The 227560-nt window shown below is 46.9% G+C and overlaps 1 protein-coding gene across 5 annotated transcripts; it reads left to right on the top strand.

The window, feature by feature from the left end:
* The first annotated feature begins 30316 nt into the window (after nt 1–30316).
* On the top strand, nt 30317–185562 carry TOX2 (TOX high mobility group box family member 2). Of its 5 annotated transcripts, none has more exons than XM_054467708.2 (9): nt 30317–30495; nt 89043–89108; nt 123102–123347; nt 167443–167682; nt 170258–170485; nt 180703–180783; nt 181638–182033; nt 182656–182783; nt 183601–184337. In XM_054467708.2, the coding sequence occupies exons 1-9, from the start codon at nt 30397–30399 to the stop codon at nt 183905–183907; spliced, it is 1791 nt and encodes a 596-aa protein (XP_054323683.1). In that variant the 5' UTR covers nt 30317–30396; the 3' UTR covers nt 183908–184337. The 5 variants fall into 5 exon arrangements, with proteins under 5 accessions (XP_054323683.1, XP_054323686.1, XP_054323684.1 ...); XM_054467711.2 differs by lacking the exon at nt 183601–184337 and adding an exon at nt 184599–185562 and having other exon boundaries at nt 30328–30495; XM_054467709.2 differs by lacking the exon at nt 30317–30495 and adding an exon at nt 31524–31713.
* The last annotated feature ends 41998 nt before the right edge of the window (nt 185563–227560 follow it).

A 227560-nucleotide genomic window follows, 5' to 3' on the forward strand; every position in this document is an offset into this window, starting at 1 on the left:
TTTTTTTTCTATCGTATTTTTAACTTTATGAGCACTTTTTTGGTTTCAGAATGTCGCTTTTCTTAAAATAGAATCCTGTTCCTATTTCATGTTTGCAATACTTCATCCCTTTGAGGGAACTAATACTTTTTTAAAAAGAGATTTTCTTCTTTCTGGATAATTTCTGTTTCTCTAAATACCCCTGTACTGGTTTTTGTTGCTGCTGTAAAAAAATTAAAACAATGTAAGTGTATTGTCTTATAGTTCTGTAGGTTAGATGTTCAATATGGGTTTCACTGAACTGATACCACAGTGTTGGAAGGATCATGTTTCTTTCTGGAGGTTCTAGGGCTAATATGTTTCCTTGCCTTTTTCAGCTTTTAGAGACCAGTCACAGGTCTTAACTCATAGCCCGTTTTCTCACATCTCTCTGTCTCTTTTCTAGTTGCCACATCTCCCTCTGACCATGGCAAAGAAAAGTTCTTGGCTTTTAAGGACACATGTGATTTGACTGGGCTCACTAGGATAATCCAGGATAATCTCCTCATCTCAAAATCAGATCATTAACAACTTTAATTCCATTTGCAACCTTAAATCTGCAAAAGTGCCATGTAACATAATACATTCCCTGGTTCTGGGGATTCGAACATGCACATTTTGGGAGGGCATTATTCTACCTACCATACCCCATCCCCATAACCTCTCTCTTTTTTTGTTTAGTTTTGTTCTCTGATTTTCACTTTGGAGGTTTTCCTCACATGTCTGGTAATCTCTAGCTATCTGCACATACTTAGGCATGAGAGATTAAAAAGTTTATTGGAAGCTCTAAAACGTGAGTGGAGCTAATTGGCTATATAACTGTGGATTATTTGACAGACTATTTCCCTGGGCAACCCCCATGTCAGTATCTCAGGGTCTTTCTTGTTGGGCTGGTCAGTTCCCCAGAGAAGACTTGTACAGTCTCCTCCCTAGAGGCAGAAGGCCTGGCCACTTGAGTCACACTATCTGAGCAGGGGAAGAGGCTTAAGAATTTCAAGATCTGGGATGCGTGTATTTAGAGTTAATAATTCTCTTGTGTCTGCCGATTATACCTGTCATCCCTTTTGCAAAAACTAGACATTCAGTCATCTGCCTGAGTGTAAAGATTCAGGGGGAAAATGGGACAGGGGAGTCCAAATGTCTCTTAAACAGACCTTCAACAACTCTTGAATTTTTAGTCAAATCATCACCTTTACTTCGAGAGATCCTGGATAGCAATTGCTGAGTGACTGGGAGGTTCCTTAGTATAAACTGGGTTGGTTCTTGGATTTACCCTCCGTGGACTTATAACTCAAATTTCTCAGTCCTCAGCTTGTCTATCTACTTTCCAGTTTCCAAAATTTTGATGTTGCTTTTTCCCCTGTTGGTCCTTGCCTTACTGTTTTTTTGTTAAAACCCTTTATTATTGCTATAATGGCATTTCCAAAGAAAGCAGAGCTCAAAGCTTGGGTTCAACTCACTATTTTTTTAACTGGAAGTTGGTACATTGTTCCATATTTGTTGAACCCACTGTGCAACATGAGCCATGGAAGTGCCCTGTCCCACTTTGGATGCCTCTTCTGACTGACATATTTCTCCTTTTTGGGGGCGGACCAACCATATCAAAGAGACGTCAAACTAAAAGAAAAGCTCATAACCATAGGCTTTCTGTGTTGAAGGTTGCTACGACTTTTAATGGTAAAACCCACAATTATGTTTGCACCAACTTAATAATATTCCCAACCCAACAGGTATTTGTTGAAGATATTGGTCTATCGCTCTGAAAATATTTCCCAAATGATATTTTCCAGCCTCCCTGATTCTGCCTTTGCCTTCCTGACATCCGTGTGTGCCCACTTGTGCGTGCTTGCACACAGACATACACACACACATTTTCTTCCTTTTTTGGAGTGTTCCCTTATCAGTATTAAGAATCTGGCTCAGAACGATGGGGAGGGCTTTAGTCTTCTTGTTCAGCTATTACCGTGGCTCACAATGCTGTCTATGTCAGGAGATGAGTCCCTGATTTTTTTCATGACCTGTCCATGTCTTTCCCTCATGCCACCAAATTGAAGATAATGCTATAACCTTGCATTTAGTTTTATAGCCATAGGAATATCCAGCACCATATATGTTTAAATACAGGATAACCCAGAACATAAAACACCTCCATTCCTTTTCCAGTTGAGAATATTCTCCAGAATTTTGGCCAATTTAAGTATAAATAACCTTTAGAACCTTATTGAAGTTGATATTTACTTATAAATTTTATTGGAGTAGTTTCATTATATCTACAATTTAAAATTATATATTATAAAGGTAATTTAATTTACTGCTTTTTTCCTGCTCATATAATAATAAAGTTGTAAGGAACAATTTTATTGAAACTCCTCACTGGCGTCTTGGACATTAGTGTCTTTGTCGTCAGTAGATCCATTTTTTTTAAGTCGTCCAACACAGTTTTCCACAGTACATTGTCTTCATTTCCATTTGCGGCATTGTGACACATTTATATTTGTATCTATATGTTTGCTCCCACGGAAACTTTTATCCCAAGCCACAATAGCCCATTACGTGCGGACAGATTTTTGGTTGTTTAATTTGTCCTGATGGTATATGTGCATGATTTCCACAGACAACCATTTTCTGTATTGATTTTCAAGTGAGCTTTAGAAGGATTGTTTACAAAGACATTTGACACTTGCAATTGTGAGGTGATACCTTTAGCAATAATTACTAAATCTGTGTCAAATTTCTTTGCCTTCCTTATTTACTGATTCTGTCAGGTGACATCTCTAATCATTGCAAACCAGTATTGATTGAGGTCATTTCAGGCTGATGTTTCTTTGCCAAACAAGATTTTTGTTCAAAATAAAGAATTTGAGGCTGGGCACAGTGGCTCATGTCTGTAATCCCAGCACTTTGGGAGGCCGAGGTGGGTGGATCACCTGAGGCCAGGAGTTAGGAGTTAGAGACCAGCCTGGCCCACATAGTGAAACCCCATCGCTACTAAAAAATACAAACATTAGCTGGACGTGGTGGTGGGCACCTGTAATCCCAGCTACTCGAGAGGCTGAGGCATGAGAATCGCTTGAACCTGGGAGGCAGAGTTTGCAGCGAGCCGAGATTGTGCCACTGCACTCCAGCCCGGGCAACAGAGCAAGACTCCATCTCAAAAAATAAAAATTTTTTTGAAGGTGCATTTCCATAATAGTGCCTTTCCAAGTTGGTCTTCTTGTTCAGCCTTATTACCATGGATCAGAATGCTGTCTATGTAGGGAGATGAGTCCTTGATTTTTTTCCTGGCCTGTCCGTGTCTTTTCCCTCATGCCTCTTCTTATAGATTACCCAATCTCAGGTATTCTGTTATAGCAACACTAAATGGACTAAGACACTTTCTCTTCAGACATCCACAGGACTCTCTCCATAATATGAGAGATTTTTTTAAGGATGCAAATTTAGAGTAATTCTTTTCTGAGCGTTAATTTTTAGAAATTATTGTATTTGGAGTAGATTCACACTCGGTTGGTTTTATTGCTTATTGTTGGTCCCCTTTTATCATGATCTTCTCATTTCTGGGTCCAACACTTTGTTCTAATAGCCAGTGGGATTTAAGTGCCATGATTTTAAACATCATTTATGCACTGATGATTCTCACTGTTGTACCTCCAGTCTTGACATTTTCCTTGATCTTCAGTTTATATATTCATCTGTCAACACCTCCTAAGCCTAAACCTAAATTGATGTTTAGTAGGCATCTCAAACTTGAAATGTCCAATACAGAATTAGTTCTCCAAGAGTTGGATTTTATAAAGCCAGGATGCCCCTTGGGTTTAGTCTCTTTGCATGTATCCACTGCCTATTTGACATTCTCTACCATGTTATGCTGCAGACCAGTAGCCCTCACCATAAGCCTGGGCCATACCCTTGAACTTCCCAGCTTGCAGAACTGTGAGCTAAATAAACCTCTCTTCTTTATAAATTACCCAGTCTCAGGTATTCTGTTACAGCAACAACACTAAATAAACGAAGACATTCTCCCTTCAGATATCCACAGGACTATCTCCATCATTTAATTCACGTCTCTGTTAAGATGTTATCTTCTCAACTGCAATGCCACTCCACTGACATGCACTAGTCACTCTGTAACCCTTCATTCTGTGTTTTCTTTATAAAACTTACCATTCCATGCTAGTGCATTTACTATAATTTAAATATTTATTATTTACATTATACTTATTTATTTTCTGTTTTTCCACCAGAATGTGGGCTTCATTAAGGCTAAAACTTTGTTTTGTTCATGATTTATTCTCAGTTCCTAGCACCAAGTCTGTGTTCAATAAATATTTGTTAAATGAATTAATGAATGAACAAACCAGTTTTCCATATGATGGATCACATATTTAGTTCTCCTTTCATCCTTTTTCTTTTACCCACTGCATTCCTGCTTTCTCTTTTATAATTTTCACCCTTATTCTTTTATCACTGCATTCCTGACATCTTATCAACATCGATGACTTGATATGCTTTTGTTTTGCTGCAGTACTTTATTACTGTAGGCACAGTCTAAAATTCTACCATAGCATTGTTTAATTCTTATATTATTAGTTTCTCACAGTAAAAACAATCTCAACCAGGCTTCTGTTCATCCCATTCTTCTGCATTATTATTTCTTCTCTCATCTTACATTTTATAGGCTCTACATTTTCTTGAATTTTATTGGGAACTTAAACTTTTCTCTTAGCAAGTGATTTTCTTCAGAAGACCTTTTCTTTTGCTTCCTTGCAGAGTGTTTAGCAGTGTCTCAACATCCACACAGAACCCCAAAGTGAAGAATGGGAGATGTGGTGGTCTGAGGCATTTAAGGAAATCTCTCTTTAATCATTAGTGGCTGAGCTAACCAAGCAGAGATTTCAGTGGCAACACGTGACAAAGAATATAGACTTTACCGAATAATTCCAAAGGACCCTAAAAAAAATAGCAGCAGCAACAACAAATAATAATAACAAATTCTGGAGAGGGGGAGAATCTGATTTCCAGAGTTGCCATATTATATTATTTTAAAGGTCAACTTTTTCAACAAAAAATACAAGTTATGCAAAGAAATCAGAAAGGATGGCCCATAAACAGGAAAAAGGGGCAAAAACAAGAGAAACTACACTAAGGAACCCCAGATGTTGGATTTATTAGACAAAGGCTTTAAATTAGCTATTTAAAATATGCTTAAAGCATGAAGGAAATTATGTCTAAGGAACTAAAGAAAAGTTTAAAAATGTTGTCTCATGAAATATAGAATATCAATAAAGAGATAGAAATTATTAAAACAAAAATTCTGGAGTTGAAAGTACAGTAACTGAAATGAAACATTCACTTAGAGGAGCTCAACAGAACATTTTAACAGGCAGAAGAAAAAGAAGTCAGCAAACCTGATGATAGGTCACATGATATTATCTGTCTGAGGAAGAGAAAGATAAAAAGAATGAAGAAAAATGAAGAGTCTCAAAGACCTATCAAGCATACTGAGATATATCAATAATACAAAAATATGCATAATGGGATTTCTAGAAGAGAAGATACAGTGGCAGAAAGAATATTTGAGAAAAAAAAGGATGGCTAGGGTGGGTGTGGTGGCTCACGCCTGTAATCCCAGCACTTTGGGAGGCCGAGGTGGGTGGATCATGAGTTCAGGAGATTGAGACCATCCTGGCTGACATGGTCAAATCCCGTCTCTACTAAAAATACAAAAAAAACAAAACAAAACAATTAGCCAGGCATGGTGGCGGGCACCTGTAGTTCCAGCTACTCGGGAGGCTGAGGCAGGAGAATGGTGTGAACCCAGGAGGCGGAGCTTGCAGTGAGCCTAGATCGCACCACTGCACTCCAGCCTGCCTGGGCGACAGAGTGAGACTCTATCTCAAAATAAAAAAAAAAAAGCGATGGCTAAAACTTCCCAAATTTGATGAGAAACATTAATCTACACATTCGAGAATCTCAACAAACTCCAACTAGGACAATCTAAGAAAGATCCTTACGTAGACACATCATAATTTAACTGTTAAGAGGCAAAGACAAAGAGAATATCTTCAGAGTATCAAGAGAGAAGTGACTCACCATGTATAAGAGAGCCTTAATAAGATTGTCAGCTCACTTTTAATCAGAAACCATAGATGTCAGAAGACAGTGGGTTGTATAGTCAGAGCCCTGAAAGACAAAAAAACTGTCAACCAAGAATTCTATATCCAAAGAAAACTATCTTTTAAAAATGAAGGAGACATTAAGACATTCCCAGAAAGACAAAAAAGGAGGCAGTCTGTCAGGTATTTCAGCCTGAAGCTTTTCTACAAGTAATACTAACGAATGTTCAGTCCTTCAGGCTGAAACGATAGGACTATAGGAAGTAACTCAAATCGACATAAAGAAATAAAGGTAACTACATAGGTAAATACAAAGGCCAAAATAAATACAAAAGGAAAAATAAATTTATTTTTTTCTTTGTAACTCTTTTTTTCCTCTTATTTGTTTTAAAGGACAGCGATATGAAGCAAAATTATGAATCTATGTTGATGGTCATACAATGTGTAAAGATGTAATCTGTATGACAAAAATAGTACAAAAGTTGGGGAAGGAATGAAGTTATACTGGAGAACTGTTTATGTATACAATTGAAATGAAGGTAATAACTAGGTTGTTATAAATTAAGATGCTAATTATAATCTCCAGGGCAACCACTAAGAAAATAACTAAAATATATATAGTGAAAGAAATGACAAAGGAATACTAGAAAATATCTAGTACAAAAGAAGGTAATAATGGAGGACTAGAAGAAACACAAAAAAGAAACATATAGAAACAAACATCAGAATGGCAGACATAAAGCCTACCTTATCAGCAATTATATGAAATTACTCTACATAATCAAAATATAAAACTTTTATGTTTTGTTGGACACCACTGAGAAAGTGCAAGACAACTCAGAATGAGAGAAAAGTTCAAATTATATATCTGATAAGGGACTTATATGTAGAATATATGAAGAACTCCTACAGTTCAACAATAACTAAACAAATAACCCAATTTAAACATTGTGCAAAGGATCTGAATATACATATCTCCAAAGAAGATGTACAAAGACAATAAGCACATAAAAAGATGCCAAACATCATTAGCCAGCAGGGAGAGAAATGCAAATTAAACCAACAATGGGCCGGGTGAGGTGGCTCATGCCTGTAATCCCAGCACTTTGGGAGGCTGAGGTTGGCGGATTACGAGGTCCGAAGATCAAGACCACCCTGGCTAACACGGTGAAACCCTGTCTGTACTAAAAATACAAAAAATTAGCTGGGCATGGTGGCGGGTGCCTGTAGTCCCAGCTACTTGGGAGGCTGAGGCAGGAGAGTGATGTGAACCCGGGAGGCGGAGCTTGCAGTGAGCCAAGATCGCACTACTGCACTCCAGCCTGGGCGACAGAGCGAGACTCTATCTCAAAAAAAAAAAAGCCAACAATGAATACATTTTTTGTTTGTGTTCTTTTTAAGAGATGTGGTCTCACTATGGTGCCCAGACTGGAGTGCAGTAGCTACTCACAGGCACATTCATGGCATACTGTAGCCTCAAACTCCTGGGCTCAAGTGATGCTCCCACCTCATCCTCTCAAGTATCTGGGACTACAAACATGCACCCAGCTTAAAACAATGAGATAGTACTTCAGACCCACTAGAATGGCTATGATAAAAATGATGGACAATAATAAAGGTTGGCGAGGATGTAGAGAAATTGGGACATGCCTGCACTGATGGTGGGAATGTAAAATGGTGCAGCTGCTTTGAAAAATTCTGGCAATTCCTCATGAAGTCAGACATACAGTTACCACATGAACCAGCAATTCCATTCATAGGTATATGACCCCCAGAATTGAAAATCTATGTTCATACAAAAACTTGCACAGAAATGTTCATAGCAGCTTTATTCATAATAGCCAAAAAGTAGAAAGAACCCAAATGTCCATTAACTGATGAATGGATAAACAAAACATGGTATATCCATACAATGAAATATTAGTCAGCCTTAAAAAGGGATGAACTATTGATGCATACAAAACATGGATGAACCTTGAAAACATTTTGTTAAATGAAAGAAGCCAGACACAAAGAGTCACATATTGTATGATTCCATTTATGTGAAATGTCTGGAAAAGGCATATCCATAGAGACAGAAAGAAGATTAGTGGTTGCCAGGGGCTTGGAGAAGGGGGTAGTGCAGAGTGGTTGCTAATGGTTACAGAGTTTCTTTTTAGAGTGATGAAAATGTTCTGGAATTTGGTAGTGGTGACTATTGAACTACTCTGTGGATATATGAAAAACCACTGAATTGCAGTTTAAGGGGTAAATATTATAGTGTGTGAATTATATCTCAGTTTTAAAAATGGGATGGAGTCGTGCCTAGACCTTTAATGTGCAAGGGACTTCCTCCTATGTCCTACCTCTATCACCTGGACATGTCTAAGTGGCCCTCCTGCCATCACCTTGACCCCTCTTGGTCCCTGTATTAGTCAGGGTTCTTCAGAGAAACAGGACCAATAGGATATCAATATCAATATTGGCATTGACACCAGTATCTATATTGACAAAAATATTGATATATAGAGAGATATAGACACATAGAAAGACCAGCTGTTCACCCAACAAGCTCCTTCCTGTCCCCTTTGGGAGCTCTATTCTTTACATTCCCAGTAACTAGCTAAGATTCCATGACTAGAATCATCACTCCTATTTCCTTCTTGTTGTGAGGTTAATGAGGGGATACATATTGAGCCCGGAACCTGACCAGTCCAGGGACTGTGGATGTCCTGGTGAGGGTGACTGGCTGACAGCTCCTGAGATGGAGAAGATGAGAATCTATGGTTCTTTGAACAGTGTGTGGCTCCTGAGACCCTAACCTCTATGCATTGACTAGAATATGCTCAGTTTTCTGAGAGACTGGAATTAAAAATCTAATAATATTACAATTCTGCTCAAAACCTTCATCGACTCCCCATTGCATTCTAAATAAGAGCCTAAGTTTAGTCTAACATTCCCTTTTCTAGAATATTATCCCAGTCCACCTCTCTAGTCTCCTGTGCAATATTCCCTCAGTAGCTGTCATTCTTCTGCAGAACGCTTGACCAAACATTCCAGAAAATCTGGCGTCTCCCTCATGCACTGAACATGCCATTCGGCACAATGCCATTGAGAAACTGGACTTGGGACACAGGGAGACCTGGTCAGGAAGTCCAGCTCTGCCAAAGACTAGCTGGGTAACCTTGGGAAAGTCACTCTACCTTCTGTTTAGTTTCCTCATTTGTCAAATGAGGAATGAGTCTACCTGTCTCAGTCGGTGGTCACAAGGTTTAAGCGACATAGAGCATGTGAAGGGCCTTAGAGAACTAATTTGGCCTAGTCTAGCATCCCCTTCCTACGGGAAGAGGCCCCCTCTCCTACTCCCTCCCTTCGGTTCTGTGGATGGCCAGTCACTGCCACTTTTACTTCTCTGGACACACAGGTGAGGAAGAGGATCTCTTTGGGAACTTTCAAGTTGGAGTTAAAGAAGGATTGCCTCTTTAGGATGGAAGAGGCTGGAAGATGTGAAGTAGGGAGGCAGTGGTGCCCATGTGGCCCAGAAAGCCAGTGTGTAAGCATGGAGAGAGTCCAGGCAGCATTTAATTTTGGGTTCTGGTTATTTCTGCAGCCAGCTGCAGCCCTTTCCATGTTAAGCAAACTCACCCATCAATTACCCTTTTACCCAAGCTGGATTAAGATAGGCTTCTGATCCTTGCATGACTGATGAACTCAGGAGTCAGGGATTGGGGGACCCTTCCCAGACTCCTTGTTGCTCTAGGTTTGTGTTCTTATTCTCTACTCTTACCTTTCTCATGAGATCTGAGGCTCTGTCTAGGCAGGGAATTAGTCATTTGACTTGCTCCTCCCTTTGAGTCAGCTAGGGGTTCAATCAGTGTTTGGGCTTAACTCGAGGCTCAGGCAACATCAGCAGGGCAGTGAGAGCCTTTGCTCAGGGAGTGGAGGTACTTAGAAAACTTTGAGATGGGTGCCAGGACTTCTGCCAGCTTCCAAGGGAGAACTAAGTTTGGACTTCTGTGAATCTCAATGGCTAAACCACCTTCATTTCCACTCAGATGCACTAAATCCAAGTTTCTGGAATCGAGGCCTGAGAATCTGCATGTTTTTCAAGCATCCGGGTGATTCTCATGTGACCTAAACTTGACAATCTCTGGGCTGAGTCTTTTATGAAGCCCCGAGTTCATCGTTTTACTTCTTCAGATTCCTGAGTACAGCGGTTTGGGGAAAGTTATAACCAAAACAAGCCAGCGAGCTAGTTTCTTATGCTAATGGTCACACAGATCTCATAATTACATGGAGGACACAAGTGTCTCATAATTAGCGTCTGCTGTTCTGTTCCTGGGGGGCAATTGTTCTGCAACAATGGCCAGGCTCAGTGCTGGACCACCAGCGTCCCTCAGCTCACTCCCCTCCACCACATTCCAATCTCATGAGAGAAGAGCCCCTAGTTCTCAGGACTTTAACCCTCTTCCTGCCAGCACCCCCAGGCCAGTACTGAGTTGGGGGAGGTTCGTGATCTGATGCCGGGCATCCAGAGGGAAGTGGGAGAAAGAAATGTGGAATGACTGAGTACTGGGGGCAGCTAGCACTTTGCATTTAAGGCTGTGTTTCTCACTCAGACCTAACGAAGCATAACTTACGGGGTTGAGGCGCAGGAACCCCCCTTGGTAATTCTGATTTTACTAGGATTTGAGGCTCACTGACCAAATCTTTACCTCTTTCAGGCTGACAAGTTGGCTAAAAGGGCAGGAAGACTTACTCCTGACATGCATCTGCCACTCAAAGCATCACAATAGCCTTCCGCCTTCTCAGTGGGATTATGAGTGACCCTGCAGCAGAAGGCAGCAGGAGGTGGTGACAAGAACACACATCTGGCCCTAAAACTTGGGTCAGTCACAACCTGGCTGCCATTCACCAGCTATATGATTTTAGGAAAGTGGATTCACCACTGAGCTGCAGATTCCTCATCTATAAAATGAGGACAAGAACACCCACCCTTAGTATTTGGGTATTTAGATTGTTTCCATATTTTTTTTATTTCTTTTACCATATTCTTGGCATTACGAGTTTAGCATTAAGGTTCTGACCTATGAATGATCCCAGGGGTGTTCATGAAAATCCCCGGGGAAAGCTTTTACAAAATAAAGAACGGAGTCTATTGAGCTGGAATTTGTAAGGGCATGACTCAGGAATGGAGTATTTGGAGAAAGTTCTTCAGGTCTTCCTAATGCACACTTTTATCTTTTATTTTTAAATTTTTTTATTATTTATTATTATTTTTTTAGAGACAAGGCCTCACTCTATTGCCCAGGCTAGAGTGCAATGGTGCAATCGCAGCTCACTGCAGCCTTGACCTCCAGGGCTCAAGTGATCCTCCTGTATCAGCCTCCCAAGTAGCTAGGTCTACAGGCATGTGCCACCGTGCCAAACTAATTTTTTAAACATTTTTTTGTAGAGAATGGGTGATATGGTTTGGCCGTGTCCCCGCCCAAATCTCAACTTGAATTGTATCTCCCAGAATTCGTATGTGTTGTGGGAGGGACCCAGGAGGAGGTAATTGAAGCATGGGGGCTGGTCTTTCCCCTGCTATTCTTGTGATAGTGAATAAGTCTCATGAGATCTGATGGGTTTATCAGGGGTTTCCACTTTTGCTTCTTCCTCAACTCTCTCTTGCTGCCACTACGTAAGAAGTGCCTTTAGTCTCCCTCCATGATTCTGAGGTCTCCCCAGCCACGCGGAACTGTAAGTCCAATTAAACCTCTTTTTCTTCCCAGTTTCGGGTATGTCTTCATTAGCAGTGTGAAAACAAACTAATACAGTGGGTTTTGCTATGTTGCCCAGGCTGGCCTCAAACTGTCCTCAACTCATCCTCCTGCCTCGGCCTCCCAAACTGCTGGGATTACAGATGTGAGCCACCATGCCTGGCCTCCTAATGCATACTTTTATTCAAACTCATCTGTGAGAGGCCTGGAAGGACTTTGACATGGTAAAAAAAAAAAAAAAAAAAAAAAAAAAAAAAAGTGTTATTTTGCAGAGGCATTGATTTAAATTGTGTACACTGATAATGTTAGAGCAAGTTTGTTAGCAGGGAGTGAGCCTAGACAAGTACCCAGCATAGACCTGTCTGTCTCCTTTCTAAGAGTTCCAAAGGGCTAAACAAGCTTTACTTATTATCTTATTTAATCCTAAATTTATATTGCTGCTCTGGGCTACTCCCCAGGCCCCTAGACCCATATATCCGGCTACCTGCCTGATCTCTCCACTTGGATGGGAATGAACATCTCCAGTGTTGCTGGTCTCAACTGAACTGATTCCTCCCAAACCTGCTCCAGTCTCAACCTCAATGGCAATTTATTTAATGACAATTAAATTCTTATGATTTATCGGCCATTTTGAATATATCCTTAAATGTTCCCTTTCTCTCACACCCTACATCCTATTCTTAAGCAAATTCCACTGACTCTACCCTTGCAAAACATCTGGAATCCAAACAGTTCTCATCATACTCATGGCAACCTTTCTATCCTAAGGCACTTTCACCTCTCTCCTGAATAATTGCCATCATATTAAGGCAATGTCTCTGATGCTTTTTTTTTCTTTTTAGAGATGGAGTCTTGCTCTGTCCCCAGGCTGGAGTACAGTGGCGTGATCTCGGCTCACTGCAACCTCTGCCTCCCAGGTTCAAGTGATTCTCCTGCCTCAGCCTCTCGACTAGCTGGGACTACAGGCATGCGCCATCATGCCCAGCTAATTTTTGTATTTTTAGTAGAGACGGGGTTTCACCATGTTGAACAGGATGGTCTCAATCTCTTGACCTCGTGATCCACCTGCCTCAGCCTCCTAAAGTGCTGGGATTACAGGCATGAGCCACCGCGTCCGGCCTTTTAATTTTATTTTAATTTATTTTTTGAGACAGTGTCTTACTTACTCTGTCACCCAGCCTGGAGTGCAGTGGTGCAATCTCAGCTCACTGCAACCTCCACCTCCTGGGTTCAAGCAATTCTTCCACCTCAGCCTCCAGAGTAGCTGGGATACAGGTGTGTGCCACCATGCCTGGCTAATTTTTGTATTTTTAGTAGAGATGGGGTTTCACCATGTTGGCCAGACTGGTCTTGAACTCCTGACTTTAAGTGATCTGCTCACGTTGGCCTCCCAAAGTGCTGGGATTACAGGCTTGAACCACCATACCCGGCCTAGACAAGAGGCTTTTTTATCCCAGTCTTCCAAATCTCTCTGAGCTATGCCATGCCAACTCTGCAGGAATCCAGGCAACTCTAGTCAGTGTGGACCTGAAAAGGAACTGAATTCTCTGTGGCTTTTTTGCTCATTGTTTCCACTTGTGAGGAATCCTAAGAAGAAAAATGGAAGAATCGTTTGCACAAAGATATTTATCTCTGGGATGGGTGCGGTGGCTCACGCTTGTAATTGGAGCACTTTGGGAGATCAGGGTGGGCAGATCACAAGGTCAGGAGATCGAGACCATCCTGGCCAACATGGTGAAACCCCGTCTCTACTAAAAATACAAAAATTAGCTGGGCGTGATGGGGCATGCCTGAAATCCCAGCTACTCAGGAGGCTGAGGCAGGAGAATTGCTTGAACCAGGAAATTGGAGGTTGCAGTGAGCCAAGATCACACCACCGCACTCCAGCTGACAACAGAGTGAGACTCCATCTCAAAAAAAAAAAAAAAAAAAAAAAAAAAAAAGATATTTATCTCTGAATTGCTGGTTTATTCAGTAGAATCTTTGAGAATTACAAGTCTGAGCTCCGGAGCCCAATGTTAAGAGGTCTGGGAGAAGAGGCCGGGTGCTGTGGCTCACACCTGTAATCCCAACACTTTGGGAGGCAGAGGTGGGTGGATCACCTGAAGTCAGGAGTTCGAGACCAGCCTGGCCAACATGAGGAAACCCCTGTCTCTACTAAGAATACAACATAAATTAGCCGGGCATGGTGGCGCATGCCTGTAATCCCAGGCTGAGGCAGGAGAATCACTTGAACCTGGGGGTTGTGGGGGCGGAGGTTGCAGTGAGCCAAGATTGCACCACTGCATTCTAGCCTGGATGACAGAGTGAGACTCCATCTCAAAACCACCAAACAAAACAAGAGATCTGAGAGAAGAGAAAGAACCAGTAAAAGACACCAAAAAGAAGTGACCTGGGAGGTAGGAGGAAACCAGGAACATGTGGTATCCTGGAAGGCAAATAAAAACGTGCCTGGAGGAAGATTCCTAGAAATAAGATCAGGAATGGGTCTACTAGCAGAAAAAAAACAATGAATCTCCACTGAAGGATATGAAATAGGACTCCAATAAATGAAGACACATCTTTGATAGGAAGTTTTAGTATAGTAAGGATGTCTGTTCTTCTTAGATGAGTGTTTGTTTAACTCAATGTAATTCCAGTAAAAAACACCCTACTCAAACTGATAGGAACTTAACGAAGTTATTATAAATCTGGGACAACTGGCATAAAAGAATAGAATTGAATTTCCTGAAAAGTAAACATAAGAAGTGGAACTTGCCCTACTTGTTTACCAAAACATATTGTAAAGGTAAATTAATGGAAACCAAACCACAGGCACATGGCGTGATGAATAAGGGGGTCGCCGAGTGCAGACTCGGGCTCCAGCATCATGGCTGTTCAGCGGATAATGAAATTGACACTTCACATTTGGGGAGGAAATAATGAATTACTTATTAAATTTTATTTAAATTAGCTAGTCATTTAGATTAAAAAAAAAAAAAGCTACAAACTGTCCCTGAGTCTTATTCCAAAAGAGACTTCAGAAAAGTGGAAGATAAAAAGAAAAAAAAAATCCATACAGTATAAAAGAGAACACAACAGAATAGTTTAGTAATCTTTAGAAAAATAAAGAAAAGATTGACCAATTTAATTGCACAAAATAAAAAACTTCTATAGAGCAAAATAAGTCATAAAACTAAAAGATAAACACTACTGTGAAATAAAAAAACTTTTAAACATATGAGAGAAATGGTTAATATCATTAATGTTAACTCTGGGGTAGGAGTAAAGTTGGGAGCTAAATAAATACTTTGGTGAGGAGAGGAAGAACCTTAAACTCTGTCCATCAACTCCTTCCTGCAGATAGCAGCTCCCTGCACCCACACCAGGTCAGGCTACTTCCAGGTGGGCAGGCTGGGCCAGGTTCCTAAGTACCTAGAGCTGAAAGCCCCACGTACACCACTCCTCCATCCCGGTGGCCCACCTGGACCCTCCTGCCCCTCTTCTGCACCAGGTGTGATGATAGGGGACAGGAAGAGTCACGGGACACCTCTTCTCTCAGAAAGCAAGACCAGGCTGGCATCCAAGCTAAAGGCAGGGGCTAGGACTGCTGGGTGGAGGGATGGAGTGGGTTCTGGGTCAGAGGATAGGTGGGAGGAGATGGAAGGCTGTGCGCAGCAGCAGGGAGGGGAGGTGAGGAGGGGGAAAAGCGGAGATGGGAGCCTAGGCAGCTAGAATGGGGGCGGCAGTCAGCGGCAGCAGAGGTGGGACAGCTCAGGTTGCGGGGGGTGTCCCTCCAGGCCCCAGAGCTGCCACTTTGCCTCTCCCAGTCATCCAATTTGCAATAAGTTCCCTTTAGTACATGGGAAGTATCCTCCTGAACTTGTTTGTAGGAAACAACGCAATGCATGAATGCCCACTTTGAGATGTTAATTACTTATTTGGTTCATTTATTCAAAAATATTTTTTTGTTTACTCTGAGTCACACTGTGCTAGGCACTGGGAACACTTGGAATACTCACCACACCCATGCATTTATAAATTTTAAGACAATGTGAGAATGCTTAGATTTAAAATGGAAAACCATAAATGACAAGGTTTCTCTGCCAAGTCTACTCAACTGCCTTTCACCACGGTCAGAGAACTCCAGGGTGTGGGTTTCCTCCTAAATTTACTGAGGCTGCCATGGGCCAGGCAGCACGCTGGCCTCTGGGGTTAGAGTACTGACTATGCTTATGCATTTATTAATTTAAAATGAGGCCCAAACACACGGTCACACAGTGTCCAAAATGAAATAACCTTTGGACCAACACAGCTTGTTTCAAAACAGCTGAGATCCGTTGCCTTTTTGGCATTTGATTTTTGGTGCTGGGCCAAAAAAAAAAAACAACAACAAAAAAAAACGAGGAGGTGTATCTGGGAGGGGATCATAAATGCAGCTATTTAATCCGCTGTCACTTTGTAAGAGCCCGATTGAATTTTTGAAGGGAAAAATGTTTTTGCCCGGGTTGAGCTTCAGGACAAAAAAGAAATGCAAGGAACAGAGAGCAGAATTGATAGTGTGTAAAAATATGTTAAAAGATCTTATACTTTGTAACAAAGTCGGTAAGCTACAATGGAAGAATTCCTGACACAGCAGAGGCCTGGCCAAGCCCCTGCCCTGGGGGCCCCGGGAATAAAAGCTTCCTCCTCCAAGCTGTCAGTTGAAAGAAATCGTCCTGCCGGATGGCCATGTGCCACTCTCTGGATGCTGGGGAACAAAATTGTGATGTCGCAGACTATACATTGTTTTTCCAGAATAACACAGAAATGTGTTCTGGAGAATCAGTTTAGACTTAGGGTATCTGGTGAGCCAGTACAGGACTGGGAAACAGATGCCCTGGGTTCTAGTCCCGGCTTCACGGGAGTAACCCTGCCCAAGGCTCGCTCACTCTCTCTCAACCTGTTTGCTCCTCTGTAAAAGAGGGATAATGAGCTAAAGGAGTTCCATCTCCCAAGACTAAGTGAGGATCAAATATAGCAATCAGTGGGAGAGAGAGCCACTCATGCTTTTCTCCTTCCTCCCTACATACACATCATCTCCATGTTCCAGTTAGAATCTCAGGCAAGGCCAAAAACTGAATTCAGGGTGGCTGCTCATGTCCTTGGCCACTGGCACAAATTTGTGCCTCGAGGCCCCACTTTCCTCTTGTTTCTGTCACTTCCTATGTCAGTGCACCCAAAATCTCTGCTGGCCTTTCCATGGTGTAAAATTGTTTTGAGGAGGCGTCTTTCCAGTCTAGCACTACATTTCCTAGTCTGCCTTGCATCTGGGGTTAGCTATATGAGAAGTTCTCATCAAGGGAAGGTGAGCAGAAGTGATATGTCTCCTCTGGGCTGGGGTTTATGTGAAGCAGGGGGATGGTGGAGCCAGTGATAGAGGAAGCCTGGATCCCTGAATCACCACATGGAGGAAAGCTGTCAGCAAACAAGGAACTGGACTTTTCAGTGAACTGGAGTCATCAGTGAGCAGGAAACAGGCTTCTGAGATTAAGCTACTGAAATGTGGGGCTTTTTTGTTGCAGTAGCTAATGTTACCCAGAAGATACACACTATCTACACACTCACCTCCCCTGGCACAAGCTGCCCTTTCAAACCTCTCAGACATTCACAGATCACATTCACACAGATCCAGGGGAACTGGATCACTGATGTTATCAACTTAGTCATTGATTGAACAAATATTTATAACTCATCTGCAATGTGCAAGGAGCAAGGCTAAGCATCCCCGACATAATGCAGAACAGACCCCTAACCCTTCCTGGAGGAAGTCATGTCTAGGCCTCCTCCCAAGTCTAGCTGCTGGCCTGAGGCCTGAGGCCCTCATTCTCCTACCTGGGGATCCAGCCCACCCTTAGACCCCTGATCCTGGACTTTCCCTTCTTCAAAAGCCAGCCCCTACTCACTGTGGACAATACACCCTAGAGCAGTGGTTTCCAACCCCTAGGCCCATGGACCTCCACTGGTCTGTACCCTGTTAGGAACTGGGCCGCACAGCAGGAGGTGAGCAGCAGGCAAGTGAGCATTACCGCCCAAGCTCCACCTCCTCTCAGATCAGCAGCAGTATCAGATTCTCATAGGAGCACGAACCCTATTGTGAACTGCTCATGTGAGGGATCTGGGTTGCACTCTCCTTATAAGAATCTAATGCCTGATGATCAGAGGTGGAATAGTTCCATTCCTAAACCATCCTTCCCCCATACCACCAGGCCGTGGAAAAATTGTCTTCCACAAAACCAGTCCCTGGTGCCTAAAAGGTTGGGGACCACTGCCCTAGAGACTGTCTTCCCCTTAGGACTGCCACTCCCCTTCATTAATGTAAAAATCCAACTGGAAGTCCTCACCATTCCACCCTCAGCCCTCTCACCTTTCCTCCAACTGCATCCCATGGAGACCTCCAAAACCAGAACCCCCTCCTTTTATCATTATCTGTGCCCCTCCTGCCTTCCCTTCACTCTTAATCTAGGATCGACCTGAGAGCTGAGCATTTTCACTGTGTCTTCACCCCCTGTACAGACGGCAGGGTGCATGTCCAGTCATCCCTGGCAGTCCCAGGAGCTACTATTAGTTCTTCAGGGCCTTCTCATTTGTCCTGCTTCTTTTGCATGGCTTCCCTTCAGATGTAGTGCCTCCTTCCCCTATACCACACACACATTGCTTGGAGCTGAGGACACCACTGTCCACCCCTGGAAATGGAAACATAAGCTACTGACACCTTTGCAAGCTGACCTTGCTGCCTCTTTAAGTGCAGGGTTTAACTGTGTCCACAGGGCTTGGCCAGCAGACCACAGGCTGGATTTCAACTTCATTCACTTGCTTTACACAGTACACAACCTATACAACTGTACATGGTCGACTTGGCTTTGAGCTCCTAAGTCTGGCTCATGGGGGTCCTCCCTCTGGCTTGTCCCTCCAGCTGTATCCAGGCCCTTTCTGCCATGCCCTGGATTCTCCACCAATAGACAGCTTTATGGGGAGCCCTGTGTATAGTGGGCTACTTCAAACCACCCTGTCTTTGCTCTTACTGTGTCTTCTGACTAAAGAATTCTGCTTTGCTCAGCCGGTTCCTGGTCATCTCCGAGACCTCGTTTGGGAGTGTCCCCATTCTGGAAGTCTTTCTGCATCCCTTCTTGCCTCCTGCAGCCTCCACTCCCAGCCCCTGTGGCCCCTGGGTAACCCCCGTTGGCACTCCTTGCCCTCCACTGCCATTTCTGTCCACACATCTGTCTGAACACAGGCTCTCTCTAGCAGGGATCACATCTGTAACCTCGGTAGCCTGCTCCAGTTCTGGACCTGGCAGCAGAGGACAGCAGGGAATGGAATTAAATGAGGAAAATGGTTTTAATCTAAAAGAGTGCTTGATAGGATGAAATGAATCCATTCTGATAGAGTCACTCATTCATGATCCACTGGGTCAACAAATACTTTTTGAGCGCATGCTGTGTGCCAGGCGCTGTGTTGGCCCTAGGGCACCGTGAACAACCATTTCTGGCTATGTGGGAGCTCCCAGCTTCAGCTCTCACATACATCATCGTACCAGAAAGAGAAGTGTAAATAATGATTCTGGTTGGGGCAATGTGAGAGGAAAGGAAAAACTGGGCCTAATCTGGCAGGAGCTGTGGGTGGAAGCCCATGACTCTGGGAGCGGAAGGAGGGCCACAGGCTGCAGCCAAGGCCTGGGGGCTGTTCCCCATCCACCTGTGACCTTCAAGATCCTAGGCCTGGAAGTTAAGATCCTGGACTCCCAGGCGCCTCTCTCATGTGAGCGGCTCAGAGAGCTTGAGCAAGGAAGGCACTGCCCTGCTTTACGTTGCAACTTTGAGGGAGAAGAATCCATGACTGAATGAAGCTTGAGCCCCCAGGTCTGATGTCAGTCCATGGGGGGCCTGCCCTTGGCATAAGCCCCTTTGCTCTTGGGTACGGAGGCCACCACAGAGCCAGAGACAGCCAGGACCACTTTCTGGGCCAGGCCCAGGTGCTTGCTAAAATTTGAAGAACCCATCTGCTTACCCAGTGCTGCTAGAGTTGCCATTTTAATAACCAAGTTTAGGAGATTCAATTAAGATTGGGAGCCTCATCCCTCTCCTAGGGAGGCCTCACAATTGGTGTTTTTCTTTGCAAAAGCATGAGTGGGGCCCTTTGCAGGGGTTTTTGTACAGCAAGCAGCACAGAGAGAAAAAGAAATAAAACCAACAACTTTAGCTCAAAGATGCCAATAATAGGGGGTTTCTTTTCCACTCTCCCCATGGAAGGTTGTCGATGGTACAGGCACAATCAGGCCCAGCGGCTGGCCTGCTCGGAGAGGGGGACGTGTGCTCCTTTGTTAGGATGGGCTGAATAGGATGTCCCTGCACCCAGACCTGGTCTCCTGGCTAACAAAGGGCCCCTTTATCACCCCGGGCAAAGAGTGCTGCTGAGGTTGCCACAGCAACTCAGGGACACAGACTTAACGTGCAAGTGACATTTCAGATGGTAACCGGGCATGCAAAAATTCAAATTTCTTTTTGTAGAGTGGTTTCCTTCTCTGGATATTTTAAAGGAACCATATCGCAAACAAAAGAAAAAATAAATAAGCCAACAATACACACGCAGTCAAGCAGCAAACAGAACATTGCAATTCAGCATGCTGGCTCCTCCCCTCCTGATGAAAAAGTTGGGTGAAAAGCCTTGCTGAGGGCATCGTGGGAGGCCCTGGGTGAGCTGAGGGTTTTTCTTATCTCAAAGGCAATCGGACATCATTAAAGAAAGTTTGGGGAAAAAAATCACCTGGAATTCCAGCCACTGGACACAGGACACTTTTCCTTGTCTCTGTCTCTGTGTTTACCAAATACTACTGGATGATTCGCTGCATGCCAGGCTGAGAGCTGGGCTGGGGCATGCAAACAGACGTCAGGTTCCTGCTGTCCAAGGTGGACGGTAGGGTGCGGTCCCGTGTAAACATGATCTCCGTCCAACGCTACATTGCCTTCAGTTGAGGTCAAGGGAGTTGCCCCACAGAGGAAGGAATCGATGTGGCATGAGCAGAGGTGAGCAGGGAATAGTGGAACTTGGATTTGCTGCCAACTGAGTGTTGACCCTGTGTTGCTATTCGCTCGATGGAATGAGGGAGACCCTGAGGGAAGGAAGGAAGACAAGGAGGAAGGGCTACCTCTACATTCTTCTATAGTGGAAAGCATGGTAAATAGCATGATGCAGGCACAAATGTTTCCCCAACTGCCACCATAACACACAAGGTATTTTCCCTCCACGTTTTATGATGACAGAGTAATAAACAATGTGGAAAGACTATGACAGCAAACACCTGTATATCCACCACCTGGATTCCACCATTACTTTCCTCTCCTGCTTTTATCACATACTTACTATCCATCTATCTGTTTCTCTATCCATTCATCAAGCTGCCTTCTTTTGGGAGTGCATTTCCAGTTGCAGACATCCTTCCTCTTCCCCTAAACTATATCAGCATGTGTACCATCAATTAGAGTCTAATGTTTGTTTACAATTTTTCAAATGTGAAATTTACATACAATGCAATGTGCAAACCTTAAATGTACATTTTCTGAGTTTTGAGGAATGTGACTGCCTGTGTAACCTAAGCGTTCATCGAGATATAGGATATTAGGGTTACTTCAGAAAGTTTCCTCATGTTCCTGCCTAGTCAATTCCTTCACTTACCAACCATTGAGCAAAAATAATGTTCTCATGTTGCTTTCTAGTCTTCATGGCAGTTCATTCTTCTGTTCACTTAATCAATTCATTCTTTAGTTACCCAGGGCCTTCACTGTCTCAGGCACTGGGCACATGTCCCCATAGGAGATGGTGTATAAATGTAAATGCTCTGGGTTTGAATCTCAGGCCTAGTGTTTTGTAGGGCAAGCCATCTAACCTCTTTGAGCTCCACTTTCCTGACCTGTAAACCGGGGATGGTAACATTAGCAACAACCTCACAGTGGGTAGATTGTGTGAGATGATACATACCAACCACTTAGTGCATAGTAAGTGCTCAGTAAACATATTGTCTTGAGGGAGGCTACAGCTGAATGGTTGTTGTCAGCACTCCAGGACTTTAAAAGCCTTTATTTTTCTCATGGCCATTAACTCGACTACTGTCTCTGTCTAATTTTGGCTGTTAAAAGCCCTGCTTCTCTGAACATTTTTGGGCAAGGATATTTAGGCTTCTACAGAACGATTGTCCAAGGCCCAGTAGAGACTTGGCAGGGAGTGACCAGAGAGTAGTACATCTTTTATTTTTATGTTCTTGTCTTCATGCTCCCCTTAAAGTGGGCTTGCTTACAAAGCCACCAGCGGTTGGGGAATGGTCGTTACCATAAGGGGCTTTGCCAAAGGTCTTCTTCAAGATGAGAAGTAACAGCTGACTCTTTATTCTCCTTTGTCCACCCCTGTGCTATAGCAGATGATAGAAAATACGGCACCAGAGGGGCATGTAGGACCAAAGTGGAGTATTATCATCCTTAGAAGGGGGAAACATTAGTAGACATTCTCTTGTGAAAATGAAGGAGCCAGGGTCCGGGCAGCTCACCCTTGCTCAGCGCTGAGCCACTTGAAGATGAGTCCAAAAGCAAGGATAAGAAACAGCCATCTCTTTCACTTGCCTAACTCTTACCCATCCTACAGTGCCCAGCTCAGCATCACCTCCCTCAGGAAGTACTCCTTTGTGTTCCCAATCCACTTTGTACTTAACTCTATTATGTTTATCATACTATACTTCATTGACCACTTACCTGTCTGTCTCCCCAATTCAGCTATGAGCACAAATCATGTCGCAATCATAGTTTGAATCTCTAGTCCCTGGCATGTGCTAAAAAATATTTTTCTTATGTTAATTTAACCAATATTGCCAGATGTTTTCTAAGTACTAGGCGCTTTACGTGTATTATCTTTGTTTGCAAAAATGTTAATTTTTCTTCCCAGTTACTACAAAAAAAACTTGGAGAATATAGAAAATAGAAATATAGAATAAAAATGTAGTTTAATGACAGACAAACTCTAAGTATGATTGATTAAGAAAATAAGAGAAAGAGCATATGTAACAGATACAAGAGCATTTCAAAAATCATAAGATAATACTAAAGACATGTTTAACCCAATACATTTGAAAAGCTAAGTGAAATGAACAATGTTCTAGAAAAGCATACCAACATTTACTAAGAAAAAATGATATGATCATCCAATTGTAATTTAAGAAGTTGAATCGGTTATTAAAATTCTTCTTTCCCATTCATTAGGCAAAACCAGTATAACCTTGACACATAAAGCTTGGTAACAATAGCACAGAATTTTAGACCAATTTTGGTTATTAACATAGATGCAAAAAAAAAAAACCCTAAGTGAAATAACTTCAAATGGAGTTGAGCAGTGTATTAGAAAATAAAATACGGCTGGAGGTAGTGGCTCATGGCTGTAATCCCAGTCACATGGGAGGCTGAGGCAGAAGGATCACTTGAGCCCAGGAGTTCGAGGCTGCAGTGAGCTATGTTCACACCACTGGACTCCAGCCTGGGTGACAGAGTGAGACCCTGTTTCTAATAATAATAATAAAATTAGAAGCAAATAGAAGTCCCAACAATTACCCAAGGTATTCAAGGATGGTTCAATATGAATAATATCTATATATATAATACATATCATTAATTGGTTAGATGATAAAACCAGATGGCTATTTCAATAGATGCCAAAAAAAAAACCACATTGTAAACTACAATTAATTCATGCCAGAAAAAAATATCTTAGCAGACTAGGAATAAAAAGAAACTTTATTAATTGGTAAAATGTATTACCAAAAGCTACAGTAAGTATCTTACTTAATGGCTTAATGGTGAAATATAAGAAGTAGGTTAACTGAAGTAAGGAACATGACAAGAATGCCTGATATCACCACTTCTATTTAACATTGATTCTAGAGGTGCTGGACAATGCAATAAGAAAAGACAAAGAAAGAAGTGGTAAGAAGATTGAAAAGGAAGAACAGAATCAATCCCCTCTTCCAGATAACATGACCATCTACACAGAAAGTCAAAGGGAATCTATAGAAAAACAGAGCAAATAAGAGAGTTTAAAAATTTTTCTTGAATACAATATCAACTTCGAAAACTTTAATAGTATTCCTATCTATCTGAATTAAAACAACTTTTAATAAAAAATTTAATTCTCCCCAAGTTAATTGAACAATTAAATGTAATTTCAAGTCAAATACTAATAGGGTTTTCTTTTTACCTTAACCTGAAATTTGTATGACAGATCAGAAAGATGCAGTGAGGTGTAGTAGTTATGAGTGTGAATTTGGGGGCCAAACTGGCTAGTTGCACACCCTGGCTACAACTTGTTCTAATGGTAGGTAAGTTACTTGGCCTCTCTGTGCCTCAGTTTCCTCATGTATAAGATAGGGACTACCTACCTCATGGGATTGTTGGCTAAGGGAGTTGAGCAGAGTACAGGACTTGCATTCAGAGTCTTTGACATCTCATCTGGTATTCTTATATGCAAGGGCCAGAGTAAGTCACTTTGTGCCAAAGTCTGTCACACACATGTTGGTCCATTAGATCTTTTGTCCAGCAGACACTTTGAGTGCAAATTGTGGGCTTCTTTGGCTCATTGTCAGAAATAATGGACAGGTTGGCATGCTGTTGGCCAGAGGGCACCATGACCAGGGCTCTAGGAATGCCAACTGCTGCCTCAGACAACAGCTACCCACCAACCAAGTTCCTGGAGGAGATGTGTATAGCTTGTACCTGCCTCTCTTTGCTTAAGGTCTTTCTCTGGTTGCCACAGCCCTGTTGTGCCTCTCAGGCTGAACTGCCAGGAATGAATGCCCCAGACAGTAGGCTTTAACCAAGAGTGTTAAGAGAGTGGGTGGGTAAAGACCCCAATTCCTTGTTCTTTAAGGAGATAACTCCAAGTATGTGCTCTACGCTGTTTCCAGAATTCCCCAGTGGAGTTAGGCTCCAATTGCCCACAGTAGTAATTTGTTGGATAATATGCCCTTTCTTGACTGTCTTCCTTTCTTGTCTCACTTTCCCACACCACTACCTGTGTGTCCTGGAACTGCACTCCCGTAAACTACTTGCACCAGAATCTGTGTCTCAGGATCTGCTTTTGACCTCAACTAAGATAAGTTGAGCTTTTGAAGTGAGGTTTTCCCTGTGGACTTCCATTTTCTGCACCTCAATCCAGCTTAACATATCCCACCACATGCATGCTGGCAACTGGGAAGGAGGGGACAGAGATAGATGTAGACAGGGCCTCACCGGAGGGCTGAATTGTGACTTCCCTCACTGGCAAACATGGCCCATCTGTAAGCTGGAATCTGAACAATTAAATTCTTCCGCGCGCGCGCGTGTGTGTGTGTGTGTGTGTGTGTAGGAAGGTGTGTGTGTGTGTGTGTGTGTATGTAGGAAGGTCTTCTCCCCAGAGGTGGGCAGGAAGCATCCAGGCTTTGTTAGCCACTGTGCTAGTCACTGGTGGCACTGAGATGAGCGAGCTATTGTCCTCGCCTTGGAGAAACTCATTGGGCAAATGTGATGTTGCAGTTCTTTGAGATTCACACTAGTAGTCCTGTGTGCAGATGGTTATTGGAGCAGCAAATTGGAGCACTAAGTTGGAGTCTTGGAGAAGTCTTAACCAAATAAATGTTACTTGAATTAGGTCTTAAAAAATGAGTTGACATTTGTTAGGATTTTTATGGCTCAGAGAATAGGATTAAATATGCTCAGGCCCTTAAAGCTTCCACCTGGAAGTGACACACACCACTTCTCTTCATGTTCCATTAGCTAAAGTGTCACATGGTCACACCTAAATTCAAGTGGGTGGGGGAGTACAAGTCTACCACGTGCCTATAAGGAGAAAGAGGAAGAAGATTCATTACTAGATCTAAGTGCTCCCACAGTTGGGTATTTAGTTCCTCTGCCATAGTTGTTTTTTAGGGATTAGTCCTTTTGATTTAAAGCCAAGACATTTCCTAGGTAAAGGAGCGATAGATGGAGTAGGACTCATTTCCCTCTTGGATGCCACGGGTAAGTGGACACATCTTGTATTAACCATGTCTTATTTTCTATATTCTGATACTTTGACATCTGGGGTCTTGCAGACCCTGGAGGGACTGCCCCTGCTAGGGTTAGCCAATACCTAGAAATAGTAAACAACTCACCTGTGAGCCTGTTAGCATAATTTTCTAATGCAAACCAATACAGAGCCTACACCTCCAACCACCTGTATTATTGGGCTCTCACACTCCAACTCACTATCTACCTGCCCTAATTACTCCAGAGCCAGTACCAGACAACTAGGGACAGCCCCTATGCCCCAGAGCTGCTGAAATTATTCAAACAAGCCAATCCTAAACCTGCTGACCCTGCCTTGTCTGCTCCTTCCTGCGGAAACCACAGTAAAGGCTCTTACCCACAGTTCTCCCCTCTCCCTCTGCCTCCTGACTGACCTGGTGCTTCCCCAGTGGCCCCCAATGGCACGGTATGTCCCCTCCTCCTGACACCTGGGAGTACCAAACTGTCTTTTCCATGGCAATCATCTCCTGATGTATTGTCCTTACCATACCTCAAGGTTAATAAAGCATATTAAAACCCATCTATATTCTGATATATCAGCTATTTATGATATCAGAAACTGACAGCTGGAAGATGAACAAACAGATACTCTGGGTCTCCAGACTGGACCAACTGGGCTACTGGCTGAGATCTGAGCTTCCTCTCTCCCAGATTTTTCCTTGCAATCAAAGGGAAGAGAGGAGAACTGAAGCCCCACTCCCATCTTCAAGACAACAGATGAGGCTGTGGTGTTTCTTTGGGGGAACTGAGTCATCAGCTTCCTGTCTGATCAACTGCCAACATGAAGTGGCAAGATCAAGCTTTGGGGCCTTGTTGGACTTTGCTGCTGGACTTCTCAGATACCTCCTTGGTGCTGGCTCCCTCCTCAGGGAAGAAAGTGGATATAGGTGACTGGCAGGGTTGATTGTTGCTGCTGCTGGCAGGCTCCAGAGAAGTCAAATAGCTGCCTGTAGCTGACCCATTGCACATGCATCTTGAAACTCTGGTGGTCATTGTTCTACACCTCTGGCCAGAGTTAGTGGGACCAACACTGTGGAAATATGGGCAGAAGGAAGTGCTCCAGGTGGAATTTCCAGACTTAGGTGTAGTCCTGGCTCTACTATTAACTGTCAGGATGTGCATTCCTCACTGGGTCTCACTCTTCTCATCTGTAAAATGGCCACAGCAGTCTTATTTCCTGACCCAGAGTATTTCTGTGAAGACTGATTTCTCCAACCTGCAACAGAGGTATCTGCAAAAAAAAAAACTGGATCACAAGGTCAGGAGATCAAGACCATCCTGGCCAACATGGTAAAACCCTGTCTCTACTAAAAATACAAAAATTAGCTGGGCATGGTGGCACACACCCGTAATCCCAGCTACTCGGGAGGCTGAGGCAGGAGAATCGCTTGGACCAGGGAGTCGGAGTTTGCAGTGAGCCAAGATCACACCACTGCACTCCAGCCTGGTGACAGAGTGAGACTCTGTCTCAAAAAACGAACAAACAAACAAAAACACCAAAGCAAAATGAAACAAAAATAAAACTGCAGCAAGCATTATAACTAATGGTGAAATATTGATATCTTTCCTTCTGAGATCAGGAAATCAGGAATGGGACAAGAGTGTCTGCTACTATTACTTCTTTCCAAAATTATACTGGTGATATTAGCCAGTGCAACAAGGCAAGAAAAAGAAACAAAACTTATAAGAACTGAAAAGAAAAAACGAAAACTCTCATTTTTACAGATGAGATAAAAATTTTTTTTTAAAGCCAAAGAATCTACAGATGAATTACTAGAATTAATAAATGAGTTTGGCAATGTTGCTGGATACAAGGGCATTATTTAAAAATCTATTTATACTATGTTTCAGACCTATATTGCTAAGTAACAAATCACTCCAAAACTTTGTGGCTTAAAATAACAGTAATCATTTATTATCTCTTATGGTTTCTGTGCATTTTGGATTCAAGAAGGGCTCATCTGCACAGTTCAGCCTTTTTCATGTGGGTGCAGTCAGATAGCAGATGGAACAGGAACAGCAGGAGCTGGCACAGCTGGGGACTGGCTAGGAATCCCTCTTTACTTAGTATCAGGGTCTCTGCATACGATTTTTCTGTGTGGGTTAGTTTGGGCTTCTTCAATGCCTGGCAGCCTAAGAGAGAGTTCTTATGTGATGGCTTAGTGTTCCAAAGACAAAAGTCCTGAGAGAGGGAGCCAGGTAGAAGCCCTATTAACTTTTATGATCTAGCTAGTCTCAGAAGTCACATAGATTCACTTCTGTCACATTCTTTTTGTTAAAACCCATTCACTAAGACTAATCCCTTCCCAAGGGGAAGAGTGTTAGACTCTACTTCTTGGGAAGGGTGTCAAAGAATTTGCGGACGTGTTGTAAAACAACAACCCTGTACTGACAACAAACAGAAAATAAAGAAGCCATTCATAATAGCAACAAAAAATACCTAGGGCTAAATCTAATAAAAGATGTGCAAGGTCTCCACATAGAAAACTACAAAACATTGCTGAGATAACTTTTTTAAAAACCCAAAATAAATGAAGGGACATACCATGTTCATGGATAAGAAGTTTTACTATTGAAAATGTTAATTTTATTCCAATTGATCTAAAGGTTCAAAGTGATACCAATGGAAATCCCAGCAAGATTGTGTTAGTGTGTTTGTGTGTATGTATATAAATAGGTATGCTGATTCCAAAATTTCTGTGAAAGTGTAAACATCAAGAATAGCCAATGCAGTCTTAAAGAACAAAATGGGTAGACTTATTTCATGGGACATTTAGACTTATAAGGCCACACTAATCCAGACATTGTGATAATGGCACAGGGAGAGAAAAATAGGCTAACAGAACAGAATAGAGAATTCAGGAACAGTCTTATGCACATGTAGACTACTTGATTTACGACAATGTTAGCATTGCAGAAGAGTATGTGTGTGTTTGTAGGGGGGTGGTGGTGGTGGTGATCTTTTCAGTAAAGAGTGCTGGTCAGTTGGATATCCAGATGAAAAAAATGGACACAGGACAATGGAAAATTTTTTCTGATGAGGTGTGGCATTGTATTTCTAGAAACAATGACTGCCGAAATTTATTTGGAAGTTCTTTCCTTTCTGAGCTATAATTTCCCTCTGTTGTTCCCAAGCCTTCAGTGAATGCCTGTTTCCCACACCTATCTTTTGTTAATGCATCTTTCTTATGGTCCTAGTTCTAGGCCAGGACCAGCAAAGCCCAAGCAGCAGTTGAGAACTAAGTTCTAAGCTAGCTCCTGAGTGGGCAGGAAGCTCAAGTCCTTTTCTCCCAATGGCATCCTATATCCTGGTGCCACACAAGAATGACATTCTGGCTGACTTCTGCCTCCTGGCCTCTCCCAGTCAGACATACCTGGAGCAGTCAGTGAGCAGTGAGATTGCTAGTGGAGATTGCTAGTGTAGACAATTCTTGCATGAAAAGGGGAGTGGGGGTGCAACAGTCTAGCAACCAGCAAGTGATATCAAGAACTAGAGGGTTTTGTTTTTTTTTTTTTGGTTGGGGAGGAACCCCATTTCACAGTCACCTTTCTGACCCACCATCAGAGCCATCCCATTCCAATCTCATTTTCTTCCTTTCCTCACTCCAAGAGACAGTGACTGTGGGCAGATCCTGGACCCCTCTTCAGAGCTTCGGGCTCTAAGCATTCCTACGGCCCTCCCCTCCCCATCATTAAAAGGGGTGGGGTCCTGCTGCCTTCTCCAAGTGGTTTCAGCTCTGGATCCTTTGGGGGCAATGGAGCCCACCTGCCTGGAGCTCCATTACTGATGCTGCAAGTCTTTGACTCTGTTTCCCCATATGTGAGTGAGAGTTTAAGCGCGGCAATCTCCGGGGGGGGCTCTCAAGTTGACTCAGATCAGTGAGACGAGGAGGGGGCGGGCATGCTAAGAGCATCCTCCGGCGCTGGCCTGCGTTCCCCCAGGTAAGGCAGCACCCATCTCCAAAGTGGTCCTGTCACCACCTTCCTCTTCTCCCCCCGCACCCACGCCGCGGGGCGGGGGCTAGCGCCGCCTCAACTATTTAGGGCAAGGGAGTGTCCCACTTTTGGGGAGGGGTGCCGTTCGGGCTTCTCTCCTCACCGTGGGTGGCGAAAGGCGGGACGGAAAAGCGCCGTCTGGACAGGCGCGCCCCGCTCAGGGATGCAGGGCCGGGCGGGGGACCCGGCGGCGGCCCAGCCCGGAGGAAGGACCTCCCCGCCCCGGCCCGGGCCCCCGGGCCCCCGGCCCTCGGCAGCGCCCGAGGCCGGAACAATAGCGCGCGCGGGCGGGGCGGGGGCGGGGGCGGGGCGCTCCTCTGGGCGCCGCCCCCGGCCCGCCCCCCGCGCTGGCAGTCCCGCTCGCACACTGGCTCCCACCCGCCGCCCGCCCAGGCACTGCCCGCGGGAGCCGCCGCCGCCGCCGCGCCCGCCATGGACGTCCGCCTGTACCCCTCGGCGCCCGCGGTGGGCGCGCGGCCCGGGGCCGAGCCGGCCGGCCTGGCGCACCTGGACTATTACCACGGCGGCAAGGTAGGCGGGGGCGGGCGGGGGTCCCCGGCGGGCGGGGCCGGAGTCACCTGGCAGCTCGGGACTCAGGCGCTCCCGGGGTCACACGGGGCCGCGCATATCAGCCCCGCCGACGGGCACGGGCGGCTCACATCGATCCCCTCGCGGCCACGCTCACGCCCTGAGTTGTTGGGATCGCGGGCAGAAGTCATCCCGACAGCCACCCGTGCGACGACACAGTGGCCCCTCACTCGCGTCCCCCTGACAGCCTCGCAGTCATTCACAAGCCGTCACAGTGACCCACGGCCACACGCAGGCGGCCAGGCATTGCTTACACGGTCCCGCCGTCCCACGCAAGTCACCCTGACAATCACTTATACACAACGACACGCAACCACTCACCCGCGAACAGTCTCACCGCCACAGACGAGTCACCCACAGACGCTCCGATGCCCCACACACCGTGACATTCCCCCACCCGCTGTCACACCCAGGCACAACGGGGGACAGTCACACAAAGAAGTCGCCCGACAGTCACACGCTCGCAGCCACAACGCCTCACCCAGGCTCACGCTGTCACACACAGCCACCCCCCTGGACGGTGAGCCTTAGACACAGATCGTCCTGACGGCCACACAGTCACACGCGGTCACCCCCAGGGACGGCCACACCTCGGTCATCCACACTCGCGCGTCGAGGTTTAACTTCTCAGCGCCGCAGCACACTAATTGGGCAGTTTACTAATTGGCCGTCACTGCCCGGCGGGGCCTCGGATTCCGAGTAGGCTGCGGCCAATCGAGGCCTGTCCCCTCCCGGGAGCGCTGAGCCGGCGTCCCTCCAGGCTGGGGCTGTAGTGCGGGACACCCTCCCTCCTCCATGTTTCCAGGATCTACCCCCCAACCCCAGCCAGGTTCCCGCTGCGCTGCGCCGGGCGCATTCCCAGTGATGGAGGCTTGCGTGCCTGGAACCCCGAACCCGAGGCGTCAGGTCCCACTGCCCCGTCTGGCCCAGCCCGGATGGGTTGGGTGCCTCTGTGCAGTCCGCGTTCCCTTCGGTCGCCGGGGAGGGAACTTTCAAACTTAGTTAGGAAGCCAGACTGTCCGCGCGTCCGCCGGTCGGTGCGTCGGTCCCGGGCCGGCTGGAGCCAAGCGCGGCTTTTCGTCACTCGGAGCCCGGATTGAACAGCGCGCGTGGGTTTCCCGCGGCCCTGGCGCAGACGCGCGGGCTCCGTGGCGATGCGGGGTGAGTGCGCGTCCAGTGGCTGGATCGGCGCCCCCCAGGGTCTCTCCCCAACCTCGCAGGCTTTTCGTCAGGCCCCTGGTAGTGGGGATGAGGCAGGAGAGGGGCGTCCCGGCGCGGATCCCGGGGCCTCCGGGGCTGGGCCTCCCTGAGTGCGCCCTCAGGCCCCAGGGGAGCGGCTTCTGGCAAAGCCTCCCTGCAATTCGCCAGGGGCGGCAAGCATCCAGGCCACTAGGGCCTGCGCAATGTGGGGCGGTGGTGGGCGACAAGTGAGGTCTTGCGAAGAGTGGCGGTGGTTCTCTTTTGTCCAGTGACCAGCAAAGTTATAAGCCGATGAGGGGGGATGGTAGCCTCAGGAGAAGGCCGGGAGCTGCCTCCAGTCTGATGGAGTAAAATAGATTAAAAGTAGCAAGTGGAGTTTTCAGGGAGGAGAAGGTTGGGTGTGGGGGCAGCTGGTCTGTCTTCTGCCCTTGGCTTTGTTATTTTTCAAAATGTGAAGTTGGCGAGGTAGGTACCAGCCTCTGGTTTGCCGGTGTGGGTGGGCTGGGCATTTGTGCCTCAAAGTCTGAGTGGGTGGGGGCTTAGCCTGGAGCGCTCCGTTTGAGGGTGGTGTTTCTATAAATCTCGCCAGGGTGGGGCTGTCCCAAATAGGGGCCTTTGGAGGTAGGACTCAGCCGAGGCCCCTGCTTTATTCTGATGCTCTGTAAACCTCTGACTCAGCACCAGAACCTGTGCGAATCTCGCCGGGAAGGGCCCGTCAGGGAGGGAATGAGAAGCCGGTTTCTCATTCTGGTTTCTTTCTGTGTGGGTTGTAGGACCCCGGCCCATAGCTGAGGATGTGTCCAGAGTGGGGCGGGGCAGGGATGGGGGTGGGGATGCAGCTGAGCCACTGGATAGGTGAAAGGAAGGTCTGACTTTGCACTTGGATGTGAAACCTGCTACTCAGTGCTTCAGGCTAGAGCAGGGTGAGGCAGGAGGGGAGAGGTCACTGTACTCAGTTAGGGGCTAGAGGTCTTTTGGTAAGGGATTCCCAAGTGGGCATGGCCTTAGTGGTGGTGGTTGGGGGGTAGGGCTGTGATCAGGAACTCCCCTTTTCTGGCTCAAGAAGTGGATGGGGAGGGGTTGGGGAGGGAAATGCCCAAGCTCCACCTTTACACTAGTCACTATCAAAGCTGGAGGGGAAACAGGCTCAGGGTGCAGTAGTGACCACACTTGGGGCCTGTAGGCCTGGCTGAATCCACACATTGTAGGGTGGACACACCCACACATGGGGGGGCTCTGTCCCCAGACAAGAGGCTCGTTGCACAGGGAGCCAGGCTTTGTATACATAAGGGCAAGCATTTACCCAAGTGGTGCCCGACAACTATGGGGCAGTTGACCTGGAAGGGCTCTTGGCGACCGTCCCCTTGGCGACCATCCCCTTGGCGACTGTCCCCTTAGCGATCCTCTGCACAGAGATTCCCAGCCTCTTTAAACCAAAGTCATGAACATTGGTTGTTCTTTTGGTATCTTTTGTTGGAGAAAATACACACTAATGAAAAGCTGTTATGGTTTTATTTTTGCTTTAAAATAGATGTGTATTTTATTAATCACAATATTAGCATGCATTAGAAAAATAGCTTAACAGGTATGAAGAAGACTCATTACTATTTAATGTAATAAAGGTGCTTTTTGAGCATAGGGATTTGTGGCCCCATGGCTCCCAGGATCTGTGGCTCCATGCTGGGAACCATTGGTCTCCTCCTTCTTTGCATTACAGAAGGGGAAACTGAGTCACAGAGGAGTGTAACTCACAGATTACACAGCAAGTAAGAAGCAAAGATGAGGCCTGAGCCCAGGTTTGACTCCCAGCAGGACACTTGTTTGGCTTTTTTTGCAAGTCTCTGTCACGGTTTAGGGGTTTAGAGCCTGTAACATCTTTCTTGGGGTAACCATGAACACCTGGTTCAGATTTTGGCAAGGCATCTTACCAGGCTGGGGGACAGCTGGGGGATCCCTGCTCAACTATGGCAGACTAGTGTAAACTGATCGTCAGAACTGGGCAAGCCTGGGTTCAAATGTCCATTTGTTGCTTAGTGACCTAGGGCAAATGATTTTTAGCTCATTTTTTACTGAGATATGATTTACATACAATAACATGAAGATTTTAAGTGTACAGTTCCATGAGTTTTGATAAAGATTAACACTCATGTAACCAACATCCCAGTCCAGATAGAGAACATTTCCATCATCCCAGAAAGTTCCCTCACATTCCTTTATAGTCAGCACGTCTTATCCCCACCTCTAGAGGCAACTACTTACCTGATTTCTGTTACCAATGCTTTCTTTAAGTTCAATTTAGGTATATTAACCATGTTTAAGTTCTAGAACTTGATATGCAGCATAAACATTTGTGTGTCTGTCTTCTTTTTGCTCAATGTAATGTCTTCAACATTCATCCACGATGTTGTATATATCCATAGTTTGTTCCATTTAATTGCTGAGTAATATTATATTGTATAAATATAATGCAATTGGTTTATCCATTCACCTGCAGGTGGACATTTGGGTTTGTTTCCAAGTTGGAGCTATTATAAGTAAAGCTGCTGTGAACGTTCTTATGCAAGTCTTTTTGTGGGCGGGGAAAATCATTTAATATCTCTGAGTCTTGGTGTTCTCTCAAAGACAACATTGCCTACCTCTGAGTTTCAGGAAGGTTAAGTGAGGTGATACGGGTTAGGACAGTTAATGGCACATACCAGCTACTAATTAGATAACCACAATATCAACCATCCAGGGCCCATTCTAGGAAGGGGCTTAGCATCTCCATTCCAGCATCCTTCATCCCTGGACTGAAGGGATGAAGGCCTTCATCAAGGCCAACCTGGGTACCACCTTCCCCGTGTGGTGCTTCACAGCCAGCAAACTTCTCTTTCTTTCCAGGCTTCCCCAAGAACGGGTACTGCATAGGATGTGGCATGTTCTGCCACCCATCATTCTACCAACAATATTTATTGAGCACTTTTTGGTGCTAGGCACTGTGCAAGGAAACTGATGCTGCAGCAGTGAACAAAAGGCACTCAAATCACTGCCCTCTGGAGCTTATTTATCAGTGTGGGAAGTCATAAATATATGGGTGAAATATATGGTATCATGATTGATGGGAATATGACTTTTGGAGAAAAATTGAACAGGAAAGAGAGTTGGGAGTCCCAAGGCCTGGGGCTGGTTTGTGATTTTTAAATAGGGAAGTTGAGGAAGGACTTGTGATCTGGAATAGCATTTCTTAAATCTATGTACACATGAAGAATCAGCTGGCAAGATTTTTTTTTAATTTAATTTAATTTTATTTTAAGTTCCAGGATACATGTGCAGGTTGTGTATATTTGTTACACAGGTAAACATGTGTCATGGTGGTTTGCTACACCTATCAACCCATCACCTAGGTGTTAAGCCCCGCAAGCATTAGCTGTTTATCCTGATGCTCTCCCTCCCTCCCTCCTGCTGGCACTTGACAGGCCCCGGTGTGTGTTGTTCCCCTCCCTGTGTCCATGTGTTCTCATTGTTCAGCTCCCACTTATAAGTGAGAACATGCGGTGTTTGATTTTCTGTTCCTATGTTAATTTGCTGAGGATAATGGCTTCCAGCTCCATCCATGCCCCTGCAAAGGACATGATCTTGTTCCTTTTTATGGCTGCATAGTGTTCCATGGTGTATATGTACCACATTCTCTTTATCCAGGTTAATACTGATGGGCATTTGGGTTGATTCCGTGTCTTTTGTCTGGCGAGATTTTAAAAACAGATTCTTAGGCTCCACCCCCAGAGATTTGATTCAGTTGGTCTGGCATGGGACCCTGGGAATTTGCATGTCTAATGAGCTACCCAGGTGATGTTACTGCTGATCCAAGGACCACACTTTTTATGTAGCAGTTGTTTGGTTGTTTGTGTACAGGGTTTTGTGGGCTCCTGGCAGGCAGGAATTCTGCCCAGCACCTGGCATGGTGCCTGACTCATAGTTGCTCAGTAAATATGTGCTGGTGGGTGAAGGATTCAACTTCCCACCCACACAGCTCTGGGCACAGCATCTTGTAAGGAAGAGATCTGGACAAGCTTGGTTAATGAATGATTGAAGACTCTTTTTGACAAAAATTCATGAAGTGGGGTTAAACTATGGACTTGATCTGGACTTGACCTATGTGAGGCCTGCCTGGCATCCTTGGTGGGTGAGATTCCCACAGCTCCTTTCTTCAGGGGCACAGGTGGCTGCTAGTGGGTCCCATGGAAGGTACCCTGGGATGGGTGGGCTTAGAGCTGAGATGGCTGGTCCCAGGGAACGCTAGATGGATGTCTGCATCTCTGCTAGGAGGCTCTCATTTACTTTCCATCTAAACATGTTCCCTATAACTCCTCCCCCAACCTGTGCTGGAGGCTCCTCCAGGAAGGACCCCAGGACGTTTGCATGGCAGGACCAGCAGCCCAAGCCTGGCACTGCTGCCCCCGATCTGCTGGGTGACCTTGAGCCTGTCAGCACTCTTCTTTGGGGCTCTGTTTCCCTGTGTGCAAAGGGAAGGCAAACCGGTGACCATCAGCCTAGAGGGATGGTGTGGGGGTGGAAATATAATGAAATAAAGGCTGGGAATGTCCTTTCTAACTGTGGAGGTTGCACTGGGAGGGAATGCCGGTGGGAATGATGCTTTTTGAGGAGATGGGCCTGCTATCCTTCAGAGGACAGGAACCACTGTGTCTGCCTTTACTTTTGTATTCCCAGCGCTAGCCTGACACATAGATGCTCGGCAAATATTTGCTGAATGAATGAATGAATCTAGGGCTTGACAGTTGTAACCTGTGGCTTGAGGAACTTAGCATCTGTTTGGCTGTTGTCATCTGAAGACTTTGTGGGGCACAAGGAGCCAGGGCAGGACCCCACAGAGGCGCAGAGTCTTTGGGGGACCTTCCATTCCTAGAGGAGCTTCCCCAAGTGGGCTCGGAGGACAGAGCCTGGCACACAGAGCAGCCTGTAGGCGGGAAGAGGAGCTGAGCCTGCATGAAGGACAAGGTCCTGTGCCTCCGCCTTGGTCCAGCAATCCCCCTGCTGTGTGGCTCCTTGCCCCATGTAATTCTGTAGGGCAATCTATTTTGCTTCTCTGATTTCCTAGAGTTGGTCTCAGGATATGAAGGCAGCATGGATTCTGGAACCCGGCAGACTTGGGTTTGAACACTGCCTTCACCACCATCAGGGCAGGCAAGTTATTTAACCTCCCTGGACTCAGTCTCCTCATCTGTAAAATGGGGACATTGACACCTCCCCTTTGGAGCTTGAGGGTTGGAGATCATGTATGTGTAGCACTTGGCCCCAGCAGGAAATGCTTTCATTTTCATCCACAAAGAGCAGCCCAACTGAAAGTTAAAATGCAAGAGGAACTTGCTTTTCTGCACCAGCTGCTGGAGGACGCTCCACAGCTGCCCCGCCATGTTCTTCTTCTTCTTCTTTTTTTTTTCTAGAGACACAGTCTTGCTCTCTTGCCCAGTCTGGAGCGCAGTGGTACAATCATAGCTCAGTGTAGCCTCAAACTCCTGTGCTCAAATGATCCTTCTGCTTTGGCCTCCCGAAGTGCTGGGACTGCAGGCATGAGCCACCACTTCTGGCCCTGGGCTGCTGGCAGTCTCAATGCTGGATGCTTCCATGTCTTGGTCCCTAGACCTGATTTTCCTGAGCCTCTGGATTGGAGGAGCCTCTTATTGGAGTGTCCAGGATTATGAATTGGGAGAGAGTTGCTCATTTCCTCCACCTTCTGTTACCTTCTTGAATCTGTGTAGCAGAGAAAGTGGGTTTTGGAGGCAGAGAAATTGGTTCAAATCACAGCTGCACCATCCACTGGCTTGGGCAGGTGACCTTATGCACATCACTTAGATGTTCAGGTCTCAGTTTTCTTATCTGTACAAGGGGATAGAAACGCCTGCCTTCTATTGTTGCTGCAAAGATCAGATTAAAGTAATAGGTATGGAAATTCTGTCTAATCTATCTAGAATGCTGTTTCCCAGCCTCGGCACTATTGACATTTTGGACCTAATAACTTTGTTGTGGGAGTTGTTGCATGCATTGTAGAATGTTTAGTCATACCCCTGGCCCCTACCTAGTAGATGCCAAGAGCATTGCCCTGCCCCCAGTCGTGACAACAAAAATGTCTCCAGACTTTGCCCCTGCTTGAGAACCAGTGATGTGGGAAGGAAGTTTAGCGCAGGTAAACTAGAAGATGGTGGCGAAAGGAATTGCAGCACCACAGCAGGGTCCGTGCTTTCTGGCCAGGACTTCAGTCCACTGTCTCCCTTCAGTAATCCTGTATCCACAGGGTTGACAGTCATCTTATTTACATGGATTCAAACCTACAGGGTGATTTTTCAGCATGGTTTGGGAGCAACAGTAAAAACATATGGTAAGTGATTATTAACCTAATGAGTTGTGGTAAATTGTAATTTTATATCTTAATGAAACAATGTTGTATGACACAGGATAATAAATTTTGATCAATTTCCCTGATATTTAAAACTTGCTGCCATACAGTTCCTAATTCTGGTGCCTGCTAGGATGAGCAAACTGATTGTGGTTTTTCAATATTTAATGGCCTGTTTACTGCTGGGTTTCTCAGATGTTCAACAGGTTTTTATTGAGTGCCTACTGGGTGCTGGGGATTCAGCCCTGTCCTGGAGGCTCGGTGACTCCATAGAAAAGTTTTATTTACTGGGTGAATGGCTATGTGGATTTGTAATCAATTGGCTCAAAATGCAGAGTAATAATTAAATATAAAATTGGCTGAGCAGTGCCAATGCCGGGAGTGTGGGAAGGTTTCACAATGGCAGAGTCTTACAGGAATGCCAGGTGGGCTACCTGGGGGCATGTAGAGTGGTGGGGGGTGTTCCAGGCAGAGGGAGCAGCCAGTACAGGGGTGCTTTCGGGATACTGTCAGCTTAAGGAGGGGAAACCTGCCTGCGTGGGAGTTGGGACACCAGCAGAGATGGTTATGAAGAGCCTTGCACCCCAGCCCATGGGGCTGTAAGTAGAGGACTGTGCCTGGAACCAGGGGTGCGGTGCCCAAGTATGGAATGCATCACGTTGCTGGATTCTGACTGTCCTCAACGACTGTCTCTTGGTCTTCCGCTGATGGGAAAGTCTAATGACTTGCATTTGATTTCCCCCAGTAGGCCGCGATAGATACTCTGCTTCTGAAACTTTAGCCCACCAGAATCACCTGGAGTGTAGTTAAAACAGACTGCTGTGTTCCACTCCCAGAAGTTCTGACTCAGCAGGCCTGGGGAGGCGCTGAAAGTTAGCACTACTAGCAAGTCGATGGTGCTGATGGTGCCGGTCTGGGATCCACACTTAGAGAACCTCTGGTCTAGACTAGAACGTGGCAGGATTGTCCTGCCTTAACTGAGAACAGTAGAGATGTATTGATGGCCTGGGGCATGGAGCCCTGGTGTGGACATGGTTAGGTGTCCTTCTCAAGCCCCTTGGTGGGTTGTGGGGAGAGTCTTCTTCACCATGGGGAAAGTCTCACATTGGGTTGCCTGGAAATGGACCCTGAGATGGAGACTTGCTCGTGGAAGGTTTATGTGGGGAAGTTCTCTGCGGTGAGGTGGGCGGAAGGGGTGCACCTGCAGGGGACACAGGAGGAAACATGCTTGGGCCGGGGAGAAGCTGGTCTGTCCTGTCCTGTGGTTCTGATGAACGCCATCCCACAGGGAGCTGTGGCGCTAAGGAGGCTTTTTGGTGTTGCCCCAGACGGAGGTAAGGGGACTGCCCAAGCCTTTGATTTCTGCATCATCTGGTCATTTCAGCATAAGTGAGAGGCCTAAAAGTGAAGAGCAGGCAGTTCCCTTGGGCGAAGGAGTTCACTGCAGTAGAAGGCAGTCCCATTGAAGGGCAAGCTGCAAGCCCAGCCGCTGATATTCCTGGGGTTGGGGGATGAGCATATGGAAGAGGTCCGGGGAGTACCACTGTGACCATCTCAGGGAGATGCATCATGTGGAGAAAATGCACCTTCCTTTTGGTTCCCAGGAAATCAAGGGCAAGCATGTGGATGACTTTTAGTGATGGTCACTCACTTGCTCAAAGTTCTTCTTTGTCTCATGAAGTGAGAGAAATGTGTCATCTGCTCTGCATAGGAAAGGCAGGATAGTTACTTTTTGGGTCCAAGGGAAGACAAATGGTAATTAATGGAGTTTTTAGGGGCTCAAAGATGCTCTTAGATGCTCCAGGGTGGGATTCCAGAGTCCTTGCACTGAGCTGTCACATATCTTCCTGTGTGTTAGGGAGAACTCCAGATGGGTCTCCAAGGAGCTTCTGGGCCATGCTTAAGGAGGTCACCTCTGGGCAAGAGCTAGGGCTTTCTCTTTGGGCTAGAGTCCTGTCTAGTTCAACAAGAGGCCGTCTGCCCTGCCCAGCCTCAATGCAGGTCAGTGTCTCTGGCTTTGCCTTTCACCTTCACTGAGCTCCCAGGAAGCTCAGAGGCAAAGGAGGGGTCACCTGTAGCCATAACATAGGCTACTGTGGTGTGGCTACTGTTCATTAACTCACTCCCAACTGCACCTCACTTTTCTACCATTTTCCTCTTTATCTTGAGTCCTGCCACTCTTTTATTTTTAAAAAATTGATTTTGCTCTTTGTAAGACACACAGAAGTATTTTAGAAGAGCAAAGACACAAGTGAAGTCCCTCTCACTGTCTGTCCCTCTCCCTTCTCCACACACAGCCCTGTGTCCCGGGGTGTCCACTGAAAAGGGTGTGGAGGGTGTACTTCCCATCAAACCCTTTCTTCAGTTCCTTACTTTTAATACATTCATTGTTTTTATTTCTGGAATCATTTTTTTATTTTCCCACAGTTCTGAGTTTCTTGACTGATCTCATATCATCGTGGTCTATTCTTCTTTTATGGATATGTGACTATCTTGAATCTCTTTGAAGATGGTAATTCGATTTTTAAAAAAGTGGTCTTTTGTTTCCTGCATTTAACTCTGTTTTATTGGTGGTTCTTTTGTTCACTTTTAGGCCTCTCTTTTATGCTGGTATTTTCTACAAATGCCTGGTGATTCTTGGTTGACATTTAAATTTGTAAATGGGAGGGGGGTGGGTCTAGAGCTGTTCTGTGGTTGTGAGTTTCCTCAACATGGGTGGAAGCCGTGCCTGCGTGGGTGGGCAGTGTGGATGTTGAGTAGAAACGCCCTGTGTGTGGTGTGTGAGTGCAGACGCTATTGCAGTGTGGGATGAGCCTACGACGTCCTTGGGGGCCTCTTTGTCCCTCAGGTAGGCCAGCAATTACCCCCAGGGCACTGGTGCACTTTTTCCAGCCTTGTGCTCACCCGTGGGAGGGAGTCTCCCAGGCAGATTTCTCATTTCAGTTAGAGAATTCTTCTCCTTGGCATTAGCCTGGGGGCAAAACCAACAAACAGCTTTCTCCCAGGGCTTTGGACGGACACAGGGGTCCCAGCGCAGGCTTCCTCTCTCTGGGAACGTTCTGGGGTTCAGTTAGGTGTTGCGTGCCGGTTCCTTAGTGCTCACAGGCTTCGCTGTCAGTCTGTTTCTTTGACTTCTTAGTTTCTAGCAATCTCATAACGTTTCTGATCCCAGCCTTTTCTTATTTTCTTATGTGCCTTAAGTTTTCCTAAGAATTATGCTGGGCACATTTGTCCCCATTTTTTAGGTGAGAAGACTGAGGTCCAGATGAATCAAGTAACAGAAGGGTGGCAGAGGGAGTTGTTAGGCAGAGCTGGAATTTGGCCCGAGCTTGCTCTGCAGCTGTCAGGGTGCCAGGGGGAGCTCACTTCCTCCTGCTGCAGGGGTGGAAGAGTGTATCACTGGCTCCTTGTCTTAGAGCGCCTTTACATTACAGCTAATTAAAATGTGCTTATCTCGAAGCTGGGCCTGATTTGCAGGAATGATTTAGAAACTTGTTGGAAATGAATTGACTCAGTAGTAGTATAACCCAGGGTCAATGCCATGCATACATTTTATTGTTTCATCGTGCTGTGTTTTGGCTTGAACTGAACTTTATGATGTGGAAGATGGACCCTGGGCCCTTTATGTCTCATTTATTCTGCAAATATTTCCTGTTTACATTATTTAGGAAGGTCTCCCACCCCGACTCCCATGCTTTCTCTGTTCTCTATGTCCACCTGAGATGGAAGTTCATTTTTATGCAAACCCAGATGTTGGATCCAAATGTGACTTTGAGTTTGATGGAAGTGCCTGGGTTCATATCCTGACACTTATAAGCTGTATGACTTTGGAGCTGTCACTTAGCCTCTCTGAGTCGTGCTTTCCTCACATAATCACAATTGCATCTCAGGTTGGTGGTTAGGTCTGTGGGAGGGCAAGTAAGTCTTCCCCTCCCTCATTTCTTTCTCTAGGCACTGTTTAGGTGAACTGGGCCCTCTGTAGAACAGCAAGTATAGACCCTATACTAGGTTTTAGTGCCTTTAGTGTACATTGTACAGTCTAAGGAGCTTTTCAGTTCAGGATCGGTGTAGCGCTTGTTCCCCTTGGGACTGTCCCTTTTCTCTCCTGTATCAGTTCCCTTCTTTCTCATTGCAATTCCCACAGGGAGTTTTTAAGGACCAATGAAACATTCAGACTCACAAGATGAACACAGGGGACACTTGGCACCAGTCTCCTCGAAAGATTTGGGACACAGCCTGACACAGCCTGCCAGCAAGGCACGTGAGCTGTTCTCTTCTGCACAAGTAATTCTTGCAACAGTCTCCGCAGTGGTCCACGAAGGTGGCCAGGAGCTATTCTCTTTGCTGCCCCCTCCCTCCCAGGATCTAGTTTAAGTGCAAAGGAATGAGATACACAATGGGTGGCTGTGGAAGCCACCCTGGCTTAGAAGCCTTATCCTCTCAGCAGCCATATCCATTGTAACAATTCCGTAGGCTTAGCTTCAAGGACCCAGGGACGTGTCAGGTACAAATGTCACTGCATCTAGGAAAACCCAAAGTATGGCTTCTTTTTCAGATATTTATAACTTATTTATAGTTCCTCCCAGTTCAAATGCAACTTACCAATCAGGGGTCATTTTTACCATAAGGAGAGTTGCCTGGTAACATAGTTAACGTCCCACTTTCCTCAGGTTTCCAGGGGAGTTATGCTCCGCAATTAACAAAGGTGAAATTCTCCTGCAACAAGGAAAAGGGTTTGGTTAACCCTTTCCCCCGTATTCATCATCCTACTTTTTTCCCCTGTGGGCTGGTATTTTTGGCATCTCTTTTGGAAGGACGAATGGAGTCCTCAGTAATATATTCCACACTGTGTACATTTTCTGATGATCTATGTAACACACACACACACACACACACACACACACACACACACACACGTCATGAGATATGCTTTGGAGTCATACTGGCCTGGGATCAAATCTTGGCTTTGCCACCTATGAAGAGTTAATTTCCTTCCTTCCTTCCTTTCCTTCCTTCCTTCCTTCCTTCCTTCCTTCCTTCCTTCTTTCCTTCTTTCCTTCCTTCCTTCCCTCCCTCCCTCCCTCTATCCTTCCTTCATACAGCCATCCAAGGAGCATGCACTGCCTGCTATATGCAAGGCTTTGTGGTAGGTGCCAGGCAGGAACAGGTGATTAAGACATGGTCCTTTTCCTTGAGAAGCATGATCTTATTAGAGAGACAGAAATAAACAATTTCAAATGTGTGTGGTAAGCATTATGTTGAAGTAGCACAGGGGAGTGTGGGACCACCAGGCTAGGCTGGGGACAGTCAGGAAAGGCTTCTCAGAGGAAGGGACACTTGCCTGTGCTTGAAGATGAGTAGAACTTGGCCAAGTGAAGAAGGTAGGGAAAAACATTCCAGGTAGAAGGAACAACATATGCAAAGGCATAGAAGGGGCTGAGAGTGTCAAGATGTGAGGCTGAAGAAGGGAGCCAGGGGCATTTGGAAAGCTATTTATTATCTCTGACTTCAGTTTTCTCATATACAAAATGTGATGAGCAATGCTTACTTGTTTATGAAATTAAATGAGGTAATGATGTATGTTTAAGCACCTGGTGTAGTTAGCTTCAATTCCCTTTCCGAATCTGTCTACAGATGCCTAAGAGTCAGGCTTTGATTTTAAATGAGAGAAGGAATAAAAATCACTGAAGGGCCTGGCCGCCCACTTGCACAGTGCAGGTTTCCTGCAGCTGCTCTTGTGTTGGTCGCTTTATTGCTCCTTTGGATGGAGCACTAAATGTCTGCATGCCGACCTGGATTACGTCCTTCAGGATCAGCGAAGCACATCATTGTGTTTTCTTAATGGCTTGATGCTAACAGCAAGTCACGGCCTGTTGAGGTGTCCTGTGGGACAATTTTTCATCTGCCTATGGCCATGCTTCTGTCTGACGCTCTGTCAACACGCCCTGTCATTCGCTTCTTTGTCTTGCTTTGCCGAAAGGTGGCCACCTCCCACATGCCAGCCGGGGAAACTTCGCTTTCCATGGAGTTTGGAGACATTTACTATCCAGTGACCAAAGGTCAGGGTGAGCTGAGGAGCCATGGTGGCCACCATCGATGTCTTTATGATGCATAAATTGGATCCTGTCTCTTCTCCATACAAAGCTACTCAATGGGGCCGGGCATGGTGGCTCACGCCTGTAATCCCAGCACTTTGGGAGGCAGAGGCGGGTGGATCATTCGAGGTCAGGAGTTCAAGACCAGCCTGGCCAACATGGTGAAACCCCGTCTCTACTAAAAATATGAAAAAAAAAAAAAAAACAAAAACAAACAAAAAAAACCACCAAAACCCCCCAAAAAATAGGCATGGTGTCTCGTGCCTGTAATCTCAACTACTTGGGAGGCTGAGGCAGGAGAATCACTTGAACCCTGGAGGCGGAGGTTGCAGTGAGCTGAGATCATTCCACTGCACTCCAATCTGGGCGACAGAGTGAGACCCTGTCTCAAAAACAAACAAACAAACAAACAAAAAAAACCAGGGAAAAAAAACCCCACAAAGCTGCTCAATGGCTTTCTGTTGTAGCTTGATGAACTCTTACAAACCTAAATCACATCTTCTTAGGTTTCTGCTTAAAGCCTTCCAGTGCCTTGCCCTGGTGAGTAGATAACATCTAACTTCTTCTTTGGCCCATAAGTCCTCACGTGAGCTCACCTCTGCCTGCATTTCCAGCCTCTGTTCCAGGAACCAGGCTTCATGCTGGGGACATGGTGATGAGCAAAGTCAGAGTCAGTCCCCCTCAGTGACTCCATTCCAGTCACCTGGACTTCTTGCTATTTCTCAGACCCCCCCCCCCCAACCCTGTTCTTTTGCACTTGAGGGGCTTTGCACATGCTGTTCCCTTTTGCCTGGAATGTTCTTGCCCTCATTCTTTACATGGCTGGCTCCTGCCCAGCCTCTGACCTCAGCTTCATCCTCATCTTCCCAGAGTCTGATCTGCTCATCTGTGCAGTTGTCTTTCTTTTTGTCTACCATAGCCTCTGAGTATTTTAATTTTTTAATTTTTTATTTGTTTCTTTATTTTTTTGAGATGGAGTCTCGCTCTGTTGCCCAGGTTGGAGGGCAGTGGTGCAATCTCAGCTCACTGCAAACTTCACCTCCCAGGTTCAAGTGATTCTCCTACCTCAGCCTCCCGAGTAGCTGGGATTACAGGCACACACCACCATGCCCGGCTACTTTTTGTATTTTTAGTAGAGACGGGGTTTCACCATGTTGGCCAGGATGGTGTCAATCTCCTGACCTCATGATCCACCCGCCTCGGCCTCCCAAAGTGCTGGGATTACAGACGTGAGCCAACGCGCCCAGCTGCTTCTGAGTATTTTTCTTCCTGGTATCATATATCTGTGAAATTACTTGGTTGCTTCCCCTTCAGGATAATAAACTTTAAGAAGCAATAGGCTCATGCTTATTTTGTTTACCATTGCGTCCCCATGGTGTCTGATCTATAGTAGGTGCTCAGTAAAAAGCTGTTGAAAGATTGAACGAATGAATGAGGCAGCTTATATTTTTCAGAGATGACCATTGTAACATAGCCCAGGCTGTGTTTCTAAGAATAATCCACTCACCCTCTCTGGGCCTCACTTACCCTGTTTATATGTTGTTGCCAGGAGGATTAAACACATATATGTGAGGGACACAGTGTTTGGGGCCTGCAAGTGTTAATCCATGTGAATTCTATAATTCTCCTTGTAGAAACATGCCAGGCCCATCTCTAGCTGAGCCCAAGGAGGAAAGTTGAGATATGACTCAAGAGAGATGATGTTTGAAATCCTTGTCCTCATGGCTTTTAATCAATGCTTGACCTTTTGGGGCAAGGCTGGCAGATGCAGCCCCTGTTTTGCCCCCTTCCCATCTCCCTGGGAATGATGACCTTGCCTTTGTCAGGAGGGAGGCGTCACTCCCAGTTGCTTGGGCTGGGGTATCTGGGGCACAGTTGGCCTGGCCTTCAGAGATAATAAAATCTCTCTTCAGCTCATGGGAATGTTTCTGTTGAGCAAGCAGGACTTTTTGGTTGCTTCTCTCCTAAAGTTATCACTCTTCTTTTTTAAAAAAATTAAACTGTAAATTATGAACACTATGTTACCTGCCAAAAAGTTTAGGAAATGAGGGAAATCACCTGCTATGATCCCACAGTGCAGATTCAAGGGCAGTGTTTGACACTTTGCCTTCTTAATACTTAAGGCTTGCAAACTGCACTGCCCTACCATGGTTCACTGGAAGCCCCTTACCCATTCCTTTCTACCTATTCCTGATGTTTATTGTTTATGTCCTTCTCTCCTCCCTCCTCTATCCCCTTCACTAGAATATTGGCTTTGGAAGTGTGGGGAATCTCTGTCGTTTGCTCATGGGTGGAGGCTTCAGAGCAACTCTGACTGCCAGGCCTCTGGTTTTAGTGTTTCCCATCCACCAGGCAAACTCCTACACATACATCTTTTTTTTTTTTCTTTAAAAGACAGAGGCTTGCTCTATTGCCCGGGCTGGAGTGCAGTGGTACAAACATGGCTCACTGCAGCCTCGACCTACTGGGCTCAAGCGATCCTCCTGCCTCAGCCTCCTGAGTAGCTGGGACTTCAGGCACATGCCACCACACCTGATAATTTTTAAATTTTTTGACAAGGGGTCTCACCATGTTGCCCAGGCTGGTCTCCAACTCCTGGGCTCAAGTGATCCTCCCACCTCGGCCTCCCAAGTAGCTGGGACTACAGGCATGTGCCACCACGCCTCGCTAAACATACACGTCTGTTAAATTTCTGCTCAAGCGCCACCCCCTCCTGGAGGCCTTCACTGCTATCCTCCCCTGTGCTACTGCCCTTCCCATCCAGCATCTCTGACACTGTGGGCTCCCTGGGGCTGGGCCGCCCAGTGTCCACCGGAGACATGGGCTTCAGAGGCTGTGTCTAGGTGCTTGGACATTGACTTAAGAGCAGTGGGAGTCGTGGAGGTGTGCTGCGTTTTAGAAGAATCTTTGCAGTTGTTCTGTGGGGGAAAATATTGGACGGGGCAAGAGTGGAGGCAGGAGAATAGTTGGGAGGTGGTGCCTGTGGCTCAGGGGAGAACTGATGATGGCTTGTGGCCATGCTATATCCAATAAGGTAGCCAGTAGCCACGTGTGGCTCTTTTCATTTAAAATATAGGAAAATAAAAGAAAATTTAGTTCATTCACACTAGCCATATTTCTTGTACTCGCTAGCCACAGATGGGTATTTTAGCCCCTATTGGGCAGCGCAGATACAGACATTTCCATCCCTGCAGAAAGTTCTGTTGGTCCACTCTGGCTTGGACTGTGGTGGTGGAGTGGAAATGAAGAGAAGTAAGGGTGTGGGAGGTAACAGGAGGGAAGATGTATGCAGTTTGGGGATGAGTTGGATCTGGGGTATGGTGGAGAGTGGGGTATCAAAGAAGACTCAGGAAGTAAAATTTCTGGGTCAAAAAAGAGTGAGCATTTTTATGCCTCCTGATTCCTGCTGACCTGTCATTTTCCAAAAGGGTCATCCCCACTCACCAGAAGCATGAGAAAGTGCCCATTTTATCCTGCCCTCCTGGCACAGCTTATTACCTTCTGAACACTCTTCCATTGTGTATATACCTCTTGCCAAATCTGCCTTCATTTAGGGTCTAGCATGTGGACCCTGAGGTCTTTGTGATCGGGGACTTATATGTATATTAATGCAGATTTCAATAAAGAGAGTTATGTTTGCCATTGTGGTATGGTCTGATGCTGTTTAAATGCCTTCGGTAATATCTTCAATCAGACAGCAAATAGAAAACAGGAAAGTTAGTAATAAAAAATGAATTAGGACGATTAGCAAAAGGTGAACCGCTTCCCTCCTCAGGCGACAGGCAGAGTTGACGGAGCTTTGCAGGGTGCCTCCTGTCCAAACACACGTCTGGATTATTGCAGCCTTCGGGGCTGGCCCTGGGGTCTTCTCTGCACATAGGACTTGGTTATTGCATTTAGTTTTGCAAAGGTCATGGACATCCCCTCGGAGGGGCTTTGAGGGGCTCACACCAGGATTGGGGGCCCACACCCTGGGTTGGGTGAAGGCAAGGGGTTAGAGAGGGGTTGCTGCCCTCCCTGCCATTTCTGACTGAGGGCAGGTCAGCGGCTTCTTCCTTTAAGCAGAGACATCAGTGGGCCTTGCTCCCCTCCGTGCATCCTTCAGGGGCCTGGACAAATCTCATCTGCCCCTCTTTCTGACACCTTCCCCGGGGTTGCTTTTGGGGAACCTTTCCTAGCTGTCTGGTGGCAGGGGCAAAGTCCCTTCAAGAAGGAAGTGGAGGCAAAGGCTGTAATTGACTAATGCAGACGCTGGGGCACCAAAGAGAAACAGAATTCTAGTGACCAAGTAAGGTCACTAGAGTCTAGAGCTCAAACCAGAAGGGTGAGAAGCTTCTACCTGGGTAAAGTTGGAGATCACACTCACCTGGAGCAAAGGGGACCACGTTGACCCCCACAGGTGGTGAATGTCTCCGTTACCTGGCTCATTTCTGTAGCTGATGGTCAAGTTTGGATAATGTTTCAGCTCACTGGGGCTCAGGTAACATAATACCAGAGACTGGTATTTATTTATTATTTCTCACAGTTCTGGAGGCTGGGAAGTCCAAGATCAAGGCATGGCAAGTCTGGTGTCTGATGACAGCCCACTTCCTCATAGATAGCCCTTGTTTCACTCTGGCTTCACATGGTGGAGGGGGCCAGCTAGCTCTCTGGGCTCTTGGTTATAAAGGCACTGATCCTCATCAGGAGGGCTCTGCGATACCATCAGGATTTCAACATGTGAATTTTGGGGGGACCATAGCATTCAGACCATAGCAGATAACATGCACATTAGCAATACAATTGCCATGACAGAGGGGTTGGTTTGGTTAATACCCAGGCTAGTTGGCTGATCCCCACAGAGGGCTGGTGACTGCCTACCTCAAGCCAGCGCATCTGAAACTGAAGAGCACCTGAATCACATGAGGGTCTCGTGAGAATGCAGATTCTGATTCAGTAGGTCTGGGGCGGGTCCAGAGATCTGGCATTTCTAACAAGGGCTAGATGTTGTTGCTCAGGGGGCCATGCTTTGAGAATCAAGGCGTTTGTGTTAGGCTAAGATTCTAGAAAGAGAGCCTGAGACGAGGGTTCTTGTGTGAGAGGTTCGGTGGGGAGTGCTCGCAGAAGAAAGGGGGAAAGCCCTGGAGCAGGAATTTTACGAGAAAGCGGGTCCCACCTGGAGGCTGGGGTGGCGCCTCTACAGCCCACATGTCAATTAGTCATTGGCCATGGGCTGCCCAGGAGGGGGAGAGGTATCATGCCTCCTGTGCTACCTCCCAGCAGGTATTTCTCCAGAGGGAGCAGCTGTGGGCAGCTGTGGGAGTCAGCACTCAGCCCCCGGGGAGTGGGTGCACAGCCTGAAAGAGGGGTTCTGGGTGGAACTCGTGGTCATCCAGTCACAGTATCTTTGCCTGAGGATGGCCTTGAGGAGGGTGGACTGGGAGGCAGGACTTGGGCTCCGGTGTGGACTCTGCTGTGTCCCCTGGGGTGGCCGCCTCTCCTCTCTGGGAGCTGCGTGTGCTGCAGGTTCACAAGGTGATGGTTTGGTTGGTCCATTGTTCTGGTCCTCAGGCTGTGATGGAAGCTGAGGGTGGGGATGGGGGGAGGGTCTGCACAGGAAGAGGCAGCTCTTATTTCAGAGCCCAAGGTAAGGAGAGAGAGAGAGAGAGAGAGAGACCTGCCCTCAGTCAGAAATGGCAGAGATTACCCCTGAGGCCTGCAGTGTTCAGGGAGGGTTTCCTGGCAGAAGGAACCTTTAGGTGGGACCTCCAAGAAGCGTAGGAGGAGAACATAGAGGAATGGGGAAGGGCAGAGGCATTTATTTAGCATCCATCACAGGATGGGTATTTCACTTACGTTATTTATTTAATCTTCACAACAATCCTATTTAGAAAGCCACCTCCACCGTGCAGGTGACGAGCTGAGGCTTGAGAGGTGAGGGCACTGGGCCGGGGTCACAATGGGATTGGAACCCAAGGCTGCTTGCCAGGAACATACTTTCTCTTCCTAAGGGACCACACCACATAGGGAGGGGGTGTGTGGAAAGGGGAGGGGAGCTGGAGGCTTGGGAATTACTGCAGACCTGACTGGATGGGCAGAGGCTCGTATAGAGGGGGCTGGGAGGACACTGACTGCCAGGCTCTGGGGTTTGGATTCTATATGGGGAGCCATGGAGGGCTTTGGGGCAGGCGTGATGGTGCAGTGTCATGCTGTCTGCCCTGGGACCCCCTTCCCACCCCAACTCTGAGCCAGCTTCTCCACATTGTCCACCCTCCCTGGATTCAGACTTCATCTGTGTGTGTGTGTGTGTGTGTGTGTGTGTGTGTATGTGTGTGTGTGTGTGTGCGTGTGTATGTGGGGGTGTGTGTTGGGGTGGGTGGAGTCCATCCTGGACCGTTTCTGTAGACCATTTTTTGGACATTTGGGCCACTCCGGACAGGGGTCATCTATTTTTCCTGTAAGTGTTTTGTGGGGCAGAGGCCAGGCTAAGCTGCCAACAGCGTCCCTGGAGTCATGCTCCGTCCAGGAATCTTGGTGACAGCTGGGTGTCTGGCCACTGTGGTGAGCCTTCCTTCTCTACCCTTCCCGTGCAGCCAGCCCCATTCTGTGCGCTGGTGCCTTGCGGGTGAATGGAGGAAGGAGCACAAATCATTATCCCAGATGAAGACAGATTGGGCTTGGGGTGCGTCAGGACCTTGTGGGGAGGATTTGGTTCTGAATTATCTTCAGTCTTCTTCGCTCTGTCCCCACCTCTGTGGCCTGAGTTTTCTCTCCCAGTCAAAGCTGGGAACATCCAACTCTTTCTCCGCCATCTTCCCTGTAAGCCTCTCCTGCGTAGGATGTTATATAAGCTATAGTCACAGCTTGGAACCTGGCACGATATGCTGATATCAAACATGGAAACTGTTAGTGCTAAGCTGCGATGTGGGGATAAGATGGTCGAATGAAAGGTACCAGTGGAGATGGGGCGGGGACAAGGAGGAACTACTGTTTAGTGAATACCTACTATGTGCCAAGCACTGTGCTAGGTGTCTTTTGTGTACTATCTTATTTAACCCCTACAACAGCCCTGCAAATTATGTATTACTATTACCATGTCACAAATGGGATACCTGAAGCTCAGAGAAACTTGCCCAAGGTCACACAGCCTGTAAGAAGCAGAGTGGATCTGCCGGGTGGGGTGGCTCGTGCTTGTAATCCCAGCGCTTTGGGAGGCTGAGGCAGGTGGATCACCTGAGGTCAGGAGTTCGAGACCAGCCTCGACAACATGGTGAAACCCTGTCCTAAAAATACAAAAAATTAGCTGGGTGTGGTGGCAAGCGCCTGTAATCCTAGCTACTCAGGAGGCTGAGGCAGGATAATTGCTTGAACCCAGGAGGAGGAGGTTGCAGTGAGCCAAGATCATGCCATTGCACTCCAGCCTGGGCAACAAGAGTGAAACTCCATCTCAAAAAAAAAAAAAAAAAAAAAGAAGCAGAGTGGATCATGAACGTGAATCTGTCTAGCTCTGAAGTCATGGTCTTTATTCTGCACCACATATTCTTGCATGCACAGGGGTCTTTAGCTTCCTTTTGGAGACCCTTTCATGTGTTCCTCATTGAGACTCAGACCATCAACCCGAGAAGGCTTGGCATGGCGTATTGTCCTTCCCACTGGTAGAGACAGGCAGATCTACTCACAGAGGTGAGTGCCCACCTTGTCCCAGCTCAAGGCAATGTCATAGGCCAGCAGGCTCAAACTCAGGGTCTGAACTTTCCTGATCCCAGCTGCTTCCCAGCCCCCAAGAGGCTTTGTTGTTTTCAACTTGATGCTGAGTAGACCAGACACATGTTCTTTGGCTGTGAGCGTATCAGCGCAAATGCTCTTCTATTAGCTCCTGTATTGGTTGTGTATTGCTTCACAGTAAGCCACCAGAATTAATGGCTTAAAACAATAACCATTTCATTAAGCTCATGATTCCATGGGTTGGCTGCAAGGCTTCCTGGCTAGGCTGGTTGTCTCTACAGGTTCTCCCTCCCTGCATCGTGGTCAGTTGGCCAGTGGCCTGGGAGCTGGGTGATCTAGGACAGCCTCCCTTGTGCGGCTGGCAGTTTGCATGCTGCTGGCTGGGGGCTGGCTGGTTGTTGGCTCAGCTCCCCGCATGACCTCCTGTCCTCCAGCAGGCTAGCTCGGGCATGTGCACCTGGGGCTCCCAGGCTCCCTGGTGCATCAAGAGAGAACAAACCCCAGTGTCCTGGTGCTTTTCAAGCCTCTGCTTGTGTCACATTTGTTGTTGTCCCATTTGTCAAATACAAGCGTATGGCCAAGCCCACATTCAAAGCATAAAGAGAGAGATGATGAGAGGAGTGGCAGCCTCACGGTGCCGAGGGCATGCGTGCAGGACAAGAGGCTATGATTATGATTAGTGGTCATCTTTGTAATCTACACAGCTGCCCCCACTCTTCAGACAGCAGACATTCATCGAGTCCCTGCTGTGTGCCAGGCACTGTGGCAGGGGACTCTGGGGTGAACAAGACAGGCCTCGTGCTGTGGGCACGTGGCCTCTAGTCTAGCCAGTGAATAATCACATGATGAAACATAACTAAAGCAGAACAGGTGTGATGAAGGAGAGCCACACAGGGCTGGGAGACCAGGCAACAGAGAGCACTGGGGGGACTGTGGGAAGACTAGGACTTGCTAGATGATGGCCACGGGGGAAGCATTCCAGACAGGGAAGAGCACGTGCAAAGGTCCTGTGGAAGGAGGGGCCTGGCACACTTGACCACTCCAAGAAAGTGCCAGTTTCTTTTAAGTGTCGGCAACCTTGGGCTGGGAAAGGAACTTCTGGTTCGCAAAGGTCGCTTGAGCATTCCCGTGCGATGCAGTCTCAGGAGGGAAGTGGCTGATACCTTCCCACGGGCAGCTCCTGGGTTTTGTGGGCTGGGAGAGGAGACCCAGGAGGGATTTGAGCATTGGGAAGGGTGTTGTGGGCACAGAGTTCAGTTTGAGGAAGGGGGAGGAGGAAGCAAGAAAGGGGTCAGTAGCAGAGGATTTGGGAGGACTGCTGTGTGAGGGAAGTGAGGGGTTTTGTACTCAGTCCTGCTGGCTGGTGGTCTTTGAACCACGGACTGAGAATGAGGTGATCAGATGTTGGGGAGGCCCGTAGGGAGGGTGCACAGAGGAATGACTTGGGGACCCTCCCCAGCCACACCCCAGGTCTCCAACCCTAAGCCAGCCTCTACATCCATGTGCAGGGCTGGGAGGGCCATCCTGGGGGCGACTGCAGCGTCGAGTCCCCATGCAGAGCTGCCTGCCCAGTCCCATAAGCAGCCTTTGATGTCCCTGGAGCCTTCAACAGCTTCTCTGAAAGCAGATCAGGGGCTGTGGTTGTGGAAAAGGCCTGGCATCACTGGGTGCCAGAATAATGATCATAAGTGAACCAGCACAGATTGGAAAAATGGGAGGAGTCTGGAGTGTGGGTTCCTGCTTCTTGCCAATATCTCCATGAAACCGTGCAAGTAGCTGCCCAGTCCTGAGCCTCCGTTTTCTCACCTGGAAATAGGGCCAGCTCCCATCCTCCCTGGGTCAGGTGAAGAGGAAGCTTTGAGGGCTGTTAACCTCAGCACCTTCAGTCTAATGCTTGTGGACAATGCGGGGACCCCAGTGACTGCACGGTGGAGTGAAGCAAACTCTCCTCTTACCAGGACCCATGTCAGTGGAACTTTCTTCCCCAGAATAAACAGAAACCATGGCAACCGGGATATGTCACGTGGACTGGCAGCCTGTCCCAGTGATGGCCAGGAGAAGGGCCTGGCACAGATGTGGGCCCCACTCACAATTCCACCCGCTGTGGGATGACCCACCGGGACCCCTTAGTCCTCCCCTCCTGCCTGAGGTAGGACTGAGAAGTTCAGTCCTGACTTTGGGTTTCCATTCAACCTCAGATTTTATTATTACTTAATAGTAAAATGCTTGTCCCGGAAAGCATGTCTCAAATGAGATAAGTTGAAGCAATCCTGGCTCCCGCCCCATGTCCTGATGAGTTATCAGGATGCTGCTGGATGTGGGCACTGAAATGGCAGCAAATCTACTCTGAGAGGGAGGGCACTGAGCCTGTGAGCGCCTTCGGTCTTCAGATGGCCAGCTAGGTGGTGGCATTAATACCCCACTTTATGGAGAGCCTCAGCTCTTTACCCGGGGTTCACAGCTAGTATTTGACAGAGCTGGGATTCGAACCTGCATCTTCATGCCCCAGGACTTATTTCCACACTGGCTTTAGCTGAACTGGAGGCCCAGCCACCACATGGCAGGCAAAGAACATTTGTCGCTCCCTGCATTGAGGGGGTGACTGGTCTGTGACGCCTGCCCCCAGCACAATGGGTCCAGGGGTGGTGGAGGGGCATCTGAGGCAGCTTTGAAAGCCAGGGGGGTTTTCCAGCCCTTGTGTTTCTGCCTTATGGCCTCCTTGTGCAGCTCTGGCAGGAGTGGACAGGTGCCCTCGCTTCTAGAAGCATGGTCTTGCCTTAGCTGGAAGTTGAGGGTGGAGCTTCCTGGAGTCGCTGGCTTCACCTGCATCTGCAGCTGTCCAGACAGGATGCCAAAGCCCCAGCTTGGGTAACCCCCTTGTCTCTTGGAGCCCCAGTGTCCTTATCTGTAAAATGAGGAGATCAGTGACTCAGGGACAACGTAGCATAGTGGTGCTGGGCAGGCATGTTAGGTCCTAAGACCTTAGTTCCAATTCTGTCTGTGACAGTTACTAGCTGTGCACATCTAGTAAGTTATTTAACCTCTCTGTGCCTCAGTTTCCTCTTCTGTAAAATGGGGATAATAATTGCATCTACTTAATTTGTGGTAAGGTTTGCATAGGGATTTCATCATATTAGGACTGGAGGAGTTGAGTAAGAAGAAAGGACAAAACCTTGGTCTAGCTTCTGCCAATTTCTGGGCAAAAGCTGAAGTTAGCCCAAAGTCAGCCCAAGCATGCTCCACTGCACTCAAAGTACAGTTCTGCTGCCAGAACCCAGCCATGGGGAGGGGATGGGAACTGTATAAGAATAGGACGGATGCCAAGACTAGTGAGGCATTTTAACAAAATGAGGCTGGAATATGGCATTGTGTAAGTCCCACAAATGAATACGTGCGGTGAGGTTGGAAGATAAGTGAGGGTTCATTTGGTGAGACCATTCGTATAGTCAGACATGAGTTTAAACTGACCCTGCAGCTTAGAAGCTGTGTGGCCTCAAGAGCTTACTTAACTTCTCTGAGCCTGTTGGCACACCCAAAAAGAAAAACAACTCATTTCGTTTTGCTAGATTGTCTAAGGATTAAAGAGGTGACAGAAAGTACCAGTGCCTGGCACAGAGTAGATGCTTACTAAGCACCCCAAGAGTGTCTTATGGGGTGCTTATGTGATTCAGTCAGTGCTGCTACTGCGTGACCACAGGGAAATGCTCAGATATGCTGCAGAGGTTTCCTTCTATAGTTAAGGGGCAGGGAGTCACGCCCTGTATGAGACATTTTTCCTTAGGGAAAATGAAGTCATGGGACTTGTTCACCTGGATAGTGCAGTTCAGGGGTGTATGGGGCTTGGGGTATTGCAGGCAAGTCCCTGGGACAGTGTGGCTGAGGGATGGGGCATTGGGTCTAGGAGCTTGGTGCAGAGCTCAATCAGGAACCTTAAAAGAAAACACAATGTGAAGACTTTCTACCTTGAGGACAGTGGGGCCATTGAAGGATTTTAAATGGTGGGATGTCACTTTTTTTTTTTTTGAAGAGTTGGTGTCCTACTCTGTCACCCAGACTGAAGTGTAGTGGCATGATTATAGGTCACTGCAGCCTTGAACTCCTGGGCTCAAGTGATCCTCCTGCATGAGGCTCCTGAGTAGCTGGGATTACAGGCATGCGCCACCATGCACAGCTAGCTTTTTTTTTTTTTTTTTTTGTCTGTTTTTCAGAGGTAGGTCTTGATAACATTGCCCAGGCTGCTCTTGAATTCCTGATCTCAAGCAATCCTCCCATCTTGGCCTCACAAATTGCTGGGATTACAGGTGTGAGCAATCGCACCCGGCAACTTTTTTTTTTTCCCCAAGAAAACTCTACTAATTGGCCTGGAAAATAAATGGGGGAGGGTGAGCTAAGGGGCTGCTATGGGGATCCAGGCCAGAAGGGTGAAAGGCTGAGCCAGAGTCGCAGGGATGGAGGGGGAAGGAGAGGTGACTGCAGAGGTTGAGGCAGCAATCAGGGCACCCTAGGAGTGTGGCACTTTAGTGGTCAGTGCTTTGCAGAGAGGAGGCACATGGGATTAAGCAAACACAAAATCGCAGTGGGCGTGAGGATGTAGACCAGGGCACCTTAGAAGCGCAAAGCGGCTTTAGTCACTTCCCTTGGGTGAGATTTGTTTAATAGAAGCTTGCAGCTTCTCAGCACTTAACAGGTGCTGACGGGGGCATCACAATATTGTGAAATTAAGCTGTGAAGCTGACTTCATTACCAGCTTACCTGGCGATGAAGCAGCTGCCTTAGTTAGCATTGATGGTTGGGCATGACAGAGCTAAAATTGAACTTGGCAATTACTGCTCATGAGAGGTTCTCAGTACTGTGAAAGGAAGGTTCCATGGAAATCAACCCTGGTAATCACAGGGTTTAAAATTAGTCAGTTACTATTAAGGTTGCTCTGTCAGCATATGCTTCAGGGTGATGTGAGGGAAGGGGTCGTGGAAGCTTGGGTTTGGGCTGTTGTGGGTTACCTTATGTTCACCTGCACTGCATTTAAGAAAAAAATTTGGTTCTAGGACAAAGGTTCGAGAGTCCCCGTGTTAATATCATGGTGCAGGGTGGCCATTTGGATAATAGGTGATTTTAAAGCCTTTTTTTTTTTTTTTTTTTTTTTGAGTATTTTTTGAGACAGAATTTCGCTCTTGTTGCCCAGGCTGGAGTACAATGGCGCGATCTCGGCTCACTGCAACCTCTGCCTCCCAGGATCAAGTGATGCTTCTGCCTCAGCCTCCTGAGTAGCTGGGTTGACAGGCATGTGCCACCACACCTGGCTAATTTTCGTATTTTTAGTAGAGATGGAGTATCACCATGTTAGCCAGGCTGGTCTTGAACTCCTGACGTCATGTGATCCACCCACTTCGGCCTCCCAAAGTGTTGGGATTACAGGCGAGAGCCACTGTACCTGGCCTAAAGCCCTGTTCTTTTTATTTGCGTAAGCTCACACCCTCTCAGCTTTGGTGTTTTCTATTGACTTGAGGGGGTTTTCTGACTCCCTTCTGGCCTCTCCTTGGGATGTTGCGCAGGAAGAGCTCAGCTCTGTGAGTTCCTCCTTGCCCCGGAGGAAGGAATGATATGATACTATGGAAGGTTCCTGAGTCCTTCACAGAATTGTTTTTGGTAAACCTTGGCTGGAACATCTCAGCAATCTCAGAAGATTTGTCCCCATTTTGTGAATAAAGACAGCAAGGGGCTGATATGGGCTTGGTTGCTACTGTAGTGAAAATCAAAGGACAAAGCTTATAATGATTCAATTGTGAGTTTGCCTGGGCTGTGTGCATTGACCCTCATGAATAAGAAGATGGAAGTGGACTCCTTGCTGTGAGCCTCAACTTCCTCGTCTGTAAAATGGGAACTTGTTTCGTGCAGGTGTGAGGATTAAATGAGATCATCAAAGCACGGTAGAACCTCAGCATGGTGGCTGTTGGTTATTAACAGTGATATTTATGGACCAGACCAGGCACTTTCCATCGATGACAGCTGCTTTGCACAAAAACCCCACCAGGAGGGAACTGTTATTCCCATCTTAACATTAGTAAACGGAGGCTCAGAGAGGATCTAAGTTTGGCCAAGATCTAAGGGTACAGCCAGGATTCAAACCCAGGCATTCTGGCCACAGAGCCTGGCCATTGTCCCTGCCCCTCACCCTGGGAACAGCTGAACAACAAGGAAACAAGTAACACCATAGCTCATGCCTGTCATCCCAGCACTTTTGGAGGCCAAGACGGGAGGATTGCTTTAGGACAGGAATTAGAGACCAGCCTAGGCAACATAGTGAGACTCTATTTTTACAAAAAAAGGAAAAACACAAAAATTAGCAGGGTGTGGTGGCACATGCCTGTAGTCCCAGCTACTCGGGAGGCCGAAGCAGGAAGATCTCTCGAGCCCAGGAATTCAAGGCTGCAGTAAGTTATGATCACGCTACTGCACTGCAGCCTGGACAATAGAGGGAGACCCTGTCTCAATAAATAAATAAATAAATAAGAGAAAAAAGAAAACAAGCAGCTTGGACAAGCTGCCTCCGTGGATAAGAAGAGAGAAGCATTAAAACTGAAAGATCATTTCCAAAAGGCTGCAGCTTCTCCACAGGAAGCTGAGTCATCTCTCTTTGTTTTGAACCATAACCATCACGTTGCCTCAGAATCTGAAAAATTAAAAAAGAACTAAAAAAATGCCGAGTTTCTTCATGGTGCAGAGGCCCTTCTTGTCTCCACCCCAGAAGGAGCTGAGCAGAGGGGCCACAGCGATGGGACCCCCTCCAACCCACATTAAATACCTCCACCTGAATATTTATTGCAAAGCCAAGAGCACTGCACCTGGAATCCGGTCTCACACCCTGGGATTTGCCTTGCTAAGCCTCAGTCATCCAACCTGCCAGGCAGGTGCACCTGCCCCAGCCCTGCCTTCTCTGTGGGGCTGGTGCTCTCGGGGTGCATGAGTCAGGGTTGGGAGGATGCTTTCTCACCTGCACACCTGTGGATGGTACGATCACAACCCCAAATGCCTCCTCTCAGTACATTTGGCAGAATTCAGTCCAGAATCTGGGCCTCGGCTTAGCTCCTGTAAACTCCCTCTCCTACAGATGGTGGGGTTCAGTAAGCATTTGATGAAGAATGCAGGGGCTTTCTGTGCTTGTCTGGTATCACCCAGCTTCTGCCTTTTAAAATGCCTCATTCCTTCTCTGTGTACTCAAACTCTGCCCCTTGTCCAAATCTCAGCTTGACTGATACCTTTTTCATGAGGCCCTCGCCCAGGTGACCACCCTGAGACCCTTACCCGTGGGCACTGTCTCCCTTATATCATACTCACCTCTGTGTGTAAGCTGGGCTTCCTATGAGGACGGGGGCAGTGTCCTGATCACACGTTGCTCCAGCTTCTGGAATTATGACCTATGTGAAGTAGGGAGGAGGCAGACGGAACAACAAAAAAAAGTTTTTTGAGTGAATGAATAAATAAATGAGACTTGAAAGATTTTTACCTTTGTGTTTTCTCTCTGACAATCAATTATACCTTTCACTTATCTCTTGTTTCTGATGAACAAGTTTAACATTCAACAAGCAACATGGCTTCTTGCAACATCAACAAATGCCCATCATTTGTTGATCATGCGGCCATCAAGGCCGCATAGTATTCCATTCTGTGGAGAGCCATGATTTATTTATCCAATCCTCTATCAATGCACTTTATTGTCATTTTCATCTTCTTATAAATAATGATGCAATAAATATCCTTGTCCACATGAATTTGAGCCTAGAAAGTTCTTTATCATCCTAAGCTTATATAAATATTCATGGACAATTTCTTCTTGCATGCTTACAGCTTTGTGTGTGTGTGTATGTGTTTCTAAATCTTTGGTACGTCTGAAATTTTCATCCATCTTTGTATCGCGGTGCAAAATGCACCTCTCTTTTGCCTTGAGACGAGTGCCATGTGCCTTGTATCTATGGGTTGTGTGCACTTTCTATTTGGTGAGCATACACTGTGTGTCAGGCCCCATGCTGGGAGCCAGGACCCAGAGATGAGCAAGACAGACGATCCTGACCATCAAGAAGCTCAGAGCCTAGAGAAGAACAATAAACACAGACACAAAAGCCATCAAACACATGAACAGAAACCATTGGCTGCAGGAGTGTGCTATGGACAAAGTAATTCAGGTGCAGGTGAGATTAGAGGCGCTCTCTTTGGGGAAGAAGGAGATCTCTGAGCAGAGCTGGAAGGATGAGAAGCAGTCAGCTGTGTGAAGGTCAGGGGAAGAGCATTCCAGGCAGAGGGAACAGCATGAAAAAGGTACAGAGGCAGGGAAGCAAGACTTTTTCCTTTCTGGAGCCTTTTGTAATCCCCCTTCCAGCCTCTCCCTCCTCCTGCAGACACGCTGGGCACCAGCCCCCTTTATCACATGAAATTTGCTATTCCCAGGCCGTTCTCTCTGTCACTTACTTTAGTATTGCTACAAGTGTTCAGGAATAAGATGATTCCCCAGAGCTCTTCCTGCTTAGTCTGGATCCTCTCAGCTCTGTGATGCCTCCTCAGCAGCCTTTGCTGCTTCTGAAATGTCCAAAAAATTAAAATTAGTTTAATAGCACCCGGCACAGTACATGACACTTAATAGGTACTATTATCCCCATTTTACAGGTGAAGAAACTGAGGCTCAGGGAAGTTAGCCATTCCAGCAGGCAGAGCTAGGATTCGAACCCAGCTCTGTCTTATTTCAAAGTCTGCCTTCTTCATGGAGCCCTAGTTTAACTGCATTTGTGCAAAAGCTAATGAGAGACTGCTGGTTAACCCTTAGTGCCTGGGGCCAGCTTTATCCCAAGCCCGATCAAGGCTTGTGGTGGGTGACCTTGGCCTTTGGCCTGATGGCTTCAGAAGAGTGGAAAGGAACCAAGGGAGGTTCTTATTTTTTCATTGTAAATTACAATGTAATACATGCTTGTGGTAAAGAAAAAAAAATGAAACAAGAAAGAAAAAAGCAGCAACTGAAAATATCTCCTCCTCCCTAGTGTAACCGCTATTAACAGCCTGGTATCTTTTATAGTGCATGTTCAAACACATACATATACACCGTTATTGTTTTTATAAAAATGGAACCATGTCCTTGACTTTTTCTCCCAGGCAGTTCCAAGTCAGTACCTACACACCTTCCTCATTCCATCGGATGTATTTCAATGTATTCAACCAGACCCTGGCTTTCGACATTTAGCTGTCTCTAATTCTCTCCTTGGGCATGCATCCATGCACTGAGTACAGGTATTTCTGCAGGATGGATGCTCAGGAGTCTAATTGCTGAATGAAAGGGCATGCAAGTTTCACACATTGACAGGTGCTGCCAATTTGCCTTCCGAAGGCTCTTCCAGTGCAACACCCCTCCCAAGGCAGCGTGTGTGAGTGGGGAAGGCTCTTAAGCCACAAATGACGTGGAGCCGCGCTGTACTTAGGGGCTGCCTCCCCTTCTGCTCCCCGAGACCTGGCGTGGAGACCGCCACCAGGAGCTCCGAACACGCAGGCCCAAATTGGAATAGGAGATGGATTTTGATAAAAGAGGTTAAATAACAGGTTTTTCCATTTCACCTTATACGAATGGGATGGGGGGTGGGGGTGCTGGGCCTCCAGCCAATAGAGGACCAAGAGTTGTCAGGAGGGCTTATAAAGCTTGCTATTTCTGGCATTTTTTCCTCTTTCTCTGCTGATTATGCAGCAGACTCGCACAGAGGCTGTCGCGGGCGCGTTCTCTCGCTGCCTGGGCTTCTGTGGAATAAGACTCGGGCTCCTTCTACTTGCAAGACGCTGGTGCATTGCAGGTGTGTTTCCGCAGAAGGTAAGCAGTGGGTGCCCACCGCCCCATGAAGTGGAGGTGGTCAGGCCGTCACTGTGGGCTGAAGACAGGTGATGTCTGGATGGGGGCAGGCAGGGACCTGGACTGGTGCTTGTCACATTCTGGAATGAAGATGCTTTAGAGGGGCCAGGAGGCCTGCAGTTGGCAGCTCCTTCTTGGAGAGGAATTCTGGAGGCGGTTGGGGCTGGCCTCTGGAAAGCAGGGTCAGGCTGTGGCCTTGGTGCCCAGGCTGCTCAGGATCATTCATTCATTCGTTCATTCATTCATTCAGCACACCCTGCAGTAGGCCTGGCCAGGTGTGGGTTGGGGGGTCTGGCTGATTCAGACTGGAAACAGTGGGAGCACTGATGGGGATGGCCCATGGCTTGGGAGGAGCCCAGAAGATACCTGGGCTAAAGAGTGACAAGGGCCTTCCAAGAAGGCAAGAGGGGTGAAAAGTGGCTGAGGACGTCACCAGGAATACCTGAGCTGCCTCTTCCACTGGATTTTGGAGTTCGGGGAATCAATAAAAATTTCTTGCCAAATTTGGTGAATGCCACCTTTTCCTTGTGTGAAGTAAGGACATTGAAAAATAAGCAGTTGGGATCTCTACGCACCATATTTTCATGGAAGAAAGGACAGCAACAAATGAGAAAGGAACTAAGGGGACTTAAGGGGACGCACATGCCCTTAATAGGTGGCAGAGATTTCAAATGCAGAAACCTAACGTGAATGGCCATCCCAGCTGTGCCTGGGAGGCTATCTTGGTGATGGGAGTTGACTGGGTTGGGGGCGGGGCTTGTTGCTGTTGATGGCGCTGCACCCAGCAGACCAGGAGGCCCGACCTCTTCTGGTGCTCTGATTTATCACAGCCATTGTTGAAATCCGGCTTCGTGCATGTGTGTCCCAGCAACAGAAGCCTCCCGCTCAGGTCCGCTTTCCGTCATTTGGAACATCCTGGGTGAACTGGGAGAGACCAGGAAACACCAGCTTCTGTGCCTCCTGGGATGGTTTCCACCTTCTTCACTCTGGGTCTGAAAGCCTGCAGAAGGCAGTGGGCCCAGGTCTGCAAGGGAAGCCTGAGGAGCCAGCTGGATACAGAATGTAGCTATTGAGCACCTACTGTGTACTGGGGTCTGGGTTAGGCACTGCTTACAAATCTCAGCTCGGCCACAAATACAATCTGTGACGTAGGGCAAGTTCCTTGAGCTTTCTGTCTTTTCATCCATGAAATGGGGACACTGATGCCTACTTTCTTGTGTTGTCATGATGGTGTGTGTGTATAAGCATTTACGTGTGTTCATGTGTATATGTATGCACACATGCACGTGTGCACACATACACTGTGTAACACTTTGCCTGGTGTGTGGAAGGACCTCATTAATGAGGCATGAATGAATGAACAAATGACCTAGGATGTCGGCTCAACTCATGAGGAGGGCGTGGCTCACAAGGGCATGTGTTTGTGTGCATCTGCATGTATGATCCAGGGAGCTCTCTTCTTGTGCTTAAGAGTCAGAGGCTCTGGAATCTGTTTGGGGAGCTTGAAGGGAGGACCACGGTCTGTTTTACAGCCCTGGCTAATAGGAATTCTTTGTGTTTCTGGTCACTTCCATGGGTTCTTGACTGGGAGACGAGTCCATGGCAAGGACTGACTGGCCATTTTGAAAGAGAACCAACCGATCCTTTTGGTGTTAACACTTCCTGAACAACTTACTGAATACCACTTATCAGCACTGTGTTGGTGGGGCCCTGGGAAAACAGCCAGCCAGTAAGCCAGCGTTCAGATTGCTACCTGATGACCTGTTTGCTGAGAGCCCCTGGCTGGGAAGGAAGGTGCTGGAAGGAAAGGAGTCTTGGAAGGGAGAGAGTGGCTGAGAATTGTACCCTCACACATGCTCCCTGCCTGGAGAACAGAAGCTGAACCAGGTTTAAGACCTTAAGTCATGGCTGTGTTCCTAGGTTGCTGTGTGACCTCAGCACAGCAACCTCTCTGAGCCAGAGTTTCCTTGCCTATAAAATGACAGATTGTTAGGAGGACTAAGTGGGATAAAATATATAAAGCACATTGTTGGTGCTCAGTAAATAACGTGTTCTCCTGGGGAGGGAAGAGGCCCTGGAGAGCCTTTGCCTGAAACCAGGGTGTCTGCTGGCACGCAGGGGCCCAAACACGGCAGGCACCTGCTGAATATTTGTGGGAAGAATGAAGGTGTGCAGAAGTGGGAGGCCTGAGTTGCAGGGCTTTTCCTGCCATTAGTAATTGCTGTGTGATCTTGGGTCAGTTCTTCATCCCCTTTGGACCTTTGATTCCCTCAGAAGAAGAATCCAGGCTGACGGCTTCAACCCCTGCTCTTCCACTGTGTTGGAAATCGGGTATGTGGGAGCCTCCAGAGCAGGATGAGCTTCATGTTTGAAATTAATTTCCTTTCCTCGGCCGGCGGCATCGCTGATGACTCTCCCCTGCTGCCTTGTGTATGAACAAACCGGTAATTAATGAAATTGGGAGCAGGGGCAGGGAGGCGAGGTTTCCCGTGGAGGCAGCTGGGGGCCTGCTGGGGCAGCCTCTGTGCCACCCACTGGGAGGCCCAGGGCTGCCATCTCCGTCTAGCCAGGGGGCCTGGCAGATGTTCACACATCTGGACAGTTGCAAAGAGAGGCATAAAATATAGATGGGGAGATGGGGAGTGAATTCTCCAGCTTCTCCTGGGCCTGGGGAGCCATTTTCCAGGGAGGGCCTTAGGAAACTCCTGCTGTTGGGTGTTGAGATGAGCCTGGAGTAGGAATTGGGTGGACCTGGATTTTCAGCCTTTGCTCTCTTGACTTCTAATTGTGAGGCTTGAGGCAGCTCACTTAACCTCCCTGGGTCTTCCTTGCTGTGAAGAGCAATTGAGGCCGTGGGAGCAGCAGCCCCCTAGTCATGTGGGGATTGGTGTAGAAAGGCAGCTTTGATTTGCATGTCCTCACCCCAAGGGCTCATCTAGAAGGAGACAGTTACTCTCAATGGCTCTTTTCCTGATTCACACCCTCCCTCACCTCAAAATGCCCCTTCTACTTTGTATATATGACTGTCCACCCCTTGGCTTAGGCCACAAATGTGGGATCATCTTTGACCCTTTTCTCTGCCTTACTCCTTGCATCTAATCCACCTGCACTTGCTGCTGGCTGTACCTTCAGAGTGCAATGACTTCTCCCCGCTTCGCTATTACCTGTCACCGGGTTGACTGCAGGAGCCTCTCCTCCCAGGCCTCCCTGCCTCCACCCTTCCCCCTTGTCTTTTCTTCTCGCAGCAGCCAGTGGGGTCTCTGAGAACCACCTGATGCATACATCCCTCCCTGCTTAAAGCCTGTGGTTGGGTGTCTTTTGTAATCAGCTGGATCTGTTCTGATACCTTTAATATACCCACCTGGGGGAGCTGGGCACCTGTCTGATCTCACTTTTTGCAGTCCACAAGCTAGCTTCTGCCTCCTGCAGAATCACTGTCCTGCTCCCTCCTAAATCCCCTTCCCCACTGACCAAGCTATTGTGCCTCTTAATTTTACTTTCAGACCCCATTGTCCAGAATGTTTCTTTTACCCCTTGGACTCCTGTTTATTCTTGCAGGTGTGGTCACGACGTCCACGGCTTTCCAGAAGCCTTCTCTGATTGCCTCCACTGTCTAGCCACAACTACCTGAGCCAGGGTCCCCTTCCCTGTGCCCACTTCTGTCATTGTCCTCCCCATCAGTGCTGTGATGCTCTGGGAGGACATCACCCACGATGATGCACCTTTATTCTCACACGTGCTGCAAGGCCAGACAGCACAGAAATGTTAATTTAGGCAGTAGAGCAAAGACCTCCCTGCAAATTAAGGGCCTTCAGACCTAGACAGACTGGAATAGGATCCTCAAACTGGTTTGATTTGGCTGTGACCTTGGACAAGCCACCTAGCCTCTGTGAGCTTGGAGGGTCACGAGGATTGACGAGACGACATGTATAACAAACATCCTCTTCTTTCCCACTTGCTGGATAGTAAGTGTTCCCAAAGACACTTGGAATGTTTAACCCCTCACATTTGCTCTGAGCAGAGCAAACTCAACAATGCATAGACGAGCCCACCACAGAGCCCCAAACAGGAGAAAAAATAGCAGCCATCGGGGCAACCTGAGATGCAGAAGCCACAGGAAGAAGCCGCAGGCCAAGCGGATGTCAGCTGCTCTGAGGCCCTGCTGAGGTTCCTCGGATGTGCCGAGCTATGCAGCCCTCACGCCTGCCCTCGCTGGCTCCCCAACCACAGCATCAGATAAGGCCGGTGGAAAAAGTGCTGGCTTCCTCTCTCTGGGGAGGGGTAATCTCAGTGCCATCTGTGGGGCACACTCCATCCCCAGTTGCCTCTCTGGCCTCCCCTACCCCTCCCCACTGCTTGCTCTGCCCGTCTTTGCTGGTCTCTTTGCTGACCAAAGTCACACCTGCCGGCAGCTCCCATCTTAGGGCCTGTACACAGGCTGTCGGGCCCTGGAATGCTCTCCCCAACACATCTACTTGGCTCACTCCCTCACCTCCTTCCAGTCTTGGCTCCACTATCACTTCCTCAATGAGGCCCACCTTGACTGCTCTGTTGAAACTTGCATACCCTCTATCTCGACATTCCCAATACCCCTCACCTGCTCAACTCTTTCTTCTTTCCATATACCATGTAAGTCACTTGTTGACTGTGTGTATTGTTTTCTGTCTCCAATGCAAGAGCGTAAGCTCCAGGGGTCTTTGTTCACTGCTGTCTCCCAGGAGCCCAGAATAGTGCCTGGCACAAAGTAGATGCACAGCAAATATTCTTTCGGTGCATGGATGCATGAGTACGTGAATAAGAACCAGCCCAGCAATCAGAAGAGGTTCAGGCTAGATTTTGGGGTGAGGGGGGTTTGTTTCTGGGCTCCAGGCCCCAGGGATGGGCTCACATAGTCATTGAGGATTCTGGCCCCAGGATTGACCTGCATTGGCCAGAAGCCCCTGCTGACCTTCAGGGCGATAGCTGTCTGGGGCCAGAGAAGGGTCTGGAAGCCTATGGTCCCTTTCAGGAGGACCCTTGCAGTAGTTAAGAGTTTGGCTTTGGAACCACATTGTTGTGGGTTTGAATCCCAGCTGCACCATGTCCTAGGTAGACAGCCTTCACGTCTACCTCTCTGTATTCGAGTTTTCTACCTTTAAAATAGAGTAGATAGGCCGGTGCGGTGGCTCATGCTTGTAATCCCAGCACTTTGGGAGGCCGAGGCATGTGGATTACGTGAGTACAGGAGTTCAAGACCAGCCTGGCTAACATGGTGACACCCCGTCTCTACTAAAAATACAAAAAAATTAGCCGGGTATGGTGGCACACACCTGTAATCCCAGCTACTCGGGAGGCTGAGGCAGGAGAATCATTTGAACCCAGGAGGCGGAGGTTGCAGTGAGCTGAGATCATGCCATTGCAATCCAGCCTGGGTAGCAAGAGTGAAACTCCATCTCAAAACAAAACAAAAGTAGCGAATTCTGACCTTGCTTGGGTGGTGATTACGAGGGTTACATGCAATATAGGTAAAGTGCCTGACTCATGGTAGATGATCAGCAAATGATCATTGCTATTAAACTTATTATTATGGTTTTTTTTTTTTTTTTTTTTTTTAGAGAAAGGGTCTTGCTCTGTCACCCAGGCTCTAGTGCAGTGGCATGATAATAGCTCACGGTAGCATCAAACTCCTGGGTTCAAGCAGTCCTCCCATCTTAGCCTCCTGATTAGCACTACAGGTGCATACCACCATGCCTGGCTAATTAAAAATAATTTTTTTTTGAGACCGAGTCTCGCTCTGTCACCCAAGCTGGAGTACAGTGGTGCGATCTTGGCTCACTGCAACCTCCACCACCTCCTGGGTTCAAGTGATTCTCCTGTCTCGCCCTCCCGAGTAGCTGGGACTACAGGTGTGTGCCACCACACCCGGCTGATTTTTTTTAAATTTTTAGTAGGGACGGGATTTCACCATGTTAGCCAGGATGGTCTCGATCTCCTCCGCCCGCCTCGGCCTCCCAAAGTGCTGGAATTACAGGCATGAGCCACCGCGCCCGGCAGAAAAATAATTTTTTTTTCTAGGAGATGGGGCCTTGCTATGTTGCTCAGGCTGGTGTCAAACTCCTAGTCTCAGCTATCTTCTCGCCCCGGCCCCCCAAAGCTCTGGGATTACAGGTGTGAGCCACTACCCCGGCTTAAACTTAACTGAGCATGTCAGGGTTATGCTGCTGTAACAACTCCCTGAATCTCAGTTGCTAATCATAAGGAAGGTTTATTTTTGTTCTTACTACGTGTTCCATGACATCAGCAGAGAAGTAGGGGTTGGGCTCTGCTCCACAGATCACTCAGGGCTGTAGGTCGGTCAAGTCTTGACCCAATGGAACCTTGCTGGTCCTCTAGAGAGAGCCTGCAGATCTCAAGTTTGCTTTTCTATACTTCCACCCAGAGGAGACCCACATTGTTTCTGCTCATAACCCATTGGCCTAAACTAGACACATGGCTCCAATAAATGGTAAGGGGAGCCTGAGGTGTAGTGTCCTATGTGCCAGGAAGGAGAGGAGAGCCAGATATTTGAGAGCAGTAGTAAAGTCTACCACAGCAGGTACTTCCCTCTCTGTCCTCTCCAGACATATAGGCAGACTGAGACACAGTTAGTCAGTACTTACGGGACTCACTGTGGGTGGTTGAATAATGACCCCTAAGTATAGCTAGGTCCTAATCTTTGAAACCTGTGTATGTTACTTTAAATGGCAAAAGGGGCTCTGCAGATGTGATTAAGGGTCTTGGGATGGGGAGAGTATCATGGGTTGTCTGGGTGGGCCCTATAGGATCACAATGGTCCTTATAAGTGAGGAGGGGTTGCAGAATCAGGAGAAGGTGATGTGAGGATGGAAGCAGAGACTGGGGTGACGTGCTATGAAGATGGAGGAAGGGACCGCAAGCTAAGGAACAGAAGCAGCCACTAGACACAGGGAAAGGCAAGGAAATGGATTTTCTCCTAGAGCCTCCAGACCAACCAGCCCTGATGACACCTTGGTTTTAGCCCAGTGAGGCTGATTTTAGACTTCTGGCTTTCCAGAACTGTAAGAGAATAATTTGTGTTGTTTTAAGCCACCTGTTTATGGTGATTTGTGACAGCAGCCCTAGGAAACTAATATATCACCTTCAGTCAGAAAATCATTTGAGACCCACTGCATAGAAGCCTCCTCTGTCTGCTCAGACAGAACTGACCCGTTCCTCCTGTCTCTTGTGGCACCCCTTGCACCTGTCTGTCATCATGTTCATGCACAGGCAGAGGTGTCTCTTAACATAGTCCTTCCACTCCCAACCCCCATGCTCCAACATGTATACGCACACTCTCAGCCACTCTTTGAGCCTCTCATTGCTTGGGCTGATCGGGGTTGGTGTGTGTCCATGTCTGTAGGAATGCAGGGCAGGCTGGTGGCAAGGTCAGTGTAAAGGACTTGTCTCTAGGGAAAGGGCCCTGGCATGCCCTAGGAGTGGCTCAGTTGGCGGGAGGGTGAAGGATGGGGCTGGGGAAATCAGCAGGGACCAGGCCAAGCAGGACCTTGGGACCAAGAGAAAGAGGTGGATCTTTGTTTTGAGGACAGAGAGGAGAGCCTAGTAGGATTTTGAGCAGGGGAGCGACTATGGATGACTGATGACTGGGTTCTCCTGGTTTGTGACTAGGTTAGAAGACTGTCTTTGTCCTCCCATCTTCTGGAAGTCAACTCTATGCCAGACACTCCTGAGCTATGCTTTTCACAGGATTTCTCATGCATCCATTTTATAGAGGAGAAAGCTGAGACTCAAGGAATGGAACCTCATGGAATCCATCCTCCACATGGCTAGCTGAGTCATCTTTTAAACTATAAATTAAAGCACGTTACTCCCCTGCAAGAACTCTCCAAGGGCTTCCCATTTGGGATGAAATCCGCGTGCCTTATGGTGGTCCTAGGACCCCAAATCACGTCCTTGCCTCGCCCCTCTGCCTACTGTGTCCTGCGCGTTATTCACTCTGCATGCGAGAGCTTCTACTTGTGGACCTCAGGGACTTTGCATTGCTGCTCCCTCTGCCTTAAATGCTCCCACCCACTACTTGTTGCCTGACAGCCTCCTTCTCTCCCTTCCGGGCTCCCTCAGTTTAATTGCTGCCTCTACAGAGAGACCCTGTCTCCACACTTCCTGTGTTTGCTGCACAGCGCTTAGCACAATGCAATGTGTGACCACCTTTGTGTGTTTGCTTGTTTGTTGCCTGCCTCCTGCAGTGGACTCTGAGGCCTGCAGGGGCTGGGACTGTGTCTACCTTGCTTCTCGTTGTGTCCCAGCCCCCAGGACCTGGTATGAAGGGGGCTCTCAGCGAACGAACCTCTGCGGAAAGATGAAGGATGGGTCCTGTGTGCAGAGGACGCAGGGAGCTCTGGACCTTTGAGGGTGGCTGGAGGCTCCTGGACCTGCCTCGGAGGACAGACACCAGGCAGGGGCCAGCTGAGGAGGAGCGCCAGTGGTTTCTCTGGGCACCTGGGCAGTCCATTCCTATTGCACCTGGCCTTGACCCACTCCCTGTGCTGTCTACATTCCCTGTCACATTAAACTCTCTGCCTGCCATTTCAGCCTCTGGGAGGATCCACGAGGGTGTGGGGAGAGACATCAGACCTGGGTTTGGATCCCAGCTCAGCCACTTAATAGCTATGAGACCTTGCACAGTTTCCTTTAACTTTCCAAGCCTCAGTTTCTTCCTATGTAAAAATGGGCATACAGAGGGACAGCCTTCTAGCACATGAGTCCTGGTGCTTGATTCAGCTTGAAACTGCCTTATCTGCAATCCAAAAAGCCCTGCAACCAGAAGTTGTTTTGTCAATATGCTGCAAACTCGTTTGGCCCCCAAAATCTGACCTGAGCTGACGCGAGGCTCTTTGTAATCTTTACTCACCCCACTTGTGTGAATATTCATATGTTCCACTGCAGAAATATGAATGTGTTCCATTGCAGGTGTTGCCTGAGGCTCCACTGAAGCTATGGCATAATTTGCAGAATTTGCACTTCATTACTTTTCTGAAATTCAAACAAATTCTGAAACTGCACGAGTTCTGGCTGAGAGCTGTGGATCTGTGCATGTGAGTCGCTGCTGAAAACCCTCCTGGGGCACAGGAGGGCCCATGGGGGCCTCAGGCAGCCATCGCAGAGCCTGAAACCCCTTGTTTCCCCTTGGCTGGCTTCTGGTTTCTTGGCAGCCAGTGTCTTCTTAGCCACCTGGGGTTATGTTGGGTTTTGCTGGTTCAGGGGCAGGGGTTAAAGCTTAGGGCAGGGTGAGCCGAGGTACTCAGACATTTCTGATGTGAATTTAAAAGGAGAATTTTTTTTTTTAATGAATCATCAGAAGAAAGAAATCAGAAGGAAGTGTGTGACCAAGGAGAGGAAATTAGGGTTTGCAAATTGCATGAGTCACCCCCTTTCTGACTCCTGGGTGATCCCTTGCCCTTGGCACTTTTCACTCATCTGTGAGACTCTCAAGGCCGTATTCTGCATAACATGCTAGGGCTGTCATGGTTTTATTCTGGCTCCAAACCTGCTTCTCATTCTAGCCATCAGTATAAATTTCTATTTTTGAATCACTGCCACGCTGTTTTACTTATTATTGTGTTAGCCAGTGTTTCTTCCCTGCCCAAGCCCTGCTCAGACTCCCGTTTCCCCATCTTAGCATGTGCAACACATTCTCTACCCAGAAGCCAGAGGCCAGTTTCTGAAGTGCAGCTCACGTTCTGGGTTTCAGTCTCACCTCCCCAGTGTGGCCCTTGAAGCTCCCTTGTGATAAGGCCCTGCTTGCCTTTCTGTCTTATCTTGCACCGCCTTTCTACTCCGTGAATGGGCCCTTCCCTCCAGCTCCCAGGCATTGGAGAATGCTGTTCCCACTGGCCTCTGCCCTCGCCTGGCTAGTTCTGTGCATGCTGCAGGTAGATCTGCTTAGAAGCCACCTCTTCCATGAAGCCTTTTTACAAGACCCTTGTCTAGGCCCCACGAACCTGGCTTCCCATCTACTTACCACCCACCCATATTCTGATTCCTGGTCCTGTCCCCTTCCCTAGACCACGGGCTCCAGGACAAGGACCGTGTGTCCACCAGGTGCAGTGGCTCAGGCCTGTAATCAATCCTAGCACTTTGGGAGGCTGAGGTGGGTGGATCACCTGAGGTCAGGAGTTCGAGACCAGCCTGGCCAACATGATGAAACCCTGTCTCTACTAAAAATACAAAAATTAGCCAGACATGGTGGCTCATGCCTGTAATTCCAGCTACTCGGGAGGCTGAGGCAGGAGAATCACTTGAACCTGGGAGGTCGAGGTTGCAGTGAGCTGAGATCATGCCACTCCACTCCAGCCTGGGTGAGAGTAAGGTTCTGTCTTAAAAAAAAAAAAAAAAAAAAAAAGACTGGGTTTTCTGTATATCACTTTACCATCCCCAGCACTCAGAGTAAAAGGCTGTTTTAAGCAAGACTGTTTTAAGCTCTCGAGTCCTCATCCCCTGCCTCTGGCTAGCTGTGTCTGCCTAAGAATGGCCACCATATTGCCTTCCATTAAGCTGGAACCCGTATCCCCTGCCTCTGGCTAGCTGTGTCTGCCTAAGAGTGGCCACCATATTGCCTTCCATTAAGCTGGAACCCGTTTCCCATGTCAGCAGTGGTATGAAATATCACAGTTGCATTGCAGTAAGTTTATTTTATGTGCATTTCCCCACTTGCCATTGAATCGGGTGTCCCTTTTTTCCCTTCCATATTTGTTTCTTAAGATATGGCCTCATGTGTGACTTTTGTTTGAATCCCATGTCTTTTTGTCTGTTGGCATCTTGCTTTCTGTTTAATTTGACTGAGCCATTTCTACCTTGTATATATTAACTGTCTTATAGTTGGTGCTGATATTTTCTTAGTCTGATGTCCTTTTCATTTTGATTTTATTATGTTTTCTTCCACAGAAGATATTAATGCATATATATTTGAATCTGTCAATCTCTCTTCCTCTGTGATTGCTTCGAGGGCTGAAGAAGTTATCCTGCCTCCACAGATCTGATAAACATTCTGTTCTGTTTTCTGATTGTTTCCCTGTAACACGACTTTTTATGTTTAACTCTTTAATCCGTTTGGAGTGCATTTTGATGGGTGTCTTGCAGTGGGTATCTAGTTCAGTGTTCCTAAGTAGGGACAGGATAACCCTCTTGTCCCCATTCTGTTTATTAAATAATTAGTCCTTGTCTCTTTGTTTGCAAAAGGGGAGACAAAATACAGTAGCTGTTATAAGCGTGAGCTTTAGCAGAATTAAGATTTTGGCTTTGCCACTTTCTGTGTGAGCTATGAGCACGTTGCTTAAATTGGGCTTATTTTTTCCTCTGTAAAACTGGATGATATCTGCCTCCTAGTACTGTTGTCAAGATTGAGCAGAAGATCATGTGTAAAGCACATCACATGTTACCTGGCATAAAGTAAATGCCCTCTTTTTTTTTTGGCTTAAACAACAAATATTTATTTTCTCACAGGGCTAGAGGTCAGAAGTATGAGATCAAGGTGTTGGCAGGGTTGGTTCCATCTGAGGCCTCTGTATTAGTTTGTTCTTACACTTCTATGAAGACATACCTGAGACTGGGTAATTTATGAAGAGGTTTAGTTGACTCACGGTTCTGTGAGCTGTACAAGCTTCTGCTTCTGGAGAGGTCTCAGAAAACTTACCACCATGGCAGAAGGTGAAAGGGAAGCAGGTACACTTCACATGGCCAGCAGGAGAGACAGAGCAAGTGGGGAAGCGTTACACACTTTCAAACAACCAGATCTCATGAGAACTCACTATCACGAGAACAGCAAGGGGGATATCCGCCCCCAAGATCCAATTACCTCACCACGTCCCTCCTCCAAAATTGGGGATTACAACTCGACATGAGACTTGGGTGGGGACATAGAGCTAAATCATATCAGCCTCTCTCCTAGGCTTGGAGGTGGACACCTTCCCCTTGTGTCTTTACATGGTCTTCCCTCTGAAATGCCCTCCTTAATCTTGATACGTTTCCATACCTGGTTGGGTCCAACATTGTACTTTTCCTTCTGTTCCATTGATTTAGGGTTCTTGTTTTCTGTTACTGCCACACTGCTTTAATTGTGGCTTCACGGAATGTTTCCCTCTCTGGCCAGACTGGGCATCCTTCCATTACTCTTTCTTTAAGAATATTGCTTTAAACATGCACCTGTTTTCTTTAGTGGATGTTGATTTTCTCTCTCACATTCTGTACTGTAGCCCACCTCAGTGACTTCTAGACACCCCTTCTTCCCCTTCCCCAGCACACATACTGGTTTTCCCCCCACCTGGCTGCCTAGCCTTTGCTCACTCTGGACCCACTACCTCACAGGTACGTACCAACGGCTCTCACCTGGCCTATCTCCACCTTAGTGCTTTATCACCCCCCTCCGGGTGTCATTATGCAGATACCCATTTTCCCTATGGACCTGAGCTTCCCGGGGAATTGGTTCTAGGTCCCTAGTGCCCCTCTGCACCTGGCATGTGGCCAGGTACATTGTAGGTGCTGAGGTCAGGGCTTGGGGAAGACAGGAATGTTCACCGTGCCCTTGGGCTTCTGACAGTAACTGGGCTAAATCTGGCTTCTTCTGGAGGTGCAGGCTTAGGGGACCCAACAATTTGGCGGTTGTAACCCTGGACATGCTCTTGCCAATAACGGTGGGCCATCCATCAGCCCTGGCCTTGGTTTCCCCAGTGGGATTTGCAGAAGCCAGAGGGTTAAAGCCCTCCCAGCCCTGAGGCCTCATTATTTATCTTAGTGGGTCCATAGTGAAGATGAATTAGAATAACTCATTGGCACATGCTGTGCCTTGGAGTGCAGTTTTCTGTTTTCTGGGAGAGAAAAGGCCTCTTAGGACAGAGCCCCCCACTGCCCTCCTGGGTCTCCAGGAGACAGCCCAGATCTGGGTCAGAAGGATTCAATAGTCAAGAACAGAGGGGTGGCTCTCTGCTTGGGAAGGCAACTGGGGTGAAAGTGGGGAGCTGGCCTTTCTCTGCACACTGCTAGGTAGCATGCAAAACCCTGCCTGTTCCATTCCTGTTCTCCAGGGGAGGAATCTGAGGACGAGAGGAGTAAGATCCCTGCCCACTGCCACACAGCAGCTTAGTGCAGAGCCTGGACTTGAACCTAGATCTGCCTGCTTCCAGAGCTGTGCTGCACCAGTGTTCTCTCAGCTCCCAGTCCAAAGGCCGACATTGAGACAGCGCTTAAAAATATATCAGCAGTGTTTACAAATACCATTTCCTGTGTTATCTGGTACTGACAGAAGGAAGTGAACCTGGCACTTTGTCTGTGTTAGGTTTGGGGTTAGAGGCACAAGTGCCAAGTTCAGATGACCTAGAAAAACCTTTCTAGGTCAAATTACAATTTCAAAGATTTCTTTTCTTCTTCTTTTTGAACCACTCCAAGATCGAACGCTGTCGTTGACATATTTCCCTTCCGACAACACGAGCCCTTTGTGGCATGATTGAGGGCTTGTTTAGTAGTGCTGGGGAGAAAATATCTTCCACATCATCTGCTCATTGTCTCAGTCACACTCGTTCCCCCCACACCACAGTGCCACCCGACATACGCTCATGCGGCTTTTAGTTAATTGTCTTTGGCAAGAATCAGTTTTGGGACTTGTTCCCAACCGCTTGGATGATAGATAATTGTCAAATACAAATATTGGCAGCGCAGGGCAACCTGAGGCTCTAGACCGCTGACCGCATCCCAGCCTCTAGGGAGAGCCAGGAGCTGGCCAGCTCCGTGTTATGGGAGGTAACGGGGCAAGACCTGGCAGCAGTACAGCCTTCTCATTAGAGTGTAGGCTCTGGAGTTGAACTTCCTGGGTTTGAATCCTCATTCTACCCCTACATAACCTCCCAAGCTACATAACCTCCCTCGACCTCAGTCTCCTTTTCTGTAAAATGGGAGCCTCAGTAACTTACCTCGTGAGGTTGTCGTGAGGATTACAGGAATGGATGTTTGTCATTCAATTAAGAGTGCCTGGCTTGTCATTAGTGTGATATAAACATTGCACGCATTCGTTCTAATGAGTAAACGATCGTAGCCATTAGTGGATGCTGCTGTGTGTCGCCCTAGTCCCTCCTCAGATCCAGGCACACATTCTATCAGCTGCTTAGAGTGTTGGCTGCTGCCCCTATCAGCTGAGCCTCTCTCTGGGCAGCTCCACGGTGCCTTTGGTGGAAAGAGGAAGCCTTGGCCAAGGTCATCAACACTCGCACCCCGGGCATCCTGGATCCGATGGCCATCCCATGTGGGATTACACAATGCTTAGCTCCCTGCCTCAAACTGGGACACCTCTGCTGGGCCATCCCAGTTCCAGAGCTCCCCTTGGGACAGGCGGAGGCCTCCGTTGTGACTACATCACAGTTTGGCTTGTCCCTCTGGCCTGTCCTGCTCCCCCACTTCCCTATAGCACTTCCCAATACATTTCTTGTCTGCAGATTTCACACTCAGAGTCTGTTGGGTACCTGAAACAACAGGTAGCTATCCAGACGCTGAATGGAATCTGATTTCCATTTTAAAGCATATGCTGATTTCACTTGCTTGTATTTTTGGAAGCTTTTTGAGGAGTGGCCTTGGGTGCTCCTGTCTCCCACCCACTGTGTGTGCACCTTTTGGGCACTGTCAGCATGCCTTGGTCACCTCCATGGCTCCTGCTGGGAAGAATGTGGCCTAGCTCCTGGGCAGACCATAAAACTTAAGACTGATGGAATGGCCCAGGGGCTCAGAGGGCATCACCCATTCAACCCTTCCAGGTACAAATGAGGAAACTGAGGCCTAGAAAGGGGGAGGCCTTTTTCAAGGACACACAGTGAGTGGTGCATTTCTTTTCCATCTTTGAAGGTGATGGTGTCTCAGGATATAGTGAGCAGGCTGGTCTTAGGAACCAGGCATGCGGCTGTTGTGATATGGCGCTAGGGTCCAATACATGTTTTACGGGGTGCCCCCATGGCAGAGGGGTGGCCAGCCCAGCCCGGGAGTAGGTATCAGCAATGGCTTCTGGAAGGGGGACAGCATGGGAGTTGAATGGGCATGAACAGTGTGGAAGAGAGAAAGCAGGGAGTTTCAGGTGGAGGCACAGCTGCTGCAGAGGCCTGGACGAGGCATGCGGGAGAGTGTGATCTGGGCAGGGAGCTTGGAAAGGCAGAAGAGGGGATGGGCCTGTGGTGGGTGGGAGGCAGTCTGGACCGCCGGGCTGGCAGGTGGCAGATGCTCAAGTGAATGCTGTGGCCAAGAATTAAAACTTTTCCCCAGTGGAGGGGATGGGACTTGATGGAGAGTGACTTGGGGAGAGCCACGCAGAGGCCTCACCCATCATGGTCCCAACTGACCCTGCACTGCCTGAGCCAGCTGATGCTCAGACACGTGGTTGTGGAATAAATGAGTGAACGAATGAGGGAAGGGAAGATGGTGCTGAAGAAGAGGCCTCCAGCTGCACTGTGGCGGGTGGGTGGGAGCAGGGATGAGCCCACAGGCTCTGATGAAAATGGCTCTTGGTTGGGGGTTTTATCCTTCTGAGCCAGACTGTGGGTCCCTACCTTCCCTCCTGTCACTGGAGAGGTCCATGGGCCTGGTTTCGTTGAGACTCTGGGGACTTGGGGAGTGCCGGTGGGTGAGACCAGCCGAGAGCATGTACATTGGCATCCCCCACAGCAGAAGCCCAGGGAAAGGCCTCAAAGTCGTGAGCCCAATCAGATGAGGTCCTGGCCCTGCCCCTTGGATGGCCTCATCTCATTACACTTTGACCCACTTCCCAGCCCAGCTCCCTCTAGCCCCAGGCAGCGTCTGCAGCCCTCTTTGAACCATTCCCCCTCACAGCGCCAAATGAAAATGTTTGTTGAAAACAACATGTGCATAATTAAAGCTTAATGAGCGCTTGTCTGTTTGGAATGTGCAATTAGATTTACAATCGGGGATGGGAGAGAGCTCCAAATGGCTTTAAATGGAGCTGAGAGAGAGGATAATTTTTGCCATAAATCTGCAGTAATGCAGACGGTGTGTGAGCTACCAGTGGCAGTACCAGGGAAGGAAGAAATACAGGCCTGCAGGCCTCCATGCTATCTATGTTAGGGGGCTGCCCTGCCCATCAGGCCAGGCCCTCTGGGCAGCTGCAGCTGGTGAGTGTACTGGGATGGGACTCACTGGTGGTCCTGGGGGCAGATCTGCCCTAGGTTGGAGCTGGAGTTCCTGCCTGCAGCCTATGAGACCTGTGATCCAGCCAACTGTGAGGGGCTGAGGGACTGGTGCTGAGTTCAGCTGCCCAGGATCCCAGGATCCCATGGCTGGGGTGAGATTCCTGTGTCATCACCATGTTCACCCCCAGCCTGCAAACTGGCTTCAGGGCAGAGCCCTAGACTGGGATGTGGCCCTCTACTTTGTTCTCTGCTGTTTCCCAGTACCCAGAGAGCATACATAGTAAGGCCTCAGTTAACATTTGTTGGATGAATGAATGCCTTGTTACCAGACTCTTGCCCTCAACATGTCACTCTCCCTCTGCAAACCCCATTTCTCCCATATCTATCACAGAGAAATGGATTCGGCTACTGCTGATGTCAACTCTTCTGTCTCTGGGGTTCTGGGTCAGGAGCAGATAATGACTAGGGCAGCGTCTAGACCAGCACCATCCAGTAGAAATACAATGCAGGCCACACACATGATTTTAAATGTTTTAATAGCCATGTTCAGAAAAAGTGAAAAGAAACAGGTGACATTAATCTTAATATTTTAGTTAACCCAGTATATCCCAAATATTAATGTTATTCCAATACATCATCAATATACAAATATTGACAAGGTATTTTGCATTCCTTTCTGTTGTCATCATCATCATTCTTGCTCTGAAGTCTTTGAGATTCAGTGTGGACTTTACACTCGCCCACATCTCAGTTTGGACTAGTCACGATTCAAGTGCTCAGAAGCCACATGTGGTAAGCGGCCACCATTCTAGATGGTGGAGGTCTAGAAAGAGCACAGTTAGAGCCAGGTGGGAAGGGGCAATGATTCCCACCTCCCAGAGGAGCCCAGGTGCCTGGCAGCCCTCACCTGTGGTGCTATAGTGACCACTGCCATTTTTACACTACCCCTCGATGTCTTTTATTGACTGAAATAGATGGCGCCATCCAAGCCAACTCTTGTTGGCGGTGGGGACAAGGGTCCTGCAGGGGCCCACAGCACTGAGCTTGCTTACAAGGGACATTCCCAGCTCCTGTGGCAGGCAGTACCCAAGGCGTCCTTGCTTCTGATAGTTAAGGTCCCAGGCCCATAGTCATGAGGTCACCTTCTCTGGTTCACGTGGCTTGGAGGCAGTGGGGGTGGGAAGCCAGGGTGTACTCTTAGGAGTCAGCAGCCTGGACTTCAGACTCAGCTCAGGCAGGTCTTGGCTGTGTGACCTTAGGCAGATCCCCTAAACTTTCTGGGCCTCTGTCATGGGGAGGATTTATCATAGGCAGAATACGAATGTGCGTTGTGCCCAGCAAAGCAGGTGTACCAATCAGGAGAAAAACATTTTTGAAGAAAGGTTAATATCTGATATTTTAGGAACAAAGCATGAAAGTCGTCGTTGTTGGGAAAAATAGGCCCTTGCAGTTGGAATTTCTTATAAAGACTTTAATTTGCAAATTTTATTTCAAATTACATACAGTGGGCACAGGCATCAAGAGTCTTTTCCATGATTAAGACCTCAGAGATTTGCACAAAGCCCCACTCAGTTTCTTCATCTACAGAAGAGAGGTAGTTACAGCAACTGGCAGGGTTCTTAGGAGGATTCAATAATAAAATAAGAAATAGCTAACAATGATTGAGTGCCTTCTCAGGCAGGCAATGTTCTAAGCACTTTCTGTATATTTATTTAATCCAAATGATAGTCATACCCATTTTGCAGATGAGAAAACTGAGACACAGTAATGTAGTTAAAAAAAAAAAAAAAACCCAACAGCTTGAAAGCAACAAGCCCAGGATTTGAACCCTGGCAGCCAGACCAGGGCCTGTGTTTGTATCCACTGTGTCATCATGTTTCTCCAGGTGGTGATGGGCCTGGAGTTGGTGTACAGGGCCCGGGTCAGGCTGAGACTGAGGCTTCCCAGGCCGTGCTCTATTCCTGTTCCTCTTCCATCTGTGCTGGCCTCTGTGCCTGCACCCCTCCCCCGGCATCTTCCTGGCCCTGATGTGTATTTCCCCATGAGACTTCCACATAAAACCGCACTCTCGGCAGGACCTAGGTTGCCGCTGCCTCTCTCTTTAGAGCTGTGTTTTATCTGTGCAGAATGAGCGTTCTCACGGCCCAATGTGGGGCAGGCGGCAGCAGTGTGTGCTGCTTTGATTGTTTCCTCTTTAGATCTTGGTGAGGCGCAGCTCAGTGCCTGTGACTGGCTAGGCTGAGGGCTGTGCATCCCTGGTCTTTGATCTGTGTCTCTGTGCAGAGGGGAGGAGCAACAGCTTCTACAGAACAGCTGCTGCTTTGGTACCTGGGATCAAGGCCAAGTTCAGACTTCCTGGGTGGCTTTGGACAAGTTCCCAACCACTCTGAGCCTCACCTTGCTCATCTCGACAGTGCGGCTGCTGCTCATGAAAGCCTTGGGATTTCTAGGGGGTTCCAGTGAGATGTCTGGGCACAGATCTGGGACAAGGGCTGGTATACGTAGGTGCTCTTTGGCCAGTGCTCACAGCAGCCTTGGATGTCATATTCCCTGCTCCTTGCCTAGTCACCTCCTGTGCTTCCTACATCATGGAGACTCCAAGTCACTTTTTCAGGATGCTTCTCTGGAAAGACCCTCTGCCTTGCTTCTGCTCCCCTTGGCTAACCTGATCCTGGCCTTTGTCACATGTGTCAAAGAAGAGGGCATCATTCAATATTGAAAGCAAGAAGCTGAATTCATTGGTATACTTTGCAAAGGTAGTCTCCCCAAATCAAGCAAGAGGCTGATCTTTTCAGGGTTTGGGGAAGCATGGAGTCCTGGGATAGGAGGACTTTCAGAGCAGGAGGTTCTGAGACTGGCTGGCTGTCTCTGTGGTGGACATGTGGCTATTAGGAGTAAGACTATTGATTGACTGACTTTCAGAGGTGGGGCTGTAAAGCTCCCAGTGACCAATGAGGATGAGCTTTAAGCTGGTTTGGGGATTCATTGTTTGCAGCTTGGGACTGTGGTCAAAGAACATCTTTTCCTTTGTAGATTTGGAAAATAGGAAGGTTTTATTCTCCCTCCATAGCTGTCATCTTCTCCAAAGGACTGGGGGTTCCTTGAAGGCAGGGGCTGTGTCATCATCATTCTGGCATGCCTGGCACCTAGCACACTGCCTGGCACACAGTAAGCACTCACAAGAGATCGTTCAATGAACAATGACTGTTGCCTCCAAGTCCCTTTGCTTTTATCTCTTTTCAGTGCCTTTGTGATGATCTATTTGCATAGATTTCCCAAGGGGCAGTGGCAAAATTCACTTGTAGATTCCCCAGTGGCTGGGAGCATATTCCTCAGCACATGATAGGTGCCTGGTACACGATACAACAAAGGCACTGCCTGGTCTCATTTCGCCTCAGCATATTTGAATGAGATCTTAGACCCAGGACCAAGAGTGGGAGTGAATGGGCAGAAGACATGGGAGGGAAAGGGTCAAGGTGAAGAGGCTGACCTTGAACAGGAGGGAGATACCTTTTCAGACTAAAGGAAGGGAAGTCGAGATGAGCATGATGTAAATAACATAGGGAAGGTTGGGAGAATTGAGGGAATATCTGATGACTTCAATTCCTCAGTGACAGAGGAGACAATGTCATCTGTTAGACTGAGGGAGATGGGGGCTGATAAGGGGATAGGAGTTGAGTATATCATAACAATGATAATAGGTAACATTTATTAAGCACCTGTCAAAAATAGTTAATATCTGTAACATAATGCTTAATAATGCTAACTCATAGCTGATGTCTGATAACAGATACCAAGAACCTTATGAGGTAGGAATGTGGCTGTCATAATTGTTGTTTTACAGGTGAGGAAAGGAAGGCAAAGTGATGTTAAAGTCATTGAGCTCGTAAGTAGTGGAACCAGTCGTCAGATAGGTGCTGTTACCCAGTATGTTACACTGTACATAGGAGTTGAATTAAGTCCAAAGCTGATTTTAGATGGAAGCTTTTGGTTAGGTCCAAGAATATGGGTTTATAAAAGCAAGCAAGACAGTGTTAAGGTTGGAGTTTGTAGCCAGAAATAAAGAAGGGCCTAGGAAGAGGTAGATTTCGGTGGATACAGAAAGGGAGAGTGTTCCAGGCTCATGGTGGGATGATGTGTAAGAGTGGGGCCACTTGCTGGGTGTGGTGGCTCATGCCTGTAATCCCAGCACTTTGGGAGGCTGAGGCAGGCAGGTCACTTGAGAGCAGGGGTTCGTGATCAGCCTGGCCAACATGGTGAAACCCCGTCTCTAAAAATACAAATTTAGCCAGGCTTGGTGGTGCATGCCTGTAATCCCAGCTACTCAGGAGGCTGAGGCAGGAGAATCACTTGAACCTGGGAGGTGGAGGTTGCAGTGAACCGAGATCATGCCACTTCACTCCAGCGTGGGTGACAGAGCAAAACTCTGTCTCAAAAAAAAAAAAAAAAAAGTTGGGGCACTGGAGGCTCCCACTATGCTGAGGACCCTACGGGAACTGAGACTTGGGGCTGTCCTGGAGGGTCCTGGATAATATAGGCTAAGTGATGTGGAGTCTCTGCAGGGTTTGGATCTGAGGAGTGAAGCGATTGCCCAAAGATCGCTAGTGATAGCCAACGTGTAAGATGGATTGTGTGACATGGACCCACCAACATGGGTTTGTGGTGCCTGTGTGTGCCTCCACGCTGTGCATACCACATGCATTGTATACCTTTGTGTTCACACTCAGCATACTCTTAGGAAAGCTGAGCAGAAGGATGTTGCAGGTGATTGGATCAGAGGGATGTAGATGGCAGGGAGACCAGAGTCACCCCAGGGGTACTGACTGTGGGACTGTGTGGAAGGTGACAGTTTCTGTTACGACAGGGGAGTGCTGGAGAAACAGCAAGTCCATGTACATGTTATGAGTTCAGTGCCGGAGGTGTTGAATTTGAGGTGCTCATGGGCAAATGGGGGAGATAGCCAGGGAGAAAACTATATATTGGAATCTGGAGGTAATTTGGCTAAAGATGAGGATTTGAGAATTGGTGATGTTGCAACCATGAGTAGCTATGACATTTTCCAGAGAAAGTGTGAATCGAGTGAGAAGGAAATACCAGACCCACATTGCTATGCGCCTATCCATTCCATCCAACCACTCAACCCATTTTATCCACTCAGGAACCCACATGTCCAGGCATCTATCCATGCATCCCCAACACTCATCTCGCCCATCCATGTTCATCTTGTCCACCATCCCAATACTCTTCCCATACACTTGTCTGTTCACACTCACGCAGCCATCCCCTTTCACCTATCCATTCATCCACTCCTCCCTCTCATCCCAGCCATCCCATCCATACATCCCAACCACCCATCTATTTGTCCATCCATCCATCTCATTAATAAACCATTCATTAATAATCATTTTATATTGATGACATGTTGAAATCATGTTATGAATATATTGAGTTAAACTTAATTTTGATGATTTATTTATCTGTTAATATTTTTAAACTGTGGCTACTACATTTAAAAATAATGAAAAGAGTATAATTGGATTGTCTGCAACACAAGGAATAAATGCTTGAGGGGATGGAAACCCATTCTCCATGATGTGATTATTACATATTGCATGCCTGTGTTGAAACATCTCACGTACCCCATAAAAAAACTGTGGCTACTAGAAAATGTAAAATTACATATGTGGGTCACATTTGTAACTTTTATTATATTTCTGTTGGACAGTGCTAATGTGTACAATCCCTCACCCATCTATTCATTCACCCGTCCATCATCTGCCGATCACCCATCTATACATCACCCATCTATCAATCATCTATCCACCCATCCATTCATCCACCCATCTGCCCATCCATCCATCCCATCCTTTACTCCTTTCTCCTTTCCATCCATTCATCTACCCACTTATCACATCTGTTTACCCCACAAATATTTTATTTATACCTGTCATGAATCAGTGACTCTGTGGTCATAAGAATGAGAAAACTGAGGCTTAAAGCAGTTAAGCAATTTGCCCAAGGTGGCACAGATGGACCTGGGATCTGACTGTCTAAGATCAGGGCTCTTCACCTTGGCTGCCTATTTGCTAAGTTTCCTTAAAAAATCCTTTGGGGAAGCATGGTGTGCTTAAGTTGGGGGCTGGCTGTTGGAATAGGGGCCGAGGTGCTCTTTTCCCTGAGGGGACCACACAGGGAAAGGAGAGGTAGGGGAGAGACAGATGCCTTAGAAGCCCCTGTAAGCTGTGTCCCTGGTGGCCGTCATGAAAGGGTTATCCCTACACATTCGATATTTGCAAAAATGTGGGTTCTTTCAGATTCCAAAACTAATTTCCATGACAAAACTCTTGGGAAGAGAAGATGAAGGCCTGGCTTTTGCAGAACAATCTTCCAGCTGTAATGAGGACTGAAGATGGCAATGGGAAAAGGAATTATAATTAGAATATGAAATGGGGAAAATTAATCTATTCCAGTCACTGGTAAGAGGATGTTCTCCTGGCGTTCATGGAAATTCTTAAGCTGTTGTTTCTCCCTACATTTTTTTCCCTCACATTTTAAAGCATAGGGAAGGCTGTGTGGTATGAAAAAGAGATTTTTGACCAAGGAACTGATGAACTGTGAAATATGCATAGAACTGAAGTTCATGTGCATCTTTGCTTTGTATGTCTCTGTATGCATATGCGGTATATGTTCGTGTTCACATTTGTGTGAGTTACATTTAAATGGCTGCAGACGCATGGAATGTTTGTACACATATGGGCACACCCTGCTTTCCTTGTGTGCATGCTGTGGTTATTGTGTGCCCAGTTGTATAAAGGGTCTCTGACATGTGCACACTCACGCTTGTGCTGTGTGTGCGTTGGTTTGTGTTACCCATGGACATGATACATGAGTGAGCTGAACGCTGCCATGTTGAACGCTGTGCTGCATGACATGGGTCCACACAAATATCGGTTTGTGGTGTGTGTGTGTGCTGCCCACGCTGTGCACATGGTATCCATCATATACCTTTGTGTTCACACAGCGTATGCACTGCGGTGGGTGTAGATGTGGGTGTTTTTGATCTTGTCTGTGCACATGTGGAGGAGGAGGTAGCCCTGCTGTGTCTGAGGGCAGAGGTGACTTTGTGACCTCTCCCCTTGGCTTCCAAGTTCATTTACCCAGAAAAGGTCCCGAATGAGGAGGGGCTGAGGGGGTAAGCCCCAGGCCTTAGAGTCCTGCAAGCCAAGCCAGGGGGAGCCTGGGAACCCTCAGTGTCTCCCAACTATTCCTTCATGCCCTCCAAGGGCTCCAATGTGGTGGAACCCTGGCAGAGGTGGGCAGAGAACAGGCCTCCCCACCCCCTCAGGGCCTCTGCTTACCACTCCTTGGCAGCTGGTTCTGAGCCCAGCAGGCTCCAGGGCATCGTGCAAGGTGCCCAGGGGTAACTGAGCTGAGGAGACCCAGGCCCTGCCTCGGGAACCTCTGCCAACTTCTCAAGTGCACCTTGAAAGCCAGAAGCAAGCTTTACTCCAGCACGTGGCAGCTCTTTCCTAGACATTGGTTGAATAAAGGAGTGAATGAATAAGACAGGCTCTGGTGACCTCATGGGAATCCACTGCCCACCCCCTTGCCTGCTCCTAACACACTCGCATCAGAGACCAGGCCCCCTTGCCCTACATCTCCAGTGCCATTCCCACCGCTCTCTCTGGATAATTCCTCCCTCTCCTGAACCTCTAACACACTTATCAAGCATCTGTTATGCACCAGGCCCAAGGCAGACTATTGATTATATAGTAGGATCCAGAAAAGCATTGGTCCCTGCTGTGAATGCACTTGCAGCTAGTGGGAGAGTCCAAGCAGAAAAAATCCAACAAGGGACTCTTAAATCCCATCTCTCCCCAACTGTGTGATCTTGGACAACTACTTATCCTCTCTCTACCCGTTTCCTTGGTTTTAGCAGGGAAAAGAATACTTTCTTCATTGGATCATTCTGAGGATTAAATGAGGTCTTTTATGTAAAGCATTTTGCTCAGTGCCAGGAATATTCATTCAGTCACCAAATATTTATTGATTGTCTACTGCACATATCGGGGAATGAAGCAGATGGTGGCCCCTGCCTTGCAGTGGCTCTGTTCTCACCAGCATTTAATAAATGGTGACCATTCAAAGGTTTTTTGGACATCTTTCCCTCTGTTTCTTATGCATATTCCTATACCATACTGTTCGATTACTATTGCTTTATAAAATGTTTCAAACACTTCATTAAACTTAATGTTCCTTCATCTCCAATTATTCTTTTTATTAGGGTCTACTTATAAGTTACGTGTGGTTTTAAAAAAATTTTACTTTTGTCAAAATGATCAATGACCATGGTCACACATCAAGTCAAGTACCCAGGAGCTTTTGCTGAAAGTGCCCCCACCCTGCCTCATCTATAGCCCCATCCCTAATGCCAGGCTCTGGGAGATTTGGAGATGACCAGGACACAGTTCCAGCCTCCATGTTGCTCCCACTCTGGGACAGATGACAAATGTGGAGGCAGTCTATGTTGTAAGAGGAACAGCCAGAGGAGGTGAGAGCATGGCAGGCCTCCTGGAGGAGGTAGCCTCTCAGCACGGTCTTACAGCATGAGCTCGGGGTACAGTGTGGTGGATGGAGTCCTGTATTTGGGGTCAGTGCCCAAACTCTAGACATGGAAGAGCCTTTTCTTTTAATCATCCAGCAGTCACCAAGGGACTCTCCCCGTTCCTGTGCTGGGGAGGTTCTTTGGTGTAACCATCAACCCAACTGCCTAGATGGGAAGATAGGCCTGGTCAGAGGAGATCTGAATGTGGTAGTGGCTGCTTTATTTACTTATTCAACAAACGTTTATTGAGTACCTTCTCTGTGCCAGGCACTATTCTAGGAGCTTGGGAAACATCAAGGTACAGATAGACAAAGATCCCTGATCCCTGGGAGCCTCCATTTTAGTAGGAGGAATCTAATCGTAAGCAATAAATATAGTAAATATAGAGAATGCTAGAGGGTAACAGGGGCTATGGAACAAAGACCAAGGGAAGGTGGGGCGAGGGCGCATCGAAAATGGTGGTAGAAAGGGTGGTGGGCTGTCAGCCCACAGGGACTGGGGCTGGCGTCTGAGCCAGTTGTCAAGCAAAGCTTCTCTGAGTGAAGGCGGCTGGGTAAACTGACATTCACATGGTTGTGGGCGTGTGGATTTCTACGGCCTCCGTGAGGGCAGCTGGGTGATGTCTGTCTAAATTACAAATGCACATACAGTTGGATCCAGCAATTATACAAATAATAATTTGTATATAAACTCACACCCATGCTCAATAACAGATGCACAAAAATATTTATGGGAGCAATATTGGGATAGCAGAAAACTAGAAACAATGCAACTACCCATGTGCTCAGCTAGTTAAATATATGTGTTATATCCACACTCTGGAATACTGGATACAGAAGAAAGAATTATGTTCTGATATAAAACATTTTCTAAGATGTGTTGCTAAGAGAACAATAAAGTGCAAAACTGTATCGCATGCTGTCATGAATAGAATAAATGACTCTAAAATGTGTATATGTAGACAGTCTTTGAAATTATATAAAAAAGCTGGTAGACGTTGCCTCTGGAGAGGGGCAGTAGATGGCTGGGAGGTGGGGTGGTGTTGCTTTTTGTACTCTTGGAATTTTGAACCATGTGAATATATCTTAATAAATAAATGGTTCAATTAAAATAAAATGGCTGTTTGTTATTGGTGCCCCACCCAGAACCCTTTACTGACCAGCACAGACATCTCCCACCCGCCTTGAGCACGAGCTGCCTGCAAATGGCTCACAGCCAATATAGTTCTCTGAAGACTTGTCTTCATTGGCCAATTGGGGGCCACCTTGCTCAGAAGGTTATGCCTCCCCATGTCCCCTAAGGGCAGCCCATGGCTGATGACTTCCTTACCCTGGGCTACAACAGCCACCCCTTGCTTCGTGTTGGTACTAACTCTGCGTACAATTCATGCCCCAGAGCTCCCCACCAGAACAGGCTGAAGGAAGTCTTCGGGCAAGACCACATCCTTGCTTAGCTGTACTCACTCCTGTCCGGCTTGCCTCCCACACTTACAGGTTATTCCCAAGGAGTACTTCCTTAATAACCACATGCGTCTGAACCCTTGCCTCAGGCTCTGCTTCTAGGGAACCCTATCTAAGACACCTAGCTCAAGGGAAGGGAACTAACTGGAATTAAGTCCTCTCCATATGAATGTGTTGAGTCAAGTGCTCTACAGTGCAACATCCTCTGAGGAGGGGCCTACAGGCATCATCCCCATTTAACAGATGAGGAATCTCAGAAGTTGAGGCACCAACTTGAGATCACACTTCAGGGCAAAGAGGGAGGCAGGGGTCCCAGAGCCCACATCTCTTCCCCTGCATTTGCTCCTGAATTTTTAGGCAGATTTATAGGGAAATCTTCCTGAATCCAGACTTAGCAACTTCTCTGCACACAGGATGTAGTTCCTGTACATGGTCTCTACCATAGTCCTCACTGCCTGTAACCAGGCGTGGCCATAGGGGCTGGGATGGCATAGGTGATGGGCCAAAACCACTCAGGATGGCAGGACCTGGAGGGCATGTCTAGGGAAGGCTGTCATGATCCCAAGGCTCTGGTGTTATTGGCCTCCCCCAGCACATGGGATTCCAGCTCTAGCTGATCACCTGATATAATTTTGGTCAAGGGAGGTGTTTGCATACTTCTAAGGATGGGCAGCTCAGCACATGGCAAGGCAGCCTGTTGTGTCTATGGACAAGTTATAGAGGGCAGAAAGGTTTTCCTATTTGCATTCTAAGTGTGATTAACAGCATGAACCTGAGCACTCGAGGGCTGTGGAACAGGGGCTGCTCATTCCACCCTAGAGGTAGCCCTGCTGAAATGGGGCCTTGGGCATCCTGGGCTCTGATTTGGCTTCTGCAGCCCCCACAGTCCCCTGCAGTCAGTCCCCCACCCTCCTGCGGCTGCTTCTCCTAGTGCCTTCCTGAGAGCATTTTAATCAGAGCTGCTTCTCCCTTTCTCTCTATTCTAGTTTGATGGTGACAGTGCCTACGTGGGGATGAGTGACGGAAACCCAGAGCTCCTGTCAACCAGCCAGGTGGGTGTCTCATCCTCCCTGAACGGGTGTCTTAAGATTTGGGCTGGCTGGAGCTGAGCTGTTCCTGGGTGGAGGTAGGGGGTGCAGAGTGGGGCCAGCACAGCCTGCTGCTGTCTTCTCCCTGAATGATCAAGAATAGCAATAGTCCCCTTAAAAGGTACAATCAAAGTGGGACTATAGTATTTGTAAATTAACTACCTGGCTACTGTTGGCTTAAAATGGATTGGGAACTTGATGAAACTTGAAATGTATTGCCCATACTCCCCACACCTGGGGCAGCTTTTCAGCAGCAGTGAGTTGAGGTGCCTGCTGCTCTCTGGTGCCGCCTACCTCTTGCCACCACACAGCACCCACGGGGACATGTTCTGGTTTGGATGCACACATGCCCTTGAGTAGGCATACATGCTTCTCCTGCCCGCTGGGAGTTGTTGAAGGCCACAGGGGAGGGTTGTGGACAGGGCACAAGGAAGGAGAGCAGAGGGTCTTAACTGGTGGCAAAGGAAGCAGAGTCATTCCTGGGCAAGGCTGTCTCGAATCCCAGCCTGGCCCTCTGGGGGGTCATAGTTGCCAGTTGGAATCAGATTTTCCACTGAGAGCCTGGTCTCTGAAAATTAATGTTTCTCTCAGCTGGGAGCATCCTCACTATAGTCTATGATGCCACAGAGGGTCCCTGCTGCAGGCTGAGGGTCCAGGGACGGTCTCCCTGCAGAATGTGATGCCAGGGTGGGTCCTCACTGCAGGCTGGGACCCCAGGGAGGGTTCTCACTGTAGGCTGAGATCAGGGAGGGTCCTCACTGCACACCAGGACCCTGGGGAATGTCGTCCCTGCAGAAAGTGATGCCAGGGTGGGTCCTCACTGCAGGCTGGGACCCCAGGGAGGGTCCTCACTGCAGGTGGGGGCCCCAGGGAGGGTCCTTACTGCAGGCCGGAACCCCAGGGAGGGTCCTCATGGCAGAATGTGATACCAGGAAGTATTCTCATTGCAGGCACGGCATCGTGGAGGATGGTTCCCTAAGGCAGTGGTGCTTGCTGGGTGGGACCAGCTCGGGACACTGATTGGAGAGCCAAGGAGGGTTATAGCTGCTGAGAAACTTGGGAAGCTGGAGGGCAACCCCAGCCCTGGAGCTGACCTCTACCCTCTGTCTCTGCCATTGTGGGGGCTATGGCAGTCCAGGTTGGGTGGCCCCTCAGCCATCAGGCTGGGCACATATTTTCCAGATGGGGCAATAGAAGCCTATTAAGTCAAAAATATTTATGTCCCTATTCTGTGACAGGTCCCATGGAGGCCATAGATGAGTAAGACATGGGCCTGTGGCCCTAGGGGGCACTACTAGTGAGGAAGATACTGTAGTCTCAGTGGGACATGGAAGCTCTGCTGCAGGGTGCTGCGCCCCCTCCCCTGCCGCTGCAGGATCGCTCATGCCGGGGCCACCATACCATGCCCCTCTCTGGCCTGTCCCTGTGTGAGCATCATGCTGCTGCTGCAAAGCTGCCTTTATATTGCATTGACATGCGCCAACATGCAAGACTGGTGGGCAAGACTCCAGACCCTGGAAGTGGTTATTTTGGAAGAGTACACTGATGTCATTTAATTGTACATAATCAACTGAAGTCTCATCTCAGCAGACCAGAGTTAGCCCTGACATCTCATCTGAGCCTTTTCACAATGTTTAGATAGTATTTTTGTTAACATATTGAGCCCTGGTTTTCAGAACTATATTATGGTGAATTTTGTTCTGGAACCTACTGGAAAGCATTGGCAATGTCCTTCCACCAAGAAGGGAAAGTGGGACTCAGTGGGGCTCTGTGTCTGTTCTAGGCTTGGGCAGAGGAGAGCACAGTCGTTTGGAGAGGAGACTTGGTACAAATAAATGTCACCCTCCCAAACCATTAACAGTCATATCCTCAACAATTCCCCTAACACTTTGCAGCTTGCAAAGCCTTTTTCTCAATGGTTATTTCAGCTAATCTTCACAACAGCCTCAAGAATGAGTAGACGTTATTGTTCAGTCAATTTTATAGATGATGCAACTGAAGATCAAGGATGTTGACTGATTCAATCAAGGTGACTCAGCCAGGGAGCACTAGAGCTGGTGTTCGAACTTGTGAAGCTCAGACTCGGAGCTCCACAAGCCTCCCTTGCCTTGTCCACTGACTTGCCTCAGCCTAAATGTCACTTCTGCAGAGAGCTCTTTGTGACTGCCAAACCCACATTAGGTCCCCTTTCCATGATTTTCATTAAAATGGCACCAGGTCTTTTTAATTCATAGTGACAAAAATTCATAATTTTTATAGATGACAGTGGTCATCTACTTACCTTGTGATGACTTAGTTAATGCCTGATTTCCACCCTAAACTGTGACCACCATGGGGAAAGGATCTGGTCTCTCTGGTCCAATGCTGTGTATCCCAGTGGGTCATGGTGTCTGGAACACCGAGAGCACTCAGAAAATATTTGTGTAATGAGTGATGGTAGCCCCTGCTCTTCTCTGAACTTCAATGTCCCTAACAGTGGAACAAGGTGGTTGGACTTCCTGAGGGTCCGTCTGAATCTTTTATGCTGTGACGCAGAGGGTCTCCCTAACTTAGGACTTTATGAAGAAGATATCAAAATTCTCTGAGATTAATTAAGTCTAGCCAGTGGCATGAGCCAATCTTAATGTGAACAAATTTTGCAATTGCAGTTAGATTTCTTATAGTGTATCCGTTAGTTTTTGCTGCATAACAAACACCTCAAAACTTAGTGGCTTAAAACAACAAATGTTTATCTAGTTAATGATTTTGTGGGTCAGCAGTTTAACCGAGTTCAGTTGGGTGGTTCTTCTGGCCTTGCTTAGGATCACTTTAGCAGCAGCAATACACTGCCAGATCAGCAGTGGGCTGGTTGGTATGGGAGGCTCACCTGTGTTCCACATGGTCTCTCAGCTTCCAGCAGGCTAGCTCCAGGTTGTTCACATGTTAGGAGAAGGGTTCCCAGAGCAGCAAGAGCAGAAGTTGCAAGATTTCTTGAGGTCCAGGCTTGAAATACACATCTACTTCCAACACATTCTATTGGTCAAAGCCAGTTACAGGACCAGCCTAGATTCAAGGAATGGAGAAATACCCTCTACCTCTTGATGGGAAAGGCTGCAAAGTATTGTGGCCTTTTTACAAACCACCACATGTAGGAAACATATGGGATATGATTCATGATGATTTTGTTGAAAAATAACTTAGACTTTTCTGGTACTTATAGCTCCCTACAGCTCAGTGGGACCCTACTGGCTTCTAGACTTTAATGATTAAAGTCCTATATATTTCCTTCCTCTTTTCCCTGGAGTGCTTCTTGAACTCACGACACACACACACACACACACACACACACACGACCACCCTCTCACAATGTGTTGTCTCATCAACTGCAGGAATTGTATCGTCCAAATTACTGGATTAAGGATTGACATCAACATTTGGGTAAAATGAAGCTCTCACAGCCACTAGAGGATTCAGAGGATAAACACTCTAAATGGCCTAAAATATGTTTTATAAATACAGTTAAATACAAGGTTCACCCAATCAGCAAATGTTTATTGGACACCTGTTATATGCAAGGCTCTGAATATCAGTGGGAAGCCATTTCTGGAAAACATTTGCTTCCAGAGCATCCAGTCAATATATGTATGTATTTTTGAGATGGAGTCTCACTGTCGCCCAGGCTAGAGTGCAGTAGCTGGATCTCGGCTCACTGCAACCTCCACCTCCCCGGGTTCAAGTGATTCTCCTGCCTCAGCCTCCCGAGTAGCTGGGATTACAGGTGCCTGCCACCACACCCAGCTGATTTTTGTGTGTGTGTATTTTTAGTAGAGACAGGGTTTCACCATGTTGGCCAGGCTGGTCTTGAACTCCTGACCCTAAGTGATCTGCCCACCTTGGCCTCCCAAAGTGGTGGGATTACAGGCGTGAGTCACTATGCCTGGCCCAGAACATTCAAATCGTATTACAAATTTGTTCTTTAATGTAACACTTCTCCTGAGATGCCATCTTCTTTACTTAGAAACCGCAGCTGAGACAGAGGTTCCCCTAGGGTATGTATTAGCTGACTGTGTCCCTTTTTGAAAACTTTCACCGCAGCTTTGTGGGCTTGAAGTTTTTTTTGCAAATGCATTCTCCATTGTTTGGTTTTTGCAAGTCTCCACAGAAATTTTCGCATAGCTGCTTTAGCTTCTACAAATGATCACACTCCCTCTCCCTCCTTGGACCTTGGGTTACTTTTGTACCAGACTTGCCAGGGTGGCCTGAGAATGAGATATAATTCTCAGATAGGGCTGTGTCCCCATCAGCGGCTCCACGGGGGTAGAGGACCTGGTAGAGGTCAGTTCTTTCCTGTTGAGAGCAGACTCTGTCCAGGAGTTACAGGAATGGATATTTCCTGATGATGTGACCCAGAAAGAGTCTCCTCCTTCCTGGGATGAGGTGAGGAGGAAAGGGAGTGGGCTTGGGACTCAGCAGACCTGGATTCAAATTCCAGCTCCTCCATGCCTCAGCATGGGCCAGATTTCCTTATGCAAGTGATAGCAGCTTCCTATCAAATGGGAGGAGTAGCGCCTGCCTCCTAGAGTGTCATGAGAAGTAAATGAGGTGTGTGTGTATTGTGGATTCTGTTGCCGCCTCACCAGAGTCCCGCTCATCATTCAGCTGCTGTGAGTGTTGGCTGCTAACTATTCACAGCTACTCCTTCTTTGGAAAATTGGAACTGTGAACCCAGGAGAGGATAGAAGGGGAGGTCTAGAAACCGATATCCTTATCTCAAGGAGTGACCAACTCTGCAACTCCTCATGGGCTCCAGCTAATCCAGCCAGACTCCAGCCAATCCAGCCAGACTCCAGCCAAGGCCAAATCTTTACTCAGCTCCTCCCCTGTCATGTCCTGCCTCCCTTCCCTTCTTCTGAGAGCCCTCTTCAAGTCACTTTCACAGGCATCCCCATCTCAGGCTGTACTTCAGAGGAAGCTAAACTAAGAGTATGTAAAGCACCAGAGTTCAGAAAAACTAGCTATGACTTATTATTATTATTATTTTTTTTTTTACCACATATAATGCTTTGGTCACACAAGAGCCTCTGGTCACCTCTTGCACTCATTTACAACTTGGTGTTTTTGTATGCATTGTTTCCTCTGATGGGAATCCCCTAGTGTTTTTCAACCAACAAATGCCTATTTGTTCCTTCAGGGGCACTGCAAATGTCACCTCCTCATCACAGCCTTCCTGGCTGTGTGTAGAGTTTTCTACTCTGTTAGCTCTAAATACCACTTCTGCTAAAGAGCTCACGTTTTTTACAGGAATTATTGAAAGAACGTGTGTGTGTGTGTGTGTGTGTGTGTTAGAGTCAGACTGAATGACATGAATGACATCAGATTTGCAGTATTAAAAGCTCTCAATGACAAGAATGAATACAGGGAGACCAAGTGGGAGGGTTGGTAATAGGCCAAGTAAAAGATCAAGATCTAGATTGTGGCAGAGGGGATGGAAAGAAGTAGATGCATTGGAGATAAAGTTAGTGGGCCTTGACAGTGATGGACATAGAGGAAGAGAGAAACGGGGGCGGGGGGTAAAGGATGACTCCTAGGCTTCTACCATGAGCCCATTTTCAGGCGTGGTGGTACCATTTTCTGAGTTAGGGAAACCCTGGGGAGCTGCAGGTTTGATGATGCCAGACTTGGATGTGTTATATTTGAGATGCTCATCCACATGGAGATGTTCAAGTAGATAGATGATGGTACAAATCTTGAGCTCATGAGAGAAGTAAATTTGGAAATCTTCAGCCCATGATATCAAAACCTTGGGAGTGAAGGAGATTTATGGAGAGAGAGGGAAGAATGAGAAGAGCAGAGGACCAACGACTGAGATGTTGAGCTGCAACATTTGAAGGCAAAGTAGAGGAGGAGGAGAAGACTGTGAAGTAGATTAAGAAGGAGTGGTTTGAGAAGTAGGAGGAGAACTTGGAGTCTTAGAAACCACGGGCAGAGTAATTCAAGAAGAGAGGGGATCTAGGGGAAAAGGATGTTGGATCCACAGTTCCTTAAAATTTATTGGAGGATAAATAAAATCCTTTGATAATGGGATCACATGAAGTTAAAACGCTTCTGTACAGCAAAGGAAACAATCAACAAAGTGAAGAGACAGCCCACAGAATGGGAGAAAATATTTGCAAACTACCTGATGAGATTGATAATCAGAATATATAAGGAACTCAAATGACTCCATAGGAAAAAAATCTCATAATCCAATTAAAAAATGGGCCAAATATTTGAATAGACATTTCTTAAAAGAAGACCTGCAATGGCGAACGGGCATATGAAAAGTTGCTCAGTATCACTGATCATCAGAGAAATGCAAATCAAAACTACAACAAAATATGATCTCACCCCAGTTAAAATGGCTTACATTCAAAAGACAGGCAATAACAAACGCTGGTGAGGATACGGAGAAAAGAGAACCCTCGTACACTGTTGGTGGGAACGTAAAATGGTATAACCACTGTGGAGAACAGTTTGGAAGTTCCTCAAAAAACTAAAAATAGAGCTACCATATGATCCAGCAATCCAACTGCTGGGTATATGCCCCAAAGAAAGGAAATCAGTATATTGAAGATATCGGCACTTCAATATTTGTTGCAGCACTGTTCACAACAGCCAAGACTTGAAAGAAACCTAAGTGTCCATCAACAGATGAATGGATAAAGAGAATGTGGTATTTATACACAATGGAGTACTATTCAGCCATACAAAGAGGATGAGATCCATTTGCAACAACATGGATGGAACTAGAGATCATCATGTTAAGTGAAATAAGCCAGGCACAGAAAGATAAACATTGCATGTTCTCATTTATTTGTGGGGTCTAAAAATCAAGACAATGAACCCACGGAGATAGAGAGTAGAAGGATGGTTACCAGAGGCTGGGAAGGGTAGTGGGGCAGAGGGGGCCATGGGGATGATTAATGTGTACAAAATAGAAAGAATGAATAAGATTTAATATTTGGTAGTACAACAAAGTATAGTCAATAATTGCATATTTTAAAATAACTAAAAGAGTATAATTGGGTTGTTTGTGACACAAGGATAAATGCTTAAGGGGATGGATACCCCATTCTCCATGATATAATTATTACTTATTGCATGCCTGTGTCAAAATGTCTCATGTACTCTATAAATATGTACACCTATGTACACACAAAAATTAAAAATAAAAAATGATTTGATAAATGTTAAATCAAACATTTAAATATACTCAAGGGAACCATAAAGGCACCAGCAAAACAAACCTTAAGGTATACTTTACAACTTTGGTGTGGGAAGACATTTCTACTATTCAAAGCCTCAGAAGAAAAGACTTAAAATTGGACCATAAATTAACATAAAACTAAATTAATATAAATATAAAAATTAACATAAAATCAGCATATGACTTTTGTATGGCCAAACCAAAATAAGTAAAGTCAGTAGACAAAAGTTGGGCAAGAATATTTTCAACTTACACCATAGTTGAAGAACTAATCACCCTTATACATAAAGAGTTGCTAGACATCAGTTCAAAACCCTGGTAGAAAAAAAGGAAGGAGATATGAACCAATAGTTTACAGAAAAAGAAATACAGATGGCTCCTAAGTATGTGAAAAGTGCTAAGAATCATTCATAAGATAAATCATAAGACAGCCATTTTTTACCAATTGGATTGACCAAAATCCAAAGGTTTGATAACACACTCGACTGGAGTTCTTATGGTACTTTTATACGTTGCTGTGGGCAGGGTAAATTGACAACATCTATCAAAATTGCAAATACATTGACCTTTAACCCAGCAATTAGTTTTTTGGAAATATGCCCTACAGATATATTTGTACATATGAGAAATGACATATTCAAGACTATTCATTTTGATATTGCTTTACTAAAAAAGATGTAAAACAGTACAGTATGCTACCATTTATACAAAAAGGTGATAAGAATGTATATTTCTATGTGCTTGCATTTGATTAAATAACCTTGGAAGGATATATGGACGCTAGTAGTGGCTTTGCGCATTGTACATGCATGTACCTCTGTGCGTGTGTGCGTGGTATGGGAACTGTGCAGGTGCTGGGCACAGATAGAAAAAGACTTTTCACTGTATCTTTATGTTTAGGGAGTTTGAAACCGTGGGAATTTATTATAACTTTAGAAAGTTGAATAAAATGTAAGAAGAAGGAGAGAGTCAGTTAGCTCAAACACTTCTGAGGGATTGGGTGAGATGAAAGTTGAAATGTGTCCAATCATCTTAGCGAAAAGGAAGTGGCTCTGGGCTTCAGTGTAAGCAGTTTTGATGTGCAGGGTAATTGTGCAGGTCCCATGGGCGGATTGAGAAGCGTCAGGTGCGGACATGTAAACAGTAAATATAGACAACTTGTGTGAGAAGTTTAGCTGTTCAGGACAAGGGCCAGGGCCGAGCTCAATGAGATGAAGCGTCCATAGAAGGGATTTTTTTTTTTTTTTAAAGAAAAGTCTTTAGAATGTTTAGTCATCAATGGAAAGTGTCAGGAGAGAGGGTGAAGCTCTGGGTTTAGGAGGGGGAAAGGCTAAGGGATGCTTTCAGATTTCAGAGAAAGTGGGAGGGTCTGGATCCTGGTCAGAGGTGGTGGCTCTGGCCTTAGCTGAGAGTGCTGGGTGTGGAGGACAGCAGAGAAAAGGAGTGTGGCTTTGTAGATGGGTTGGCTGAGAGCAGAGGGTGTCTGCACCTGAAAGTGTCAGTCTTCTCAGAGAGTTGGTGGGCCAAGAGCCAGGGGACTGCGGGTGAGAGGTGGTGGGGAGGTCTGGGGTATTTGCTGTGGAGCATGGGAGAATGAGCTCCCGGTGCTTGTGCTGTGGGGCAGACAGGTGGGTTAATCCAGGGCAAGAGATCTGCCAGGCAGGTGCACCAGAAGGACACAACAGCTTTTTTTTACTCAAAAGAGACTGATATAAAGGATCAGGGAATCTAAGCTGCGTTTAGAGAGAAGATGGGTCCCAGGGCCCGGGGTCCAGTGCAGCTAAAGAGCTACTGGGGCGCAGCTGGATGGCAAGGACACCTTATTCAGAGCGGGAAGCTGGCTGGTGATTTTGGAAGTGAGCAGGCCATGGCATTGGCAGGGGCCTGGTATGCCTGGGGAGCGGGGAGCTGCATGGGGGAGAAGCTCCTGGGAGGTGAGGAGCCCACTGCCCAGCACAGCATGGTGGCTGAGCTGAAGGGCCCTGGAAGGATGCCAGGGTAGGGTGGATGGGAAGGTGGGACCTAGAACTGAAGCCTGGAAGAATGAGGGGCTGGATGCTGATGGGGCTGGGTGTGGTGGGATTTATAGGGACAATCAGCAGGGGTCTGAATGGATGGGGTAGTGGAGAGGGAGAAGGATGTCAGTTCCTCTGAAATTCCTGTTGAGGCAGGAGGCAAGCAGAAGGCGTGTTCTAAGGCAAGGCTGGGAAATAGGGTACTTTGTTCCTAAAGTGAGAATCCCAGTGGCTCCAGAGCTGTTTGCAAGGGGAATGACACTGCACAATTGAACATGAAGATTCTGGGGACTTACACATGAGGTGCTCCCTGGGGAGCCCTCAGGTCTCTGGGGTGCAGTGTGTGCCACCAAATGTGAACCTGCTGGCTGTGAGCCTCACAGGGCATGAGCAACACCCAGTGTGGCCCCTGGCCCCACTGCCCCTGTAGCATCCCTTCCCGATACTCCCGCAGAACGTGCGCTGGAGTACAGCCGTCATGTCATACAGGCCAACATCCTCATGCTACCGAATGAGGCTTCTCGGTGCCTCACACCACACCTGGCATGCAACAGACACACAAGAACTTGGAGTTCGTGATTCTTGCTCTTGGTTCCAGCACCACCATCATGTTTGTGCAGCCTTCCTTCACAGATCCCCAAGTTTGCCTGGTCTGTTTCTCTCACCACTTGGATCAAGCATAGACCTAGGGTGGGGAGATGGTACCATCAGGAGGCCAGAAGACAAGGTGCTGGTCAGCCTCTAGAGGAGAGCTCAGACCTGCCATTCCCTGAGCACTGAGGTCCTTGCGGCTGCAAAGTCACAGCCACCTTCCAGCAGGGGGCAGTGTCAGATGCCCAGAATGGGAAAAAGAGCCAGGAGCTCTGAGTTCGAGGCTCCGCCCTGCTCTTAGGCCTTCACCTGTGCTGGTATCACTCTGAACCTGTTTCCTCATGTGAATAATGAGGGTAGATGGTCTGTTTTTTCCAGCACTAAATGATGATACCGATGATCAATAACATTTGCCCTGCACCTCCTTAGGCTCAGGCTCTGGGGCTAAATGTTTTCCATGGGTGGTCTCATTTCATCCTCACATTAACTGTGTAGGTAGGCACTATTGCTGTCCCATTTTACAGAGGAGGAAACTGCAGCACAGAGAGGCAGAGGAGGGTGAGGCTTTTCGAAACAAATAAAAACCCTCTGCAGTAAATGTATTGGAGGCAGGCGACCCTCCTGCTGCTGTTGAAATCTAAGATTTCTGTCTTAGTAACTCTGGCCTCTGAGTCTGTGTACACTGTAAAGGGCAAAGATGACAAGGCTTTTATTGCTTTAATTAAAACCTGGGTGAAGAGCTCGCGATTCATATTAAAATGAAATTGTGTTTCACCCGCTGTGGTGCGGAGAAGGTAACAGTGGTGATTACTGCTAAGATTACAAACAATCAAAGAGAAAAGGCCTTTTGCAAGCATTTCCTATTAAAGCCACAAACATCACACTTTAAAAATAATTATGGTTGTGTTATCAGAACATGATTCATGAGTTCTGAATACATACTGGAGACCTTAAAGGAAACTGTTTCAAGACCATAGATTTTGTTTGAATCTGATGAAATTTAATATCACTTCACAGTTGGAGAATAAAATACAAGGAGGGGGAAAAAGCCCATCCTGTGTATATGGAGAGAATTGAGTATATGTCAGATTGAACTAATGAGCTCTTCCCCATCAACCCTAAACACATGCTCAGAAAAAATGGCCTAGCTTCTCTTACTTTCATTGAGAGAAAACTGCCGAGGAGGAGTGAGTACTTACATCTCACCAATCTTAATTTTACATCCCAACGGCCAAAAATATATTTATTTTAAAGCTGTTGATTCCTGCCTGTGAGACATTTAAATATTCGAGGGCACAGGCGTGGAGGCATTGGGGAATGGATGGGGGGAGGATTTTGGTCTGCATTTATGGTGCCTCCCCTGTCATAAAGATATTTTTCATACAATGCAGTGAATGTTTATGGCATATAGTTTTGTTTCCTTCCAACTATTATGAGAGAAATTGAATCCCAGGAAATGTTCACTCTCTCTAAATGGGATGGAAACAATGATGATGATGTGGGAAGTGCAGGGGCTTGGGGGAGGGGATAGCAGTGGGGTGGACACGTGATTTCAAGGATTTTCTTAAAAACAGCACCCTTCCCCCTCCCAGCCACCTCGAACTTAGCATCCCCTGTAGTACCTGGGTTTTTACCGGGGAGGGTCAGAGAACGAAGATTTTATACATTGTTCATTGCTGTGTGTGAGCTCACCGGTGACCAAGAAGTGGAAATGAGGCCAGACGTGGGGACTTTCTCAGAATGGGACTGGGTTCTTATCTTCTGGAGGGTCAGGATCCTGGTTCTGGCCCCTCTTCAGCCTCTCTCCCTGTGTCCCCTCAGACTGATCATTTGTCCTCTCTGGGCTCTGCTTTTTGCATCTGTGAATGGGGATTGGATGAAATCTCTGAGGGACCTTCTGGGTTGACTTACAGCCAAGGGCTCAGCCCCCTTCACCCACTGCCTGAGCGCCCAGGAGGGACAATGGTCTGTCCCAGAGGTCAGAGACTGGCCTTCCCCACCTGGCTGAGTCACACAATACTGAGAGGGCACCGCAATGAGGCCGGAGGTTGTGTGTCACATTTCAGCCCACCAGGGATGATGATAAGGAGCTGGGTTATAAAGGTAATGACATGAGAAGGCAGAACTGGGCTCAAATGATAATCTTGACACATGTGGCTGGGGAAGCTTGGACAAATTAACCAAGTTTTCTGAGCTTCAATTTTGTCTTTAGAAGTTCCTCAGAGTGATGCAGAAGTAAATTAGGTGTGTTTATATCCAAAGTGGTTGTTCTAGTGCTTGGTACATGGCAAATGGTAGTTAGCCTGAGGTGCTACTAAAATACCCATTTTATAGATGGAAAACATTATTTTCAGTAAGGTAAAACGGGACAGGTACATACTCAGCCCCAAGTAGAGGCCCGGAAGCCCTGGGGTCAGGCCAGTGATGCAGGCCTTCGAGGATGCATCTGCTTGCGAGGTAGCAGGGTCTGTACCAACAGCCACCCGGTGGCGCCGAGCTCATAGTTGGGAGGGTGCTTAGAGCGGAGTGAGGAGCTGGGGCGCATGGCTTTAAGAGGAGTGTGTGTCCAGCTGGGAAGGATAAGCGGGCTGTGAGAGTGACCGTTGCCTTTGGAGAGAGAGATGGGGAAGGAGGGCTCTGAGGAACGTTGCTGTGCATTGGGAGGTGAGATCTTCCTCTTGTAAGTCCCGTGAAGAAAACCTTCAGTGAAGTTCTTTGTAACTGCCCAAAGGCTTTAAAAGTTAGCACAGTGTGACCTTTGGCTGTTGACTGCTGGGATGGCCCTCAAGGGTGGGAAGTTTGTGGCTAGTTGTTATACTTGTGCCATATGTAAACTGAGCAGTTGTAGTTTTATTGTTGCCACTAGCCTTCATAAACAATTGTTGGCAATTGCAACGGGAAATATATAATGGGAAGGGACGAGGAAGCCTTTTTAAATGTATGTAAGTATGTATGTATTTTTTGAGATGGAGTCTCATTCTGTCACCCAGGCTGGAGTACAGTGGTGTGATCTTGGCTCACTGCAACCTCCACCTCCCAGGTTCAAGTGATTCTCCTGTCTCAGCCTCCCGAGTAGCTGGGATTACAAGCATGTGCCATCACGCTCAGCTAATTTTTGTATTTTTAGTAGAGATGGGGTTTTTCCATGTTGGCTAGGCTGGTCTCGAACTCCTGACTTCAAGTGATCTGCCCACCCCAGCCTCCCAAAGTGCTGGGATTACAGGTGTGAGCCACTGTGCCCGGCTTTAAAATTTATTAACATGATGTACTCCCACCGAAACGGAGAACATGTAAAAGACTAAGTTGAGAAGGATCTGGAGGGACCGGTACCCTCACCCACTGCTGTGTAAATTGGTACCACCACAGATGCCACTTTGCAGTATCTAAAGCTGAACATATGTCTCTGTGACTCAGTAATTCAACTCCACAAATGCCTTTGTATGTTCACCAAAAGATGCACATAAGAATGTTCAGGCCAGGCATGGTGGCTCATGCCTGTAATCCTAGCACTTTGGGAGTCTGAGGTGGGAGGATCATTTGGGCCCAGGAGTTCAAGACCAGCCTGAGCAATTTGGTGAGACCCCTGTTTTAAAAAATTAAACAATTAGCCAGGTGTGGTGGTACATACCTGTAGTCCCAGCTACTCGAGAGGCTAAGGTGGGAAGATCACTTGAGCCCTGGAGGTTGAGGCTGCAGTGAGCCATGATTGCTCCATTGCACTCTAGCCTTGGTGACAGAGTGAGACCGTTTCTTAAAAAAAAGTTTATAGGAGTGTTTTTCATTAAAGCTCAAAACTGAAAACAATCCAAATGCCCATCAACAGTAGACTGGATACATGATTCTGAAATATTCTTACACAGTGGAATACTATGCCGCAATGAGAATGAATGATGTGTAACCACATGCCATCAAGCAGATGAGTCTCACAAACACGTTGAGTGAAAGAAACCAGACAACAAGACAGAACATTCTAGACAATGCCATTTACATACAGCACGTGAACAGGCAAAACGAATCAATGGAGATAGAATGTGAATTGCAGTTACCCTAGTGGGGGTGGGGAGTGACTATAGGGGCTTTGAGGGGCTTCAGAGGTGCCGGGAAGGTTTTCTCCCTTCCTTTGAGTGCTGTTTACACAAATCTGTTCACTTTATGAAAATTCGTTGAGCTGTACATTTATGATTTGTGCACTTTTCTGTTGTATTCTATGCTTCAATAAGGTGTAAAAAAAAGATCAAGGCACTGTATTTTTACAAGTATCTCAATTTTTAGAGACAGGGCAGGCAGGGAAGGGAACCTAGCCAGGTTTGGTCATTTGTATCTTGGGTTAATCCGGTCACCAGGGTAGTAAGTTCCCACTGGGAGCATGGATGGACGAGCCTTTTACCGCTTCAACAATGTATTTAACTTCCTGGGAGGGGAAGAATTATTTTAGCCTCATAATGGATGATGAGCTGTGAAATTGCTCTGGCTGTGGCTTGCCCCAGGGAAGCAGGTGGCACGGGCTTCCCCAGATTTGCTCAGCTCTGCAGGCTCTGGCCTTCCACTTCTATTTCCCAGTGGACAGAGTTTTAGGAAATGTTTGAAATATCAACATCTCTCTTTTTTTTTTTTTTTTTTTTTTTTTGAGACAGAGTCTCACTCTATTGCCAGGCTGGAGTGCAGTATCACAATCTTGGCTCACTGCAACCTCCACCTCCTGGGTTCAAGTGAGTCTCCTGCCTCAGCCTCCTGAGTAGCTAGGATTACAGGCACATGCTACCACACCCAGCTAATTTTTGTATTTTTAGTAGAGACGGGGCTTTACCATGTTGGCCAAGATGGTCTCGATCTCTTGACCTCGTGATCTGCCCGCCTCAGCCTCCCAAAGTGCTGGGATTACAGGCGTGAGCCACCGCACCCGGCCGAAAGATCAACATCTTAAAGCACATGCATATGTGTGTGTGTGTGTGGTTTTTATGATGCTGTGCTGCGGTGCCAGGAAATCTTGTTAATGGAATATGTGAAGATGTCTACGTTTCTCTGGGCACAGACACACACATGCTTGTATACAGACACATTCATGCACAAATACAAGCAAATACAAACACAACTTGTAGGCATGCTCAGTGTATGGAAAGGCACATTGAGCATTGCTGTGTGCTCCTGGGCAAGTTACTTAATCTCTCATTGCCTCCGTTTCTGCAGTGAAATGGAGATAATAAATCACCTGGCTCTTGGACTAGTGTGAGCAATACTCTCACATGTGCACAAGCACACACAAATGAGATTTTAGTTTCTGTTTATTTTCTTAATGGCTACTTTCCTCCTAGACTGTGGGTTTCATGGGGGCAGGGACGTGGCACAGGGTAGGAGTGGAGTTGGTATCTGGTGAGCTAATATCTGGTGATGAACAACTCTCACAAACCCACTGGTACAGATGCAGTTTAGACACATTCACAAGCACATCTGACACACTCATTCACGGGTATAGGCGCATACAGGGATATACACGCACACACTGAAATGTGTCCAGACTCAGAACTTAGGAGGGTGGATTTATCTGCAGTTTGGGGACTCTGGACTAGAAGTGAGAACACTGGGTTTTGGTTGTGGCTCCAGGTAACTCTAATTTATTATATGACCTTGAGTAAGTCTCTCTTCTCAGAGGTCAAGGACTCCCAGCTGCATGTGACAGACTGGAATTTGAACCACGGTTAGTCTGAGTCAAAGTGCTTTTAGTGATTCAGGCCATGCTATCCCCAGTGTGGTCATGGACCTGCAGCATCCCCTGGAGCTTGTTAGGCATGCAGCATCTCAGTCCCCACCCAGAATCTGATTTAGAGTCTCCTAAATCAGAATCTTCATTTTAACAGATCCCTGCTTGATTTGTGTGCATATTACAGGTTGAGAAGTACTGGCCTAGTGTACTTTGCCTTCCCCAAGCACTGCAAGCAATTAGCCCATGCTGAGGGGGTTCATAAGCTGGTGGGGCACAGGCACGTGCCCACCCTGAGGAGCAGTTAGAGAATGGGAGAGGAGGCAGTCGGGAGCTGCCTATGAAGGCAGAATCAACATGGAAGCTCAGCATCACACATGCGGGAGCCCAGTCCCTTCTATTTATAAAGAAGCAGAATCACACTGTCGTTAAGGGTGCCAATTCATGAGCTAGGCTTTTTAATTTTAAAAACAGCATATATTAGGGCTAGGCACAGTGGCTCATGCCCGTAATCCTAGCACTTTGGGAGGCCCAGACGGGTGGGTCACTTGAGGTCAGGAGTTTGAGACCAGCCTGGCCAACATGGAGAAGCTGCATCTCTACTAAAAATACAAAAATTAGCTGGGCATGGTGGCATGTGTCTGTAATCCCAGCTACTCAGGAGGCTGAGGCCAGAGAATCACTTGAATCCGGGAGGTGGAGGTTACAGTGAGGCGAGATCATGCCACTGAACTCCAGCCTGGGCAACAGAGCAAGACTCTGTGTCAGAAACAAAAACAAAAACAAAAACCCACCCAGCATATATTAATCATCTCATAGTTACTGCATGCCAGGAATCAAGTGTGGCTTCATGGGGTGCCTCTGGCTTAAGGTCTCTTGGAGGCTGTGCTCAATGTGATAATCAGGGCTGTGGTCTCATCTGATGGCTTGACTGAAGGGGGATTTACTTCCAAGTTCCCTCTATTGGTTGTTGGCCGGATTCAGTTCCCCTGAACTGAACCATTGAGTTGGAATCATGGCTCCATCCCTTCTTACCAGTTGTGTGGCTTTGTGCAATGTTTCCCATCTCTGTGGCTCCTCTGTGAAATGTGTATAATAATAACACCTGCCTCAGAGTTGTTGTGAAGATTAACAAGTTCATGTATGAAAAGTACATAGGATAAGGATACCTCTACACATGGTAAGTACTATATAAATGGTTTCTGCTATTTTTTGGAAAAAGCTATAGAAAGCAGGTCAGAACAATGTGAGGATGGGGGCTGAGCTATTTTTTTTTTAAATTTTACTAGTAACTCTGTAGGTTGTAGCAAAAGCCTAGTTCAGAGTGGATGCTCACTACATTTTAAGGGAGTGGATGAGCTCTGGGTGGCAGCCCCCTGATGGGATGTTTGGGGCATAGTAACAGGAGCATGGGGTGCAGGCTGCAAGAGGAGCAGGCCTTGCTCTATTCTGCCCAGATCACTGGGCCCCATTTGTGGTGCCACCACCTGGGAAGGCAGTAGGGTATTGTGGAAGTCCTCTCAATGTCACCTGGGAGGACAATGGCATGAGCAGAGGGGCCAGCACACCCAGGGGCACGGTGATACCACAGAATGCAGTGTCTGGGGGCTACAGTGAGTTCACTGTGGCTAGTATCAGGCAAGGTTGCAGGACTTGGTCCAGGAGGCCTTGGATGCCAAACAGAGGCCGGGATCTTGTTCTGAAGGGTCTGAGCAGGGCAGTGTCCATGGAGCAGTGTGCTCTAGGGGACTTCACTGCTCAACCTGGTGTCCTGGGATCTCAGGGCACTCATGAGGACCATTCTCGGAGAACTTAAGTGCCTTCATCCACAGGCAGCTGGCGCTTGGCACATTTTTAGGCAATGCTACTTCTGTCGTTTTCAGAAGGTAGAAATGGGAAAGAAAAAAAAAGCTGCAAATAGACATCATTTTTCCAGAAGCTTATTTTAAGACAGAAACAACTAGAGAGCCTACTCATCATTTTTGCTGCCTTTAAAATCAGCACTGCCTTGTGTGTGCCTGGGTACCTGCATACAAGGAGCACAGGCATGAATTGAATTTGATTTTAAAAATCCCTTGATCCAATTGCCTCTTTTTACAGTTGGTGTAACTGAGGCCCAGCAAGGGGTCAGTGACTTGTCCAAGGTCACACAGCCTGTCAGAGGTGGGGGCTCAAATCTTCATGAGAAGATGCTAAGATAACGACAAGGAACCAGGAGACCCCGATGGGCCAAGTTAGAATGGTTTCATGCTGAACAGCGTCACTGAGCGGGGAGGCTGCTTCAGACCTTTGCTGACTTCTTAGAGCTTGCAGGAAAGATGGTGCAGTGCTGAGCCCCATGCCGTAGCAGACCATTAGGACTTTCTTTCATTCATTCACTCCAAAACATATTTACTAAGCATCTACTGTGTGCTGGGCAGTGGTATGGGTGCTGAGATGAAACTGAACAAAGCAGTCAAACACTCCAGTCCTTACTTGTTCATGCATCCTTTTATTCAGTAAATGTTTATTGAGGGCCTACTATGTACAAGGTACTGTCCTTGGCCCTTGGAATATATCAGTGACCAAATGGTGGAATTTATATCCTAGTGAAGGGGACAGGCAATAATCATTATTATTATTATTTTGAGTTGGAGTCTTGCTCTGTCGTCCAGGCTGGAGTGCCGTGGTGCGATCTCAGCTCACTGCAACCTCCGCCTCCCAGGTTCAAGCAATTCTCCTGCCTCAGCCTCCTGAGTAGCTGGGATTACAGGCATACACCACTATGCCCAGCTCATTTTTGTATTTTTAGTACAGACAGGGTTTCACCATGTTGGCAAGGCTGGTCTTGAACTCCTGACCTCAGGTGGTCCGCCTGCCTTGGCCTCCCAAAGTACTAGAATTACAGACGTGAGCCACCACAGCCAGCCATAATCATTATTTTTAAAAAGTAAAGTATACTGTATGTTTGCAGGTAAAAGTTCTGTGGGGAAACTGAGCAGGTAGGGGAACTGGGTGTGCCAGCAGGAGCTGCACTTGCAAACAGGGTGGCCAGGGAAGGCGCTGCTGAGAAAGTGACATTTGAGCAATGACTTGAAGGGGCGAGGGAGTTGAGATCTGGGAAAAGACATTGCAGTAGAGGGAACAGCAAGCACCAAGGCCCCGCAGTGGGAGTGTGCCTGGCATGTTTGAGGAATGTGGCTGGAGTGGAGAGAGTGAGGTGGAAGAACTGGGAGACTTATCTGAACGATGGCTGGGATGGTCAAGAGCAGCTCCCAACCACGTGTGGCATGGACAGAGGTAAGTGACCCAGGACAGCATCAGGAGTGATTGTGTAGGAGCGATCGTGTAGGAGCCAGGATACCCCTACCTCCCTTGTAAGGCCTCCCAGCATTGACATGAGGGCAGGGCACGTGCATGTGGTGTGGCATCCCTTGCAGTGATTTAAAGGGAAGTCTCAGCGTCTCGCAGTGTCTTGGAGCCAAAGGAGCTCCCATTTTGAGGCCACCGTGGGAAAGTCATGTGGCGTAAGGAAGGATCATGGCCTTCAGATCGAGCCAGGCCCATGTCTGAAAAATGTCATGGTTGAACATCTTAGTAATACCAGTATGGAGAAGCCATTTTCTAAGCATAATGTGAAAGCCAGAAATCATACATTAATACATTTAATGTTTTAACATAAATGTAAAGCCCTTGATATGGCAAAAGTTATAAATAAGATCAAGTGACAAATTGGGAGTAATATTTGTAGCATGTAACATGCAAATACATAGAATAAAACAATAGAATTACAAGAAAAAAACAACCCCATCAAAAAGTGGGCAAAGGACATGAACAGACACTTCTCAAAAGAAGACATTTATGCAGCCAAAAAACACATGAAAAAATGCTCACCATCACTGGCCATCAGAGAAATGCAAATCAAAACCACAATGAGATACCGTCTCACACCAGTTAGAATGGCAATCATTAAAAGGTCAGGAAACAACAGGTGCTGGAGAGGATGTGGAGAAATAGGAACACTTTTACACTGTTAGTGGGACTGTAAACTAGTTCAACCCTTGTGGAAGCCAGTGTGGCAATTCCTCAGGGATCTAGAACTAGAAATACCATTTGACCCAGCTATCCCATTACTGGGTATATACCCAAAGGACTATAAATCATGCTGCTATAAAGACACATGCACACGTATGTTTATTGCGGCACTATTCACAATAGCAAAGACTTGGAACCAACCCAAATGTCCAACAATGATAGACTGGATTAAGAAAATGTGGCACATATACACCATGGAATACTATGCAGCCATAAAAAAGGATGAGTTCATGTCCTTTGTAGGGACATGGATGAAACTGGAAATCATCATTCTCAGTAAACTATTGCAAGAACAAAAAACCAAACACCGCATATTCTCACTCATAGGTGGGAATTGAACAATGAGAACACCTGGACACAGGAAGGGGAACATCACACTCTGAGGACTGTTGTGGGGTGGGGGGAGGGGGGAGGGATAGCATTGGGAGATATACCTAATGCTAGATGACAAGTTAGTGGGTGCAGCGCACCAGCATGGCACATGTATACATATGTAACTAACCTGCACATTGCGCACATGTACCCTAAAACCTAAAGTATAATTAAAAAAAATAGAAAAATGGCAGAGGTAATGCTGGTTTTAGAACATGAAACACATTCGTGCAGGGTTTACCAAAAAAAAAAAGGGTGGAAGGCCAGATTTGGTCCACGGCCTGTGATTTGCTGATCCGAACTGATTTAGGAATGTTGACATGTCCAAAACTGAGCTTGTGGTCCTCCTTATACCCACCGAGCATGTTTTTCCCTCAGTATTCCTCCACCAGTGGCTCAAGATGGGAACCTGGGAGTGATGTTCAAGTTCCCCCTGAATGAGGAAGGCACGTGGCATGTCAGACACCATCCAGGCTGGCCATAGCAATGAGGGGTTGTCATAGGAGGTGAGACTGGAAGGCAGCTGGGCCGGATCATGCAGGACTTTGCAGGCTGCAGAGAGGGTTTCACACACACTGTATCTGAGCATAAAGAGGACGTCAACTAACGGGAGTATCACCATCAGTTTTCTGTGTAGAACCTCTACCCTGGCTGCTATGGAGAGAACAATTTGGAAGGAACGAGATTAGAAGTTAGGAGATCATTGAGGAGGTGATTACAGCAGTCCTTGTGGGAGGTGATGACTGCTTGGACTAGGATGGTTGCTCTGCAGATGGATCGTGGTGGGAAGATTTGAGATACATGGGGAGTTGGGGCTGACAGGACTTTGTGATTGATTGGAGATGGGGTGAGAGAGGGAGGAATTGAATGTCACTCCCAGGTTCCCAGCTTGAGCCACCGGTAGAAGAGTACTGAGGGGGAAACGGACTTGGTGGGTACAAGGAGGACCACAAGCTCAGTTCTGGACATGTCAAAGAAATCATGGCCCTTGGACCAAATCTGACCCTCCACCTGTTTTGTGTAAATAAAGCTTTACTGGAACATGGGATCCTCCTTAGTTTAAATATTGCCTGTGGCTACTTTCATGCTATAGCAATAGAGTTGAATAGTTGTGACAGAGACCATATGACTCACAAAGCCAAAAATACATATTATCTGCAGAAAAAGTTTGCTGGGCTTTTGTGCAGGACATCCATGGGAAGGAAAGTATCAAAGAGGCAGTTGGATATGTAGCTATAAAAATGTCATTTGAGGCTGGGCACGGTAGCTCACGCATGTAATCCTAGCACTTCGGAATGGAAAGCAGGGAGGATTGCTTGAGGCCAGGAGTTTGAGACCAGTCTGGGCAATATAGAAAGACCCGGTCTCTACAAAAAAAAAAAAAAATAGTAGGACATGATGGCACACGCCTGAAAAAAATAAAAAATAGTAGGACATGGTGGCACACACCTGTAGTCCCAGCTTCTTGGGAGTCTCAGGTGGGAAGATCGCTTGAACCTGAGAGATTGAGGCTGCAGTGAGCTGTGATCATGCCACTGTACTCCAGCCTGGGCAACAGAGCAAGACTCTGTCTCAAAAAAGAAAATTCAATAAAAAAAAAGAGACAGTTTGGCACAGTGGCTCATGCCTATAAATCCCAGCACTTTGGGAGGCCAAGGTGGGTAGATTGCTTGAGCTCAGGAGTTTGAGACTAGCCTGGGCAACATGGCAAAACCCCATCTCTACAAAAAAATTAACCAGGTGTGTTGGCTCGTGCCTGTAGTCCCAGCTATTCAGGAGGCTGAGGTGGGGGGATAGCTTGAGCCCAGGAGTCAGAGGCTGCAGTGAGCCAAGATTATGCTACTGTACTCTAGCCTGGGTGACAGAGCCAGACCCTGTCTCCAAAAAAAAAAAAAAAAAAAAAAAGTCTACCACTTATTGGAAAACTGAGCTTCCTTATCTGTAAAATGGGGCCAATGCCTGGTTCAGGCTGCCTCTTCTCATTCAAATGCTGTTGCTCACAAGTTATCCCCAGCCTTGCGACTTTTGCTACTGAAGTTCTGCTGGGACTGCTGCTTCCTAAAGAAAAGGACCCCCAAACTCACCCACCAATCATGTATCTTTCCAGAGCCTCCCCGTCCCTGCACAGTGAATCACCCAGGATGCTGCTGGAACCTTAGCTTGAGTCAGATTGTGTCCTGAGCAAGAACACATGGGGATTATCATGTTTGTTCCCAGATAGGGTTTTAGTCAACAAAACTCCTGTCTAATGTGACTGCCTGTCATTGTCCCACTATGATGCCTCTGTCTGCCCTGATCCAAGCGTTTCAGGGTCAGGAACAGCCACAGAGCAGCTGTGGCCAGCAGCGTGGCAGACTGCCGGTGGGAGGGTGTTAGATGTACTCCTGTGAGTGCCCTGGCTCGGCTTGGAGGTTCTGCCTGTAGACAAAGGCTGAAAAAAGATATTACATTCCCCTCCCCCACCTCCTCCAGAATCCACGCTTCATTTTAACGGTATGGCTTTTCTCTCCCGTTTGGCTTATACATGGTATGGACTTTTAGTTTTTTATTTTTTAAGAAACATTTTTAGTCCAGGAAAATGACAGGCCAAGCAAAAGGCATAATTGTCCTGGTTTTCAGAAGTGCTGCAATACTCCAGATCTGATGTATGGTGAGACTCGAATTAGAAAGATTCTATTAAACATGTCTGGGATGGGTGACACAGGGGTATTATCTGAGATGATTAATTTGACTCGGTCATTATGGACACAGACAAGCCTGACAAAATTGCATTTCATTCCCTGCAGAATTCATAAAATCACTATACCCGTGATAAGAAGTTACAGTGCTAGGAGCTCAGCTCCAGTTGATGGGGTTTGGAGTTTGGATAAGATGCCATTTTCTATTGTGAAAACAGAGTTGAGAAACACTGAATCGCACTACAGTCTTTTAGCCGAGATGGCTTTTTTTAAACTTTTATTTTAGGTTCAGGGGTACGTGTGAAGGTTTGTTATATAGGTAAACTTGTGTCGTGGGGATTTGTTGTATGGATTATTTTGTCACCCAGGTATTCAGCCTAGTACCCATTAGTTATTTTTTCTGCTCCTCTCCCTCCTCCCACCCTCAAGTAGACCCCAGTATCAGTTGTTCCTTTTCTTGTGTTGATGAGTTGTTATCATTTAGCTCTCACTTATGAGTGAGAACATGTGGTATTTGCTTTTCTGTTCCTGCATTTGTTTGCTAAGGATAATGGCCTCCAGCTCCATCCATGTTCCTGCAGAAGACATGATGTCATTCTTTTTTATGACTGCATAGTATTCCATGGTGTATATGTACCACATACAACATTTTCTTTATCCAATCTGTCATTGATGGTCATTCAGGTTGATTCCATATCTGTTGTGAATAGTCCTGCAATGAACATTTGCGTACCTGTGTCTTTATGGAAGAATGATTTATATTCTTCTGGGCATATATCCAGTAATGGGATTGCTGGGTTGAATGGTAGTTCTGCTTTTTGTTCTTTGAGTGATTGCTATATTGCTTTCCACAATGGTTGAACTAATTTACACTCCTACCAACAGTGTGTTACCTTTTCTCTGCAACCTTGCCAGGATCTGTAATTTTTTGGCTTTTTCATAATAGCTATTCTGACTGGTGTGAGATGGTATCTCATTATGGTTTTGATTTGCATTTCCCTAATGATCGGTGATGTTGTAGCTGAGATGTTCTTGCTGGTGTGGGTTTTACTTGTTAAAATGGCAAGATGGTAGGGCGACCATATAATTTATTGGCCAAACCAGGACACTGTTTAGAGTGAAAGAAAACATTATTAACATGACACTGGAACAAGAGGCGTGGAGCAGGCCTGCCCTGGCCTAGCCAGGACTTGTGTGTGTTGGGAGGAGCTTGAACAGTGGCAGAGCAAAGCTTTGGCTGCTGGTAGGCAGGGCTTCTTGTCCTCATTTTCATAAATGCTACCCATATGACTTTGGATAAGTCATTTTTCCCTTTTGAACTTCATTCAGTTTCCTCACCTGTAAAATGGAAATGCCATTTTCTACTTGTTCTGCATATCATCCGAGGGCTTTCTTTTTCTTCCTTGGGTATGTGTGTGGGATTTATGCTGACTTTTTGTTAATGTGTTTTCCCATCTGTTTCCTTGTATAATTCTCTCAGCTCTTAGGTGGGGTTGTGTAGACAAGGAAACTGAGTAGTAGGCAGTTTGGATAAATTGCCAGAAGCCCTCAAGCAAGTAAGATTCCCCATGTCAGTGTAACTCCAAAGCCAGAGCTCTTTCTGCAGATCAACAGTGTAACTCTCAATACATGAGAGTTACAGCACCTCATGTTTCCATGTGTTTCAAATATTCCTCCCAACAAAGCTGGAAGGTTGTTGGAATATATAATCAGGATTCAATTCTGGGGACACAAGTTGGGTTCTCCTAAGAATCATTTCTCACCATGCATCACCAGGGAGTGAATGCCACTTCTCCTTTTATGCTATGCTCCAACTCTCAACAAGCTATTTGGAGAAAGGTCAAATCACCCACTACTCCCTCAGTGAATCTTCACCTCTTTCTTATACAGCATTGTGGTGGGAAATGAAGATCGATAGTCAAAATGGCAGCCTGAGAACCTTCATGTAAGCACTAACTGGGATTAAAGTAGAAAGCCGTCACTAATAAAAGGAACACTTCACCAAGCAGATACAATAACAATTGATTTGTAAATACCTAACAACATAGCTTTGAAATATATGAAGCAATACAGCAGGTTGATAAAATCACAATCACAGTGGAAATTTTTAACACATTTCTCTCAGAAACCAAAGGATCAAGCAGAAAAAGAAAAGTAATAGTTGTTAGGAAGATGTAAATGATAGAATTAACAAGCTGAAAATTATAAATATTGATCAAGATTAGCCTGATACTGTATCAAAGGAATTCTCAATGGCTTTTAAAGAATTAATATATTTTTCATTCCCTTTTGGGTATCTTTTTCTTTTTTCTTGTCAGTGGTTCCTTATTTTATTAGCCTTTTCAAAAAAAAATCTCTTCCTTGTATTTCTTATCTAAAATTTGTTTTCTATTTTATTACTTTTTCTCCTATAGACTTTCAGTTTATTTTTGTTATTTCAGTTTTTTTGTTATTTCAGTTTATTTTTGTTATTTCTACCTTCTAGAGTTGAGTGCTGAGTTTGTCTTTCTTGTCTTCTAATAAATTCATTTCGATAAAAGTATAATTTTTCATTGTCCATCTCTCATAAATTTTGTCAGGTAGTGTTCTCATCATTTCAGTTGTGATTTCCTCTTTAACACAGAAGTTACTTAGATGATTGCTCTTAAAGTGTTTAAGTTAAGTATGTAGGAGGATTTCCCTCCCTCCATTTTTTTTACTTGTTTGTTTTTGTTAATAACTAGGTTGGTGCATGTACTAGTCTGTGTTCTCACATTGCTAGAAAACTACCTGAGACTGGGTAGTTTATAAAGAAAAGAGGTTTAATTGATTCACAGTTCTGCAGGCTGTACAGGAGGCATGGCTAGGGAGGCCTCAGGAAACTTACAATCATGGTAGAAGGGTGAAGGGGAAGCAAGCACATATTCACGTGGCAGCAGAAGACAGAGGGAGATGGGGAAAGGGCTGCACACTTTCAAACAAACCGATCTTGTGAGAACTTGCTTACTATCACGAGAACAGCAAGGGGGAAATCAGCCCCCATGATCCATTCACCTCCCACCAGGCCCCTGCCTGAACTCTGAGAATTACAATTTGACATGAGATTTGGGTGGGGATGCAGAGCCAAAGCCTATCAGTGTATTTAGGTCTTAGAATGTGATCTATCTAATTTCTACCTTTTGAAGAGTTTGAGATTCTCTTTGTAGTTTACCTGGTTATATTTTGTAAGTGTTCTATGGACATTTGAAAGGAATAAATCAAAAGAGTGAATTGTGTTATTCAAATCCTTAATCCTCACTCATTTCTATCTGACTGATTTGCCCATTTTGTTTATGGTTTTGTACTAACAGTTTTTTACATTTTATATTTCTGTGGTTTTATCAATTTACATAAAAATTTGTCATTTCTTCTTAGTAGATTTATATCATTTATTGACTTAAGTGTTCCTTTTGATATGTTTTAATGCTTTTTTTGCCCTGATTTGTACTTAATTTGTAATTAATTTTGCCATTCTGCTTTTTGTTGGCCTGATACATCTATCTATCTATCTATCTATCTATCTATCTATCTATCTATCTATCTATCTATTTAAAGACAGTCTTGTTCTGTCACTCAGGATGGAGGGCAGTGGCACAATCTCAGCTCACTGCAACCTCTGCTTCCTGGGTTCAAGGGATTCTCCTGTCTCAGCCTCCTGAGTAGCTGGGATTACAGGCACTCGCCACCATGTCCAGCTAATTTTTGTATTTTTAGTAGAGATGGAGTTTCACCATATTGGCCAGGCTCATCTTGGACTTCTGACCTGAGGTGATATACCCACCTTGGCATCTCAAAGTGCTGGGATTACAGGCGTGAGCCACCATGCTCGGCTGATGTCTATTTATTTTTACCTTAGAGGTCATTTTATTTTAGATATGTCTATTATAAACCATATGCTATATGTATTTTAATAAAAATATTTTGTCTTTTAATAAAGCAATTGAAATCATTCATATTGTGTTATGAATGTTTAGTCTTAATGCTGCCATTTTATGAGTATTCTTTATTATGTTTGATAGTTCATTCCTGTTTTCTTTGCAGATTTTTCTAGATTGATAAAGTTCTGTTTTCTTCTACTTTCTTTGGTTCTTCCAATGGTGTAAAATTTTTGCTTTTAAAATTATAACAAATAGTTAATAAATGAATTCATCAAAGTTTCAGGGCAAAATCAGTATGGGAAAAGTCACTTGCGTTTCTGTAAACCAACAATGAACAACCCATAAAGGAAACTAAAAAAAATTCCATATATAATAACATCTAAGAGAATAAAATATGTAGGAATAAATTTAACCAGGAAGGGGAAAAACTCCTAAACTGAAAACTACACAACATTGCCAAAAGAAATTAAAGATCTAAATAAATTGAAAGATATCCATGTCTGTGGATTGGAAGACTTAATAATGTTAAGATGGCAATACTATCTGAGCATCTACAGATTCAGTGCAATCCCTATCAAATTTCCACTGGTCTTTTTTGCAGAAATGAAAAATCTCATCCTCAAATTCATATGGAATTGCCAGGGGGCCTGAATAGCACCAATAATCTTGAAAAATAACAGGCTGGAGGACTCACACTTCCCAATTTCCATAAAGCAACAGTGGTCAAAACAATGTGGTACTGGCGTAACGATAGACATATAGACCAATGGAATAGAATTGAGAGTCTAGAAATAAACCAATACATCTATGGTCAGTTGATTTTCTATAGGGGTGTCAAGACCATTCAATGGGGAAAGAACAGCAGGCTGTGTGGATATTGAAAGCAGAGTATTCTAAAGGAAGGGAACAGCCATTTCAAAGACTCTGGGGCAGAAATGTGCCTAGAGTAGCTGGAGTGGTATGAACGAGGGGAATAGGAGATGATGATGTCAGAGAGATAAAAAATGGACATGGGACTTGGGAGAGCAAGACTACATAGCATGGGGCCATTGTTCCTTATCTGAGTGAGAAGGAGAGCTCTAGAGGGTTGTGAGCAGAGCTTATATTTTAGCAGGATAATTCTGGCCCTGGGGTGAGAATGGACCTTAGCAAGGGTGGAGGCAGGGAGGCCAAGAGGCCAGGGAGGAGACTGCTGCAGTCATCCAGGGCAAAGAGGGTGATGGCTCAAGGTGGAGCTGATGGTATTTTTGGACACATTTCATGTAGGATGTGGGAGGAAGAGAGGGGTCAAGGATGACACCTTGGTTTCTGGCCTGAGCAACCAGTAGGATGGAGTGGCCATTAGCTGAGGTGGAGAAGACTGTGGGAGGGGTAGGTTCTCTCTTAAATGTGTTAAGTTGTTTGAGATATCAATTAACATCCAAAGGGAAGGACAAATAACAGTGGGCTATATGCGTCTGCATTTCAGGAGAAGGTCTGGCCTGGTGGTAAGAACTGGAGCTCAGCAGCGTACAGATGGTCCATAATGCCAAGAGTCTGGATGAGAGCACCAGGGAGTGAGTGTGTTTAGAGGAGGGTATAAGATCTGAGCTCTGGGAATGTCATCATCAATAGATTAAGGAGAAGAATGGGAACCAACAAAGGACATACAGAAGAAATGGCCTGTGATGTTGAAGGACCAATATCTCTGGTGTCCCAGAAGCCAAGTGAAGAAGTTTGTTCCAAGGGAGGAGGATGCACTAATTATATCAAATTCCACTGATAAGGTCAAGATGAAGGCCAGATGAAGACTGAGCATTGGCCACTGGATTTTGGAAGATGGAGGTCATTGATGACCTTCCCAAGCAGTTTTGGTGGAAGTGGGATGAAAACATGATTGGAGTGGGTTTAAGAAAGAAAGAGTGGAAATGAAGAGGTAACTCTTTGCAGATTTCCTGTAAGATTTTACTAATATTTTTAACTGGCAAAGCTCTTATGACTTAGCATCTCTTTCTATATTTTCATGAGGATGCCAGTGGTAGAGAGAAAATTAGGCACCATGGAATGGCCAATTCTACTGTAGGAAAATGCTGGGTTTGGAGTCACAAGACTGGGGTCTGAATTACAACTAGGACCTACTAGCTATGTGACACCTCTACTCTCTAAGCTCCATGTCCCTCATCTGCAAAACGAAGATAATAATCACTTCTCTACAGAACACATATGAATTAAATGGAGAATGTATATGGACATGCTGGGCTCAGTGCCTGGCACATAGTAGGTACTCAGGACAAGTTGTTTTGTGTTCAGTGTCATGCATGTAGGATTTGATTGCATTCAGAAGAGGCATGTTCATGTTTGCATGCTTAGTTATTTTTAAGTGTGCTAATTGCCTCTTTAAGTGAATTGTCATAATTGTGTGATTCCAATATTTTGATACAGCATATGCTTATTTTTTCAAAAGGCTTCTGGTCAATTGGGCTGGTTCCAGTGGATTGAAGTTTTGTTTTTTGACTGAAAGGAATGGACTTGAGCAGTCAGTTAGCATTCACTGGGCACCTTCTCTGTGTCAGCACCTATTTTAAGGGTGCTGAGGGACAGGGAGGGAGGTGGTGGTCAAAACACATGAACAGCAGGTGGCTGAGGGGCGTGTAGTATGCTGGGAAGGAGAGCTGTGGTTTGAAACTAGAGACCGGGACATTCCCCCATTTCCCGTGCCCATTTATTGTGTTGTAATGAGTCATTACTGTGCACTGTGCTAGGCACTGATGACAAGACAGTTAAAGGACTTCCCCAAAGACACAGAATAAGTAAACAGCAGCTCACTGGCTCAGGATCCTCATTTATGAGTGTTCCTAACTTGCACAATACAGGTCTGAGCACCACACGGTGATGTGTGTCTTCAGCCTGACCACCGAGATGGGCTGGGGGCCAACTGCCTTTAGGTGGCAATAAGCCACAGGTATCATATCACCCCAGAAAGTAGAATCCCACTGCCAGCTTTCCAGTTCAGAGTCGCCACCTCCAGGAAGCCTTCCCAACCCCTCTGCCCATTCTAAGGCAAGACTCTACTCCTTTGATGCTCCCTATACAATCCCTTGTGTGTGTCCCCCATAGTATCATAGTATTCATGACCACCAGCAACCATTTTGACTCTACTTACCTTTTGCATGTGTCCCTGTCCCCCATATCCCAGTGTGCTACTGTTTGCTTATTCTGTGTCCTTGGGGAAGTCCCCACCATCTCTGAAACTCCAGACAAGGGCAGCAAGGATAGCAATAACTAATGCTGACATCACTCACTGTGTGCTCAACATTGCCCTGAGAAACTTACATGTTATTGATTCATTTATTCTTTATAGCAGCCCTGTAGATACATACTGTCATTACCCGCTTTCTCACACATGAGGAAACTGAGGCACAGAGAGGGTGTTTTAGTCTGTTTTGCATTGCTATAAAGGAATACTTGAGACTGGATCTTTTACAAAGAAAAGAGGTTTAATTGGCTCATGGTTCTGCAGGCTGTATCAGCATAGCACCCACATCCGCTCAGCTTTTGATGAGGCCTCAGGAAGCTTTTACTCCTGGGAGAAGGTGAAGCGGGGAGCAGGCATGTCACATGGCAGGACAATGAGAGAGAGAGGGGAAGAGGTGCCAGTCTCTTTAAACAACCAGCTCTTGCATGAACGAATAGAGCAAAAACTCACTCATTACCACAGGGAGGGTCCCAAACCACTACTGAAGGATCTGCCCTATGACCCAAACACTTTTGGTTCAGCCCCACCTCCAACAGTGGGTCACTTTTCGACATGAGATTTGGAGGGGACAAATATCCAAACTGTATCAGAGGGTAAGTAATGCACCCAGAGTCACACACAGGCAGTAAGTGGCAGAGCCAGGATGCAAACCCAAGCTGCCTGGCTCTTAACCACTGCACCGCACTGCCTCCTTAACCACTGCACTGCACTGCCTCCTGCGTGATAGGGACAGTAGTTCCCACCTCCAGGGCAGTCATGAAGGTTGAGTGAGACGCATGTTTATGGTGTCCACCCCAGGACCTGGCTGTACATTCACCTTTTTTTTTTTTTTTTTTTTTTTTTTTTAAGATGAGGTCTCCCTCTGTCACCCAGGCTGGAGTGTAGTGGCACAATCACAGCTCACTTCAGCCTTGACCTCCTGGGCTCAGATGATCCTCCACCTCAGCCCCCGAAGTAGCTGGGACTACAGGTGCATGGCAACACACCCAGCAAATTTTTGTAATTTTTTTTATAGAGATCGGGTTTCACCATGTTGCCCAGAGTGGTCTCAAACTTCTGGGCTCAAGCAATCCTCCCATCTTGGCCTCCCAAAGTGCTGGGATTATAGGCCAACTCATTGTTTCTGAGCTCTTACTTTGTGTTCCAACTCTGTGCCAGGTTCTGACTGAGGCATTGGGGATATAGGGAGCAAAACTCACATTAAATATCCGACAAATAATCACACAAGAAGTCAGTTAACTACTTATAACAATGAGTGCTTCCAAGGAAAAATTCTGGGCAATCTTGGGGTGTGAAATGGGGTTTGATCTACCCTGGAGTATCAGGCAAGACATTTAAACAAAACCTATTGTGGAGAGATGAGTAGGAACGAACCACGGGAGGGACAACGTGTGGCGGGTGGAGTGCAGCAGAGGGAACTGTGTAGGGGAGAGCCCAGAGGCAGGAGAGGTCACTGTAGTTAGAGGGGTAGCGGGGCCAGGCCATACAAGGACTTCCAGGGCTGGATCTGGGACTATGGACTTCATCCTGAAGGCAGTGGGGAGCTCATCATTTGATGTAGGATTGACATCGTGTGATGATCATCTTGATAGAGACCAGTCTGGCTACAGAAAGAGAATAGAGCAGCCCGAGTGGCCAATGAAAAGGGCTGGTAAGAGGTGGTGGTGGCCTGGACTAGGATAGTGGCAGTGGGAGAGAAACAGATTTTAAAGATATTTTGGAGGCGTTTCATTGGATTTGAGAGATGTCAGGGAGTGAGTCCCAGGTTCGTGGTTCTATGAACTGGATGGAAGGTAGTGTCACTTGCTGAGATGGGGAGGACACAGGGACACGGCAGGGGAAGGGGTATTATGATCAACAAATGAGAACATTGATTGGGCATGGAGGGGCTGAGCCCTGGATCTCAGATGAGTGACCAAGGCTGAAGGGGTAAATGTGGCACTTAGATGAGAATCGAAACCCAGACTGGTTGAGGTCCACCTGGGGAGGCAATGTAGGGCAGGAAGAGAGGGGAGTTCAGGACAGCCTGAGGAACCCTAGCATGAGAACAGAGAAGGAGAAGGTGAAGCAGGAACGTGGGCATGGTCATGGCCTGTTCCCAGATGACTGTTTGCCCATCTATGAGATCATCCCGCTGTAGCCCTGCAGAGGGAGGAAATGAGCAAGGGGCCACGTGGGCTCTGGGTCCCAGTGGTGGGTCCCAGGGTGGCAAGGCACTTACCCTCTCAGTCTGTTCTACAACTGTAAAGCGTAGTCTAGGTCTCTCCCCCATGGAATTTAGGTATCTTGTGCTTTCTGCTGTTGCCACAGGCTGTACGCGCACCCAGCTATCACCGCTGCTCAGTAACTTCATCCAGCAGACACTCAGGGAATTGGCTACCACCAACCAGGTCCTGTGCCAGGCTGAGTGACCTTCACTATTTTAACACACGCACTTAACAAACAATACAGTGATGCTAGAAGATGTTATTTCTTACATGCTATTGTGGTTTAGGTTTCCCCCCACCTCTATGCATATTTCTTGATTAATTTAAGATTTAGCACTGTAGGTAACAATATATGTTAGGTAGTTATATAGTCTGAAAGAGCTAGAAGGAAGATATTGAATGTTCCCAACACAAATGATAAATGTTCAAGATGCCGGATATGCCAATTACCCTGATCTGATCGTTATGCATTATTTGTATCAAAACATCACTGTGTACCCCGTAAGTAAGTACCATTATTTTATGTCCATTTAAAAAATGAAAGAAAAAGTGTGGAAAACATTTACCTTTATATTTGCCAATGCCTTTGATATGCTTCCTCTGTTCTGGAACATTCTCAGCTATTATCTCCTCAGTTCTCTCACTCTTCTCCTTCCCGAATGCTGATTGAACAGGCATCCATTAGACACTCTTACTCTGTCCGCTGTGCACATAATCTCTCTTTCATATTTCCTTTTTGACCGTCTATGCTGAACTCTGGATAATTTCTTCAGAGTCATCTTCCAGTTGACACATCTCTCTTCTGCTAGGTCTAATCTCTTCCAGAGTGTAGAAATGGAAGAATGACTCCTCAAGCTAATGTAACCTTGTTACTAAAACCCCAACAAGGACAGAATGAGACAGGAAAACAATAGGCCAGTCGCACTTGTGAACCTGATACAAAAGTCCTAAACAAAACATCAGCCAACAAAACCCAACAATCTATAGAAAGAATAATATGTCATGACCAAATAGGGTTTATTCCAGGAACACAAGATTGATCTACCATTAGAAAACCAAATTACACATTTACTATATTAACTGAATTAAAGGAGAAAGGTCATTTGAGTCTGTCAGTGGATGCAGGGGGAAAGAATTTGATAAAATTGAAAAGCCATGCACGATTTTAATAAAGCCACACACTTTGACCCACCAGGATGTCCCTCAGCTTGCTTAAGAATACCTCAAAGAATCTGTGGCAAATGGCATCCTTTGTGGTGAAATATTGAGCTCTTTAAGATAAGGAAAAAGGCCCGGATGTCTGCTCTCACCATTTCTATTCAGCGTTGTCCTGGAGGTTCCTGGACAGTTTGGCGAGGTGGGAAAAAATAAACAAGGCAGGATTGGAAAGGAAGGTGCGCAGGTGACTCCTGGTTTCTAGCTTGCGCTCCTGCAAGGTTGTTTGTGCCATTTACCAAGATGAGAAAGACTGAGAAGCCTTGGGCTGAGTGTTGGGAGCACAAGAGAAAATGGCCCGGCTTCCCTGGAAAGATCACCAGGCCTGGAATCAGGACACTTCAGCTCCATTCCCAACTCTTCCCCCAACCTTGGATGGACTGCTTTCCTCCCTGGACCTGAGTCTCTATCTGTGAAATGGGTGGGCCGGAAAGATGGATCCAAGGTGACTGTCATGGCCACATCTGGTGGGAAACCAGAGAGGAACAGGGGGAGCCGGCCCCCATTCTCCAGGAGGGCAGGCTTCTGTATGCAGAGCCTCTGGTGGGAGGAAACATCTGTTTGGGGATAGGGCAGGAGTCTGACTGAGTCAGGGCACCGTCTTGACCCTCTGCCTTGCAGAAGCATCATCCGTTCTCTCCTTTGCCAAGGGGTTGCTATCATTATTGTTGCTGCTGTTATTAGCACTGTTGGGTATGTTCTGCGCTTGTAAGGCACTGACCCCCACCGACATGTCTTTTTGATGTTTTAGACCTACAACGGCCAGAGCGAGAACAACGAAGACTATGAGATCCCCCCGATAACACCTCCCAACCTCCCGGAGCCATCCCTCCTGCACCTGGGGGACCACGAAGCCAGCTACCACTCGCTGTGCCACGGCCTCACCCCCAATGGTCTGCTCCCTGCCTACTCCTATCAGGCCATGGACCTCCCAGCCATCATGGTGTCCAACATGCTAGCACAGGACAGCCACCTGCTGTCGGGCCAGCTGCCCACGGTGAGTCCCTGTCACCTGCTGCAGTTCCTGCTGATGACAGCAGGGAAGGGGTTGAGAGGGAAGCAGAAGAATGTTGATGCTTTGATAAGAACTCTCTGCTCATGGGCAGGGTCTGGGTTCACCTGGTTGCTTGCATGGGAGTCTGTGGGACACGGTGGGTGGGTATGGAGAGAAATCTAATGTCAGCACGCTGCTTCCTTCTGGAGCTCTGGGTACAATATCTCAGTATTGGTTTGCATTATTTGTTAATAGTATAATCTCATTTTTATTTTTTAACAGTTTTATTGAGGTATAATTTATATTCCATACAATTCACCCATTTAAAGTATGCTACTTAATGGCTTTTCATATATTCACAGAGTTGTGTGACCATTAACACAATTGATTTGAGAACATTTCATCACCCCATAAAGAAACACTAGCTAGGCACAGTGGTGTGTACCTATAATCTCAGCTACTTGGGAGGCTAAATGGGAGGATCGCTTGAGCCCAGGAGTTCTGGGCTGTAGTGCACTATGCAAATTAGTTGGCTGCACTAGCTTTGGCATCAGTATGGTGACCTCCTAGGAGTGGGGAACCACTGGGTTGCTTAAGGAGGGGTAAACCGGCCAAGGTCGGAAACAGAGCAGGTCAAAACTCCCATGCTAACCAGTAGTGGGATCGTGCCTGTGAAAAGGCACTGACTGCACTCCGGGCAACATGGCAAGACCCTATCACGAAAAGAAAAGAAAAGAAAAAAGAAAAATGCTCTATTGCTGGGCATGGTGGCTCACGCCTGTAACCCCAGCACTTTGGGAGACTGAGGCAGGAGGATCACTTGAGTCTAGGAGTTCAAGACCAGCCTTGGCAACATAGCAAGACCCCATCTCTACAAAACAAAAAATTAGCCAGGTGTGGTGGCATGTACCTGTAGTCCTAGCTACTTGGGAGGCTGAGGTAGGAGGATGACTCGAACCCGGGAGGTCAAGGCTGTGGTGACAGAGTGAGACCCTTTCTCAAAAAAACAACAGGAAGAAACATCATATTTTTGGCCATCACTCCCAACCCACCCCCTGAAATCTTCAGCCCTAGGCAACCACTAATTGACTTTCTGTCTCTATAAATTTACCTATTCTGGACATTTCATAGAAATGGAATCATATAATTTAAAAAATTGTATCTTGCTTAAGCTGCCAGAGAAGAGGGTGATTACTCAGTTAAAGTTCCTGGGATAGGCAAAAATGTAGCAGGCAGACAAAGGCAAGAAAGAACCTTTCCCAGGTTGGGGGAATATCAGGTACAAAAAGAGGCGGCAAGGGTGCTCGTGCCATGCTTGGGAACGGCATGTGGTTCATTCTTTTTATTGGGCTGGAGAGGAAGGACCTGGAGCCAAGGAGAGAGAGGAGATGAAAGAGCTCAGTAGGGCCTGGATCATAAGGGTCCTGAATCCCATTCTAAGGAGATATATATCCTTAGAATGGCTGATTTGAGGCCAGGCATGGTGGCTCACAGTTCTAATCCCAGCACTTTGGGAGGCTGAGGCAGGTGGGTCACTTGAGGCCAGGAGTTCAAGACCATCCTGGTCAACATGGCAAAATTCCGTCTCTACTAAAAATACAAAAATTAGCCCGATGTGGTGGCACACACCTGTAATACCAGCTACTCAGAAGGTTGAGGCACGATAATCACTTGAACCTGGGAGGTAAAAGTTGCAGTAAGCCGAGATGATGCCACTGCACTCCAGCCTGGGCCACGCAGCAAGACCCTGTCTCAAAAATAAATAATAATGGCTGATTTGAACCATCAAAATCTACAGAAAAATGGTAGAACAGTAGAGCATTTTTTTATACCATAGAAAAATCTCCTTAAGAGAATTCTAGTGCTTCTTCTGAGCAACTGTGACTTGTGATTATTTTTGCTTTTTTTCCCTTCACATTTAATATTATGTACTAGTTATGACTCTTACATTCATTTTTAAATGACAGGGACCAAACTCAAACTTATACAAAAGAGTCTGAAATATCCAGAGGATGGATACAGGGTTTCAGGCATGGTTCAATCCAGGAACCCCACCAGTGTCACAAGGCCCATTTCCACACAACAGGCTTGATGGCTGCTGGCAGCTAGCATCTTCCCTGACATCTCTGGCAGAGAGGACCATGACAGCATCGCTGGACAGACCACTATGTCTAGGAGGAAGCAGTTCACTTTTGTCAGCCTGAGTCACACACACACCTGTGGCACAGGAGGAGGGCTGCTTAGTTGATTTTCCTAGCAGAATCTCATGGTTTGGGGTGGCTTGTGTCTACCTCTGCCATGACTGTTCAGAAGCCACAGTCAAATTTGTGGCCCAATTCTAGCAGACCCCTGGGACCTCAGGACGTGGCTTTATAGTCAAACGATCTCAACTGTATTTTGTTTACTCTTCATTTATTACCACCAAACTTCCTTGTTTAAAAAAGCTGGTGTCCTCTGTGTATTTTCATAAGGCACGTCACATTTTTTTGTTTGTTTTTGAAGCTAGGTGAGAAATAAAAGGAGACAAGGAAGGGAAGGAGGGTGGGAGGAAACCAACTCAAGATCCACATTTTATAGTGTTTGGTTCTCACGAAATAGTTCAATGAAAATGGATGCTCCATTTCTTTGGAAATTTTTTCCTTGTGGGTCCATCAATAATGCAAGTCCTCAGCTTCCTCTTCTCTCTCTCAAACCTAGCGATTCGGACTCACACCGCCATGTCTGGAATGGTTTTAACCCATTTATGCCCGAGGTTGCAATTTTTTGAATTTTTGCAATCAGACCTTGGCGATGAGCTTGAGCAGTAGGATATAAATAACTCCCACATGCTTAGCATTTCAATAATGGAACACTAGACATAAATGGGTTTCCAGTTCGTTAGAATGCTTGTACCTTACTTGCTTACTGGGCTCATTTTCTAGCAGAAACCTTACTGCTCCATACCATCCCTATTTGGGATTTATGGTAATACAAACAAGAGCAGGGCCAGGTGGGTACTTTGTCATCTGCTATGAGGGCTGTGGTGCAGGGGTGAGCATGGCTACAGTTTGGGGTCACTGTGTTGCTGCCTTTGGTACTGGGGTGAATGGAGACAATGTGGGGGTGGTGGTTGGTCCCAGACACCTGAATTAGATCCTGGCTTCACCTCTGAAGCCTCGGTTCCCTTGTCTTGGAATCATAATTGTACCCACCTGAAGATTGTGATGAAGTGTATCAGAGATAATGTATGTAAAGTCTTAGCAAATGTCTGGCAGAGAGTAAACATTCAATGAGCATTTGCTATTGTTATTTGTAATAAAAATGAATTCCCACTGTAACTAAATGGCAGTGTTTTCCCTTAAGTCTCATTTACCTAAAGGAGCAGACCGCAGACACCTTCAGATACATTTGTAGGGCCACCTGATTATAATAGCTCTGATAATTACAAAGAGTGTTATCTTTTTATCAAAGATGACCTGCTAATCGCCCCCCTAGGAAATGCTTTTGTTGGGCTCTGTCCAAATAGGCACTTGCAGTCGTTTTCCAGATTTTCTTTAAAACTAGCTCATGTTTAAGAGGCTTCACAAATTCAGATAGCCTTAATTCTTCCATTAGACTTTGCAAGGGTTCACTGAATTTTATATTCCCTCTTTATGTCATGAAAGATAAGCCAAACTCTATTACCCAGGGGAGGGCACCCAGACCAACTGGGAAAACCAGATAAGAAGATGTACATGCATTGGGACTATCTGGTGAAGAGAGACAAGGGACTCTTCAAGACAGAGTTTTTAAATTCATCTGAACCACAGGACAAACGGGCGTGGCTCTGTGTGTGGGTAGGCATATATGCTACGTGGGTGACGCTGGAATTGGTGTTAACACCTGCTGGGTGTCAAGCACCATGCAGAGGGCTTTCAAATGTTTTCTTGTGTAATCCCCCCAAGAAGCAAACCGAGGGATAATGATAATAGTATCATGAAGGGATGGAGACCCCAAGGTGGCAGGTGATTATATTAGTGTCTCATGGCTGCTCTAAGAGATTTCCACCAACTTGAGGGCTTAAAACAACAGAGATTTATTCTATCACACCTCTAGAAGTCCAGAAGCAGTCTCCTTGGGCTGAAATCACGGTGTCAGGAGGAACTCACTTTCCCCAGAGGCTGTCGGGGGGAATCCAGCCTCGCTTCTCCTCCGGCTCCTGGGGGTTGCTGGTCTTCCCTGGCTTGTGGCTGCATCATTCTGATCTCTGCCTCCGTCTTCACATCGCCTTCCCTCTGTCTGCAAAACTCCCTTTGCCCCTCTTCTAAGGACATTTGTGATGGCATTTAGGGCATTTGGGGATAATCTAGGATAATCTCCCATCTCAAGATCCTTAATCACATCTGCAAAGACCCTCTTTTCTAAATACAGCACCATTTATAGGTTCCAAGGATTAGGACCTGATATCTTTGGGGGGCATTTTTCGACCTACCACAGTGATCCTCAGCTGTGTGACAGCCTTCATTGAGCGCCCACTAGGTACTAGGCATTGTTCTAGGCTTGGGATCTACAAGATGCCCTTGAGGGACTCCTGGTGCAGATGGAGAGAAAGTGAAAAGCCTATTTCTAAGACTGTGGTAAATTCTCTAATAGCATCAGTGTGTGGTGCTCTGTGCCCGGAAGAGGCCCCTTAGATGTGGGGTTATCACTTCCTAGAGGAAGTGTCCCCTGATGCAGAGTAGATTCTATAAGTACTTTGTGAATGAATTACTGTCATGCAGCTCTTAAACAGCAAGGCCAGAATGCAAGCCCAGCTCTATCCCCTGCCATCCACCTCTCAGTTTTACCAGATGGCTGAGGGATGGTGCGGCCGGGCTGCAGGGCCACAGGTGGCACAGAGGATACGCTGATGGCCAGGGTGCTTCAGACGTTGTCTGCACAGATCGAGATACACTGAGAATGTCATCCCTGGAGAGGTGGGCAAGGCCAAGGCATTTGACAGCCATCTCATAAATGCCAAAGCCCCCTTGGCTCTGATCCCAGAGGCCACCGATTCTTTCCGGTCCCCTGCCCTGGCCTGTTCAGCCTTGCGGGCAGGCGTGGGAGTTAGCCTTCTGCTTTAAAGGTATGGCAGCTAGCAGGAGTGATGTACAGTATTGGAATCGAACCCCTTTTACAAAATTAAATATGCTTAAGGCTTCTCCCTCAACTTCAGCGTCTTAACTGATTAAACATTCATTTCCAAGACAAAAAGAGTCAATTTAGTATGAAAGATATATTTTGCCGGTTTAATTTAAAGTGCTGCACCTCTGTGTGACCCTGATTTTCATAACTCAATAATTTTATCCTGTGTTGATTGTCTCATTTTGAGAGAGATATTGTATGTATAAATCAGTTTCTAAAATACCCAAAGAAACTCGAAGAGTGGAATTTATTAAGCTGCTTCTGTTAAGTCTGAAATCATTTATTTTGGAGTCGTCCTTGGGAAATGTTTGAGCTTATGCTCCTGGCTTACCCAGGAGAGGAATTACCCTGGGAGACAACAGAGTTGGACGTTCCCAGACAGGTTCCTGGGGAACCTGCACCTTTTGTGAGACCAGAGAAACTCCTGGGAGAGCCTCGGGCAGATGGAGGCTGGGCCCAGCCAGAAATGAATTCTGGCAAACCTCCCCCGACAGTAGCCATAGATTCTGGTGATCAGGGAAATGTGGGTTTTTCCTGCACCAAGCCCCATGGGTCCCTGGAGCTATGTAGTCTTGCTGTGGGACTCACTTAGTGCAGGAGAGGTATGCAGTGTCATTCATGCATTCTCCTCCCAGCTTTGACTCCTGTTTGCTTTCTTTGGGATCTTGGACAACTTACTTCTCTCCCAGCCTCAGTTTTCCTATCTATGAAATGGGGATTGGGATTTCAGCTCTGGTGAACTCACAAATAGGAAAATGGGTAGAATTATTTTGTTAGCAGTGACATACTAGACAAGTATATGGATCTGAAGTTCAATAGTCCTCCCACTACCAATGTCACACATATCACTGGCCTAAGGGGGCTCAAATCCTATCAAATGCAGTACTTAATGCTGTGTTTCAGATTCTTTGTATTCTAGGTCCTTGTCCCAAAGCATCTTGCCAGGATAGGCCCCTCATGCTGCACACACAGGGCTAGGGGCTGTGGCCTAGGGTCCCCCACTCCAAGCGAAGGGCCTTTCCACGCTGGTGCCCTGGACTAGGCTGTTGGGGAAGGGGCTGAGCTGTACCTTAGTTGCCACTTGACCACCTTGCTTTAGAGATGGTTCCTGTGCCCGGAGCCTGGGGGCAGGGTTTAAAACTTGGAGTGAGGACTTGATCCTGGGGGCAGGGCCTTGGACTTAGGAACAAGGTCTGGGTATTGACTCTGGGAGGTCCTTGATATACCTTGGAGTGGGGACTTGATCCTGGGGGCAAGGGCCTTGGAGTTAGGGACAGGGTCTGGGTATTGACTGTGGGAGGTGCTTGATATACCTCCTAACACCTCCCCCATTTTCTTCCTGTTCTGAACTATTCCCCTCCAGTCTCCTTTCTCTCTCCTCTTCTCTTCCCTACCACTTTCCTCCTCCCCGCAGAAGGCATGGTCTATCCCTGTTGGATTCTCACAAGTTGAGACATAGGAATCCCCTCCCGAGTTGCAGACACAAGGAAAAAGACCCTTAACCTTTGGTCCTCTGGTCTTCTGAAACACGGGGCAGTAGGGACCCCCTAGTCCAACCCATTCATTTCATTACTCTTAATGCATAACATTTTTGGTTTGGTCTTGTCTTATGAATGTATCAATTAGCTTTTGCTGTGTAACAAACTACCCCAATACCTAGTGGCTTAAAACAATGAATTCTTATGATTTCTCATTATTTGGCAGGTCGGCGAGGTAATTCTTTTGATCTGGACTGATTCAGGTGATTTCTGAGGTCCAGCTTATAGCCTGCCTGCAGCTGCTTATTCTAGGATGGCCTTATTGACATTGCAGTGGTTGGCCCAGGGTCAGCTGACACCAAAGGGGAATGATTTGGCCACTCGCATATCTCATGATGAGAGGTGTATGTCTCAAGGCTGGGCATCGTGGCTAGCCTGTCATATCAGTACTTCGGGAGGCCAAGATGGGCGGATCACTTGAGGTCAGGAGTTCAAGACCAGCCTGGCCAACATAGTGAAACCACATCTCTACTAAAAATACAAAAATTAGCTGGGCATGGTGGCTTGTGCCTGTGGTCCTAGCTACTCGGGAAGCCGAAGCAAGAGAATCACTTGAACCCGGGAAGCCAAGGTTGCAGTGAGCCAAGATCACGCCACTGCACTCCAGCATGGGTGACAGAGTGAGACTATCTCAAAAAAAAAAAAAAAAAGAGAGATGTGTGTCTCTTATCACATGGTGGCCTAGGATCGTTCACGTGGTGATGGACACAGGGTGCCCAGGGTAGCAAGAGAGGGTACACCCCAATGTGCAGTACTTTTCAAACCTCTGCACGTATCCTATTTACCCCTGGCCCATTGGCCAAAGCCTGTCACATGGCAAATCCTAGAGTAAGGGGTGGAGAAATAGATCCTACCTCTTGAAGAGAGAAATGGTAGAGTCACATCATAGGAGGGTGTGGACGCAGAGAGGCAAGAATGTGTAGCTAATTTTGTAACCTACCATGATTACATTTTGGGTTTTCTCTGTGCACTTTTGGTTTCTTGGCATACAGTATCATCTAGTAGTCAGGTGTATAGGCTATGTGGTCAGGCCGACCTAAGTTCAAACCCCAGCTTCCCTCCTCGTTACCCCCAACCCTGTGACCCAGAGCAAGGGGTTGATCCTCCCTGAGCCTCGGTTTCTTCATCTGTAAATGGAGATATTGTTACCTGCCTCATAGGAGTTTATAAAGAGTCAGCGATCCAATGCAGGTAAAGTGTCACACATAGGCAATCGGTAAATGTAAGCTGCTCTGTTTACTACTTTATCCACTTTATTGACGGGGTTGGGGTGGCTTCAGCCTCGTCTCTAAGTTTGTCCAGGCTGACCTGCTGGTTACCAACTTTGTGGGGGGCTGAGGTGGCCAGGATAGTGGAGGGCCCCAGCTGGGGGACAGGCAGGGGAAGGCATATTAATTACACTAGGACCTCGGTCAGGACTCCGAGCTTAAAAGCAACAGCGGAGTGACAGTTCCACTGCTTGCCAAGAAAGCGGGGGCCCAAGACACAATGCTTCTTGGCATCGTGACCAAGGGAAGGATCCATCTTAGTCAAAGCAGGGGGTTACCAGGGGCACCTCCGAGTTGGGCTTTTCCAAGGTGCCATGTTTTTGTCTAACGTCCCTCTGGGGATGGAAGTAGGGGGAGCACTGATCTCCCAAACGGGTCTCTAAGGGTCCTAAACAGTGGTAACTAGAGGCCCTGGGCTTCCTTTGTGTTTATCAGAGTCCAGATGAAACTCCTGGCCCCTGTTTTTCAGAGGCATTAAGCGAAAGAAATATGTCTTTTTACATTTTATAAAACTCAGAAAAATGGCTTTAAACAGCTTTTGCTCCCCTGCTATAATTATTTATTTTCAAACACTCCTGCAGGGGACCGCTCCGTTTTCTTACCCTGAACTCCTTTTTCTCATAAATGAACCATCACTTCAATAAATCATTATGGAAACAGAGACTAACACCAGCTCTGAAAGGTTGAAAGATTTATGTAACACATTTATGTTTCCCATTTTCTCATTCTGGTACTCGGCTGCAAAAGCTAAGCTAATAAAAGCTGCTATTAATATTTCTTGTTGCCTAGCAACCCCAGAGCGGGAGTAATAGCTTCGGCTAGAAAAATAGATGACCGATAAGGAAAAATTCAATTCTTTTATTATCTCAGGGGGAAATGGCCTTTTACTGGAACATTATGATGTACGAGTGTGAAGTTGAACACAAAAGATTTTTTTGTATGTGTTTGTTTTTCTATTTTTAATGAACATTATTTTACCTCCACTAACTCTTTTAGGGCACTTTTTCTTTTCTTTCGTTAAACCCCCCATCCCATCCCTCATGCTTAATTTAGCAGCTACAGTAGTTAAGAATCTGTCAGCGTTCTTTAGTTTAAAAATGGTTTTTGCAAAGGTTTACAACTCGGTCATAAAAATTCACTCCCTGTTAAAACTCAGACCAGTGATAAGCTAACGCGCAGGCTGGTTTTCTGTGAACAGGATCACGTTTGTTGACGAGATAAGATTCATGGTTTTCCCTACAAGAAAGGTCGGAAAGGAACAAAACATGTTCTTTTCCATGTCCCAGTTTTCTTTGGAACCAGGGACGCTGTCTCTTTTGAGAACTGTTTGCTCTGCAGTTTGGGATGCGTTCACACTGGGAGAGGATGGGGCACAGATATTCACTGAGCACCTGCTCTGCAGAGCCTTGGTGCCGTTCCCTCCTCCCAGCACCCTTTAAGATAGGAACCATTAGGGTACCTATTTTTCAGATGCAGAAACTGAGACTTAGAGAGGCCAAGGGATCAGGCTGAGGTAGCATCTTTTTTATTCTTTATTTTTTATTTTTAGTAGAGACAGGATTTCACCATGTTGCCCAAGCTGGTCTTGAACTCCTGAGCTCATGCAATCTGCCTGCCTCAGCCTCCCAAAGTGCCAGGATTACAGGCGTGAGCCACTGCGCCTGCCCTGAGGTCGCATCTTAAGCCATGGTGCTTCCCACCTGTGTTCTTTAGCACAGGGGTTCCCAACCTCCGCACCACTGACATTTTGGGTGGGATGATTCTCTGTTATTGGGGGTGTCCTGTGCCTTGTAGGATGTCTAGCAGCATTCCTGGCCTCTAGTAGCACTACCCTAGTCAAAATCAAAATGAAAAATGTCTCTAGACATTGCCAAACGTCCCCTGGGAGCAAAATCATTCCTGGTTGAGGGCCTCCGCATGCTGTTCGCTCTGCTGAGAAGGCTGTTCCACCTTGTCCACCCAGTGAACTGCTATTCCTGTATGAGGACCCAATTCAGAAATCATCTTCTCACAGAGGCTGCCTGGATGCTCTGGGCTGGAACGAGGGTGAGGCATGTGAGATGCGTGCCTCAACCATAAAATTTAAGGGTGTGTCCAAAAACTCAGTCATCAAGATAAAAATAGTGTTTTCAATGAAATATTTTGAAAAGGCAAAATTAACACAGAAAACCATGATGAACAACATATCAGAAATGTATATTAAGGTGGGATCAGTCTGAATTCATGGCAATATGTGGTTGTGCATTTACCGGGGGCCACCAGCCTAGGACGGCCTGAAGGCTGGGCCTGGGCCTTGTGTCTTTCTCTAGCCCCAGAATCTAGCAAAGGGCCTGGTTAGCAGGTGGCCTTCAATGTCTGTTTATTAATTACTGAATGAATGGGAGAAGGGAATTACTTGTCCAGGGTCACATAGCCAGAAAAAGAATAGAGCTGGAACTTGAACCTGGGCCTCTGACTCTAAGCCCAGTTCTTCCTGCACCCGCCTGGCTGAGTATGAGTATGGGGTGAATCTTTGTTGTCTGCTGAGTAGGGACCTAAGCTGTGGAAGATTGAAAGATGCTCTGGGGTGCTCACCGTCTAGGAGTGGCGGGCAGGGAACAGCGGCCGTGATTTCAGCTTGGTGTCAACCCGGCTTTCTTTGGGGCTGTTATTTCAGCTTCACCACCTCTGTGCCAGGCGAGAGCTGACGTGGGCAGCTCAGTGACGTGTGGAGCATCCCCAAGAACATCACGATGGCCAGCCCCTTGCAGCACTGCTCATGCTCATGGGGCCAGATGCTTCATCTTGGCCTTTGGAGGTCAAGAACCACACCTTATTTGACTTTCTATCCTCTCAGTGAACTTTTCCTAAAGGAATGGGTGAATTATTTATAACTGTCATGTAACATTTATTTAGCAGTTACTATGGAACTGGCACCTACTTAAACCCTTTCTGTTTATAATCTTGTTGCCATTTTACAGATGAGAAAACAGAGGCACAGAGGGGTAAATGACTTGGCTACACAGTTATCAAAATGATGGTGCCAGGAATTGAACCCAGGCAGCCCGACTCCCCAGCCTGGGCTCTCCATATCTAGCCCATGTAGCCTTCCAAAATGAATGAGTGAATGAGCAAGGCAGTGAGCGGGACAAGATGGAGACCCACTTTATCTGCCCAGCTCTGAGTTGAGCCATTCATATTCACAAATAATCTCAACATGAAGTGTGAGGCACTTGCAGCTTGGAACAAGAAACGGAAGAAGTGCTGAGCTCAGAGGACAGTCCTGGCACCGAAGGCTTCCTGGAGGTGGTAGCCCTGGGGGCCAGAGGACAGTGGGAAAGCCTGAGAGGAAGAAATTTCATATGTGCATGGACCTCCCTGTTCAGACCTGATCACCACCCCTTCCGCTGAAATTCATAAAACAGTTTGTGATGTTTTATGGTTGCTCAGCTGCCCTCTGGTACCCACCCTTTCTATCCCCTGCTGGGCTCCTAATCAGAGCACTCGAGGCTGAGTGCAAGGGCCAGGTGTTTAACTTCCACTCCAGGCAGCATGCCAAGCCTAACAGGGTATGAACTCTGAGAGCTGCTCCTGAGTCATGGGGAGAATTCAGGGAAAATCGCAGCGACATTCGTCAGCTGCAGCCTCGATATTACTGGGTGTAATGGCTGTTTCCTCCGAGTGCATATTCAGGACCATGTTTGGGAAAATGAGCTTTTAATGTACCATCGGCATTGCTGAGAAGCCATCTTTGGCTCCTCAGAATGTCTGGAGCACATAAAACTTGAGATTTATTGGAGTCATTTTCCCCCTGCTCTGCCTGGATAATAAAAAGTCAGTCTCATGAGCTCTCTTTCTCTCATCTTGAGGCTTTGTCCATTTAGAACTCAGAGTCTTTATAAAAGGCAGCAAGACAAATACAGCTCATCTAAATATTAAAGCTCTAGGAGAGAGTGTCGGGGTGCTATGGAAGACTGGAGGCTGGGAGCGTTTCCAGGACAAGCGCATCCCGTCAGAGATTTAAGCTCAGCAGCTGGCTTGGGCTGGGGCCCAGGCTATGGTGGTGGCAGCCGCTTGCCCAAGCAATAGCAGTTAACTGGGAGTCTGGGGTCCTGGGTCCCTGTTCTACCCCAGTGGGTGACTTTGGGTGAATTACTGTCTCTTTCAGAGCCTCAGGTAAGATGGAGCTGATGCTGTCTACTCCACAGAGTGTGAGAATCAAACGTGCCAATGAATATTTCTGATGCTTTGCTTCATGTGTGGCATGTAGCAGGTGTCTGAAAAAGGTTTGTTGACTGACTGACTGACCGACTGACTGAAGAATGAATGAATGAATGAATGAAAAATAAATGCCTCTGTAAACACCTCAAACATCATTTTTGGAGACTAAGTCGCGTGGGGACCCTATAGCGTCTTCTGTCTTACACAGCAGTCTGCTTCATGTCTTCTAACCCTCCTTTCGACTTTAAGGGAGATAGAATTCTGCTCATTTACAGATGTGTTCCCAAGACCTAAAGGGCAGGTGGCTTGTCCAAAGACACAGCTAGGAAGTGGTGAAGACAGGATGGGACCCTGATTCTCTTGACCCCAAGTGCTTTATTTCCTCAACACAAAAATATCCCTCACCCTATCCTTGGCCCAGGCCTCTGAGCTGGGATGGTGGGCAAAGGTGGGACCCTTTCCCCTGTCTCCCTATCGAGTGTGGGTGTTGGTCAAAGCTCTCAGCCGAGGCAGGGTTAGGAGGGCAAAAGTGTTGGCTCAATGGCTCTGTCTCCAAACTTGTGGTAGCAAGGAAAAAGGGAAGGAATATTAGGTGAGTAGTCAGAACCTGTCATGGGTGTGTGTGTTGGGCGGAGCTGTGGGACTGGGATGCTGGAGCCCTGAGAAATCTCTAACTAACTAACTAAGCATGGTTAGTTCTTCCTGTCACCCCGGAAACTGATAACAAGACCGCGAGTCAGGAAGCCTGGGTTTAACTTCCTGTCTCTGCCACTACTAAGAGATTGTGGGAGGCAAGTCACTTTCCTTCCGGCCTCACTTTCTTCACCTGTTGAATGGACAAAATCCAAATCACCCAGGGAGTTGTCGGAAGGATCAAGGGAGAGGGGGCTTCTAAAGCATTTCATGAATGAGCTCCTCAAGAGATTCAAGTCTCTGGAGGGTGTGGCTCACAGCCGGCTCAGGAGGGCCGTGGGGTTAGGAGGTAGGGCTCCAAGGTCAGGCAGCATCAGCTGCACATGTAACCAGCTGTGCGACCTCAGCCAAGCTGTTTAACCTCTCTGTGCCACAGTTTCCTCCCAGGGTTGTTGTGAAGAGTAAATGAGACATTAGAGATGCTATCTGGAGCCGCGCTAGAGGGAGGTCTGCCTGGTCCCACAGGCAGCACTGCAGTGTGGATTAGGCCACGGAGTTGCTGGCATTTGTTCCCCAGTGGGAACTGTGAATCAGTCGTGAGTCACAGGCCAGAAGTAGGTGGAGCTCCTGCATAACTTCCTACGTAAGATGGCCCCCCACGGGAGGGAGAGCATTAGGACAAATATCTAATGCACGCGGGGCTCAAAACCTAGATGACAGGTTGATAGGTTCAGCAAACCACCATGGCACATGTATACCTATGTAACAAACCTGCATGTTCTGCACATGTAACCTGGAACTTAAAGTAAAATTAAAAATAAAAATAAAAAGATGGCCCCTCTTGGCCAAGGGCAGTTCTCGAGAAAGGGGCAGGTGTGTGCCTTTGGTAGCCACACTCCCAGCAGGGGATCCAGTAAGACAGACTACTGCTGAGCTGCTTCTGGAAACGTGATCCTAAGGCCAGCAGCATCAGCACTGCCTGGGGACCTGTTAGAGATGCAGATTCTCAGGCCCCTCCCTAGACCTGGTGACTGGGAGACTCAGCTGGGCCCAGCAGCCCATGCCTAACCATGCCTCCAGGGGCTTCTAATGCCAGCCCAGAATGGAGGATGGCTGTGGTCATCCTCCGTTGAGCCCTGAATTCTCAGTTGTTTTAGGACACATAGGATGCACTTGTGTTTCTGTTTGCCTTGAGGATTTCATCACACTCAGGATGGTTGCAGACTTTTTCCCCCCAGAGGAACTCGAGGACCGACACCTCTGCCTGTGGTTCCTGGTTCTTTCCTACCCTGTGCACCTCCCATTGGCACAAGCCTTGAAGCAGACCCTCTGGCATGATGACAGTCCCAGCCTGTGATCAGAAAGACTCCAGGTTTTCCTGAATCGCACGATGCCTCATCCTGGGGTGCTTCATGGGCAATTGTGCACCAAGGGCCTAAGAAGAATCAGGAACAAAATGCAACAGGGAAAAGAAAGGGGGCCTAGGACAGGGGAGGTATCGGGGACGTCTGTGTGACCAGAACTCAAGATTCCTCCCGCTGCTTATGGGGGAGACGGGTGTGCATATGCCAGGGAAGGGATGGATCAGCGAAGCCCATTCTTTGAGATCATAGGAGGACAGAGTGTGAGCAAGTAGACAGACTCAGACATTTGCAGCACTGGTAGCAACTGGCCCAGAAGAACTGGACCTTGGTCAGAAGCACAGGGTAACAGCAAATTATGGGGCCGTAAGCCGAGATTCTAAGACTGAAGAATCAGCCTGAGATGGTCGCTACCCCATCCCACTGGACTCCTCTTCGCTTTTGGGAGCCCCAGACCTGAGGCCCCTGTCCCTGTGCACACAAGACCCCCAACCACTCTCTTTTTGTCTGCCTTGTGAACTTGACACTTTCTTACCTTCTGCTTTTGTATCCCTGCTCTGAGAAGCAGATTAACTCTAGCCAGTACATTGGCTGTGCCCTGCATGCTTCCACTAGGTCGACTTTTTTTTTTTTTTTTTTCTGAGACAGAGTCTCGCTCTGTTGCCCAGGCTGGAGCGCAGCGGTGCAATCACGGCTCACTGCAGCCTCTACCTTCCTGATTCAAGCAATCCTCCTACCTCAGCCTCCTGAGTAGCTGGGATCACAGACACACACCACCATGTCTGGCTAATTTTTTTGATTTTTTTTTTTGTTTAGAGGTGGGGTTTCCCTGTGTTGCCCAGGATTGTCTTGTACTCCTGGCCTCAAGTGATCCTCCCACTTTGGCCTCCCAAAGTGTTGGAATTATAGGTGTGAGCCACCACGCCTGGCCTAACTGACTTTGATCACACTAAACCAGAACTGTACCTTCCCATAACCCACTGCAAAATGAATTCCAGATGTGGTAGGGAGCAGGCTTACCTTGCCCTTAGTACGTGGCGGAAGGCCCGTCACCCACGCATGCATCCACAGCACAAGTGAGCAATGGCCGGCCGATGACGCTGGAGACAAAACTGTCCTTCGGGAACAGCCCCTTAACCGGGACTCTCCCTGTCTTCTCTGTGCCCATGGCCCTGCTGAGAGGGGGGTCAGCACGTTGCCAGAATTAATGTCACTGGCCTTGGACTTGGAGAGAACTGGATTTTGAGTTTCTCCAGCTACATGCGTGTTGAGGAAGTTACCCAGGCCCTCTGAACTTTAGTGTTTTTTTTTTGTGTGTAAAATAGATGTGTTATTCATCCTTACCTTGTGGGTTGCTTTGAAAATTAGATGCTGTCATGATTATAAAGTACTCAGCATGGGAGCCATGGCAATGTTATTATTTGTCTCTAAGCACTTTACGTGTGAGCTGTCTCTGTTTTCTTCCCTGCCAACCACATACAGGGCTCTGTATCCTTTCTGGTTCCCCCAGGAATTCCACCTTCCCAAGCATTGGTGAACTGCCAGTGGATGCCCACATGGTCTCACAGGGGTACATGGCACAAACAGTTTACTCATTTTTGTGGTTCCATGCCTTATTGTGGCCACAGTCACTGTGAGCCTGTGAGTGTATCCCTGCCCTGTGGCATGTTCCATGCCTGGGACTTCTCTCGGTTCTGTCTGTCATACTGTGAGCCCCTCAGCCCTGGCATCTCCCCTATACTTACCTCTGTGCCCATGAAACCAAAGCTCCTCCATGGGCAGGACCTGCCTTCGTTAGAAATTAGCTTAGTGACCCCTGAGCGGGGTGTCCTTGGGATCCACCCTCCACCCCAAGCAGGTCCTCAGTGTGTTTTTATCAAACAGGTACAATTTTTCTCCCAAAGACAGATTCTAGTTGTACATTAGTTGGAGTCTACCAAGAAACAGGCACCAGACGGGATTAGATATGTAAGAGGAGAGAGAGAGGGAAAGGGAGGTGGGGGGAGGAAGAGAAGGCCAGAGGAGGGGGGAAGCTTCAGACCATGATACAGGTCTGAAACCAGAGGGAAAAAGGATGGGAAGGAGGGAGGAAAGGAAAGAAGGAAATAAGGAAGTGAGGTAGGAGGGAAAGATAGAGGAAGGAAGGGACAGAAGGGAAGGAAGGAAGGGATCCCAGCACTTTGGGAGGCCAAGGCGAGCAGATCACCTGAGGTCAGGAGTTCAAGACCAGCCTGGCCAACATGGCGAAACCCTGTCTCTACTAAAACAACAAAAATTTAGCTGGATGTGGTGGTGAACACCTGTAATCCCAGCTACTTGGGAGGGTGAGGCAGGAGAATCACTTGAACTTGGGAGGCAGAGGTTGCAATGAGCCAAGATCGCACCACTGCATTCCAGTTTGGGTGACAGAGCTAGACTTCATCTCAGACAAAAAAAAAAAAAAAAAAAAAAAGGGAAGGAAAGAAGGACTGACTGGATAGGAAGATCTGGATAGCAAGGACTGGGCAGGAAGCATCTTGGACTGCATCAGTTTTAAGAAAGGTTGGCCAGGCCAATGGGGAGTCCTCAAACCAAAGCTGCCCATCAGAAGAGCTGCACACCTTCCCCAAATGGACCTGCCTTAAGCCCCAGTGTGTTCAGACACTGACTGGGCGTGACCACAGGCAGCGTGGCCTGGGAGGTGCATGCTCAGGGAGCCGAGGAGCTGCGGCTGGTGCTCTCAGCACCAGTGCCACCTGGCGCAGAAGGTCTGAGTCCCACATTTTGGTGGCCAGCACAGTCCATCCCTTTTGCCACACAGCTCTGCTTCTCATGCAGGACAGTGAGCAGCACCTCCACGTCCCATGGGCCCTCACTTCTGCAGGGAAACTTAACAATTGACAAGCTCATTGCTGCCTCTGGTCTTGGGGCTGCCACCAGCACTCACCCCCTTCCCTCCTTCCTCAGCCGCATACCCTCTCCCTTAGCCCATCCCCTGTCTGATCCGGTGGTGGCTTTTTATAAGATAGCTTTATCATACTTCTGTATTGAGGTTCTACTATCTTTATAAGATGACTATTACACTGAGATCTCCTGAGTAATCTACTACACTGAGATCTACTGACTATTACACTGAGATCTCATACTTCTGTATTGAGGTTATACCATCTTCATAAGATGACTATTACATTGAGATCTATACGGTTATTACCATGGAGTTGTATATAGTATTACCTTATCTCTTTTATGGTCTTCGTATCTATAATTACACCCTGATTCATAATGCTAAAGTCATATATTGGTGATTTCTCCCTCTCTTTTCTGTTCATCTTTACCCGGGGTTTATCCATTTTATTGCTTTATCTACATTGTTTTATTCATTTTATGCAGAGGACTAAGCATCAGAGTTATGTTCCAATTCTATTACTTTTCTTTCTCTTAATGTTTTCCCTCTTTATGTTTATGAATCCCTTCTTTCTTTCTGTAGATGTTTAAATTTTTTATTTTGAATTCTTTAGTTCATTTACTTTTATTGTTTATTGTTTAATAATAAAAAGTTTATGGCTGTACATTTTTTCTTAGTATGGCTTTGGCTGTATCCTATAAATTTTGAAATGAAGTCTTCTTACATCTTTTACTTTCTTCCCAAAGCATAGCTTTGTGGATTTGATTTTTAAAAAATGGCACATGTTCACTGTGAAAAAAAAATTAAACCAACAAATACAAAGAAGTAAAAATTGTTAAAACTGCACCATCCACAAAATAATCATTATTAACCCAACCATTTACTAAGTATCTTTTCAGTCTTATCTTTGTGCATTATACACAAAGATAATATATACAATATACAAAGATAATATACACAATATATAAAAATATATACAAAATTTACATAAATGGGACCCAAATGTGATGCCTTTTCCTGTACTTTCCAGTGTGTTCTATTGGAGTAGTTCCAGAACCTGCCAATTTTCTGCAACAGTGTATCATGTGTATACTTCCGCGTGCATAATTACAGGTCTTGCTCTTCCTTTTAGTGGCTAGATAACATTCCATCACATGGGTGTTTCATCATGTACTTAACCTTCTGTTGATGGACATTTAGGGTATTTCTGATCTTTTCTATTATAAACTCTCTTGGGATGGGTTCTTTGGGAGTGGTGAAAAGGATTTTTTTTTTAATTTTATTATTATATTTTGGGGGTGGGATCTCAGGAGAGGGAGGGAGAGATGTTAAGGCAGACAGAGAAGTTTCCCTCGGATGTGTCGAGCCTCTGCCTGCCCCCAGGGGCGTTCTGGAGCATAAATTGCACCACACAGTTGATCCTATCATAGGGAAAAGGGGTAGCCTTTGCACCCCCATGTCCATTTGTCATTGGCCAGAGATTGGGGGATGGAGTGACCTCCTGGGGCTGCAGTACCTGTTGGCAAGGGGTGTCCTCTGAAGAAGGGGGCAGCTGAGAGCCTTCACCAACTGATGTTCCCAGCAGCTGGGGGACAGGGCGCTACTCCAGTGAAGGGGGCCCAGGAAGGGGCCAAGAACTTCTACTACATCCGTGGTTCTTAACAGGGGCAGTTTTGCCCCCCTGCAGACATTTGACAGTGTCTGGAGACATTTTTGATTGTCACAACTGTGGAGGCTAGGGATGCTGCTAAGCATCCTATAATGTACAGGACAGAGCCCACAACCCCTGCCACCAAAAATTATCTGGCCCCATATATCATTAATGCCAAGGCTGTGAGACCCTGCACTACAAACACAGTCAAACATTTTTGTGGACTTACCTTTTCTGTTTGTACATTTATCTCCTTTGGGATTTCAAAACTTCTTGAAACAGTCATGCGTCTTCATTTTTCCCAAATTCTGTCCTCGCACCGTTTCCTGGCTTTTGTTTTAAGCCCTTCATTGAAACTTCCCACTTCATGGTTTTTAATGACCTCCATGTTACTGATTTCTGGGGTCAGTGCTCAGCCCTTGACTTACTTGCCTGCGCATCAACCTTTGACACAATTGGTCACTTTCTCAGCCTTGCCCGATGCTTTCCTCACCTGGCTGCTGGGACGCACACTCTCCCGCTCCTCTCTGCTCCTTCCGTGTGAGTCTCCTGAGTTTACCTCTGAGCACTGAAGGGGCCCCAGGGCTCAGTCCTCTTTTTATCTATCGCAGGTGCTCCATGATCCCATCTAGTTTTGTGGTTTTAAATACCCTCTATATCCTGAGAACTTCCAAATTTTTATCTCCAGCCCCAAGTGTCTCTGTGATTGTCTAACAGGCATCTGAAGCATACTCTCTCCAAAACCAAGGTCCTAACACTTCCCCTGCCTTGCTCCTTCATTGCCCTCCGCCCCTTCCCATCTCACCAAAAGACAGCTCCATCCTCCCAGTTGCTCAGGCCACACAGCTAGGGGTCATCATCCCGGACCACCCTTCTTCTCAGTGAGAGAGCTCTAGGTGAGGACCTGGTTCACAGCCTCCCAGTGCCTTCACATCTCCCTCAAAGTGAGAGCCAGTGATTTATAATGTCCGTCAGACCCCGCATAATCTGCATGCCGCCCCACCCCCACGGCTTACTCGGCTCCAGCCCTGCCAGCCTCACCAGTCCTTGAACGTGCCAGGCACGAGCCTGCCTCGGGCTCTTTGCCATTCTGTTCCCTCTGCCTGAAACACTCTTCCGCAGACATCTGCAGAGTATATTCTCATACCTCTGTCTTTCCTAAAAAGTGGCTCAGATGTCATTCTCAGGAGGCCTTTCTAGCCACCCCTTCTAAAGTTGCACCCCATCCCCCACCCAGCACCTTGAGCTCATCTTCCCTGCTCTATTTTCCTCCCTGGCACTTACCACTGTCTAAAGCGCGATATATTTCTTTGTGTGTCTGCTGTCACCTCTGTCTCCTTGACTGGAACGCCAGTGCCCTGAGAGCAGGGACTAGGTCTGTTTTGTTCACTGCTGTATCACCAGAACCAAAATCAGTGCCTGGTACATAGGAGGCACTCAACAATTATTTTTAAATAAAATTGGAATGAGTGGCGGGCCAGAAGACATGCACGTTTTGAAGCATATTGCCAAGTAATTTTGATTCGGATGACATGGTGGTGATTGTGGGAGCATTAGTGGATCAAGGTCTTTTCTACTATTTCTCAGGCCCTGTGCTGAGCGCTTCCTCATGCATTATTTAATTCTCATGAAACCTTCGAGGTAGACTCTATTGTCACCCCATTGTATGGATGAGGCAGCTGAGGGGATGGAGCTGTGCAGTGTGTTCTGGAGAAATGTTCAGACCAGGTGGGTCTGCCCAGCATCGCTGCACTGAATCCCTACACACCACCCAGCAAATGGGCGCATCAGCTGCACCCCCACTCATGGTGCCAGAGATATCAGAGTTCTCCCCCTCATGTCAGCACTGAATTTTGTAAAACTTTTTAAAAATCTAAACTAATCCTATGTGTGAAAAATGTTATTTTCCCCCCCTCCCACCACATGTCTGGATCCTTGGGAGGAATGAGTTACAGCTTCCCCCACCGTCAGAAAGAACCCAGATCCTCAGTGGAGGAGCAATTTGATGCTATCAGGAGAGCAGGGACCTTAGGGCTAGAAGATTCCAGCTCAAGCCCCAGCTCTGTCCTGGGCAATCTTCACCCTTTCAGCCTCAGCTTTCTCATCTGTAAAAAATGGTAACCATCATAGCGCCTGCCTCAGAGGAGGGATGTGAGGATAAATGAGCCATTTGTGGAGCCTTCCAAACTGTTTACAGGTTGAGAGGCCCTAAAGCTCCTGGTGGGGCGGGGTGGGGACATATAGTCCTCTGACGTGGCCATGGAGTCCGGAGTAGGGGGATCTCTGATCTTTAAGCCGGCTTGGATTCTAAGATGTCCTGTTGCCTTGAACAGCTGTACCTGATTGGTCAACATTTGGCCATTGCCCAAAAGGGGCTGGGGATAATGACTTCTTTCCGCGCGATTATAGCAGCACAATTCACAATTGCAAAAATGTGGAACCAACCCAAATGCCCATCCATCGAGTGGATAAAGAAACTGTGAGATAGATATATATATATATATCAGCCATAAAAAGGAATGAATTAATGGCATTTGCAGCAACCTGGGTGTGATTGGAGACTATTATTCTAAGTGAAGTAACTCAGGAATGGAAAACCAAACATCGTATATTCTCACTCGTAAGTGGGAGCTAAGCTATGAGGATGCAAAGACATAAGAATGACTCAATGGACTTTGGGGACTCAGGGAGAAAGGGTGGGAAGAGGGGGAAAAAGAAGATAAACAGCATATTTTGAATTAAAAATTACTCCTTGATATTAATAGTGGGCATTCCTCTTAAATTATGGATTTAAAAAACCCTAGGAATTTGTTTTACCTCAAAAATAAAAATAAACCATAATAAACCTAAAAAGGAGGGGCTGGAGAGCAGGAAATGTGTGGCCTCTTCTGCCTGCCTGACATTGTCTCAGGCCAGACCTCCCCAGAACCCCCTTCATCAATTAATTTGTGGTAAATTAGGCGGTAGGAACCACCCCAGAACTCCAAGTCCTTCTATGCCTCAGGTCCACTGTGTGACCTCAGGGCCGGTTCTGACCCTCTCTGGGCCTCCCTCCCTCTTCTGGGGGGTGAGGCCACTGAGCCCCATCCCTGAGCATCCACAACTTTCCTGGGAAAGGATCTGGGAAGCTTTTCCTGCCGCCTCCTCCCCACCTTGGGCATTTCAATCTCGGCTTAACCAGGCACTTCAACAGGCAACACTTTTCTCGAGAGTTCATAAAAACATGTAAACACGGGTGAGGATACAAAATATTGAGCGGCGAGGCAGTAAAACACGGCAGTGTTTGTTGTGTTAATTGAATATTCATGAGCTGACTGTTTAAATTACAGTTCACAACTGTTGCAGGGCCTGATGAATAATTTAAACGAGGGTGGCCAAAGAGATTTCAACACTGCATTAGCAAACTGCTCAGGATCAGCTTCAGAGAATTTATAATTAGCTCAGAATAGCCTATAATAAATTCTTTGGAAAGATGGTTTTAATTAGCACATGTGCCAATTCAGAATGGAGAATGTTCAGTGTTCGGGGGAGGGGGTGGGTCACCCTCCCCTCCTTCTTACGTTTCCCCGTCATGCGGAGGTCCCACCACCTGCCTGGGATCCCTGAGCCATGCTGAGCCCACCCAGAACCCACCACCAGGCTTCCTGCCTTGAGTCTGTCCCGCCTCCACTGCCCCATCCCGGCTTAGGCGTCTCCACCATAGCCCGTGCAGCTGCAGAAGCCTCTGACCTGGTCTCCCTGCTTCTGTGTCTCCTGCTCCAGTTCATCCCCATGGGGGCAGCCAGTGGGAACTTACTGGATGCAGATCTGATTCCATCTCTGCCCCATTTGGAGATCCTTAATTGAGGAGGCCCAGAGAGATGAAGTGGCTGGTCGAGCTCAAATAGGTCCCAGAGACCAGTTGACTTCAGCCAGTGCCTAGGTGCTTGGGGATGAGTGAGGCATCCCTGGCAGAAGGAAGTGCACAGGCAAAGGTGAGGAGGCAGGAATGTTCAGTGTGTGGGGGGCCAGTGGGGAGCAGGACAAGCAGAGGCTTGGAGAAAGCGGGGGCCCGACTGTGGCACGCCTCAAATGCTTCGAGGTGGAAGATGTAGGAGGCAGGTCCCACTTAGGGGATCATGGAGGCTGCCAGTCTGGGGCCCAGAGCTCCCAGCCCACCTGGCTCATTCCTCAACATGTGCTGAGTGTCTTACAGGTGCCAGGCCTCAGGCTGGGCACTGGGGAAACGGCTCAGAGCAAAGCACCAGCCACAGTTCCTGCTTTCATAAATGGAGCACACAACCAGAGCCATGTACACACTCAGCTGAAGGTACGACTACAGCTGTGACAAGTTCAATGGAAAAAATAACAGGATGTCAGGAGAGAGCATCAGCAGGGATCCTGATTTAGGTGGGGGAGCCAAGGAAGGCCTCCTGAAGGCAAGGGCATTTGAACTGAGTCCAAAAGTGAGTAGGGGTGAAGGAGGCCAACTGGTCCCAAGTGGAAGGGGCTGCCCCATTCCCAGAGGGGGTGCTGTGGCTGGGCAGGGGGCTGAGGGGGTCTAGCAGAGCCCTCAGCAGCAGCCTAGGGTGGGGCTGGACTGGTTCTGGGAGAGGGGCATCTGTCTATGGGGAGCTCATTGCTGGAGGAGGAAATAACCTACTTTTCTGCTCCCAAACCCTCGCTGCAGCGCTTAGAGCTGCAAACCTTGAGCAAGACATTGGAGTTTCTCTGCTTCATTCCATCAGGATCACTCACACACTCATTCAGCCCTCACACTTTTATTGAGCCCCTACTATGTACCAGGTACTCTTCCAAGCCCTGAGCAGTGAACAAAACTGATGACAATCCCTGATTCATGGAGCTTACATTCCAGTGATACAGACAGACTAAGACACAAAGGAATAAGATGTGCCCTCCCTGTCACTCAAATGGGAGAGGAAAGGTTCCCTGCCAGATTCTCTGATGCCCCCTCCCAGCCCTGGTGTTGTGGGCAGGGCTCTCAGACCCCTTTTGAAATAGAAACTGAAGATCAAATTCAGGAAGTTGGAGGATTCACAGCTTGGACAGGTCATTTTTAGTTATCCACCTGCTGTGACCAAGGGCAGCCAGTTCTGCCTCCTCAGCTCTCTCCTGTCCATGACATCTGCCCCACGTGCCTCTTGACCCTGCCTTTAGCCTCTTGCCCTGAGCACAGGGAAACCTGCTCAGCCATCCCCCACTCACACACCACTCTGGTCCCCCAGTGACTGCCAGACCAAGTCCTCATCCCCTTGTGATCTGCCTCTCCTGGCTCCCCAAGCTTCATCCCTTCCTTGGCCACAGTGAACCCTGGAGTCCTAGCAGCCCCCGACACTCAGGGTCGCCACCGTGCTGACGCTGAACAGCAAGCCTCGCCCTCCAGCTCTGCTTCCATCACAGCAGTTCTGCGGTTTGTCATTGTTTTTGACCAGTGGTTCCCTCTCAGTTCTTCACAAAGATACAGAAAGATAAGTCACAAAGATTAGTCAAAACAAGACGGATATTGCTGTGCTGACCTGCTTGGTGATAACAAGCACCATACCCTTTCAGGCACTCTGTAACCGTGGGTAAGAGGATGTGGTGAGGCCAGCCCAGCCTGCACCATGCCCCTCTGCCCTCAATAGTCAAAAGAGCTCAAACTTTGGGGTCAGCCAGACCTGGGTTTGGATCCTGATCCTGCTCTGTGTGTGCTGCAGACAGGGAGCCATGAACCTCACCTCTTGGAGGCTCCGTTTGCTCAACTGTGAAGTGGAAACAGCAGCAGCGACCTCACAGGGTTGTTAAAAGAACCACTTGACCCCCAAAATGAGAACATGGCCTGTGAGTGGCAAAGCCATGTTCCAGTCACCCGGTTCTGCAGTTAGGATCCCCATGGGGAATTGCTGTGATGGGAACACCTGCCCTCCACAATTGCACTTTCTGCTCAGCATCTAAATAGAAAGTTGTCCTGTGACACCTGCTTACTGTCTCCTCTCTCCCCTCGTGGTCCCAGCAGAGCTTCCAAGAGGGGGTCATTGACTCTGGCTGTCTGTATTTCCTCCCCTCCCATTTGCCTTGGCCTCTGCCTCCCTGTGACTAGAAAACTCCTCTGGTTAGGGGCACTGATGGCCTTCATGTTGCCAAACCCACTGGGCACCTGCTGTCTTTATCATCCTTGACTTTGGCTGTATTAGACCAGGCTTCTGGTGTCCTCCACCGCTCAGGCCACCCGTCTGCACCCTCCTTCATAGGACTCTCCTGATGCTCCACGCTCATGGCTGGGTACCACAAGGGAGTCCAGGCCATTTCCACTGCTCTATCCCCTCTCCTAAGCACCAGACCATGCAATTGGCCCCCACCTGGAGACCCCCACTTGGAAGTCATCCCCAAGTTCAGCTGTCCACAGCTGGCCACTCTCCCCTACCTGGCTGGATGTGTCTCTTCTCCTATGTAAGAAGCCCATGAATTTCATCAGTAATCTGGTATGCGCCTTAATCATCTGCCAGAACCAGTCCCCAATCCTACGTCTCTCCCTCCATCTCTTGCTTTCCATCTATCTGAGTCTCAGATGGTGGCTATATCACCTCTCAGCTGGAAGTTGCCACCTACTCTTAGCAGCCAAGCTGGCCTTTCTGAAATACAGTCACTGCTCTCCCTAAAACTCTTCTGGGTTTCCAATGACCCTCAGGATAAAGTCCAATGTCTTCCCCTGGCGTTCAAGGCCCACCCAGCCTGGCCCCTGCCTGTGACTCTAAGCTCCTCCTTCCCCAACCCTCCTCACCCCTCCCACTATCCTTCACTCCTGCCAAATCAGGGCCTTTCCTGATGCCCAGTGTGCCCTTGACCCCTGATCTTACAGCTTCACTTGGCCTTTGGCTTCCCTCTCGGCCCTCACTACCACTGTGACTGTGTATTGATTTGGGTGTAGATGAGCTCCACAGGGCAGGGGAGTCCCAGTGCTCAGCACAGGGCCTGGTACATAGCAGATACTTAATAAGTACAGATGTGCCTGCTATAAAGTGACACATGCCTTCCTGAAAAACCTGCAAAATCCTAAGAACAAGAGTTCATGGGAAAAATAGAGCTGGGACAAACTACTCAAGGTCTATGCAACTTTGTAACCAGAGCACTAAGAGAAAACTATTACATTCCTAATGTATATATCTGCACAATTAAAAAGCATTTGTTAAATTCTTCCTTAAAAACCCTCAGTAACAACTGGGGAGGCATTTTGATGGAAGGAGGTTTGAGGAAGGGTGGGGAGGCATTTTCATGGAAGCGGATGTGAGGTTCACTGCTGAGTTATGGAGACAAGGGCAAAATGCACAAAGAAGGAGAAGCAAGCAGTTGGCGCTTTTACACCAGAGCACGTGGCCAAGTGGTACGGTGGGGGAAGGTGGGCGAATGGGCATTGGAAGCAGCGCTGCTTCCTCCACTGTTTGCTGAGTCCTGCTCTATTAGCGCCCTCTGTGTTTAGACGCTATTCCTTGGTGTAGCATAAAATAGTACTGCGCTGGAAGAAGCCTGTATGACTGAGCAGGACTCCTCTGCAATGCCACTTTCCCCATTCACTGGAAGGGGTGAGATACTTGTGTCACAGGAGCACGCTGCATTTGTCGAGTGGGTGAGTGCACTAGTAGCATGGGTTGTGCTATATTGGTGCGATTAGCTCATTCCATCTGTTTGTCTCACTGGACTTGGTGGCCCCTTCTGCATGGCAAGGTCTGTGCCTGCATTCTTTGTGTCTCAGGTCCTGCGGCTCATTGACCGCCACCGTGTAGGTCCTGGGGCTGTGACAGTTCACAGGCCACTGTTTCTGCCCTCAAAGAACCAACCGAGAATGCACCATGTGGCCTGTGGGAGTTACCCAAAAGCACTTGCTGGAGAAATGCCTAAGCTGCCCATTAAGAGACTTACCATAGTCCAGGAAAATGAAGTGGGCTCTGAACCTTGGCAAGAAGGGGTGGATTTGGGAGACCAGGAGGAGGTGGCATGTGCTTTTGGAGGCCCAGCGGACATGGAGGGTAAAGGGAGGGGGAGGTTGGTGGATAACTCATTCAACATTCACTGAACCCCCTGCCAGGTGTCGCGGTCTAGATACCAGCAATACATCAGTGAACAAAACAAAGATCTTTGCCCATGTGCAATTTACATCCTAGCAGGGGGAGCGAGATAATAAACAATAGACTACTAAATAAGTCATGCAGTATGTTAGCAGGTGTTAAGTACTTTGGAAGAAAGAACAGAAGCATAATGGGATGGGGAATGCTGGCCTGGTGTCTGGGGCAGGGGAGCGGGTTGCAGTATTGGGTAGGATGATCAGGGAAGGCCTTCTGATAAAACTGTGGTTTGAAGGAAGTCTTGCAGGAGGTGAGGGAGGGAGCAGGGTGAGTATCCCCTGCTGGGTGGGGGAAGAACATTCCATGCAGAGGCAGTAGTTAACCTCCCAGGGCTTTCCAGCTCAGCACTACTGACATTTTGGACTGGATTGTTTGTTGCGGGGCTGTCCTGTGCATTGCAGGATGTTGACCAGCTTCTCTGGCCTCTACCCACCAGACGCCAGGAGCGTCCCCACAGTTGTAACAACAAAAATGTCTGCAAATAATGCCAGATATCTCCTGGGGGCAAAAATGCACTGAGCTAGAAGACAGCCCTGTGGTGGGAGGCTGCTCGAGTGTTGAAGGAAGAGCAAGGGGGTGGATGTGATGGAGAGGGGTGATGGAGGGGACTGGAGTTGGGGAGGCCAGAGAGGTGCCAGGTGGTGGTGGTTGAGTAGTTACATAGGCTATGGCTCAGTAAGGACTTTGGCTTTTACTTGAGATATAGTAGGGAGCTAGAGCTGGCTCTCAGCAGAGGAGAGAGGGTCTGTATTACAGAGATGGGGAGCACAGGGACCCCCCCACAGCCCCATCCCAACCTGAACAGAAACCTCACACCCCCAGCTGAGCAATCCCAGACCCAGGGGCTTGGTGACCCGTATTTGCAAACCTTTCTTCAAAGACAAAACCAGCCCCCAAAGGGGACAAATTGCTTTTCATTTCTCTGCTTCTCCGCCGGTGGCTTCATATTCATAACATGATGATCAGTATCACCAGGAATGGGGCTGTTGCCTTAAAGGATAAATTAGTCTGACTCTTAACTCAATAATTAAAACTGTGATGGCACTCGGCCTGCAGGGATAATATACTATTATTATAGTCGTTTGTTTCAATTAAATGCTTACTGATTTTACAATAGCAGCTGGGCACCTGTGCGCTACAGCTATTATTCTGAACAAGACATCTAAATTTCAGGAGAAATTTGTCAGCGTGTGAAGGATCTCCCACCAAGCATGAAAGTGTATTAGAAATACGTACCGACGAGGCTTCGGGGCCAGAGGCAGGCACGGGGGAGGCTTCCTATTGGTTCTCTTTTCCTCTCTTTTGTGCTAGATTTTTTTTTTCCCAAAAAGGAGGTAGTTTTCAATTATTTGACACTTAAAGCCCCAGGACATCTCAGAGAGCAGTGTGCCCCTGGGAAGACTCTCATGGGGGAGCTTTAGTTGTGACTTCCCACATCATTGATTCTGGGCTGCAGTAAACTGAATCATGCCCCACCAGATACCCATGTCCTGATCCCTGGGGCCTGTGACTGTGTTACTTTGTATATCAAAAGGGGCTTTGCAGATGTGATGAAGGTAAAGATCTTATGATGGGCATATGGCTCTGGTTTATTTGTGTGAGCTCAATGATGTAATTTCAGAAGTACTTACAAGAGGGAGATGGGAGGGCCCAACAGACAGAACCACTGCTGATGAGACCACAGAAGCAGAGAGCAAAAAGGTCATGTGATGTGGGGCCACAAGCCAAGGCATGAGGATACGGTTCATCCAAAAAAAAAAAAAAAAAAAAAAAAAAAATTATGGAAATGCTTCTCCCCTGGAGCCTCCAAAGAGAAGGAGCCCTGCCAACACCTTCACTTTAGTTCAGTGAGACTCATTTTGGACTTCTGACTTCCAGGAGGTGCATGTGCTGTTCTTGCTCCTGTAAGGGAAGGAATTTGTGTTATTTTATGGCATTAAGTTTGTGGTAATTTATTACAGTAGCAACAGGAAACTAATACACAGAGTCTCTGCTGCCTTCTCAGAGGACTGAGACGTGTCGATTTTCACTGGGGAAGCAGATATGCTGCAGATCATAGGGCTTCTTGTCAGTTGTCAGTGCCCAGACCTGTTGCCTGTGGCCATCCACTTAGCACCTGCAAGCACGCTTACCCTCCACCAAGTCCCAGCCTCTGGATACCCCTTTATCCTTATCTCCCACCCTACCCATCACTCCAGCCCTGCCAGGCTCCAGGCGGCTTGCAGAGCTCATCACATTGGCCTGTGCCTCAGTGCCTTTGCATGTGCCGTTCTTACTCCTGGTACACCCTCTGCACCCTCCTTATCTTCTGCAGACTTCAAGAGTCAGTTCAGTTTTTTTTCCTGTGGAAAGGCTTCCTGGCTGTCCAGGTATTGGAGGGGCTCTTCTCTGGCACCCCACAGGACCCCAGGCATACCTGGGTTGCTGCACTGCTTAAAATTGCGGGTTCATTTCTGCCTCCCCCACCAGAATGTGTACTCCTGAGATGGGGCGTTTCTAGCTCAGGGTCTCAGACATAACAGTCCTCAGGGAATGTTTATTGAATGAATGAATGAATGGAGTACCAGGAGCAGCTTGGAGCTCTGGGAGGTCTAGAGAAGTGAAATGGCCACAGCAAGAGTTGTGATGAGGGCAGCTCAAGACAGAGGCCTGCAGAGGATTGAGAAAGAGGCTCAAGGCAGTGACTCAAGGAAGCTCACAGTCAGAGGACAGAACAGTGGCCAACTTCTGGGTCTCTGTCACCGTCCAGGCCTCTCTGCCAGGTCTAGACTTCTAGGCTGGACTCCAGACTTGTGACCTCTTCTTCTCCTTCCAGGACTGGCATGCAGGAGCTTTGTCTTGACTTCTCACATCATTGATCCAAGTGTGGTGGGCTAGATGAGAATCCCCCCAAAGATGTCTACATCCTAATCCCCAGACCCTGTGAACATGTTAGCTTCCATAGACACCCTGTTGGCTCCCAAAACTTAACACATGACTGCCTGTGCTCATCACCTTCACTCTGCTCAATCCTGCTCCTCCTTCTATGTCTCCACCTCAGAGAACTGCAATAGCCACCCCTTATCACCATTTCATCCCAAGAGTCTTGCTTGACTCAGCCACTACTCATCCCACACATTCCACTCAATCACCTATCAATATCAATCTTCCTCAGTGCCTCTCGGACCTACCTGGTAGATTTGGCCACTGCCATAGACTGTACCAGCTCCCTCTCTGGGACCTCTTTTCTCCTTTCTCAACTGCCTCATCCATGTGCAGCCAGAATGGTTCCATAGGGCAATTCTGAACACATCCCTCCTCTGCTGAAATCCCTTCGATGGCTCCCCATGGGCCTGGGAGAGCCTTCCCCCACTCTGGCTCTCAGGCCTTTTGCTGTCCATCCCTGCTGGCCTCTGAAGCCTCAGTGAAGCCACCTTGGGTCCTGCCAGGTCCATGTCAGCTCCACGGCTTTGCACAGGCTGTTTCCTCTTCCTGGACACTCTCACCCTCTTCACCAGCTAACTTCTGAGCAGCTGCAAGAGTCAGGCCAGACTCCACTTCCTCTCAGTGGCCACCACCTTCTGCAGACTAGGTGGGAAGGTCTCTGCACATGTCTTACTCCTGTTCCCCCACGACCACCACACAAGGCCTCTTGAAGGAGGGACTGTGTTCTGGTCAGCCATGTGTTCTCTAACCCAGCATCTGCACTCGGCACTGGACACGCTCAACAAGGGTTGCTGAAGGGCTGGAGGGAAGTGTGGCTGATGCGTGGGGAGAGGCTGGTTCTTGCCCAGGCATTGGGACCCTGCTCAATGCCTGGGAGATGCAGAGAGCTTGAATGTGCTGGGTAATGGGGTAACATGGGCTAGCCAGGTGGCTGTCATCTGTCAGGTTCCCCGGAAACAGACTCCAAGGTGGAGATTGTGCACAGCAAGTTTTAGGGGAGCACTCTCAGGAATGTCACCCATGAGAAGTAAAGGAGGCAGCCTGGGGCAGAGAGAGAACTTGAACCAACATGCATTGCTACAGAGGCTTCAGCCAGTCCAGTGAGCTCTGGAATGCTAGGATGCGCCTTCTGAGATGTCCCAAATTGAGTCAACGGGGCTGGGCCTTTGAACCCCCACATCACTGAATGTAGACCACCCCTTGGAAGGGCTTGTAACCATGGGGGGAGCAGCTCCATCAGCCACAGGCAGTTCCTGGAGAGGGTTGCACCTGTGAGCTGTCAGAAGCCCATATGCCCGGCAGCTGGAGAACTGAGTCCTGTGGTCCTGAGGGGGCCATCGGGGCGTGCAGGGGTCACAGCTGCATTGATTTTAGAGAGAGGCTGCAATGCAAGGTTAGAGCAAGAGCTCAGCTTGTGGCCAGCGCAGGGCTTGGCCAAGTGAGAGCACACTGAGTAGGTGTTCACTGAGGCTGTGCTGGGCAAGTGGGTGCAGCAATGGTGTAGGGCTGAGGACACAGGCCTGGGAGCCACACAGACATTCATGTGAATCCAGCTGTGCCGCCTATAGCCAAATGACCTTGGGCACATGACTTCTCATTCTGAGCCTCAGTTTCCTCGTCTGTAAAATGTTGATGATAAGCACCCCTTTCTCGTATGCCTGAGTAGGAAGAAACTATGGTCAACAGGTCAGTGTCTGGCAAATGCTACCTGCCACATAAAGGATAGCATTTCTACCCTTGCTTCTACTTACCACACTCCACTACCAGAAGGGTTGCCAGTCTGTGGCCCTGGGCCAAAGGCCCTCTGCCCATTTTTGTAAATAAGGTTTTATTGGAACACAGCCACAGCCCTTCATTTGCATTCTCATCTATGGCTGCTTTCCTGCTCCTGCAGCAGAATTGAGTTGAGTAGTGATTAGAGACCATCTGGCCCACAAAGCCTAAAATATTTACTGTCTGACCCTTTACAGAGTTTGCCAACCCCTGGATCAGACAAATATAGAAAATATTTGTGAAGGGCCCTCCTGTGCCAGGCTGTGTGCTGTCATTTTTAGTGTCCTTGGAGCCTCCCTCCTGGCATCCCTCTCCTCTCAGATTTCAGAACCTTCTATTGTTTCTCACCTCTTCTTTTTTTTTTTTTTTTTTGAGATGGATTCTCGCTCTGTCACCCAGGCTGGAGTGCAATGGTGCGATCGCAGCTCATTGCAACCTCTACCTCCCAGGTTCAAGCGATTCTCCTGCCTCAGCCTCCCGAGTAGCTGGGATTACAGGAGCCCACCACCAAGCCCAGCTAATTTTTGTATTTTTAGTAGAGACAGGGTTTTACCATGTTGGTCAGGCTGGTCTTGAACTCCTGACCTCAGGTGATCCACCCACCTTGGCCTCCCAAAGTGTTGGGATTACAGGAGTGAGCCATGGCGCCCAGTCATTCTCACCTCTTCTTAGCCCAGTTGAGATCCAGTTCAAGCTCATACCTTAAGCAAGTTCATGAGGAGATGAAGAAAGGAAAACTTTTGTCTTGAACACCCGCTACATGTCTGACTCTGTACAAAGTTACCTTTTCATCTGATCCTCACAGCTGCCCCATGAGGGCAGGGTCATTTTTACCCCGTGTTGCAGCTCTTAAGATCTGTATGGATACAGTGAAAAACATCTGAGACTCAGAAGACAGGCAGAATTCTGGCTTTCCCACTTTCTGGCTGTGTGATCTTAGGCAAGTCACTTAACTTCTCTGGGTTTCAGTGTCTTTATTGTCAAATGGGAGTGATAAGAGTGCTTACATCAAAGATTTGTTGGTGAATCTCATAGCATGGTTCCTGGGGTGTAGTGAGCCCTCACTCACTGTAATACTAGATATTATCATTATTATTATTGCTATCATTTTCTATAAAACAAGGACATTGGGATCTATTGGAAAGCGCTACTCTTTTACTCAGTGTCAGGTAGTTCTTTATAGCAGTATGAGAATGAACTGATACAGAAAATCGGTACCAGCAGCGGGGCAATGCTTATAAAGATACCTGAAAATGTGGAATCAACTTTGGAACTGGGTAGCAGGCAGATGTTGGAACCGTTTGGAGGGCTCAGAAGAAGGCAGGAAGATGTGGGCAAGTTTGGAACTTCCTAGAGACTTGTTGAATGGTTTTGACCAAAATGCCAATAATGATATGGACAATGAAGTTCAGTGGTCCCAGATGGAGATGAGGAACCTACTGAAAACTGGAATAAAGGTCACTCTTGCTATGCTTTAATTTCTGATTGTGCTCAGAAATTAATGAGAAGTGCTAGGTGCTGTGGCTCACACCTATAATCCCAGCACTTTGGGGAGCTGAGGAGGGTGGATCACTTGAGCCCAGGAGTTCAAGAACAGCCTGGGCAACATAGAGAGACCCTGTATCTACAAAAATATAAAAAATTAGCTGGGTTAATTAAAAAATTAACCCAGCTACTTGGGAGGCTGAGGTGGGGGGATCGCCTGAGCCTAGGAGGTGGAGGCTGCAGTGAGCTGTCATTGCACCACTGCACTCCAGCCTGGGCGACAGAGTCCAGGAATTAAGGAGAAGTTTCTGAACCCTCTCAAACTGAAGCAGGGACTTAAATAAGAGCACAATTGAACAGAGCCTTTGTTGCCATCAGAAAATTGATTCCACATTGTATACATCTGTCAGCACATCAGATTGGACCCTATACGTGTATACAACTATGACTTGTCAATAAAAAGAAAAGAAAAAAATTTAATTGTGGGGGGAAAAGAAATTCCACCTTTCCAGGCTGAAGAAAATAAAAAAAATTTAATTGTGGAAAAAAAGAAAAAAAAAATTCCGCCTTCCTGGGCTGAGTGTGAGGCTGTGTTGAATGACAGCTCCTGCAGGCCTCGGAGGATGCAGGGTGGCTGCCAGCTCTGTGAATCGGCAGAAGGCGGGAAGGAGGAAGGTGTGATTTTTCTTGTTCTCTCCTCACGGTGTGGGGTTACGCTGAGCACACGGGGCTGCTCTCCATAGAGACTGCAAATGGGGAATTTGTGAAAAACGCCTTTGTGTTCCTGCAGCCCTGCGAAGCTATTAAGCTCTGCGATCCTAATTACGTTCACAGCCGCCTCGTTCCTGCTGCCTCCGTGTCTCCTCCTTCCTGGGGCGGGTACAGATGTGGCTCGGGAGCGTGGCCATATGTTTCCATGAGGGAAGCAGGAGGCTGGCTTCACTTGGTTCCCAGACATCTCATGAGTGCCGGCTGCCTGCCCAGCCCTCTGCCTGGTGCTGGGAGGCAGGTGTCTCCGCACTCGAGCAGATGCTGGGAGGCAATGTGGAGAGCTCTGCGAGAGGCTTGGAAAGAGGGCGAGGCCAGAGGATGGAGCAGGAGAGGGAGGGCTTCTCTGAGGAGGTGACATTTCAGGTAAGCCGTAAAGGAGGATGACACAGAGGGCAGGTGTCCAGTCCAGAGAGAAGCCCACATGTCCCCAGGGAGCTCTGGGAAGGGGCTGGAGAGGTCAGGAGGAGAGAGATTGTACAGATCCTCATGGGGCATTTTACATGGCTAGGCCATTGCTAAGTGGGCCCTCGGGAGCTGCTGAGAGATGGAGAACAGGGAGGCGACATTTCATGCCCCAGAAGGGTCACTGCAGGGGCCAGCATGCTGCCTGGACTCAGGAGGCCATGCTGGAGGCTGGGACTAGAGCTGTGTAACTTGAGACAGCCCTGAAAGCAGACCCTGACACAAAGGTTTGGGTGCAAGATGTTTGTCTCGGGGGTGAACCCAGGAAGCCCTTGGAGGGAAGAAGGCAAGTGAGATTGAAAGGAAAGAAAGTCACGGGTTGTTACCACTTTGGGCAACAGGAACGGGGTCCTGCTGTGGACCCTCTGAGAGACTTGTGGATGTGATCCGGGAAGAATGTCAAGTCTTCCGGGACACAACTCAGAATCGTCCCACTGAGGGGAGAGGAAGTCGAGGTTTCATCTACAAACTCCTGTTCCTCACTGGCTGAGGGTCATTCCTGGGGCCCCAGTTGGTCAGCACTTCCAGGCTGTTTGGGGCAGAGAATACCCTCAGGCAGGGTGCTGAGGGAAGCTGTCCGCACACACAATAACCCTCTATAGGGACCCCCGAGGTGGGCCGAGGGCCGGGGGGCAGGGTCTCCACTGCATCTGCTGCAGCTGATCAGGACAAAAGGCCTTAGCTGCTAAAAGTGTTGGGGCAGCGGGATGTGGGTTCTGATTGGAGTAGGGGGTCTCGTGAGCTGGTAGAGTGTTCTAGAATGCATGGAGGGATGGACAGGGTCTCACCACTTCTGTGTCCCTCTCTTGTGAGCTCACCTTTCTTCTTCTAAAGGCTGAAATTGGCTTTAAGCAGAATACGTTTTTAGGTGAAAGTTGGGAATTTTAGAATCATCACGGGGATGCCCCTATCTGTAGGTGTCTATGGAGGAGCCACAGACTCACTTGGAAGGAAAGTAAGATGGGAGGAAATGTCAGACAGAACCTTAGGAACACCAGCGTTTAGTGGGTGGGCTGAAGAAGAGCAGGAAGGACTGGCTGGAGAGGTGGTTGGACAGTCAAGCACCGGGCCCTGGACAAAGGGAAGGGGGCTGGGAGGGGAGGCAGCAGGCCCAGGAGTTGAGGATGGAGAAGTGTCTTCTTGGGGAAGGCATCGTAACTTAGGGAGGAGGGTGATACTTTGGAGAAGCTCAACTCCACCTTTAGTAGCTGTGTGATTATGGGCAAGTCTCTTGGCCTGACGCTTGGCTTTTTCTGCTGGGGATAATTATATTCCGCCTCCTGTAGTAGTTGTGATTAAATGAGTCATATGTGGACATGCTCAGCACAGTGTCTGGCACATATTAAGTGCTTAATGAAAATCTCTCCTCCTCTTCCTCTTTCTCTTGCTCCTGATGAGGTTGGTGGTGAGGACACTGAGTACAACGGTATGGGTAGGAATGAGGACAGATGCCAGGTGAGTCGCTGGTGGGAGGAGTGGCCCAAGGACAGTGAGGAGAGACAATTCTTTGCACAGTTGGCTGCATGGAGAAGAAGGAAAGTTGGGGCAGAAGTTTTTAAGAGACCTGGAGCTAAGAGAGATTTTAATTTTAAGATGGGAGAGGAGTTGATATTGATGAGATGCAGCCGACAGAGAGGGGAGACAGGAGCTGAACCGATGGAGGTGGGGGCTCTCTAGAAGCAGAGCCTGAGATGGGGTTCTTGTGAAGGTTGTTTACTGAGGGAGGGGCTGCAGGAATCAGGGATTGCAATGGAAGGGGCTGAGCATGGATGTAGCCTCGGCTGGAGACTCGCTTCAGCCTGATTCCACAGGGAGCCCTGGAGCGCAGCTTCACTGCACAGCCAGCAGGGTGGCCTTTAGCACCCCTGTGCCAGTCAAGCAGTGGTGGGGTCTGCTGCAAGGTGGGCTGTTGGCGTTAAGGAGATGTCATAGCCTCCTGGGAGAAGCAGCTCCCATTTGGCCACTTTTCTGGAGATGCGGGCAGATGCCAATGCTCCCAGCACACAGGGGAATAGGTACAGAAGCATGGTAAAGGGTATGGGGTCTGGCACCAACCCCACTACAGTGGGCATCCTCAGCTAGCAGGCCTCAAATTAGGGGCACATCCTTCACCTTGGGGAAATTAGGACAAAGTTTTTTAAATGCCCTAGAAAACCTGGGATGCTTAGTGGCTGTCCCCATGTTTTGCTGGTTTTTATCTATGAATAGCCAGTCATGTACTGTCTTTATGAAAGGAACTGTCTCTCTAATTGACTGTGAGACCCTGAAGTGTGGTTGGGGAAGTGGGCGCTCTCATCCCCAAAGCTTGCCATTGTGTCCATCACAGAAAGCATGGACTCATGAAAGGTCCGACCATATATTGAGAATATATTTGTAACTATAGCAAGAATGAAGCTTCTCCACAGTGACTTGACATCCTTCCTGGATCGCATCCAGTTCTGCTGTTGTGGCTTTAATTTTGTTAAATAGGTCCAACAAGTATTTGCTTTTGCAGTGTGCAGGCTTGAATCTAGGAATCAGGATATAAAGAAAAGTCACTGGACAATTGTACAAAATCCGTAGTTCTAAAGAGTGCACATTTTGAGAATCTTACTCCAAAAAATAGGCAAAAACATTCATAATAAACTTCAATTATACGGTGTATCCATGTGATGAGAAGAATTTGCAATCAGGAAAGATAGCTTTCAAGTAAAACATGTGTATTAGTCTGTTCTCATGCTGCTAATAAAGACATACCCAAGACTGGATAATTTATAAAGGAAAGAGATTTAATGGACTCACAGTTCCACAGGGCTGGGGAGACCTCATAATCATGGCGGAAGGCAAAAGAGAAGCAAAGGCACGTCTTACGTGGCGGCAGACAAGAGGGCTTGTGCAGGGGAACTCCCGTTTATAAAACCATCAGATCTCACGAGACTTATTCACTATCACAAGAACAGCACAGGAAAGACCCACTCCCGTAATTCGATTACCTCCCGTTGGGTCCTTCCCACAACACGTGGGAATTACGGAAGCTACAATTCAAGATGAGATTTGAGTGCCAAACCGTATCAATATGTGACCACTGGATGTAAAAGTTCGTGAAAGCAGTGAGCAACACTGGTTATAACCAAATAAGTGAAGATGATCAGCTCCAGGTTTTCTCCCAAAACTCCAAGGGAGAAGTTAAAGGGCTCAAAATTATGACTGAAAAGATAAAAGATCGTGGTGATTCAATGTGTTTAATAGGAAGCTTAGCAAAAAGGCAATAATCAAATAATTGTAGAAAATATCACTTATCTGAAGAAAGTGGAAAATGTTCCAAAGGACCTAGCAAATATCAGGCAAAATTAAATGTTACCCACATGTAAAAACATCATAGTGCAATGTTTTTATTTCAAAGAAACTTTGAGATTCAAAACAGCCATTATTATTGTTGTCATTATTATTTGGGGGATCGGATTTTATTCTAAAAGGATCAACAAGCCAATGAAGAATTTTAAGGAGGATAGTAGCCTGGCCTGATTTATTTATATATAGAGAGATTAATTGCTTGGGATGTGAGGAGTGTGAAAGACGTAGGATTCATTATGGAGGTGGAACCAATAATGGCATGTCCTGGCTAGTGCCTGGGGTTGTAAGGGAAAGGGAGAAGTCAGGGTTTATGTTCAGGTTTGTGTCTTGGGTGACAGCAAGAACGCCAGTACCATTTTACTATTTTGGTAAAACTGGCGGAGGAACAGTTTTCAGGAGAAGGAAGAGCTCCATTTGCAGCATGTGAAGTTTGGTATGCTTGCGGGGCATCCGAGGGAAGATGTCACTCGGGGAATTGGATGTGGGAGTCTGGAGCCCAGGTTGGGGATGAGGGGATGAGGCTGACCCTGTTTCAGACATTTCAGGGTGCCTAATATGGCCAATTAAGTTATGTAGGTACCAGCCATTTCCCCTCATTCCAGACTTCCCGGAACCCATCACATTTAAGTTTAACACTCTGCTTGGAAGAGCCCATATTGTTGTTGCTGCTGCTTTGGATCTGCTTTTGAAGAAATAAATATTGCAGGTACAAGTAAGGTCCCTTTGTACCTCTCTGTTCTCAGAAAGAAATAACCTCTATTCTGCAGTGAGTGTTTTTATGCTTTTACTACATTTTCATATATTCTTGAACACCTGACAGTGATGTTTTATATTTTAAACGTGTTCATAAAGGCATTATACTATATGTGTCCTTCTGAAACTCTCTTCACTGGTTATTGTCTTTGAGTTCATCCGCATTGGCAGCTGTAGGTCCAGGTTGGTCAGGTTAACCCTCTACAGAATTCCATTATGTAAATACACCACAGATTTTTGCCATCTCCCAGTTAGTGAATGTTTACATTATTTCCAGTTTTTTTGGGAATTAAATGCCATAATGATCATCTTTGTTGTAATGCACAACTTTCTAAAGGTAACATCATAACTCTCATACAAATATAAGATGAAAGCATGCCAAAAATTTATTTAAGTCGTGATTAATGAGGAATCCAGTAAGATATAACAACAGGTTCAAAGGTGAATCTGAAGAATAGACACATATGTAGGCAAACAGGAATGGTGAAATAAATTTTCTAAGAAATGGACCCAGCCATCCCATTACTGGGTATATACCCAAAGGACTATAAATCATGCTGCTATAAAGACACATGCACACGTATGTTTATTGAGGCACTATTCACAATAGCAAAGACTTGGAACCAACCCAAATGTCCATCAATGATAGACTGGATTAAGAAAATGTGGCACATATACACCATGGAATACTATGCAGCCACAAAAAAGGATGAGTTCATGTCTTTTGTAGGGACATGGATGAAGCTGGAAACCATCATTCTCGGCAAACTATTGCAAGGACAAAAAACTAACCACCACATGTTCTCACTCATAGGTGCGAATTGAACAATGAGAACACCTGGACACAGGAAGGGGAACATCACACACCGGGGCCTGTTGTGGCAGGGGGTAGGGGGGAAGGATAGCATTAGGAGATATACCTAATGTAAATGACGAGTTAATGGGTGCAGCACACCAACAAGGCACATGTATACATATGTAACAAACCTGCATGTTGTGCACACGTACCCTAGAACTTAAAAAGAAATGCAAAACTGCTTAATGGCTATAGAGCAACCAAACATAATGTTTGTTTGGAATCATCCTTTTTACAGGGTGGGATCAATTATATCCCTACCGGACAAAATTTGTTCGCATTTTTATGGACAAGAATGAGTTTCACTTTACCTCACACCTATTAGGATGGCTTCTACTGAAAAGAGGGAGAGAGAGAAACAAGTGGCGTGGATGTGTGGAAACTGCAACCGGAACCCTTGTGTGTTGCTGGTGGGAATTGAAGTGGTATAGCCACTATGGAAAACAGTATGGTGGTTTCTTAAAAATTAAAAAACAGAATTACTATATGATACGGCAATTGGAATTCTGGGTGTCTACTCAAGAGAATTGAAAGCAGAGTCTCCACGAGATACTTGTGCACCACATTCCTAGCAGCATTATTCATAATGCCCAACCAAGTGCCTACCAGCAGATGAATGGATAAGCAAAATGTAGTCTATACATACAAGAGTGTATTGCTCAGCCTTAAAAAGGGAAGAAAGTTCCAATTCAGCTACCACATGGATGAACCTTGAGGACCTTAAGCTAAGTGAAATAAGCCAATTCTTTTGAGATTTTACACCTAAAGTAGTCAAAACTGTTTATTGAATAGACATATGGAGAAATTTGTACAATATACAGTATTATTTCCAATATACATGAACAGTTTTGCAAAAATTGATCATACTTTGGTGACAAAATAGTCTGTATACCAAACCCCTGTGACATGCAATTTGTCTGTATAACAAACCTTCACATATACCCCTGAACCTAAAAATTTTTAAAAAGGAAAAACAAATTGATCATATCCTAAGCTATAACGAAAACCTCAGTACTTTCCAAAAAGATAAAATTCTAGGAGTCATGGTCTCTGATCATGATAACAAAGGATACATTAAATAAAAACCCTCTTCCAAATAATTTTAGGGTAAGAGAGAAAATAAAATCATCAATGTAGAATATTTTTAAAATACTTACTTATATGATGAAGCTAGAATTCTCCTTGGAAGAAAAATCATAGTTACAGAGCAGAGTTTCTCAGCCTCAGCACTATTGACATTTTGGGATGCATAATTCTTTGTTTAGTGGGGACATCCCTGGCCACTACCCAGCAGATGCCAGTAGCTTCCCACCCTCCAGCTGTCAGAACCAAAAATGTCTTCAGAGAAATGCCCCCTGCATGGTAAAATTGCTCTTGTCTCAACTCCTGCCCTAGATGTTTCTATTACTAAAAAAGAAAATGTGAAAATAGCTTAATTTGAAAACCTATGTAAAAAACATATGATACCTCAAGTCAACATTAATAGAGAAGAAAGCAGAATTTAATGAATTATCATGAAAGTTGTCAAATTTTTTTAAAATATAAGAGCTGGTTCTTTGGCTAGACAGTTGAAATATATAAACTTTTGGCCAGGTGTGGTGGCTCATGCCTGTAATCTTAGCACTTTGGGAGGCTGAGACGGGTGGATCACTTGAGGTCAGGATTTTGAGACCAGCTTGGCCAACATGGCAAAAACCTGTCTCTACTAAAAATACAAAAAGTAGCCGGGTGTGGTAACATGCACCTGTAATTCCAGCAACTCAGGAGGCTGAGGCAGGAAAATTGCTTGAACCTGGGAGGTGGAGGTGGAGGTGGAGGTGAGCTGAGTTAGCGTCACTGCACTCCAGTGTGGGCAGCAGAGCAAGACTCCGTCACAAATAAATAAATAAATTTTGAGAAGGAAAATTTTAAAAAGCAACATGTATTCACAGTATTACAATTTTGAATGGGAACTGATGAAAACCACAGAGTATATTTAAAAATATATTATCCAGTTATATGCTAGTACATGTTAGTATCTGGATAAAATGAATTTATATATATATATAATTTACCAAAACTGACTCGAGAGAAAATGGAAACTGAAATAGACCTATTAGCCATGAAGGATCTTGTGAAAACAAAAAGCACTGGGCCTTAGATGGTTTTCTGTTTAAGCTTTCATTCTCTAAGGAAAATGTAATTTATATGTTATCTATACTGTTCCAGGGCATAAGGGAAGAGTTCATTTTCTAAAGCTGATCATAACAAAAACATTTGACAAAAGTAACCCTAAAAAATAAAAACTAAGAGACTTGTAATAAAAGACATGCCAGACACATTCAAACAAACATACAGGCAAGGACAGCATTATTCATATCAGACTCCACTGAATTCAAGGCAAAAAAAAAAATGAGACAAAAAAGATACTTAACAAAGAGTTTAATCCATAATGAAGACACAATTGTCTGTCTTCTTTTTGCAATAAAAACCAACATCAGGGCCGGGTGTGGTGGCTCATGCCTATAATCCCAGCACTTTGGGAGGCCGAGGTGGGCAGATCACTTGAGGTCAGGAGTTCGAGACAAGCCTGGCCAATGTGGCGAAACCCCATCTCTACTAAAAACACAAAAATTAGCCAGGCATGGTGGTGCCACCTGTTGTCCCAGCTGCCTGGGAGGCTGAGGCAGGAGAATCGCTTGAACCTGGGAGGCAGAGGTTGCAGTGAGCCAAGATCATGCCACTGCACTCCAGCCTGGGCGATGCAGCACAACTCTGTCTCAAAAACAAAACAAAACCGACATCAAATTCCCAAAACAAACACTTTAAGCATTAAAAGGAGATTTTTTTATGGAAACAGAAAAATTGCAGGCAATCTGGACAAGCCTGTGTAAGATTAAAGAGCCAAAAAGGTAAGGAATCTAAAGAATAATCACTGATGGAATGGAAAAATATACTGCTGTATTCATCTGCAAACATAGCCTATTCTTTGTAAGGACTGTGGAATATGTACACAATTTAATCATATTTGGGTCTCAAAGAAAACCTTAACAAAATCTCAAACTTGTGAATAGTACAGACCCCATACTTTGATAATTTTTGTTACTGGAAATTGTAGCCAAAAGAAAAAGAAAATTAGCCACTTAAAATGTCCAGAACTCTTCTTTTTGTTAGCCTTTTTAAATTTAAGTTCCAGGGTATATATGCAGGATGTGCAGGTTTGTTACATAGGTAAATGTGTGCCACAGTGGTTTGCTGTACCTATCAACTCATCACCCAGGTACTAAACCCAGTATGCATTAGCATTTTTCTTGATGCTCTCCCTCCCCTCGCCCCCTCAACGGGCCCCAGTGTGTGGTTCCCCTCCCTGTGTCTAAGTGTTCACATTGTTCAGCTTCCACTTATAAGTGAAAACATGAGGTGTCTGGTTTTCTGTTCCTGCATTAGTTTGCTGAGGATAATGGCTTCCAGCTCCATCCATGTCCCTGCAGAGGACATGATTTCATTCCTTTTTATGACTGTATAGTACTTCATGGTATATATGTACCACATTTTCTTTCAGTCTATCATTGATGGGTATCTGGGCTGATTCCGTGTCTTTGCTATTGTGAATAGTGCTGCAGTGAACACACATCTGCATGTATCTTTATAATAGAATGATTTCTATTCCTCTGGGTATATACCCCGTAATGGGATTGCTGGGTCAAATGGTATTCCAGAACTCTTCTTGAACAACTCTTGGATCAAAGAAGAAAGTAGATTTTAAATGTTCTCATCTAAGCAATGCTATGTGAGGTGATGAATATGTTAATTATTTCACAGTGTATACATGCATCAAAACATATCGTACTTATAAATATATACAATTTGTCATTTGTCAATTAAAAAATAAAATACAACTCAAAATTGAGGGGGAAGCAGCAATTATAAATCTTTAAAATGCGGAGGAAGGGATAGCTAAAGATAAAATGAGATATTATAGAATTAGAAAACAGAGAAGTGATACACTTGAGATTTGATTCTTTTGAGGAGAAAAGAAACAACCCACATAAAACTGAAAACCCATTTGCTTTCCTAATGAAGAAAAAATGAGAGAAAAACAGATACTTGATGTTAGAAATTAGAAAGGGGAAATAACCACAGATGCAGAGGAAATAAAAATCGTAAGAGTATGCAAATAGGTATGCTTCACTCAACAGGCTGTGGACATATATTTAGGTCCAAAGTCCTATTCTCAATGTGTGTTTAGTGTGAGAAATGCTTATACGTAAAACCCAATAACTTTCCAGAAGTAACCAGTTAGAAAATATCATAGGGAATGGAGTTAATAACAAAACTGCTGACCTGTAGGAAGAAAAGAAGTACTCAACTTTATCAAGAAATTTATTTATTCAACGTATTTAACACATGCTTATACAATATAGGGCTTACTGTATGTCAGGTACATTTGATCTTTAAGAACCCTAGAATGTAGGTTTGCTCATATCCACATTTTACAGATGAAGAAACTGAGGCACAAAGAGGTTAGGTAACTTGGCCAAAGTCACCCAGCTGGTAGAATGGCAGGACCAGGATTCAAAATGCAGTTAGCGTCCAGCATCTTTGTGCGTTGCTGTCATGCTGACTGCTCAGTTCATGCAGAGACATATCACATTCCAGGAGGGAAGACTCAGTCTCATCAAATGATCCAACATAACTGGACTGAGCTCTCTGGCAGGGGCTGAAATGCAAAGCATCTGTCCGAAGTGAATGTCAGTAGAATGGCACACGGCCACGGAGCTGCCGGTTTCCCACGAGTGCACTTAATCATACAGAGGTCCAAGTAGCATGAGGCTCCAACTTGAGATTCACCTGTCAGGGATTGGAGCAGGAGCCGCACCCATCACTTCTCCTCTGCATTCCCTCCTCCAAGTCTGCTAGCACAGATGTGATGGAGTGGCAGGACAGATCCTTCCTAACTCAACCCCCCTGTCCTCTTCTCTTAGATCCAGGAGATGGTCCACTCGGAAGTGGCTGCCTATGACTCAGGCCGGCCCGGGCCCCTGCTGGGTCGCCCGGCAATGCTGGCCAGCCACATGAGTGCCCTCAGCCAGTCCCAGCTCATCTCGCAGATGGGCATCCGGAGCAGCATCGCCCACAGCTCCCCATCACCGCCAGGGAGCAAGTCAGCGACCCCCTCTCCCTCCAGCTCCACTCAGGAAGAGGAGTCGGAAGTGCATTTCAAGGTATGTGCGGTGGAGGAACAGAGCCTGAAGCTGCCCTCCTGTCGGCAGGGAAGGGGTCCTGTGGGGAAATGGGCATCACCTCCCTCTAGTAAAGACTAAAAAAGCCCGATGTCCCAAGGTCCCTGTAGGTGCCATCCCCACTGAGCAGGCATTCCTGGTGGCAGCTGGGATGTCCGCCACAGAGCTCAGTGGTTTTCTGTTAAGACACCCAGGCCACGCTGGAAGCCAAGGAAAAAGCACATTGGCAGGTGGAGCAACCTGGTCAGGGGGGATGGCACCTATGGGGCTTTGTGGCATCAGGCTTTGGCTGCGCCATGTGCTGAGCGTCCTTAACAAGCTGTGTCCCTTCGGGGCTCCCACAGCCTTGTGCGTAAAGCAGAGAAAATTCCAACAAATGTTGAGGGGTCGGGGTGAGAAGATCCTGTGAAAGTTGGCAAAGCCTGACTCCTGAAGGCCAGTGGGCGATTTCAGAGGTGTGGACGGCTTCAGCAAGGCCATCGGGGTCACATTTGTGGCCATTTGGCCCTTTTAGGAGAAAATATTCTGACAAAACTGTGTGGTCCAGAAGACAGCACCTCTGGGCCTAGAGTATTCACTGACCTTGAGGGTGGGGTGCAAAAATGACCCCCCCACCGGGAACATGCATTCCCCCAACATTCCTGGAGTCTAGAGTGGTTTGACCTCCTCAAGAACATGGTAGGGATGAGAGCCCGCCGCCTGTCCAAGCTCTGGTCCTTCTTTGCATTGACTCCAAATCCACCTCCCAGTGAGAGAACATCTTGTCTTACCAGGGAGGAAAACAGAGGCCCAGAAAGGCCAAAGACAGAAGTGTTTGCCCAGGGCCTCCCAGCGAGCTAGTCGCAGAATCAAGACTTACCTCCCTCCGTGCCTCCTACGTCTGTCGATCCAGTGTCCTTTCCACATGGTAGCCTCCCAAGGCCTAGGGCAGTAACCTTGGACTTCAGGGGAGGAGGGGGTTTACTTCTGGATCCTGGCCCAGCTTCATCCTAAGGATGACTTGACCTCTACTATAGTCCCTGCAGGAACGGTTTTTATTTAACAAACACTCCCTATGGGCCAGCCACTGCTCTAAACACCTAACAAGCATACGTCCATGTAATCCTCATAAAAGTCCTATGGGGCAGGGACTGTTATTATCTCTGTTTGGCAGATGGGGACACTGAGACACAGAGAGGTTAAGTAATGTATCTGGTGTCACACAGCTAGTAAGTGGGGGGAACCAGGATTCAAACCCAGGAGGCTGCAGGTGCAGTCCAGTGTATGTGCCCTCAACCCCCTGCCCTGCTGTGCCTGTTCAGGACTTTATCAATGACAACATGCCTCTTCATCCCTGATCTTGCTAGGACCACACCACGGTGCTAACACAACTGGGGCTTGGAGAAGGGAGTAGCTGCAGAGATAAGCCTCAGGAACAGAACCATGTCCTTCAGACATGGATGCCTGATCATGCCTACTGGCCCATGGCTTTATCATCAGTTCAACATGTCACCTCCATCTTCTTGGCTCCTAGAGCCAGAGTCTTCACTGCAGGGTCCAGGGCTTTTGACCAAAGTTCCCTGTTCCTACATGGCTTGAGTGACCCAACAGAGACCCACTGAGGTCTGTGGTGGGCATCCCAACCACCACCCCATCCTGGAAGCCCCAAGTCAAGTGTTCACAGGATCGTGGTCCTGCAGTCTGTCCAGGGTGAAGCCACTGGCTCCAGGGCTGATGCAGTAACAGTCGCTTTAGCCTCATCCCCTCCCCACTTCACAGGGTCCAGGGACTAAGCCACCTGCTCAAAGCTGCACAGCTGAAACATGGTGGTGGAGACCAGCCTTTTGTAATGCAGGATCCTTTTTGGGGATTGTGCTCACAAGTGGGAGGGCAGATACACACACACACACACGTATATACACATATACACACATGCACACACACTCCAAACTTGGAAGTAGGCCCCCAAATGACTGCACATTCTTTCAATGTCATACCAAAGCATTGGCTAACAGGCTCACTCAATAATTATCTGATTCTCTAGGAAACTGGACCTTTGCTTTGATTCGTTATTCATTATTGATTAGGGGATTTCACAACTCTGTAAAAGAAGATGTTACCTTGGGCGGGGGAAAAGTGATAAGAGATGTAAGTGATTTTTGTCTGATTATAAGGTGAATTAACTTTGCCTGGTAGAGATGCAAATTTCTGTCCAGTAGAAAAGATTAAAAGTCCCAAAGGTGATAGTTTTAGTGCTCTGTTGGGCACTAACCAGTTTCACGTGTAATTTAGTAATGTAATTCCAGCATTCTTTCCATTCTTTCAGTGACTATACAGTCGTCTTCTCCTCCTGCATTTCTCTGAATCAACTTTATAATCATGCCGATTCTCTTTAATGAGTTAAACACCCACCCAGGGTGTGTATATATGTGTCTGTCCATTGCCCCCTCCATCACGCGAGTGGTTATCTGTGCATGAGCAGGGCTGGGGATGTGCAGCTCGGCCGAGTCTGTGTTGATCGCCTTTGGCAGGAGGACCTTGGGCTTCTTTGGTTTTCTGACACTTCTCACTCGGGCAGATCTCGGGAGAAAAGAGACCTTCAGCTGACCCAGGAAAAAAGGCCAAGAACCCAAAGAAGAAGAAAAAGAAGGACCCCAATGAGCCGCAGAAGCCTGTGTCGGCCTACGCACTCTTCTTCAGAGACACTCAGGCCGCCATCAAGGGTCAGAACCCCAGTGCCACTTTCGGTGATGTGTCCAAAATTGTGGCCTCCATGTGGGACAGCCTGGGAGAGGAACAGAAGCAGGTGAGCCTCCCTCTCTTTCTGGGCCATCCCCTGAGGCTTTGTGGTCCTGGAGCCAAGGACACACTTTGAAGGTCTGAAACCAGGCCCAGCTCTGGAACTAGACTCTTGCAGAGGTCTTTCCTGGACTCAGGTTGCCCTTCTGTAAACTGGGAAGCTAGCTGCCTTCCAATTCTACTAACCAACTGCATTTACTAGCAACTTAACCACTCTCTGAACTTCTGCTTCCCCCTTGATAAAATGAGAACAAGCATCTCCATCCATCTTGTCCCCCCAACCCTAAAAGTCTGGAGTCCAGGCCAGAGCTTCGTATCCCACTGACCGTGTGCCTGTGGCCTCCTCTAAAGGCCTCCAGGGAGAATAGAGAGCAGAACTAGCTGGTAGGCAAATGGAGTTGCCAGCTGTGTGACCTCAGGCTGACCACCTAAACTCTCTGAGCCTCAGTTTTCATGTCTATAATATAAACAGGGGTGCTGGCTACTCATTCTTTGAGCTCATGTCCGGGCTGGGCTCTCCCTCCGGTATTTCACTGAATCCTTACAACACCCTGTGGAGTAGCCATTGCTTTCCTGTTTGGTAGAGACACCAAGAGGTAAAGTGACTCGCCCAGGGTCACCAGCATGAATCAAGGTAGAGTCCGGATTTGAACTCACATCTGTAGAAGCAGGAGCCTCAACTGGGCTGTTGGCATGAGAGACATGAATCAAATAAGCAGATGAATAAATGTAAAATTACAATTGTGATTGTGTCATGTACCAGGAGGGTACATAGTTCATGAGAGTGGAAAGAGCAGGGACGGACATTGTCCCGGGGGTCAGGTCACTAGGTGAGACCTGAAGAGTGAGTTCTCTTTGGAGGAGGGGAAGTGTTCCAGACAGGGAGGCCTGGTAAGGGAAGGAGGCTGGAAAGCACAGGGGACTGAAAGGAGACCAGGATGGCCAGAGAGGAGACAATGAGAGTCCCCATGGCAGAGACAGAGCTGGAAAGGAGGGCTGGGGCCAGGCCACGCTGGGCTTTGCAGACCTTGGAAGTAGTCAGGCCCTGTTCTAAGAGGAGAGAAAACCAGTGAAGAGTTTTATGCAGAGGAGAGCCTGGAACGGCAGCATAAGGCAGGTAGGAGTGGATGTGGAGTGTGCACAGTGATCCAGGTGGGGGAAGGTAGGGTCTGGAGCATCTTCCAGAATGGTTTGGGGTAGGGGACACAGAGCATGTCCTGGGAGCCTCCTTGCATCTGGCTTCCAGTCTGAGTAAATGGAGATGCCAGTCACTGGATGGGAAATATGGGGAAAGTAGCAGGCTTGGGGCAGAGAGATGAATTACTGACTTATTTGAAACATCTTCTTTACCGTATTCTAAAATTTTAGGTAATTTTGGAATATGTTATAATGCAGAGAGTTTATTTGTGAGATGACCCCCACCTCTGGTAGGGGAGTGGGGAAATGGGACAGGGAAAGGAGGGCAGCCAGGAAACGGCACATTGTCCCAGGAGAATCCACCATGGGCAACCGGAGCACAATCCTGCTTAGAACGTGCCAGGCCTCAGGGTCATCCTGTCTGAGGGGCAAGGATGCTGGGGTGGACACCAGCATTCCTTCAGAGCTGCTCCAGGGGACATTACTTCTGCAGCACCTCTGGCCTGCTACACATGCCAGGCTCCTGCCACCAGAGGGACCCTCAGGCAAAGGAATATAGCCGGTAGCAGCTGAAAGTAGAGCATGTTTGTAGGACAGGGGTAAGGACTGGGGGATATTGGCAGGGCACTGCGGCTTTTGCTATAGGGACGTCTGTCATTTTCCCTTATGTGTTTCGTTGGCAACCAATTCCCTTTCAAAAGACTTCAGGTTGTTTTTGTTTGGTGGGGGGATTTCCTTGCCCTTTTATACAGTCTGGGGAGACAGTGGTCTCAAGTGCTCTGTCCCCAGGCACTCCCTCCACCGATGCTTTCTCTGACCTCATTCAGCACAGCCCAGAGGCAAGCAAAGGTGGTTGAAAGTCCCAGCCCCTGTGTCGGTTTCATTTCTGCTTACCTGTCTGATGTTTTATTTCTAACCCAAGAACTTGGCATATATTTATTTCCATCCAATAATGGGCATATCTCTCCTTTTACTTAATACGTTATAAATGGCTTGTTTCTCCCCATTTTCCTAGAAAATTGTTGAGTATAAAAAGTTAGGAATTTAATTTGTAACTGCCAAGCTTACTATTTTATCATTTCTGATCATTTTTAATTCCTGAGTCTGCTAGGTTTAAAAAAAAGTCTATAATTATACACATATTTATACATATATATCTTTTACAAATGATAATTTTGTCTTGTTATTTGTTTTTTTAAGAGACAGGGTGTTGCTCTGTCACACAGGCTAGAGGTCAGTGGCACGATCATAGCTCACTGCAGCCTTGAACTCCTGGGCTCAAGCAATTTTCCCAGCTCAGCTTCCCAAGTAGCTGGACTACAGGCGTGCCATGCATCACCATGCCCCACAAAATTTTTTTCATTTTTTTGTAGAGACAGGGTCTTGCTGTGTTGCTCAGGCTGACAAACTCTTAGCCTCAAATGATCCTCCCACCTTGGCCTCCCAAAGTGCTGGGATTAGAGGCATGAGCCACTACATCCAGCCATGTCCCCTTATTTTGTCTCCTCACTTCTCAGATTTCTAATTTTGTTTTCTTTTCCCAGTTATGTTGACTAGGACTTCTAAAAAAGAGATGTTCAGCAATGGTGGGGATAGTGGTCTTCTTACTTTGCATTACCTCTCATGTTTCACTATTAAGCATAAGGCTGGATGTTAGCTTGTGTCAGTTTTTGAAATCACATTTAGAAATGTGACTTATATTCCTATTTTACTATTAATACACTAATAACCGAGAGAGGTAGTGAGAAAATAATAGGAAATTAAAAAAAACCCTGCCTGTCCCCCAAAAGTTTCAAGCCTAGGTGATGGATAGGAAAGTTCTTTCAAATCATCAAAGAGCTAATAATTCCAAGACTTAGAAAAATAAGAAAACCTTCAGAAGTCTTTATATACAATGTAACCTTGAAACTAAAACATAATGAAGCTAACTGCATCGTTTAATTTTGAATGTGTAATAAACAATACCAAAATTTAATGGCTTAAAACAATAATCATTTATTCAACTTATGATTCTGAGAGTCCATGAACTGTGCTGGGCTCAGCAGGATGGTTCTGCTGCTGCTCTTGACCACTGATGCAAATGGGTGAGCCCAGCCAACTACAGTAAATTAGGCATCTCTGCTTCTGGGAGTTGGATGGCTGTCAGCTGGAGCAGTGGAGCCAAACTGGGCCATGTGTCTTTCATCATCCAGCAGACTAGCTCATGCTTATTCACATAGCAAGTCAGAGTTCCAAGAGCAGTTTTAGAGCAGAAAAATGGCAGGAAAGAGGCAGGACTAACTTGCAGCTCCCACTTGGACAGACAGAGCAGTGCATGGAGACTCACATTGTGAACTTTTGCTCCAAGAACTGCCACAGGAACATACTAGGAAAGCCAAAAGAATCCACAGACCCTTTGAAGGATGTGGATTGCTGCTGCAGGCTCTCTGGGACAGCCAAGGAATTGTGAGTTGGCTTGCTTTCTCAGCTGGGAGGCCTGTAGCCTGGGGCAAATTTTCAGCCCTGTTCACTAGCTGCCTGGAAATAAACTCGGTGCTGTTGGGGGTGCATGGTGGGAGTGAGACCAGCCTGTGGCTGCCAGCTTTCCCTCACTTCCCTGACGACCTGTGTGATACAGCAGAGTCAGCCATAATCCCTCTGGGAACCACAAGCCCCACAGCATCTGCAGCAAACCCCACCTAACCCTGCCCCTACCTGATGGTCTTTCTCTACCTGCCCTGTTAGCCTAAGACAAAGGACATAATCTCTCTTGGGAACTCCATGGCCCCGCCCACCACCTGACACTAGAGCAAGCTTGTATCCTCCCTATACTACTGCAGCTGATGCACTCTAGAAAGTGCTACCTCCTGGCTAGAGGCCAACCAACACAAAACCAGTGCACTTAAAAATACAACCAAGGACCCTCATGGAGTCCACTTCACTCCCCTGCTACTTCCACTGGACCAGGTGTTGATATCCATGGAGGAGAGACCTGAAGTCAGATCACATCACAGGACTCTTTGCAGACACTCCCCAGTACTAGCCCAGAGCCTGGTTGCTCTGCTGGGTGGCTAGATCCAGAAAAGAAATAGCAATCACTGCAGCAGGGCTCTCAGGAAACCACATCCCTAGGGGAAGGGGGAGAACCCCAAGGGACAGGAGAATCTGAACAGCAGCCTTGAGTCCCAGATCTTCCCTCTGACATAGTTTACCCAAATGAGAAGGAACCAGAAGAATAATTCTGGTAATATGACAAAACAAGGTTATTTAACACCCCCAAAAGATAACACTAGCTCAACAGCAATGGATCCAAACCAAGACAAAATCTCTGAATTGCCAGAAAAAGAATTCAGAAGGTTGATTGTTAAGCTAATCAAGGAGGCACCAGAGAAAGGTGAAGTCCAACTTAAAATAAAAAAGAATTATACAGGCTATGAATGGAAAAATCTCCAGTGAAATAGAATAAAAACAATCACAACTTCTGGAAATGAAGGACACACTTAGAGAAATGCAAAATACGCTGGGAAGTCTCAGCAATTGAATTGAACAAGTAGAAGAAAGAACTTCAGAGCTCAAAGACAAGGCTTTCAAATTAACCCAATTCAACAAAGACAAAAATTTTAACAGATGAACAAAGCCTCCAAGAAGTTTGGGATTATGTTAAATGACCAAATCTAAGAATCATTGGTGTTCCTGAGGAAGAAGAGAAATCTAAAAGTTTGGAAAATATATTTGAGGGAATAATTGAGGAAAACTTCCCTGGCCTTGCTAGAGATCTAGACATCCAAATACAAGAAGTTCAAAGAACACCTGGGAAACTTATCACAAAAAAGAAGGAAAGGAAAACCTTTCAGATTAAAAGCAGATTTCTTAGCAGAAACCCTACAAGCTAGAAGGGATTGGGGTCCTATTTTTAGCCTCCTTAAACAATTAGCCAAGAATTTTGTATCCAGCAAAACTAAGCTTCATTACAGTTCTTTTTTTCAAAGCAATGCGGAGAGAATTTGCCACTGCCAAGCCAGCACTGCAACTACTACTAAAAGAAGCTCAATCTTGAAACAAATTTTTGAAATACACAAAAATGGAATCTCCTTAAAGCATAAATCTCACAGGACCTCTAAAATAGTAACACAATTTTTTAAAAAACCACAGGGTATTTGGGCAACAAATAGCACAACGAATAGAATAGTACCGCACATCTCAATACTAGCACTGAATGTAAATGGCCTAAATGCTCCACTTAAAAATACAGAATGGCAGAATGAATAATTGACCAACTTAGTACCTGCTGTCTTCAACAGACTCACCTGACACATAAGCAGGTGAGTCTTATGTGGAATATGTTATAATGCAGAGATAACCTTTAGGTAAAGGGGTGGAAAAAGATACTCCATGCAAATGGATACCAAAAGTGAGCAGGAATAGCTATTCTTATATCAGACCAAACAAACTTTAAAGCAACAGCAGTTTAAAAAGACAAAGAGGGACATTATATAATAAAACTAGTCCAACAGGAAAATACCACAATCCTAAATTTATATGCATCTAACATTGGAGCTCCCAAATTTAAAAAAAATAATTACTACTAGACCTAAGAAATGAGAAAGATAGACAGTAAAACAACAATAGTGGGAAACTTCAATACTCCACTGACAGCACTAGACAGGTCATCAAGACAAAGTCAACAAAGAAACAATGAACTTAAACTATACCCTACAACAAATGGACTTAACAGATATTTATAGAACATTCTACCCAACAACTGCAGAATATACATTCTGTTCATCAGCACATGGAACGTTCTCCAAGATAGACCATACAATAGGCCATAAAACAAGTCCCAACAAATTTAAGAAAATAGGAATTATATCAAGTACTCTCTCAGACCACAGTGGAATAAAACTGGAAATCAGCTCCAAAAGGAACACTCAAAACAATGCAAATACATGGAAATAGTTAAATAACCTGCTCCTGAATGATTGTTGGGTCAACAATGAAATCAAGATGGATATTATAAAATTCTTTGAACTGAACGATAATAGTAACATAACCTATCAAAACCTCTGGGATACAGCAAAAGTGGTGCTAAGAGGAAAGGTCATAGCATTAAATGACTACATCAAAAAGTCTCAAAGAGCACAAATAGACAATGTAAGGTCACGCCTCAAGGAACTAAAGAGAGAGAACACACCAAACTCAAACGCAGCAGAAGAAAAACATGACCAAGATCAGAGCAGAACTAAATGAAATTGAAACCAAAAAATACCAAAGATAAACAAAAAGCTGGTGCTTTGAAAAGATAAATAAAACTGATAGACCATTAGTGAGATTAACCAAGAAAAGGAGAGAAGATCCAAATAAGCTCAATTAGAAACAAAACATGAGATATTACAACCGATACCACAGAAATACAAAAGATCCTTTAAGACTACTATGAATACCTTTATGTACATAAACTAGAAAACCTAGAGGAGATGGATAAATTCCTGGAAATATACAACCCTCCTAGATTAAACCAGACCAATAACAAGCAGTGAGATTGAAATGGTAATTAAAAAGTTACCAACAAAAAAAGGCCAGGACCAGATACATTCAGAGCTGAATTCTATCAGACTTTTAAAGGACACTATTCCACAAAATAAAGAGGGAATCCTTCCTAAATTATTCTATGAAGCCAGTCAATCACCCTAATACCCAAACCAGGAAAGGACATAACAACAACAAAAAAAGAAAACTACAGGCCAGTATTCCTTCTATGCCCAAAATCAGCATAGAAGGGACATACTTTAAGGTAATAAAAGCCATCTATGATAAACCGGAGCCAACATTATACTGAATGGGGAAAAATTGAAAGCATTCCCCCTGAGAACTGGAACAAGACAAGGATGCCCACTCTTACCACTTCTATTCAACAGAGTACTGGAAGTCCTAGCCAGAGCAATCAGACAAGAGAAAGAAAGAGCATCCAAATCTGTAAAGAGGAAGTCAAAGTGTTGCTGTTTGCTGATGACATGATTGTATACCTAGATGAACATGAATGCAAAAATCCTCAACACAATACTAGCTAACTGAATCCAGTGTTGTATCAGAAAGATAATCCACCATGATCAAGAGGGTTTCATACCATGGATGCAGGAATGGTTTAACATACACGAGTCAATAAATGTGATATACCACATAAACAGAATTTGAAACCACATGATCATCTCAATACACACAGAAAAAGCATTTGACAAAATTGAGCATCCCTTTGATTAAAACCCTCAGCAAAATCGGCATAGAAGGGACACACCTTAAGGTAATAAAAGCCATCTATGATAAATCCAGAGCCAACATTATACTGAATGGGGAAAAGTTGAAAGCATTCGCCCTGGGAACTAGAACAAGACAAGGATGCCCACCACCACTACTTTTATTCAGTGCAGTGCTGGAAGTCCTGGCCAGAGCAATCAGACAAGAGAAAGAAGTAAAGGGCACCAAATCAGTAAAGAGGAAGTCAAACCGTCGTTGTTTGCTGATGGGATTACCATATACCTAGAAAACCCTAAAGACTCATTCAAAAAGCTCCTAGAACTGGTAAATGAATTCAGCAAAGTTTCAAGATACAAAATGTACACAAATCAATAGCTCTGCGATACACCAACAGTGACCAAGCTGAGAATCACATCAAGAACTCAACCCCCTTTAGCTGCAAATAAATAAATAAATTAAAAAAATACTTAGGAATATACCTAACCCAGGAGGTGGAAGACCTCTACAAGGAAAACTACAAAACACTGCTGAAAGAAATCATAGATGAAACAAATGGAAACACATCCCATGCTCATGGATGGGTAGAATCAATAGTGTGAAAATGACCATACTGCCAAAAGCAATCTATAAATTCAATGCTTCCCATCAAAATACCGCCATCATTCTTCACAGAACTAGAAAAAACAATCCTAAAATTCATGTGGAATCAAAAAAGAGCCCTCATAGCCAAAGCATGACTAAGCAAAAAGAACAAATCTGGAGGCATCACATTACCCGACTTCAAACTATACTATAAGGCCATAGTCACCAGAACAGCATGCTACTGGTATAAAAATAGGCATATAGACCAATGGAAAAGAATAGAGAACCCAGAAATAAAGCCAAATCCTTACGACCAACTGATCTTTGACAAAGCAAACAAAAACATGAAGTGGGGAAAGGACATCTTATTCAACAAATGGTGCTGGGATAATTGGCAAGCCACATGTAGAAGAGTGAAACTGGATCCTCATCTCTCACCTTATATAAAAGTCAACTCAAAATGGATCAAAGACTTAAATCTAAGACCTGAAATCCTAAAAATTCTAGAAGATAACACTGGAAAAACCCTTCTAGACATTGGCTTAGGCAAAGACTTCATGACCAAGAACCCAAAAGCAAGTGCAACAAAAACAAAGATAAATAGATGGGATTTAATTAAACTAAAAAGCTGCACAGCAAAAGAACCAGCAGAGTAAACAGACAACCCACAGAGTGGGAGAAAATCTTCATAATCTATACTTCCAACAAAGGACTAATATCCAGAATCTACAAAGGAACTCAACTCAGCAAGAAAAAAACAATCCCATCAAAAACTGGGCTAAGGAGATGAATAGACAATTCTCAAGAGAAAATATACAAATGGCCAACAAACATATTAAAAAATACTTAACATCATTATGATCAGGGAAATGCAAATCAAAACCACTTTACTCCTGCAAGAATGTCCATAATCAAAAAATAGATGTTGGCATGGATGTGGCAAAAAGGGAATACTTTTACACTGTTGGTGGGAATATAAACTAGTACATCCACTATGAAAAACAGTGTGGAGATTCCTCAAAGAACTAAAAGTAGATCTACTGTTTGACCCAGCAATCCCACTGTTGGGTATCCACCCAGACGAGAAGAAATTATACAAAAAATATACTTGCACACATGTTTGTAGCAGCCCAATTTGCAATTGCAAAAATATGGAACCAGCCCAAATGCCCATCAATCAACAAGTAGATAAAGAAAATGTGGTGTGTGTGTACATATATATGTGTGTGTACATATGTGTGTGTACATATATATGTGTGTATACACACGTATATGTACGTGTATATATATGTACACACACACACACCATGAAATACTACTCAGCCATAAAAAGGAAGGAAATAATGTCATTTGCAGCAACCTGGATGGAATTGGAGACAATTATTCTAAGTGAAGTAACTCAGGAATGGAAAACCAAACATTGTATGTTCTCATAAGTGGGAACTAAGCTATGAGGACGCAAAGGCATAATGAATGATACAATGAACCTTGGGGACTTGGGGAAAAGGATGGTGGTGAAGGATAAAAGACTATACATCAGGTACAGTGTACACTGCTCAGGTGGTGGGTGCACCAAAATCTCAGAAATCACCATTAAAGAACTTATTCATGTACAAAAAATTTTTTAATTAAGAGTTCCAAGAGTAGCAAGAGGGCTCACCAATATGTGATCACTTTGTCAGTCTCTGCGTGCATCACATTTGTGCTTGTCTTATTGGCCAACACAAGTCACACAAGGCTAAGCTCCAAGTCATTCGCACCTCCTCGTTTCTACCAAAAGCCATGGAAACAAGGAGGTGCAAACAAACTGGGACTAATCCTACAATAACATATGAACCTAGGTCTAAAATGTTTAATAAAAAATATTAGCAAACTGAATCCAAACTAAAATACTATGAACAAGTAGGTTCATTCTAGGTTGCGAAGGTGGTTCAGCATTAAGAAATCTGCACCGTGCTGGCTCAGAATGGGGGCTTCAAAGGGCCTTGTCTTTCTGTGATCAGTTGTGCTGATACAGCCTGGAGGCCCAGAGAGGTGAAGCATGTTGGCCAAGGCCACACAGTGACTTGGCTGAGGAACTGGGATATGGCCTGGTCTCCACAATTTCTCTGCAGTGCTCCCAGAAAGGGGCCAGTGGCTGGCTGACTCAGCTTCTGACCCCACCACCCTCGTCCATTCATGATCCTTGAATCCATGCCTTCCCACCCCAGGACCCCGCACAGCATCTCCTCTGTAACTTTCTCCCCAGTATTGCTCATGTGTTGACTCTTCCAGGCCTATAAGAGGAAGACAGAAGCAGCGAAGAAGGAATATCTGAAGGCCCTGGCAGCCTACCGGGCTAGCCTCGTCTCCAAGGTAACACCCGGAATCTCCAGGCACAGCCCTGATCAGAGTGGGGCCACTTGAGGAATGGAGCAAGAACTGGGGCCCGCAGGAAGGGTCAGCACCCCAGGTCTTAGAAAGAATGGGTCAGACCTACATGGTCATATTTGCAGGGCACCTACAGCGTGCCAGGCTCATTCTGGGTACTTTACATGCATTTCATTGGCTTCTTCCAACAAGAACCCAACACCCAGAGGGGTTGAGCGACTTGCCTGAAAAGATCCAGTTTGTTAAAGTGGCCGCACTAGGATTCAAACCCAGTTTTGCCAGTTTTATGTGGCCTTCACTTCTGACTGCTGATGGGGCTTGGGACACGCTACCCCAAAATATGGCACCTCCTCACCACACCGTCGGCCTCCTCTGTCAACACCAGCAACGTAGGAAGCTAAGTGTGGCTGCGGATGCATGGCCCAAGTGGAGGTGGGTGTTGTTCCTGTTACAGAGGAGATGGCATCCAAATTGGTACATAAGAGGCCAAGTAAAAGGTGGTTCAAAGTCAAGGGAACAACATCTACAAAGGCACAGAGGCTGGAAGGAGCATGATTAGAGCTGGCTCAGTGGGATGGTGCTTGTCTCACTGGCCAGGCTGAGGAACATGGATTCCCCCAAGGGCAGGGGAGCCCCCCAAAGATAAAAGCAGTGGGTGGCTGGCTGGTCAGAGCCAAGGGGACTAAGGACCCTGTGCTATCTCTGGTTAGTCCAAGCTCTCTCCCAAGAGAGCCAGCCAGCAGCCATGTCAGTGGGTTGCAGAGCCTCCTGGCCTCACAGCCCATGTTCTGGCTCATCCCTCTTCTGTTCTCCAGTGACTGATATCTGTCTCCTTCCAGAGCTCCCCGGATCAAGGTGAGACCAAGAGCACTCAGGCAAACCCGCCAGCCAAAATGCTCCCACCCAAGCAGCCCATGTATGCCATGCCAGGCCTGGCCTCCTTCCTGACGCCGTCGGACCTGCAGGCCTTCCGCAGTGGGGCCTCCCCAGCCAGCCTTGCCCGGACGCTGGGCTCCAAGTCTCTGCTGCCAGGCCTCAGTGCGTCCCCGCCGCCGCCACCCTCCTTCCCACTCAGCCCCACACTGCACCAGCAGCTGTCACTGCCCCCTCACGCCCAGGGCGCCCTCCTCAGTCCACCTGTTAGCATGTCGCCAGCCCCCCAGCCCCCTGTCCTGCCCACCCCCATGGCACTCCAGGTGCAGCTGGCGATGAGCCCCTCACCTCCAGGGCCACAGGTAAGCAGGGAAGAGCAGAACAGCCCTTCTGTGACCGTGTGGGGAGGGGAAGCGGCTTTGCCCTTTCAAACCCTGGCCCTGCCACTCACCAGTGATATAACCTCAGCCTTGGCACCTGACCTCTCTGAGCCTCAGTTACCACATCTAGGAAGTGGGTCTCTCACACCTTACCTGAGATGCACTGGCTGCAGTGAACAGTTCACAGGCTGCCAGACTGACTCTTATGATATTCCAGTCCCCGCTTCCTGCATCCTCAGCCCTAGCCCTGGCCCTTCCCAAAGCCTTCGAGACCTTACCCCTGCTAATTGTTCCACAGAGATTGCTACAAGGTTCACATGGCCCTTAGAGGTCATTGGGCTCAGTAATTCCATTTTACAGATCGAGAAACTGAGGCCCAGAAAGGGAAAGGCCCTGAAAGCCAAGTCCTTCAGCCCCTGATTCAGCCAAGACAAGGGTTGAACATTTTGAAAAGTGTTCTACTGGGAGCAAGGCAGCAGCCCTGGAGGCAGCGTCTCTTCCGTGAGGACACCCTTGGACACATGGGCTCTCACCCCGGGAGGCCTGGGACAGTCTGCCCCCTCATCTCTCCTTGGCTCATGGCCTCCTCCCTCCCCCTCTGTAGGACTTCCCGCACATCTCTGAGTTCCCCAGCAGCTCGGGATCCTGCTCACCTGGCCCATCCAACCCCACCAGCAGCGGGGACTGGGACAGCAGCTACCCCAGTGGGGAGTGTGGCATCGGCACCTGCAGGTTAGTCCTCGCCCGTCCCTGCCTTTGTCCTGCCGGCCAGGGAGAGTGGGAACAGGATGGCCAGGGATGGGAGAATGGCCAAGGGCAACGTGGACAGGGGAGGACCCTGCAGTCACTGTCAGCCTTGCCGAGGGGATCGATATCTCAGATGACACCGCAGAGCCAGGCCCCAGAACGACCCTGCTGGCCTGATGCTGAGGCCTGCTTGGGAAACTGACTAGTCTTCAGTCTTGCTGCTGCTTCCTTGCTTCTGTTTTTTTCACAAGTGCTTCCACGTGACATTCACCGATGAGTCCTGCATCTTAGGCCGGTTCCCTAGAAGCACAGCCTGAGGCAGCAGGGATTGGGTGCCTTTGGGGATGCACTGGGGAAAGCTTGCAGGAGAAGGGGGTGAGGGAGGCAGGACAGGGTGGGGGAAGGAACTGAGGGGGGATGTGGCCTCAGCTGAAGACTTGCTTCTGCCTCACCCCATGGGAGCCCTGGAGCACGAACGGTGCTAGAGTGGCTCCCACCTGGAGGTCAGGGAGCTGGCTTTTTGAACCCTTCATCAGTCAGCCCTTGGCTGTGGGCTGCCCCCGGGGGGAGTGTAGCCCACTGGGCAGGGCAGCTCCCAAGACTAGAACAGCTAAGAATGCAGGACAGGGGACCTTGGTGGGACACGGTGGGAGAAGGGACCCACTGTCTATCCCAAGGAATTACAGACACCTTAGAGACCCCTTCCGCATGCACCCCAGTGTCCTCCCTAGTCCTCCTGTCTCGGGTCTCTGTTCCTGTCCTGCCCTCCACTTTTCAAACCCATGCTAACACCTCCCTCTAGAAAGTCTTCCTGGATCCACGCCACCCCAGCTCCGGGGAAGAGTGACCTTTCACTGCAGCCAGCAGGAGAGGGAGAATGCAGTGAGGAGGGACACTTGCTCCTTAACCCGCCAGCCAGGTTCCCATTCCCTTGGCAAGAACAAGTCCCGCAGCCACACCTGGGGGACGTAGTGCCAAGCAGCTGTCCCAGCGATAGCGCCACACCCTGGAAGGCACAGCACACTTGTCGGGTGGCCACCTTGCTGCTGAGAACCGCTGCCCCCAGCCCTAGCCTCGGCCTCTCAGCACAGGGCTGGTTCCTCTGCTGATCCCGCCAGCGCCCTTGGACACTGAACAAATGACCACCGCGCATGCCCCATTTCTGATATGCCTGAAGTGAGATTCTACGTGAGTGGGCGGACTCAGCTCAGCAAGAATCCCTTCCCTGCACCCCAAGCAGGTGCAGACTCTCCTACCCCAGCCCTTTCCTGTCCCCAAGTTTCCTTCTCAAAAGTCAGAATACTTAGGGTATGTAGGGGAGTGTCATACAATGTCCAAGCCTCCTGAGGCTGGCGCATCACATCCAGCATGGAGGTCGGACCCCAGCAGGGCCCTATTTTAAAAACATAAAAAGCACCTGTCCTCCCTTAATTCAGTTTGAGATTTACAAATTCCTGTGATTAAAAACCCATGTGAGAGCAATGGTGACATCGGCATGTGCCTCGATGAAAGACAGACACACTACTGCCCTTTCACCCAGAGCTGAGGACTGGGTGGTCCCCTGCTGGGTTTCCAGGAGGGGTTTGGTTCTGCTTGGTGCAGAGGTGGGTGGGGGTGGGGGAGCAGCTGCAAGTCCCTCATTCAGCCACAGAGGGGCAGCTGAATCCAGTGGTGGGGGTGGGGGTGGGGGCGTACAGTGCAGGGGTCCTGGTGCTCCCCTGGCCTGGGGAGGTACCCAACAGCTTTGACAGCCCCTTCTCTCTCTCTCTCTCTCTCTCTCTCTCACTCTCTCTCACACAGCCTGCTCCCCAGGGACAAATCGCTCTACCTCACCTAATCCCACCTCCCCACCATCCCTGAGGCTCGCTGGAAGGCACTGCTCAGAGCCTGAAGGGCTGACAGCAGAAAAGAGGCCCTGGCCAGAGGCAGGGTGGCCAATCGGAGAGAGCAGTGACACACCCATTGCCCGGGGGCTGAGTCTCTTCCTCAACCTCCCACCAGACTCTGCAGAGGCAGCCCACTGCCCGCCGCCAGCCCAAAGAACCTGCAGGAACCTTCTGCTCGCTGACCTGCTTGCTCCAGGGTAACTGTGGACCCTGTCCTCGCCCTGCGCACAGTACCCTATGTCTGGACACCCGGCCCCAGCTCCAGCCCACGTGGGCTGCCCCTAGCGGGGTCGCTTACCAACGGACACCCACCCCAGATGCATGGGCCAGAGGGCTGGCCCCCGGCATAGACGTGCACATCGGTTTTCCAGTGTGAACAAAAGATTGCGAAACCTAGAAACTGTTGGTTCCGTGTAAGTAGTTGACTACGTGTTTTAGAACTGTGCTGAAGACATCTGTAAGATTATTTTGTGGGGAAAAAAAGTAGTTTCCTTTACGGTAAAAAGCATTTTATATGATCCTTAGCACATTTTTAAGTTTTATCTTAAGGGAGACGTGCACAAAAGCGGCTGCCAAACCGTTTCGTCATCCTCACAGCAAGGACCGGACGCTTGCTAGCCACCCCGGAGCACTGCTCTCCTTTTAATCATGTGTTCATCTATTTTAAATTGCCGGCAACGACTTTTGTCTATTTATGAAGAAACCTTGAGAACAAAGTTGCAGCTTATCCTACTGTGTGCGTGGTTTTGGGGTTTGGTTTGGGTTTGGGTTCTTGACGTCGTTTGCAGCTGTTTCCTGGCCCTGGCGAGTGTCTGTCTTGGTGCCCAGTGCTTCTCTCAAATCTCTTTATAATAAAACTTCTGAAAAGCTGAAAACAAGTCTGTGTCTCCTTGCCCTTGGTGAGCCAGGGTTGAACCCCCTAAAGTGGCATAGAGCCCCTTGGGCCAGACAGACACGGGTCGAAGTCTTGCCTGACTTTTACCAGCCCGTGTGGGTTTGTGTGTGGGTGATGGGACCACTCTGACCTCAGTCTTGCCCTCTAAGGGGGTAACAGTGGGACAGACCCGTAGGGCTCTTGTGATGATGAAAAGGGGTGTGGGCAAGAACGCCACCACACAGGAACTTGCATCAGCTGGTGACAGTGGCGAGCCCTTCCTCTGGAGGATGGGGCCTCCCAGGCTTGTGGAGGTGAGCGGTGGGAATCCAGGGAGGAGGCCAAGGGGTTTTTCAAACCTGAGTGTAGGAAGCATCCTAGACAGGGGATTCTTTAAACCAGATTTCATCTAACAGCAGATGTTAGATGGTGATACTAACAACAACAACAAACAACAACAAAAGGCAAATAATAGTTGACTGTTTTAACTACATCTGGAAAAATACCAATTGCCTGGTGGGAGGCTGCAACTCTTGCACCCTGTGATGCAGCCATTTTGAGGTGGGGACAGGTGCCCCCGCTCCCAGCCAGGCTCGGGACCCAGACAGAGGAGCCCCCACACTCAGGACAGCTCTCCCAGCCTCTCACTCTCCAATCACGGTAAACCCCCTCCTTTCTGATGACAGCCCAGGAGTGGGGTGCAGTTTCCTCACTGGAGGGCATTTTGTAATCCACTTTGGAAAAATAAAAAAGAAAACCCCAAACCAACCAGCCACCTGCCGTCCCGTCAGCAGCAGCACCGCAACGTGCAGCATAAATATTTCATGTGGTTACAATTTCCTTTTCTACGTGGGGCTTGTCAGTAACACGACGGCTGAGACAGTTTAATATTCAACTCTTGCTTCCATGTTTGTGAAAACAGCATCACTGGGATCCACGCAGACAGCCCACAATGACAAGAGTACAAGGCCCTCCTTGTACAGTGGTGCTGAAGCAGAGCCCTGCTGCCATCCCTCACAGCTGCACCAGGAGCTCAGGAGTCCGTTCCAGGCGTCCACACGCCAAGGCCACCCCCTCTAGGCTGCACGGGACACTCAGAGGCCCCAAGCAGAACCTAAGCGCCCTGCCTGCAGATATCAGGGACTGTCGCACGGGTGTGTTCTGGGGCCCAGAGAGTGAGAGTGAGAATAGAGCCTAAAGGCCAATTTCAGGGCCATGGAGTGGACAGCGACTGTCTTAGTCCATCCCAGCTGCCATAACAGAGTGCCATGGGCCAGGTGGCTCACAGCAACGCAAACTTACTGCTCAGTTGTGGAGGCTGGGAGGTCTAAGATCAAGGCGCTGGCAGCTTCAGTGTCAGGTGAGGGTTCACTTGCTGGTTCGTAAACGTCCATCCTCTCACTGTGTCCGACAGGGCGGGAGGGGAGGGCGCTCTCCAGAATTTAACAGCACTCACCCCAATCCTGAGGGCTCCACTCAGTCACCTTCCGAAGGCTCCGCCTCCAAATACTGGCCCATTGAGGGTTACGATTCCAATAATCAAATTCCGGGAGGACACAATCATTCAGTCTGTAGTGCCGACTGCAGTAGTTGGCACTGGTGTCCCCCTCTCCCCGGGCTCTTCTGTTGCCAGAGCCCATCCCCAGGTCCTGAGTGCCATCCCAGTCATTGCCCCCGAGAGCTGCCACAGCTAACGACCAAATAATGGAGACGCCAACTCTGTGGTCCCATTCACAACCCGAGTCCCCGGGAGCAGCCTGAAGCCGCCTCCAGCGGCAACACCATCCTTGCTAAGCTCCTTCTCCCCACCCCGCCCTGCTCTGAGGATGTGACTCCCTTCTGAGAGCACCCACTCAGTAAATCACTTGAACCAGAATCCCCATCTCAGGCCCGTATGTTCTAAGGCAACAGCCTACCATACTGACTATGCGCATGGCCCAAGTGGGGCCGCATCTGTATTGCTCCGAATGTCTCTGGCTCTGGCCTTACCTGCAACTGCAAGACTTTCAGCCCCGAAACAACCACCCAAGCCCCACTCCAGGGGCTTCCTCTTTCCTGGGATGCAGTGTCTGCTGCATGTTTTCTATTCCATCCTGCAATGATGGTGGCCACGACCCACAGAGCCTCCAAGAACCCAGGTTCACACCGGCTGTAAAAACACTGGGGTCTCTGCCATGGGCTCTCCCACTCCCCAACCCTGTGCTCCCAAAGTTGCCAGCCCTGGGTCCCCCAGCCTTGTCGTGGGCCAGGTTCTCCCTGCAGCATCCTCCACCTGCCAGGGCCAATCTGCGGTTGGGGTCCCTCACACCTTGAGGCTCCAGGTTATTGCCAGACCCAAGAACAGTGGCCCCAACATTGTGAACACCCTTAACTCCTGCCTGCAGCCTGTCCCCACTGCCCACAGAGCTGGCCCAGGGACCAACCCCTCTCACCCTTCCCAGGGCCAAGCGCCTTCCTCAGGTTTCTCCATCTCACACCTCCCCCTACAAAACACATCTTGGTCCAAGCAGGAGGCACAACCTGGGCCGAGGCTGAGACATCCCCCACCCCCCACCCCAGAAGGCAGGCATAGCTGGTCCCAAAATTGCCCAGTAGTAATTCCTCCCTGGAGAGATATATATAAATTTTTACACTGGATTGGAATGTGGGCAACATGGCACAGATTAATTTTTAAATTAATTTTCAGAGTCCACAATGCTAAAATTCGATGCGTTCATTCAGCAAGAATACAAACAACAGAGCAGCTCCTCTCGGCCAGGTCCTTGGCTGAGCACCGGGGATGCCAGCAGGATGGGGCACAGTCTGCCTTTCTGGAGTTAAGGTCCACTTGGGAAGACAGAGATGGAACACATAATATTATAATTAAATATTAGCAACTTTATATTATAAACCATAAAAGTATAAAATTATGAATACCATGTGACCAGTGGAAAAAGGGGAGCCAGGGGAATGCGGAACAGGGGTACCCCATCCTGCAAGGGTCAAAGGCTTCCTGGGTGAGGTGACATCTGGGCTGTGCCCCAAGAAATGATCAGGGCTGAGTTAGGACTGGCAGGCGCTTCCGTGTGCCACGCGTTCCTGAGCACAGACCCCCCAGAGGCTGTGACTCTGCAACTGTGAATTTCATCAAGAATTTCAGAGAATCCTCTCTGGAGGAAATTGAGGCAGAGTCCACAGAGCTGCACGGGGATCTTTTTGAATTGGAAACAGGGTGGCTGTGCTCAGATTGAATGTGAACCTCACAAGTGGTACTTATTCCCAAACATTCGCCCTCTGCAGCCATCTCCTGGGGTCCAGGCCAGCTCTGACTCCCAGCGTGGGGTGTAGGGTGGTGCATGTGTGGATGGTATGAGTGTGGAGGTGGTAAGAGAGTGTGCAGTGTGGTCATGTGTGTTTCATATGTGTGTCCATGTAATGTGTGTGTAGCATGTATGGATGCACACGTGTGCTGTGCATGTGGTATGCATCTGTGTACATCATATGCATGCCTGTGCGTGGTATGCTTGGCGAGGGCAAGCTGTATGTGTAGGTATGTTATGTGGTATGCATATGTGTGGCTGGTATGCATGTGGGTAGGACACACATATACACAGCACCCAAAACACATACAGATGCATGCATACACATAACACGTACACTCACACATACATCAAACTCGGCACATTACACAGACCCGCATCACACACACACACACACACTCATGCATAGCATATGGACACACACCACATACCACACGTACACCATGCACATGTGCATGCCGCATGTACACACACATCATGCAATGATACAACAAACATGTATACACACATCACATACATACTACATAAGCTCACCACACACATATACACATATACCAAATGCATAAAAATGTCCTTCATACCCCCCATCCACTACTCAAGTGCATCTTACACATACATGCACATCTCACGTAGACAGGCTTGGACACAAGCCACATGACTGTTCGTACTGCTGTACAGCACATGCATATACATACATCAGTTAGCATGGAATTATCTGTTCTTGAAAGTTTGAAGTAACCCCCACGCAAAAAAGATCTGATGTGCTGTTATAGATTCAGGAGTTTTAAAAAATTGTTCAACCCATCAATGATTAACCAGCTCTGCTTCCCAAATTACTCAAAACCAATAACCTCAAGCCCACCAAACGCTGAAGGGTAGTCAGTCAGAGTGAGAGGCAGTGTCAGGGCGGTGGTTAGGAGGGAGGGCTGGGTCACAGCCTGCCTGGGGGAATATTTGCTTGGCTGCCTACAAGTTGTATGCGCTCAGGCAAGTTTCTTAACTTCTGTTTCCTCATGTCTGACTTGAGATAATAGTCTCGTCTTCAAAGGGCTGTTCTAAGTAACAATGAGTTAATATAGGTAAAGTCCTTAAAATAGTATTATCATTATCATTATAATAATATTTAATCTCTGCACCAGAAGGTCAAGTTTCTTGCATTGTGTACTATTCAGGATGTGCTAGGCTACGCTGCAGAAACAATTCCCATCTCAGCAGCTTAACCCAACAGAGTTGATTCCTCCAAGCCACCAAGAACATTTGGGGATCCAAGGTTCTTCTCTCTGGCGTCTCTGCCAACCCCCTTCACCCTCGGAGCCCTCCCCTGAGTCCTCTATAGCCAGCCAGTGGTGAGTGAGCCGGGGATCCTGCAGAAGCGGGAAACGAAGTGGTGCCTGTCACTGCTTCCCGTTTCCTGACGGCCACAGCTAGTCAGCAGGGATGGGAAATGGAATCATCCCAGAGAAGGGGTCCCCAACCCCTGGGCCAGTCTGTGGCCCGTTAGGAACCGGGCCACACAGCAGGAGGTGAGCGGTGGGTGAGCAAGCATTACCGCCTGAGCCTCACCTCCTGTCAGATCAACAGCGGCATTGGATTCTCATAGGAGCATGAACCCTATTGTGAACCGCACATGCGAGTTACACACTCCTTATAAGACTCTAATACCTGATGACCTGAGGTGCAACAGTTTCATCCCGAAACCATCTCCCCGCCACCTGCCAGCCATGGGAAAGTTGTCTTCCATGAAACTGGTCGCTGGTGCCAAAAAAGCTGGGGACCACTGTCCTAGAGGAAGTGTGCCCTGGAGGAAAAATGCAAGTTTGTGGAACTCACAGTGACACTTTTGCCGAATATCACAACACATTTTCAGGGGAGGAATGTGTTGCCCAGAGAGGCCAAGGTACTTGCTGGAGGTCACATAATTTGCATGAAGCTGAGAATTAAAATGACATCAGACCCCACATCTCTCCTTTTCCAAATTTCTTCCACTTGCACGTAGGAAGCAAAACTCCAGGAGGGAAGAGAGCCCAGGCACTAAAGCCCTGGGGGCTTGACTTCCAAAAAGCACCCAGATCATCACTTTACACACAACCCCAGCAACTTTATCTTCCAGCCTTTAGCATATGAGGGAAGTCAGCAAAAAACTGTCTGCTAGAGACGGGCACACCAAAAGCCATGAGAAGTAATGCTGGGCAAGGGAAGGAGATATAAGAACTCAAACTTAGTGGTCTGGGGACATTTGGTGCAGGATCAAACAGTCCTATGCACACCGGCTGGTGCCCTGCAGGCATCATCTAACATGCTTGTAATTTTTTCTTAGGTTTCAACATGTATAGGGGAACATGCATGAGTTACTAGACACATTTATTTCTGCAAAATGGCCGTATCCTGGCAAAGTGGACCAGATGACCTGTCATTGTCCTTCGAATGAAGGAAAAAGATGATGACATTGGAAGACTTTCCACTTGGAGATCTGGTTTCCTCATATGCAAAACCGTAATGGTAATAGCTATGGCTCAGCCTACAGATTAAGTGAGACAACATGTGTGAATTTCCTGGGACAATTTAATATAATAAATGTTGTTTGCTTATCTTTCTCTAGGTCTTGCTTTCCTTATCTGAAAAATGGTAATACTATTACCATTCCCAGAGGACACTTGTTGGGATTAAAAATGATGGTATATTTATAGGGGTCTGCCTCATGACGACTCACATTCTCATGTTTTATTATGTGTGTTTTTTAAGAACCTGGGCCTGAGAGTGAAGAGAGCAGTGTCACCCTTAATCTCTCTGGTCCCCGTTTCACTCTGCCTGCACGGCACAAGCTTTGCTTCTCTCCTCTCCAATCATGCTCCTGCTACCAGAAGGTGCAGCTATTCACCACCCACCTGCCCATCTCTCTGCCAGCCTGGCCTTGCCTATGTTTCACCTTCTGCCTTAGAGCTCTGCTTCCAACTGGAGGAAGGCTGTCTTCCAGAGGTTTCTATTAAATACAAAAACAGGTCAGTTGGCATTCATTCAGCAAGCATTTAATGAACTCCTATTAAGTGCCAGCTGCTGTGGCAAAGTGAGAAGTGACACAGACCAGGCAGGTCTCCAGCCTTCTGGACTTCAGGATAGCAGGAGGAATAAGCCCTAAACAAGGACACGTGCAGACGCAGAGAAGACTTCTGATTGTGAGGCTGCTGAGGGGCTAAAAATCGCTGCTGTGAGCAAGAATAAAAGGAGGCCTGTTTTAGATGGGGAGAAGGTGGGGAAGAAAGGCCTTTTAAGGAAGTACCCTGGAGGCCCGCCCCAGCCTGCAGTCATTTTCTTGCAGGGGTCAGAGGTGTGGATGCACATGGGGTGCTGACCAGGGAGGAACTGCCGTCCATCCTTCTCATGAGCTCCAGGGATGAGTGTGAGGGGCCAGGGGCAGGGAGGTGATGTGTGGCCCCACTGCGAATCAACTCCTGCCACATTTACACCCTCTTTCTCCTCCGTGGGGATCCCTGGTCACCCTCCTGGGCAACAGGAAGGATTCCAGTCAACATTTTCTTACACAAATATGCTAATGAATAAACAGGAAGTGTGAGATGGTGACAAGATAGGATAGGGTGACATGATGGGGGACAAGGGACAGGTAGTATGTGGCACCTCAGAGAGGGAACAGGGATAGGTAGCATGTGGCACCTCAGAGAGGGAACAGAGCTGGCTGTTGAGCGGAGACCTGAAGGAAGCAAAGAACAGGCAAGGACAGTATCAGAACGGAGTTCCTGGCAGAAGAACAGGCACACAGACGTCTGGAGTGGGAAGACGCTGGCTTGCTCTGAAGTAACAAGGAAACCAGTGTTGGCTGCAGAAATGGCCAAAGCGGAACATGGCATGAGATGAGTTTGAGAAGCCGGCAGGAGCCTGGCCAGGCCGCAAGAGTTTAGACTGTGTTGTAAGAACAACGGGAAGTCATCTATGTTTAGGAGAGGCACGACCCAAATGGCAGTTTTACAGGATCCCTCTGGCAGTTGAGAGGGGAGGGGATGGCAGGGTTGGAGGAGTGGACGTGGGAAGATTTGTCAGGAGGCTGCACAGTCATCCAGGGGAGAGGAGGTGGTGACGTTAGGCAAGGGTGGTGACAGCGAAGGACAGGAATCCAAATTGCCATGATGCAGAATGCCACTGGAAACTGGATATATACTCGCGGGCGCCATGAGCGAGAGCACTGGATGAGGAGCCGCAGTCCTCAAAAGTCAGAACCTCAGCCCTGGGGCCTACACCACTATGCATTCGCCACGTGACTGTTGTGCCCCCTGTACCCGAGGCCAAGGCTGACTTTGAGGCACGGGAAGGGAATCAGAGGACAGAAATGAGCTTTCTGAAGTGCAAGTGCAAAGCAGTTAAAGAAACCACTTTGAAGAAGTTCCAATCAACAGAGGAGGGATGCAGAGGCCAGCTGTGATTTCACTGTTGCCTTATGCCATGGATTGTATTGTGTCTCCCCAAAATTTGTATGTTGAAGCCCTGACCTTCAAGGCCATGGTATCTGGAGATGGGCCCTTTGGTAGGTGACAGGTTGAGACTCTACACGAGGGTAGAGTCCTCATGATGGGAGCAGTGTCCCAAGAGGAGACACCAGAACCCCCCTCCCGCCCACCAGGTGAGGACACAGAGAGAAGGCAGCCATCACCAAGCCAGGAAGGGCCCTCACCAGAAACCAGCCATGCGGGCGCCTTGGTCACGGACTTTCCAGCCTCCAGAACTGCGAGAAAACAAATTTCTGTTGCTTGAGCCACCCAGTCTGTGATGTTTTGTTATGGCAGCCTGAGCTAAGACACCCTCAGCATTAGAAAGGGCCCTAGAGGGACAAGAAAAGGGGACTTGGACCTGGCAGTGTAAAAATCGTGCTGGTGGTGCCCTGCACAGGCCTTTCACACAGTTTTAAAATAGCAAGTAACATCTACATGGGTGTAAGGCACTAATTTCAAGGTCCTTGACTTCAACTTTAAAACTTTAATAATATAATTGCGGCCGGGTGCTGTGGCTCACGCCTGTAATCCCAGCACTTTGGGAGGTTGAGGTGGGCCGATCACCTGAGGTCAGGAGTTCAAGACCAGCCTGACCAACATGGAGAAACCCTGTCTCTACTAAAAATACAAAATTAGCCGGAATGGTGGTGCATGCCCATAATCCCAGCTACTCGGGAGGTTGAGGCAGGAGAGTTGCTTGCACCCAGGAGGCGGAGATTGCGGTGAGCCGAGATCTCACCGTTGCACTCCAGCCTAGGCAACAAGAGTGCAACTCATCTCAAAAAAGAAACAAACAACAAAAAAAACCACTTTAATAATATAATCAATCCTTGGTATCTACAGGGGATTGGTTCCAGAACCTTCTACAGATACCAAAATCCACAGATGCTCAAGTCTCCTATACAAAATGGCATAGAATTTACAAATAACCTATGCATATCTTCCTGTTTACTTTAAATCATCTCTAGATTACTGATAACACCTAATCCAATATAACTGCTATGTAAATAGTTGTTATACTGTTTTGGCTTTATTTATATTAATTTTTATGGTTGTACTTTTAAAAAATATGTTTGATCTGTGGTTGGTTGAATCCATCACGCAGAACCCACGGATATGGAAGACTGACCACATATCCCTGCCTTAAAAAGTCAAACCAGGCCGGGCACGGTGGCTCATGTCTGTAATTCCAACACTTTGGGAGGTCAAGGTGGGCAGATCACGAGGTCAGGAGATCGAGACCATCCTGGCTAATGTGGTGAAATCCCATCTCTACTTAAAACAAAAAACAAAAAATTAACCTGTTGTGGTGGCAGGCGCCTGTAGTCTTAGCTACTCGGGAGGCTGAGGCAGGAGAATAGCGTGAACCAGGGAGGTGGAGCTTGCAGTGAGCCGAGATTGCGCCACTGCATGCCAGCCTGGGAGACAGAGCAAGACTCCGTCTCAAACAAAAACAAAAAACAAAAATCAAACCAGACCATGAAGCTTATAATGATGTCAGGGTGTCCTCTGCCCTTCCCTCCTTCAATCTCTGACTCTCACCACCTAGGGGTAAATATTCTCAACTCTTTTTGTTATTTAACAACTGAATATGCACACACTGCTATTTCTTGATTTATAGATTTTTTTTCTTTTCTGAGACGGAGTCTCACTCTGTCACCCAGGCTGGAGTGCAATGGTGCAATCTCAGCTCACTGCAACCTCCGCCTCCCGGGTTCAAGCGATTCTCCCGCCTCAGCCTCCCAAGTAGCTGGCACTACAGGCGCCCACCACCATGGCTGGCTAATTTTTTGTATTTTTAGTAGAGACAGGGTTTCACCACGTTAGCCAGGATGGTCTCGATCTCCTGACCCTGTGATCCACCTACCTCAGCCTCCCAAAGTGCTGGGACTACAGGCGTGAGCCTAGCCGATTTATAGATTCTTAAATGCCTTTTATTCACTTCTTTTCATAGAAAAAGAGGATTTAGTGCACCTCCTCCGTCTTGCTTCCCCCTATGTCCTCCCAGTGAACTACACAATCATCGCAGTTAATCAATATTCCAGGCTTACATTATCCCTACTCTGTAACTCACATTTGCTGATGGGTCAAGCTACATATTTTTTTCCTTGAATAATTTTTCATTTTTGTTTTTCATGTGCTTAATTTTCCTCCCTGTCACTCATTTTCCCCCAAAGCTCAGAGCTGTAAACCCCCTATCTGATTATGGCCAGACACTTTGTGCTCCAATTTGATCTCTTTCTCAGGCAGATTCCAGCCATCATCAGATGCTTCCTTTTATTACTTAGCAAATCCCCTTGCCTTTCTCTATCATGGGTCCTCTCTTTGCAGGATTCCATCCATTCCTCCTTCCTGTCTTGCTTCTTTGTTATGGGGGAACGCATCTTCCAGGCCCTTTCTAAGAAAGGATGGATGAGAAATAAAGGTGCAGTTCTGCAAATGTTTTCGTCTTACCCTCACACTTGATTGGTGGTTTGACTGGATAAAGACGTCTAGGCTGAAAATAACTTTCTCTCTGAATTTGAAGGCACGGCTTCATTGACTTCTCGTTTCCAGCCTTGCTGCTGTTGAGCGTTGAATATTATTCTGCCTCCCATTTCTTTGTATACTGCTTATGTTTTGCCCCCTTCTTTGGTAACTTTTAGATTTTCTCTTCATCCACCATGTCTTGAAATCTCACAGGGATTTAGGTGGGTCTTTCCTGGCTTTGTGGGTGGTAGGTGGACCCTTCCACTCTGAAGACAGCCAGACTGCATCTCCCCTTCCAGCTTCCTCTTACTCCTAGACCATCTTTTTGAACTTAGAAACCAATAATTTGGCTTCTTTATGCTCTCATCTATGAAGAAGCGGTTCTCAACACTAATAGTAAGAGCGTAACAAACAAAGCACATTCATCAATTCCTCCACACACGTGTCTTACACAGGGGAGTGTAGAGTAGGAGGGTGGTCTCCAAGCTCCTTCCTCCTCCCTTGTCAGGCTGGCTTTTTTTTTTTTTGAGACAGGGTCTTACTCTGTTGCCCAGGCTGGAGTGCAGTGACGTGATCTCAGCTGACTGCAGCTGCAACCTCCTGGGCTCAAACAATCCTCCCACCTCAGCCTCCCGAGTAGCTGAGACTACAGACACGTGTCACCACACCTGGCTAATTTTTGTAGAGACAGGGTCTCACTATATTGGCCAGGCTGGTCTTGAGCTCCTGAGCTCAAGCGATCCTCCCGTCTCAGCCTCCCAAAGTGCTGGGATCACAGGCATGAGCTACCGTGCCCTGCGAGGCTGGCTGTTGACCACGCTTACATCCGCAGCTCAGCCCACCTTTGATGGACAGCATATTAGTCAGCCTGGGCTGCCGTAACCACAGAAATGGTTTAAACAACAGAAATTAATTTTCTCACAGTTACGGAGACTGGGAGTCCAAGGTCAAGCTGCTAGCAGGCTTTGTTTCTTCTGAGGCCTCTCTAGATGGCCAGCTTCTGTGTCCTCACAGGGCCATCCCTCTGCGCCTGTCCACCTCTGGGGTCTCTCTGCATGTCCAAGTCTCTTCTTCTAAGAACACCTGGTAGGTTGAATTAGGGCCCATCCTAATGGCCTCATTTTTAACTTAATCACCTCTTTAAAGGCCCCGTCTCCAAATACAGTCATATTCTGAGGCACCAGGGGTTTGAACTTCAACATGTGAGTTTGGGGGAACACAGTTCAGTCCCTGATAGATGGGGTGCTCGATAATGGTTAGAAACCCCGCGGTGCTATTTAAGTCCAACCACTGGTTCATGGGCCAGGTGAAAGGAAACAGACGCAAATCAGGAAGGATTCTGTGTGAGTGCACAGTAGCCACGTCGCTCTTCTGGGAGGGTAGTGCAAAGTCGAAATGCGGCATGCTCCACCTCCAGCTCACCACTGTCCACCCCAGGAAATCCACAGGTCTTTGCAGGTGCCATGCACGCTATGCTGACAGAGCACAAGGGACATTTACTGATAGGTCCGGGGCGGACACTGAAGGACAGGGCTGCCTCCCGCATCTCCACAGTGACTCTCGGCCACACCATTTGTCACTTTTCCTGGGTGCCTTCCTAAACCTCCAAGCTGCCCTGGAATCCCTTGACTCCCATCTACAATGTATTATTAGTATAAAGGGAGTTGACAAACTCACAACCACAAGCTGCAAATTCCAGTGACGTCAGGGTCAGGCAGATAACATAAGCAAAGGAAGGAGACAGAGGGACACATGAGAGGGTGTGATGAGGACTGGGGCTAAGTGGAGAGGGACTGCCCTGCCAAAAAGCATTTAAATTCAATGCGTGTTGGAACACCATCCCAGCCAAAAACAAAAAAAAAACCAAACACAAACCAACCAACAAAACCAAGTTTGCTGACCGAATGTGGCCTCCAAGTGTCTAGTTTGTGATCTCCACTGAGGATATATGGTTAAGAGGACAGGCTTTGAAGACACAGACCTGGTTTTGAATTTCACTGTTTCTCTGTGAAACAGCCTGGTCCACATGTTAGAGATGTGTGAGAAATATATGAAATAAAACATGTAGTGCTTAGTGCAGGCCTGACACATAGCAAGTGCTAAATTAATAGCAGCTATTAATATTACTGTGGTAAATAAGAAAGTAGTGATGTGATTCTAAGCCTTCACTTCTCAGGAACGGTGCGGAGAGTACTCACGTGTGGAGTGGTGGTGCCTCCTGGTGGTCATAATTAGAAACTGCAGAGCAGTGTAGCAGGCCTAACAGAAGGACTAGTAACCAAGTGGGCTAACTTAGGGTCAGACAATGGGTTTGAATCCAGTTCTGCCATCTGCGAGTAGGTGACACAGGTCATTCACCTCCATGCTTGGCCTCCATATTCAACTGCCCCACACCTACAACCCCGCGGAGTGGCTCTGACAACTTAACAAGTTAAGTGATACTAATATCACTTAGTATGCAGTAAAGCCCTTAGTAAATGCTACGATCCTAGGATGATCCTGGCATGATGTCAGAACTCAGAACACCCAAGCACCACACTGCCAACATCCTTCTCTCTTGTGGGAAGGTGAAACAGGTGGGTCCCCGGTTGTTATTTATTTTTTCTTTTATTGGGTGGCAACGAGAAGGGGTTACTCTGGACCGGAGCCCCTGACCAGAAAAATAGATCTGCTGTATCACCTGAAATTCACCAGAGCAAAATATTCCTTCGAGTTATGCATTGCTCTATCCAGACTTCTCTTTTAAACCAAAAGTGCCCCCAGAAGGGTGACTGTATTAGTCCCAAATATCCACGTGACAATGAGTTTATCAGCTGCTCCCCTCCCTGACAGGAGGGGCCTGGGGGACACTTTGTGCTGTCATCACCTCCGTTTCAGATCCCCGCCCCAGTCACAGCCTTCTGCCCACTTGCCATTGCTGGCCTACAGAGCTGGCTTCCTGCCTGCCTGCGATGGGAGACCCTGCCTTCAAGCTGGCTGAGTTGTCCCCAGGAGGTGGAGAACCAGAGGCCAGGCCTGACCTCAGACTGCAGGGTCCCCTCTCCCACGGCCCTTTGGGGAAGCTGCCCGCACCCAGGCCTCCTCAGCCCTTCCTCTCCTCCCCAGGTCCTGAGCTCTTCTTCGAGCAAACAGCAGCAGCCTTTGTCTGGAAACACAGGAAAGGGGCCTCCACTTGTATCCTTTCCTGCCGCCAGATGGAGAAATAAAAACAGGAATAACAGATCCCACTGCCAGAGCACATGTGCTGGGGCCTGTGCTGGGCACTGCAGACCCATTGGCTCATTTCGTCATCTCGCCAACCCCATGTGATAGATCAATGATTGTTCACATTTCACAGATGAGAAAACTGAGGCTCAGAAGGGTGAGTGACTTGCCGAAGGTCACAGAGCTAGACAGCAGGGAAGCCTGGGTGGGAACCAGGCAGACCAATGCCTGACTCTTCACCATGGTGCAATGTTTACCCAATGGGGAGCCATCCCTTCCACCTCCAAATCCAAGAGGCTGCTGCTGACTGACCAAGATCCAGCCCATTACCCTACCGTCAAATTGATCACATGAGCACGAATTATCAAACTGATACTCTGACCCACCCTGACAAATGTTACTGGCCAAATGTATGACTGGTCATAACTGACAGATGGACAGACATTTGGCTTGGGAAAGCTAGGACCTGGCTAATCTTTGCTTTTAAAAGATCTTAATTTTTTTTTTTCATTTTAAACTTTAAAAAAATTGAGGTATAATTTACAGCCTCTAAAATGCCCACATTTTAGATTGATGTACAATTGATGTGGCTTTGTTTTCTTGTTTTTGAGATGGAGGCTTGCATCTTGCTCTGTTGCCCAGGCTGGAATGTAGTGGCGTGATCTTGGCTCACTGCAACCTCCACCTCCTGGGGTCAAGGGATTCTCTTGCCTCAGCCTCCCGAGTAGCAGGGATTACAGGCATGCACCACCACACCTGGCTAATTTTTATATTTTTAGTAGACATGGGGTTTCACCACGTTGGTTAGGTTGGTCTTGAACTCGTGACCTCAGGCGATTGGCCCACCTCAGCCTCCCAAAGTGCTGGGATTGCAGGTGTGCGCCACCACGCCTGGCCAGATTGATGAGTTTGATACACGTGTATGTCCCAGTCAAGCTACAGGACATTCCTGTCACCCGAGAAATCTCACACCCCTTTCCAGCCAACCCCTGCCCCCACTGCTCTAGGCAGCCACTGCTCTGATTTCTATCACTACAGCTAGGTTTTGCCTTTTCTAGAATTTCATACAAATGGAAGTACTGGGCGTGTACATATTTATGTGTCTGCTTCTTTCACTTAATGGTTTTTAAATTCATCCATGTTGTTCCCTGCATGTCTAATTTCTTCCTTTTTGTCCCTGAACAGGATTCCATTTCAAGCAATCAGGCACAGTTTGTTTTTCTGTTATCCTGTTGAGAGTCATGTGTGTTGTTTCTAGGTTTTGGCAATTATGCCTAAAGCTGCTATGAACATTCTTGTACAAGTCTTTTTGCACATATGTTTTCATTTATTTTGGGTAAATACGTGGGAGTTCAAATGCTTGATCACAGGGTAGGTATATGTTTAACTTCAAAATAAAACCTGCCAAACTGTTTCCCCAAGTGGGTGTAAGATCTGGTCAATTAATTTTAACTACTCATCTGGTGAGCCAGAACTACCTTACAACTGACCTCCTTTTCAGACAAATACCATGTGACTCATGAGCTGGGCCTCCAGGGACTAGAATTGTTCCTGGGGACAGGCTGAGTGTTGACCAGAAGCAAAGGATGACATTTGGGAAGTTACCTGGCTGGCTGCCCGCCTTCTGGGGCCTGTGCTGGGCACTGCAGAACCACGGTCTCCCTTCTGCCCCAGCTCCTCTTGCAGGCTTCTGAGGCAAAAGAACTTCTGCCAGGCCAGGCATCCCAACTCCCTCTAAAGACATCCTCAGCAAGATGCTCATTCGGTCCCTCACATCAGTGCCATGTGGAGAGAACGTGACCGGGGCTATCCTGAGGCTGCGGGTGGCCAGGGGAGGTAGGAGGAAGAAGGCGAGACCTCTCTAGACCAGACTAGAGTTCCATGCTCAGGTGTGAGGCTGTACAGCCCTGTGGTACACCTCAGATCTGGGAGAGGGAATTATCTCACCTGTGAGAGTGTGGACAATACTGTCAATAGTAGCTCAGCCCTGGCCTCATGTCAGTTATCAACTGCTGCGTAATGAAGGATCCCCAAGCTTATGGGTTAAAATGATTATTCATTCTCTCTCACAAACCTGTGGGTTGACTAGATGGCTCTCCTGCTCCACGTGGTTGGCTAGGGCGACAGGACACTGGAGTTGGAGCATCAAAGATGGCTTCTCTCCATATCCAGAGCTCAACTGAGATGATTGAAACATCTGGGGTTGACTGGGCATCTCTCTTCTTTCCCCATCCATGTGGCCTGTCCATGGAGCTAGCTTGGGCTCCCTCATCACTTGGTGATCTTAGGGGCATCGGGCTTTTTTTTTTTTTTTTTTTTTTTTGAGATAAGGGTCTCAACCCTGTCACCTAGGCTAGCATGCAGTGGCATGATCACGGCTCACTGCAGCCTCGACCTCCCTGGGTTCAGGTGATCCTCCCACCTCAACCTCCTGAGTAGCTGGGACTACAGGCACACGCCACCATGTCTGGCTAATTTTTCTATTTTTTTTTTTTTGTAGAGGATGGGTCTCACTATGTTGTCCAGGCTGGTCTTGAACTCCTGGGTTCAAGTGATTCACCCACCTCAGCCTCACAAAGTGCTGGGATTACACCATGACCAGCTGAATTGGACTTCTTACATGGTGTGGTAGGCTGAATAGTCTACCCCCAAAAATCATATCTGCCCAGAACCTCAAAATACGACCTGATGTATGGTTGTATATGACCTCATTTTAACTACTTATATCTGCAAAGATGAGAACAAAGTCTTCGCAGATGTTAACTAGTTAAGATGAGGTCATACTGGATTAGGTTAAGCCCTAAATCCAACGTCAGATGTCCTTCTAAGGAGGTTGGAAGACAAACAGATACACACAGGGACAAAGGCCATGTGAAGATAGAGGAGGAGACTAGAGTTATGCCGACACCAGCCATGAAATGCCAGGGACTGCCAGGAGTCGAGAGACAGGCATGGAACAGATTCTCCCCTTAGAGCCTCCAGAAGGACCCAGCCCTGCCAACACCTTGATTTTGGCCTTCTAGCCTCCAGAACTGAGACAGAATACATTTCTGTTGCCTTAAGCTGCCCAGTTTGTGGTACCCTGTTATGGCAGTGCTGGGAAACTAACTTGCATGGTGGCTGGGGTCTGAGGATGAAGCAGAAGCTAACGGCGTCTTAAAGACTGAGCCCAGAACCGACGGAGCATCACCCCACCATGCTTCATCGGGCAAAGCAGGGCCTCTCAGTGTAGGCCCCATTGACACTGGAATGGTCTCATTCTGTTTGCGGAGAGCAGAGGAATTGGAGGAGGTTGCTCTGTGTGTTCCAGGATGTTTAGTGGAATCTCTGGCTTCCACTCACTGTCAGTAGCACCCCCACCAGGGCCAACAACTAAAAGTGTCCCCAGAGATTGCCCAATGTCCCCTGGAGGACAAAGCCACCCTGGTTTGAGAACCACTGGGTTAAAGTAAGTAACAGGATCAGCACAGCTCCCAGGGGAGGTGCTGCACAAGCGCAGGAATGGCAGCAGGCTCCCTTAGGGCCACCAATGGGACAGTCTCCCGCTTCAGGATCACCTGGAACTTGCCTTGAGATTTGCAGGACACAACCCACAACCCCCAGATCTTTTTTTCTTAGAGACAGGGGTTCACTCTGTCACCCAGGCTGGAGTGCAGTGGTGCAATCACGGCTCACTGCAGCCTTGAACTCCCAGGCTCAAGAGAGGCCTCAGCCTCCTGAGTAGCTGGACTACAGGCATATGCCAATGCATGCCCGGCTAATTTTTTTTTTTTTCTCGCAGAGATGGGGGTCTTGCAATGTTGCCCAGACTTGTCTCAAACTCCAGGGATCAAGTGATTCTCCTGCCACTCAGAGTGCTGGGATGACAGGTATGAGCCACATGCCTGGCCCCCCAGAAACCTTGAATCCCTTGGGTTCCACCTTATGAAGTGAGTCCCAGGTCGGGGGTCAGAAGCTGGCATCCAGGTCCAGGACCCCGTGGAGGGTTACCTGTGACTTTGGGTGCTTCTGCACACTTGTTGCCAACTTGAGATGCTGAATTCAAACCACCACAGAGCTGCTCCCTGTAGCAGGTGAGAAGTGTGGAAAAATGGTTTGAAGCCATGTGGTTTGCCCTGGGCAGTCTAATGGGCAAGATATGAATGCACACGTGTCTAGGTTGGGCACTGCAAAAAAAGACGCCGCATCTAAGGGCAGCAGGGCAAACACACTAACTTGCATGAGTGGCAGAGGTAAAGATGCATGGGCTCCCGCCTGAGTCCTGGAGCAGCACAGGAGAGCCTCTGCCCACCTAAACCAGTGCTGGCAGCCCCAGCCATGCCACATGCTTGGGAGAACACGTTCACCCTGCGCTGCACCCTCTGCTGCCTAACCCCAAACCTACGTTGCGGCCTTGGCGTGGCAGGCTGCTGGCGGGAGCACACCCGGCATCTGGGGTAGCTGTGTGTGAAGCACAGAGAGTGGCACCTGTGTGTGCAGTGGAGTTCTCCTGGGAAGAAGCCACGTAGCATTTGCCTGATTTCTTGTATGTTGCATACACGCTGGACACTGATTTAGAAGGGCTGCTTTTTTGTTTGCTTGATTTGTTTTTAAATGATACATTTTCACATCTCCATCTCTGTAGTCATGACCCAAAACAAAATGGAACGTTTCCATCACCCTAATAGTTCCCACATGCCCCTGTTCCTCAGTGATTTCACCCACCTCCCTCCACACCACCTCCCCAGGTAACCACCACCTTAACTGTTATTGCCATAAACTGAGTTTGCCTCCTGTTCTATCATTTTATATAAATGGACTCATATATGGTTATCTTTTCTGTCTGGCTTTTCTTCAGCACCATTTGACAAGATTCATTCCTGCAGCTGTGTATAGCCACCCCTTGACTTTTTTTTGCAACCAAGTCTTGCTCTGTTGCCCAGGCTGGAGTGCAGTGGTGCGATCCTGGCTCACTGCAACCTCCACCTTCCCAGTACAAGCCATTCTCCTGCCTCAGCCTCCCGAGTAGCTGGGATTACAGGCTTGCACCACCATGCCTGGCAAGTTTTTTTTTCTATTTTTTAGTAGAGATGGGGTTTCACCATGTTTCCCAGGCTGGTCTCTAACTCCTAGGCTCGAGCAATCCACCCTCCTCACTCTCCCAAATCCCTTGTACTTTTTAATGGTGTGCAATGTGATAAAAAGAAGCTTAGTTTATGAAACTGCAGTTCCTAACTGGATGCTACTGTTTATGGCCCAGTGCCAGAGCCCCTACCCCCTCCTTCCCTCCTTCCCCGAACTCCGTCTTTACACTTTGGCCATGATCACTGTCACCCAGCTCACCTAGAGTGAGCGTCCCATCCCACCTCAGTCAGCCCCCAGGGCCACCTGTGATTGTTCAGGCTGTGCAATGCCATCCTGACTCCAACAATCCCTGGGGGAGAGGTGACGGATATCTTAACTACCCTGCTTCGATTATGATACATGGTATGCATGTACCAAAATATCGCATGTACCCCATAAATACGTACAAATATTGTATATCAAAGATGGAGAACTACTGTAAAAAACAATGACTGGAGGAAGAGAAGCCTTTTTCCAGTTTACACCCTGGCCTTGCCTGGCTGGCAGCAGGTTCTCCATCTCCCACAGCCAGAGCCCTTTAAAAACTGGTTTGGCCCCAATGCCATTGCGGCAGCTGGAACGGGCACAGCTGGCTCATCTAGGATATAAAGTGCACGGCCAGCCTTGTGTGAAAGGAGAGGAAACTCTCCCCCTGCACATAGCTGCTACTGCTGGATTCCAAATTCCTCGTCCTGTCCTCCCATCTTCCCCGTATCCTGCCCCAACTTATCCTTGAGGTGCTGTTCCACTGCAGTCCTGCCCACTCGCACCAGAGCCATGGGCACACCAGCCACCACCCTTCCAGGGAATGCAGTGCGGCAGAGCACATAGGCCACACCGCTGGCAGTTCAGCCACCTCACGCGGCCTCAACTTCCTCATTTGTCAAATGGGCATAACGACAGCAACTAGCTCATTTGGTGGGAAAACATAAGATCATCTAGGTAAAGTCCTGGCACAGTGCCTGGTGCACAAGTCGTCACTGAATATTACCTTTTGGTTGATCTGTGCAGGACAGTTCCCCAGGTGGCCTTGCGCCAACCCATCAACCCAGTTCTCCTTGCCTGCACAGCCCCCCCGGCGCACCCCACCCCCCACTTTTTTTTTTTTGAGACAGAATCTCACTCTGTCACCCAGGCTGGAGTGCAGTTGTGTGATCTCAGCTCACTGTAACCTCCACCTCCCGGGTTCAAGTGATTCTCCTGCCTCAGCTTCCCAAGTAGCTGGGATTATAGATGTGTGCCACCATGCCCAGCTAATTTTTGTATTTTTAGTAGAGATGGGGTTACACCATGTTGGCCAGGCTGGCCTTGAACTCCTAACTTCAAGTGATCCACCCACCTTGGCCTCCTAAAGTGCTGGGATTACAGGCGTGAGCCACGATGCCCGGCTACCCGCTTTTTTGCTTAAGTTTCTCAGGACTAACTTGGCACGTGCTGAGAATGCAATATCCTGAGATACGTAGGAACTGGCTACAACAGCCCAGGCTCTATTCCTCTTTCCCCTACAAACGGGGTATCCTTAGGTGTTTTAGCCAAGCCTATCATGTTGCCCCTGAAGTATACAGCCTGGGCTGGGCTATCTTTTGGGGTATCTCAGCTGTGGTGCAAGTAGAGCACACACAGACTCCATCAACCTGGGGCAGATTTCCTGAGCCTGAGGGACTGGCTTGCAATGAATCCCAGGCTTCTGTTGTCCCTTGCTGCCTGTCTGTAAGTAATAAACCCATTTCATTTCATGTAACTTGTGTGCATGGGTGTTCTGTCTCACTGGATTCAGGCAAGCTGGTCACCAGCGCACAGAAACTCTGCTCCACAACCTGGGGTCTAGTTGAGACTCTGGCACTAGTGCTGATTTGAGTGGACTCAATGCCTGGGTAAAAATATACCTCTACCCCTGTCCTTCAGTTTCCCCATCTACAAAAGAGATGGTATGCCTGCAATCCTAGCCCCTTGGGAGGCCGAGGTGGGTGGATCACTTGAGGCCAGGCATTCAAGACCAGCCTGGCCAACACGGCAAAACCCCATCCCTACTAAAAATACAAAAATTAGCCAGGTGTGGTAGTGCACGCCTGTAGTACAGGTAACCCATAAAGTCACTTCCAAACCTCACATTCTATAAAGCTATGATTCCCAGAGGCTGAGAGCTCACCACCACCTTTTTTGTACTTTCATTTTAAATATTGAAATCTTCAATCCATTTGCGAGTGACTTTAGTGCAAAGTATGAGCCATGGATCTAAGTTTACTTTTTCCCCAAATGGTTGCCCAGTTGTCTCTTTGCTATGTATTAAATGTTCCATTTCACCTTTTTGAGTGACACTCCTTTAATTAGAAAGTTGGGTGCATTTCTGGATTTTAAAAATCTTATTCCATTGATCCATTGATTTTACTGTAGATTTTTAATATACTTAAGTATTTTTGTGGGTGAAGCAACTTCTAGTTTCTTTCTGAAATATTTTAGACATATAAACAGTACAGAGAGAATATAACTAGCACCTAGGCAACCTCTACCAATCTTCCACTTCAGTCAGAACTCAACGCCCCCCACAGTTATAATCAAGGTTCCCACGTGTTTCATTCTACCAGTTTCCATCCTCCTCTGAAAGTAGCTACTTTGAGTTTGTTTTTATCATTTCCATTATTTAAACACAAATGTAAATATCCATGATATATAATATTGTTTTATGTGTTTTAGAATTTTATGTAAATTTCTCATACTATAAATATCATTCTCCACTTACAGGTTTTTGAGATATATGTAATGTTGGTGTATGTAGCTTCTCATTCTCACAGCTCTAAGAATTAAATGAAATAATCCTTGTATGCAATTAGAAGTGTCTGGAATGTGATAAACAAGGTTAGCTGTCATTATCAATGTCACTGATCATTATTTTTATTATCACCATTCCTACAAAAGAGATCAGAGGTTCACACATGACATTGTTGATGAGCAGCAAAATGGAGCCACGATTTCTTTTAGGATAACAGGAGCCGTTTTCCCTGCTCTGAGGTATGTTTGGATGGGAACAGTGGGCTCGGTGTCAGCTGTTCCCTGGTGCTGTGCACAGCTTGCAGGAATGGCTCTGATTTTGTTTAATGACTCTGATGTGGACTCCAGACTTGGCCATGTGACTTGCTCTAGCCAATGAGACAGCAGCAAACATTATGCAAGCAGAAACTTGAAAAGTGCTTGCTCATTGACCTCGCCCTCTCACTGCTCTTGGTCAGAACCATCACCATGAGAACAAGCCCATGCTAGCCTGTTGGATGATGAGAGACCCTGCAGAGAAAAGGAAGGTGCCCCAGATGACATCAGAAAGCCCTGTGCCCATCCAGCAGCCAACTTCAGATGTATGAGTGAGTTCCAGCTGAGATAAGCCAAACTTGGCGAAATCGCAGAACTGCCCACATGAACCTATCCCAAACTGCCATCCCGCAGAGTTGTGAGCTCAATAAATAGTTGTTGTATTAAGTCACAGAGTCTGGGGTGGTTTGTTATGCTGCATAAGCTAGCTGATACACCTGGTTATCTGACAGCTCCACCAATTACTGACCTGAATTTGCAGACTTAACTCTTGGTTACATGACCAGAAAACAATATTCCATGTGCCTGAACCACAACCCACAAGAGACAGGCTCCCTTTCAGAAACATCAAACGATGTTCAACATTTGGCAGGTCTGAAAAGCTCTCATCCATACCATGAGTGTGTAAAACATGCCTTGACCCATGATAATCACCAAGGGGCACCTTCTGGGGGATGGTGCTATCCCCCCCAAATAGCAGACTCTTCCAAAGGGAATCACAGGTGATGTATAGGTGTTTCTAACTGGTCCTAATCCCAAATCCACGTCTGAAACCTCACCTTATACCTACATATTAACTTCATGGGTGCAAACACCACACCTGGTCATACCAGAAAGCAGAGTTCCCAAAAAGGGTAGATGCCCTTCTGTACACAGCCAAGGCATGTTGGGCCATGCCTAGAGGAAAAGGAGGCAGAGGCTGCAGAGCTGGAAGCTTAGCTGTTTTGAGGCCGTGGGCTGTCTGTCAGATCATCATCCACAGCCTTGCCAGGATATGCCCCACAGTCCCACATTTGGAAGTGAACAAGCTGGAAGGGTGATTTTCCAACTGGACACAGCTGGTGACGATCAAGATCGTGACCCCAGATAACTGCCCTCAGACTCTGCAAGGCCAATTCTCACCACAGGTGGAGTTATTTGCCTGCATAATCGATGGTCAGGCCCTCTCTCCTGCCCCCAGACACAGAGGAGGGACCATGCGCTTCCTGAAATCGTGGCCTCAAATTCCACAACCACAAAGGCCATCCACTTAGGGACAGCATTGGTGTCTGCCTCAGGAAGTCCCTTCCCACTCCACCTGCCTGGGAACACGCCCTCTGATGTGACGGCTTCTGGACTCATGTTATAAACAATTCCTTTTTTAAAGGCCTGAAACATTGGAATAGAACCACACCCCCCGCCCCCAAAAAAATGCAAATCCAAAATACCAAGTACTATACAAAGGTGCTCTAATTATGCTTGGTTCAAAATGATTCACAAGAGGAAAGGGAACCGACTCCGTATGTACGCGTGTCTATCTAAGAAAGAATAAGAGGCGCTTTCTCTATGTGCATGCTTCTCAAAAATTAATGAATGAAATCTCTCATCCTAGTCCTTTACAGATTTATCTAAGGTTTCTTCCTGTGTTTGAATTCCTCTATTGGAAAAAAATCAAAGCAATACATCCCTATGGCTAGAAATTAAATATTTACGGACCTATTATAGAAAGCAGTAATTTGCCACCCCCTCTCTCCACACCAACGCAACTGTCACAGTGTAATTCCTGATGACTACCTAGTAGAACTCTAAGTAATAGATTTCTACCATTCTTTCTTATCAGCTCTGACATTACTTCTTCCCAAATTCCTCTAAAGGTTTTGATAGATTACTTTGATTCTGCCCCCCCTTAGAAACATCACACCTTTAAACAATGCACTTAAACCTCAATTAACTGAGCTTTTCTATTATAACTTGTCTCTCCACTACAATTGATGAAAATAACTCCCTTCTACCTCCCCACCCTTCTTTCATTTTGTACCTTTCTATGTCTGTTAGCCGCATCATAACTCTTACCTGTAATTAACTCCTTAATTGCCAGGCACTATTCTCTGTACTGGGGATACAACATTCGAGAAGACAACAACATTCCTTCTGTCATGGAAATAACTCTTTAAGGGAAGCAGAGAATAAAAATCTAAGAATGTGCAGAAGATAATTTCTGAGAATGAAAACACACTGGATATAAACAAACAGTCATGTGCAAGAGACTGTACCTAGAAGCAGGAAGCTCAAAACGAACTGGGGTCCAGGTGTGGTGGCTCACTCCCATAATCCCAGCATTCTGGGAGGCCGAGGCAGATGGGTCACCTGAGGTCAGGAGTTTGAGACCAGCCTGGCCAACATGGTGAAACTCCCATCTCTACTTTAAAAACACAAAAAAGTAGCCAGGCATGGTGGCACATGCCTGTAATCCCAGCTACTCAGGAGGCTGAGGCAGGAGAATCACTTGAACCTGGGAGGCAGAGGTTGCAGGGAGGCAGAGATGGTGCCACTGCACTCCAGCCTGAGTGACAGAGTGAGACTGCCTCAAACAAACAAACAAACAAAACACCTAACTGGGGAGGTCACAGAAGGTCTCGCCCAGCAGACGGCACTTGAGCTGAGAGCTGGATAACAAGAAGCCCTGTGAATCTTAAGGTTGTCCAGTCTGTGGATATATGGTATGGGATAGCATATGTAAAGAAATGAGTAATGTGTACAGTAAGAATTTAGGAGGAAGTCAGTAACTTAAAGACCTCCATGAAGAGTGAGGTTTCACAAAGGCAAGTATTTTGGTCTTTTTTACAAACCAATATATCCTAAGTATCTAGAATGATGTCTAACACATCCCAGGTGTCCAATAAATCTTGAGTGTTGAATATCAAAGGGAAAAAAAAAAAAAAAAAAAAAAAAGGTTGTCCAGTCTGACTGTGGGAGCAGACACTGTTCCTGGTCCTGAGGGAGCATGTCTTCCCCCGGTCCCACGTAGTTCCATCTCACACATGCACTGATGAGCAGTCTGCCAAGTAAGGGAGACACTCTGCAAACACCTGGGGTGCTCTGTGTAATTCTCTTCTCTCTGGGACTCTGTCCTGAGGGGTCTGCCTACCTTGGTTTTCCCAGGATCTCAGCCAGTGTCCTCAACTCACGGATTCTGCCAAGTTCCCTGTCTCGGCACTGCAACCTGAAAACTCACTGGGTCAATTGTAGAATGTATTAGCCTGGGCTGCCATGACAAAAGATCACAGATGGGGTGGCTTCACCAACAGACATTATGTTCTTCCACTTCTGGAGGCTGGAAGTCTGTGATCAAGATGACAGCAAATTCAGTTTCTGTTGAGAACCTGCCCCCTGCTGGTAAATGTCCTTCCATGACTTTACTCTGTGCTTGCACTGGGGAAAGGAGCGATTTTTAGTGTGTGCGTGTGTGTTTTAGTTAAAGAGGCAGGGTCTCTCTCTCAGTTGCCTAGGCTGGTCTCAAACTCCTGGGCTCAAGCAATTCTCCCATCTCAGCCTCCCAACGTGCTAGGATTATAGGCGTGAGCCACTGTGCCTCACCTCTTCCTTTTCTTATAAGGACACCAATCCTATCTGACTAGGGTCCCACCCTTATGACCTCATTTAACCTTAATTACTTCCCTAAAGACCCTATCTCCAAATATATTCATATCGAAGGTTAGGACTTCAACATATGAATTAAGGTGGTGGGGGGACACAATTCTTTCCATAAAAGGGCTCACTCCATTTGTCTCCCATTTCTCAGCAATCACTGTCCTTTGTTGACTGATGTACAGTGTCTTGCAAACCATTGTTTAGTCCCTTCTTTTGTTGATCCAGAAGGGAAGTTACCTCTTGGCTGGTCTTAGATTTTCACATTATATGCATAAAATAGTCTCAATATTTTTTTCATTTTTGTTTTATGGTCATTTGCAGTATTTTGTATGTTTGTGCTTTCTTCTTTATTACACTAGCTAGTATTTTTTTTCATAGAAACAATTCCCAGTTCTACTATTTCCTTTCTCTTTTCTGATTATTCTATGTACTTGTGTTTATTAATTCTCCCTTCCACATCTTTTCATTGATACTTGTTTTGTTTTGTTTTTGAGACAGAGTTTCACTCTGTCACCCAGGCTGGAGTGCAGTGGCGCAATCTCGGCTTACTGCAAACTCCACCTCCTAGGCTCAAGCGATTCTACTGCCTCAGCCTGCCAAGTAGCTGGGATTACAGGCGCCCACCACCATGCCCAGGTAATTTTTATATTTTTGGTAGAGACGGGGTTTCACCTTGTTGGCCAGGCTGGTCTCAAACTCCTGACCTCAAGTGATCCACCTGCCGTGGCCTCACAAAGTGCTGGGATTACAGGTGTGAGCCACTGCACCTGGCCCTTTTCATTGTTATTTTTATTGTTGTTCATTTCTTAACTGTGAGTTAGAAATTAAACTTTTTTCTTTTTAATGTATTTATTGCTATACCTATTCAATGGTATGAGTTCTTAGCTAAGCTCTGTATTGGCTGTGTCCCCGTGATTCTGGTATGTTTTTATTCATAATAAAGCTTTTAATTTCAATAAAACATACATCCAGGAAATGCACAAGTCTTGAGACAGCTGACAAATCCATTAACAAAGCGAATATACTCATGAAACCAATACCTGGATCAAAAATAGGACATTGCCAGCATCCTAAAAATTCCCACTGTGCCACTTCCCAATATCCCTCCATCCCCCAAGCAACCATTAGCCTGACTTCTAACACAACAGACTACACCTGTTTTTGATCATTATATAAGTGATATCATGACGGAGTCTCTTAGGTCTGTCTAGTTTCACCCAGCATTATGTTTGTATAATTTGTCCATGTTTCTGCATGTAGAAGAAAAATCTGTTAAAATGTTTTTATGACTGAAATAAATAGAAAATGCAAAATTGCTCCTTAAAATCTGCTATTACAAATGTTCCAAGCAGATTTCATGATTTGTTGAAGAGGTTGAATAGCTTACCCAATAATATGCAACAGATTAAAGAGAGGAAGTACTCCAAAGTCACATCACAAAAATAGATGCCTACGTAAGTGGAAAGAAACTAAAAATTTAACAATTGACATAACCTTTACACAATCTATATTATTTTGACTTTTAAAAAATTGCTAAAATGAAATCTTACATTTATCAAGTTTGCTCATGTAGGGATTATGCACAATAAACATGCATCCTCTTGGTCAGGCATGGTGGCTCATGACTGTAATACCAGCACTTTGGGAGGCCAAGGCAGGCACATCACTTGAGGTCAGGAGGTCAAGACCAGCCTGGCCAACATGGTGAAACCCCGTCTCCACTAAAAACACAAAAATTAGCTGGGCATCGTGGCAGGCGCCTGTAATCCCAGCTACTCGGGAGGGTGAGGCAGGAGAATCACCTGAACCCAGGGGCGGATGTTGCAGTGAGCCGAGATGCTGCCACTGCACTCCAGCCTGGGCAACAGAGTGAAACTCTATCTCAAAAAAATAAATAAAACAAAAATAAAATAAACATACATCCTTTTTATACAGTGCTTTTGCAGAGAGACTGATCATATGATGCAAATCACTCCAGACTGGGAATAACAGTCAAATTTGAGTCTCTGTCCATCAATGATAAAGAAGATGAAGTTAATTAGATTCAAATATTTTATCTTCAAGCATAAAATAGGACATTCACAAGACATGCTGAGGTTTTTTTTTCTAGCTCTAAAACATAACATGATCCTAAATATATTAGGCAACCAAAAATTATATCAGAGACATGAGAAAATCTGGCAAGATGGTGATTTCAAGAGGTGGACCCAGCTCACCCACTGTATTCATTTTCTACTATTTTACTATTAAATTTCCTGGTATTAAAAATTACCAAAACTTAGTGGATTAAAACAACACAAATGTCTTACCCTACCTTATTATCTCATAGTTTTGTGGGCCAGAGTCCAGCAAGGGTCTCACTGGGCTGAGATTGAGGTGTCAGCAGGGCTGTGTGCCTTTCAGGAAGCTGTAGGAGGGTGTCTGCTTCCTGGCCTCTTCCAGCTTCCAGAGACCCCCTTCCTCCATCTTCAAAGCCAGCAACATAGTGTGTAGGTGACCCTACTTCCATCACCACGTCCCTTTCTCCGACCACAGCTGCCACTGGTTGTCTGCTCTTAAGGAGCCGTGTGATTAGATTGGATCCACCTGGATAATCCAGGCTACTCGCCCCAACTCAAGGACAGATGATAGCAACTTTAATCAATTCCCTTTTGCCATGCAAGGTAACATGCTCACAGGTGCTGGGGACTAGGACGTGGACATTGTATTAGGCCATTCTTGCCTTGCTATAAAGGAGCACCTGAGACTGGGTAATTTACAAGAAAAGAGGTTTAATTGGCTCAAGGTTCTATAGGCTTACAGTTTCAAGGATGGCATCAGCATCTATCCAGCTTCTGGGGAGGCTTTGAGGGGGCTTTTACTCATGGCGGAAGATGAAGGGAAGCAGTCTGTTACATGGTGACAGCAGGAGAAAGAGAGGGATGTGGAGTGGGAGGGAGGGGGTGCCACACACCTTTAAACAATCAGATCTTCTGATAACTCACTATCACCAGGACAGCACCCTCTTTTCCACAATCTTGATGGAGTAACTCCAATTCTAGAGCTAGCAGGATAGTGAAGCTTAGAAAGGGCACTTGATTTTGTTTTTAATCAACCCTATCCAGCTCCTGTCCTGTTCCCCAAATCTCCAGGGCTCAAAGCCTAGGTGATCCTTTATTTCCTATAAAACAAAACATGCGATGGCAAAAGCTCATGTCTCCACCAGGCCTTAAGACCAAGGACTTCCTGGGCTCCCTGAGGGAGTCTGCTCAGTGGATGCTTTTGAATTATCTATACCAGGGACTGGCAAACGTTTTCTGTAAGGGACAGAAAGGAAATATTTTAGGCTTTGCGGGCCACATGGTATTTATCACAACTATTCTGTTACCGGATGGAGGGCCTTGAGTGTGAGTTGTCCGGGTCCTCGGCGTTTTGAACAAAGAATTGGACAAAACACACAAAGTGACGAGTGAAACAAAGCAACGAAGCAGTGAAAGCAGGGAATGATATTTTATTTTATTCATTTATTTATTTTTGAGATGGAGTCTCACTCTGTCGCCCAGGTTGGAGTGCAGCGGTGCGATCTTGGCTCACTGCAACCTCTGCCTCCCGGGTTCACGCCATTCTCCGAAAGCGAGATTTATTAAAGTGGAAAGCGCTCCACAGGTGGGACTGGGCCCAAGCAAGCAGCTCAAGGGCCTGGTTACGAAGTTTTCTGGGTTTTAACGACTCCTTTTGAGGGCCCTATCGGCTGCAAAAATGAGTACCAAACTCATGTTTTGCTTTATAGAAAATAAAGGATCATCTAGGCTTTGGATCCTGGAGATTTGGGGAACAGGACAGGAGCCGGATGTCAGGTCCACAACTATGCCAAATGTCCTGCTTGGGGTCAGGTTCGGACCCATACTGAGGTCCAAGGGGAGTGGGCGGATGGGCAGATAGCTGAAAAACACTGGGCGGGGTGCTGTAGGCAGGTGAAATGTAGTTTTATTCAGCAGCTCTCTCATCAACAGCTCTTACACACTCTTCTCTCATCAGTAGTTTTCTCACACTGTCCGCCTTGTTTTAGCTGCTTGAGCCGGCTGCTCCCACACACCGCTGTGCTGCCGGCTCTCCCTTACCTTCAGGGTCAGCAGCTTAACTCTTTCTCTGGGCACAAGCTGGTTCCTGGCTCCCCACTGCCCACCTGCAAGACGGACAGCTTTGGCTCTCTCTCTCTTCCTCTGGGCACCAGCACGCCGAACCACGTCAAGCCATGCCCAAGAGCCAAGCCCAGCCATGTCCCCAGAGCCCCATGCAGTGTCAGCAGGGCAGTCATACCTTTTACAGACAATAGTGGCGTACAGCCAAGTATGAACTTACACAAACAGGTTATATAACAAGTGGAGGTGTGAGCCTGCACACCAACCCTGCTGAGTCATGCAGGCCTGCATGTCTGCCTCGGCCTATTGCTTGACCAAAGCACATCCATGTGAAGGAAATAACGTACACAGTGGTCCATTTCCAACACAAAGTGCCTTGAATCGGCTTAGGTCAGCAAACTACAGAAGAAACAAGATATACTAGGCCCCTGCTTGGAGAGCCGATGCCCGCTTGTCGGCCTCTCCCTTCTCCCATTCCTCCCTTGCTTAGTTGCCCTCACTCAAACCAAAGACAGTTAGTCTACAATGAAAGTTTACTAGCCTGCAAAATAGCTCACTTTGTCAGTTCTTATCAGCCTGCCCAGCTACTTAGGTCATAAGGTCGTAAGTCAAATACTTAAAAAGCCCCTGAGCTAACTAGGATTGCAATGCATTGTGGGCTGCAACAAAATGCAGCAAGACAACCCTAAAAAAGAACACCTAAAGCCCCTACCCACCATCACTAGGCAAAGTCCAGGAAGAGTGTGACCCCACAGTACTCAGTCTTTGAGGAACCGGGGGAGGGACCTGTGCACTAGAGGATGAATTGCTTGTTGTGACTGTGCTGGGTGTGCCTGCTCATCAGACACCCAGTCTTGCAAGACAGTCATTAAAAGTCTCACTTTCATTATTCTCTGGGTCTCTACGCATGAGTTCGAATGCATGAATTTGTTCCTCACACATGTACCTTACACTGGATAGGGCTGATTAAAAACAAAATCAAATACACCTTCTAAGCTTTACTTTCCTGCTAGCTCTAGAGTTGGAGTTACTCCATCAAGATTGTGGAAGAGAGTGTGGTAGGAAGAATAATGGCGCCGCTGAAGTTGTCCATTCTTTATCTGGATGAAGGATTTGGCCCGTGGCTAATTAAAGCTGAAGTGAATTGGTCCGCAGTCATCTGGAGACAGAGTGGATTGGCACCCTACGCAGATGAGGGGATGGCTGGCACTTGGCCCACAGCCAATCCAAGGCACTTTCCTTTCCATCTGAGACATGGTGGAAGGTTGTATGGAGAGTAACCTTTGATTCTTTGTTATCCCAGCATGGCAAGATGGAGTTTTTCCTTTTGGTTTAGATTTTGGAAGTTGGTGTTAATTGGTCTTAGAATCCCTGCCCCCAGACCCAAGTGTTTCCCTTTTGATCCAGCCTTAGGAAGTCAGCACACATTGGCCTTGAGTTGCCTGGTCCAAACTCTATTCTCCTGCCTCAGTTCAATCTGTCAATATGAAGGTTGAAAATACATCATTAAATGAGCATAGCTGTGGGCCAATAGAACTTTATTCATAACACGCCGAGGTGGGCGGATCACTTGAGGCCAGGAGTTCGAGACCAGCCTGGCCAACATGGTGAAACCCTGTCTTTACTAAAAATACAAAAATTAGCTGGGCATGATGGCTCATGCCTGTGATCCCAGCTACTCAGGAGGCTGAGGCAGGAGATGTGCTTGAACCCGGGAGGTGGAGGTTGCAGTGAGCCAAGATCCCACCACTGCACTCCAGCCTGGGTGACAGAGTGATACTCTGTTTCAAAAATAAATACATACATACATACATACATATGTAAAAATTGTTCTTAGCTCAAAGAAAAATGAACTGAAGACTGTTTTTTTTTTTTTTTTTTTTTTTTTTTTTTTTTTTTTTTTTTGAGACAGGGTCTTGCTCTGTCACCTAGGCTGGAGTGCAGTGGTGCAATCTCGGCTCACCACAACCTCGGCCTCCAGGTTCAAGCACTTCTGCCTCAGATTTCCAAGTAGCTGGATTACAGGTGCACCACCTGTAATACGCCACCACACCTGGCTAATTTTCATATTTTTAGTAGAGATAGGGTTTCACAATGTTGGCCAGGCTGGTCTCGAACTCCTGACCTCAAGTGATCTGCCCACCTCAGCCTCCCAAAGTGCTGGGATTACAGGCATGAGCCACTGCACCTGGCCGGAAGTCTCAAGTTTTGACACGGAAAGAGCACGTTGTTTCCAGGACCAGATTAATTCCTAAAGAACTCACCTTAGACACATGCTCTGTTTAAATTCTGAAGACTGAATCTTAGGAGTAAATCCGACAAGACTTCAGAGTGAAAGAAAAGAAAAGTTTACTCACAAAACTAAAACAATAAGTAATGAAGAAAGGACTCCCTATTGAATAAATGGTGCTGGAATAACTGACTAATCGTATGCAAAAGATTAAAACTGGACCCCTTTCTTACACTGTATACAAAAATCAACTCAAGATGGATTAAAGACTTAAATGTAAAACCTAAAACTATAAAAACCAAGGAAGATAACCTGGGAAATACCACTCTGTACATGGGTTCTCGCAAAGATTTCATGATGAAGACTCCAAAAACAATTGCAACAAAAACAGAAATTGACAAATGGGACCTAATCAAACTAAAGAGCTCTGTACAGCAAAAAGATATTATCAACAGAGTAAACAGAAAACCTACAGAATGGGAGAAAATATTTGCAAACTACACTTCCAACAAAAGTCTAATATCCAGAAACTATAAGGAACTTAAACAAATTAACAAGCAAAAAACAACCCCATTAAAAAGTGGGCAAAAGACATGAACATTTTTCAAAAGAAGACATACACATGGCCAGCAAGCATATGAAAAAATGCTCACCATTGCTAATCACTACAGAAATGTAAATCAAAACCACAATGAGATACCATTTCACACCAATCAGAATGGTTATTTTCAAAAAGTCAACAAATAACAGATGCTGGAGAGGTTGCAGAGAAAAGAGAACATTTATACACTGCTGGTGGGAATGTAAATTAGTTCAGCCATTGTGGAAAGCAGTTTGGCGACTTGTCAAAGAACTTAAAACACAAGTACTATTCAACCCAGCAATCCTATTATTGGATACATACCCAAAGGCATATAAATCATTCCACCATAAAGACACATGCACATATATGTTCATTGCAGCACTATCCACAATAGCAAAGACATGGAATCAACTTAAATGCCCGTCAGTGGTAGACTGGATAAAGAAAATGTGATATCTATATGCCATGGAATACTATGCAGCCAAAAAAAGAACAAGATTATGTTCTTTGCAGCAACATGGATGGAGCTAGAGGCCATTAATCTAAGTAAACTTAACATAGGAACAGAAAACCAAATACCATGTGTTCTCACTTATCAGTAATAGCCAAATATTGAATACACATGAACACAAAGGAGGGGGCAAGAGTTGCTGGGGCCTACCTGAGGGTGGAAGTTGGGAGGAGGGTAAGGATAAAAAAATTACATATTGGGTCCTATGCTTATTACCTGGGGGATGAAATGACCTCTACACGAAACCCCCATGACATGCAATTTACCTATATAACAAATCTACACCTGTACCTCTGAACCTAAAAGTGTAAAAAAAGAAATTGTGTACCTTTAAAGCTTATTCACAATTATGACTCTCAATATATTAGCAATATATTAAACATATTTGTTTTTCAATAATACATATGTAGAAATTAATAATATCTATTTTCACATTCAATATTGTGTATTCCTTGCAGTGCTTGCCCCTGATTTTGGAGATTAATGCTGCAGAAAATATAGAGCCAAAAAAGGCATAGGTAAGCAACAGAGCTGCACGATCCCATCTGTATTCTAGAAGTCCACTAGAAGAGTGGAGGAGGACAAATTCCTAGAAAGACACAAACTACCAAAACTGACTCAAGAAGAAATAGATGACCTAAGTAGACCTATAAAAAGAGGTTGAATTATTAATGTTTAAACTTCCCATAAAGATTCAATCTTTGTAGGTCATATGCTTCTAGGAAGTCATCCATTTCTTCCAGGTTACATAACTTCTAGGCTACATAACAAAGGAAATAATCATCAGACTGAAGAAACAATCCATGAATTGAGAGAAAATACTTGCAAACTATAAATCTGAAAAGGGGCTGATATCCAAAATATATAAGGAATTCAAAAAACTCAACAGCAGGAAAACAAATAACCCAATTAAAAATGAGCAAAGGTTCTGAACAGGCATTTCACTAAAGATTAGATACAATTGCCCAACAGATACATGACAAAATACTCAACATCTCTAATCATTAGGAAAATGCACATTAAAACTACAATGAGATTTCACCTCACACCTGTTGGAATGGCTATTACCAAACAGATGAATGAGAAGCATTGGTGAAGATGTGAAGAGATGGGAACCCTTGTGTACTCTTGGTGGGAATGTAAATAAGTACAGCCTTTTTGGAAAACAGGTTGAAGATTCCTCAAAAAACTGAAAGAACACCTTTGTCCTCTAACGAAGGTGTCATTGTGGGGTCCTTCCTCTGTAGTCAAGGCTCTCTGGGTCTGTGAATTTATTTAGGTCTGGGAACTAGGTATGAAGCCGTGGCTTTCTTTTGCAGTGACTCAAGTCAGACTTCTGCCTATCAAACCTACAGTTTGTCAGGTAATACTTTAGCAGATGGTCTAGCTATTTCATCTCCCCAAGGATACCAGGATTGATTAGCTCCTGGTAAAAATCCCTGCATGTCAAACCTTCTGATTGCTATTGATTCACGTTGCCCACTACAGAACTTGCACTCACCTTGTCTGTGAAAGTTAAGTACTGCCACTTACCTTCTACCACCTTGAGATCTTTTCCCTCTTATTGAAATCAGGAAAAAATAGCTTTTATAACATAATGGTGCCAATTATGAGCCATTAATGAGCTGTGTAACAACCTGGGAATCCAGGTGCTATGGTTTGAATGCTGCTGTCCCCCTCAAACTCATATGTTGAAGCCTAATCACCAATGTGACAGTATTAGGAGGTGGGGCTTTTGGGAGTGCTTAGGTCATGAGGGTTTCACCCTCATTAATGGGATTAATGCCTTTATGAAAGGGACCCCAGAGAGCTGCCTTGCCCCTTCCACCATGTGAGGACACAGAGCGAAGGTGCCATCTGAGAGCCAGAAAGCAGTCCCTCCCCAGATATCACATCTGTTGGTGCCTTGATCTTGCACTTGTCAGACTCCCAAACCGTGAGAAATAAATTGTTGTTTATAAGGTACCCAGGCTGTGGTATTGTGTTACAGAAGCCCAAAAGGACTAAGACAACAAAAATGAACAAAATAGGCACATCCCTAAGTGCACAGAGTTTACAGCCTACTGGCAAAGGCAGATAAGCAATAACCACACTAATAATTGTATTTAACGGGTCTGAGACAGACACCTGTGTGCCAGGAATCATCCTGGAAGGATAGGTAGGGGTAAAACTCAGAGTCCTCTCCATCCCCTCCCTTCCAAACTCACAATGCTTTTGTGTATTTTCACAGCCTCCTGCACATCCCTCTGTCCTAGCATGTTTAATGCCAGACCATCATGTAAGACATTCCAGGTCTTCTTTCCTAGAGTATAAGGACTATGCCTCTTGTATCTCTTTAATCCAAGTGCCCATGAAAGGTCCTGGAAGTCATTGACTTCCTTAAATATTTTAAAAAATAAATGGAGGAACAAAGAGGGAGAAGATACACCACCAACTGGGGAATGTCCAGGTGTTCATGTCTAAGAAAAGAGTAATCACTAGCTTTTCCCACAGTCTCTACCTGGATATAGGGACCCAATCCAAGTAGATACTAAGAAAGATAATTCTACTGACTGATATTAGATATGATTGGGGGGAAGAAGAGACTGAGGAAAGAAGAGAACATGGGGAAAAAACTGAACTTGTGAAATGAAATAATGAGTGGAGTTGGAGGGAGAATCCTTGGTGAATATCAGTGCAGCCCAGAAGGATCAGGTAGTCTAAAGGGATAATGTCATCATGGCTGGAGACCGGACACTCATAGGAACCCCTTCCTCTGACCGCATTTTTCTCTGTGACTTCTCCTGTGGTGGTAGATTGGGATTTTATTCCCAATTCTTCACTCCTTATAAAAGAATAATATGGCCAGGGGGGGTGACTCATGCCTGTAATCGCAGCACTTTGGGAGACTGAGGTGGGAGAACAGTTTGAGCCCAGGAATTTGAGGCTGCAAAGAGCTATGATGGTTAACACTGCACTCCAGCTTGGGCAACAGAGCAAGACCCTGTCTCAAAGAAAAGAAATCATATATCCACTCTTTTGTGGTAAGTACCTCCCTCTAGATTTGGAAGAGTTTACTTCCCCCACACCACTGTTGTTGGGCTCAGGCATGGGACTTGATTTGGCCAATAGGATCTAAGCAGACATGATAGGAGCAGAGGCTTTCATTCCTGCACTTCTGCCATCCACCGTAAGATAAACATGCTCCATTGGCACTGGTTCCAACATGAGAAACAACTGGAGAAAACCTGAACCTCTCCCTTAGCCTGAAGCAGAGCCAACACAGTCAACCCACAGATCTATGAGCAAGAAAAAAAATGTTTGTCATCGTGAGGGTTGCTTGTCATGCAGTATTATCACAGCAATATTGCACTACTACACTTGCTTTCTTTTTTGAGAATTTCATTCCACTCTCCTGTTTCTGCTTAACTTTCATGTATCTCAAATGATGTTATAATTTCTTTTTATATTTCTGATGAGGCTCAGGGATCTCCTTTTCCCCTCATCCACGTACCTAAAAACCACCTTGTGCACATAACCAGTCCCACCCATTTGTAATGGGCTCCGTACAAAGGCCACATTAATTGCACCCCCTCATCCACCACTCCCCCATTCCCACACACATACCCATGCTCTGCCAGGAAACCTCCTGTGTAGAGAAGCATCTGGGGTATGGGAAGAGCTTTGGTGCATCAGAAAGGTCTCAACAAAAGCATGAAGTTTAAGAGACATTGTGTAACCTGCCCTGGATCATACATTTTAACAGTTAGAATGTGTTTGGCCCCAAGTAACAAAAAGCCTGATGAAGAGGGGCTTAAGTCTTGAGAACAGTTATTGTTTACTTAACAAGAAGTCTGGTTGTAGATGGTTCAAGAGTTGATTCAGTAGCTTCAGAATCAACTGGGTTGGCAACCTGGCAATTCTCTTGACCTTCCTTTCATGGTTGTGAAATGGCTGCCACAGCTCCAAGCATCAGCACCCACGACCCCAACCTGCATCCAAAAGCAAGAATAAGGGGGAAAGCCAAGGTAGCAAGAGAGACTTTGCTTGCTTTCATCTCTTTTTTTATCATAGAAGAAAGTCTTTCTCAGGAACCCCCAGGTGAGCTTTCCCTTACATTTCGTGGACAATTATGTCTCCTGGATCACAAGGCTACTCCTAGATGCAAAAGAAGCTAGGAAATGAGTTTTGATCATGAGTTTTGCTCACGCCTCTGTAGTGGAGGCAGAGATAGGAGCAGGGTCAGGAATGGCTGTTGGGTATGTGGTAGAGAGAGAGAAGCATCATGCATTTATCCCTTCAAGAAGGACTTGCTTCTCTGCAGTGAGAAATGTGGTCAGCAGACAACTTCCAGTTGTCAGTTCCTTCAGGGTGTGCCCCAGCTTCAGAGAGCTGTCTCACCCAGCTCATTAGTTCGTTTTCATGCTGCTGATAAAGACATGCCTGAGACTGAGCAATTTACAAAAGAAAGGTTTAATGGGACTTACAGTTCCAAGTGGCTAGGGAAGCCTCACAATCATGGTGGAAGACAACGAGGAGCAAGTCACATCTTACTAGATGGCAGCAGACGAAGAGAGAGAACTTGTGCAGAGTAACTCCTCTTTTTAAAATCATCAGATCTCATGTCACTATCACGAGAACAGCACGGGAAAGACTTGCCCCCATGATTCAATTACCTCCCACTTGGTCCCTCCCACAACATGTGGGAATTTAAGATGAGATATGGGTGAGGACACAGCCAAACCATATCACCCAGTAACTGAGCAAGGGAGGGGTATAAAAGCCCAATAGGAGATGCTCTACAAGCAATCCTTGCTCTGGAGATCCCACTGGGTTGGACTTTGTCAGGCCTGCATCAAGTTAGACTTCTTCCTCTGCCCTGTTCTGCATTCTCCTCCTTCCTCTCACAGGTTTTGATCCCTAATAAACATCTTGCAGCCTAGGTGACTCTCAGTGTCTGCTCCTGCAGAATCCAATCAGTGATGGCATCTTCCACATGCAGCAAAGAAGTGATACAGCCAGGATTAGAAACTAGGTCTGTCCAATTCCAAAGCCCCAACCCATCCCCACTCCTCAACCATACTGCCTCTTATGGCCACCATATCCATTTCCTCAATAAGCACTCACTGAATGTCTATTCTGCCCCAAGACCTAAGTGGGACAATGGGGATGGTACTAGAGGCTGTACTGTCTTGTCTGTTTACCAAAACCCACATCCTTCTCTTCTCCCTGAGGACACTTGTAGTCCATATTTCCCAGCCTCCCTTGAAGCTAGTTGAGGCCAAACAACTGAGCTCTGGCTAGTGGAATATGAGCAGAAGTGATGTGTGCTATTTTCCTGGTGAAGGTTTTTAGGAAGCAAATTCCATCCTCCATACTCTCTTTCCTTTTCCTTTGGCCAGATGCAGAGACCAACAAAGCCCTAGGATATGTAAAACCACAGATGGAAAAAACCTGGGTCCCTGAATCATTGTGACAAGGGACAGTTGTTCTATGACAAACTTATATGGTGTATAGCAATTATAAACTGTGGAGTCCATCACCTCAGCCAAGCTTACACTAACTAATGCATGGATAGAGAGATGAATCACAGATAGCTCCTCTCTCAAGGAACTCAGTCTAGTGGAGAAGCTGTGGATAGGAAGAGATACAGGGTTGTGTAGTTAGGAACTGGGCCTCAAGAGAGAGGTCTGATTTTTGTCCTGGCTCCTAGGAAGTAATTTCTAAACCCTTAGGATATCCTGATTAACAGGAGTGTCTTTGTTATTCATAGTGGGCTCCTGGGACCACAACTCATAGTTCATGCTAACAAGATGGCTTATGGTGAGTGCTGGCCATGCCAGAAAAATCAACCACAGGGTTAAAGGATTGGGGCTTTGGGCTATGTGATGTCAGCCTGACCTTTGGGTTTGGGGAGGGGTATGGAGGTTAAGTTCAACCATGTGGGCAATGATTCAATCAATCACCTCTACATAATGAAGTCCCAATAAAAACTCTGGACACCGAAGCACTGGTTAGCTTCCCTGGTTGGCCATACTTTGTCATACTGTTACTTATCAATGCTGGCAAGGTAACAGATACCGAGGACACAGGTGTTTAGCATTTGGAACCCTCCCAGATTCCACCCTATGTCCCTTTCCCTTGGCTGGTTCTGATTCACATTCTTTGCTTGTAATAAATGTGACTTGAGTAGAATAGCTTTCAGTGAGTTCTGTGAGTCTTTCTAGTGAATTATTGAGTATGAGGACAGTCATAGGAACCCCCCTGTTTGTAGCCAGTCAGTATGAAGTGATGGTAGCCCCGGAGATCCCCAAATTTGTATCTGGGGTCTGAAGGGAGAGCAGCTTTGTGGAGATTGTTCCCTCAGACTTTGCTGACTTTACAGCCTCAAGATGTAAATAGCTTTAAAAGGTCACTAAGAAGTGACTGTATACCACTGCACTCTAGCCTCGGTGACAGAATGAGACTCCGTCTCAAAAAAAAAAAAAAAAAAGGAAGAAGAAGAAGAAATGACTGTAATGTAGGCACCTGGTCAAGACAGCATGGAGTGAATGGTGAATGTTCTGACACATGAGGTGCCCTGGCATCTGTTGCCCTACATGAGGGTCTCACCTACAGTTGGTCTGTGGACAAAATATGACTCCCTGCTCAGTCCAGGCTCTGTCACTGACTTGCTGTATGATCCTTACAAATCGCGACACTCTCTCCAGACCTGTTTCCCCACGTGGAAAACAGGGGGCCAGATGAGCTGATATCTTAGAGTACCTCCATCTCTGACAACCTAAGGAGTTATTTCCGCAAGCTTCTTCAGAGAAGAAGGAAACTTCCTTCCCTGAGCTCCTTCAGGAATTCTGAATCATCACATCCACTCATATCCAATAGACAAATGTCCCCTGCCACATCCCTATTTACTAGCATCTCCCCTCAGCTGGCTCATCTGCAGTGATGGGAAGCTCACTCTTTCACGGTGGGAGTAGTGTGGTTCTGTAAAAGAGCACAGGCTCTGGGTTTCAGTCCCAGCTCTGTCCTTCCCTCTCTGTGATACCTTGAACCAATCACTCCCCAAGGCTCAATTTTCTTCATCTGCAAAATGGGTGGACACATACCTACACCATGGAGATACTGCGAAGAATGGAAAATAACAGTGCATTTGCCATCTGCTCACACCATGCTGGGAATTGTTCTAAGTGCTGTGTTCATATTTTCTATCTGAAGAGGCAGGTAACATGGTATTCATCAACCCCAGAAAAGTAAGAAAGTTCTAGATGTTAAGGGACAGAGCCAAGATTTGAACCAGCTACCATGTGCCGAACCACACAGCTGTTCTGCCACCACATACAGGAGGTGAAGGGCTTAGCACAGGGCCTAACCTACAACCACCTGACTCCATTGAGTGTACCAGCAAGACAGGCCGAGAGAGTGACAGGGAATGGGAACTGGCCTCCATAGGCATAGTCAGAGTTTTGCACAAAGCAAGAACCTAAGAGCTATTTTAATTTCAGCATACATGCAAGTTTTACATTTTACAGTTTAGGTACTATTTGTATTCTGAGTTACTTATTTGGGGGAGAGCATCTTCATATCAGTTTTTCAGGCGTGGCACCTCCAAAGGTCATCATTTGGGCCTGCATCTCTCCCAGAACAGCCAGGTCTTCTGTGGGTCCATCAGATTATGAAACTTCCCTTCTTGCCCAAATCCCAAATCTGACTCCCACGGTTCCTAGGTCCCCTCCCTTTCACTGCCCTGGAAGAGTCCTGCAGAGACCTCAAGGCAGTGGGCCAGCATTGCTTGTAAGTTCACGCATGGTACAAACCACCTTAAATGCATTCCGGGCATGGCAGGAGACCCATCAGACTTCCTAGAGCTGCCTGTGGTCAAGACTAGATGAGGAGGCATCAGCCTGGCTGTGTCCTACACTTGATCCAAAAGGGGGCGCTGTCTCCAACTAACCCTACCTGGCTCTGAGTCTCCAATCCTGGGGCTCAGGAAGCCGCGTCCTTTGCACACCATCCAAAGTGAGTTTAATACAGCCACCCCTGCCCCCAACTCATCTAACACACACACACACACACACACACACACACACACACACACACACACACACACCCACCCATCTGCAGACAGGCCAACTGGGCTGGCTGCCCACCTGCTTTCCCTCTGTGGGTTTTTATCAAAGGCTACAGATAACAATTCCCTCCTCATTCCAACTCCCACCTCCCCTCCTGTGCTTCCTCCAAGCCCATCCTTCCTGGAATCCCAGCATCATTCCAGAGTTTTGAAAACTTTTTTTTTTTTTTTTTCCAGATGGAGTCTTGCTCTGTCACCCAGGCTGGAGTGCAGTGGCTGGATCTCGGCTCACTGCAACCTCCGCCTGAAGGGTTCAAGTGCTTCTCCTGCCTCAGTCTCCCAACTAGCTGGGTTTACAGTTGCACGCCACCACACTTGGCTAATATTTGTATTTCCTTTTTTAGTAGAGATGGGGTTTTGCCATGTTGGCCAAGCTGGTCTCAAACTCCTGACCTCAAGTGATCCACCTGCCTCAGCCTCCTCTAACGTGCTGGGATTATAGGTGTGAGCCACCATGCCCTGCTTAAAACCTCTTTATCACCATAATCTATCGCATTTGAGCCTCACAACTGCATTGCCTATGAGGAAGACCATGGGGCAGAGATTAGAGTCTCCTCAGCAGAAGAGGAAACTGAGGCACAGAAAGAGGGAGTGAGGGAGCACATGGCCCATCAGTGATAGGACTGGGTTGGGTAGGGAAGCCAGGCTCCTGAGGACAGGGTGTGCTTGAACTCGAGCCTACTGTTGGTTGAGGGGACCCTCTTCTCCAACCCGCTCGCTGGGAACCACCAGTTTTGAGAGTAACTTCATGGGCAGTGCTTATTCCTAAAAAGTCAAGAGAACTGCTTTCCTGCCACCAACTTGCTGTGTGCGTGACCCTGGGCAAGTCCCTCTGCTCTAAGCCTCTGTGGAGTGTGGGGATCACATCAGGCTCCCCCACTGATTGAGAAATTCTGACTAAACAACTGGTATCTGAATCACCTCCATCCCTTTGGGGTCCCTGGGATCCTCTACCAAAATGCAAGAGGGCTTGTAGCAGAGCTAACAGCACCATAGTGTGATAACAACACCACTTGTCTCCATTTCTCCACTGCTTTCTACAGCCTCAACATCTAATGTAATCCCCACTACCAGGAGGTAGGCACTGTTATTATCCCCATTTTATAGATGAGAAAAATGAGGCTCAGAGAAGTGAAGAAAGTGGCCGGGCTAGCATTGGAGG

This window comes from Pongo pygmaeus, chromosome 21, assembly GCF_028885625.2.
Source record: "Pongo pygmaeus isolate AG05252 chromosome 21, NHGRI_mPonPyg2-v2.0_pri, whole genome shotgun sequence".
Classification (NCBI taxonomy): Eukaryota; Metazoa; Chordata; class Mammalia; order Primates; family Hominidae; genus Pongo; species Pongo pygmaeus.

What these genes read in the sequence shown, in the direction of transcription:
- TOX2 (XM_054467708.2), top strand. Translation starts at nt 30,397, where the DNA reads ATGGACGTCCGCCTGTACCCCTCGGCGCCCGCGGTGGGCGCGCGGCCC. An exon ending in GGGCTAGCCTCGTCTCCAAG is followed by an intron (nt 180,784 to 181,637) that starts GTAACACCCGGA and finishes GTCTCCTTCCAG; the next exon opens with AGCTCCCCGGATCAAGGTGA. An exon ending in TGTGGCATCGGCACCTGCAG is followed by an intron (nt 182,784 to 183,600) that starts GTTAGTCCTCGC and finishes ACCTCCCTCTAG; the next exon opens with AAAGTCTTCCTGGATCCACG.